This window comes from Camelus bactrianus, chromosome 25 (genome assembly GCF_048773025.1).
Source record: "Camelus bactrianus isolate YW-2024 breed Bactrian camel chromosome 25, ASM4877302v1, whole genome shotgun sequence".
Lineage (NCBI taxonomy): Eukaryota > Metazoa > Chordata > Mammalia > Artiodactyla > Camelidae > Camelus > Camelus bactrianus.
This window is the reverse complement of record NC_133563.1, coordinates 37,331,978-37,608,491: the sequence shown is the minus strand read 5'-3', so window position 1 is coordinate 37,608,491 and position 276,514 is coordinate 37,331,978. Positions and strand designations below refer to the sequence as shown.

Below are 276,514 nucleotides of genomic sequence, written 5' to 3'. Positions count from 1 at the left end.
GAGGAATTCCGCCTTGGCTTTGGGAAGTAGAAGTAGACGGTAACAGTGGTAGCAGATGAAGCAGCTGGCAACGGGGTTTGCTAGGGGCTGGATGTGTACCCCCCAAAGGTAAATGTTGAAATCCTAACCCCTAAGGTGATGGTATTTGGAGGTAGGGGCTTTGAGAGGTGATCAGGTTATAGGGCGGAGCCCTTAAATGGGATTAATGCCCTTAAAAAAGAGACCGCAGAGAGCTCCCTCACCCGCCCCTGTCGTGCAAGGACACAGAGAGAAGCCTGCGGCCCGTGGCCAGGAAAACGGCTTTCAGCAGCACCCAGCCTGCCGGCGCCCTGGTCCTGGATGTCCAGCCCCCAGAATGGTGCGGGAAAAATGTCTGTTGTTTGCAAGCCACCCAGTCTGTGGTGTTCTGGTAGAGAAGTCTGGATGGACTCAGGCAGGGATGGAGGTGGGATGGGGGTGATGGCGCCGGCAGTGGTGGTGTTGATGGCGGGGCAGTGAGGAGCTCCTGGGTGGCCCAAGAGGTGGCGGTTTTAATGATGCTGGTGATGGTGGGGCTGGTGGATGTTATGGGCTGAACTGTGTCCCCCAGATTCATAGGGTGAAGGCCCAACGCCAGTGGGACAGTGTTTGGAGACAGGGCTTTTAGGAGGCAACTATGGTAAGTGAGATGGAACGGGCGGGGCCTAACCTGAAGGACTGACGCCCGTGTAGGAAGAGGAAGACCTCTCTCCATCTCTCTCCATGTGCACCCACCACGGAAGGCCCCGTGAGGACGCGTCAGGAAGACAGCCGAAGGGCTCTCGCCAGAAACCTGTTTGGCTGGTGACTAGTCTTGGACTTCCCAGCCTCCAGGACTGTGAGAAATGAATGTCTGTTGTTCAAGCCACTGGCTCTGTGGTAGGGATGGTGAGGGTGGTGGTGGTGATGGTGGTGACGGAGGTGGCAGTGGTAGAGGTTTGGGTGGTGGCAGGAGGTGATGGAGGCCGTGGCTGTGGCTGGGTGGGTGGAGGAAGCGGTGTGACGACGATTATGCAGTTTGCAAGTGGGACATGTGGAATTCAGGTCACAGCCTGGACGGTGGGCCACGGGTCTTATGTGAGTGCCTCTTGCTGAGAGTGGCACTGGGGACCACAGGCAGCGTGTGAGCCTACAGGCCTGCCTGGGACATCCCTTCTGGGTGCTGTCCCGCCAGGATGACATCCCTGCCTTCCTGGCTCACTCTCACCTTGCCAGGGCAGACACTGAGCTCCTGCGCGCTGCTGAGATGGCGTTTTGTTTTTATTTAGAAAAGTACCGGGCCTGCTCAGCTCAGGGAGTGTGGCTTCCTTGTGCTGTGCTGAGGTTGTAAACCTGGGGACTGTTTCCTCTTGGCTTCCCACCAACCCGGCAGGTGCTGGGGCAGCAGGAGATGGACAGCTCCCCGAGATGCCCCCGCCTACGGAGGCGGGCCAGGGGGCTGGTAGTGGGCCGTACATCCTGAGCCCCAGTGTACACACTCTGGCCTGGGCAGCTCGGATGGGGAGGAGGGCTGGGAGGGGGGACAGCAGCTGGGAATTCTGACTCCCCAGGGGCAAGGCCAGCGTCTGGGGGTGTGTGAACTCTTCCCTGGATCCTCAGGCCCTGCCCAAACCCAGGTCTGGAGGAGCCAAGCCCCAGAGCCCCACCTGTAGGGGGCACACAGCACCCTGGGGACAGCCAGGGTCTGGGATGGGTGAGGCCGTCAGGGCAGAGGGTGAGGGAGCACCCCCCAGTGGGGGTGGGGGGGCTGGCTCATACCCCCCGGGTCTCAGTGTCTCTCCCTACCCCCAGCAGGAGGAGGGGTGTTCTGGGCCCTTGCAGTGGTGGGTCCAGGGGTCTGCGGAAGCCTGCTAGGGGCCAAAGCTCTGTGGGAAGATCTGTTTCTCAGCTCGGGGGGCCTATGTCAGTGGGTGTGGTGGGGCTGAGGCTGGAGTGGGTGGGGGGCAGCCCCCAGGGCCCTGTGCCCTGACTGACCTCCGGGTTGGGGCTCAGACCACTGCCCCCAAAGGCGTATCTGGACCCTCCTCCTCACTTTCTGCTTTTCCCCTCCTCTCCCTCCTTGTGGCTTGTTCCCGGTCCAAGACCAGATGCCCCTGGGAGGCCCTGGACTCCTTCTGGGTGGACAAGGACAGTGCCAGCAGTGACCACTGTCTTCAGGAAGGGCTGAGGAGCCGGGCCAGTGGGCACCAGGCCTGGATTCAGGGAGACTGGAGGCGGCCCAGGCTTGGGGAGCGAGGGAGGGGTGGCGAGAGAGAGCACCAGGCCGCGCGCGGCCAGCAGGTGGCGCCCAGGCCTCAGGGGCCGTGGGGGACGAGCCCTGGAGCGCACCCTTGCCTCCACCTGAGACCCGAGGGCTCCCAGATCCTGCTTCCCGCCAGATGAGGGGCCAGGGTGGCTCCCCCAGGGAGGACACCTGGCCCAGGTCAGTCACGGGCCAGGGCCAGCAGGGAAGGGGAGGTGGGGGTGGGGGCGGACAGTGCGCTCCCAGAGCCGGAGGGCAGCACCGGCCCCCAGGACGGCTGGCTCCACCCTTCCTCACTCCAGGCCCAACCCAGCCTGGGCCCCAGCCCCTGCCCAGGCTGCCCGGCCCCTCTGAGAAGCCTGTCATCTGATGTGCTGCCCCCAGCCCCACCGCAGGGGGCATCTGGAGCAGTCCAGCCCTGGACATTGACGGTGGCTGATGGCAGCGGACAGTAGGGCCAGGCTGGGCCTCAGGGTCAGGAGTCTGGGTCATTCACTCACCAGCCGGTCCTCCAAGCACATCCCCACCCTCTCTGCACCTCAAGTTCCTCATCTGTACAATGGTGACGATGATTGTCCGCCCCACTGTTCCAAGGTCCAGGGCGATGCTCCACACACAGGGGGGCCCCTTCACCCACATGCCCTCTGGGTCAACCCTCTTCCCAGAGAGAACACGAAACAGTGGACACCCAGCCCTGGGGCCAGGAAGGGGACACTGGCAGGGACCAGCTGCATAACTAGCAGGGTCCACAGAGAAACAGAAGCACAAGCTCTTCGTTCAGGGTTAGTAAGACACGCACAGTGGTGATGGTGGAGCACAGAGCCAGAGAGCTGGCGGTGCCCAGACAGATGCCCATCAAAGCATCCTGTGAGGCAGCCAGTGCAGCTGGAGACATACTGAGCTGAGATCTGGGGACCAAGAGGCTGTGGTCCAGCAGACGTGGGCCCCTGAGGGCCAAGGATCATCATAGCCCATGCCTGGCATCTGAGCGGCTGGCAGCAGACAGGGAGGTGCCCAGGTCCAAAAGTGGGGAATGGGAGACACCAGCCTGGGGCCCCAGAGGAGCCTGTGGCTGGGCAGGGCGTCCAGACCGGGGCCGTGGGATCAGGACCCCAGAAGAGAGGCCTCAGGTGGACCAGGTGGCCTGTGGCAGTGGACAAGATGCGCGGGTGGGGCAAGCAGCCTGAAGGTCAAGGGGCCCAGGAATGGGAGGGAGAGGCAGCAGAGGGGATGGAGGAGGGACCGTTTCCTGTGGGCAGGGCTCCCTCTGGGCAGGGCCCACAGGCAGTGTGGCTCAGAGCCTGCCTGCCTGCCTGCGTGGGGAAGCTCCGAGGCTCCGCCGTCACACCGAGCTATTCTCAGCCCCTCTCCTTTTATGGCTCCGGAAGTGAGCTGAGGAGGCGCACTGCGTTGCAATCGGAGATTTAAATGGAAATGCAGAGAACAGCAGGACAGCAGCCACCACCCCCTCCTCGGCACGGGGCAGGCAACCTGAACCCCCAGCTCCGGGGGCGTCCTTCAGGGACCAGCTGGCAGCAAACCCCTGTCTAGCTGAGGGGCCGGTCACCCTTGGGGTCCCTGCTGCATGATCTGGGGCCTCCTGGGCGTCCAGGGAGGCAGTAGGGGCCAGCACACAGCCTGGCCGGGGGGCCCAGGGCGGCAGATAGGAGGGGGCGGCCGCCTGGCTCCCATCCCCACAGGCGGGCTGGTGAGTCTTCCTCATGCTCCTCCCATGGCTGATGACCAGGGCCAACAGTGGACATGAGGACCCTGGCTCTCCGCTCATCCCTGACCCTCTAAACAGCCCTCAAACTGGCCCTTCAGCCTCCCCTGCACTCAGCACACCCCTGCTCACCCTTGGCCAGCCCTGCCTGGTGGGGCCCCTCTGTGCTGCTGGTCCCAGCACACACTGGGAGGGTCAGGGCGCCTCTGCCCAGATGGAGTCTCCTTGGGGCAGGAAGCAGGGGGTCCTGTTCACTCCACATGCCCAGAGCCAGCTCAGCCAGTGAGCAGGGGCACACGCACTCACACCTACACACGATCACAGACGCACACACACAAACTCTCACGCTCACTCACACATAAACTGGCACACGCAGTAGGCTGCTGTGCTCGGGGCTCCCGAGGGAGCACAAGCCTCACAGAAGACTCGGTTAATACCACACTGGGAGGCCTGGAAGTCTTCCTGGAGGTGGTGATCCTGGGCTCAGATGTAGACACCAGGTGAACCGTGCTGAGCTTTTATGCTTAGGTTTTCAAACTGGTCAGGCCTTTGTTAGCAAAACAGGGTGGCGGGCAATAGGGTGGACAGGGCATTCCTATGGCAGGAACCATGTGCTCAGAGGTCCAGCCCAATCCTCCTCACCACCCACCACTGTCATCGGCCTGTTATGTGATGAGGGTGGTAGGGCCAAGGGGGCTAAGTGATTTGCAGGAGGTGCCTGGAGGAGAAGCGGGGTGCCCGATTCCTGTCCAGTGCTCTGTGGGCACTCAGACCCAGCCAGAGCACCCGCCCAGCTGAGGGGACATTAGCTCCCAAAGCCATGAGTGGGTCCTCAGCCCAAACCCCCATCCGGTGTTCCTGCCCCACACACCTGCCTCCTGGTCCCCCACCCTGTGCCGCCAGCCCATGGTGCCGCAATGGCCTCCCTGTCCTCCTCGCCCCACCCTGCTCACTCCCCAGTGGGCACCCAGGAGCTGTGGCTGCTCCTCAAAGAGCTCGAGGCTCTGGGCAGAGTATGGCCCGCTGGTGGCCGCAGCGCCAAGGACGGGGGCTCAGCCAGTGGCAGCCTAGGGCCACACGCAGCCAGCGTCCTCCAGGGACTGTGAGGGGGTCATGGCGATGGCCCCGCTTTCTGGGGCGGTCTGCACCTCCCCGCACCCCACCGTGCTCAGGGCCAGCCGAGCTGGGTCCAGAGCTGCTCTCTGATGAGTGGCTCTCCCAGCCGAGTGGGGCAGAGATGACTGTACCCACTTTGCAGTCGAGGAAACCAAGGCTGAGGGGACTCCCCCATGGTCACACAGGACTCGAACCGTGTTCACGGACACCCAGGGACCGGCAGGCCTGCCGCCCCACGCTGTCCCTTCCTGGCTCTGGCTTCCTTGTTGCGGGGTTTAGACCGGCTCCAGGCCCTCTCGGGGCCTTGGTTCCATCTGCAGCGGCTCGGGGCGGCGAGGAATGAAGGTGCCTCGGGAACGGGCTCTCCACCCCTGCCCCGCATCCCCGTGGCCCTGAGGCTTGGCCTGCTGGCCTGGAGGGTGCAAGGAGCAGCTGGTTTGGCCATCACCGTGCCAGGATCATTGGAAAAATACAAAACTTTCCTTGGAGACGGGACCAGGAGGCGCTGAGGCAGGAGGCAGGAAGGAGGGAGGGGGGAGGAGGGTCTGGTGTGTGGGGGCCCGGAACGAACAGGCTGCCTGTTCCGGGGACAGGACGCAGCACACACCCTGCCAAACCGGGAGAGACGCCCAGAAGAAGAGGGGAGGATTGGAAAGAAAATGTTCCAGTGGCTCCGGTGCTTGAAGCCCCCTGCGCAGCCCAGCGCTGCTGCCTCCCACGGCCCCTGAGGCTCTGGGTCACCTGCTGTCTCAGGTCAGCGTGTGGCAGGCACTGCCGGGTCTCCCGAGACCCCTCCCGGTTCTGCCCAGGCCTCTGGCGGTCTCAGAGGCCCCTCTGCTGCAGCAGCGCGTCAGGCAGGTGTGACCAGAGGGCCCGGCCTGTGTCACCGGCTGGCTCAGGGCCCGGGGAGGGCCACACCTCAAAGAGTCTCTATGAGATGGGGAGAAGGTCTCCCAAGACCGGAGACCGCCAGCCCTGGCACCCCTCCCGCCTCTGCCCGCCTGTTTCCCACCTCAGCGCCCTTCCCCATCTCAGCTCTAACCTGAGTGCCCAGGCCCTCGCCCCATCCCCGTCCCTGCCTCCCCGTGGCCCAGCTCCACTGCAGGCAGCCTCAGAGGAGGGGTGGAGGCTGGACATGGGCAGTGGTGAGGGCAGGGCCCATGGGGGCCCTGGTGTCCTTCCAGCTGCCTGGACTGAGACCCCAGGCCCTTCTGCCAGCCTCCCCCCAGTGCCTCTGCTCACCCCACATCACCCGGGCCTGTGCGGCCGCCCCAGGGCACACATCCCTGGCCCCAGTGCTGCCTTGGGAGGCAGTGCAGGCAGACAGAGCCAGGAAGCGGCAAACAGCCCCTCCTGAGGGGCCACAGGAAGGATCTCCTGACCACATCCCACCGCCCAGTGCCCAGAAGTGACACTGAAGGAAGGCTGGCAGCAGGACGAGCTGGGGAGCTCCTCAGGCCGGGACCAGGTAAGGAAGAGGACCAGCTCTCAGCCTTCTTGGACACCAGGTCCTGGTACTGTTACCCATTTCACAGATGGGAAGTTGAGGCTCAGATGGGCAACTGCCAAATGTTTCCCAATCAGAAAGGGAGGGAGAAGGGCCTATTCCTTTGTCTGTCCCAGGATCTGTCCTGAATGCACGCTCTGGGCCAGGCCCAGCTCCAGGCTCCAGAGACTCGGTGTAGACACGGGCCCTGGTGCTAGAGTCGCACCCAGCCTTAAACACTGCTGTGTGAGAAGGAAGCAGCAGAGGGAGGCCTGGATAGGACAGAAGGAAGGAGCAGCCTGGGGTAGGGAGCCCGGGGCGGGGCAGGGCGTGGGGAGCAGCCTTGGGCGAGGGCAGCAGGGCCTGCAGCTCTGGGACGCCTGGCCGGGAGGGCCCGGAGGCTCTCAAGGAACTGGGCCTCTGCCAGCTCCTGGAGGGCAGGGTCAGCCTGGTCCTTCTCTCCTGGCTCCATCCAGTGCCGTGGAGATGGAGTGAGGCCACGGGACCCAGGATGGCCCCACAGGGTGGCAGGACCAGCAGTGGGTACACATGGAGGGTGGGCCCCTGGACCACAGGCCAAGGCCGGGCAGGAAGGGCCAGGTGCAGGGGAGAGGCTGACCATGGCCCAGCTTTCACCCCACAAGCAGGTGCAACAGGGTCCCCAGAGCAGCTGGAGTGAGTGCCCAGAGAGCACGAGTGTGAGGTGGGCTGTGAGCTCTGACCCGAGGGAAGAGGAGGGAGCTGGCACCCACGCGCTGGGAGCTAAGAGCTGCTACCACCCAGGACATCAGGCAGAGGGAGCCCCGCCCGCGTGGCTGGGGCAGCCTGTGAGGTGGGAGGTAGGGGGCTGTCTGGGGAGGCTGGAGAGGCCCAAGGCTCTGGTTGCCGTGGGGGAGGGGCAGGGGCAGGGCTCCCTGAGGCTGTGGGTGTCGGGGAGACCCCATCCTGAAACAGGCATCCTGGCATCACGTGAGCAGCCCCTGGGTCTGGGCGCCGGAGCCCTAGGGGCAGACAGTCAGAACCTCAGAGGGGCTTGAATGGCGGCTGTCTGGATCCTGGCGTTGGGCAGAGCCTCCTGTGGTCACCGTGGCCTATTCCCCCTCATCCGTAAAGGCCCCTCCTCAGCCAAGGAGGCTTCAGGGAGCTGTCAGGCCAGAGGAGCTGCAGACTAGCTTGGCTCTGAGAGTTGGTGGGGGGCCCGGGGTCCCCCTCCCTGCATAGGCCCAGCTCTCTGCACCACCTGCCCCTCCTCAACCTGCAGCCCTGAGTCATCCTGCTCTGAGTGAGGCTGGGGGCTGGAGGCCCACCCTCTGCGCCTTCACCCCTGCTCATGGGGGAGGGGGCATGGAGGGGCAGGGCGGGGGCGGCCCCCTATCCCAGGAACAGGAGCTGGCCTGGCCTCTTTTCCGGAGGCAGAAGAATGGAGCCTAAGGCTGCAGTGCGGAGGTTTGCTGAGGGCTTCTGGGGTGATAATTGGGCAGCGATTAAATGTTCCTGGAGCAGCAGCTATGGCCTGTCACCTGTCACGGCAGCCCTGTGAGTGTGGCCTCTGTGCAGTGCAGCCTGGGCTCCCCCAAATCCATGTCAGGCTTCACTAGCATTGCAGAGGGCCCACCAAGGGTCTGGGTGGTCAAGCCCAGCCCTGTCGGCTGGGCTGCCCTGAGATCCCCTCGCCTGCCCGCTCCCCCCAGAGAGGGAATGCCCCCCTTCCAATCTCCTGACTGGGGCCACCCAGCTGGTCAGGGGACCTGGGTCTGAATGCTGCCCTCAGGGAGGGGTGGCCCTATCACTCAAGGGCTGGCTCTGGCACCCCCACTGCATGCATGTGCTCACACGTGCGCACACACACACACACACACACACACATGCATACACACATGTGCCTGAGTTTGGGCCCTGCCAAGCCGGCTCACTGAGTGCCTTTCCTGACAAAGGCCTTCAGACGCAGGCCTGAGCTCACCCCAGACGTGGTCACAGGCTCAGGGCTACACTCAGGCCCAGAGATGACAGGGCGCGCTCGCACTGCACAGACATCTTACACACAGGCACTCGCAGGCCAGGCCGGCAGCCGCCTCCTGCTCTGGGATTCCTGTTCTGGCAGCTTCTCTGCCGGGCTCCCCCTCCCTGCTCTGAGCGGCCCTCTACCTTCCCTCTCTGCCCACCCACCTGCCTTTAATTAGAAATACCAGGAGAGCGATTTGGGGGGAGTTTTTTGCCAGAAAGACATTCCCCCTCAAGGGTGGATGCTCAGAGAGGAAAAGGAGGTGACAGATTGGCTCAGGGTGGGGTGCTCCCAGGAGAGCAGAAGGGAGGGGGCCTCCGAGGGGGAGTAGGGAGTGGGGATTCCAGAGAGTGTGGGTGCCTGTATGTCCTTGAGTGTGAGCAAGACATGGGGGCGGGGGGGGGGGCCAGTGGGCCTCTGTGTGAGGAGGCGGGTGTGGATGGGGGTTGGGGGTGGCTACATGCAGGGACAATGGGTGGGTGGGAGGTATGAGTGTCTGTTGGGGCGATGAGTGTGCAAGGAGGGAGGTCCAAGTGGGGATGAGTGTGCTGTGTGTGTGTGATGGGGACGGACGCAGGCAGCAGGGCTGAAGTGTCCGGACTGGCGTTGGCTGTGTGTGGCCGTGGGCAGTGACTTGCATTACCTGTGTCCACGTAATCGTAGAGGACCTGGGGCCTGTCCCCCACCCTTCACGGGGAACCCAGGAGGGCGTCCGCCACTGTTGCCAGGGAGGCGGAAGGGGCCTCCCTCCCTGGGGGGAATCTCAGCTTCCGGAGCCCCGTTCCTTATATGGTGTTTTGCTTTTCTCGTCCTCTCCTGACTGCATCAGGCTGCCGGCACCCCTCTCCCCTCCCCATCCTTTTAGAAGTTCTTGGAGCTTCTGACGGGTTTGGCTGGGTTTGGCCGGGGATTGGGGGTTCAGGGCCCATACCCTGCAGGGGGCAGCAGGACCCTCCACCTCTTCCACATACCCCTCCCCTGAGGGCAGCTACCAGATTTCCCTGGAGGCACTAAATGGAGAAGTCTTAGGCCTCGGGAAGGAACGGAGTGGGGGACCTGGGAATGGCGCACCTGGCAGTCCTGTCCAGCTCTTGCCACACAGTCACACACCCAAACCCATGCCAAGGGCCCCGGGAGAGCCGAGGCTGGGGTGCGTGTCCCTCACACACAGGGCAGGACCCACCCGGGGCGGGGACTCCAGGGCCCGGGAGGAGGGATAGACAGGAGTTCAAGGCCACGTCCAGGAAGTCACACCTGACACTGGGGAGCACTTGTGTGTGCACACGCATGTGCACTCGCTTGTTTGCACACGAGGACTCCTTGAAGTCTTCAGCTCAAGGGAAAGGCCTGAATGCCGGTGGTTGCCGGGGTCTCATCTGTGGCTGTGCATCCTGCAAACCCGGACTGGGCGGGTCGGGGTCCGAAGCAGGGAGGGCCCAGGAGAGCAGAGTCCAGTACCACCCCACCCCCGGTAAGGAGAGAGGCCACAGGAGGAAGCCCCCCTGAGGCTCGGGGGGAGGGACTTCCTCCTTACCTTCGGGTGGGGGCAGCGCAACAACCTGCCTCAGGACGCTCCGGCACACACCTGGTCTCTGCCCAGCGCTTGCTGCGGGGGTGTCGCTGGTCCGTCTCCAGCATCGCCCCTCGGTCCAGGGGGGCTGAATGAGTCCGGGGAGGGGGCGGTGGGGAGCGCGCGCGTTAGTCACCCTGGCCACCGCCGCGTGTGCAGGGGGTGGGTCCTCCCTCCGCCCGGGAGCGCGCGTGGGCGCGGGGAGGCGGGCCGGCGGGCGGGGGGGCGCGGGCGGGGAGCCTGCGCCTGGGCCAATGGGAGCCGGGGCTCGGCGACGGGGCCGCCCACGGGCCGCGCTGGCAGCATAAAGAGCCGGCGGCCGAGGCTGGGCGCAGAGCTCGGGTGTCTGGTCCTCCCGCGCCGCCGCTGTGTGCGGAGACGAACCGGGACGCAGCCGGGACCCAGCCGCTCCTCCGCGGGACCCACCGCCACCGGCAGCCCCGCACAGCCGGCCCCAAGAGGACTTTGTAGCCTGTGCCTCCCGCCTGTCGGAACGCTGAGGCCACCTGCGAGCAGATGGAGCTGGACCACAGGACCACCGGCGGCCTCCACACCTACCCTGGGCCCCGCGGCGGGCCGGTGGCCAAGCCCAACGTGATCCTGCAGATCGGTAAGTGCCGAGCGGAGATGCTGGAGCACGTGCGGAGGACCCACCGGCACCTGCTGACGGAAGTGTCCAAGCAGGTGGAGCGGGAGCTGAAGGGACTGCACAGGTCGGTGGGCAAGCTGGAGAACAACCTGGACGGCTACGTGCCCACCAGCGACTCGCAGCGCTGGAAGAGGTCCATCAAGGCCTGCCTGTGCCGCTGCCAGGAGACCATAGCTAACCTGGAGCGCTGGGTCAAGCGGGAGATGCACGTGTGGCGCGAGGTCTTCTACCGGCTGGAGAGGTGGGCTGACCGCCTGGAGTCCATGGGCGGCAAGTACCCGGTGGGCAGCGAGCCTGCCCGCCACACTGTCTCCGTGGGCGTCGGGGGTCCCGAGAGCTACGGCCAAGAGGCTGACACCTACGATTACACGGTCAGCCCCTACGCTGTCACCTCGCCGCCAGCCGCGGGCGCGCTGCCGGGGCAGGAGGCCACGGAGGCCCAGCAGTACCCGCCCTGGGGTCCGGGAGAGGACGCGCAGCCCAGTCCTGGCGTGGACACGCAGATCTTTGAGGACCCGCGGGAGTTCCTCAGCCACCTGGAGGAGTACCTGCGGCAGGTGGGCGGCTCGGAGGAGTACTGGCTCTCACAGATCCAGAACCACATGAACGGGCCGGCCAAGAAGTGGTGGGAATACAAGCAGGGGTCGGTGAAGAACTGGGTGGAGTTCAAGAAGGAATTCCTGCAGTACAGTGAGGGCACGCTGTCCCGAGAGGCCATCCAGCGGGAGCTGGACCTGCCACAGAAGCAGGGCGAGCCGCTGGACCAGTTCCTGTGGCGCAAGCGGGACCTGTACCAGACGCTCCACGTGGACGCCGAGGAGGAGGAGATCATCCAGTATGTGGTGGGCACCCTGCAGCCTAAGCTCAAGCGGTTCCTGCGCCCACCGCTGCCCAAGACCCTGGAGCAGCTCATTCAGAAGGGCATGGAAGTGCAGGATGGCCTGGAGCAGGCGACCGAGTCCTCCAGCCCCCACCTGCCCCCTGAGGAGGAGAGCGAGGCCCTCACCCCAGCCCCCACCAGCGAGTCCGTAGCCAGTGACCGGACCCAGCCCGAATAGAGGGCACTGGATACCTCTGCACCCCGGCCACCGTGGCCTTTGCCCACCAGGACTTTTGAGTCGGCTGACCCTGAAGGAGGAACCCTCACCCTTGCCCAGCTGGGCACCCACCTCAGCCTCCCAGCCTGACTCACACAGACACATGTCATCCAGATGTGGGCAGTGTGCTTCAAACAGCAAAGGAGTCCCCCTTCCCTGCAGGGCCCTGCCCCTTACCCTCCCTCTGTCTGTCTTCCCTGGCCCTGGCCGGCCTGAGCTGGTGACGCCCCCTCCACACTCTCAGGCCATGACAGCTTCCTTATTCTGCTTAATGCCCAGGCCCTCTGGGCACCCAGAAACTAAGAGTCCAGGTGGCACAGGCCAGCAGGCCCCAAGCTCAAGGGACACCCCAGAGCAGAAGCCCAGCTGGAAACAGTTCCCCGGTGGCCTGGGCTTCGGGGATGCCCCCTCTCCTGGCAGTCGCTGCGCAGCCGGCTGGCACCCCGCAGCCACCCACGGCAGCTGGCCAGCCTCAGGCAGTGTGGCTCCCTCCTTCTAGAGGAGAGCCAGAGCCGAAAACGCAGCAGCAGCAGCAGCAGCAGCAGCGGCAGCAACAGACCTGGTGTCCTGATGCCTCCTGGCCCCTCAGGTGAGCCCCTGCCCCATGGCATCACCACCAGGGGGCACCGTAGAGTTGCAAGGGCCCAGGGCCAAGCCCACTTTCCAGGAAAGCCCACCAGAGGCATCCCTAGCAAGGCAGCTGGCCAGCTGCGGTGGGGGTGGTGTGGTGGGGAGGCTGGGAAGGAGCAGAGACCCCAGGGGTCAGGGCGAGGGAGCTGGGATGGGAGGCAGGGCTGGGGGAGTTTGCCGAGCCAACTCTCACATGGACCGTGTTTTCTCTCTCGCCCCGGCACCGGTGATTCACGCCAGCCTGCAGAGGGACCGAGCCCTGCTCGATGACTCACTGTGGCAGGCGGAAGGTCCCACAGGGCCCGAGTCCTCAGACCTGGCTGAGGCAGCAGCCGGCCCTTGGAGCCAGGATAGTGACAACAGGTAATGCCACCTCACCCCTCCCACCTGAGACCCCGTCCCTCCTCTGTCCTCATCAGGGGCACTTGAACTCCTCCCCAGTGCTCTGGGCAAGCTGAGACGCAGCCCACTGAGACCCCATGGGACCCTGCCCCGGGAGAGCAGCCCTGTGGTGGCTACCACACGTCCTACCTGTGGAGCTCCTCCCAGTGCCCACCCTCCCTGACTGTCTGGCATATTCCTTTCAGGTCTCCAGGCTCCCCAGAGCCTTGCTGCTGTGCTGGGCACTGCCCCCCTCCTCCCCCTGCAAGCTGCCAGCATGGGAGGAGAAGTCCGAGGCCAGAGAGAAAGTGGCCACAGAGAGGCGGGGCCCCGGCAGGGAGCCGGTGGTGAAGATGGGCCAGTGTGAGGGCCAGGGCCTGCCACTGTGCCTGCCCCGCTGGCCGCCCACCTGCCCGCCCCAGGGCCACTGTGGCTGGAGTTGAGGTCGGCTACCCCAGGCTTGGTCTCACTTCCGCTCCAGCCCAAGAATCCCTGCCTACTGCGCAGCCATCCTGTCCTGCCGGAGCTTTCCAAGAGTCTTGGGGCTGAGCTCACAACCCCTGCCCCTACCAGGTGGCCCCAAGCCCAGCCCCAGGAGTTCCAGAAGCCTTTGCTCCTGAGGCTCATTCGGGCTCTCTTTTGCCCAGGCCTGGACCCCCACCTCCGCCAGCACCAAAACCTTGGTGCTGGCTGGCTACTAATATCTGCAGCCCCAGCAGGCCTTGGTTGGGGGTCCCCCTTTCTGCCTGTTCCCTGGGGGTTCTCAGATTCGGGGGACTGACATCTGCAGGGAACTCTACCAGCCCCTCCATCCGTGCCCTGCCAGCCCTCCAGCCCCAGATTTTATTTTTGCGCATAAGCCATAACCCATACTCCCGGGCTGGCCCAGGCTGCAGGGAGGCCCCAGGGTCCACGAGAGGGCGTGGCCAACCTTGCCCTTGTGCCCCCCACGGATCAAGCCTTGAGTGCCAGGCCAGGCTGTGTGTACCCCTGCCACCTCACCTGAAGACAGACTCTTTTTGTAAGATTTTTAATAAAACACTGAAACTTCTTGACGTGTGAGTGCTGTTTCTCTGCCGGCCAGGGCTGGCTGGTGTGGGGCTATCCCCCACAATTTACCTAATTGGAGAGCTATTCATAATTATATCCTCATTTTCATGATCCAATATCACAGTCGAGGGAGGCCGCTCAGGGTGGCCGGCCCCTTAAACCCGAGGAGTGCAGACTGAAAGGTCTCTGGGGGCCTGCAGTGCCTGGGAAGGGCTGTTGGTCGCCGCGCCGAGGACGGCCCCTGCTGCTGGGGGTGAGCTGGGGCGCTGGAGCTCCTCTGTTGCCAGGACTCGGCCTGCGCAGAGGCCTGCGGCCTAGGGGGCTTCTTAGGCTCTGGGGTCCTGGCGCCCTGGGCCAGGTCTCTGCAGGGGGGGCGCCCTGGCGAGTCCTGGAGGCAGATCGTGCCCTTGCTCTCTCTGAGCCTCGGATTCCTCATCTGCAAAATGGCTGAAGCAGCACTAAGACAATCCACGCGTGGGCTCCCGACCTCCAAAATGAGGACCATCCGTGCTCAGTGAGGGGTTGCCCTCACCTGCCTTCGTGGGGGGTGTGAGGTCCCTGAGAGCGGGAGAGAGGGCCTGGAGGGGGCTCAGACCCCTACGCCAGCTAGTGTTGAATGAGCAGCAGGCCCCGGGGGGTGGACAGTGAGAATGTGTTACAAGGAGCTGGCTCACTTGATCGTGGGGCGGCTGGGCCAGTCCGAGTCCACTGGGCAGGCTGGAGCTCGCGGGCAGGGCTGAGCTGCTGTCCGCTGGTGGGAGTTTTTCTTCCTTGGTGAGGACTCAGCTCTGGTCTTCAGGCCTCTCAGCTGATCGAGCCAGGCCCACCCAGATTACCTCGGATGATCTTTACTTAAAGTCAGCTGATGCTGAGGGTCAGACACACCCACAGAAGACCTGCAGAGCAAAACCCAGACAGGGGTCTAAAGGAAAGCCTGGGGACAGCACCCTAGCCAGGCTGGCGTGGGAAAGGGCCCTCACCAGGCTGAGGTCATCGCAGGTGCCCACCACCTGACCCAGATCCTGTCCTCGGAAGGGGCTGCTCTGCTTGGCAGGTGGGGTGCCAGGCCGGGAGACGCCAGTTCAGCCCTGCCCGGTGGGGCTGCCCCTGCTGAGAGCCACCCCTCAGCCCTCTGCCCCACCACCATTTGTGGTGGAGGAGGATGGAGCCCGCTGGGATGCAGAGAGGGGAACCTGCAGTGACAGGAAACAGGCGGATGCAGAGAGAACCGCCTGCCGCCAGGAGAGCGTCACCCTCCACGCAGAGAGGGCGGCCTGAGTGTGACGCTCCCTGATGGCGGGCCGCCTCCTCCCTGTTCTCCTTTATTTCTTTTGAATAATGGAAGTGCTGACAAGAACACGGAAGGAAATTGACAGGAACAGGAGGCCGGGCACCATGGTGATACCGGAAAGGCAGCAGTTTCTCCGGGAGAACTACTACTCCTCACATGAAAAGCTGGAAGTTGGAGACGCTTTTTCCTTTTAATAAAAGTGTACTCTCTGTAATTGGGTGACTGTGAAAAAGGCAACCTGAACACTTCGCGCCGTTGCGAGAGGCAGCTCTTGAGTCTTTGTGTCCCAAGAAAGAGGCCTGAGGTGGAGTTGGGGCACATGGGGTTGGGGGCCGGACCCCCGGCTGACGTCACGAACCCCACAGCCCAGGTCCCAGGACAGGACGCTCCCTGACGCGGGCCTCCCTCCACCCCTCCCTGTCCTGCCTGTCCAGATACAGCAGACCACCGGGTTCATCTCCTCACTAAAGGGCAGGGAAGCTGAGGCAACAGAGGGGCTGGGACTGGGGGTGGGGGACTGCCAGAAAGCCCCGAGGGGCTCACCCTGCAGACCCCACTTGGTGGGGGGCTTCTGAGTCAGGTGGGCTGGGCTCAAGTCCCAGGGCCCCCCTTTCTACAAAACCAAGTCTGCCTACAGAGCTGGTGTGAGGGTGTGAGAGTCTGGTGCCAGCCAAGCGGGCGCTCAGGATGTCACCCGCTGTTGCCTCCAAGGCTCAGCCAGGTCCTAGGTCTCTGGCTTTCACGGCCCATCAGGAAAGGTCTCACTGGGGGGCACTTGGTTGGCCGCCCGGGGGTGTAAGAGACTGTCTGCGCCCTGGGGTGGGGGCGGGGCACAGTCAATAGCTCGCCCACTTGAGGGGTCAAGAGCCCCGTGTCACTGGGCGGTGGCGGCGCCTCTGGGTCCAAGGTGTGATGTGCGCTCCAGGCCTGCCCCGGACATCAGCGCTGGGCTCCCCATGGCTCCCTCCCTTCTCTCGGCCTCAGTGACCCACACCCAGCGGTCTAGGGCTCTGGTCCCAGAGCCAGGAGATAGGAAGCAGGAGGCTGGGGGCACCTAACTCACAGGCAGGCAGGCCACTCCCCGTGGTGAGGCCCTAGGTGCCCCCAGGTGCGCCCAGCCCAGGGGGCTGGGACAGGTCTGGCTCAGGGATGCAGGGCCCTGCCCCTCCTGGGACATCTGTTGTTTTCCCTCCCCCAGGAAACTGCCCTCCTCTAGGCCAAGGATTTCCCCCACTGCCAGCACTGTGGTGCAGCACCCAATTCTGCCTGCAGAGAGGAGGCACAGAGGAGCTGCCAGGGCTCTCCACGATGGAGCCCCCACGACAGGCCCCCCCCCCCACTATGGGCCCCCTTCCTCAGCCCCATCTTCCCAATGCCAAAACGGAGGCTCAGGGAGGTGTGGGGCCCGGCCCAGGACTGTGGTGAGCCAGCCAGACTCCTGCCCTCCACACCCGCCTCCTGGAAGATGCTAAAATCATGACTCCCTTGAAGGGATGTTGCTGAAGCACAGGTGTCTGACTCTGAGATCCACGCTGACTCTCCCACTGAGGCTACTGCTTTTAAGTCTGCTTTTCTTGCTGTTGGGGACAAAGGAAGAGGCAGGTACTGAGTTTGCAGTGGCCCTGCTGAGGGTCAGAGGACTGCCTAGGGGAGGACAATGTGCTTTCTGGTCCCGCTGACCTGTCCCCACTAACCTCTCCCCTTGGCCACTCATGCCCCCTGCTTCTGACCAGTCACCAATCCCTGGCCCTGGCTGCCCACCGGCCTGAATTATGAAACTCCCCACGTGCCTCTTCCTCCCTTCCGGCCCCCCCAGGCCACCCACACCCCTGCAGACCCCCCAGCACTGCTCAGGGGCTCTCCCACGCTGCCTGCGGAGCTCCCAGCTGGCACCTCCTTCCTCAACAGTTGGGGCGGGCCGCATACATTAGCCTGTTTCCTCCAGGAGGGAGGCCAGGCAGTCCCAGTGCCCAGCCTTCAGCTCCAGGGGTCCCAGCTGTGCGGGGTGGGGGGCAGCTGCAGGGGCTCCTCTGGCCCTCAGCCACCACTCCTCTCTGTGCTGGAGCCTCAGAGCTGGAGTGGCCTCTCCTATGGATGGGGAAACTGAGGACCAAGAGAGGTGGGGAGTCCTCAGGTGAACCAAAGGACTTCCTCTGCATCTGTGCTGGGCTCAGCCTGAGCCCGTGGGCCGGGGGATAAGCTGATCAGGCAGCCGGGGTTCCTTCCTCCAGCCCCAACCCTGGGTCCCACACGCCCTCTGTCGCCCTGAACAGGCATCACTCCACCCACCCAGACTAGCACCCCTCTCTTAAGTGCTCCAAACTGACCCTACAGAGGACCTGACAGCCCCAGTGCTGACCCCAGGCCACCTAGGGGGAAGTTGGGAGAGCAGTGTGGCCTGGGGCGGGTCTGAAGCCGAGGGGCCTGGGGCGGGTCTGAAGGCTGTGGAGTGGCCAGGGTGCAGCCTTTCTGGAAGTGGGGAGCTGTGGGCAGGGCAGGGGTGCTCTCCCCAAGCCCCTCCCTGGCTGGCCAGTCCTGTCGTCTCTCTGCACCCGTGGATCCGCCTGACGCTGCATCTCCGCCCCCAGCCCAGGCACCCCCATCTCATGCCGCCCCCATCCCAGCTGGGACCTTTGGGAAGGCTTAGCCTCCCTGACCCCACTGCCCTAGCCCTGCCCACCTTGCCCACTCAGCCCCGCTCCCGCGGGGTGCGCGGGCCACAGATAACTGGTGGTCTCATCTGTGGGCATCTGGAGCCACACTCCTCCGATCTCTTCCCGGAGGCCAGATTAGCGTCTCTGCCCACTCAGCATTCAGCGCTCAGTTCTCCTGGCCCAGCACCCTCCAGGCCAGAGGCCTGCGATTGTTTTTCCTTTCTTATACAATGTTTTGTGTTTCCCTGGGATTCCAAACAGTGCCTTTCTCTTGCTCTATTTACCACGACCGCACACTCGTTCCCCCTCCCCAGAGGCGCCACTGTATAGGACGTCCTGCCAGGGTCCGCTTTTGTGTTTGGCTTGTGTTGCTTTGTTTCCTGGAGATCCCCCACCCCATCTTCCTGGAATGATTATCTTTAAGAACAAAATCTCTGACCAGGATGCTGCTAGGCCCTGCTCTCTAAGTGTCTCCCACGGCCTCTGAGTAAAGCCCAAATTCCAAGCCATCTTCCAGGGCCCAGCAGTGGAAGGTGACGCCCATTCCCCAGACCCAGTCCTGCAGATGTCCCACCCCCCTTGTCCCCTCCTTGTACACCCACCCCCTGCATCTGCCTCTGCCTCTGCCTCCTCTCTCCAGCCCTCTGGTCCCTCCTCATCCCGCCAGGCACTGTCCTTCCAGAATCCCTTAGAGGCAAGCTTCCTGCATAATTCTCTCCCAGACGCCGCTGCCTGGCTCTCATCAGCTGTTTCCTGTCCCCACCTCTGGCCACCCAGCACGGCTGCAGGATGGCTCCTCCCTCTGACCTGCATAGGCCCCACCTCAGTGACCTCCAAGCGCGACCTCCTTAGCTCAGGGCCAGAAAGGGCCAAGGCTGCCTGATGTCCGTCCTTGAGCCCTTCCCATGTCCACAGCTGGGTCCCAAGCTCGACTGCGACCGAGGAGGCGCCTTGGAGGCAGCCGGGGCTCAGGTAGGAAGGGCAGAGTGAGGTGCCGGTCACTGTCCTGTCTCTGACCTGTAGGCCCAGCCAGAGCTTGCCAAGCCGGGGCTCAGGGCGCCTGAGGAAGGGAAGTTTTTCTTTAGAGGTTGTTCCCCAAAGATGGCAGCTTCTTGAGCGGAAGAGGAAGCCTCATCTTGAGGGGAACCAAATAGCTCAGACCAGGGACCTCAAGGCACTCTCAGACACCACCCTGGCCTACCTCTCTGGAGACCCTACTGGGAGCCACGAAGTTGCCCACGGCACTCCCACCTCCACCCTTCTGCAGGGAATGGCCACTGTCTGATGAACTCCTATTCATCCTTCAAAGCCTTGCTTTTGTCCTCTTCTTCATGGAGACCTCCCTGCCCCCCATTTTTGATGCCACCTCTTGGACCCTCCCCTGCTCTCATCCTAGCAGTTGCCTGGTGCTCCCTGAGGACAAAGGTTCCCACGTCTGCCCAGCGCCCCCTGCTTACCCTTGTGCCTGCCGGGGGCCACGCCTCCCCGGAGGGGCCCGGGCTCCATGCTCCTGCTGCTGGCTTGTCTGGCGTCTTCCGTGCCAGGAGTCTGGGCTGTGAAGGAGTCTATTTTTAGTCTTTGTTATCCCCGTAATTATCTTGTCTCTGTTTTGCCCTGGTGCTTGGTACAGTTCTGCCAGAAAATGTTAGCTTGTCTCTCTGCACTCAGGGTAAATAGGGATGAGGGGGACCCCTGGAGTGGGAGGGTGTCAGCCGTGGTGGTCAGAGACCCTCCTCTGATCACATCCTCCTGTCCACTGCAGGAGACAGAGGCACTACTTAGCAAAGGCCAGGAGGGCCTGACGGGAAGTTCTGACATCTCCCAGCTAGAGGAGACCGGGCAGGGGAGGGTGGCTGGGAGTTCCAGACTGCAGGCCCCCCTTGTGCCCCCACCGCCCCAGAAACAACCTGGTGGAAGGGGTGCACTGGAACTGTTTGCACCAGTGAGAATTCAGACCTGACCTTGGGGACCAGAATCACTTCTCTCTGATTCCTGGATGAAGCAAGAGCTTGTGGTCCACTCAGACCCCTATCTCTCCTGGAGCTCTGTCCTTGGTAAGAAGGAACCCTGTGTTCATGTGCTCCTTGAAGCCTGTGAAGAGACCCTACCTGGGATTTGCTTCTTTCAGCTCATGGAGGAAAACCCATTGCTATGCAGGGCATCCCCGTCAAGAACAGATGGGATGTGGGTACCCGCACAGACTGGAACTGGGATTCTAAGTCCTTCTTACGTGCAGGTAGGCACTTGTGGGAAGGGGAACATGGAATGAGGCTTCTGAACCAGTGGGGATGGGCAGGTGACACACCCGAGGACCTGGGGCCAGGACCCACCCAGGACTCCAGCTCCCAACCCCCAGACCACAACACATCCCCTAAAATCTGACTCCTGAGGTTGTTGGGTAGCCCTGCTCCTGAGCCTTCTTTGCCCCCTTTGGCTGGTTTTCAAGGCCCTTTACCTGTTCCACCCCATCCTCCCACCCCCATCCCCATGGCAACCCACACCTAGGATTCTGACACACTGCCCGGCGGCTTTGCTTGATTACGCCTTTCCCCTCCCATCACAGCCCCAGTCCTTCCATCATCTGCAGGCGGAGACCTGGGCTGCCTCCTCCAAGAAGCTCCCCATGATGCCCCCTCTCATCCAGGTGAGCCCCAGCAAGAGAGTCCCCCCAACAAGGCACCTGCGTCACAGCCTTGCCCTCGTCCAGCCTGTCTTCCCCCCACTGGGACAGCAGAAGGCCTTCCAGGCTGGCTCTCCAGGCCTCCGAGACCTGCTAACCCCTCCCTCCCCGTGGGGCTCTCCTCGCACACTTGGCCTGGCCACCCCCAAGATGGACTCAGTCACCCTCCGCAGGCCCGTCCTCTGCCAGCAGTGTCGTTCTGCAGCCAGCGCTGGCCAGTGCATGTTTGTGTGAGTGATGGACAGAGGTGCCCTCAGCCCAAGGCTGGGCCATCTCTCCAAGGTTATTTCTCTCTGAATGATCATTTTTTAAAGTTGTTGTTCTTTATTTAGTCTCTGCATTTCTACTCTTCTCCCCTCCCCTACCATCTCAGTGTTGCCATGGGAACCAGGCTGTGGTACCCACAGCATCATTGATGGATGGGTTTCAGGGGCACCTGTGTGTGTATGTCGGTATGTGTGTGTATATGTGTCGGTACGTGTGTGCGTGTACCTGTGCGTGTCTGTTTGCATGTGCGTGTGGCAGGGTTGGGGGTGCTTGAGAACGGGCTCTGAGGGCTCATGATTGGGATCAGGAGGTCCGGAGAGGGGAGGTGGTTATTAGAAACCACACTCTTGTGCTATTCCAGCACCCGTATCAGGGGCGCACCCCCATCACTGTGACCCTCCCTTTCCTCACTCCGAGTTGTCAGCCCCTGGCCAGGTCATCGGCATCTGGGAAGGCCGCAGCAGCAGCCTCCTCGGGTCCCCACGCCCTTGATGCTGTATCCCCCCACCCCCGCTCTGGCCTCTAGGGGGAGTCTCGCAGCCCTGGCTGACTCCCCCTCCCTCTCGTGGCTTTGTGACCACGTTTGGCCTGTCTCCCCAGCAGTACACGGGGTAACTGCAGGCCATGGTCATGATCAGAGTCAGACTCACTGAGTACCAGTCCTTGCTGCCCCCTCAGCTCCGCTCCTCCCATCCCTGCGACAGCAGCATTGGTTACGGGGTGATTTGTCAATTGCCAGAGCCTTCCAGCCTCTCTCGGGACACAGGACACAGGACGCAAGGGAGCTGAGGGGAGAGGGGCTCCCAGCCAGGGTAGGGGCGGGCCGGCAGCACTGGCTCTGTGCCCGCAGTGCTGACAGCAGCCCTTGCCTGTCACCCAGCCTCCCGCCCACCTGGGAGCTCCGTGCCTGGAATCCCGATGAGCTGCGTGGGCAGGAGAGGAGAGCCTGGGGGCTGGGCCGCCCTCCTCCCGCCTCCCCCTCCGGCCCGGCTGGTGGGCTGGTGCTTGGGGCCGGAATATGGGCCAAGGGGGCCGGTGGGAGGGTTGAAGAGCCAGATAGTAGATGGGGGTCTCATCTCACAGCAGGGCCTGGCCCCTATCAGATGAGGCTTCCAGGGCAGGGCCGTGCCATCAGTCCTGTTCCCCTCACCGGCTCCGCACACCTGACAAGGGGGCATCCTGATGGCGCCTGCCCAGAGGCTGGAATATCTGCAGTGCTGGGTCATATTTTGGTTAGACTGGGTTAGATAAAATCTGATTAAAATTAATTCATCTCTTTATTTTTTTTATCGCAGCTACTAGAACATGGAAAATCACATTTTCGGCCCACTCTGTTTCTGCGTATAGTGCTGCCCACCAGCCCAGGGGAGGGAGGACCAGTGAGGGGAGGGGGACCAGCACAGGGGAGGGGGGACCAGCCAGAGGAGGGGGGACCAGCCCAGGGGAGGGGGAGGGAGGACCACGGGAGCTGAGCTTCCTCCCCATAGCTGGGATGGGTCAGGAGCAGGGCTGGTCCAGGGAGGACCTGGGGCAGTGGTGGGGGCTGGTTTGCTGATGCTGACCGCCCTGGGGGAAGGCCGAATACTGGGGGTCCCTGGAGTTCTGACATCCCCACCTGTCAACCAGGGATCCCTGGGGACCTCAGAGGACTCCGAGTTCTGGGAAATCCTCCACCCGGTCTCCAAGGTGGCCAGAATCTCTGCAGGGTGCTGTTCCAGAGCCCGAGGCCCTGAGCAGTCGTTGCCGGTGAGTGGCTGAGGACAGGCCACCCTCTCCCCTCTCAGCGGTGGCTCCCAGCAGCAGAGGCCAATTCCACTCTCATCTGACGGAGGCCTCCCTCCCAAGTCGCAGCCACGGTGTGGGGCGGGACGGGGCTCTGGCAGCCCCGTGCTCGCCTGCCGTGCCTCCCTGCCTGCACGAGGGTGCCCAGCCCAGGCTCTGCCGGTGGGCTGTCCTGTCGCACCCTGCCCTCCCTCCCTGCTCCTTCCTGCCTCCTGGGCTCCGAATGGCCTCCCCAGTGGCCCATCCTACTCAGGCCTCAGCTACCCCAGGCTTCAGTGTTCCCTGCAGTCTCCCTGACACAGGGGCTCTGAGCCATGGGTGGTGTTTCCTGCCCCAGACATCCAGGGACACCCCCCACCATGGCCACCACCCCCCGAGCTCGGGTCAAAGATGTAAATCCAGGGGCCTCGCCCCAGGCAGGCTCAACATGACTCTTTTCAGGGCAGAAAGGAGGCACCTGAATTTCAGGCCCTCGGAGGGGCTGCCCTCCCCTCCTGCTAGGGAGGAAACCGCATGACCCCATGCCTTTGGCCGGGGCGCCCTGGGGGGGCAGTCGGGCCGTTCTCTCCCCTGGGGTGGTGTGTGTGGTCTTTTTGTTCCCCTGAGGCCCCTGTGGGACTTGGCCCAGAAGCCACGGACACCTTTAGCGCCCACCTGGACGGTGACCATTCGGTCCAAAGGGGTGCCCCTGTGCCTGAGCAGGAAGGGTCCAGGGAGGGGTAGGTCCGGGGGCCCAGCCCACAGAGGGGGCCCTTGCTCATGGTCTCCCTGTCCCTGGGCCTTGGACACCAGGGCTGGTGCAGGGCTTCTGCCACCTCTCCTGTAGGGGACTTCCTAACCAGACGCCTGCCTCCAAGATGCCAGCTGTTCAGAGCTCCCAGCCTCGGCTGCCACGTTCCCTGTGCCTGGGCCCCAGCCCCACCCTCTCTCTGCAGGGACCACCTCCCATGGCACCAGAGAGGGTGGCCCACCGCCCCAGGTGCCCCCCTCCCCCCGCTGCCACCTCGGAGCTGCTTGCGCTGACAGTTGCTGAAAACCGCCAAGAGGCAGACGGTCCAGCCCGCGGGGCGCACGGTCAGTAGGTGCCTGCTGCACCTGTCAGTCCGTCGCAGCATTGCCCCCTCCCTGCATGTTCCCTGGATTTCCCTTTGAGCTGGTTGAAGCGTTTTCCTGGGTCCCTCATCAGTGAGTGAAATAAGAGGTCTGACCTGTGCACGTTTCATCATTGGCCAAAAATCCAGAGGGTAGGCTTCCCTTCGCCCACAGCGACCTGGCCTTGTTTAACCTCAGCCTTCCTGGCACCCCACCCGCGGGGGCCCCAGGCCTCCCTGGGGGGCCTCCCTGCAGGGTCCTCATTCCCCGGCTCCTGCCCCTCCCTCATCTCTCATCCTGGACGCCCCTGCAGCCCCTGCCTGGGCCGTTTGCTGCTGCTGCCACAGCTTTGTGATGTGGCCCCAGATCACAGGCGCCCCGAGGCGGGTGGGGGCTTGGGTGTTCCAGGACCGCCTCATTCCTCCTCAACTCCCTCTCTCTCGTCAGGATCAGGCACAGGGCTCCAGCGCGCCCCGCCCCGAAGTCCTGCACAGCTCTGGGGTGCGTCAGGCCTTTGCAGCGTGCTCATGGTCCCTCTCATGTGGCACCCCCTCTTTGCAGTGTCCCCCCTGCTGCAGCGTCCAGAGCGGGGACTCCCCACCGGCAGCCACTCCCCATGAGCCAGGCTTGCTCGTGACGGTGGGACGCCCCCTAGGTGCCAGGCCTGGCCACAGCGGCCACGCACACACCAGCCCTAACCATTCCATCCACTCACCCATCCACCCCCTCACTCGCTCACTCACTCAACACTTACTGAGCATCACAATGTGCCAGGAAAGTAAGACAAGGACCACTTTATTCCAAGCTTCTTCAAATCTTCCGTTTGAGAGAGACAGAAAGGGGGTGAGAGCCTTCGCGGAGCAGATGATTTGGCCACAAGGGCAAAGAAACAGAGTGGGGGCGCCACCCGTCCGGGTCCTGAGCTGTGGCCGCTGGTCAATGGTGCGACAGACTGAGCACCCCTGGCCAGCACGGGTCCTGGTGGTGGACAGTCTCTGCCACCATGCGGCTGCGGGATGCACTGAGGCGGGACAGTCTGTCTGAGGACAGCCGGGCATCGCATCATTTGACCTATTTAGTTCCCACGTGACATGATGGCAGATGAATGCACAGGCTCAGAGGGAGGCCCTGCCCAGGGCCTGCAGCCTAAAGGGACAGAGCTGCCCCTTTCCCAGATGTCCTCTTCCTCCTGGGGTCAGCCTCTTGGGCTCTGCTCCCCACCCACCCCTTCCCAGGCCTCCTTCCTGCCTGCATCCTGGGCTGGGGGGGCGTCTGGGGGGAGGCCCTCCTTGGCTGCCCAGTGCACAGCCCCACCTAAATGGGAGCCGCTGGCCTCACTGGGCACCTGCCACGTGCATGCCAGGCCCTCAGTCATCTTCACAGCCCCACCGGGGAATCCCGCTTCACCAGGAACAGGCATAGACTCTCGTGCTGTGTCCCAGGTCACTACAGGACCAGCCAGAGGTGACCCCAGTGTCCAGCTCAGAGCCGAGCACCTGGTGGGGCTCCTTCCAATGGGCTCTGGGCAGCAGGTGAGGTCCAAGCAGGTTCCAGGTGGAAAGCACCCACTTCTCCACCTGCCGCTCACTCACCCCTTTGCATCTTCCCTCTCCAACCTTGGCCAGGACCCCTCTTTTACTACTAGGCTTCCGTCAGTTGGCCTGTGTGGGGACCCGCTGGGACACTGCAGGGGGAAGGGACAGGTGAGGACAAGCCGGCTCTGTGGTCCATTCTCAGGGTGGACTTCCTCCCCAGCAGAGTGACGCGGGGACTCCTGAGCCGTAGCTGGCTTGGTTGCGGCCAAAGGACCAGAAGGCCGGCTGTGACGGCTGGCACGGGGCCTGTCCCGGGCCACCAGCAGCAGCCGGACCAGGAGCCCCTGGAGACAGCACTCCCGCGTCCGCTATGTTCCGGGGGCCCGGCCCAGCCTGGCTGTGCTGGGCTCTCATTTCAGGTTTGTTAAGTGAAGGGAGGGAGGAAGACAGGCTTGGAGTGAGGAAACAGACCTTTCTCCCAAACAGGCTTGGATCTGGCCATGTGGCTCCCCTGCGTAGACCCCTCCCCAGTCCTCCTTGGTCCCGGGGTTAAGGCCTCCCGGCTCCTGCAAGGCCAGGGGCGCCTGCGCTCCCCAGAGCTCGGCCTGTGCTCGCCTCTGCCAGGAACTCCACGCCCCTGGGGCCCCTCCAACTTGTGCTCAGCCTGCTCCTTCCTCTTTTCTGCCCGAACGTCGCCGTTTTCCCATGTCCCCACTCCGAGGACAGTGGCTACGTCACCTCCCAGCCCTTTCCTCCCCACCATCCCAACCCCTACCCCGCCTAACAGTGACCTGACAGCCACGCTCTTCTCACGGTTCCAGGTTTCTGTCATATTTCTCTGCCCGGTGCTGTCCTGGTGCTGCAAATGCTCAGTCAGTCTTCATCACGGCCCCACGTGGCAGGTGCTATTTCGGTGGGGAGACAGATGTGCAGTGGCTCAGCAACCTGCCCGAGGCCACACAGCACGTGGGAGGGGCAGATCTGAGTCTGAGCTCGGAGCAGAAGGGGCCCTGGGGGCCTGCACCACCACTGGGTTGACCATAGGAGCCGCCAGCTCAGGACCAGGGCCGCTCGGCCGCGAGTGCCCCAGCTCTTTTGTCCTGTGTCCCTTCCTAGCTTCCCCTGGCAGCCCCTGGAGTGGCCCCATCCAACTTCTCCCTCCCTGTCCCAACCTGGCTCCATTCCTGCCCTGCTGATCCAGCCCTGGGGGTTTGGGATGAGAATCAGGAGGCAAGGGGAGGGAGTGAGACAGGAGGGGTGTGGGATGGGAGTCGGGGGGAGCTCTGAGGAGACAGACACAGGAGCAGCTGGGGCCTGTGTGGCTGGGAGCCGAGGGGAGGAAGTCCTTTAGAAGTGCTTCCGAGGAGTGGGAGAGGCCTGGATCTGGTGGGGGCCCCTCGACACATGTGCTGTCTGCTGGCCTGGGCCTCATGGACACCCAGAGTGACCTCGAGTGACCAGCTGAATCGAGCAGAAGGAAGCAAGGTGGCCCAGTGGCTTCAGCCCGGCTCGGCCTCCACCAGGCTGTCCCATGTGACCTTCCCCAAATCAAAACCCTGTTTGCCGCCGCCCTGCTCTGAAACCACAGAAGGCTCCCTCTGGCCAGAGACAAAACCTAAATCCCAAGCCCTGCATTTTAAAAGGTCAGCAACGTACACCCTCTGCCACGTGGGCCACGTGCCTCCCACCCCACCAAGCACCTCCTTGCAAACACACGTCCACCCCGCCCCTGGGACTGGCTCTTGCCCCCTCATGCCTGCCCTGAGACCCTCGGGGTCTTCCGGCTCCACGCCTTTGTGCGCCGCTCCCTCTGCTGTGGTACCTCTTCTTTCCTCAACATCTGGCAAACTCCTACCTACGCTTCAAACCCCAGCTCAAATATTCCTTCCTCTGCAAGGCCTGACCTGAATCTCTCAGGCAGAAACTGGTTGCACTGGGTACCTGCCTTTTTGAACGGCTTTCCGTCTGTGAGTCTGTCTCCCCCACAGGCTGTGGGCCCTGAGGGGCACAGACAGCCTCGCTCACGTCCTTTCCTCTGTTTCCCAAGCTGATGGGGACAGTACATTCCGGGCTCTCAGCGATCACATTTGAATAAGTGAGTCAGACGGTGCCAGCCTGCTACGGGGAGCCGCGGGCCTCAGCGGGCTCGGCAGAGTCTGTCTCGCCCATCCTGTCTCGCCGCCAAGATGGGATCTTTTTGAAACTTGAGTTCCTGGCAGCCTCCGCCATCCTGCCTGCCCCAGCTCCCCCAGTGAGGACCATGGGCTGCGAGGAGCAGAATAGTCAGTTAGGGTGAGCACGGTGGGACCTTGGGCAGAGCCGGCACCCCGTGAAGGGAGCAGGCTGGACCCCCAGGCCCCCAGCGTCTGCAGGGACCGCGGCTCGGTGACCAAGGGCTCTCATCCTTCAGGGACTTCCTCGGCCCCCAGGACGCCTCTGGGTCCGGGTGGCCGTGCCCCCGTGCCACTCTCCCCAGTGCTAGACCTAGATTTCCATATACCCGACTCCAGCTGTCCCAGCTCGTGGCGACAGGCGCACACGGAGGGGTCAGAGCCCAGCTCTGGGGCAGGAGATCTTGGCGACATGGGGGGTGAGAGGCTCTCCTCCGGCCTCCCTGCACCCTTCAGTCTGTCTTTGCCCCTCGTCTTGCCCCAAGCTGCCCAAAGATGGAGCCTCTTTCCAGAAACACTAGGTCCACCCCAGCTTCTCCCTTGCAGGGGTGCAGTGCCTCCTGCCCGGGCACTCAGAAGTGCTTGTCCTTTGCTGGCCACAGCGTGGCTTGTCCCCACCCCTCAGCATACTTGTCCTGCCACCCGCTCACCTCTGGGTTGCACCAGCGCAGCCTCTGAGACACCCCTGCCCCGCCGCTGACATGGAGCGGGCCACGCTGCCCCTCACGCCTGCCCTCCATCCGCCCTCTGCCTGCCCTCCACTCACTCCCTCTGCTCCTCTCACGTCACCTCCCTGAGAGCTCCAGGCTCCTCTGTCCCTCTCCTGCCTCCCCAAGGAAGCCTTCCTGGGCTGCGCCAGCTCTGTGCTTGCCCCATGGCGAGGGCTGTCCCCAGCTTGCCCAGACCTCTGGATCCTTTATCCCTGGTCCCCACCATAGGAACCTGGACTCTCCTAAGAATCACCCCTTATGCCCTGGTTACCCACCAACATCTGTCACCTCCATCCCAGGGTCCCTGAGCCTCCATTTCCCCTACTTCCCCTCCCTTCCTCCTCTCAGGACCCATTCATCCAGGTTGGTTGAGGGTGTAGGGCAGAGCTGTCTGGGAGCCAGGGGGGCAGATACGGCCTTCTTCTTGGCCTTGGAAGGGGGACTGAGCTAAGCAGGGGTGGAGCCTCTGCAGGGCTTGGGGGCTTTAAGCCCCTCAGGGCTCAGCTGGCTAGTCAGGCCCCTGGGTGGGGACTTGGCAGGGGGAAACTTCTAAACTCTCCTCCAGGAAGGGGCCCCAGTGCCTCCTCTGATTAGAACTAGGGCTGCACCCTTTGATTCAGACCCCCCACCCCCTGCCCTGAACCAGCCACCGGGCAACTTGCTTTGCCTTAGAAGGGCTGCTCCTGCCCGCGTCCTGGCCTGGTGCTCAGAGATTCAGAGCACAGGTCCCCAGTCCCCACGTATCACCAGGGCCCTCAGCTCAGCCCCTGTCTCAGGTGGCCTCTGTCAGCATGGAAATGACACCAGCCTCCAGGAGCCCCAAGGATTGGGGTGCTGATTCCGATCTGGAACCACCAAGGATCACGCTTCCTTCGGGGTCATGTGGCCCCACTGTGGCCTGGGAGGTCTAGCTCCATCCCGCTGAGATCTGGGGGGGGGTGTCGGGGGTCTTCACGAGTCCCCCATGACACACCCCCAGGCCCATCCGGAGGCGCCTGACAATGGCGAATGGTCATGCCACCAGATCCAAAGGGTTTGCGGATATCGGGAAACCTGCGTGTCCCTGCAGTGTCCCAGAGCCTGGACTGGGCTGCTTCGGGGTCCTCTAGCCTCCCCCAAATACCCACAGAGGTCACAGTGAGCCCACGGGGCCTCATCTGGGAGCAAAGGGCCCGCATGGAGAGAGTGGACAGCAAAACACCTCCACCCTGAGGGCTGCAGCCTTCAAAACAGCCCCCACATTGCTGCCACACCCCTGGAAGCCACGTGCCGGGTCTCTCCCTGAACAGACTGGGGGCCGCGGCCCACGCCTCCCATCCTCCCTGAGCCTGGAGTTCACCTCCCCAGGCTGCTGCCGGCGTGGGGGGCACTTATTGTGGAAACCTCCCAAGTGACCCTCCCGTGGGCTCCCTCGGGGCCACGTCTCATGTGCCTCTCGCTGGCAGCCACGGGGCCCAAGAGTCCAGGTCATTCTTCTCCGCTTCCTTCTTTGTCCACTGGCCTCCCTCAGCCTTGAGCCACCTACAGGGCCACCTCCACGCGGCCCCTCTGCCCTCGGACAGGTAGGGCCCCTGTTTCATCTCAGCCATGTACAGCTCTGAGGTTTTCTCAGCCCCCAGAATCAGAGAGCCCCTCTGCTGGGCAGAGGTTCCCTCCACAGCGTCTGGACACCAGTTAGGAGCCGCGGTCACTCTCTGTGGACAGGCAGAGGGTTCGCAGAGAAGCTACCCCTTCAGACTGCAACAAAGAAGGCGAGGAGGCATAGACCCTATTAGGGAGCTGCCCTGTCCTGGGAGGAATTGTCATGAGCCCCAGGGAGGCAGCTGCCTGGGAGGAGGGGCCTTTCAGTCTCAGAGCTCTGTCAGGGGTGCGGGGCAGGGAGGAGGGTTTCCCCTAATTTTCCAGATCCCTCAGGGAGTACAAGCAGGGACGGGGCTATTTCTGCCAAGGCCCCTCCCCAGGAGGTGGCAGTTGGTGTAGCCACGCCCCCAATTGCCCTTCACGGTTTGACTGGTGGAGATGCCACCAGTCCTGAGGGAAGCAGCTGCTTTTCTGCTCTTGGGCTCTTGGAAGCCTGAGCCCTGGGTCAGGGAGGCGAGGGAGGGGCCATGCACCCTGGAAGGACCCAGCGAGCCCAAACCCATGGAATGAATGCAGGCAGGCAGCACCCAGTGCCGGCGGTGGGAACATGCGTCCAGACCCTCCTGCTGGCCCACAAGAGCGGGTGGGGCTCCAGGGAGAGGAGCCAGGGTGGGGGACTGTCCTCGAGCCACCACTTTCTTGGGGACCTGTCTGTGTGCAGGGGTCCTTGCAGCCTCCAGACGGTCCTTCTGGGCCCCAGAGAAGCAAACTCGGGGCCACACCCCTGGAAGTCCCCTCAACTGTCATGAGCAGCGGTTGGAAGATGGAATTCTTAGGCTGGGGTGGCTGTTGGGAAGCAGGAGCGGTGACTTCAGGAGCCCTGGGACAGGAATTGACTCACAGAGGGGTCTTTTGGGAGGTACCCCCCTACCCTCACCACCTGAAGTCCCCACGCCAGCCCCCGCCCCTTAGGCTGGGGAGGGGCTGGTGCTGGTGGGGAGAGGTTGGCCGGGGAGGACACCAGCCCCTCTGGCCGAAGGCAAGCTCACTGACCATCGGGTCTCCCAGCATCGCCAGGCCCCTACACCAGCTGCCCTTTTGGGCTGCTTTGCTCAGAGTGACACCCGCTTGCTGCCGCTGGTGATTTTTCACGGTGGCCTCAGTCTTTCCACTTCAGCTCTCCTCAGTGGGCCCTCCTGCCCTCCAGACAGCCTTGAGGGCCCCATACACTGCTCCCGGCCAGAGCTGCTGGGCTTCAGGTCATGCGGCCTGACTTGGCTCCGACCCTGTGAGCTCACAAAAGTCCTCAGGACCTCCCTGGCTGAGTTTAGTCATGGACTGGGCTTCCTCAGAAGATACATTCCTCGCTGGCCTGGTGGCTGCCAGCATCAAGCAGAATGTCCAGGGCCTTACGGACCCAAGCAGCCTGCGGGGTCCTGAGCAACCTCGGGGCATGCCTCTTCCCCTCAGATGTCCACACAGTGGGCAGTGAGCTTGCCTTTGGCCAGAGGGGCTGGTGTCCTCCCTGGCCAACCTCTCCCCACCAGCAACAGCCTCTCCCCAGCCTAAGGCCGCTCCATCCTCTCCTCAGGATCCCCAAGGCCGCCAGACCCTCCAGACCTCAGAGCCGGCAGAGCCCGCACCCTGTGCCGGCCCCCCCGTCCGGCCCCCCGCCCACCCCTCCCCGGGACTAAGGTAGCTACTTGTCTTCTCCTTTTTTCCTTAAACTTCACGTCATCTTTGGTTTTAAATAAGCTTTCTTTCTTTTTTTTTTTTTTTTTTCTGATAAGGGTAATCCATGCTCATTGCAGACAAGTTTGAAATTTTTGAAAAGGGCACAGGAAAAAATAAATCACCCAAATCCCCAAACCCAGAGGGAACTCTGCGTTGTGCGTTAGAACCATATGCCTTTTACATTGCAAGCGGGGTCCCCAGCCGCTTCCCATGTCCTTAGTCTTCAGAAGCATGGTTTCTAGCTGCTGCCCATCCCTCCTGTGTTCTTGAACCTGCGTGGCTATTTGAAATTCGTGAAGAATCCTGGAGCAGTGCGTTTCTTACGCATTTCTTATTTCTTCCAGTGATTCAGTTCCCAGAAAAGGGGTTCTGGGCCAACTTGTGTGTGCTCCTGGGGTCTTACCAGAGGCTCCCCCCTCTTGGGGCTGCTGTCTTCTATAATCTTTTAAACAATCTTTACTTACGAACAACAGCTTCTGTACCAATTTCTCTGCTTAGCCTGGAGTGCATTTCTGAGTCCTCTCCTCTGGCTCCTGACCCGCGTGTCAGGGGAGCCTCTTCCCTGCTGGGAAACTTCAGCCAATGGGAAACAGACTGAAAGGACACCGTAAAGGAAGTTAAAGGGAACCCCAGGCTTGGGGGGATGGGGAAGGCAGAAGGTGGGGGTGCCAGGGGCAGCAGGGCAGGAATGCTCCAGGCATTAGGGTAGCTTGTGCCAAGGCCCCGTGGCAGGGGCAGTGGCTGGAACTGCAAAGAAGGCCTTTGTGTCCCTTTGTGGGGGGCAGGCGGCAGGGGGGCCAGCAGCAGACAAGGCTTCAGGGTCGGCAGAGTCCACGGGGTTGGGTGGCTCCTTCCCGAGAGCAGAGGGGAGCTGGGAGGGTGGGCCGCTGCACTGCGCAGTGGCGGTCAGAGGGCAGGGCCTTGCAGGTGGAGGAGGCGCACGGGGTGGGGGCAGTGAGCAGCAGGGGAGCACGAGGCGCCCACGCTCTCCCCTCCCCCAGCTGCTTTCCCAGCTGACCCCTGCCCTCTGGCCTAATTATCCTCATTGGGGTTTGATTACCCTGGGCCACTCTCACATCACCTCCTTGGCTTCACTGTCCCCTTCCCTGATTTTGGTCTTGCCTCGCCTCCTCTAGGAAGCTCCCCTCAGACTCTCTCCCACTGTCACTTCCAACAGCCTTGCCCCACCCTAGGCTTGAAAAGAATGACAAGGCCTTTCTAGCCTCCATGAAAATGGTTTTCGGGACCAGTTTACAGATGAGGGGGTTCAACCTCCGGAGAAAACTGTCTCCTCTAAACAGGGCAACAGCCCCCAAGTCACAGGCAATAACCAGCGTGCTGGTCACGAGGGTCTTTGTGGAGGCGAGTGCTTCTGTGGCGGCAGTGAGGGGCAGGGGGTGCTGAGGGGACACTGGGAGGGTGGAGCCCACTGGGCGGCGATGGCCCAGAAGAGCTGAGCTGGCACCAGAGGGAGGAGTCGCGGCTCAGGGGAGGTGGGGAGGTGTGCAGGGGAGAGAGGACAGGGTGGGCAGGGCCTGGCCCGTGGTGGGGCCATCTTTGACAGGCTTGGAGTGTGAGCCCTGAAGGGATGGGGACCTAGAGGGTCTGGGCAAGAAGGGCAGGTCAGATGTCTGGGTTTGGAGGACGGTTGGCTGCCCGTGAGGCCGGATGGAAGGCCAGGCTGGGCCGGGTGCTCACCAGACATTTGTCGAGTGAGGGAAGAAAGGTGGGAGGGGGAAGGGGACCTGCGAGGCTGGCAGGAGGTCCTGAGACACAGGTCAGGTGCATCAAACCATCAAACCGGGGACCCTGAGGACTGGGGTGGCCCCCACCCACCCAGGGCACCGGGCAGGGAGGGTGTGGGAGTCTGGAGGCTCTCGCTGCACACCCCCTCCCAGCACGCAGTGGCACCCCCAGGCATTTGCACTCTGGAGAAGGGAGCCCCGTGTAGGGCAGTAGGGAAGCAGACAGCTCCTGCCCCCTGCCGCACACTGGGACCAAGCCACTGGGGGAAATGGAGAGGGGCGGAGACAAGAGAGAGGACAGGGCACTGGAGCTGAGAAGTCAGGGCCAAGAACTGATGGGGCAGGGAGGTTAGGAGATGCGTGAGGGCTCTTCTGGGGGCCTGTGGAGAGAGGGGGGCTGTGGAGTGGGCTGAATGGACAGCTCTGGGGAGTCCTTAGGAATTAAGGTTGGAAGTGAGAAGGGAGCAGGGGGGTCAGGAGGCCAGGGCCCTGGAGTGGCTGATGGTCAAGGAGCTGCCATCTTCCAGGGGAGGAACTGCGGGGTCAGCGCACTGAGGGAGGTACACCTGTGTTGAGTCTGCAGCTTCTACCTGGGTCCAGCTCAGCAGGGAACCTGTGGGGCCTCCAGGTGGCCACCAAGCCAAGACTGGTAGCAATGTGGTCACTTGGAGTCTCCTTAGAAATGCAGATTCTGGCCTGTCCCAGACTTGGCAAATTAGAAAGTGCAATGGACGAAAGGTCCCTGCCAACCCCTCATGTTGGGAGGCCCAGTGGACTCATGGGCAGGGATGGACAGTCTGGGAGGAGGGAGGACAGAGGAGGGCCCCCAGGTTTCCCTGGGGCCACATGGCCTCCCAGAGCATGTGACCCATCCACCTGGGTCCAAGAGCTGGGTCCAAGAAGGGCAGTTAGGACGCCTGGGCTCTGACCCAGTGGGTCCTCTGGAAGCTTCAGGAGCTCCTTTGGCCAGTCCTCGCGGACCCACACGGCTGGCAGCCTCACGTGGGGGCCGTGCCTGAGCTGTGGATGTGAGGGTGGGGGCGGGGGGTTGCTGCCATGTAGACTCTGGACTTGGGATCACTGGGCCTCTGGGGTGGGGGACGGGGGGCACAGGCTGGGGCCGAGGAGCCTTGGAGGACAGGCAGAGCCTAGGAGGACCTTGAATGTCAGCCCAAGTTAGGAGCCACCTCCTTCCCTCCTTCCCCAGGTCCCGCAGAGGCCTCAGAGCTGCTGGCTGACTGTGGGGGGCCTGGTAAGAATGGAGTGACTGACTCTGGGCGGTCAGTAAGGTTTGAGGTGACTGACTGAGGTGGGGGCCCCGGGTGGCTGGCCCCGTCCTTGTCCCAGGACCTCCTCCCAGGAAGTGCCGCTGTCCATGGTAGCCGCACCCAGCGATGGCTCCCACCGTCCCTCCTGGTGGTCCACCCGCCTCTCATCAGAGGAGCAAGAGCTGGACATTGGTGAGCAGGGCTGGGGTGGGGCTGCGGGGAGGCCCGCCGAGCCGGCTTGGGGCTCGGAGCAGCTGCCCCCTTCCAGGCCTTGGCGCTCCGATCGGCACTCACTTCTGTGTCAGCAGGAGGACGCTGTGATCTTATGTCGGCTCCACCACATCCTGCCCTCTGGGACTCTCTCCTAATACTGCATGGGGGCGGCAGACAGAAACTTCTGGAAGGGCTTCAGTGATGGCTTCAGTGATCCACCAGGGACCAGGGCCATCCCAGTGGGCTCTCACAAAGCAGGCGAGGTTGGCTTTGGGGGCCTTGCTCTCCCCCGTCCCCATTTCAGCACAATGAAGGCCACAGCTGTCCTTGCACCCAGGATGTGAGCCCAGGGGCCTGACACCCAGGCTGTGAGACACCTTGTCCTCCCCCTGTGCTGCCTTTGTCCTGGAGCCTCACCCGCCAAGAAGGAGGCACAGGGTGGAGTCACCCACAGACCTCGGTGGTAGGCACAGAGCCTCCCCAGGAGCCTAGCAAGCACAAGCATTTTGTATTTATTTGGGTTCCAGTGCCTGTCAGGCAGTAGGTTCTCAGCAAGATTCCACTGACAGAGTGAGTGGACGGATGGATGGACGACGGTGTGGGGGGGACTCCAGCCTGCAGCAGGTTAGAGCCGCCAGTGAGGCCACCTAACAAGCCGTCTTAAACCTGGGTCTCGCACTCGCGGCGGGACATGGCCCTGGCTGTGGTGGCAGCTGGGGGCTCCCCAGAGCAGACCCTCGTCTCGGCCAGCAAGGGCTCGGGCTTGGGCGTGGGGCACCCTCAGGTGCACAGGACAGAGAGCCCCAAGGCTCTGGGGCTGGCCTGTGAGAGTGGGGGCCTGCAGGAGGTAGGTGATGCTGGCCCCACACCCACCTGCAGTGCCCGACAGGCGGGCCCACACTGCCCCCGGCCACCTGACCCAGTGCCGGACTCGCTTCTGTGCCCATGGGACATGGGCTTCACAGCCATTTTTTTGGGGGGGTGGTCAAAGGAGTACTGATTATCTTTGTGAAACTGTGGGACAATTTGGAAACTGGTCCTCACTGTTATCATAAAGCTTCCAGGCATCATTCTGTCCATGAGAGAGAACTCTTGTTATCTGCACAGTTTGAACTGCTTTTTGTTTGCATTTGAGAGCCTTTGCTGAATTATCTTTCAAAGAGGACGAATCGCCACCTCCCTCACCACCAGCAGCATGACCATGTCTTTCTTCACCATCTTGTTCATCTTTGTCTCACTGACATGAAAGATCTCATCTCCTGGTTTCAGTTTGCGTTTCTTTCATCACGGGTGAGGGGACCATCTTCTGGTTAATTACTGTCCGATGGGGCTTCTGCTGGAAGCCGCCTCTTCATCCCTTCTGCCTGTGTTTGAATCGATGGCGCAAGTCCTTACTGACCGGCTTACAGGCAGGAGACTTCTGTGTGTTGATGGTAAACTTTCACTGAAGAAGATGCAGGTATTTTTTTCAGTGTCTGGTTGGTGGCAATGCTTGCTTGTACGCCAAGTCCATGTCTCTAGCTCTAAAAGTTCCCTCCCTTTGGTTTCTGCTTTGTGCTGTATTTAGAAAGCTTCTCTCTGTCCCAGGATTCAGAATACAAAACCCACGGTCTTCTCTACGTTTACGGTTGTAGTTTGGAAATTCAAATATCATAATTGTCTGCTCTTACTTTGGTGCAAGGAGCAGGGTTGGGATACAGGTTAACTTTTGGTCCCAAATGATGAGCAGTCCCTCGGCACCCCCTCTCCCCTTTGCCCACAATGTCACGTCTCTGTTGTGCACCATGTCCCCCTGTCCCAGGCTGCGCTCTGACTAGCCACCGCACCTCTAGACTGAGTCCCAGCATTCAAAGAGGCCTCTGTGCTCGGGGGGCTGTTTTCTGAGTTGCCCAGCTGCGTTCACACGTCCCCCCCCCCGCAGACGGCCTGGGCAGAAAGCAGCCGGCTGCTGTGACCTCGGGGCCCAGCAGGAGCTGGGGCCGGGAGGCCTGGGCTCCCCCCCGGGGCTCCCCGCACAGGGCCGCAGGGGTCCCGCACGGCTTCTCTGCTTCTCCGTCCTCTGCAGACCTCTTGGGCAGGGCGGTGGCGCACAGGCCTCTGAGTGGCAGCCCGCCCTGGGAGGAAGAGCTCGTCAGCAAAATTAAGACCTTATCGGCCTTGGAGAAGAGCCTGGTGCTGGAGGCCGTCCGCCACTGCGTCCAACAGGACAGCCAGGTGGGGCCCTGAGGGGGGCCTCCTGGGGCCTCAGGGCCCACTCCCCGAAGCCCCTGACCTCCTGGATGTGTGGCGTAAGGTTCCCAAAGGTAGGAGGGAGTCAGGGCACTAGTGGAGAGCAGTTGGGTACACAGCCCGACACATCAGTGTCCGTCAGCCAGGTGAGGGCCTGGGCATCACCCACCCCATGGGCCCCCGAGGACTGGGCGGCACTGGCCCACCTCTGCGGGATGCAGGAGACTCCCCAGCTCAGGCCTCCCGTGACTGACCACCAGCTGGTGTGGGGGACCTGCCCCAGCTCCTCCCTGATGCCCTGTGTGCTCCGGCACTCTGTCCAGTGTGAAGCCCTGAGCCACCGCTGGAGTTAGTTGAGCCCCCGGGTGAGGTGGGTGCTGTCTTGGCTCCTCTCCTGTTGCAGGTTCTCTGGGGGTTTGGGGCTGAAGGACAGGACCAGTGAGGAGGGATCAGAGCAGGGCATGTGAACTTACAGAGGGAGAAAGTCTCCAAGCGCGTAGCTCGACTCACTCTCAGGGGCCGGGAACCTGGTTGACAGCCCACCATGCATGGTAGATCCTGGCTCCAGGGTGTGGAGAGCTGTCCAGTCATGGGAACTGTCTATGCAAAGGCCCTGAGGCCACAGAGCAGCACAAAAGGGTTGGGGAGCACTCTTAGGAGCTACTACGGGGCCAGGCTGGGCTCCCAGCCAAGTTAAAGGATTCAGCCTCTGTCCTATGGGTAGTGGGGTGCCAGGGGTCAAGTAGGGGTGAGTGTGGTCAGAGTCACACTTAGAACAAGCCCCCTGCTGGGCTGCTCGAGGGGTGGCACCCTGACCCTCTCATCGCCCTTTTGGAGAATGGGCTGTGTGCTCTCTGCCCGCCCACAGGGCGGCAGCCTCCCCTGAAGATTCCCAGTGGACTTGGGCCTCCAGCTCCCTCTCCTCACCCTGGTGGGCCCTGTCTGTCCTGTGCCCTCTGGGCTCTGTCCCGCCAGCCTGGGGGGCAGGCGGGGCCAAGCACTGACACTGCTTATCGGGAAGGAGAAGGTGCCTGAAGCCAGCATCCCGAATCTCCTGAAGCCCTTCAACCTGGACCTCAAGTCACCTCTGGAGAAGGTCAGTGCCTGGGCAGGGCTGCCAGGGCTTCCCATGGGGGTCTCTCAGACCCTTCCCCTCCCCAAGTGACAAACATGGCCCAGAATGTCCTAGAAAAGCAAGAGGAGGCTCTGCTCACAGCTTTGATGCTCCAGGACACTCACACCCGGTAGGCGGGCAGGCGAGAGGCAGGGTCTGGCAGGGACAAGGGCCTCGGGGGCGCCAGCTCCCCTCTGCACTGGCTACATGCCTGCTGGGCCATCCCGAGCCCCAGGGGTAGAGCCGTGGTCGGTGGCCAGGACAGCAGTGCCTGCGCCCTGGGCCTTACCCCCTATTGCGGGAGACACATGAGATGCTGATGTCAGTGACGAGAACCAGGAAACGCCCCCGTTCAAGGCGTGTTGCCCAACACGGAAAGTACACATTTTCATCAGGAGGGAAATAACGGGGATTCTTGGAGACTCTGAATGCAGGCTCCACACCCCTCTGAATTGTGGTTGGCGTGCAGAGGAGCCCGGAGCTGGGCGGGGCGGGAAGGGTGGTGTCGCCAGAGGGGTGGCACAGGGCGTCCCCGTGCCCCTAGCCTGGCCCCACACAGACCGCTCTGTCCCGCCCCAGACCCCCCTCTTCCACTTGTACGGGCTGATCCTCCGGGAGACAGCCAGCGAGGACCTGGTGGGGAGGCACCTGGCCGCGCTTCTGGAGCTGTCCCACCAGTCGTCTGGCCATCGGGAGGTGGGTCGGAGGCCTCAGCCAGCCCAGCCCCTCTGGCCCGCACAGCCCTGCGAGGCCCTGAGCCCACCTCCCGCTGGCCTTACTGTTTCCTGACCAACCACGCTCCCATCCTTCACGTGGTGACTTGACACTCACAACACCCCAGCCCTTTGTCAGCCAAGGTGGGGCCCCGGGTGCAGGGGCCCGGGCTGTGTCCTGGCTCCCTCTTGGCCTGGAAGCCCCATGGAGGTGCAGGCCCTTGAACGTGGGATGGGCGGGGCATCCCTGCCTGCCTGCTTTGCAGGACGCTTGACAGGCAGTGTCTGGGCCCTTTGGAGGGGCGGGCAGGCCACACAACACTGCCTCTCAGGGCTGGGCTCATGGGTCCTCTGGCTCACAGGGCATTGCGCTGGCCGTCGGCATAACGTCCACCTTGCACCTGGAGCAGGTGTGGGCCATGCTGGAGCACCTGGGCCGCACCAAGTTCTTGAGGTCTGCCTTGGTGTCCTCAGCCAGCCAGGTAGACGGTGGTGTGGGGGCTGATGGGTGGGTGGCCTGGAGAGGGTCACTTGTGTGCTCTGAGTCTGTTCACTGGAACCTGGGGGTGACCCTGCTTGGCCCATTTTCCTGCGGGCTGGAATGTGGGGCTCAGGCCTTCTCTGTTCTTGGGGTGGCTGGGCAGATGTGAGCATTGTCCCCAGGGCCCCATATGTGGGGTCCAGAGCCTCCATCGGGACTGACGGTCGGGGGCTGTGGGGCCTGCCCTGACCCGGAGCGATGTGTGTGGCCCAGGCCCATGTCCTCACCTGTGCACTTGACCTGGGGGACACGTCGAGTGGCTCCATTTTGCAAGCCACCCCGTCCCGGGCACCGCGCAGCAGTGATGCTTAGAGGGAAGGCGCTGCCTGGCGGGGCCGTGAGTCCACGCTCTGGCGGCCCGCGGTCCCGGTCCCGACTGCGCTTCCTGCCGTGGCAGCCGGACCCCGACGCACACTGGAGGTGGATCGGCAGCACCGCCCTGCTCTGCTACGGGCAGATGGCCCTGCACGCCGGGAAGCACATCCTGCCCTGGGTGGACAACATCGCCTCCAGGATGGTGTACTACTTCTGGAGCAGCGACCACGTGAGCCCCGCCCAGCCCTCGAGCTGCGGTGTGCGCGTGTGCAGAACAAGTGTTTCTACGTCCAGGCAGCAAGTTCCACCTCCTTGCCTGCCAGATGGGGTTCACAGCAGCGCCCGACAAGCAGGGCCCGGGCAGGGGCCAGCTGTGAAGATGGTGGGGCAGGGCCGAGTATGGGGCCCGGGTGACCGGAGGCTTCCGTGGCCACGGTTTTGTGTCCTAATCCTCGGCAGGGGCTGACCTCTGACCTCAGGGTGACTCTTAGACCGTCACCTCCTTCTCACACACATGTCACTGGGCCTGGCAGGCCTGAGTGGGGGTGAGAGGATGGGTCGGTGCTTCAGGCCTCTGAGGTCGGCCTGTGTGAGCGCAGGGCTAGGCTCGCGTGTCCGCTGTCCGTGCGCAGCGCGGCCTGAGCGCACGGGGCTGCGTGCTGCGCGTTGCCGCGTGGGCTGTCAATGTGTGTGTGCTGCGTGCTGCGTGGGAGTGAACACGCTGCGTGGAGACGTGTTGTGTGCCGCGCGTGCGTGCTCTGTGCACACCTGTGTGTAAAGGTGCTGTGTTGGGATGTGTGCTGCACGCATGCTGGTGGGCGTGTCGTGTGCTGTGTGTGCACTGCCTGCACCCTGGTCAGGTGGGCCGGGGCTGGGTGACTGGCCCCTGACTCGGCCTCGGTGCCCCTCTGTGTCCGGACAGGACAACACCTTAAAAACGAGCTTCCTCTCGGCGTCTATCATGCTAGTGAAGGCTCTCAGTCGGGAGGTCAGTGCCCAGAGATACAAGTTCACTCAGATACCAGAGCTGATCCAGTGTCTCCTGGTGAGTGACCCCCAGGGGCCTGCCCAGCAGGTGCGCACGGGGACCGCCAGGCATCACCGCCACACCGGCTCCTTCTCTGCCCCCAGTGCATCCTGGAGAATGAGCCCAACATCCTGGTCAACCTCTTCCGGCAGAAGATCATACTGGTCATCACAGAACTGAGGTAGCTGCCCTCGGGGCCCAGGACTGAGCCCAGCCAGGCCCCCGAGGATGGGGTAGGGGTCAGTGTGTGAGGAGACAGGAGGAGGCAGGGGAGGGCTGGAGTGGGTGGGGCTGGCCCAGGGGCTGAAACAGCGCAGGGCCTCCCGGGGCCAAGCTCTGGCAGGGACAGAGGGGTTGCCTTTGTTCTCCTCCGGGATAAGATGTTAGCATGGGCACAGACTGAGCCCTGACCTGGTCACACAGCACTTCCCGGCCTGTCACACAGCGAACCTTGACTCTGCTCACATACAAGCCCTGATCCTAGACACACACTGTCCTGACCCCGCTCACTCTGAGCTCCGATCCTGGTCACAGTGTGGAACCAACCCCAGGATAATCCCTGCGTTTTTGCACAATAGAAGTCAAAGAGCCCAAGAGGAGTGAATAAATGAGTTGGGGTGCCCCTCTCAGTCCAAATGAGCTCCATGTCCCCAACAGCACCCTCACCCCACACCACAGTCCAGGGCCTGTTTGTAATCCAGACCCACGTCCACAGCCTCTGCCTGCTGGGAACCTGTTTCGGCCAAGTCTTTCGTTGCCAGGTGCGTGGCTGTGCAAACAAGTCTGGAGCCTTCTCTGTCTCTTCCAGCCACCTGCGGCCCAGGCTCAAGCCCACGCTCAAGTCCAGGATCCTGCAGACCTGCATGCAGAGCCTGTACACACTGCCCCCAACGGAGGTGCTGAAGACGAGCCTGCCGCCGCTGGACCCCGCGCCGGATGTTGTGGTGACTGCCCTGTCCCCAGGGCCCTTCTCTGGTCTTTCTGGATGGGGGGTTCTGGGGGCTGGGCCACGTGGCACGTGGGCGAGTGAGAGAAGCAGAGGAGAGAGCTCCGGTCCCTCTTGGGTTTCACCTGGACTCACTGCAGACTTGCTTTGGCCTTGGAAAAGCCCCCCATCTTAGGGTTCTGCCCCCTCAAGCGGGGCTCTGGTCTCCACGTTGCTCACTAGTGCTTTGTGAGGCAGGAGTGACGGGGAGGAAGCACGTCTCCCTCACCCCAGGCCGCCGGTCCACCCGCGTGGTGTCTCTTCCCAAGACCCCGCTCCCCACCTGCACCCGCTCCTGCAGGGGCTCACCCATGCCTGCCACCATGCCCGGCCCGGAATCTGGGCTGCCACCAGCACTACTTTTCTTTTCTTAATTTTGAAAAAAATTTTATTTAGAAGTGTTTAAAAATTGAACATTTAGTATCTTTACTTGGTTTTTTTCCCCAGGGGACCCCAGGTACACAGAACTAAGTGACCACAATCCTCGATTATGACCTACTCTCGCCATTGGTCCACGCGTACTGCACTTGGTTTAGTTTTTCATAATAACAAAACACTTTTCCCCAGAACCGAAGCTAGTACCTCGACTATAACCTACCTGCCTCCCCCAGCACCACATTTTATAAGTTGAAGTACATTTGATCTACAATATGGTGTTAGTTTCAGGTGTACAGGAAAGTGATAGCTATTCATACATATATTTTCAGATTGTTTTCCATTGTAAGTTATCACAAGGTACTGACCACAGCTCCCCGTGCTGAGCAGCGTATCCCCGACGCTTACCTGCTCCGTGCATAGTACTTTGCATCGGTTAATCCCATGCTTTAATTTGTCCCTCCCCCACTTTCCTCTTTGGTAACCGTAAGTTTGCTTTCTAAGTCTGTGAGTCTGTTTCTGCTTATATTTAGATTCATTTTTATTATTTTCAGATTGTACAAGTAATATCATATGATATTTGTCTTTCTCTGTCTAACTTACTTCACTTAGTATGATCATCTCTAGGTCCATCCATCCATGGTGCTGCAAATGGCATTACTGCATTCTTTTTATAGCTGAGCAGTATTTCATCCATATCCATACACGTACATGGCATTGGAGGTAAGGGCAGGGGACACGACACTGGACAGAAACTGGCCTTGGCTTCTCTAGTACAACTGGCAAACCACAGACTGGACATATTTGAAACGTACAACTGTACATGTTTTGACCTGTCACTGTGAAATTACCAGCAACAAGACAACGAGTAGACCTGTCATTCCAAAGGCTTCCTGTGCCACCGTGGAACCCTCCTCCTCCCCTCTCTCCACTCAAACCATCACCTGACTGCTGTTGCTACCGACGTGTTGCATCTTCTAGACCCCTGTACTAATGGAACCTCATGGTGTTGAGTTTCCCTCATCTGGGTTCTTCTCACTCAGCATAATGGTCCTGAGACTCGCCCACACTGTAGCGTGGGTCAGTAGCTCATCCCTTTCCACTGCTTAGCAGTGTCTGACTTCACGGACTGACCACCATCTGCTGACTCCTCATGGGACGATGGGCTTTTGTTTCATTCCCAGTTTGGGGCTGTTCCACACAAAGGCACTATGACACTTGTGTAAGGTCTCCACATAGACATCGTTTTCGTTTTGGTCAGGTGAATACCTAGCGGTGAAATGGCCGGGTCCCAAGGCAGGTGCATGTGTAAGTTTTTAACAACTGCCAGGCTGTCTTCCCACCAGCCATGGGTGAGACCTCCCACTGCTCCAAGTCCTCACCAAGATATGACATGGTGGGTCTTTTACATTTCAGCCTTTCTGTTGGGCCTGTCGTGGTGACTTGTGGGTTAAATCTTCGTTTCTCTACTGACCAAGGTGTGGAGCATCTTTTCACCTTGTGTCCTCTTTGCTGAGGCATCTGTTCAAATCTTATGCCTAAGTTTTAAATTGCATTGTTTGTTTAGCTATAATCTCAACGTGAGCCTTAATCAGACGTGATTTGAAAGTATTTTCTTCCAATTAGTGGCTTGTCTTTTCATTCTCTTAATAAGTCTTCTCTGAAGAGCAGAACTTCCTTAATTTTAAGAAAGTCAGTTCATCTATTTGTTCTTTTATGGACAGTGATTTTGGTGTCCTATCGTTGACCCTCTGCACCCACAGAGTCCACGTCTGCTGATTCAACCGACCTCAGACAGAAAATAACTTCCAGAAAGTTCCAATAAGCAAAACTTGAATTTGCCACGCCAACAACTATTCACATAAAAATTACATTGCATGTACAATGATGTACACAGCATTTACACTGTGCTAGGTAGTATAAGTTAATCTAGAGGCAAGTTAAGGTATGCAGGAGGGTGTGTGTAGGTTATATGCAAATACAACACCGTCTTAGAGAAGGGACTTGGGCATCCAGACTGTGGCATCTGTGGGGGTCCTGGAACCAATCCTCCGTGGGTACTGAGGGAAGACTCTGGGAAATCTTTGCTCAACCCAAGCTGTTGAAGATTTTTCCCATGTTTTATTTTTATTTTTTTTATTGAAGTATAGTCAGTTTATAATGTGTCAATTTCTAGTGGGCAGCATAATGCTTCAGTCATACCTGTATTCATTTTCACATTCTTTTTCATTATAGGTTACTACCAGATATTGAATATACAGAAGAAACATGTTTCTCAATTTCCCGTTTTCTATGCTACATTTTCTCCTAGAAGTTTTATGTTTGAGGTTTTATACACAGGTCCATGATCTGTTTTGAACATGTTTTTAGCTTTTATATGGCACATGGTGTGGGCTGAAGTTTCTCTGTTCTAGGACCGCTTGTTGAAAGATCACCTCCTCTAGTGCAGTACCTCTGCACCTGTGTCAGAAATCAGTGGACCATGTATCTGGGTCTATTTCTGATCTCTTTATTCTGCCCCACTGAGCTGTGTATCTGTCTTTATGTCAACACCACACTGCTTCTGATAGCTTGGTAGCAAGTCTTGAAGTTGAGTAGTGGAAGGCCTTCAACTTTGTTCCTCTTTTTAATGTTGCTTCTGCGATTCCAGGCTCTTTGAATTTCCCCTCATGGGTCATAGAATCAGCAGGTCAACCTCTACTGAACAGCACACGGGAATTTTGGCTGGGATTATGTTCAGTCTCTGGATCAGTTTGGGGATGACTGACACCTCCACACTGTTTTACCTCGTGATCTGTGAGCTCAGCCTCTCTCTCCAGTCACCCAGGCTTCCTCAATGCTTCTCGAGCTTCTCACATATCTTTTATCAGGTCCCTTCCCATATATTTCTTCTTTTTTTTTTGGCATTGCCAATGACATTTAAAATTTTTAATTTCCAATTGTTCATTCCTGGTAAACCAAATACACTCGACTTCTGTATATATTAGCCCTTTGTCCGGAGATGGTCCTTTCAGACCTTACCATTCTAGCAGCTCGGTTTTCAGACGTCTGAAAAAGCCTTTATTGAGTTTTTGTTAATGAAAGACACTGTTTCTGTGAATAGAATTCTAAGTTGACAGACTCTGTTTTAGTGCCAGAAGTGCGGGACCCACGGACTCCTCACTTGCATAGCTTCATTCAAAGTAATCTACAGCCATCCTTATTTTTGCTCCTCTACTAACAGCTTTTTTCCCTTTGGCTTTTTTTTTTTTTTTTTGGTTTTTTGGTTTTGCTTTGTTTTTATGATTTCTCTTTAAGACTGGTTTCAGGAATTCAGTATGATATGCCTTCATGTAATTTTCGTCATGTTTCTAGTGCTAGGAGTTTGTTGAACTTCTTGGAACTGTGAGTTTGTACTTTTCATCAAATTTGGAAACATTCTGGCCATCATTTCCATACTTTTTGTCACATCCCCACACCCAGCTCCCTGGGGACTCCAGTACCAGTGCGTGAGGCTGCTTGCAGTTGTCCCACAGGGCACTAACGTTCTGCCCACTTCCTTCTACATTTCATTTTGGAGTGAGACGCACGTGGCGGGGGCTGTACTGTAAACTTCACTAATCCCTTCTTCCTTCGAAGTCTAATCTGCCGTTCATTCCTTTGTGTACTTTCTGTTTATACCTTGTGGTCTCCATCTCTAGAAGTTCTAGCTGGGTCACTGTTTGAAACTGAAGTGCAGTGAATCACAGTATGTCCGTCTCTGATGCACAGCACAATGTCCCGGCACACACAGACATCTATTCATTTACACATTTTTTCATTAAAGGTTATTACAAGATATTGAACATAGTTCCCTGTGCTGTACAAAGAAACATCAGTTGGATCATTTTTTTTGTATCTTCTGTGTCTCACATTCAGTCTTCCCTCCAGCTTATCAGCATATGGACAACAGTGACAGGAACTCTTCCACATCCCCGTCTACTGACCCTCCTCTCTGTCACGCACAGGCCGGTCTGGGCTGACTGGCATTTCCCTCTCAACACGGGCCGTGCTCTCCTGCTTCTCTGCACACCGGGTAACTTTTACGTCGATCACACGCGAACGCTGTTGTGCGCTGTGCGCCTCCGTAGCCTGCACTTATTCCTGGGCTTTGTTACGGGCAAGTTGCTTGCGAACACTTCGAGCCTTTTCAGACTTTTCTTACAGAGAGCTGTCAGTGGGGCCAGAGCAGCACTCCTGCACCCCTCTCTTCTGCAGCTCTGTCCTGGGCGCGCCAGCCACCTGGCCTCCAGCGGCATTCCACGGACGGGAGGGCGGGGCAGAGGGCAGGCGTGCCCGCCTGGGCTGGGCCCGGGGTCCCCCGGGTCCGAGGGGACTGTCCTCTTCTACAGCACTTCAAGCAGCAGCAACATGTCCTCAAACTTGTTTAGATGTTTATTCGTATTCTTCTGAGATTTTTACAACATGTTCTTCCTGCCTCTCTCCAACTGGATGGGAGATTCTTGTGATCGGGGAGCCAGGCCTGCTTCCTACCGTCAGCTCCTTCAGGGGGTGCAGACCACGGGCTCAGCACACACCCACGGAAGGAGAAGGACCGTGCAGCTAGCGAGCCATCACTGAGAGGCGCCGTCTGCAGTCACTTCTCATTTGCATTTACAGCACGCACTGTCTCCTTGGAAAATGAGAAAGCTTCCACCCTTAGCTAGGCCAAGGGGGGCAGGTGACAGCACTGCCGTGCAGAGGAACAGCCAGGACTTACTGCACACACGCCACAGCCACTCCGCGCCCTGCGAGTGCCTGTGTGGCGCCGCACCACAGTAACACGGCCACCTACTCAACCCAGCGACTCCCAGCGCCAAGCGCTGTGCTGGTCCGCCGTCCGCCAGCAGAGCGAGTACCGGGCAGCTGCTCTGCGTGCGGCTTTGGGCCTGAGTGCCAAATATCTGGCGATACCCACAAAAAATGTCCCTGGGAGAGCCAAGAAGGGGAAAGGACATAGAGTAGCACCAACCCTGAGGGAGGCGTTTGAGGCAGACCAAGGAGCCGCACGGCAGAGGTGCGGATCCAGAGAGGCGGGCGGCGCACCAGGGCAGGGCGGCATGCGTGGAGCCCTGCGCCTGGCGGGGTCTTGGGGGCAGGTCTGCCCCAAGGAGCCCGCATAGTCCGTGCTCACCCACCAGGGCCAGGACGCTGGGGCCGGCCGGGGTGGACCAGGCACTGTCTGCCCTGTCAGGTGCTGTACCAGAAGTCCGCGCATGCGCTGGACCTGCTCCTTCAGAACTTCATCTCGGAGAACGAGAGCATGGATGAGATCTGCTTCCTCCTGCAGGTGAGGCCTGGGGAGGGCGCCGTGGGGTGCAGACGTGAGGGCTCCCAGTGGCCGCCCCCCACCCGCCCATGCTCAGATTCCCCAGGGCCCGCCCAGGGCAGGCCCCCCACATAAAGGAGGCGCCAAGACGGGCAGGTCGGCAGGCGTGCACTACACCGCTGACCCGAGTGCCGGGGCTTTCGCCCCCTGTAAGGGCTGCAGTGGGCATCTCGGGGGCCAGGGGCCCTGCAAGGAGCACCCCGGGGTGGCCCACTGACCTTACCGCCTGGGGTACCCAGGGGCAAGGAGGACAGGTCTGAGGAGTGGTTTGTGGGACTCCTTCAAATGCTGGCCTCCCTCTGCTCCCCCTTCACTGCCCCCAGGCCGCAGAGGCCAACTCAGAGCCTGGTGGGACAGCACTCACCCCCAGAGCTCCGATGGCCCAGGGAGGCTGTCACATGGCTCCAGACCCAGTCTCACCCAAGGCTGCTGGGCTGATGGATGGGCAGGGAAAGTTGAACCGTCTGGTGGGGAGGGACTGGCTACAGCCACCCCTCCCACCGCCCACTTCGCATAGCCACCTAGGGCTGGTCTGAGCTGGAGGGCAAGGGTGGGTCCGCGGGCTGATGGGTCCCTTCTCTCCGCCCCAGCATGCAGAACCCTGGCTGAAGTCAAACAAGAGCCACGAGTGCAGGCGGGTGGTGCAGTCCATCTTCCTGCTCCTGAAGTACGTGCTGGACTACGTGAGACTCACCGTGAGTGGCTGCCTGGGCCCCGGCCCGTGCTGGACCCGCTGCCCCACCTCCCTCTTGGCTAGGGCAGTCAGTGTCCACTGAGCACCTGGATGGTTGGCAGGTGCGGGGGACAAGGCCACGCCCTGGGGAGGAGGTCGCAATTCAAATAGGGTGGGGAGACCCTGATGGGAAGAAGCAGGAGACTGGAAAGAAAGGAGGGGGCCAGGCGACCGCCCAGAGCACCCGGGTGGGGCCGGCAGGACCCGGGCAGCCAGAACGAGCTCAGAAAAGGACCAGCTGGAGGACCTACTGCCAGTTTCAGGACAGTAAGAAGCTCTCGGAACCAAGCCAGTGTGGTGCGGGAGAAAAGACAGACGACCAGATGGATGGAAAAGAACAGGAGGTCAAGAAACAGGCCCCCACTTGTACAGCCAATCCATCTTCAGCGGAGGCTCTGAAGCCCTTGAATGGGGAAAGGAAAGTGCTTTCCACAAAAGCGCTCCAGCAGGCAGAGCGTCCCCTGGCGTGGGAACAAAGCCCAGCCCCTGTCACAGCACAACAGAGTTGGTCCAGACGGAACGCAGGGCTCAGGGTCAAAGTCAAAAACAAGAAGAAAACAGACTCTCTCCATGAATTAGGGATACCCAGAGACTTTCTAGACAGAATGTGGATGGCAGTAACTACAAATAAAATACTGGTAAAAAGGACTTCATCAAAACTAGAAACTTCCACTGAGAGCCGGAGATGGGGATACAAAATCTAGTCCTAAGGAAGCAGCAGATAAACCCAAATAACCTGTCCGCACTTTTCAAAAAGTCACAGCTGAGAAAGACAAATGCTGAAGAATGAGTTCAGATTAAAGAAACATGTCAACTACACGTGATGTGTTAAAGAAAAGTTAGTGTTGAAAATAGAAGTAATATACAGCCCCAAGCCAGGGGGAAAACACATGTGTGTGCGCAAATGCGAGGTACTGGGGCTGCTGATGAGATTTAAAATTGGACTACGGGGTGGGGGCAGGCGCGCATCACTGCAGCAGAGTTACATTTTCTGACTTTGATAACTGCACTGTGATTACATTAAGTAAACGTCCTTGTTCTTAGGAAATGCACACTGAAGTATTTAGGGGTCAAATCCCCAAAGTCTCCAGGCAGGGAGAGATGGAGACGGAGGGATGGAGGGTGGGCAATATAAATAATCAGAAAATCTGGATACAGGATACATGGGAATTCTCTGAACTATTCTTGCAATTTTTCTGTGAGTTTAAAATCGTAATAAAATTTAGTTATCCAAAAAAAAGGTAAGGGGTCAGAGTAGGGGTGGTCCTCACTGAGAAGGCGGCATCTGGCAGAGACAAGGCTGGGAGGCGTGGGTGGCCTCCGAGGAGGAGGGGCGGCAGGCCAGCTGAGGCTGCAGAGGACGTTTTGCAGGCCCTTGTAAGGGCCTGAGCTTTTGGACGAGAGAAACGGGAGCAGGCAGGGGGACAGTCCCCTCGGGAGGTGAGTGGAGAGGTCCAGACTGGACACACGAATTTGCCTGTGGGGCCGGTTTAACACTTCAAAAACACATCCAATTACAAGCCTAAATTATCTGAGCCTCAGGGCAGTCCCCGTCCAGCCAAGCCCAGCCCCATCCACCCGCTGGGTCTCTGAGGCCAAAGGTTCAGAGGAAGCACTGCAGGGGCAACCCTCTACCCCCTGCTTTGGGCGTGAAGAACACGTAAAATTTTTACCCTACTTTACTGAAGTAAAACCTGCATATGGTAAGATGCAAAAATAGTACATACGCAGCTCAGTGACTTCTAAAAAATACAGGCATCGAGACTTGCAACATTTCCAGCATCTCAGACAGCTCCTGCAGGAAGCCCTCCAGGCACCGCGCACCGCCCCGACGCCGCCTGGTAACGGGCGCTAGCCCCGCTCTTCCACCACGCACCACCGTCACGTGGGTCAGAACACACAGACAGCCGGTCCACACGGTACTGAGAGGCAGTCCAGGACAAAACACTGAGAGGTGGACAACAGGTGGGGGGGGCCCCACAGCCGTGCCAGGTTCCTGCCTGAAGGCGTCTTCTGCTCTGAAGCCCCAGGAGGCGGCTCCCTAATGCTGCTGCGCTGAGGAGACAGAGACGGGACTTCAGGGACACAGAGGGGCTGGGTCCCCCAGGCGAGCTCCAGAGAGGGGGCAGCTGTACAGAGAAGGAGCTCCAGGAATCTGGAGGGTACTCTTGGGTCTTCAGCTGAATGTGAAGCTGCACATGGAGGCCAAGCAAAGGGAAACTCCTGGAATTCACAAGAGCTGGGCAACACTGCTTCCCGACCATTCCAGGAACAAATGGCCACACCTTATGAGTTGGCTTATTTCAGTCCTAGAGTAAAGGCTGCTCTCAATGTGCTCAGATGAAAAAATTAACCCCAAGCCTCCAAAAGATCAATTAAATGCCTGCCAAAACAAAATGTAAAGAACACACACGTGACAGGGTGAAGAAATGGGAATGCCCACCCGTGGAAATCAGTCACTACAAGTAGATCCAGAAATGACACAGATGATGGAATGAGAAGATGAAATTTTAAGACAGCTATTATAAATGTCCAAGAACTTAAAGGAAAATATGAACATAATGAAAGAATATACACAAAGTGTCAACAGATAAATGATAACTAGAAAAAAGAACCAATGGAAATTCTAGAAATTGCAAAATACAATATCTGCTATGAAAAACTCACTGTGTTGGTTTAACAGAAGATCAAACACTGCAGAAGAAAGTGTCAGTGAACTAGAAGACAGGATGACAGAACCTACTGAAACTGAAGCATACACAGGAGCAAGGAAGGCTGGAGGAGAAACAAGCAAAGCCCCAGTGACTGCTGGGACACTGTCAAGAGTACCTGAGGCCTGGAAGGAGAGTGACAGGATTCGGGCAGAGATAGTTGAAGATAAAAAAGCTGAAATATTTCATATTTGATGAAAAATATAAACCCATGGCTTTAGGAACATCAATGGACCCCAAATAGGACAGACACAAAGAAAACTACACCAAAGCAAATCACAACCAAAACTGCTGAAATACAACGGTAAACAGGAAAAAAATCTTAAAGCACCTAGAATAAGCACATACGTACAGGCGTGCACACAGGGAAGTGATGGTAGGAGTGCCGCTAACTTCCTGTCAGAGGCAATGGACCACTGGCTTTTACAGATGAGGGGACCAGGGTCAGGGAGGTGAAGGGCTTTCCCAGACCTGGAACAGGAGCCCCTTGTCAGATGCTGAGCCGGTGCCTTGCCCACAAGATGCCGAGACAGGAAGAGGTTGAGAGCTGGAAAGCTGGGAGGGACAGTGGACATGACACCAGGAGGCCGGGCTTGGCTTTGCTCACTGCACACCCTCCCCAGGAAGAGGCCCTGCCCTCCATGCTGGGCCGCCAAGTAGGCCTGCTGACATTGCTGTGGAGGGACAAGGACAAAATCACCCAGAGCCACTCCAGCCAGTGTGTCTACCTCCTCCTCCAGCTTCTGATCCAGCAGAAGAGTGAGTGGTGAGCAGGGATGGGGTGGGAGAGGCCAGCAGAGGCCATATGCCCCACGTCTCCTGGGGCACTGGCCTGGCTGCTTGGCTTCTCTGCGCCTCCCTTGTGGTCTGGAGAGGAGGGTGTCCCTTCTCAGGCTGCGGCAGGCCTCCTGACTGGCTAAGTGTCCCACAGCAGGGAACACGGCGGAGTTCATAAATTTGAATAAGATGAAGAATTTCGAAGCAAGGGTCCGCAGGGAGTCGGAGATGAAGTTCTACAATTTGGTGAAGGTGGGACCTGTCAGAGCTGAAGGCAGGGAGGGGCCGACAGCTGCTCTGTGCTCACACAGAATCCCCCAACTGCCCAAGAGCGTGGACTCTATCCACCTCCCTGCCCATTTTACAGATGGGCCAATGGAGGCCCCAGGCAACCTGTGCATGGGAGCAGGTTAGGAAGAGCCAGAACCTTGAAGTTCCTTTCAGGGAAAGCACCTGTTTTTCTTCCCTTTAGCACCCTGCCCCCACACCCTCCCACCTCTGACTCTGCAATTGGGCCAATTTGGAACCAGAGTCTAAGGTTCCCATTGACACCTTTGGAATCTCCCTTCTCAGAACCCCCTCCCCCTGGCCCCTTCAGCCCCTCACTAGGCCTTAGCACTTCCCCACTGTCTGGCAGCGGGATGGCCAGATGTCCTTCTCCCATCCCCTCTGCTTCCCCCTCCCCAAGCACACCTTCTTCTCAGGCTGCGTGCTCCCTTTGAGTTAGACTGGGGTCAAAGGTTTAGGTTTGAGTCCAAGCTCTGCCCCTAACGGGCTGAGTGGCCCTTGGTAGCTCACTGAAAATTTCTATGACTGTTTCATCATCTTCTGAGGGAGGGTCACCAGGCCTGACCTGCAGCCTACTCTCAGGACAGGCTGTGACAGGAGCAACAACACCCCTGGGCACGTGGACGTCCCTTGGGAATCCCTCCCAGAGAGCCCAGGGCTTCAAAGCCCGTTGTCTCGGGGGTGAAGGGGAGGGGTGTGGAGGCTCCTAGAGACAGCCCCTGGGACAGGAATTTCAGTGCAGTTTACAGAGGACCAGGCTATGTTCTCAGGAGGAAGGAGTGAAGAGAGCAAGACAGGGCTGGGAAGAGCTGAGCAGGGGCGCGGGCTCAGCCTGACCCCAGGTGCTGCAGTGGGAACTGCACCATGGAGTTGGTCTCACCCTCTGTACCCCAAGTCAGTCACTGGTTGCAGGCTGGGGGTGGGGACTTCCGACCTCCTGGGCAAGGCTGCTCATTCCCATTGTCCCCAGAGCGACTCTCCAGAGAAGGGGCTGCTCTGAGCCTGCAGCAGCTACATTTCCAGCTGCCCACAGAGGCAAGCTGGGTGAGACACCAACAGCCTCCTGGGGGCAGGGGTTCAATCTGGGCCCTTCTGGGGTCTCTGCAAGTCTGTGCACCTGGTGCTCGTTCTGTCCCTGGGTAAGAGCAGTGCCCCGCAGTCCTGTCTCCCAGCCCGCAGGACCCGGGAGGGCCCCCTACGGCTCCTCAGCACAGCCCCTCTGGCACAGGCCTTGGATGGGAACCTGACGGTGGCCCAGCACACACAGCTGGTCCTCACGCTCCTGCAAGGGCTCTGCAGCCGTGACATTCTGCGCTGCAACCTGGCCGCGGAGCTGCTCCTGATGATCGTCGAGGGCTGGAGCGTCAAGCCGGAGCAGGTGGGCGCTGCGTGCTGGCCCGGCAGCACAAGGGTCTGCCAGGGAGGGCATGGGGTGCAGGGTATAGGACAGCCACGTGCATGTGTGGAGCCCCGGGAGGCAGTAGGTCCCGAGGCTGCTCCTGGCCACTGGTGGCAGACAGCGTGCCTGCAGCTGCCTGAAACAGCACGGCCCTGGGTGTCAGCAGGGCTGCGCCCTGTGATGCCCAGGGTCCCTGTCGAGCCAGACCTCTCAAGGTCCTAAGGCCTTGCCCTGGGCAATCAGAGGGACCCCTGCCTCCATCACAGTCTCGTTCAGTAGGAAAGAGAAAAATCACTACCCCCCACCGCCGTCACCTCACTAGGATTTAACTGCCCTCGGTCTGGCTTGGCCAACCTAGTCTGCAGCCCACTCAGAAAGTACCATTCTGCAGGGGCTGCCAGGCCCACTGGCCCCTTGAGTTGATTCCCATTTCCACAAGGACAGGTTTAGGGGGGCACTGTTACTGTTGCAGTGTCAGTGTCAGTGTCAGTGGCCGCACCAGCTGTGAGCACATGTCCAGACGCCCCATCGTGCCACAGGGACCACACAGGGGTCAGGCTGCCGGCTGAGGAGGCCACAGATGCCCTCTCAGAGGAGGTGGACCCTGGCCCGGCAGGGGAGGGAGGCTGTAGCTGGAGGGCTGCTCTGAGGCTCCCATGGCCCGCCCTTCCCGGCACAGGTGGCTGAGATCCTGCAGGGCCTGTTCCAGGAGCTGCCCTGCATCATCTTCAGGGATGTCCTGCAGACCATGATGAAGGCTGTGACGCTGCTGGGGACCCAGCACACGCAGCAGACTGTCGAGGTGATGCTGTCCCTGTGCCACCCCTCAGAGAGGTAGGGCACCTGCACCCATGACCCAGACACGAATACCTGTCTGTTCCCCGTGGTCCGCCCTCCAGTCCACGGACCCTTTCCAGACAGACTCCGCTCTAGGGAAGGCAGAAGGGTACAGGAGCTCCGGCCCAATTCTGCCCTCCTTCCTAGATGCCAGGACCAGGGCCGGGGGATCTCTGAAAATGCTGCCAGCTGAGGGGTTAAGATGGAGGCTCCAGAAGTCCCAGCAGGAGGGCTTTCGGTGTGGGAGTGTCCCTCAGACTCAGAGCTCCCAGAGGCAACCAGCAGAGCAGCCGGCGGGGTTACAGGACAGCCCCAGACAGTTCCCGCCAGCTGCCTCTGGGCGCTAAGCTCACAGTCCCAGTCGCCCCTCTGGGCTACTGTGGCGTCTCCAAGCTGCACCATTCTGACTGCAGACGCAGGAACAGCAGCATCTGAGAGCTCGTTAGAAATACAGCCTCAGGCCTGGCCCAGCCCAGTCGAGTCAGAAGCTGCATTCTAACCAGAACTGAGTGGTGTGTGTGCCCTTTGAAGCCGGGGGGTGCTGGAGGCCATGGTGCCTCCCGGAGCACCTCAGGGAGCAGCGGCCTGACACGGGGCCACGGCACCTCTGACAGGGAGCAGGGAGGGGAGCTCCCGGGGCTGCGGAGGCGGGAGCACCCTCCAACCCCAGGGCTCACTTGTTCCCCAGGCTGCCTGAGGGGCGAGCCCTGCTGCGTACGACCCCCACTTTGTGAGTGAGGAGACAGGCTGGGGAAGGACAGGGTTTGCTTGCGTCACAGGCCATGGGGTGCAAGGTGGGGCTGAGCACAAATGGCAGGGAAGGCTCGCCTGTGCACAGAGCTCTGAGCAGGGCCCCAGCCCTGCTGGTCATCACAATACAGTCGCCTGGGCACGCCCAGATGGAGGGCTCCCCTGTTCCCAAGGGGCCTGGCCACCTCCACTGCCCCATATGCAGCAGGCCATCCTGCTGCCCTGGGGTCATGTCCCACTGGCCTTTCACCCAGTGTGGCCAGCCAGCTGGTGGGACTGGCCCCTGCCTCCCCAGGCACGTCATGCCCCTGTGGAAGGCCCTGGCCGCCAACAGCCGGCTGGCCCGCAAGGTCGTCACACTGCTCTATGTGAAGCTGAAGCTGCGGCCCCCCCGCGAGCTCATCAGGTTCCCCGTGCAGGCTGAGCTCATGTCCCTGCTGGTGAGCCCCTCTGCCACCCTCTACAAGGCTATCAATAACCAAGGGCCCCAGGACACCAGCGTGGCCTGGCAGAGGGGCTCCCCAGATGCTGAGTCCCAGGGTGGGGCTGGCTCCAGGCAGGGCAGCCCTGTGGTGGCTGCTCCCCACTCCTCTGCTCACCGGGGCCAGGTCCTAGGTGGGGACCAAGGGTGGCGCCCTGTCCTGCTGCAGGCCCTGGGCGCCATTTATGAGCTCCTCTACATCCGGGAGTACAAGGCCACAGTGCGCTGGGCCTTTGCGGGGATCCTCCTGGGCCTGCTGACACAGCTCCACTACCTGTTTGAGCTGGACGTGGTGGAGGGCATCGCAGACCACCAGGAGGAGAGCCTGGAAACGCAGGCCCTCAGCCCCTGCAGGTGAGACGTACGACAGGCCCGAGGCCCCCAGCCCACGCCTTCTTTCTGGTTCCTCCTACACACGCCCAGAAGCCCTGGTAGGCACCAAGCCTTGGGCTAAGTGCTGGGGACCCAAAAAGGAGGAACTCTCGTCCCACCAGGGTTGGGGGCAGGGGACAGAATAGCCAACACCTGTTAGGAGGGAATTCCTGCCAGAAGGGAAGCTCAGAGGGCAGCAGGCAGCTCACCCAGGCCCAGATGGGAGAGTGTGGGTTGTGGTGGAGAAGCCAACCTCATGCTCCAGGTGGAGAACCGGGCCCTCACTCACCCCTCTAAATACCCCCACTTTCCCCTAGGACATGCCTGGAGGCCCTGAAGGGTCTCTTCTGGACCACCAATTACTGGGAGGTGTTCGCCTACCTCAAGCTACTGAGGGGCTGGGAGCTCTTTGAGCGCCTGGAAACCTACACCGAGGGGGTGGCCCTCTTGGCCAGGTAAGGACCAAGCCTGGGAGGGGCCCGGCTCCAGACTGCATCCCTGATGGGACTCCCCTCCCGCACCCCGCATTCAGACCCTGAGCTCCAGACTGAGTGGCTTGGGCCATCGCCCTTGGTGAGCAAGGTCTGCCGGGGGAGAGGGGTCCTCCTGGCCAAGGATGGAGCCCTCAGTGCCCCCTTGTCTGCCTCTTCCATCTGACAGGGCCATGGCCCACTACGACTGTGAGGTCAAAGCCGTCTTGGGGCAGGCAGTCATCTTCCTGAAGAGCCCGGAAGAACGGGACAACATCGTGGCCATCCTCATCATAACAGAGGTCAGCCCCTCCTGGCCCCCACCTCTGCTCCTCCAAGTGCCCTCTGGCCCTCAGGAAGGTCAGAGAACTGCAGCCCCATTCCTACCCGATATAAAGGCATCCTAACTTCCACCTTCCACATCAGACCTACCTGCTGTATGGAAGTGCTTCCTTATGTCTAACCCCACTCTCATGCTAGGTTATAGGTCGATTTTCCCTGACGGCCATAATTAACTGGGGGGCTGACTGTGCCAACCCTACCTAGTTTCTCAATGGCCAAGAGCTCACCCAGTACATGTCTCGGAAAACCATGGACAACTTCCTGAGCCTGGGCCTCAACAACCCCAACCAGCTGGTGAGGGCCATGAGCCTGAAGGGCCTCAGCAGTATCCTCCTGCAGCCTAAGAAGGTGAGAGGAAGGTGCGCCCACTCCTGTTCCAGGAGGCTTTAGGGAGGAGGAGGGTGCACTTGAAAAGGGCCTCTAGAGTAGGTGAAACCTCAAGGGTTGGATGAGGAAGGCAAGCTAAGGCCCGGGCCAGGAGACGGTAGGAATGTTGGGAGACCCTGCTGCACTGCATAGCGCTGAGAACCCGACACTTCCTGAGCTGGAGGAAACTCGGTGACTTTGAGGTCAGCGACTTTGGCCCCCTGCCCAGGCAGGGATTTCTTACCTGAGGCACTCCTGCCAGGTGGTCCAATTCATGCTGCACCCGGCTACGGAGAACTCATACCTCACTCCACGGGGGCATCCTTCCTCCTCCTGCCTTTTGGGCCTCCGTGCTCCCAAGATGCGGTCAAGGGCTGGAACCGAGGTCCGCAGCTGAGCTTAAAGAGGGGCAGTAAGTGAGAGGAGAGGCAGTCTCTGAGGCTGGGCCGGGAAGCCTGTTTAGGAGGGAGCGGCGCAGGCCAGGGGGCGGCTGCATCTCCCTGCAGGTGGTCCTGCTCCGGAACCGGCTGGCCGTGCTGCTGGACAGCTTCCTGAAGCCCGAGCCCAAAGACCTCCTGGGCTTGATGGAGATCCTGGGCGACATCCTGCACCGTCTGGGTACCCAGGGCGTCGGCGCCATCAGCCTCAAGATCGCCCAGCACCTGCTGCAGCTGTTCGAGAACGTGAGCCAAATGCTCCGAACCCCTGCGCCTGCGCAGCCCCCTAGCCAACTCCCCCCCAATCCGAGCAGCCGAGGCTACCCCGCCCCCCGCCCCCGCCAATCAGAGCAGCCTAAGCTGCTTCCCTCGGACTTGTGGGTAGAGTCCACGGCTGGCGCTCCGGCGGGAACCTGGCCCCAGGGAAGGAAGGTTCCGCCCGGCCTCGAGGCTGCCTCAGCGATAACTATGTGCTCCCAAACCACCCAGAGGCTGCGGGCGGGGTGGAGGGCAGGGCGAGCATAAGTTCGCCACGTGGAAAATGAGTAGGTAGAGCCAGGGTAAATGGTTTCGGGGGTTCTGAATAAATCAGGTGAGGTAAATGTGGTGAGGCTTAAACCAAGGCAGGGCAGCCAGGCTGCAAGGCAGACCTCAGGGACTGAGGGCATACTGTGGGGAGAGGGCAGAATGAGGGCTTAGGGCTGAGCCCCAGTTGGGGGTGGCAGGTGGGAAATTGATGCTGCCATTCCTGGAGGTGAGGAAGAGGAAGATGGAGACTGCCGGGAAGGCAGATGGCACTGCCCTCCATGAATGTGTCCTGGAGACCTCAGGTGCTGTTGTCTGAGGTGGTCAGATAAGGCCAGAGGAGGTGGGGCGGGAGGAATAAAAGGACAGTTGGATTCAGTCCTCACCACAGGCCAAGGACAAAGGCACTGTTGTCCATCCCTTCCTACGAAAGGGGAAACTGAGTCACACACAGGAGGAGCCTTACTCAGGGTCACAGAGCTAGAAGGTGACAGGTCTGACACCAGGGCCTGTGCTCTAACCCCCATCCTGGTCTGCCTGGGAGCGGAGGGGTGGTTCCTATCAGCCTGAGGTCCCCTAGACAACAAAGGAAGAAAGCAGGAGAAGACGTCAGTGCGTGTCAGGCTGCAGCCGTCGGAGGGGAGACGCGAGAAGAGGGTCGGCCCTGGAGAGAAGGCCGTGCAGCTGGTGTGGCGGGGGTGGCTGGCGCATCAGGGGCGGCCTGGACAGCAGGGTCAGTGGAGTAGAGGGGTGAAGTTGGCTAGCGCTGTGCTGACAAGGGGCAGATGTGATGGCAGATACTGGCCTCTGCAAGTCACTGGGGTGGAAAGGAAGGTGAGAATGGGTGGCAGCTAGCTGGGCACGTGGCTTGTGGGGCTGGGGCTGTCCTGGGCCCAGGGTTCCAGGATATTTCCTGACTGAGGGGAAGGCCTGCCTGCCTTGCCAGGAAAAGGAAGGCGTGCGTGGAGGAGCCATCTTCCTGTACGGAGATGTTATCTACAGTGGCGGCAAGAAGTTTCGGCAGGCGCTCAAGAGCCACGCCTTCCAGGCCCTGGTGCCGCTGCTCTTCCACCTGGCGGACTCCTGCCCTGATGTGGTCATGGTAAGTGACCCGGTGTGCCTCTGGCTGGACAGCATCCTCCAGCCGGGGGCAGCCTGGGGAGCAGGACAGGGAGGACCCACCTGCCTGCAGATAGATCAGGCACCTCAGGACTCAGCCTCCGTAAGTGGAGACCAGGGCAAGGCTGCCATCCTGGAGAGGCCACGGTGGCCAGACAGGGAGGGCCAGCCTGGCCCTGTAGGTTAACATGCAGACGGAGAGAAGGAAAAGCCCCATCCAGGGTGGCCGCTCCCGGGTTCCACCTGCCCCCAGGTTCTCCCCTGATCCAGGGCTCTGTGAACCTCCTCTGGCTTCAGAGGCCTCCTGCCAGCACACACATACATAAAACCAGCCTCAGGAGCCTGGCATTCGGGGCCCTTCGCACTCCCCCTCCCCGAGGGGGCTGCTGGTCCAGACCATGCCTTGCTCAAGGGCACCTGCCCTAGGAAAAAGCACCATGCTTAACTCCCACGAAAGATCCATGGGGCAGCCCCAAAGCTACCAGCCATTCCACAGGGACCCAGCTCTGTGGGTCATGCCTTGAGCAACAAGGCAGTGGGCAGGGCCTGCTTGGGCCTCCTCCTCCTTCTTCCCAGCCCTTTCTTGAGCTCTCAGGGAGCTGCCTGAATTCCCGCCTCTTCAGTGCAAACTAGTTCCATGCCTTCTTTCTGCCCGTGCCCCAGATCCATCAGACCCAAGAGCCCTCTGGGCCCATTGCTGATGGCCCTGATGGGCTGGGAACCCCTCAAGTGAGGGAGAGGGTCTGCCTCAGAGGTGGATCTTTAAGGTCAGCCCCCAGCCCAGAGCCTGACGTGAGGCAGCAGCTGAGTGAACGCTCAGCTAAATGGATGGAAGGGCCGACAGGTGGATAGAGGAAAGGCGGGTGGGCACGGTGCGTGAAGAGCGTAAGGAGCGATGTGGCTGGGCGGGAGACCGAGGGGCACGGCCAATAAATTAAGAAGGAAAAGAGGGCTAAGATAACCAGGGAGGCTCCCTGGGGGAGGCAGGCTTCTAACCAGGCTTCTGAAGCGATATAATCTTAGGGTAAGCTGCCCAGGGGCCAGGGTCTCCGTTTGAGGGAGCATGGTTCATTCTCCGAGAAACTGGCGCACAAGAAGTCGAGGGTAGGCCAGGCCTGGCCTGGCCAGTGGGGGCGGGGGAGTCGAGGAGGAAGGAACAGAGGGTCCTCCTTTGTGGTCAGGAAGTGCCTGAAAGAAGGTTGCCCAGCCCCCCAGGGACAGAGGTGTGAGCCGCAGAGCCCCCTGCGGTGTGTACTCAGGAGGGGAGGCGAAGGGCTTTGGGGAGTGAATACCAGGAAGGCCTCTCTTTGGCATGTGGACGGCTGTCTTCTCCTTGTGTCCTCACTTGGTCGTCTCTCTGTGGCTGTCTGATTCCGGATCTCCTCTTCTTATAAGGACACTGGTCATACTGGCTTAGGGCCCACTCTCATGACTTCATTTTAATTTAATCACACCTTTAAAGACCTTTTCTCCAAGTACGTCCATGTCCTGGAGTCCTGGGGGTCAGGGCTCCAACCCGTGTGCCTCGGAGCAGGTGTGGCGATGGGTTCTGCCCACCACAGGGACACAGGGACCCTCTAAAGGAGCTGTGAGCCCAGGGGCCGTGGTGCTGGGGCTGGTGAGCAAAGAGCCAGTGCTCTTGCCTTGGGTGCCCATCCCCTGGACCCTCAGAGAGAGGACTGAGTGGCCAGGTTACCAGTGGCCTTTCTGGGATCTTCCTGTGAATGAGAGCAGGACACTCGTGGGGCCTGGAGTAAAGACCGTGTCGTGGGGGCGCCCCTTCCTCCCACGGTGCAGCTCCCCTCCAGGGCCCGTGCAGGCTACACGGCCCGGGCACAGCTGTGAGCCGGGTGCTTGCTGGGCGGGGGACCCTCAGGGGTCTGCCCGGAGCGGGGCATCGTGATGGGCAGGTGGTGACGCACCTCTCTCGGCACCCGCAGAAGGCCAAGCTCACCTTCCTGCGCTGCGCCGTCTTGCTGAGGTGGGAGTTTCGGAAGGAGCTGTTTGGCAAATTGGCCTGGGGCCGTGGCCTGGGCGCCGAGAACGACATTTTAATCTACATGGTAAGATGCCAGCACCCTGCTGGAGGGGGAGCAGGAGGCCCGGAGGGTGGAGACCGGCTGTGTGCAGGCAGGGCCCTCTGGTCCTCGGCTCACCGCCAGCCCCTCTCAGGGGCACCCAGGTGGGGGTATGCAGATGCCGAGGCCCCCTCAGTGCTGTCTGACTTGGTCCTGGGCATGTTTATTAGTGCCTGCTGCATGCTGGGCCGGAGACTTCAGCCTCTGGGAGGAAAGTGTGGTTCCTCGGTGATGGAGCTCGGGGCCTCCAAGGTGGGCCGTGTGGGAGGCCGCACCCCCACCATGCGCCTGGACCGGGACAGGGAGCCCCGCCTGGCGGCACCCCCCGCTTTGCCATCGGGGGGCCCTGGGCAGACGTGGGGAGGGCACTTTAGCTCCCAGACCCTTGACCCTGCAGACGTTCCTGGGACCCCATCCCTTGCCGAGGAGCTCTGTGCGGAGGTGGGCGTGAACGGGCTGAGGAGAGCTCCGTGTCCTGGCGGTCAGTGTATTTCTGACTGCAGTCGCTCTCTCTGCCCTAAGAGTGGGAGACAAGCGGACCCTCAGCGCCCGCCCTGCTGGGGCTCCCCTGGCTGCCAGGGGAGCAGCTTGGCCGAGGGCTCCTGTGGGCCTCACGCCTGGTCCATGCCGGACCTCATCCAGGTGTCCGAGGCAACCCGGGGACCCTGCTGAGGCTGGGAGAGAGAGGCTGGGCCAGGTCTCCAAGTGGGCACCGCCCTCCCAGGGTGACAGGGGTCTTGTGGGGCCAGACCCCGTCGGGAGCCAGCCAGCCAGGGCGCCTCCACCCGACTCACCTGCTCAGATCCTTCACCCACCGCGCGTGGCGTTGTTTGTCTTTTGCTCAGAAACGCGTGCCAGGTGTGACTTCTCTGTGCGCTCTGGGGGCGGGGCCTGGGCCAGTTGTCTGTATTGCCGTTAATTCTGCCCAGTGTATGACTCGTCCTTGTACTCTGCTAACGGCGTCTCTGGTTGGGCAGAAGTTTGGAGTTTTAATGTAGCCGAGTGTATTACTTTCCCACGGTTTGTGCTTTTGGGTCTGATTGAGAAGTTCCTCCCTGCTCTGTGGAACAGCGCTGGTACTGTGAGGGGTCCAGGAGGACCAGCAAGAGGGGGCTCGGGGACTGGCTTGGGAGTGCCTTTGAGCTCTAGTGCAGGGCCTGGCCCCTTGCCCCTGGGTGATGGGACCCTGGCGGCCCAGTTCATGCACCTGGCTGCCACCTGGGGTTCACTACGGTGACATGCCGGCTGTGGCTCAGGCCTCGGAGGCCCAGGGGCTGCCACACTTGCTCCTTCTGGCCTCGATCACGACTGTGAATGCTCTGTGTCCAGATCCACTTGGGAGATAGACTCCATACGGCGATTTGAGCAGGAAGAGGGTAATGTAAAGAATTACCAGCTGCAGCAGGGGCCTGGCGCGACAAGGGGGACGCTGGGGGGGGGGCAAGGGGAGCCGGAAGGGCGCAGGGACAGCAGGGACCCTCCTGCGCGGCACGCGCCGTGCCGTCGTGACACTGTGATGGCTGCCGCCTGAGGGCTGATGGGAGCACCCAAGGGAGCCCCCCACCATGGGCTGAGCGCCGGGCCTCGAATAAGCATGACTTGCTCCGTGTCAGAGAAGAGGTTCATCTCCACGTGGTGCAGAAGATGAGCCCTCGGATATCCCAGGAAGAGTCTCAGGAGCTGGCACGGGACACTCACCGCAAAGCTGCTGAAGGAGGTCCCAGAGGAAGGTGCTGCCCCTTCGAGGTGCTGGCCACCACACCCCACGCGCAGGGGCCGACGTGCACCATGACCTGGTGCGTGGACGCTGCCCACCCGGGAGCCTGGCGCCCCCCACAGCTGGCGAGTGAGGACCCAGAGTCAGGGCGCAAGTCCCTTCCACCTGCAGCATCTCGGGTCTCTCCGTGGTGCCTGCCGCCAGCACTCTGGGGCCCGAGGGCCCAGATCCGGGTTTCCAGAGCAGCCAACATGGGTGGATCTGGAGCTGAGAGGCAAAAAATAATCAGTAACGGGGACAATGAGGCGAACCTCCCACACTCGATCGCTGTCGGACGGTCCTGTTGTCCGCTGTCTGAACCTCACCCTCGGTCTCCATCTTTTCCTCTTGACGCTGTGTTCGGGCCGTTTTGCTTCCGGGTCATCTCCCAGCTCGCTAGCTCCGCCTCCCTTCCTCTTCACATGCCCGTCCGCGTCGCCCCCACGGGGGCCGAGGGTTCCCTTTGCTTTCTCTGTTGCCTCTTCCACGAGCCTGCCTGTACTTCCTTCAGTCTTGCCCTCTCTTATGAGTAATGTAATTGTTTAAAGATCCCCTGTGTGACCTCTGCTTGGTGGCCGGCTTCTCGGGAGCTCCGTGGCTCCAGGCCTTTCCTGGCTCCTGCTGCGGTGGCCTCCCCTCCGTGGGCTTGCCGTTTGCACTGTGGCCCTTTCTCCACGGGCGTCCCGTCGGGTCGGGCTGGAGATGGCCTGCTGTGGGGTGTCTGGGGCTGTGGGGCATCCCAGGTCCTCCCCGCCCAGGGTGGTTCCGCCTGCATTTCTCTGCGCTGGGGTCCCAGGATGCCCACATCATAATCCAATCCCAGGTCCTCACGAGGCTTTCTCTGGGCCGTGGTTACTGTTTCTCAAGAAATGTTCCTTTTCTCTTGCTCCTAACTGGGGCCGAGATAGAGAGAGACTCTCAGTCTGACTCTGCCTGCTTGCAGAGTCCTCCTGCCCTAGGTCCTCAAGGTGCCTGTTTGGGGCCAGGGTTCCCCTTCTATCTCTGCTTGCCTGGGTCTGCGGGTCAGTCTTCTTTCCCTGGGAAGCTGCATCAGGCTCCCAGAGCCGACGCCTGCCCCACCACGGGAGACGCCAGAGCACCAGCCCCGAGCCTACCGTTCAGGGTGTGTCCTGGCCGCCTCTGCCCTGGGGTAGCTGGTCTCCCTGGGCTTGTTCTGCCGAGGGCTTGAAAGGAAGTGTGTCGTTGATAGTCTTTCGTCGGGGGGCGGGCGTTTCCGGGCACGAGGAGGTCCGTGCACTGCCATTTGCCGCCTGCTTAGTGCCCAGTGCATTCATCTCGTTGACTTGTTACACAGTCCGCCTGGGAAATGTTCAGCGGTCAGCACCACTGCCATCACGTCCGCCCATCACCGACGGCGGCGCGTGGGTTTCACAAAGAACATTTCCCCGAACGTTTATTTACGAACCAGTCACAAACTATTGACACACCTCTGAATGTGGAATAAAATCCTAAGTTAGCTGCAAAGGTCTGTCTCCTGCCTGTTTCACGCTCTGTGAAAAAGACCCAGCATCACCAGGACGAGAAGGTGAAGGTTTGAACGTTAAGTCTTCACCGCCTTCCTTTCTTATGAATCTTCTTTCCCCACCTAGACACCCCTGGGTTTCAGAGGTTTTGCCATTGTCACACCTTCCTAGAATTTCTGCAGTTTTATTCAAAGGGAAACAGTTGCTGTCCGTCAGCTGGGGTTTCAGGACCGGGTCTCCGCAGGCTGCCTTGCGCCACGGGCTGGACTCTGCCGGGTGCTGCCGATGACAGGGGCCCTGCCTGCAAAAGGCAGCCCCTTTCCAGAACTCTCCCTCACCGTCTCTCAGCGGCACGGCCAGCATCCTTTCCTGCCGCACTGTCGAGTTCTCACACATTGACCCAATCTGTAAGCATTTCTGAAAGCTGCTTCAATCTGGGGTTTTGTCACAGTGGAGGCGTGTGGGCTGCGTGTTCATCGCTGGTGTCTGATGCAGGAAGTCCACAGCTCCGCGCTGGGCAGCTGTCCTCCTGCGAACGCGTGGCGCCGGGGCTGAGCCTCTCCCCACCGGCTCGCCCGGGCCATGGCCTCCTGCACCCCGCACCGGGGCCGGGTGGGTTCCCTGATTGTTTCCTGACACCACACGTGGTGGCAGGTGCACGTCAGCACCCTATTTTCAAAAGTCATGAACAGAAGAAACAAAATGTCCACATTTAAACATTTCCCCACGTTTAAATACCAAGCACCAATGAAGCCCATTAAATTCCACTTTCCCAGCTCTCACGCCGTAACCCTCTTTCTGTTTTCCCTGCGTTAGCGCCTCTCTCTGGAGCAGCATTAGGAATTTCTGGCCTGTATTGGTTTCCTGGGCCATGTGACAAAGTGCCACAAACTGACTTATACAGCAGAAGTGCATTACCTGGCCGTCTGGAATCTGGAGTCCGAGGTGGAGGCATTGGCAGGGCCGCGCTCCCTGCGAAGGCACTGGGGACAGCTCTGTCCTGCGCCTCTCCAGCTCCTGTAGCCCCTTGGGTCTCAGCAGCAGCAGCATCACTGTGGCCTTCCCACAGGGTCTCCCTGAGGAGCCTCTGCCCCTGCTCCACGCCCCCCCTTTGTATGAGGGCGCCAAGTGTGTTGGATCCGGGCCCACCTGTATGATCTCACTTAGCTGGACTGCCCCTTTAAAGGCCTTCTCCCCCAGTAAAGTCCCATTGTGAGGTCCTAGGGGTAGAAAGGCAGCCCTGTGGGTCATCCTGGCCAGCGAGGAGCCAGAGTGAGGAAGGTGCCCCCGCTGCAGGAGTGCCCCTCACCCGGGGAGAGCGTGGCCGGGGCAGGAGCAGGCAGTGGGCCCATGGGTTGGTCTCTCTGGGAGGTGTGGGGAATGGGGTGACCTTGGGGCCCGAGGCACCGGGATGTATTCATCGGGACTCGTGGTTGTGCATGTGGCAGAAAAGCACGGTGCCCCAACCCTGGTGCAGGTGCCCCGTCTCCTCACCCTCCGCATGGAGGAGCCCCAAGGACTGCCCGCATCCCATTGGCTCTGACAGGCCTGGACCCATTGCTGAAGCCATCCTGGGAGGGGCAGAGGTGACTTCCTGGAGGACTCCCTGGAGGGAGAGTCAACTGGTCTGCAAAGTCCCAGGTCCCTTCGCACAGGCTCCCGTCCTGACAGGTGGAAGGAGAGCTGGTCCTGCAAAGCCACGGCTCTGCCCCTCCCCGCCTCGTCCGTGCCGGGGCCCAGCTTCCTGGCCCTGGACCCAGGGTGTGGTGGCCCTCCTCTTTCCAGGCTGGGAACGCTGAGCAGCATGGGGCCTCAGGCAGGACCGGAGGGCCACATGGACCCCAGCCTGCCACCAACTCAGCTCTTCTCCACTCCAGGTGGAGAGCAACTTTGGCAACTACCACCAGTTTCTCATGCGGGCGCTGGTTTATCTGGTCAGTCCTGACAGGCACCTGAAGCTCGTGGCCATGAAGTTCATTGGTAGGTGCCAGCCCCCCAGCCCCAACCCTGAGGTCCGCTCCAGAAGGGGCAGTGGTGCTGGCCCCCGGCTGGGAGCACCGGCCCCTCAGCCAGACCCCGGCCTCCCTCAGTGGCCGGGCACCCACGGCCCCACCTCCTTCCCACCCAGGGGGACTCCTGCAGGACTACTTCGCCGACCTCTGCTTCTGCCTGAAGAAGGGCGACGTGAGCACCCTCAGGAAGTGTGAGCACAGGGCCGCCCTGCACCGGGTTGGGCCTCCCCACACACACCTCACGTGGGCTTTGGGGACAGGGCCAGGTCCCCTGGGGCCCACCCCTCCGATGGAGCCCCCAGCAGGGCAGTGTCTCCCACAGACCAGTGTTCCCCGGGGCAGGGTCCCGTCCCCCCACGGGCGCCTGTCCGCAGCGCCGCGGCAGGCTGCCCCCCCCCCAGCCCCACCCCAGGGGCTGCGCGGTCAGGCCCCGGGTCTCTGCTGCAGACTTGGAGCTTCTCAAGCAGGACCCCGACTCCGAGAGCCAGAAGTTCTACAAGATCTTCTTTGAAGACGTCGTCGAACTGTCCCAGTATGTCACCTGACAGCTGCAGTTGATTGTGTTGTGTTGTGTTGTGCTTTTTTAGTTCCCTATTAAATGTGACGCGTTCCGTTCCCGCTGGCCCCCGGGCCTTGCCTCGCGCGCCCCTCCCCCGCCCCTTCCTCAGCTGGGCCCTGTGGCCGCCCCCTCAGACCCTGACGCTAACCAGCCCGGGGCCCAGAGAGCCTCGCAACTGGAGGTGCTCGGTGGCCCTGCCAGGTGTTTCCTGTGGCCTTGTGAGCTGAGAACTCCCCAGAGGCTGCTGGGCCCAGAGCCTGGGGGTCATCCTTGACGCCTACTCCCTGCCCTCTCAGGTCTGACCAGATCTGTGATGCTTCCCGCCAACATCTAGAATCTTCCCACGTGCCCCACCCTGGCCCAGGCCCCCCACCTCCCTCCTTTGCCCTACCCACTTATAACGCACACCTCACCCACGCCTGGCCTGCCCTCAGGATGTTGTCTGAATCTGGATTGTGGCCCTGGGACCCTTGGCCATCTGGTCCCCCCACCTTCCTCTGCTTTCCAGCCCGAGGTCTCGGCTCTGCCTCCCCACCTGCCTCACCCTCCCTGGGCCTGGGGGGCGGCGCCTGGCCCTTTCCAGACAGGCCTGCCCTCCTGCCCTGGGCCCAGACGGCTGGTCGGGGGGTGGCATCCATAAAGTTCCAGGCACGTGGTAATCCCTGAGCCACTGTGAATCAAATGAACATATGAGAATGGTGTCGGGATGCGGCTGAAGCCCTCGCGAGACACCAGGGCCCCTGGGAGGAGCACAGGAGCACGCAGACAGCTGTGTGGGAGCAGGCGGACATGGCCCAGGAGCCCCGGAGACGCCCCCCTGCCGCCAGGAAAGTGAAGGCGCTTCGGGAGAAGGCACCTGAAACCAAGCTGAGCAGGGGGACAGGATGCCCACTGCTTTTTTGTTTTTCTGTTTCTATTGTCTTGGCACCTGGCATGCAAGACAGAACCACTTACCAAAGGTGTACAGCAAGGTGGGAGGCTAAAGGCCCAACTTTCTAATCAGAAGGCCAGAATGCGGGGCCCCCTAAGAGCTGGAAAGATTAGGGAAAGCGTGCAGAGGAGGATGTTTAGGGGAGCAGCCTGTGTATGTTTGCATCCACCCTAAACCGCAGAGCATAAGCTTTCAGAAGTGGTCTGAAGGGCAGATCATTGCCCGGCCCCAGACTTGTCCGTGGGTGATGCCCATGCAAGACACGCCTGAGCCGCACTGGGAAAGCCCTCAGACCGGCCTGGCGCCAGAACCATGGCTCACAGGCGGTGAGACGGCCGTGGGAGCCCGGCCCAGCCGACTGTCTGCCAGAACAAGCAGCCCAGTCAACAGTCTTTGTGGGATTTAAACAGGAGGCAGAGGCTCACAACCAGGTGTTCACACTGTCCAGAACGCAGTCCAAAATCACTGGACATGAAAAATCAGGAAAATCTCAATTGCAAGGGAAAAGGCATTCAACAGATACCAACCAAGAGATGGCACAGACATTGAAATTGTCAGACTTTAAAGCAACTGTTGTCATTATGATCTGAGAAGCAGTGCAGTGAATGGAAAGCTGGAACATCTGGACAGAGAAATAGAATAAAATGCCAAGACAGTGTGCCATTGGCAAAAGAATACGCAAATAGGTCAATAGAATGGGAAGGCCGGCCCAGAAGTAGACCCGCCCAATCAGAGTCACCTGATCTTTGGCAAAGGAGAAAAGTCAGTTGAACAGAGAAATGATAGTCTTTTCAATAAATGGTGCGGAGCAATCGGAATCCGTGGCCAAAAAAAAGAAGAAGAACCCAGACACCGTCCTTACACCATTCACAAACATGACTTCAAATGGGTCTTGTAGTTAATTGTAAAATGCAAACCTTCAAGACTTCTGGAAGATAACACAGAGAAAATCCGGAGGACCTTGGAAGTCACAATGAGTTTTCAGGGAAAAGAAAAACAACACAAAAGCACAATCCATGAAAGAAAAAATGAGGTTACAGTTTTGTTTTTTAATTTAAAAAGTCCTTCTGTGCAAAAGATACTCCTGAAAGATTGAGAGGCCAGCGAGGGGCCGGGGGGAAAAGCCTTCACACACACCTGATAAAGGGCTGCTGTTCCACATATGCAGGGCGCTGCGCAAACTCAGCCGCAAGACAAGCAGCAGCGCCTCGTCCCTCTTGCTGAGAGGCTCAGGGAGCCCAGCCCGGGCCGCGCCCGGCGCCCCCAGCTGTGCGGCTTAGATGCCGTCAGACTCACCGAGCACTCACGCCGGCTAGAGCTTATTGTGTATAAATTGTACCACAGTAGCGCTGACTGAAGAAGTAAAATCCAAGGGTGCGCACTGGTGTTCGCTGTGACGCACAGAGAGCGTGTTGTGTATGCCTTCATGTAGTCTGTGATACACCTTCAGCAGTGCTTTTTATTAAAATAAACCATGTCAAGAAAAAAGAAAAAGACATAACAGATCAGATGCGCACGTAGCAAACCAGATAGATTTTTTTTTTTAAGAAGTGCTTAATGGAAGAAAGTAAAGCGAACGAGATATCTAATGATATAATTTAAATAAATTTAAAATACGTACACTTTGATCATCGTACCACAGTTATGTGAAATGTTACCATTAGGCAGGAGACCTAAATAGACATTTCTCCAAAGAAGACACACAGATGGCCCACAGGCACATGGAAAGATGCTCAGCATCACTATCAGAGAAATGCAAATCAAAGCTACAATGAGGTATCACCACCTCACACTAGTCAAAATAGCCATCATCAAAAAGTCTACGAATAATAAATGCCGGAGAAGGTGTGGAGAAAAAGGAACCCTCCTACACTGCTGGTGGGAACGTAAGTTGATGCAGTCACTATGGAAAACAGTAGGAAGTTTCCTTAGAAAACTAAAAATGGGGGAGTGGGGTGGGTATAGCTCAGTTGTAGCATGTACAAGGTCCTGAGTTCAATCCCCAGTATCTCCATTTAAAAAAAGACCTAAAAATAGTCACCATATGATCCAGCAATCCAACTCCCAGGCATTTATCCAGAGAAAACTCTAATTTGAAAAGATACATGCACCCTACTGTTCATAGCAGCTCTATTTACAATGTCCAGGACACAGAAGCAACCCAAATGTCCATTGACAGATGAATGGATAAAAATGATGTGGTATAAATACACAATGGAATACTACTCAGCCATAAAAAATAATGAAATAAGGCCATTTGGACAATATAGATGGCCCTAGAGATGATCATGTTAAGTGCGGTAAGTCAGACAGAGAAAGACAATGTCATGTGGTATCACTTATGTGTGGACTCTAAAAAAATGGTACAAATGAACTTATTTATAAAACAGACTCACAGACATAGAAAACAAACTCAGGGTTGCCAAAGGGGAAAGCAGAGAGGAGTGTATAAATTAGGAGTTTGGGATTAGCATATACATTCTACTATATATATAAAGTAGGTGACAAGGTCGTGCTGTACAGTGCAGGGAGCTATATCAAACATCTTGTAATAACCTATAATGGAAAAGAATCTGAAAAGGAAATACACACATGTATAACTGAATCACTGTGCCGTGCACCTGCAACTAACACAGCTTAGTAAATTAACTACATGTCAATAACAATAATAAAAAATGAAAATAAAAGATACTGTAGTAGAAAGAAATATTAATCACGTTTAAATGTAGCCAAAAAAGATGTTAACGTTAGTGGAACATGTGAAGGGTATACAGAACCTCTCTGCACTCTCTACAACTCTTCTGTAAGCCTAAGATGATTTTGGAATAAAAAGATTAAAAAAAAAAAAAACACCTTTTCCCCCCAGGAGCACTTACAAACAGAAAAAGGCACATTAACTAAATTAAAATGGTTGTTTATAGGTTGTGGGGAGGGTTATGTGGATAAAAGGGAATAAATAAACACGTCAGTAAACCAGAATGAGACTCTCCTGGGTCAAGGCGGGTAGGAGACCTCCACCTTCAAGACAGTGTTCACCCTCAACGGGCTGGGGGACTTAGAAGGAACATACTTCAAGGAGGAAGGAAGGAGGTGTGAGATCTAAGGTGGCAGGGCGTGAGACAGTGATTTACAATACGAAATATATTTTTGGTCTTCCTTTCTTGGCACAGAGCTCCCGAAATCCTTGGAAGGTCCTAAGTGATGAGAGTTTAAAGGAGTCTTTTGTTATGTTAAGGAGGTGACTTTTGGACCCAGAAGTAGGATGGGGCTGGTGGCCAGGAGAACCAACCATGTGATTAGAGGGTTGGAACTTTCAGCCCCACCCTCGGACCTCCCTGGAGGGGAGCGGGGCTGAAGGCTGAATCAGTCGTCAATGGCCAGTGATTTAATCAGTTATGTCTATGTAATGAACCCTCCATAGACCCCCAAAAGGACGGGGTTCGGAGAGCTTCTGCGTTGATGGCCACGTGGAGGTTCAAGGAGACAGAAGTGTTCGGAGAGACCGTGAAACGCCAGTTCCTTTCCCACGATCCTTGCCCCGTGTTCCTTCATGGTAAACCAGTGATCCGGCGAGTAAAATGGTTCTCTGAGTTCTGTGAGCAAATTAATCAAACCTGAGGTGGGGGCTACGGGAACCTCGGGTCTGTCACAGTTTGGTCAAAAGCACAGGTGACAACCTGGCCTTGAGACTGGTGTCTGAAATGTGGGCTAGGGGGAGTCTTCTGGGACTGAGCCCCTAACCCCGTGGGTCTGATGTCCCAGGTAGACAGTCGGAACTGAGGTGGACTGTGGGACACCCAGCTGGTGTGTGGAGCAGTGCCTGTTGGTGGGGGGAGCCCCCCTACACTCCCACGAAGTGGAGCTGGGCACAGAACGCAATTAAATGGTGAGCAAAGAAACTGTTACACATAAGTAAATATAACCAAATGTTGTCTATTTTTAAAAAAGATAATAATGTCTAATTGGTGGCAGTAAAAAATAACTAAAATAATAGAAAACACCACCCTATGAGCCCCAAGAAAAATGACGACCATGTTCTGAGGTCCATGGATTGTCCGAAAGGGGGCTTAATACACCGATACGCTTTAGTCCTTGTTAAGTGAGATAACTGGTTACATTTCAAAGGCAAGCTGGAAAGGAGTAGGAGGAATCCGTGTAGTTGATAGGCCAGTGAATGATAAAAGTGGAGTAAAGGAAATATGTAAAAAAGGCAGTCACTTCTAAAACTCGTGTGCACAGGTGGCCGTTGTGGTGGTGGGAACACAGCTGTGGCGCCTGGGGGCCTGGGCGCAGAGCCCAGCGCTGGCTGACTTCCGTGGCTTTAGGCAGGTCGTGCCCCCTCTCGTCCGCCAGTGCCCCCTCTGTGATAAGTGATGATGATAAAGGCGGGGCAGAGGCCTGCCGTCGCCCCCTGGGTCCTCACAGGTCGTCCTGCCATGGGTCTGGTCCTCACTGAAGTCCACCTGCCCTGGGAGCCTCTGCCGGGAGCCCGGGGGCCCACCACCGCTGTCCCTGCAGGCCTGGCATGCCTGGGGGGTGTGCAGTGTTGAGCCACTGAGACCAACAGGACCGATGAGACTGGACTGAGGCCGCCTCAGCCTCAAATGTCCGAGTGGCCTGCTGCCCTTGGCATACACTTCCACTCTGCAGCCGGGACCCCAGCCTGGCCTCCTCCCTGGCCTCTGCCCGTCCTGCTCACTCCTCTGTCCCACTCCTCCAGTGGTGGCCACATCCCTGCATACACCTGGAGGCCAGGGAAGGCGGTCTGTGGCCCTCCCCAGTGTGCTGCTGGGCTGGGCCTGCTCCCCAGGGTCCCTCTCGGCCCGCCCAGCTGTCAGAAGAGCAGAGCTTACGCGCACTGTGGGGTTCGGGGTGGCCCCTGTCCTGAGGGGGACCAGACCCCCAGGCCAAAGCCTGATGCAAGCAAGACACAGTGACTCTGAAGAGACCAGGAGGGGCAAGGACGGGAAACTCCAGTGAGACTGGGTCCAGGAGAGCCTCTGACAGCCAAAGGCAGAGACCGAAGGAGAGAGGCCGACGAGGGCCCGGTGAGGGCTGGGACACGGGATTTCTGGGGCTGAGCCAGTAGCAGTCCAGACCCAGCCCTGCGACCTGGCCACACCTGCTCCTAGCAGCTCAGTGGTGCCCTGGGATGGCACAGAGCCCTCTCTGGGCCTCAGAAGCCCCCTCATTCCTTCTGGGTGAGGCCTGAGTAAGGACCCTCCCTTTCCTTCCAGGCCACCCTCCTCCATCCAGGAGGTCGCCCTTAGGAGGGACCGGGGAGAAGCCTGTCAGCTGCTTCCCCTCTAAGGACTGGGGGACCGTGAGCCTGGAAATGGTCTGAGAGTGACTACAAAGAACACAGACGAGGCGGGGCAGGGGCTGGTGGGGCAGGAAAACCAGCAGGGGACAGGGCCCGAGGTCCTGGCAGCAGAGCTGTCCTGGAACCCTGGCCTCCAGGCCATCCCCGCCCACCATCTGCCTCCCAGGGAGCTCCCAGGGACAGAGGGAGGAGGGGGCCTCCCTCCCCTCCCGACTCCCCTTCTGGGGTGGGGTCCATATGGTGTTCCCAGGGAGCCATCTGAGCCTGGCGACACCTCCTCCGCCTTCCTGGGATGGCAGGCCACCCCCAGCCGCCACTGCAGCTGGCTGCCCCCATCCCCAGTGGGGATGTTGCCTCGTTCCGAGGCCAGGCTTGGGGTGCAGGGGGTGGGGAGGCCCTTCCCTCTGGTCCCCTGAGCTTGGAGGAGTAGGTCTTCTGAATTTGATTGTCCTAAGGTTCCATATGTATAAATGTAGGTTTCCAGACCAGTAAATTTTAGGTTCTGTGTTTCTAAATTCTGGAACCCCAGTGCTCTTTTGTCAAAAGCTGTCCCCAGCCCAGGCAGGCTCTGGGCATCCAGCCTGAGCCCACCTCGCCAGGCCCCTGGCCGTGCACTGCCCCAGGCCCACCGCCTGGGGCTGGCGTCCCTGGGAGGGAGGCTCTGGCTGCACAGCCGGGAGCTGACGTGAGCAGTGGCGTCTGGCTCGCTTCCGCCTCTGCCAAGGCCTTACTGGGAGGCCCTTCCGCTCCAGGGGGGCAGTGCCTGGCATGTCTGAGAGCTATTCAGAGACGCCCCTCCGCTCCTGGTTATTTTTAGGGCCTGACAAAGTAACCTGGGGAGCCCGCTGCTCCCCACGCCTGGAGAGGTGTGGAGTCAGACTGCCGGCCTGGAAGCGGTCTTAGTCCCCAGGTCCTGCTCCCCCGGCGCCCAGGGGGACCGAGGCCCAGAGAGGTCAAGACCTCCTGCCCCAGCCAGCCCTGAGGCCAGGGAGCGGGGGCCGGGACCACCACTGGCTCACCCTGTGAGGGGGTCTCACTGCCTTGGGGCCCCTCTGTGGGCCTCTCTGAGCAGACCTGGACAGGGGCGCCGATGCCCCAGTGGGCAGGGGCACACCAGGCAGGGACATGGAGGAGGTCCTGCAGGAGCCAGAATCACCCGCACCATCTCCCAGGTGTCTGCAGGGAGGGGACTGTGGGATCCCCACTCTGCTGGGGGGCCAGAGACCTCCCCTGGCCACAGGCAATAATGGCAGAGCTGGACTGTAGGGGGGTCCTTGTGACCCCTCCCTTCCCGTCCCTGACCCATGCACTCTGAGGTCTGCAGGCAGCTCCAGGCAGGCCTTGGTGGCCTTGAGCCAAAATGCCAACAGGTCCCTGCCGAGGACGGCGGCCCAGGCCCCCAGGTTTTTACGTCTGTCAGAAAGGGTGGCCTGGTCATCTTCCAGGGCAGTGGAATGGCCAAGATGGGGGTGGGTGGCAGTTTCTGGGCTTCTTACGTGGGACCCCAGCTGTCCTGTCACCTTGGGGAGCCACGTGGGGATGGGCCAGGGAGGTGGCAGCTCTCCAGGCCTGCATTCTGGTGACACAAGCCCTGGTTTTAGGAGGTTGCAGTGAGCTGGGGGTGGGTGGAGCAGGGTTGGGAAGAGCGGTCTGGAAGGTTCTGGAACAAGTTCTGGAGCATGAAGCACACAGTGGATTTGCTATGAGAGCCTAGGGAGGGTCTGTCCTTCACCTTGAATGAGACCAGAAGGAGCCAGCAGAGGTTGGGAGGTGTCCAACTGGTGGTCAATAAGCAGCCCCGACAGTGGCGGAGGGAGTGGTCCACCAGGCTCGGGGCGTGTAAGGACTGAGAGCAGGTCTGCTGATGGGGGCAGGAGCCCTTCCTGCTGCAGCATGAGGTTAGACCAGAGGAAGGACTTCCTAACAGTGCATGTGTTTGTGGCTGGGTTGGGGCCAGGAAGCGAGGTGGGAAAGGTGGTTGAGAAGACCTTGCCAGAAAAGCTTCTGCCGCTTAGAGGCAGGGCCGCCCAGGGTAAGAGTGGGGGCTTCTTGGGTCTCCTCGCCTCCTGCACTGCTGGAGCAGGTGACAGGGAAGAGAACGAACAGGTGGGAACCAGGTGAGGAGGAGCTGCCTCCAGTCTTAGGGGTGTGGGTGCTGGTGACACACACAGCTCCTGGCGGCTGCCGCTCCTGGCAGCTGCAACCCCAGGTGACTCAGAGGGTCCAGTCACCGTCCTCATGCCTCCCTCTTTCTGCCTGTCCACCCGTCCATCCTCCAGATGCTCCATCTGTGGGAGTGGGGGACAAGGTGACCCGGTCAGATCCTGATTTTCAATCCCAGAAGTACCACCATCAGCAACATGGATCATGGTGGCTGCCACCTTAGGCATCACCAGCACCAGAATCACTCCCCACTGCTGCCACTGTCTCTATCTCCAGCTCTACCACCTCCACCACCACAACCACCACCATCAGCACCATCATCATCACCGTCACCTGCACCATCATCATCACCGTCACCTCCACCACCACCACCACCACCACCACCACCACTGTCAGCAGCACCACCATCATCACCGAGACCTCCAGCTCCATCCACAAAACTGTCACCACCAGCCTTGGCTGAACACCCCTGCCCACCATGACCACCGCCGTCCTCTCCGTCGGGCTTGGTGGCGCCACCGACGGCAGATGAAGGCGGCAGAGGGGGCGTTCTTAGCCTCGCCAGCAACAGGCCGCAGGGGAAGATGGCACGTGTGCAAAGACGCCAAGACAACGAAGAGAACACAGGTCCAGGAAGATCTTTCTAGTGGCCTGGCCAGCTCTGGAAAGGAGTGGCTTCTGGTGGAGGGAGCCGATGGAGATGGAGGGGCCAAGGCTGCCCTTGCATAGCTGATACACTGAGGGGAGGGTCCAGGAACCAGAGCCAGGAGAGCCAAGGGCAGATGCAGCTCCACCCTCACTACATGTGGGATGCTGGCAGCATCCCTTGGCCACTCTGAGTCTCGGTCTCCTCTTCTGCAGGTGGCATCAGGACCCCTGCTTCGTCCCGTGCTGGCGGCACAGCAGTCTAAACCGCTGGATGAGGGCAGAGGTCCCGCCCCAGCGCTGAGCGCCTCAGGGTCCGTGGCCCGGAGCACCGCCCGGGACAGGGCTCACCACAAGAAGGTGATGGAGGGTAGACCCGGGCAGGGCCCAAGGGTTTTGACGAGTCTTGCAGGGACACCCTGGCAGGCTTCTTGCATGGAAAGCAAGGGAGCAGAGAGAAATTTCTGACTAGTCACTGCCTGAGCAGCTGTGAACATCAGGTCCAAGCAGAACAGAAGGTGTGGCCTCTCCCAGAAAGACAGAGCCTTCTTGGAAAGAAGAACCAGGATCAGAGGAAAACTGGAGTCTGTTCACAGGCTGACCCTAACTCTGGTCACTCTGAGCCTGGACCCTGGTGCCACACCAAGCCCTGACACCAGCGGCCCACACCATCTAGGCACTCCTCTTGCGTACAGGGAGTGGGTGGCTTGGGTCCATCTTGTCTTTTTTGTTTTTTCTTTCAGGTTTTCTTTTGCATAAGGTCCTGGGCATGAATGGGACAGGGGAGGTCAGGGAGCTGGCAAGACCCTGCCCTGGTCACTCCAGGAGGATGCTGGTGAGCCCTCTGCAGAAGTCCAGCCTTCCAGACCCTGGCCCGGTGCCCTGTGCTGCCTTCACTGTTGGGGGCCGGCCGGGGGAAGTGGGGGACAGTTGCTGGGGGCTCAGGACTTTCTCCACTTGGACCCCCCTGCTCCTAGGCGCTCTCCAGCTTCCTTCTGTAACAGCCAGAGGAAGCGGAGACCAGCACAGGACATGGCCCTCATCTGAACGCCCTGGGCCAGGTGGGCTTGGAATTCAAGTCTCTGGGTGTAGAGAGCCAGCAGTGAGCATGTGTGGGATTTCACTGAGACCCCAGGGCAGGGGCTTCTCAAACCTGCGAACGTGTATTTAGTGGTTAATGATCTGTAACAAGTGAGCTGTAACAAGCTTCAGTTTGGGTCTGGATTTGCCGCCAAATCTCACCCCGAATGTTGGCTTTTTGGAGGGTTCAGAATTGGGCTCGGCGACCGCGCCCTCGTGAGGCGCCGGCTCCCTGCTGTGTGCGACTGGGCGGGGTTTGCACCGCATCCTCTTGGTGGCCATGCTCCCCTCCCTTACTGCTGTCCACTCACTCAGGCCAGTTGTGGTCACTCAGCCCCTCCCAGCCATGCATGGTCGCCAGGATCCCTCTCCATCCTCGGTCATCTGTGGTCACCAGCGATCACTGCGGTCACTCACATGTGTGGCAGCACCTGCCAAGGCCCTCTCCAGGCCCATCTCCACATGCTGCTGAGGACCCTGGAGTTGGGGAGTGGTGGTCACAGGCGCATCAGCAAGATTCCCACAAGCTGAGCCCCGACTTGGGGAGCAAGGCTGCCATGGGGACCCTGAGCCGGGCAGCCCCCCCCGCCCCTCAGCCGGGGCTGGCATTGTTTTCATTCTGCATGACTTGGTTGGGGGCCCATAATCTTGGGGTGTGGGCCTCCAAATGACCCACCTGTATACCTCCTCCTTGGGCAGGTGGCCCCTCTGCTGCCTCTTGGGGCCCAGCGCAGCCCTCCTGGCTGGCTGAGGCCCTGGGGCTTCCCGGGGTGGGGAACACAGCTTGGTGGGGAGGGAACCTGCTTAACTGCCTCTCCCAGGCTCCTGGCTCCCCAGCCAGCGCCGTGGGGCGGCTCAGGCTGCCCCCTGCTGGAAGCATGGAGGAGACACAGGCCCCTGCACTTCCACTCACTGGGTGAGCACTTCATAGCTCAGACCCAGAAACCAGCAGGGGCCATGGGCCAGGCCGAGTTGGAAGGAGGCAGAGAACTGGAGAGATGGGGAAGGGTCCTGGCATGTACCCAGCACCCGCAGGCATGGGGGCGGCTCTGGGTGTGTTCACATCTGTCTGTCATACCCATGCCTTGACAGCTGAGACCACCGAGGCCTGGGGGCAACAGGCACCTGGTTCCAAGTCCAGCCAGTCCAGCCCAGCAAGGGGGGGAGGCAGATGGGACAGGGATGATACAGAAGAGGGTGGGGTCCTGGAGGAGGCCCACCGAGGCCAACGGAAGGACGGGGGTCCCAAGTTCTGAAGGCTCCTACCCTTTCCAGATCCTCTGCCCCCACGTTTCTTTCTCCTGTCTCAGACTGTTTTTAAAAGCACCCTCTGTTGTTTTTGTCCAGCAACGACTCTGGGCACACGGGGAGGTCAAATTCCTGCCCCTGTGGGTTTGGAAGTCTGAAAGCCCAAGGAAGGGAGGGGCGGGGGAGCAGGCCCCGGTCCCAGGTCTCTGTCCTGTTCCCACAGCACACGGGGTGGAGCAGCTTGCTGCCAGGCCTCCCTGGCCCTCCCTGACCTGGGTGGAGGGGCCAAGGCCAGCAAAGCCCACCCCCAGCCCACAGGATCCGGGCTTGCGTGCTGCACAGAGGATGGCCACACAGAGAGGATGTGGGTTTTTAATTCTTTTTATTGAAGAAAAGAAAAGGAGAGAAAAAATAGATTCCCCACCCCTGCTTCTTCCCGGAGTGGGCTTCTGGTCCTGCCCCTGGGGTGGCATAGGGGAGAGGGCCGTGCTCTCCGCCTGGGTCTGGGGAGCGGCCCCAGGGCCCTGGAAAGGTACATGGGTCTGGCTGCTTCCCGAGGGATGGGGGTGTCTAAAAAACGGTGCCAGGCCGGCCAGGCTGAGCAGGCTGGTCCGCCGCCGCAGCAGCTCAGGTGGGCATCCCGGGGAAGCTGGCCACACCGGCCTGGCCATTGTCCGCGGCCACCGGCCTGCCTGCCTGCCCTCCGGGGCCGGGCCCGAGGAGGGCAGAGTCTGAGGCACCTTCAGGCCTCAGGAGCCCTGTGCCCACAGGGGCGCCACCGCCTCCTGTCCCGTCTGGCTCTGGTCCCAGCACTGCGGGCCTCTGCCTGGCCGCCGTCCGAGCGCCCTGAGGCCTGGGCGCGGGCCTCGCCCGCCGCCCGCGAGTGTGTCTGTGCCCGTCCGGCAGGAGCGGGCAGAGCAGCGTCCCTCCTCTGTGGCCCGGTGCATGGCCGCTGCCCGGCCGCTCAGACCTCGGTCTGGAGGTCGATGATGTCCTGGCCCACCAGCGGGATGGTGGCTCCCGACTTCTCCCACTCCACGCTCCGCAGCTCCAGCGGCGACGGCGGCGGCGGCTCCAGCTCCTTCCTCGCCCACGCAGGCGTCCCGTGCGCTTTCCGGAGGCTCTCCCAGGGCCGCTTGTTGGGCGTCTGCTGCTTTTCTGGCTGCTGGCCGGCGGGCGGTGGAGGCGGTGGGGCCCGAGACGATGCCGAGCAGGTGGGGAGTGGAGACAAGGAGGCAGACAGTGAGAAAGGCAGGTGTGGGCGGCAGGGAGACCCCAGCCCAGAGAGGGAAGTGCAGGAGCAGAGCCCTTCCCAGACCGCACGAGGGTTAAGGCCCCCCACCACTGGGCAAGAGTGGTGGGGGGCTGCAGGGAAGGGCAGCTGGAAGCCCCTGCCGGCTCAGGGCCTCTCGCTTGGCTGTCGCCCTCCTCTGGGAGGCAGCCTTGCCCCGGCTCCCCCAGCCCAGTGCACCACCTGTGCTTCCAGACGGGGCCCCTGGGACAGACCCGTCTGCCTGCCCTGTTCCTCTGGGTATGTAGAATGGGCTGGGTCAGGCCAGCCCTCCCAAAAAGTTGAACGAATGAATGAATGAAGTAGGTGGAAGGAAGGAGAGAAGGCAGCCTTACCTACAGGGTTTCCCACAGCCTCGCCCCGCCCCTGCCCTCAGGCCCGCCCGCCCGCCCGCCCCACACCCCGCCCCGCTTCCTCCAGACCTTGCTGTCAGGGCCCAGCACCTCCTTGTCCTTCTCCGAGTGCTGCAGCTTCCTGTTCAGGTCCTGGAACATGTCCTGGTGCCGCTTCCGAGTGTGCATGATTTTCTGCAGGGGGAGAAGGGGAGCAAGCCCTGAGCCCGGAGGGGGCCGCCCTGCCCTGCCCCAGCCCAAGGCAGGCCCCTGGAGCCTGGCCTCCCGGTCAGGGCGGGGTCCTCCTCCCCAGACCCCTCCCTGCCTTTTGGAAGGCCTGGGCCCCGGAGTCTGGGGCAGGGGAAACCAGAACCCACCTCAAAGTCCAGTTCCGCATATCGTGATTTCCGCCGCTGTGGGGAGAAGGGGTTTGCGCGCGTTCACAACCAGATTCCCCCAAATCCCTCAACCACAAGTCCTTGCCGGAGGACAAAGGAGGCCAGGGACCCCCGCACCTGGATGCCTGCCCTCGGTCCCAGCCAGGCCCTGGGAGACACGCCTCTAGTTGCACTGAAGCTATGGCTCTCAGTGCCCAGGCCCCTTGTAGGCCACCCCTGCCCGGAGACATAGGAAGCCCAGACGGGGGGCTCTGGGGGAAAACGGTGGGCAGAATGAGGGGTCACTGGGCCTAAGGAAACAGAAGCCAGAAGCCCTAGAAGGCAGGGCAGGCTGTGATGAGCCCTGACTTACCTTCTGTCCCACCTCAAGGACAGTGCCAGGGCTGGGCAAGGGTGTCCAGCTCAGGCTGCCCAGGACACACTCCCAGGACTAAGAGGTCTGGACACAGGGCCGTGGCATGACTGGGTGGCCACAGAACCAGGACCCAGGGCTGCATAACCAGAGGCCATAATCCAGGAGGTGGGAGCCCAGCCTGGGGAGGGTGGGGCTCCCCAAGGGTGCTGGACCTGACTGCTCCCCACCCTTCCTGTCTCTGAGTCCCCATTCCACAGGCTGACCGAGGCCTGGGGGTCAACTCCAGGTTTTGGACTGGTCTAAGGAGGGTCTGGCTGGCGTGAGCGCCCAATCACGGAAGGGGCTAGATTCAAGCTGGTTCAAGTCCAGCTCAGCGTCCTGGCTGTGGGCTCCTGAACCCCTGTGCCGTGAGTGAGACCACCACCAAGGGTACAAGAGGCCGTTTAAGCACAGGCACCAGCTCCCAGTTATGAGGGCCCAGAAAGCCCTGTATCTCTTGCCAGCAGGGGAAGGCAAGTTCTCAGTCTCTCTTCTTAACAATGGGACTCTTGCCGGCAGGGGTGAGCCACGATGCTGGCCTCCAGGCACCCCCCTCCTGGGCTCCCTGAAGCTGGCCGCCAGCCTCACCGGGGACGCCCTACACCCTCAGTCCCACCTGCTGAGCCCCAGCCCAAATCCACAGTGCCCACAATGTGCCTGTCCGTTGCCGGCTAGGGCCCACCCGGCCCCTGCCTCCCTGCGCCTGGGCTGCCCTTACCTCCAGGGAGCTCACAGACAAGGTGGTGACGCTCTCGTTCTTGGTCCCGGGCCCCGTGCCGGGCCCCGGGTGGGCAGCGGGCTCCCCGGGCTCTTTCAGACTAGGGGGTGCCGGCTCCAGGGCAGGCGGTGGGGGCAGGGGCTGCTGGGGGGGCGGGGGTGGGGGCGGGGGTGGGGGCGGCGGGGGCTGGGTGGGGGGCGCCTCGGGGGGCCCGCCTCCAGGGGCCTGGCGGGAGGGTGGGCTGCGGGCGGGGAGACCAGCGTCAGGCGCCATGCTGAGGTGGATGAGGCGGGTCTGGGGCATCTGGTCGATGTGGATGCTGTACTTGGGTTCCTCCTGGGGCTTGGGCCGCAGCGTGGCTGTGGCCGTGGGCAGGATCACGTAGCTCGTGTCCAGGGCCTTCTCCTGGGCCCGGCTCAGCTCCGTGTCCAGCTTCTTGAAGATGTCCCCATCGCCGACAAAGGACGACTTGGGCGCCCTGTCTTTCTTGAGGGTCAGCGAGTGGTTGGGGAAGTCGGGCAGGGGGCCGCCCGGGCAGCGGGGCGAGCCATGCAGGTGCAGCTTGGACACGTTGGCTGGCAGGCTGTTGAAGTTGGGGGGCGCCTTGGCGTGGGCCAGCTTCAGCTTCTCCTCCTCGGGCAGCGACGGCCGCTTGAGCGTCCCTGTGATGGTGGCCGTGCGGCAGGCTGCAATGTCCTTGTTCAGCACTGCGGGGACAGGCCAGGGGGCCGGTCAGGGCAGAGAGGGGTGCTGGGTCCCGCTCGGGAACAACCTGCTGGCTGGTCTCGGCAGCCTCCTTCGGGTTTGGTGCTACCGCAGCTGGGGCTCCCCTGTCCTTTCAGACGAGGATGGGACGCAGGGGTGCCTCTCCTCCCTGGAAGAGGACAAATGACCTCCACCCACAGCAGCTGGAAAGGGCAAGTGAGGGGCGGCCTGCGCTGCCTGGAGGTGCCGGGACACAGCCTCTCGCTGGGCTCCCGCTTGCCCACTGCCTGCCTCGCTCCCGCCTGTCCGCTTAGCCTCTTTAGGCCCACACAGAGCCCCAAGCTGCAGGCCCAGCTGCCCACAGCCCACTTGGAGCCCATCCTCTGGAAACAAGATCTGACCACAGGGCCCTCCCCACGCAGGCGCTGGCCAGGTGATCAGGCTCCCATGCCACACCCTTGCCCAGCCCCCAGCTGCCCGGGCCGATCATCACTCACCCAACCCCGGTCCTCCTCCGCCCTCCTGACGGCCTCAGGTCGGCACCCCTTCTCTTCCCTACTCTGGATGCCAACACCAACACCCAGGTCTGCAGTCCTGCCCTGCCCCTGCCCCACGCGGCCCAACAGACCTGCCATCTTTCCGGCCAAACCTGCCCGCCCCCGTGGTCAGGAAAAGCCCCCCTCCCTTGCAGGTCCCTCCCCCTGGCTGTCCACCTCAGAGCCAGTATCGAGTGCCGTGGACAGAGTTGTGGGCCTCCCTTGCACAGATCCTGCAGCAGGCCCCCCTGCACTCGCCAGGGCTCCCACCTACCCTGGGCTGGTCCCTGCCCTCCCTACACTCAGCGCCTGGGACTGTGTCTCTGGTCCCACCCCCAGGCATCAGCCACTCCACTGCTCTGGAGGCCACAGATCAGGCTGCCCTACTAATGAGTAATAAAAACTTTTTTTTTTTTTTAACACATCAGTCCATGGGCTGATGTGTTCACAGAGAGCCCCTGCTTTTTTTTTTCTTTTTTTTTTTTGAGGAAGGAACTTCGGGCTCAGAGAGGCCAGCACCACACAAACAGGGCTAAGCTCAAGTGCCCAAAAGCCCTGAAGTCTTGGAACCATCTCTCCGGTGGTTGGCTAGAGCACATGAGGCTAAGACAGGGCAGGAAGGATGCTCTGTTCACCTCCAGTCTAGCCCAACCCAGAGGCCGTCCCCTTCAGGAAGCCCTCCTGGGGTCTAGCAAGCAGCAGCTGACACTCCTGACTTGGGGCTCTCCCATTCCCTCTGCATGGCTATCTCTAGAGAAGACGCTCCTCAAATGTCTACAGACCAGAGGGAGCAAGACTAGTTGGTCCTCCACAGCCCAGAGAGACACTGCCTATCACTGGCCCCAAACACCTGGCTCTCAGCAACGACATTTGGACAGCTTCCTTTTACTGGGCAATTGATTCCCTTTTTGCACTTTCTTCCAGGAAGCTCATTGCTAACCCAGGGCTCAGCAGTTGGTTCTTTTCACCATTTTCCTCCTGCTCCCACGGATGTTCCCCAAGTCTGAAAGCCCGACCAGGCCCTACTCCACGGCTGGACCAATAGTGAAAAAATGAAGGCAACACACAACGTGGGCCCTTGAGGGCGGGCAGGCAGGGTGGCGGAAGTGGGTCTCCCTGAGCTGGCCCAGCCTCATGGCCCCTACAAGAAGGATCGAGGGCAGAGATCAGAAAGATGCATGAATGCAGAGGACTGGGCATGTGCTGAGGGAGAGAAGCGGGCCAGGGCCGGGGCAGCGGAGGCCCGGACGGTCCCCTCCAGTGCTAAAAACTCCACCAGCACCTGCTGGGTACTGAGCCCAAGGACAGGTTTCCGGAGGCTTCTGCTTATGCCCCGCAGACCCTGCCGGCAGCCTTGAGGGAGTGGGTGGGGGATGGGAGGCATGGAGGTGGCCAGCGCAGGCCAAGGTCTGTGGTCAAGCCTCATGGTGTGCGGGTGGGATGAGGACAGACGAATGAGCGGGCAGATGCACGGAAAAAAGAAAAGGAAGTGGGCCCAGGAGAGGGCCACCTGTCGCTCTCACCTGTCAGGCGCTCACCTGATCTACAGGCCAGATCCACGTCCTTCTCAAAGTCAGTCTGCAGAGAGAGGAGGGGGAGTGAGGGCCCAAGGGCGGGTGGGCGGGGCCGGGCTGCTGCCTGAGCGCCAGGCTGTCTGTGGGCCGGGAGGAAGGGGCTGTGCTGGAGCTGCTCCCGTGTGCGTGCTCGCGTGTGGGTTGCTGTGCATATGCACACGTGAGTACCTTCTTCCTCCAAGGCGTCTGCAGATCAGCCACAGCTCACTCACGCTCTTGGACCCTTTGGACTCAGTTCCCCCCACCCCGGCCTCCTGGGCCCCCAGTACCAGAACCCCCCTGCTCCGTCCCTCCAACAGGAGAGGACACATGGAGGGCCTCACACCTGAGCCCCCTGCTGCCCAGGCCGCCACCGCTGATGTGCCGGAGTGGGGGCCTGCCCCATGTCACCTCTTTAGTCCTCACCGCAGCCCAGGGGACCAGGAAATGGAGGCCAGCTGGCCCAGGAGAGCAGAGCGGGGTTGGGAGGCAGATGTCTGGTGCCAGGGAGGGACCAGCTGCCCCTGGAGCAGTGGCTGTGGTCTCTGCCGCAGCACCCTCCCCGTCCCAGGCTAGGAGCTGGGGGAGGTGGGAGGGTGGCCTCGGCCCTGCCCTCGGGTAGCTCAGCCTGTTGGAGAACCCGGCTCAGGCCACCCAAGGGTGGGCTGTGGCCTTCCCCAGGGACTGAGGGGCCCCAGGGGATGGCCAGGCCCTTCATCAAGCCTGGAAGTCCCTTCCTGGCAAATGCAGAGATCAGCTTGGCAGGAAGTCTACACAGTCTTCCCCTAGGGTCGGAGAGCAGGCCAGAAGAAGTGTCAGGGAGTCACTGCGTCAGTGTCATCCCGCCCCTCTGACCAGTGGGCCCGACTCCTCCCACTGTGGGCCCCTGCCTCACCCCTGCTTCTGCTGAGGCCCTGTCTGTGACCCTCACAACCACCGTGAAGTGGCCAGGCTCACCGAAGACTGAATGAGCACTTCCTGCCTGCCAGGGGCACCCAGCGGGCAGCAGGCACCAAGTGACAGCAGGGAGGACACTACCGAGGACACTACCAGGGCCCGAACGGGCAAGGCAGCCTGATGGGGGTCAGGGAGGGCTCCCTGGAGGAGGTGCCACTTGCAAGGTGGCAGCAGGAGCAGACAGGGGTGTGCAGTGCGTGGGGCTGAATGGTGTGCATAATGCCAGAGGACCAGGCAGTCAGATCCTGAGAGGAGCTGGTTGAGGACAAGGCCAAGGTGTGGTGGGGGGTTGGTCCCAGGGGGAGGGCAAGTGAGCCAAGTTCCGTTCCTGGCTGAGCTCGAGGGCAAAGAGAGGTGTGGAAGGTGCAAGGATGAGGGTCAGCCAGCCAGGGAATGGGGTCTGGCCAAAGGGCACTGCTGGTACCAGAAGGTGGGCTTGGGGTGGACCCTAGCCCTACCCAGACTCCTGGTCAGTTTGACCCTGCCCATCCCCAAACCCTGGAGTGAGGATTTCACCTCAGCAGGCCTCAGTTTCCCCAACCTCAAAGGGGGCTCGGAGGTCCTCCGAGTGGGCTGCTGGGGCCTAGTGGAGACAACCAGTGTGGGCGCCAAGTGTGGGCAGCCTGTGCCCCAGCCCCGAGCCCTACCATGAGCTGGGCGTGGCCGTTCTGGAAGGAGCCCCCCGAGTCCCCGTTGCCCTCCTCCTGGCGATCCACCACGCGGCACTTCACAGCGTCCTGGACCTGGGGAGGGAGAGCACAGGCGGTCAGCGGCTGGCCAGCGCCCGCGGTCGTGCCGCCAGAAAGGCGAGGCCGAGAGCGGCCTCCCAGTGAGGGGCGCCCCGCCTGGACCCACACAGGCCCCGAGCGGTGGGGAGGGGCCCGCGGCGGGTGGGGCCCTGCCCCCAAGGGCACAGGCTCGTCTGCGGGGTGAAGGGACAGCGACCCAGGGGTGGCCTCGCCAGCAGCCGGCCCTCTGAACCCTGAGATTCTCTCTATGCCCTTTTAGGGGTGAAAGCTTAAAAACACGGAGCTCTGGGCCCCTGAGAACAGGCTGCAGGCCCTCCTGGCTAGAATCTGTCGGTAAGAACCCACTGTCGGGCTAAGAAGGGTCACTTGGTGCCCAGACTTGTCCTGAGCCACAACCCCATGTCCTCGAATTTCCAGGGCAAGCTGGGGTCAGGCCCTCACTCCCTTCGAAGAGGCCCTGCCCGAGTGTCCGGGAGGCCCCTGGGTGGGGGACGGGGTGCCGTGTCACATTACTGAGAGCAGCGTGTTCAGTTGAGGGGGACTGGACCACCACGGCCTCGGACTCGCCGGAGGGACGGTGAGGATGGCTCCGGGAGTCAGAAGGAGCTGCTGGAGGATGAGGGGACCCACTGGTCCAGAGGCGCTGCTGGTCAGCGCGAGCGAGGAGCCCTGGCTGGCACCTCCACGCGCTGGGCACTGGGGGCAGCAGTGAGCGGAGTGCCCTTCTCGTGGAACAGATGCCTCCAGGCCAGGACGAGCAAAGCAAGTAAACGGTGGTGCAGGCTGCACAAGCACAGAGGGTGGGGTGGGCTGGGCACAGAGGGCTTCCCGGAGGTGTCCTGTGCAGAGGTGGGGAGAGCTGGGAGGAGGGCATGGACCCATCCCCACCCACCCTGGACACAGAGTTTGTGCTGTTGTGAGGGGCTGCCCAAATCCAGTGCACCATGGCCACACAGCCGGGCAGAGGCAGGTCAGGGTCTTGCTGGCCTCAGAGCCACTGACACCAGGCAGCCCCCTGGGCCTCCCCCTGCAGGTGCACCTTCCTTCCACCCTTGTGCTTGCCGACCCGGGCGGCAAACATTTGCTAAGCCCTACTTCGTGCCCGGCGGAGGCAGGCCACGGTCCAGGAGACGGCAGACACGAAAGTACATTCTCCATCGGCACCAACAGGAGCTGGGACTCCCAGATGCCTCGGGTTCCCTCCTTCAGGAAGGCCGTCGGGGCCAGCCTCACCCACTCCGCTCTCCATGCCGGCACAGAGGAAGACCCTGCTCGTCCACCCGCTGGAGTGGTCCATGCCCAAGGCCCGGCCTCTGCCCCCCTGGCCCGTCTTCCTCAGCACAGCACCCCCAGCTGCGACCTGCCCCAGGTGGCAGGGCCCCTGCAGCTCGGACCCCACATGTGGGACCCCGGGGCTCATGGAGGGAGGCAGACGGAGACTGTCTGGCCTGGCCACCACGGGCGTGCGTGGGATCTAGGTCTAACCCCACATTCTAGTTTCCCGAAGGAGCGGGCCCTCAGGGCGCCTGGCTCCGGCGGAGCGGTGTCCCAGACCTTCCTGCCATCCCTGCCTGCACCCTGCGCCTCCTGTTCTCAGTAAGGGGTCCGTCAGAGCCCACTTTCTAATTGTTTTCCAGGGTCCGCCTTCTGGCCCTTCAGGGGCACAGCCTCTGTTTTCCCGTCCACCGAGCCCTGCAGCTCCCCCTCTGGTGTCTACAGCCTCTCTGTTTTGTCCTCAGGACATTCCTTTGTCCTAGTTGCTGCTCGTTTCACAGAAGCCAGGCAGCCCAAGGCCAGGAGCCTGGGTCACACCCCCTTGGTGTCCGGCTCTGTGCTGGCCTGGAGCAGGGAGTGTGCAGCAGCTACTCTGTGGGGCTGTCGTGAGAATCTCTAACGCGAGTACACTGAGGGCACAGGGAGCGCAGTTTTTCCTTCTGGGGTGTCGATGTGAGGTCTGCAAAGCTGCCTCTTCCTGGGCTGTCACTGTGGCTTCACTGCTGGTGGATCCGTGGCTCTTCTGGCGGAAACTGTCCCCAGGTCCTTACGGCTTGAGTGGTCGCTCGGGACCGACTGGACTGCTCTGGTTTGCAGGCCATGGGGGGCTGTTTCCACACCAGAAACGTTGAGTCTTCACCCTCCTCTTTCCTGTGGTTGGAGCCCCTGGAGAGGGGTATTCACATCTCCCCCAGGTATAAGCTGGGGGGCCTCAGTTGTTCCCAGTGGGGCACCCCCATCTTCAGCTGTGCAGCCCCCTGGATGGGGATGCTCCAGGTGGCGGAGGGTGGGTGGGCAGCACTGCCAAAGCACACAGGTGACGGATCGTCCACTACAGACCCCACCCCCGGTGTCCAGGGCCCCATTGACCCCACTTCCAGAAGCTTCCTGGTGGGCCCAGTTCATGCCCACGTGTCCTTCCGCCTCCAAATGCCCAGGTTCTGCTGCTGCTGCCTCCTCTCCCATTCCATCCTTTTGAACTGCTCTGCTTTAAAATCCTCTCTGCCCTCTTTCCAGGAGGTACTAGGGGAGTGGAGGTGACTCCACACCTGCCTACCCACTCTGCCCCTTCTGCCCCAGGGATGTCCCGGTGCCAAAGGAGGCTGCAACCTCGTGCCCCTCAGGTCCCTTCGCCGCTCCCCACACAACCTCAAAGTGGGCGCCTGTCCGCCTATGTCCAGATGGACGTTTTCCCCATTTCTACCCCCGAAGCCAGGAGCGCATCCCCTTTACCACTGCTACCAGCCAGGGGGCAGCTGGGACAGTCTGGCAAGAACCCTGCTCTTGTACCTCTGGAGAAGTCCAGGAAGTGCCAGAACAGGAGTCTCGGCTGCCATGCAGCCGTGTTACTACCTCCAGTGACTCTCCTTCCCGTGGGCCCCGGAGGCACGGAGCCCACCCCGACCCGGGTCCGAGCCAGCATGGGGCACCAGGATGCCTCTGGGAAGAGCTGACCGTTCTCAACAGCCCTTGCTGTGTGCTGGACACAAGTCCAGACTCATAGAAGCGTTCAGGGCGAAGAGGCCACCCTTCCCCACTTCCTGGCCTCATCCCAGAACCTGCCCACCGCGGGCACGTGCGGAGGCGGTGTCTCGGCGCCTGGAGCAGGCTGAGCGCCCGCGGCCCGCACACACTGCGGGCCCCGGCCCTGAAGGAGGGCCCCGGTGAGGGTGAGGGTGGGCGCCCGCCCAGCTGCCCACCCGGGGCCCACCTCTCTCCGCAGGATGCAGTGCACCATCACGATGACGAAGCCCTCCAGCGAGTCGAAGACGGCGAAGAGGATCTGGAAGAGTGCGGAGCGGCGGTCGGTGACAGCGAGCACGGCCGACATCCAGGTGAGCGCCAGCAGCGGCAGCACCACGCAGGAGCTCCACAGAGAGGCCCTGCGGACAGCGCGGCGGGCGGCGTTGTCAGCGCAGTCCCAGGCCCTGCTGCCCGGGCCGGGGCCTGGCCTCAGCCCGTCTCCCTCCCCGGGGCTGGGGCCTGGCTGCCCGTCCATCCCACCTGGGGAGTCTGGGCCCGCCGACCCTGGGCCGCATCCTCTGAGAGACCTCTCCTGCCCGGCCCTGCTGCCTCCTCTCCTGGGGCGCGGAGTTCGGCCAGCAACACCCCCAGCCCAAGGCCTTCCAGGGCAACGGGGACTCGGGAGGGCGGTCCCGAGGGGCCGGGCAGCAGTCAGGGCGGGACGTCTCTGGAAGACGCAGGTTCCTGGCTGTCCAGGAGGCCCCAGGGAGGGGGGGCGCACTGGAGGGAGAGGGACGGCTGCTGGGGAGGAGGCCCCTCCTCCCAGGTCCCTCAGGCCCCCAGCCAGGGGTCCAGGGCTCGAACTGCAAGATGGCCACGGGGAGGGCGTTTGACCAGGCCTCTGAGCTCTGGACAGAGAGAAAGAGAGAAAGAGGGAGGTGGGGAACCAGAGAACTCTTCAGGAGAGGTAAGGAGGTCTGTGAGGGGAGGAGACAGACAGACAGACAGGAACAGACGATAGGTGCTTCTTCCTCCTGGTGGGCCCTGCTCTGCTTTCCCCAGGGGACGAGCTACCTCCGGCCTGCAGCCCTCGCCCCCTCCTCCAGGGAGTCCTCCAGGAGCACCCCTGAGGCAGGCATCACCCTCTGCAGCCCAGCCCCTCCCTGCACCACCACAGGCTACATGTATGGTCACTCTGAGCCTGTTGCCCCATCCACAGTGGGGACACTATGCCACAGCAAGAGGCTGTTGTGGCAGCAGAAAAAGTGCCAGCAGGATGCCTGGAGTGAGATGGGTGTTGGGAAATGTGACTGACCACCCCCACACACTACCACCACTTTTAGGGCCACTGTGGCCCGAGGACCGCAGCCAGGGCGAGCTCCGCCCCTGGGCCAGGGACTGCCTGCAGGGCCCCGGAGGCTGCTGGGCTTCCTGCCCCATGCCACTAGTACCCGGCTCCCCTCCTCCCTGACTGGTCACCGGAGTCGAAAGGAGAGGCAGGAGCAGATGGGGCAGAACCGCAGGGCACCAGGGCTGGTGGGAGACAGCGGGGCCTTGGCCAGGGGGCCAGAGCTCACCCCACTTTGCTCCTCCACTCCCTTCAGCCTGGCTCACCCACTGAAGCCACTTCACCCACGCGGTGGACGACCTGTAAGGGGCCCAGCCCCGCAGAGACAGCTCTGTCCTCATGTCTTAGACAGCTCTCTGTGGCCAGGCACAGCGGCCACACCTGCCTCCTCCATCTCCTCCTCAGCCTCTCTAGGACCTCTCTAGGACCCAGGTCCCCGATCCCAGCCCCAGCCTGTGTCTCTTCCAGGATGGAGCCTCTAATTCTGCCCCCACCCAAGACCTTGCCCAGGCCAGGGGACGGCTCCCAGGTCCCCTTCCTAGCGGCTCAGGCCAGAGCCAAGAGTCGCCCTGAAGCGCCCACCCCTCTTCCCCTGGGCTCAGCAAGGGGTCCAGAACAAGAGCTCACGGACCACCCCCCACCCCGTCGCCTCCACACCCAGGGCCCCGCTGGCCTTGCCCCACTGCCCCTTGGCACTGCGGGCAAGCGGGTTAGGCAGAGGCCCGCGGGGCCGGGCGCCTGCCCCTGCAGGCTGCCTTCCCTCCGCAGCAGTAATGCCTGGGCCTGGCACAGGGCCTGGCACAGGAGGGCACGCAAGAACTTCATACTCCCACGATGCTGGTCCCCTCCCAGCCTGGGCCTCAGTCTCCCCGCTGTGATGGGTGGGGCCCCGTCGTCTCTCCTGTCTGAAGCAGGCCTTCTCTAGCCGGATCCCCAGGCACAGCCCCCGCCAACCCATGTTCTGAGCAGGAGGGGGCAGAGCCTCCCCACTGAAACGTCTCATCCTGCCGTGAGGCATCCTCCCTCGGGCCTGAGGCTGGCAGAAGGCCGGGGCTTGGGGACGCTTAAATTACTCAACTTCCTGCAGCTTCTGAAACATTTCTGCAGAGGGCCCCGTGGAAGGACCTCCGTGCAGGTCCAGGCATGACTGTCCGAAGGAGAGGCGGCTGGGGGGCGGGGGGTGCAGGCCAGAGGCAGCTGCCCCAACCGCCCCCTTTGGAAAAGCAGATGCCCCCGGGGGAGGGGTTTTGAGAGTGGATGGGGACGGGGGCAGGGCCACTGACTAACTTGCTGTGTGACCTCACAGGTAACGTTCCCGCAAGGCTCTCGGCTCGGCACCCCCCATCAAGGTGAGGCCATGTGTGCACCCCACAGAGCCTGCCTGTGAAACAAAGGAAGGGCTGAGCTGAGACCCGGGGGCGTCTGGCCCGTGGACCCTGCACGAAGGAGCAGCTCACCCTCTCCCCAGAGGTTTCTGGCTCCACTGGACAAATCCCTGCCCAGGAAGCGAGTCCGCCTCTGCCCACGCGCTCCCCACGGCCAGGAGGACCCTCTACATGGGGCCTCTGAAGTCCTGGCCCCGGGGCCCAGATTGGGACGTAAACACAGGAGGGGGACCCGTGTGTCTCGGGACAAGACAACGGACACTCTCAGGTCAGCTGAGCCGAGGTCCCTCGGGATTTAGCACCCATCCTGGGCCCCAGCTGCGCTGTCCCTGCCCTGCTCCCAGCCCCCTGGTGGCAGCCCAGGGTCAGCAAATGAGCCAGCTGCCCTGAGCACATGGCCTGCCTCTCTCACACTCACGTCCAGTAGTGAGCAGCACACACTCCCCAGCCTCCTGCGCTCATACTCATGGTCCTGACACACGCACACACTTGTACACTCAGAGCGTTGTGGCCCCAGCACAACCACTGACCATGGCCACCAGCTGACCGTGTTCTTGCAGCCACACACGCCCACAGCCCGAGGCCTGGAGCACGGGTGGGAGCCTGGCCGGGGAGGGGGCAGGACAGGAAACGAGGTGGCCAAAGCTTGGGGAGGCCGGGCAGGGGCTGCCTAAGACCCCAGAGTGGATGGCGGAGATGACAGAAATGAAAGAAAAAGTTTAAAACAAACAAAATGTAACTCAGGAGAGCAGAGCCCGGCGGGCGGGTGGGCGGGCGGGTGAGGAGAGGCACTAACATGGCGTTACTGGCGGCTTCGGAGGTGGCGTCGGCCGCAGAGACGACTGCACACTCGGCACATGTGAGGGCGCGCCCGAGGCGGGCCGGGGGCAGCTGACTGCAAGCGAAATCAAAAGACTGAAACAAAAGCAAAATTGTTCTGGCAGAAACCGGTGTGGGGAGGGTGGGGAGGACGGGTAACAGCAAAACCAACCAGAGGGTCCAGCCCGAGCCTCCCCGGGCGGCGTGGGGTCCGAGGGGGAGGGCAGGTGCGGTCAGGCTCCAGGGGTGGGGGCGCCGATGGGAGGCCCGGGTCCTGAGGGGCTGCTGGTGGGGCTCAGGGTCCTCAGGCCCCTTTCCACCTGCTGCACCCAGGGCCTGGGGGTAGAGCCGGGGCGGGGTCTCCGGGCCGGATGCGGCTGGCCTGAGGGGAGGGCAGGGCCGGTCCCCGACTGCTTCCACGCTCAGCTGAGGACCGTGCTATCTGCCCACATTCACACGAAGCAGCAAGACACCTGGATGAGGCCACCGTCTCTTCCTTCTGGCTCCCCCACGTGTGGTCTCACCACGCACTGCCCCAGCCACGGAGGGCTTTGCCCGACGGTCAGTGGTGGCGTCTGTCAGCTACCTGGGCTGGGGCCTCCCGCCACTGCGTGTGTGTGTGTGTGTGTGTGTGTGTGTGTGTGTGCGCGCGCACGCGCGCGCAAGGCTGTGTGCAGTCACACGGCTGATTCCGGGGGTGCTTCTCAGTGGTGGCACTGCTGCGCTCAGGGGTGGGCCCCTCGAAGCAGGCGGCTGCCCCGCCCTGCTGGGCTCTCGCCCGCACCTGCCCAGCTCTGGCCCTGCTCTGCCAGCCACGCCCCTGCCTCAGGCTCAGCCTGCTCGGCCGGCAGACCCCGCCTCAGGGGTCACCACAGGAAGCAGACAAGTCAGGGACAGCCAGGTGGGCGCACGGCGCCTCCCTGCTGCCTCGACCACACGTGCACTCCTTGGTGTGTGACACACTACTCTGGGAGCACGTGTGGGTGACAGTGTGTTCTGGCACTGGCTGGGGCGAGGCCTGCTAATCCCCACTTCACAGACTCAGAGAACAGGCCCAGGGCGCAGGGGACCCAGGCCCACAGACGGCCAGGCCAGGCTGCCAGCCACTGTGGGCTCTCCAGGGTCACATGCCTCCCCCAAAGCAAGTTTCTAGCCAGGACAGAACCCACCAGGGATCCAAGGGGAAGGTTTCCTGGAGCTTTTGTTCATGGTGGGAAGCAAGAGCAGGAAGAGGGGAAGGGGGAGGGACACAGAGAGAAAGAGAGACAGACACCGAGCAGGACTGGCACGGGGGGAGGCAGAGCGGGGGGGGACCCCCAGCAGACACCAGCCAGGGAAGACAGACAGACAGAGCAGAACGGCAGGCAGAGGCGGGTGAGGAGGGCTCAGAGTGCTGGGGCAGGAGAGAGGGGGCCTGTCCCGGCCCACAGGTGGCCCTCGTCTGAGATCTCAGGGCTCCTGCGCCCTGGGAGCCCCAGGCCCCTGACAGCGGGAGAAGCAGCGCTCTCCCACGCACACCCTCCCTCGGGGCCGGGCATCGTGGCCACTCGGGACCACCCACCTGCGGGCTGTGTGCCCTCTGGCCATACCCTGCCCTCTCTGAGCTCAGATCCCCCAGGCAGGAGCAACATCGGGCCCTAGTCCCTGCACTGTCCCGAAGCTGAAGGCATCACAAGGACAGGCAGGCCACATCTTGGCTTGAGGTCACCCAACCCCATGGAGGGGAAGGGCGAGGCCAGGGGCACCCTCCCACCACTCAGGTGGGCCCAGTGGGGCAGGGTCTCTGAAAGCAATCAGTTTCATCATTTCTGAGAACTTACAGGGTCCCTGCTTTGTTATGGGCCAGACAGAGAAACTGAGACACAGGGCCGGGCTGGAGCTGGCCCCACAACCCTCTGTGCCTCAGTCTCCCCACCTGCTTGGCGGGACAGGGGCTCAGGGGTGGCGGGCTCGGGTCTTTCCAACTCAAGGTAGGGAGAGCCGTGGCTGTCCCGGTCCTACCCTGCCCGCTCCTTCAACTTCTTGTCCGTGATGCCGTCTTTGGACACGAGCTTGTTGAACACCAGGATCCCGATGACCATGTTCACCTGCGGGGCAGGGAGGGGTGGGTGTGGGCAGGGCGCCGGCCCAAGGGGCCAGGAGGTGGGGCCTTGAGGAGGAGACAAAGCCACTCGGGGGCTGGGCTGGGCGGGTCCTCTGCCGGCTCCATCCAAACTCTCGTCTACCCCTCTATCTCCTTCCAGAGCCCCAGCTGTTGGGTGGGGTTCTCCGAGCCACATGGTCCCCACTGCTTGCCTGTCCACCACAGGCTGGGCAATGAAGCTCCAGCCTCCCAAGTGAAGGGTCCCCAGGGTAGGCAGCACTGAACAGCCCAGAGGCCCCTCACCATGCCCGCTGTGGTCGGCAGCAGTTTGTGAAGCTGGGACTCCGGGACAGAGTCCAGAGGTCAAAGGTCAGGCTGGAGTCAGAACGGGCCTGTCCCTTCCCAGAGTGGGGCCGACTAGAACACCCAAGTGCACGAGCAGGCTGGCCCACCACACTGCTGGCGAACATGCCCTGCTCAGACCACAGAAGGGACCTCAGGTGACCCTCAGTCCAGGGCCGCCCAGGCCCAGGCTGCCCCTGCGCTCCCTTCTCTGCAGCCCTGTTCCTCGGATGCCTCCCACACAGGGAGCTCGTCTCCCAACCTGAATCAGACCTGATGCCATCTTGGGACACCCCGTGTCCTGGTGCTGCCTGGGGCCACACTCTTCTCTTCACCGGGCAGCCCTTCAGAGACCTAAACTCAGGGCCACCACCCTACAGGTGTCTCCCCTGAACCCCCCACACCACCGGGCACCTGCCCCCAGGAGGAGCTTCTAGGGCTTAAGGCAAATCTGCTGCTTGACTTGCCACCTACAACAAAGAGGAGCTGTCCACAGGTGTCCCCGCCATCCACCTCCTCTGTGGCCCTGCAGACCCTGGTCTCCCCTTTCCTGCTGGCGAAGGGGCTCCCAGCTCACATTCTCACTTCCCTGAATGCCCTGCCCTCGGGCTTCTACTCCACAGAGAGGCTGACTGACCCCTGGCCTCACTCCTGCATCTCGGGGACCCTGGGCCCAGAGGTCTGGGAAGCCAACTCCCCGTGGCCCCACAGCTCCGAGCGCTCACGGCCACACACCCAGAGGCTGGCCTGGCCCTGCCTCCTGCTCACTGGGTGGAAGCGGCTTTCCTGGGTGGCCTCCTTTTCTGATGTGGCCGGGGCAGGGAAGGGCAGGACGCTGGCTGCCACCACCCTGCCTGCAGTAGGCTCTGTGCCCTGCCTGCACCTGCATGTCCCCCTGGTGCAGGAAGGGCCCCAGGCAGGAGTGTGCGGCCCCTGCCCTCCAGATGCATTGTGGGAAAGAACATGGAGGAAGGGGTCCTGCCTCTGACATCCCCCCTCCTGCCCCTCCTAGGGCGCCTGCCCTTAGAAGGCCCGACGTTGAAATGCACCGCACGCTGCCTGCCGCCTGCCTGCCCATCTTCTAGGAACAAAGGAGCTGGTTCTGGCTGGGGGTGTGGGGAGGGGTCTGGGGCTGCCCACAGATTCTGTCCACCAACTCCACCCCCCCACCAGCTCCCCCACTTCCTCCCCTGCAGGCACAGCCTCCCCCCGGGTGCCCTGGGCTCCACTTTACTTTACACATCCAGCCTGTGCCCAGGCCTCGCTCAGGCCTGACATCTAGGCAGTGTGGTCCTGCCCAGACAGCAGGACTCTGCGGGTGCGGCGCCCTTTCCTGGGGGCAGGAGGGAGGGGAGGGTGAGATGGGCTCAGAGCCAGGCCCGGCGGAGGCCACTGATCTTGGCAGACCCCTCCCCTCCAGCCTCCCCCTGCCCATCCCTAACCCGGGAACAAGAACCCTGTGAGCACATGGCCCTGACTCTCATCCCTCACCAAACAGAGGTGGAAACAACAGCAGAAAGGAAAACACTGACGGCCAAGTACGGGAAGGTGCTTCCTTCCCCCAGTGGGGGAGGGGCCTTCCCGGGGGAGGGAAAAGCCCCGTGTCCAGGCCTACCCTCGCCCTCGCTGTCCCAGGCATCCATCTCTTCACCTGTCCCCACCCTAAGGTCACTCACTCATCCAACCCGCACATTATCTGACAAGTACACAGCCGATGACAGTAAGCTGTGCTCAGAGAAATAAAGGGCCACCAGCCCAGCCCTGCCCAGCCCAGCCCAGCCTCTGCACCCCTGTGGATACCACCCACCCACTGGTGACCAAGGTGACTCTGATGGGACAGCCAGAGGCCCAGCTCAGGGGAAGGCGAGGGGCTCAGGCCAGGATGACGGGGTAGGGGTAAGTACCAGCACCACGGCCGCAGCGGGTCCCACGAAGGCGTACAGCAGCCCCCCCTCCAGGGAGAGCCAGCAGCTGGGGAGGGAGACAGGCTGGTTAGTGGCCAGGGGTGAGCCCCACCCAGGCAGAGCGGGCACCACCACTTCCCCGGAGGGCAGGCGGGACTCTGAGAAGTGGCAGAGGGGAGCCAGGAATCTCCCACGATGGATTCTTTCACTTAAGAACCCACGGGAGCCCCCAGGCAGCTTACAGACGAAGTTCGTGGATGAAGGAGCAGGCCCAGCACAGGGGACCACACAGCACAGGCCGGGCTGCCCGATGAAGGTGTGCTGACTGACTGTCCCCTCCCTGACTCTCCCCTCCAGGCCTGGGCATCCAGCTCTCCTCATAGAGCCTCTCCAATCTCACGTGCAGACCGTCTTCCTTGATATGATGCCAAAATTTGGGGGCTGGGTCCCTGGCCTGGATTTCCACCTGCCCACTCGACACAGGCCCCACGGCCTGGGCATCAGGGCCTCTGCTCACATACCTGAGCTGGGCCCTCCCCACCCCCACCCTCGGTCACCAGCCCCACACTTCCTTCCCCAAATCTCCGCGACACCACCCCTGGTGGCTCACGGGAGCCTTGAGCCCAGTGAGGACCACGCTGCTTTCTGCATGTGCTGTTTCCTTCACCCCGAGGAACCTATGTTACGCTGGCTGCCAAACAAACTCTTCTTCATCCTTCAGAACCCCGCTGCAACATCCCATTTCCTTCTGGTCCACCCCTGACTCCAGCAGGCCGGGTATTCCTTCCTCTCAGTTCTGGGGATGGTGTCCATTTTTCCGTCCAGTACTCACTCCCAGGGGACTTTGAGTAACTGGGTCCTCATTCGAGTGCAGGATGGGGGTGCCCCTGGGCTCTGTGGTGAGCCAGGCCTGCACAGTCCTGTCAGTCCCTCCTTCTGCCTTTCTCGGCCCAGTACTCCCTCACAGCCACAGCCCCTCGGCCTCGGTTCTTCTCCCCCAGCCTTGGGAAGCCACATGGCCTCTAGGACAGCCCTGAGCTTCCTGGCTTGGCACTCAAGGTTCCTGACCTGGCCCAGCCGACCCTTCAGGGCCTCAGTGACATCATCTGTGAAAACAGGCCCCCCACCTGCCCCCCTGGGGGCAACATGGTCCCCCTATCCTACACTTGTGCAGGCAGTGGGTACCCTGTCATGCAGATGGGGAAACTGAGGCTCTCAGAGGCCAATGAACCTGTGCATGGCCATGGAAAGAGGAGGTGAGGGGCTCCAATGGTCCCTCCAGCTCCTGGGGACCCCACTCTCTCCCAGCCTTGGCTTTCTCATCTGTGAGACGGGGGCCCAGCCAGCCCTCACCTTCTAGGGCGGTGGGAGGGTCTGGGGGAGCCACGTGGCCTCCACCACGTCCCACCCCGCCCTGACTCACTAGTTCATGGTGCTGTACCCTCTGGCCTTGGTAAATCCCACAGAGATGGCCACGACCAGTGCAGGGAGCCCTAGGGGAGGAGCAGAAAAGAACGTCGGTGCCCCCACTTTCCATGCCCTGACTGCCTCCACCTCCTTCCAGCCCTGCAGGCTGGGGAGGGGGGAGGGCAGAATGCACCTTTGAAGTCTCTGAACAGAGGGTGACACAGAGCCTGTGAGAGTGGGGACAGGAGGAGGACAAGGATGAGGACCCACAGAACTGGGGATGGGGGAGGGCTGCCAGATCAGCAAATAAAACAGGATGTCTGGTCACATCTACACTACAGGCACAAAACAAGACATTTTCTATCATAAGTGTACCCCAAACATTGACTGGGACGTACTCATACCACAAAGTCATTTCTCAACTGAAATTGAAACCAGTATTTTGTCTGGCAGCCCCACGGCGGGTGGAGGCATGCAGGGAATCTCGGGGAGGAGGGCGGGCTGCGAGGGGCAGGGACAGCAGTGGGGTACAGGGACAGCGCCCCACCCTGAGGCCCACCCCGTGGTGCTCACCCCAGCCCAGGCACAGGAAGCGCTTGCGGATGAGCCGGTTCCGGAGGCGGCCGGTCACGGCCATGTAGGACTGCCAGGCCTCGGTGAGCACCCAGCAGAAGGACGACAGGAAGAAGAAGTGCAGGAAGGCGGCCACCAGCGTGCACACCACCTGCGCCGGGGGAGGCCGGGCAGGCGCTGGCTCACTGGCCCCACACCTGCCCCCCCCCCCCCCGTGAGAGGCCCAAGCCCGGCATCCGTGGTGGTGACCAGGGCAGACCCCCAGGCAGGGAGCCACGGAGGGCTGACCTGCTCCACTGCCTGGGGATGAGCTGTTAAACCCGGAGGCCCTGGTGGGGGCTTGGCACGACCCTGCCCACAAACCGCCAGGGACAGACACCCCTCTCCCCAGCCTCCTCACCCACTCACTCACGCACCAAACCCGCTGGAGCCCATCCGAAAGTCCCCGTTTGAGCCCACCAGCTTGGAGCTGGTGAACCCGAGGCCCAGAGAGGGCAGGTCACCAGAGGCCACGGGGCAAAGCACAGACAAGCTGTCAGCTGGGTGCCCGACGGTGGGCCGGGGCCGGCGCCTGAGCTGGCTCATCTCAAAGCGCCAGGCCAGCTGACAGTCCCCTCAGGCCAGACCCACATGGCTTCCACGGCCAGAGCACGGCAAAGGGCTCTGCATGGCTCTGGCACCCTCCTGACTTCCTCAGGGTCCAGCCCCCTGCTGGGCACTGTCACCACCACCACCACCCACCTTGTTGCGAGTCTGGGTCTGCCCGATGAGGATGAGGGCGTTGGAGGAGATGATGGACAAGCAGAAGTTGATGAGGATGACGGACCGCTCCGAGCGGATGTACCTGTGGGAGAAGGTGGGAGGCCCAAGGTCAGAGCCCAACAGAACCGGGGTGCTGTGGCCACCAAGACATGGGCACCATCTCCTCCCTGCAGGCACTGCCGCCACCACGGCTACCATCACCATCATCACCACCACTACGACCACCACCACCATGACCACCACCACGACCACCACGACCACCACCATGACCACCACCATCATCACCACCACCACATACCAAATTCCAGCACCTAGTCAGGTGCCAGGGAGAGCCCTGGGGAGCTCTCCTGGGGATGGTTTGTTCTTAGAAATGCATCCTTTGCTGTGCAAGACCCTCTCCTGTCCCTCTGTCCCTCAGGCACAGCCCCTGGCTCCTCCTGCCCCACCCACCCTGCCTGATCCTAACTTTGAGACAAGAAAGTGGAGAGGCTCCAAGCAGGGTGCAGAGCCTGCGCCTGCCATGGCTCAGCGCGGCCCAGTGGCACCATCCCAGGCAGGGACTCAGCCTGCTGTGTCCCGGTCTCTCCACCTGTGAGGAGGGGTTGGGGGAGCTGCACCTGAGATTGCCGAGTCAGGATGCAGGAGGTCTCATCCGTCATTACGCCTGCTCCCTCGCGTCCCAGGGCGGTGTCCCCAACAGCCCACAGGAGCTGAGACCCAGGCAGGCGTCCAGCAGAGGGTTTAGGATCAAACCTCGGGAGGCCGTGTTGTGGCCGATGTGGCATGTGACCCTGGGTGGGTCAGGTTCCCTCCCTGGGGCTCCAGTTCCTTATGGGGACCATCAGGATAGGGTCCTGACTACAGCTCACAGGGCAGTGATTGCCAGGAGCTCGGGAAGGAGATGCTTTGAAAATCATGGGCCAAGACCTCAGAACCCTGGTGCCCTTGGGGGAGGGGCTGGGTCAGTGGCCAAACAGTCCCCTGGGGGATTCAGGACAGATGGTCTGAGGGGCGGCTGGTGGGAGGGGCGCTGGATATTGGTGTTTCAGGGTCACTGACCCTCCCAGTGCCTCTGCCCTTGGAGAGGACAGAGGAGGGGGCCCTGGAGAGCACAGGCTGCCCCTCCCCTGCTGGCCACATCGACCCCTCTCTGCTGGCCTCGGGCTGACGTTTCACTGCTGTGGAGCTGGCACAATGGGAATCAGGCAGCTGGCTGCCAGGTGGGTGACGGGCGACCTTGGCTTGACCTTCCCTGTCCCACTGTCCCAAATTCCTGCTCTCGGGGGCCCAAAGAGGGGTGCTGGGAGAAGGGGGTCAGGACCAGCCCACCGGCACACCTGCGGCTACCCGCGCTTGGCTCAGGCCCCTCGGCGCACACGTGGCCCTCACCCAGGGCTGCTGGCCAGCTGGGACGGGGGTGTCCCCACACTGCCCGGGTCCTGTGGCCTGGGGGAGGGGAGTGTGGGGCCGGCAGTGAGCGGAGGTTCCCATCCTGACACCTGACCCTGGGCTCTGGGAGGGCGGTGGCCTTGCACGTCCAGGTGACAAAACAGACCACAGGTGTCAGGGCCTTGGGGCTTCCGTGGTCAAGGGCAGGGTGCTCGGCTGGGGTGTGGGCTCAGGGCACACCAGCCAGGAATTATGCTCAGAGGGTGGGAGGCTGCACCCGTGTGGGCAGCGAGGGCGCAGCGCCAGGCAGGAGCAGGAAGGCCTGGCATCCCCGGCCTGTGCCTGGGCGGCCACCATTGATGCTGTCTGGCACCCACGGAACAGCAGTCAGGGAAAGGGAGGGGGGTCGGGGGTCGGGGGTGGCCGAGGTAGGGGTGGTGGTGGTGACGATGGAGGTGCTGGCTGCTGCTAACGTGGAAGGAGAGAAGGAAGGTTCTCGCTCTGGGTCTCCTCAGCCTCCCCTGACCCGCACGGCAGCCTCGAGGGGAGAAGGTGACCCCGGCCACCCTCTCCTGGGAACCAGCAGGGCCAGGCTCCTGGCCCGGCAGCCCGCCTGCACCCGCAGCACCGCTGGGAAGCACCTCCACACGGAGACGTAGATGATGATCAGCAGGAGGAGGGTGAGGGACGACACGCCGCAGCCCACGATGAGCGTCACCGACGGCACCAACACCTTCTCCATGTTCTGGCGGGTTCGGGGCAGAGAGGCGAGTGAGGCAGCCGGGCAGACGTGCAGAGGGTGAGCCTTTCCCCTCCACCCCCAGCACCCGCCACGAGCCCCCGCCTGCCCAGCATCCCTCGGCCACCCTCCTGCAGCACTCCAAGTCTCTGCTCCCCTGCCCTCCCCACGCATCTTGGGTCTGGCTGTCCCCTGGGAGGGGTCTCATCTCTTGCTGAGGGGGAAGTCTTTGCACTCCCTACCCCTTGGCTGCACGGGTGCCAAGCCTGGCAACGCCCCCTCCCAATTCCGGGGAAGGGCCCCCCACGCCAAGTGGCAGGTGAGGTCACGGAAGCACCAGGCCCAGCACCCCAGCGCCCACACAGCTCTCCCAGGCCCTGTGGCTCTGGCATTCTAGCCGAGGGCAGAGCCCCGCTCTCTGAAAGGCCCCCACAGCTCCAGCTGCATCTGACGGGCACCTGAAGCCTCACCCACCCAAACCTGTGCTCCCTCCCTGACACCTGCTCCGCCCCAGCCCGCACCACGCGCTCCACCACCCCTCCCCTCAGCCAGGTCCCTTCTGCCACCCTCCACGTCTCACTCGGTTCTCTGCCCGCCACTCCTCACCCCACCCAGAGGCCCGGAGGACTTTGTAAAATGCATTCCTGGCCACTCTCAGAGTCCCCCATGCTGCCCCTACTGCGGCCCAAGCTGTGTCCGAATGCCCGAAGGCCACTGAGCCGGGCCCCGCCCCGCCAGCTGGTAAGACCACCACCCTCGCTCCCACTCAGGGCCTGGCTCAGCCCTTCTGTCTGTCTGCGACACAGTGCCTGGGTGTCACATGGCAGGGCCTCGGGCCGTTCTCATCTCAGCTCGCCCCCTCTCAGAGGGACCTGGGGCCGGCTAACCGACCCCAATGCTCCCCGCCACGCCACCCAGTACAGCCCTGAGCACTGGTTGGTCCTTGCTTATGAATACGCATGTGCGCCCCTATGTGACTGCGTGACCCACAGCCACATGACACCCCAGTGCCCAGGGCACACGGCAGGTGGGCCACGTGTACCCACTGGGGAGTGATCAGGGCCCCTCTGTGTCCAGAACCCAAAGACAAATCAGGGCATTGGAGAGAACTAGTCCGCAGCCCCTCCCCCGTCGGCCGCCTCCAGGAGGGTGGGAGGAGGTGAGTCCGGGAGATGACAGAGAAGGCACGGCCAGGTGATGAGGGGCTTCTTGTAGGCTCCCTCATCTGAAGCTGACCCCCTCCTGACCCTGTCCCAACTCTTGCTGACCTGTGCTGACCCCGGCATGCTGCAGAGCGAGATTCTCCCACCCACAGGCTCCTGAGGCCACGCCAGCCCTTCCCGCCCTGGAACGGGGCCTTCTCTTCCTCAGACCCCCAAGTCCTGGATCTCCTGCACAGGGCTCCCAGGGCCCGCTCCACCGGCCACCACTGCCGCCACCCACCCAGGCAGCGGCGGCGCCCAGACCGCCTGCGCTCTGCGTCCGCGAGCATGCTGTTCCCTCCGGTCCTTCCCCACACCGGAAGCACCACCTCCTGCCCCAGGCCCCTCTGTGGTCACTCTGCCCAGCCTTTCCCCACTACTGGGGACGCCTGCCTCTCCCTGCAGCTCAGGGTTCTCACAGTCTGGAGCCCCCTCGGGCCAGGCCCGGCGCGGATGTGACTGGCTGGATGAACAGCGACTGGGAAGGCAGGCTCTGGGAAAATCCAGGAAGCCGTCCAAGGTCACCCAGGCATTCAGTGGCCCCGGGGGGCATGGTGTGGTGAGGCTCCAACACAAATTTCTGTGTTTCCCTGTGGGGAGTTGGAGGGGCTCAGGGAAGGGAGCTCTGGGCTGCGGTCTGCAGCCTTGAACTTCACTAGGTAACCTCAGAGCCCCGGCCAGCCACACAAAGTCACGGGTGGCCGAGTAACTGACTCAAGCCAGCTCCGTGGCTGGCTCTGGCCCTGACCTCTGTGGCCATCTGCCTCCATCTGCCCTCATTAGGCCTGGCAGCCACACGCCCGCCAGCTAGCCCACCTGCCCGCCTGCTCCCTCCTCCTCTCTGCCTCTGAAGTGCTCATCCGTCACTTCTGACAGCCCACATTCTGAACAATGTGGGGAGGGGACAGGTGACAGAATGGTGGGCAGAGGTGTCAGGGAACTCCAGGTCTCGCTGAGAGGGCTGGACTAGAGCCCTCAAGGGCGAGGGACTGGCCCCAACCCACCTGGAGAGCAGGCAGAACCAGGCCAGCCTCCTGCAAGAGACTGGCTCTCCAGCCAAGCTCCACACGGCCCCAGGGCCTTTGCACATGCTGGTCCCGCCATCCAGTGCTCTTCCCCTGACCTTCATATGGCTGGCTCTTCTCTCTGCTTAGCTGTCATCTCACAGAGGTCCTCACTGAACATTCAGTCTGAACCAGCCCCTTACCTCTTTGCCCATCACCTTGTCTTGAGGCTCTCCAAGGTACCTGTCCCTCCCACCTCCCTCACCCAGGGCTTTACTGGTTTCTTTTTTAAATGGTTATTGTCAGTTTCTACCACATGAATTCCCTGCTTCCAACCTTCTCCCAAACCTTCACACATCTTATGCGTCCTAAACACTAATTTTCTTCCTTGAAGTACTGTCTTTAACCTGCCCCTGCTCCAACACCACACGTGGCTCCCAGCTACCCACAAAAAACTAGTCCTGACTCCAACAGAGGCTGATCCCTGGTCCTGGTCCCACTCTGAGCCGTGACCCTGGTCACACTAGTAACACAGTTTCGGGCACATTACAGAAACAACACCACAGCAACTGTGACTTCAGACTGTTTACTACATGCCAGGCTGTGCTGATGCTGCAAATACCTCACCAGGTTCAGTACCCCCACGGCTCCGAGGCAGGCGGCATCACCCCCTCACAGATGTGACTCAGAGCAGTTACTCAACCTTCCGGCGGTCACAGCCCCGCAGTGGCACTGCCGGGACCTGACTCTGTGGCAGCATGTAGGGCTGGGGGGGCGGGGACGCCTGGGTCTCACCTCCCTTCACTTCATGCCTCTGGAGATCTAACCCCTCCCTGGCTCCTGGGGTGCGACCACAGCATCCCTTGTCTACTGCCCTCTCTCGGGCCCTTGTTCTGGAACTCCAGTCCCCCGAAACCACTCCATACCCCAGAATGCCAGCCGCCTGTGCCTGCTCAGACCCAAATCCCATGCCCAAGGCACACACCCAGCCCACAGGGGGAGGCAGGCAGCACCTGTCTCCCCACACCCAGCCCAGCTCACCTCTGCCACCACCCCACCTGCTGGGTGGGTTACTCTGCCCTTACTCCTGCTGGGATGCCTCCAGGACCCCAGCCCCACCACCATTCTCTCTGATCTCCTAGCTGCCTGGCTCTGCTGACCTCGGGATGAAGCTCCAGCCTTCCCTGGCCCCGCCCTGGCCGTAGCACCCGCCCCTGCCCTGACTACCCTCCAAGCCCCACCCTATCTCCCACTCGCTTCTCGCCTTTCTCAGCTTCCCTGGGATGACCATCACTCCTCCCCACCAAGCTAGACTTCAAACTCCTGCTCACCCCTCAAGGCCCTACCCCAAACCTCCTCCTCGTGCACGTCTCCCAAACCATCCTTGGGAGGGTGGGGGGCTGTTTTCAAGCCCCCAGAGGACCCCCTCCCTCCAGTCCAGGCTGCCCCAGGCCTGTCTCCCCATCAGACCCCATGTTCCTTGAGGTCCCAGCCCCAGGCATTCAGAGGAGTCAGCACAGTGTGACAGGCTGCAGGACAGCAGTGTCCCTCTCGCTCTCAGCCTGTCCCTACTCAGCATCTCTGGGGTCGCCCCTCACTGAGGCCAGAGCTGGCCAGGAAAGGAGAGGAAAGCGGAGATGGGCTCTGATGGCAGGTGAGCACAAGGGAGGACGCCAAGCCCAGCATGCTGCCCTCCAGCAACTCCTCTGAGCTCACACCCGGGCCTGCAGAGGGGTGCAGAATCAGGCAGAGCCGATGACTATTCCATCCTACAGATGTGAAAACTGAGGCTCACAGCAGCCAGGCAGCCAGCTCTTTGTCCCACGGCCAGTGGGTGAATGTGGCCCCTGAGAGCTCCCATACTCTTGGTCTCAGCTGCATCTCCTGGGCTATGTGGACGGGGTGCTCTGACCTGCCGGCCTGTGCCCCGCCCTTTGTGCACTCACACGTCGGGTCAGGCAGACACCAGAAGCCCCTGACCGCAGCTCTGACCGCCCCGACAAACAAAGCCTCAAATCCTTCACAGACCGAAGCTCTGTGTTCTGCCTGCCCAGCCCGGTGCAGGGCCCCCCTCCGCTTGCCCTCGGAGGCACCAGCACAGGCCCGCTCTTCCTAGAAAGGCCCCCTCGGCGGGGAGCTCCTCCACCCCCGGACTTGCAGCAGTTCTGCCACGCTCCTGCCCAGCCCTGAGCAGCCACCCTGAGTAGCCCGGGGGACTGCTTCCACTTTACAGGTGAAGAAACCGAGGCTCAGGGGGATGGAAAGCCAGTCTAGGGTCACCACGTGTGAGGGACAAGCCTGTGTTTCAAGACTCAACCAATGCTGACCTCCTACAGGACAGACCCTCAGCTGGAAGGAGACCCACTCTGAAACCCCCCGCCACCCAAGGAAGAGCAGCCACCTGCGCCCTGCCCTGTTTGCTCCAGTCTCAAAGGGGACCCAGGAAGCTCCAGCTCCACTGGTCACTCCCCCTGTGTAGTAAGCCACCTCTTCCAGGGAGTCCCCAGCACGGCCCTGGGCTACTGCCTTCGGGCCCTGCCCTCAGAACCAACAACACTAACACTCCAGTCCCAGGGACAGCCTGAGGGGGAGGGTGCGCTGGGATCAGGCCAAGAGCACAGACCCCTGTCCAGCAGACTCACCCCAAGACCTTGAGCAAAGCCCCTTCCCCAGCCTCGGTTTCTCTGCCTGTTAATGGAAGGGTCTAGTAGCAATGACCTCTAAGGTGCAGCTCTGACCCTCTGGGGGATCCTGGCTGACAACATCGCCCTCCCTACCCACATCCCAGAGGACAAAGGAGAAAAGGCAGACTGTTCTTAGAGAGGCCTGGAGCCATCTTCCACAGGGAAACTGGGGTTCCGTGAGGGGAGAGCTGTGCTGTCCCCACTCGATGAGGGCCAGCCATCTTGAACACCCCCAAAGTAGCACCCCGCTCCCAGTCTGTCCTCCATATCTGCTGCCTGAGGATGCTTCCACACTAGGCCCAGGTTGGGGGCTCAGTGAGCAAAGACCCCTAGCCCTTCCCTCCTCAGGGGGCCCAGTGACCCCACCAGGGGCCGAGGCCTTCCTGGGTCTGGTGAGTGCAGCTCGGCCCTGGGCAAGAACTCCCGCCAGCCCCAGTTGGCTGGGCCCAGCACCCAGGGCCCCAGCCAGCAAGCTGGCCCCAGATGCTGTCGCCATAGAAACAGGCAGCCCCCACAAGAATAAGGAGAACAAAAAGGAGGCCCCTGAGATGATGGGGCCTTCCTGGGGAAGGCTGCAGCCGACCTGGGCCAAGCCCAGCACCCTAACCACCCGAGGACCCCTACCTGGAGACACAGCTGCCTCCAAAGACCAGGATCTACTTGGGATGGGTGGGGAAGGACTCCAAGAGGGGTTGCAGTTCCTCCCCCTCCCTCTCCCGCGTGGGCTAGATCCTTGCCATGCGCGGGGGGGAAGGACCCCCACCAAGTGAAGGGGTACACGCGGCTGCGCCAGGCCAAGCCCTCCTCCAGCCCCTTAGTGCCTGAGGCCAAGTCTGCCCGGCTCCCCTGAGGGCTGGCTGCCCCCAAGGTCCTAGGCCCCCAAGGAGCGTGGGGGAGACTCACCCATCAGTCACTCCCGGGGGACCCCAGCCTGGCTCCTCCCAGGCTGGTCCCCAACTCCACACCACCACCCACTCAGCTCCCACCCGCCCTCTCCAGGGGCCCGGGCCCCGCCGGCCAGGCCGCGGTGGGGCTGCCGGGCAGAGCGACCCCTCGGGCCGGGGAATCGTCCGGGCCTCCCCGCGCCGGCCCGGGAGGCGACCGTCCGCCCCGGGAGCCCCCCGCCCCGCGCGCCCCCGCCCGCCCGCCCGCCCGCCCGCCGCGCGCCCGGCCGGCCGGGGTCTCACCGCGTCAGCGCTGAGCTGGGCTAAGATGGCGAAGGTGGAGAGCCGGTCACAGAGGCAGCGCGTCCGGAGGGCGTCGAGGGGCACCGTGCGGCAGCCGCGCCACGACCAGGGCCCGAGCTGCGGGGGGGCGGGGGAGGAGGGTCTGCGGGGGGACACACGCAGGGGGAGGGGAGACAGGGGCGGCGTGAGCGGCGGCCAGCCGCGCCCCGGCCCCGCGGCCCCGGCCCGCGCCCGCACCTGCGCCCGCCGCCGCGCGCGCCCCGCCGGCCCCGGGAGCCCGGCGCCCCATGGCCGCCGCCGCCGCCGCCGCCGCCGCCGCCGCCGCCGCCGCCGCCGCCGAGCCACGGGAGAGCGACTCGCGGGAGCGCGGGCCGGCGGGGCCGGCGGGGCGCCGAGCCCTGGCCCCGCGCCCGGAGAGCGCCCCGCCCCAGCGCCCGGCCGGGAGGGGCGCGTGGGCGCACGTGGAGCGGGGTGCCAGGCGGTGGGCGCGGCAGCCTGCGGTGCGCTTGCGGGGCCGGGGGCGGGGTGAGGGGCGCCTCCGCGCCTCCGCCTCTCCAGCCCCCGCGCCGCGCTGGTGACCTTGGGACCGCCCCGCCCCCACAGCCACCTCCCCGGGGGCCTGGGACCGCGGCCGCCTTCCCGCGGGGTGGGGAAGCAGTCAGAGGCGCCCCCTGCGGTCTGACCCAGGTCCATTCCGCTGTCTGTCGGCCTGGGCTTGCTCTGGTTCTCTTTAAACAAGCACTTGCTAGGGCCTCAGTGCACCGGACTGAAGTACTCTGCAAACCGGCCACTGTTGATCCAAGTCCCTCCCAACTTCGTGCCAGCCCGCGTGTCCGGCAGGGTCCAGCCAGGCACCAGGTAGAAGGTGGCCATGGAGTGTCTGCCGCAGGGCCGGGGGCCTGCAGGCCTCCTGAAGGCTTTAAGACTGAAACTGCAATCCAGGAGCCATGGTGGCGGTGGTGGTGGGGTCTCCTTCTGAACCCAAAGCCAGAAAAGCCCCCCACCAAGTAACTCAGACCCAGCACCTGCCCCAGGCTTTCAGGGGAGAATTCCAGGTCTTAGAGGCAAAGGTCTGCCCACTCCCACCCTAGATCCCTCGAGCTGCAGCTTCACCCAGCCCCAGCCCCAGCCCCAGCCCCAGCCCCAGCACGAGGGAGCTGCCAGGTGCCTTTCAGAGCCCTCAGCTCTCCTCCTTCACCCCAGCTCCTCTGCATCGAAGGTGGACTGGGGGCTGAGCCATTCCCACCCTGTGCCTTCCCAGAGGAGCTCTGACCTGCACACACTGGGAGGCCCCTGTTCAACACCTGGATTTGCAAACGACCAGCGTTGGCTACTTCCTGGCTGTGTCACCTGGGAAGTCAGCTACTGGCCCTAGGTTTCGTCTCCTCCTGTCTAAAGTGGGGAGAGAGGACAGTCCAGAGGATGACATGGGACACCTGTTAAGCCCCCCTACAGTGCCTGCATGAACGTGTTAGCATCCTTAGGGATGCTTCGGGTCTCCGATGCAGGCATTCCAGAGCCCAGAGCGGCTTCTGTTGAATTTGAGTTGTTACACAGCCTCCTTTCTGAGCTTCAGGCCCCAGGGGAGAAGGGACACACTCTGGGCCCGCTAGTTCCTTCGAATCTGCTTTTCTCTCTTCATTCTCCTCCATGGGGAAGGACTGTCCCGTTTTACAGGGGAGGAAAACTGAGGCCCAAGGTAATACTGAGGCAGAGCTTTGAGACCAGGCCCTGGCTCCACGGGGCGCATCAGGGCTCTGTGGCCCCAGAAGACCCTCCCCTCTACCCCTGCTCCCCTCTGAAGTGCAGTGAGGGGAGGGGGATGTCCCCCCACAGGCGTTGCGCCCGAAGCTCATCCTTCTTAGGGACCCGCCATAAAGAATGCCACAGGAGGGCCCAAGGGCTTCAGCCTCTTTGGCTCCTGGACATGCCTCTACCTGCGCCTTCCAGCCTCAGCCCACCTGAACCCCTGGGGGCCCAGGAAGAGCTGAGGTGTGCCTGGCTCCACAGCATGGCAGAGCCCAGGCTGGGCTAGGGCTGAGGCTACAGCCTTGACCACAGCTCCTGGGATAGAGGCCAGGGGCTCGGCTGCCTGCATGGCCCACCCCCTCCTGGCCCACCACCCTGCAGGCCCCAAGTCCCTGGCATGGAACAGAACCAAAGTCAAATCCTAAGACCCTGGTAGAGGCCCCCTTTCCCCTTTCTTTGTCTGGAAAAGAAGACCCCACTCACCACAGAACCAGAAACACGACCTGGGTGATGGAAGGAACAGGAAAGGGAGTGTGGGGCTCTAGAGAGTTCCAGAGTGCCCAGTGACACCCAGTTCCAGCCTGGTCCTCCCGCACCCTCAGCAGAGGTCCATCAAGGCCTCCCTGGGCTGCCCAGGGCACATCACACTCGCATCTCCCTTCATCTCCAGCACCCGACAGGACAGGGCACAGAGCCCGGAGCCCAGCCGCCCTCTGTCCTCCATCCCTGGAGTGCCCTGTCCTCACGCCTGGGGGCGCACATGCAAGCCACTGACCGGACACCAAGACAGCCGACGCAGCGCAGGCCAGAGGTCACCAACACCCGGTGCGCCCCCAGGAGTCCTACAGGCCACTCCAGTCTGGAGACAGTACCTCTCTCAAGCTGACCAGCTTGTCCACAACATCAGCCACATGCCTGCTCCCAAGAGCAGGAGTCTGTGGCTGGCCGGTCCTAGGTTCAAATCCCAGCTCAACTTCTCACGGTCCAGGCCTGGACACTGTCTCAGCCTTCCTCCTCTGAGTGGAGGGAGGCACACGGAACCCAGCTTTTCTCCCTGCTGAAAGCTGCTGGGAGGGTCGGGAGGGGAAAGCACCCCAAGGCCTGGGGTGAGGGGAGCCGGGCTGGCTGGGGCCAGCAGCCTGGCAGGTTCCCAGGCAGCGCTGGCGGGTCTGCCGGGCGCCAGGCTGACAGCTGTCGGCCACCTCCTGGGAGAAGGCCAGCCCAGGCTGGTGGCTGGCCCCGCAGGGCTCCTGCTATGGGCACTAATTAGCTTATCAGCCTCCCAGAGGAGGGGAGGGCGGGGAGCACTCTGCTGAGGGATTCGGCCGGGGTCTACCACTGCAGCCTAAGGCCACGGAGGGCACCAGGAGGCCTCTGCCCCTGGTCCATTGAACCAGCTGCTCAGGCTGGCAGCCTAGGACGCAGGGAGCTGCTGGGCTCACCCAGACCCTGCAGGACTGCAGTGCAGGCTCCTTGGCCTCGGCCTCTCCTCCCATCCAGTGTCTGGCAGGCCCTGGCAGCCGGGAGCAGGGGAGCATGTGGGGGCTCCTGGTCTCCAACACATGGACAGAAAGCTTCTCTTGCCCCTCCCCCATCTCAATATTAACAGCTCTCTGTGCATTTTATCATTTAATCTCGGAAATAATCCTCAACTCAGCTGTGTAGATATAGAAACTGAGGCTCAGAGAGGTGGTAAGATTGCCCAACACCACACAGCAAGACAGCAGGAGGGCCAGGGTGCCAGTTTTTATCTGTCTGACCACTGGCACCCCCGACAAGGCCTACAACATCTGAGCCACTGGATCTGAAACACAGACCTGAAAGGGACCTTCCAGGATGGCCTAAGGCTCAGATCAGGCGGAGGAGGGGCCTGCTGAAGGCCCACCCCACACCAGGGCAGAGCCCGGTCAACGGAGCTTTCCCAGGTTGTTGACGGAGCCTTCTGGGCTGCTCTGGGCATCAGCCAAGGACTGGCCCCAAGCAGGACAGGTGGGTGGTGGTCTCTGACCAGACGCCCCTCACGTATCTAAGGCACACCCTGACCTGGCAAAGGTCAGGGGTCCCTCAGCCCTGCTTCTTTCAGTAAGATCTCTAGGACACATCTTCTTATACCCACAACATCTGGAGGTTCTTCCTCATGTCTGACTGAAATCCTTCCTGCTGCAGGAGACACCTGTTACCATCTCTGCGACACAAGCAGGTCATCCCTTCCTCGTGCACACAGCAACCGCTCCCACACGTGGGAGACCATTTGCTGCCTCTTGTCTGAGCTTCAGAAACTTGGAAGATCTGGGTCACGGAGCCAGGCCCCCACTCCTGGGCTCAGATCTGAGGAATCTGGGTCATTGACATCTGCTCCTCCCCACTCCCCAAGTCCAGGGTGACAGAAGGAGCTGGGGCAGTAGCCCTTCCCAACACCAGGAGCGGGGAGCCCCTCCCTGCCTGAGTTGAAGGGCGGTTGCAGGGGGCCCTGGGCCCCTCAAATCAGAGCTCCCAGAGAAGAGTCTGTGCCTCCCCCATCAGACCAGGGTCTCTAGGAAGGCCCAGCCACTGCCCACCCCTCTGCAGGCCACCAGTTCCTCACTGCGGGCTTCTCCCACCCCGCTCCTGCCAAAGCCCCCATGTCGCCAAACCCCAGGGACAACCACCTGTCCCTTTGGCTCCACTTCTGAGCTCCTCTGCTGCCTTGAGTCAGCACCCACTAGGTACTGGCTCCCAGGGCCTGACCCCGAGCTGGGACCCAAGATTCCTCTGCCACTGCCCAGCCCTCGGACCCCTTGGTCACTCCTGCATACAGCCGGCAACCTCTTTCCACCCCCACGCCACCCCCATCCACCCACCTCGCTCCCTGGACAGCCGGCCTCCTGCTCCCATGTCACCCCGCCCCAGGTGGTCCTTGAGAGGGTGTTAGGCCAGTCACTGCCACAGTGAGCTGCCATCTCTGGTGGCTGTCCGTGGCCTGCACACCTGCCGGCTGCATACCACCTGCGGGTCCTCCCATCTCTGCCCGGTTCTCCCACCACGTGTGATGGCCTTATGCTCCTGCTGGCACCTTCCCCTGGGAGGGTGGGACTGGGACCTGGCTTGCTCACCCCGCTGCTTGCACCCCGTAGGGGTGGAGTGCCCAGCCAAGACTTGCTATGGATGGACAAGCGAGGCCCTGTGGCTGAGCAGCATGGCCACTCTCTGCCCCTTCAACCTGGCAGCAACCTTCAGGACCCCTCCCTCCTCCCTCCCCCTCCCTCCCCCCTCCCTCTCATACCCACAGACCCATCAGCAACCAGCCTTCCTATCAAAAATGCACCGAGACTCTCACTGCTGTTTTCCATTCTGTGGCCACCACCCTGGTGGGACCCATTGCCGGCCTCCGCCCTGCCTGCCCCCACCTGTCCCCAGCACAGCACTGTCATTTGAAATATGCCAGGACACATGCTCTGCTGAAAACCTTCCCACTGCTCCCTCCTCACTCAGAGCAAAGGACATGCTGCCCTCAGGGACCCCACAGGCCCCAGGGACTGGCCCACCTTCCCTGACCCTCCTTATGAGCCCACCCTTCTAGCCACACTCAAAACGGGAACCCCAGCTCCCTGCAACCCCACCTGAGGAGACCTGCCTCAATCCGACTTCAGCCCCTGTGCACGGCCACAGACTTGTCATGGTGTCCCAGGTGAGGTGGCTCAGAGATAGCAGCCTGGATCCTGTCACCAGCTGCCAGAGGGGAGTAGCCTGGCCCCACCCAGCTCAGAACACCTCCCCAGGGGACCTCCCCTGGGGCCCAGGTCTGTTGGAGGCCCTGGAAGGAGTCTCAGCCGGTGGCTCCCCTGCCGTCCTGCTCCCGGCAGAGCTGGGATATTGCTGGTCCAGCCCAGCCCCAGGAGGGTGAACTGGGCAGCCGAGGCCACTGCTGGCCACACAGGGCCGAGCTGCCTCCCCCGTGCAGTGGGCACAAATCCTCACCCCACACACTGTTCAGGGAGACCACAGGGCCCCAGAGCCCAGCACAGGGCCCGGCACGCTTGTGGGACATCAGGGGACAGTAACACAGAGGGTGCAGGGAGAGCACCCACCTGCCTGCCCGCCCACTGAGCCTAGGCCTTCATGGCATTCAGGATGCCTCCTGCCGGCCCACGACGCAGGTGCTATTATTGGACTGTGTGCATCGGGGTCCCCCGGGGTTTGATGGGCTAATTCACACTGGAGTGAGAATGACTCATAGGTGTCCTCCCACACAGAAAAAAGAAGCCAGAGTGGGCACAGCTCGTCTCAGTGAGGGAACAGGGAGTGGGCAAGGTGTTTCTGCAGGCAGGGGCTTCTAGGAGCCCCTCAAAACTCCTCAGCTGGGCCTTTGTGCTCCGAAAGCCAAACCCCTCATCTCAGGTCCAAGCCCCACTGCATTACGCTTCACAGGTCCAGAATGCTGACCTCCCACTTCTGCCTACTGACTTCTGACCCACAGACCAAGGTTTGTGCTGGGCTGCCTCCTCCAGGGAACACACCCGGATCAGCTGTGAGTTCCTGAGCACTGCCACCTGGCTCCTCCTACAGGTCCTGCCCGGCTGCTGTGCTGGGGCTCCCTGCCTGGGCCCCACCTCGCCCAGCATCTGGAGCTCATCGGGGCTCTCAGGTCCCCCCGCAGCCCCGGCAGCCCTGCCCACACAGGCCACCTGGGATGGAGCCGCTCGGGGACTCAGAACACAGGCGCCCCCTCCTGCCTCCAGGCATTGATCTTGGCTGTTCCCTCTGACCACATCCCCCCCCGTCCCCTGGCTGACTCAGCTTCGTCCTTCAGGGCTCTCCCAAGGCCCTGCCATCTCCTGGAAGCCTCCTGAACCTCCCACTCTGTGCCCAGCTCCCCTCTGACCACTAACCTGTGGGAACCCCCCTCCCCGGGCAGGCTCATGTCGGCTTCCCCAGATCAGGGCCATGTCCTCTCTTGAGGGTCTGGGGGCAATGCTTGTGACCCGAGGGGACCCTGGGGGGTGGAGACCTGCCTGACCTGGGTCTTGCTGAGTGAGCGGCCAGGAGAGACCCAGGCCCCCTCAGGCCTGTGTCCCTGCCCATGGAGGGCGGGCTTTCCAGGCACTGACAAAGTCCAAGGCTCACTTAGCATCTGCGGGTCTGTGCCCAGGGCCTCCGGGGCTTCTAGCGCTCCCCCAGGATGCCAGTCTCCTGGATCCCACCTGGCACTGGCCAGGCTCTGAGTCAGAGCTTCCAGCACAGGCCTGCCCCGAGGCTGGAAATCTGACCATCCTCAGGATCTGGTGGCTCTTTGCCTGACCCACCCCGCCCACCTGCAGGGCCACAGAGGCCCAGGGCAGCCTGCCAGGCGGAACAGGGCCCCCGGAGAAGGTGGGTCCCTGAGCTCTCCAGCCCCGCAAGGAAGTGGTCTGGACTAGGGGGGCCAGGGTCCTGCCAACCCCCAGGCACATGCTGACTCCGCCCAGCTCAGAGGCCTGCACCCCTGCCTGAGCCCTTTGCCCCTCACTCAGACCTTCAGCTGGGGCACCTGTGGCCCAGCTCTGCTGGCCTGTCACCTCTTTGTGCCAGCTGAAGTGCCAGCCCCTTGGCACCCACATCCTTCACGGTCCAGCCACCGGTGCAGCTGGAGGTCAGGCCGATAGGTCACTTACTCAGCAAGTGCGCCCCTGGCAGGCCTGGTCAGGCTCCATGCTGGGTGCTGGGCACGCCCATGGGCTCCAGCAGATCCCAAACCTCCCCGCCCCCGCCAGCGCAGCTCGGTCTCCTCCAAGACACCTTCCTGGACTGACTGGCCCTGTGAGCGCTCCCCTCTGCCCTCCCACCCAGCCCCCTCACCTACTCGGCCTCACGCACTGCCCCGGGTGTGTGCTGGCTCCCTTGCGGAGGGGGGGCTTCATACCCCTCGAAGAGCTGAGCCCACCCCCAACACCACCTTCACTGTCACCACAATCTCCACTCTCACAGAAACCACCACCACCACCACCAACACCATCAAAACCATCGACGACACAATCGTTACCACTGCCGGCACCATCGCCACCACCACCACCATCAGTACCAGCATTACATTATCAATGGCACCCCAGCACCACTGCCAGCATCAAGAGTGACACAACCACGCCGCCGCCGCCGCCGCCACCGCCAAGTCACCGCCATCAGCCACATCAGTTAGCACCACGGCTGCTAACGCCAGCAACGCAGTCATTACTACCACCTTCACTGCTTCCAACACCGTCAGCATCATCAGACTGTCCCTACCAGCCACAGCACCGCCATTGCCACCACTACCACTGGCACCGCTACCACTTCCACTTCGTCCCCACCGTCCCCACTACCAACACCATCATCGCCACCACCCACACCATCAACATCATCATCAGCACGATTCCCATGTCACCACCATCAGCAACACCACCGCCACCACCACAATCATTACCATCACCCTCACCGCCAGTGCCGTCCACGTCATCAAACCATCACCACTACCTCACTGCCGCCGCCGCCACCAGCACCACCATCAACACCAACACCACTGGTAGGTTACCAACAGCATCCCCATTATCATCAGAGACAGGGCCCTGTGGGAGGCAGCAGGTAGGGTCTGGACAGGGGGCGGCCCCCACACTGACCCCTCCCCCTGGGAGGGGGAGGAGGGCCCAAGTGCTGGGCATGAGTGAGCACTCAATGGGGGCGAGTGTTACTACAAAGACACAGAGCTCAGGCACATCGCAAACAGGAGGACGGATGGACAGATGAAATCTTTGCCGGGAGTGCCCTGAAGTACCTGCTTCCAGCTAGGCCAGGCCAGGCCCTTCTCAGAGAGGCCCCTGCTCTGTCCTCACATGCACCCTCCCTGCACCAAGCGACCCAGTAAGGCAGCTGCCCCCACCCTCAGGCAGCCCCTCATGAAGCCCTCAGGTCTCACGGTGGCGGGGAGGGAGCACTGGCTGAGCCCTCCCCCCTTCCAGGCACTGCCCAGTGAACTCAGGGCACAGCACTGACCTCCCCAGTGGGTGCCCCCTCCTCGCTGAGGGCAGCTCCAGGCTCCTCCTTCTTGTCCCACCCCGCCCCCCCAAATCAGTGCTGCACAGATTCTGGCTTGGTGATGGCAGAGGCCGGGAGGCAGGGAGGAAAGGAGGCCTCGAGGCGCTCCGCTAAGCCCCAGGCGCCTGCTTGTGCCTCACTCCCCGGACCACTCAGCACCTGACTCAACCTGCCTCCAACCTGTGGCTGCCCTGAGCCCCCCACCCTTATCCCATCCAGCAGATTCCGTGAGCTCAGGGCTGTCCACACTTGCTGCCTCCCTTGACTGTCGGCCCCGGCCCCTATGCTCTTAGAACTGCACATCGCCACCGCCGACACACGGGCACCTGCAGAGGTGGGAAAACACAAGGAGGAGACGCAGCCCCACGGGAGACCCCTGCATCCCGACTCCACCAGGGGAAAGCTCCCCACACCCAGATGCCCCCCTGCCCCAGTCACACCAGTGCACCCCGACCCTCACACACATGTCTGTGATGGTCCTACCACACAGGACCCCGCCCCACCCCACCGACACATGTCACTAGGGCCACCACTGGCCAAGCAGCAGCCAGCTGTGCTCTTTCCCTGCAGAATGAGGAAGAGGGGGAACAGGCGGGAGGGGCAGCTCCAGGCCAGCACTGGCCAGCCATTCTCTGCAGCTGCCTGGGAGGCACCTGGTGGATGCCGGGTGTGGGCCAGGGGGCTGGGCCGCATCTTCTTAGTCCCATTGTACAGTCAAGGAAACTGAGGCCAGGGCTTGTGAGGCCAGTGCAATCAGTGGTCAGGGCCAAGGACTCCTGAGCTGGAGGAAGGGACCAACCTGACTAGCCACCCAAGGACCCCACAGAGCCCAAGCCCTTGGATGTACAGACTTAAGTAGGCACTCCAGTCCAGGCTCCCTGGTCTCCAGCCTCCTGAGAAGGGCCCTCACCCTGCGTCTGAGAGTCGGGGGTGTGGGCTCACCAGGGCCAGGCACCGTGGTGGATGTCCTGCTGGGTGGGCGGTGTGTGGGGGCACCTTGGAGGCAGGACAGGGTCATAATGGTCAGACCACAATGGACAGACTGGATGCAGGAATGGTGTGTTCGGGGAATGAATGAGTGAGTTAATGAATGAATGAATGGATGAATGAATGGGTAAATCCCCAGTCCCTGGAGGATGGGAGACTCCCTTCACATGGGGCACATTATAATGGCTTCTGTTCATCTCTTGAGGGCTTGCTGTGTACCTGGCGGGGGAACACAGGGCTCACACTCTGCTGGGGTGGAGGGGCAAACTTGAGGATACACAGACTTCTTGCAAATTGGACGGGGCAAGGATGTAGGAAACTGGGCAGAAAGGCCTCCAAGAGCAGGTGGCTTTTGAGGCTGGAGAAGAAGAGGGCACGGGGGCCAGGGAAAAAGGCACCAAGCATTCCAGCTGGCACTAGGAGGAAAGTGGCAAGGGGGCCCATGGGTCGGAGGGCAGTGGCTGGAAGAGCAGGGCTGCCAGCCAGGGCAGGGGGGACGCTCAATGCCCCAGGCTCAGAGCACGGAGGCTGTCCCTAAGGCAAAAACTCACTGTCCCCTCCAGCTCCCACCCAAACCTGGCAGGGGACAGGCAGGTCTGGGCTCAGACGCCCCTTGAGGGGAGGGCAGGCCCACGGTGGGCCTCTGCCAGCCCTGCTGTTCCCCAAGGACAAAGTGGGGGGAACTCAGAGAAGGCAGGGGCACAGGGGAAGTGGGGGCTAATTGGAATCTAGGAATCTAGGTGGTCTCCCCTCTGAGAGCAGCACTGTGCCCCTCCCAGTCCCAGCCCCCCATCCAGATGGAGGGGAACAGACCACCTTCCTCCCCAACCATGCTCACCGGTGGGGTGGGTCCTGAGACTCTTCCCAGCCCACCAAAGAGGCCTTCTGTGTTAAGTCCATCTCCCACCCCATCCCCCTCCTCGTCCCCAGCTCAGCTTGCCTCCTCTGTCCCCATCAGGAACTAGCAGGCGTGGGAGAAATCCAGCTGGGATCCGGGCACTGACAGCGACCTGGGGACCCTGCCAAGTTCTCCCTTCCGCTTGCCCCCCTTGGCCTGCCCCCTCACTGGCCTCTCCAAGGAAACCAGGGATGGGGGTGGGGCAAGGCTCTTAAAGGGACCAGGACACGCACTTGGGCAAGGATCCCAGGGAGGGGGCTGGGCCTGGGTTCTGAGCGTCCCCAGGACAGCTGCACCCCGCAGGGCTGGGGTCTTCCCTGGGCAGGGAAAGAGCACAGACTGGCATGACCCACGGGGGTGACCCAGGGCCTGTGAGTAAACCATGCATGTCTAAAGGTGACTGGAGTGGGGTCAGGCTTTGAAAAGGACCCAACAGACTGTGCGGGAACATCATGCCCTCCACCAGCCAGTCCCAGTGTCTGCTCTCCCAGCTCAGTCAGGGTGCCAAGTGCCCACTAATTAGGGAAACCCTAACCCGACTGAACAGGAGCCTGTGCAGGACTTCTCAGAGCCTTAATAGTTGCCGTGCACATGGACTCAGGAGCACAGACATGGTGGGTATGGAACTCTGCGCTTCCTGGAGCCCATATGGGGTTGGCGTCAGGCAGAACACCCCCTGAAACGCTGGCACAGCAGGAGGAGCACCGTGGAGGGTGTCTGGCCCAGGCCTGGCCTGTACTGAGGTCCCTACGCTGGGCCTCACCTCCACCGTGTTCAAGTGAGGGCAGAGTAGGTGACTTCTAAGGATCTTGCCAGCTCTGACTTTTGCGCTCCAGGTAACTCTGTTTTATTCATTTTTAAAATGGAAACTGCAAAACACGTGCAGCTGCCATGAGCGAAAGACCCAGGGAGCTGTCCGATCAGAACCACAGGACGGAACTCCCCGGGTGTGCTCCTGGCCCTCCTCGACCCCGGCACCAGCCCATCCCTCCTGGGGCCGCCCCCCACCTGAACACCCAGGAACTCTGCAAAGACCCCCTTCCCTCCCCGACAGCCCTGCTCCCAAGGCCCTCACTGCCGCTGACCAGGCTGGGGCAGGGCTGTGGGGTGGGGGATGGGGCCCTGGGCCCTGATGGGAGCAGTCACCTCAAGTGGACACGTTGAGCCCGTGTGTGCAAATGTGTGCATGCAACTGGGGGCGAGGCAGGCAGAGGGTCTGCGCTGTGGGTGCAAACCGCTGACTCACACTTTCCAAGACGGGCGTGTCACATGGCAGACGGCTGCGTGCGGCTGGAAGAGGGGGCGGCCCTCCAAGCACATACCACGTGCGCAATTGCACACAAATGTGCACAAGTGACTCCAGATGAGACACGGCATCAGGGCTCAATGTATGACCAGGGGCAGGACCCAAGAGTCTGACCAGTGACCAGGACCAGCGCTCAGTCTGAGTCTGGAATCTAGGCTCTATCAGTGACCAGGGACAGAGTCGTGGATCACAGTCATAGATCAAAAGATCAACTACTACTCAGATGATGGTCACGTCACTGATGGCTCTCAGCCCCCAGTGGCCCCCCAAACACAGAATTCTGCAGACATGTGAGAACCTTTCTCATCCAAACACACACAAACATAGGTACACGACAGCACAGACCCAATCTCTGGGCTCACTGGTGGAAGCAGACCTGGGGCCCTGTCCCCGGTCCCCATTTCAGGGCTCCTCTGAGCCCACTTATGTGAGGAGTGGCCCCACCTGGGCATGGATGGAGGTTCTGTCCAGCACAGGGAGGAGCAGAGGGGGGAATGGTGGGGGACAGGCAGAGACAGCCCCTCCCTCCCCTTCCACTGCCCCTTCCCTGGCCCCGGCTTTCAGCCTCTGGCCCTCCCTCAGGCTGCCCAGTTCTGGATCAGATACTGCAGTCCCCATCCTGAACTGGACCACAGTCCTTTCGGAGCCTCAGTTTCCCCAGAGGTAAGAGGCACAGTTAGCTGGGCTCCTAGGACTGAACAGGGAGTTTGCGGGCAGAATGTGTTCTGGGGCACCTTCCCGCTCTCCTCAGAGCCCTGGGCCCAGGCACAGGGACACTAACAGTCCCATCCCTTCAGAGGTGACCAGGGGTGGGCAGCGGGTGGGCCGCCTACTCTTGAGGCGGAGTCTGTGGCCAGTGGTGAGCACCCCATGGACCTGGTTGCAGACCACTCCCTGCCCCCGACTCTGTCCCCACCCATAAGCAGGCAGACTCTGGTCCCAGGGATGGGAGGCTGAGGCTCCCAGAGGGTGGACTCTGCCCCAGGCCACGCAGCCCTGGGACCGCAAACTTGACACTCACTCGGCTGGCCAGGCGGCTCGCAGCCTGCTGCCTTGTTGGGGGGCCAAGGGGATGGGCCCACCTTCCTGGGAAGCGATTTACCACCAAGATCTTGAAACTGTCCAGGGGACTCAATGCCAAAGAAACAATCAGAAATGTGGGCAGAGCTGTCCGAGCAAGGGTGCTGGGCTGCTGGGTGAACGGGCATCCTCAGGGGGCTGCGGGCAGCCTCCGAACAGCCCCTGGGAGGGCTTCTGGGCTGTGGGGAGAGGCTTGTGTCTACATCAGGGGCCAGATAAGATGGACCTGTAGCTGCAGTGTAACTTCCCATGGTGGCCACAGGGGCCAGCCTGGGTCCTGAGAGCACACGGGCCCTCTTTCTTGTTTTTTATTTTTTCACCCTTTTTTGATACTCCACTTTGTACAAAGATCTTGGGTCATTTGCAAAGCCCAGAGAAAGGCAGTTGACAGCAACCAAAGCCAGAGGGCCAGTTTCCCAAGGCACCGGGGTCCGCCCAGCTCTTCCCCAGCCCCAGCCCCAGCCCCAGAGTTGGAAAGGGCAGTGGAGTCTGCCACATGGCCCCGGATGCTCCCACCACAGAGCCCTTGCACTGCCTGTTCCTTCTGCCAAGATGCTTGTCCCCAGACACCCACGTGCACAGTGCTGTCAGGCCTCTGCTCAAGCACCACCCCAGAGAGGCTGCCGTGACCTCCCCTGCAAGGCTCCTCGCCCCGCCTGCCGTGCAGTCCGCTGGCTCCACTTCCCGGCCTGTGGCGTGACCTGCCAGTTCCACAGGGATCCACGTGCACCCACTTTCCCATCCCTCCTCACTGGGGATTGGAGGAGGCTGAGGTCTTGAGTGATTACTGACCATGGACAAGGCAGTCCTCCTAGAGCAGTGCCTTGTGGGTGGTCAGTAATCACTGAAGCCCGGATGGTGGGTGGATGGGTGGGTAGGTGGATGAGTGAGTGGATGGGTGGATAGCCAAGTGGCTGGATGGATAGAAGGTGGGTGGATGGATGGCTGAGTGGGTGGGTAGATGCATGGGGGATGGACAGGTGGATGGAGGACGGATGGGTGATAGTCACTTCTCTCCCCGACAGCTCCCGTAGTGCCCAACACAGCCCTACAGACTGGCCCCACGCCCCGCGCACCTCCCCCGGCGCCCCTGCGCCCAACCAGCCTCCTCTCCAGCTGCCTACTCGTCCTGGCCTGGCATTCCTCCTGTACCTACCAACTTCCACACTTTTGCTCAAAGTGTGCTTCTGCCTAAACTGCTCCCTCCCATTCTCTGCCAGAAAAACACCTCCTCCTCTAGGGTCAGCCACTGCGGCCCCCCCCCCCGATCTCCCTGACACACCTCTGTCACTGCACCGCCCCCAGCATGAGGGACTTGCCACACGAACCCCCAGGCCTGCAGTCTGGCCTGGGGACTGGCGGAGCCAGGGCTGAGGGAGGCAGGTGGTGACAATGGCACACAGCTCTCTGACCACACCCGCCCCAATGGACACCAAACCTCTGCGGGGAAGGCCCAGGCCCCACCAGGCCCATCTGGCCCAATGGGATCAGTTCGCCAGGCTTTCCTCACCCTGTCTCCTCAAATTCTGATTTCCTCACATCTAGATGCTGCCCCCACTTTGGGGCCTTTGCACAAACTCTGCCCTGTGACTGTGTGAGCACCCCACCTGTCCCTTCGCCTCCCTTTGTCCGGGAGGACACCTGGCTCTGGGCACCCATGCCAGGCCCTGTGACTCCCAGTCACAGCCCGGCCAGTCCAGCCCAGTGTCCTGGGCCCACTGGTTCCTGCTGCAGCACCTGACGTGCTGGTGCTACCGCTGGACAAGGGACTGGGCACAGGACCCTGGGAGCCCCCACGTCTGCTTCCTGTCTGATCACTCAGGGTCTCACCCCGCTGCCCCAGTCCTTGGCAGTGCTCCTGCAAAGCCAAACCATCTGCCTGTCACCTGGCTGGCGTGGGAGTTGGGGGGCACTGTGGACTTCCCTGGGAGGGGTGGGAGGCCAGCTGGGTGGGCCCCCTGTTGCCTCAGAGCCTGACCTGGGCAGGGAGAGACCGTGCAGGACAGACGGAGTAGGGGAGTCGGCGGCCCCCGGACCTGAAGCCTGCACCCCTCCCCTGCTGGGCCGGCCTCCCCCAAGCCCGAGGCCCCGGGGCCACAAAGCGCAGGTGAACTCACAGGTCGGTCTCGTCCCAGAGGATACAGGTCTGGTTGGTGGTGCCCTGGGAGGAAGGGGGAGCAGTCAGACCACCTGCCACCCCATGAGCCACACCCGACCGTCGCTGCGGGGCCCACCCTGTGCCGGGCGCTCTGCCTACCCCATTCCCGCAGAGACAGAGCTGGAGGAGGAGGAACTGAGACCCAGCGCGGGGGAAGGGACTGGCTCAGACCCCCAAGCCCTGCTGTGCGGCCTTGGGCAGCTGCTGTCCCCTCTCTGAGCCAGGCTGGGGAGCAGGGGCTGAAGCCCAGTTCTAGATTCCCTAATGGCCAGTCCAGCTTAACGCAAAACGGGGTAACAGGGAGAGCTTGGCTGGGGGCACAGGGAGGGCCTCAGAGAATGCCCCTGTTCTTCAGGCTGTGGTGTGACAACAGTGGGGGTTCCCACTTGGTAAGCGAGGGAGCCAAGGCCCAGAGAGGTTGAGCAAGGCCCAAGGCCACAGAGTGGGGAAGAGCAGGCCCGGCTCTTTCCACAGCCCTGTCCCGGGACTCGAGGCCTGGCGCTGCCCTGTCTCGGCCGGGCAGCCGGGCAGCTGCTGGCTCTCAGCTGGCCCCAGGAGTATCTGTCTGCCTGCTGCCCAGGAGCAGGGTGGGGGGCTCGTACGGCGGGGGTGGGCTCATTTCTCAGCAGAGGATGGTTCCCTCTTTCCCAGGGAACAGCCAGGCCGATGGGGCCAGGGGAGCAGTGGCATCGGACGCGGCCCTGCTGTGTGACCCTGGACAAGTCCTCTGCCAGCCTCAGTGTCCCCCACCCATCACCCGGGGGTAAAAGGAGCTCTCTCTGAAGGCCGACGTGAGGCCGAGACACGTGAGCATGCACACCACACGTGGGATCAGGCGGAGGGGACACGTGCACGTGGACATGCACACAAGGGCACTCACGTTGTACATGTGGGCGAACTCGATCTCCAGGGGTGTGAGCAGGGAGCGAGGTGGGGGCTTCACGGTCACGGAAATGACCTTGGAGTTCAGGACAGTCGTGTTCCTGGAGGGGGAGCCAGAGGGCTGTGTCGGGTTTGGGGACCCCTGCATGAACCCCCCACCTCCCCCTGGCCTGGCGTCCCCCCACCCCATGTGCCCGTGGCGCCCACCTCTGCAGGGCCAGGAAGCTGCCCAGGTTCCGGTAGAGCACGGTGCCCACCACGAACACGGACGAGTCGTCAGCCTCTGGAAGAGAGCACTGCTGGTTGCCCCCTCCCAGCCTGCCCCCAGGCCAGGACCCTGCTCCGGTGAGGGCAGTGCGTGTCCTCCAGAGGAGGCCCGGGCTCCGGGTCACATCCACCCCGACAGTGGATGCAGCCTGCAGTGGAGCTAGGGAGACTGCCTGGGTGCCCTCAGTGACTCCTGAGGGGACAGTTTCTCTTCTTGGGAACCAGAGTCACCTGCTGTGTGACTCCAGGTGAGACCCTTGCGCTCCCTGCAATGAGTCGGTCCACTGGCCATTCAGCCAAGGTTGCCTGGGAGCCTCCCAACACAGGGAGGGCAGGGAGGGCTTCCTGGAGGAGGCGGCAAGCTTAGGAACACTGAGAAGAAATGGAAGCCGCCCTAGCCCTTGAAGCAGCAGGACAGACTCCAGAAGAAACACCCCAGGGGAGTGGGCCTCAAGCCCTGGGGGCCCCTCCCACACCCCAAGGTCCCTCACCTGCCAGCCCCGTGGAGAAGACGCTCTTGGACACAGTGACCCTGTCCTCTGGCACTTTGGCCCAGTCACCCGTGGCTCGCCAGCCCTTCATGGGGAAGCTGATGTCTGTGGCTCCACTGGCTGGGAGCTTATGGATGCTGAGGACTAGTGGGTGGGCAGCGGGCGACAGACAACAGAGACAGACAGAGAGAGGGAGACAGAGACAGAAAGAGGTTTGGTGACAAGGAGCCTGGGAGCGGCCCAGGAGTCCAGAACCATCACGCGTGTGTGCTCGTGGCTCAGAGCAAGTGCAGGGGGCCTGGGGGCACCCGGTCAGGTGGCTGCCCAACACCAACCTCCCTACGAGGCCCAAGGCCACAGAGACTTCCTGGTACCTTCCAAGCCCTCAAATGACACTCCCCCAACCAAGCAGGAGTCCCCAGCCCCTGTGAGGACCCAGGCCTGGACTCAGCCCCAGAAGGTGCCAGAGGTGGGTTCTGCCATCAGGTTCGCATCCACAGGGAGTGGTGTCCACCTCAGTGCCCCTCCCTGGGAAGCTGGAGCCCAGCCGTCCCCCCGGGTCTGATCTGTAAAAGGGACAGATACAGACCACCCCCGCCTTTACAGGGCTGGGGACTGTAAGGGGACAACAGATGGATGGGGATGCGAGGGGGACCTGGGAAGGAAGGTGCTGGTTGTGGAGAAGGGGCTGATGGGGACATAGCATGCTTGGGGATCAGCCAGAGCAGAGACAGCTAGTGGCGTCTGCAGTCTTTCCTCCCACCCTCCTGCTGAGGGGGCCCGGCTGGCCTCCTGAAGACCCTCAGCCCTGCTAGGCCCCAGCCAAGCTGCACCTGAAGACCCCAGCCCCAGTGGGCTCTCTCTGGCCCTGACCGAGGGATCCCCAGGGCAGAGTGGCAGACCGGCCTGGGGAGACAGATGGGGTGGGGGGGTCTCAACGTCTCTGAGCCCCTTCATTCCAGGCCCACCCACTCCAGGCAGACTCTGCTCCTTTCACCCAGAACCCACGGCCTGGGGCCAGGTCCGCACAGTGGGTGCCTTAGGTGTGGGGTGAAGGGGGCAGACCATGGGAACCAGCCTCACCTGCCCCGCTGTCACCTGGCCCTCCCCCGTCGTTGGGGCCTCTCCTCGACAAAGCCCCATCCCCCAGCCGACTCCCACCTTGGCGCCTTTGCTCACGCAGTGCCTGGCCCACACATTCTCGCCCCTCCAGGACTGGCCTCCTGGCGGCACCCTCCTTCTCCTGCAGACCACGCCCTCCCTGCACCCGTGTGCTCAGCGCTGGGGCCCAGGGCGTCTTCCCTGCAAGAGGCCTTGGGGACAGGGATGGGCCCCCTCTCTGGGTGCCCAGCCCAGCAGGAGGCTGGCCCTCTGTCGCTGAGCACCTCACCAGTGACAGAACAGGTGAGCAAATTCATCACGCCGCAGGTCTCCGAGCACCGACCGTGTGCCCGGGATGGTTCTAATGCTGTGGACGCAGAAGAGGGAGACAGGCCCTCTCCCGGAGCTGACGCGCAGCTGGGGAGACAGTGACCCGAGCAGAGAAGAAAATAGGTGGTCTGTGGGGCAGCGATGACCCCTGGGGGGGCGTACTTCCAAACAGGTGGTCAGGAAGTCTGCCCTGAGGAGGTGGCCTCTGGAGACAGACCTGGAGGTCAGGCTGCTTGGACTCCTGGGGTAAGTGTTCCAGCAGCAGGATGTAGGAAGTGTGTGGGTGTGTGGGGTGCACAGGGTGTGTGGGGGCATGAGGGCGTGTGGAGTGTGTGGGGTGCAGGGGGTGTACGGGGTGTACTGGATTGGATGGGTCATGAGGGGTGATGGGGAGGAGTCCAGGGCTTCCTTTGGTGACAAAGAGCTGGCCCTGAATGACAATCAGTTCAGGACAGGTTCCCTGGAGGCAGGAGGTCAGTCGGGGGCACGCAGCCCAGGCCTGAGCGCCCCTCCAGGGCCGGTAGGTGATGCCGGGCGTCCTGGGAGCCAACCTCCACAGTGAGAGCCTGCAGCGGCCACTCCCGCGCAGCCGCACGGAAGCCCTCCCCTCTCTGGGCCACCCCCACCTCACCTAGAGAAAGGGCCCAGTCAGCCCAGTGGGAAGGGAAGGGCGGGTAAGTCCCCCCCAGCCAGCCTGGAGCCACTGCTGACCCCACTTGCCAGGTGACCTCCAATAGCACCAGACCTCCTGGTCCGAGTCTCCCAGCTGTGGGATGACGGCTGTGCCCACCCCCTGGCCTCAGGGGCCTCCCCCTCTCTCACCCAGCTCTGGGCTCCTGAGCGCTAAGGCAGACAGACAGTGGCCAGGGCTCTGGGAACCTCCAGCTTAGCAAACCCCCGACCCGGCCCAGGCCCGTCCCCAGGGTTGTGCTAACACAGCGCAGCTGACACAGGGCTTGTCACTAGAGGTCCAAGTCCCTCTACAAGGGAGGTGGCCATCTCCCTCCCGGGTGCCGTGTGGACCACAGTCGGTCCAGTGCCCACTACTGGGCTCCCCACTATGAGGAGGAGCCCTGACAACGGAGGGTGTCTGGGGTGGTGCCCTGAAACAGGGAGGACTTGACAAATGTGGCTCAAGAGAGCTATTTAAGGGGACACTGGTGGTCACCACTAAATACAGTTGTTGCAAGTGCTCGCGCGCCCTGCTTACCTCCCAGGCCCCAGCCCGTGCCCTGCTCTCTACCCACCACGAGGCCAGCACTGCCGCCTTCCCGTGTGAGAGGCACGGTCAGTGCCCCAGAGCTGGGTGGAGACCAGGCTCCTCTGACAAGGTGCCCTGGGAGTGGAGGGCGACACAATCCTGCCTTCAAATCTCCAAGGCCAGCCCAGCACAGAGAAGGCACTGGGGGTGACACGTGGAAGTGGGGCCCAGCCCCAAGGAGGTGCAAGCAAGGGGTTGGCTGTGGCCTGGGGGTCCTGGTGTGCCCCATGATTCAAGGTCTCCAGGACCTTCTCTTGGTCTAAGCGCCCCCACACCAACCCCCTCTCAGGGGCACATGGGACCATTGTCAGGAGACTCAGGTCTGTGCACCTGAGAGCACTGAGATCATCTTAGAGCTGGGTCCGGGGGGCCCGCAAAGGGGGTCTGGCCACTGCCTGTTTAAAGATGAGGAAACAGGCCCAAGGGCCCTACCCAGGGCTGCGGAACAGGGGCGTGGGGGTTGGTGGAGCGAGGGTGGGCTTACCCAGGTTGTCTGTCACCTGGTATGCGTCCCGCAAGTCCTTCATGCGGAAGCCGATGACATCCACGAAGTCCTCCACCAGCCGGAACAGCTCCTTGGCGTTGGGGCCCATCTGGGGAGAGGAGGGGGTCAGGGATCCTCGGAGACGGTGGGGAGCCCCACCGAGAATGCCAACCACCAGAGCTGAGTGCCACTGGAGGCGCCTGCACCCCAGTGGAGACACATGCTCTCCTTCCTCCTGCCTCCTCCTGCCTCCTCCTCTCATCTGGTCCCTCTTTGTCAGGGTCCTGTCGCTCCCTCCCTAGCGTCGCAAGGCTCTGGACCTGACTCAGGGAGCAGAGTCGGGACCTCTGAGACTCCATCGGCATTTTGCAGACAAGAACATGGAGCCCAGAAGGGAGGGGAGGGGGGTGGAGGTCTCTGGGCTCCACAGCCCTCGCCCAGGGTGCTGCCCTGGGCACCGGAGCAGTGGCAGCCTCCAGGTCAGTCTGGGAGGAAGGGAGGTGGATGGCTCTCTCCAGATGAGAAGGAACCGCCACATTCCTGTCACCCCAATGCACACCACATGGCCAACATGTTTTCTCACACCCCGCCCTGAGCCTCACGCAGTGAGCCACTGTCCTCAGACAGATGGGGAGACTGGGACTCAGAAGGACAAAGAACTTCCTCAGAGTCACAAGACTGGCTGAGGCCGTGCTGGGATTTGCACCCAAGATCCCACCCTGGTCTGGCCTGGGGCTCAGGACAGCACCAGGGACGCCTGTCTTCATCCTGCTACTCCGACTCCAAGGGCCCCAGACTGGGGTCCGTACCAGCTGGGCCTCCTCCCACTTGTCCCGGTTCTCCTCCGCCAGCAGGTTGCTGATGATCTGGACAAAGTTCTGGAAAGAAGAGGAAGGAGGGCCAGTGGGCAGAGGGTAAGTCACCAGAATCAGGGCTCAGTGTGTGGCAGGGTTGGGTCTCAGAGCGTGAGCAGCGTCAGGGCTCAGTGTGTGATCAAGGTCAGAGCTCAGTCTAAGGCTGGGGTGGAGGACTGCCCTCCTGAGCGCCCACCTGCACGTCCCCAGGGGTGGGGCTGTAGTACGCTCTCCGGAAGATCTCGGTCATGTTCCTCAGGACATCGATGGTGGAGAGCAAGTCCCCACTGTAGCTGGTCCCGTCCTGGGAGATCTCCACCAGCGTCTGGATGACCTCGGAGACCCCCTCCCCGGGCAGTCCGCGCTGAGCCTTTGCTAGGTGCTCCCGGGTCTGGGAAGATGGAGGGGGTGGGTGCATGACTTGCAGGTATCAGGGACCTCCCACCCCCAGAAGGTCCTCTGCAGCCCCCAGTCATGACCATAGCTGACTCATGTCCACAGAGTGTGCCACTGGGGACACATGGTTCTATCGGGGACGTAGGACAGAGGAGGGAGAGATGGGTGGGGGCAGGGTAGGAGACCCCAGGCCCGGCCTCACCATCATCTGGATGTTTCGGTAGTCAATGGAGACACAGCGGATGTAGGTTGGGGGCTCCCAGTAGGCAATACCCTCCTCATCCAGCTCACAGCGTCGCAAGATGAGGCCTGGGGAAATGGAAGGTCAGCTCTGTCTCCTGATTCTCAGGTGGCGCCCACCTCCAGCACAGGAGTCCCACCCATGGCTCCCAGGATGGAACCCTCCAGCCTCAGGAGCAGGAAGTTGCCCGTGGCCTCATTCTAAACTGAGCCGGCCCAGGGGACAGGCCTCCCTTGGTTTCTTTCATTCAAAACATTTCTGAGCAGATGCTCCAGGTCAGGCACTGTGCCAGGTCCTGGGACCCGGCGGGAACCAAACCTTCAGGGACACACCTGCGTGGAAGCAGAGCCCTTGGCCAAGTGAGGGGCTCCAGCATTCAGTCCAGGGCCTCTCCTGGAGCCCCTTCCTACTCAGAGCCCCGGGGAAAACCAACAGCCGGGCGGGCTGTGCCCAGCTCCACCCATGGGGGCAGGGGACCCGCTGGCCTGGGTGTGCCGCAGACGCTGGGCAGCTCGGGGCCGACTGACATCAGGTGTTGACTGCCTTAAACACGGGCACAGCCTGTGTCCTAGAACTTACTCCCAGGGAACCAGGCACAGCTGCGCGCACACACGGCGGCGATGACCCCAAGGGACTGCCACAACCCTGTCACCCAACAGGAGCCACAGGGCAGGATAGGACACCTGCTCCACTGCATGGTGTAGAATCAAGACGAGGGAAAATACAGCACATCAGACAAAAGGCCAGAGAAGTCACACCATCCTGTGACCTGGGTTTTCTTCATTCTACTTCCCGGGATTTGCAAAATGCTATCTGGAACGTGTATTGCTTTATAAACAAAACACGGCAGGGGCGCTGCATCCACAGCCGGGAACACACAGCCCCCGCCAGGGGCAGGGGCCCTGGGGGCAGGGGGCCCACAATATGCTTGTTTTACAGAAAGAACACAAAGGCTCAGAGAGGCTCACTTCCTGAATGTTGCACACCAAACCAATGTCCAAAACTGCACGCACTCCTCAGGTAAGAGGGGCAAAGGAAACCAACCCTTTGAGGCGCCAAGCCGCTTCTGGGAGCCCTCTCTGCCTTTTCCATGCCCCTGTAACTCCACAGGGCTGCAAGGGGACTAAGGCCACCACGTTCAAAGCTGACTTCCCACTTACTGGCCCTGTCAGGGCTAGTGTGTTAACTTCTCCGCACCTCAGTTTCCCACGTGTCAATGGGCAGCTTCGTGGGGCATCGCACTAAAGGGCTTCATGCAGGCGCTGGCTCCTGGTGAACGCTCAGGACACGGTGGCCCTGGCTTTAGGGCACGGACTGCCTGAACACGGTCTGGGGCACGTGCCCTGAGCTGACAGCTCCTTGGATGGGCATCTCAAGGACAGGAGTCCCCCACGACACCTGCCCCTCAGTCCTCACCTGTGGCATTGCGAGGACACCGGACTGCGGCCACCTCTCCAGCCGGGGTCTCCTTCCAGAGCACAGCACCGAAGCTGTCCTCGCCACAGATCTCATGGGGCTCTGCCAGGGGGCCAGGGACATGAGTGGGGGTGGGGACAGGAAGGGGGATGGACAGCTGGCAGCAGGGCCAGGAAGGCCAAGACCCCTCCAGGAAATCCACCGTCACAAGGGGAAGTCATTCCCCCAGGAGAGTGAAGTGCCAAGCCCACCCAGTCTCTCAGTATGCCCCTCCCCAGAGTCCAGTTGTTGGGTGGAGGGACACTCACCAGGACACCGCTGGGCACTGCATTGCCGGTACTCATCTTGGGGGCCCTGGCAGGCTGCTCCCCCAAAGAAGGGCCCCAAGCAGGCACGCTCCCGCCGCTGTGTGCCACCCCCACACGTGACACTGCATCCGCCCCACGACGCCCAGGCCTGCCACTTCCCATCCACTGTGGGATGCCGCCACACACAGAGGTGAGTGCAGGTACAGGAGCCACAGGATGCAGACACAGAGACGTAGGGGCAGGAAGCCGTGAGAAGAAAGAAATTGAGACCCCGGGAGGGGAAGCCAGAGCTCAGCTTGATACAGGATAAAACACATGCCTCACATGCACTGGTCCCCCACCATCACCGCACTGTCCCCTGCATCCCCAGGGACACTGCAAGGACCCATGATGAGCCCCCACGGGGTCTCGCTCCTCCCTCATGGCTCATACCCACCAGGTCCCCCACCCACAGGTCCTTGGCACGGCCCTGACCTGGGCACTGCTGCAGGAAGCAGTCTCGAGTTTCCACCCAGTGGCCCTGGCATTCAGCACCCCCGTACGAAGGCCCGTTGCACTCCCTCGTGCGCTGCTGCCGGCCCTGGGAGCAGCTGGCAGAGCACGTGCTCCAGCTGGACCACTCGTTCCAGTTTCCATCCACTGCCCGGCCCGGGGGAAGGAAGGGGACAGGAAGCCGGCATGAACACCCAAGGCCTACACCCACCACCCAGCCCGGGGCACAGGTGTCAACACCCCTGGGGACGTGCCACACGCCTGCCTCAGGCCCACCATCTCAACACACATGGTACATGAGTAGCATGCCCCAGGGTCTCCGATCTCTAGCCTGATCACAGCCTGAGGTTTCCGCCTCTGAGCACCCCAGCAGGCGGGTCTGCGTGGGCAAACCTGGGCTCCTGGGGCTGGCCAGGGACCCGCTGGGCCCTTCTTTTCCCTCCCCAGTCCCCCCTACCCCCACCCAGCGCCCTCCTTCTCACCTACCAGGGCACAGGGCGATGTTGCAGAACTTGGTTTGTTTCTCAGGACCCTCACAGGGGTTGCCTCCAAATTGCGGCGGCCGGCAGGTGCGCGTGCGGTCCCGGAAGCCTCGGCCGCAGGTGCTGGAGCACAGGCTCCAAGGCGACCACTCATCCCAGGCGCCATGCACTGCGGAGGGAACAGAGCACTCTGCGACCCCTGCCCGGCAGCAGACCAGTGTCCCGCCCCTGCCGCCCCGCCCCCCGCGCCCCGCCGCCCCATCCCCGCTCCTGCCCCGCGCGCCGCCCACCTGGACACACGGCGGAGTTGTTGCACAGGCGCTGCTCGCGCAGGGGCCCGCTGCACTGCGTGCTGTAGGAGGAGGACACGCAGAAGCGCGTGCGCGTCTGCCAGCCCTCGCCGCAGGTGCTGGAGCACACGCTCCACGGGGACCACTCCTCGGCCGCAGGGTCACCTGTGGGCCCAGACCTCAGCATCACAGGCCTGCTGCCCGTCCCTCCGCTCAGACCCTCAGGAACTCCCCAGGAGGAGCCTGCCATGCTGGGCAGTGGGCGGCCGCAGGGAGGCCCTTGAGGCTTTTTTTTTTTCCCCTTGTTTGAGTTTGAGGAGCATTTGACTCTGAGCTGACCCCAAAGACTTGTCGTTTCCCCTGTTGGTGGTCTATGCCATTTCTGGGTCCCTGGGCTCAGACCTCTTTGCCTCACACTAGTTCTCCTAAATCCAGTGTGGCTGGCGACAAGCGCCTGGCACTAAGAGGTTAGTCTAATTGTGGTAAATTATTACACTCATTACTTATAATCAACAGCAATTAATAACGTATAATATTTGCCCAAAGACCTAGTCCCCTGGAACCAACTTTTTCCACTTTCCGGGGCTTAAGTGCGTTTGCTTGTCAACCCCGCCCGGCTGCGGCCACTCACCTGTCTGCGGGGCGGGGAACCCAAACTGCTGTAGCTCGTCCCCCAGCTCCTCGCGCCGCCGGGCATCCGTGGACCGCAGGGACTGGCTCCGGGAGTTGGTGCGCCCGGCAGCGGCTGCAGGGCGGGTTCAGGTAAGCTCCCACCCTGCAGCTCAAGAGGGGCGCTCTTGGCCCTTGGTCCTACAGTCCCCAGCCGCAGTGGGGACAGGCTTGCCAGCACTAGGGCAGCTTGGCCCCACTGGACAGTTGGGAAACCGGGGACCAGGTGCCCTGGCCTTGTACCAACCCCTGTGGGTCCTGTGGGTCCTGTGGGTCCAGTCTCCCCTGCCCTGGGCCCCTCTCTCTCTTCTTCCAGGGCCCGCAGGCGTCACCTGCAGGGCAGCACGACTGAACGGTGGCTGCCCTCCTCTGCTCAGCATCCCACCAGCGCCCGTGCCTTCCACCACCCAGCCCGACACCCCAGGGCCCTCCCCAGGCTCCTGAGATGAGCACCTCTCCCCAGGAAAGTTTCATCAGGGAAAAAACAATCTGAAGAATGACAGTCTCATTATAACTTGATTTAACTTTATGGAAGCAGCTAAAATATGCATGAGGTCATTAGAGAGCCTTATTAGAGAAATACATCCTGGAGGCAGGCTCGGGCTGGGGGGCAGATGGGTCTGGCTACGGCAGGCGGTGGGGGTAGAAGCACAAGCCCCGCAGCCAGCTGTCCACATGCAAAAATTCCCAATCCACAAGTGCGATGAAAGCCCCTATCCAGTTCCACCTAACGCTGGGTCACGTCCCACTCCTAGGCCCTTACTTCTACTGGTCCCCACCCGGCTGGACGAAGACTCGGCCCCGCCCCTGGCCAGGCTCCATCCCTGACCCCGCCCCCTCAGGTCCCGCCCGTTATGGCCCAGGCCCCACTGTGCCTGGCCCCGCCCGGAGCCCCTCCTCTGGCCAGGCCCTGACCCCCCCCCCCAACTCTTTCCCATCCGGCCTCGCCCCAGGCCACTCTTTTCCCCGGGCGCCCCTGGCCCGCTGGTCCGCGCACTCACGGCCGCAGGCCTTGCGGTTGCACAGGCGGCCCTCCTCCAGCACCCCTTCGCAGCCACCGCCCTCGATGCCCGGCGCCGGCAGGCAGGTGCGTGTCCGCGTCTGCAGGCCTCCCCCGCAGTCCCGCGTGCACTCGCCCCACAGGGACCACAGCTTCCAGCCGCCTGGTGGGAACGAGAGGCCAGGGGTCAGGCCTGGGGCGGGGGCAAAGGGCTGAGGTGTCTTTCAGAGGGTGCCCTCTAGGGGTCTGCCAAGCAGAGATCAGGGACACAGCGGCCCCCCAGCATCTGAACCAGCACAGAATCCTGGAGGGTTAGTTAGGAGGCGAGTGTGGGCCTAGACGGGGTTAGTAAGGGAATGTGATGCAAAGGCCAGCCGGGCAGGGAGGGGCAGAGATGCGGGGGAAGTTGGGGCCCGGTATGCACCCCACTTCCCCCTGGAGGCTCAGTGCCCTCCAGCTCTGTCTTTGCATCTAGGTCCCCAGTGTGGGGGCTGGACACAGAGCTGGAGTCCCAGGTGGGTCTGAAGAACGAGTGAATGAGGGAAGGCCCCGTGCCCACCGTGGCGCTGCCTTGCACCGCAGGGGCCCGGCGATGGGGCTGAGGATGGGGGCGGTTCTCTTGCTCAGGCTCTCTTTTCTTGGGCACAGGTCCTCACGCCCCGCTGCCCTCTCCCCGTGGCCCTCAGTCCAGTTTCCCCTGAGCGTCAGTCCCCCCCCATCCCGCTCCTGCCCAGCCATGACCTGTGAGCTCTTTCTCCCGCCCCATGAAGGGACGGCAGGCGTGATCAAGGTCTGGTGGCGGAGCACCAGGCTGAGCCTCCCCCAGACCCGGCAGACTGGCTGCCGAGGGCCTCCAGGCCCCTCCGGCCACCCTCCAGCCCTCTCCTGGGCCTTCTCCATCCTGGCCCTGTCGCCCCGGCAGTCACGACCTCATGCCCCCAAAGACCTGAGCCCCTTGGTAGCCCCAGTGCCAGCGAGGACACTACGGGGACAGCCTCTAAGTACAGAGAGACACTGAGGGGTGAGGAATGGAGAGCCCACACATCTGGGGCCAGCACTCTTGGCCGCAATGATGGGCTCAGGAAGGAGCTGCTTCACTCAGGCTTTCCGTCCAAAGGCCACACTTAAGGTGCCCAGATCACTCCCTCTGCGAGGGACACTGGTGCCACCATCCCATTTATCCTCAAGGTCTCCCTGAGGCCCCTGACCCCCCAGCAAAGCAGGGTCAGGGCGAACTCAACAAGGGCACGCAGCCTCACCAAGCACCTACTGCGGGCCAGGTTCAGGCTGGTCCGGGCACTCTGCATGCAGTGACATGACACCTGCGTACCAGGAACCCTGGGCGTGACACTGCCAAGGCCCAGCAGTGGGACCCACGCTAGACCTGGACCCACCTCCTGGGGTGAGGACGAGGACCGCGCAGGCCCTGGAGGGCGGCGAGGACGAGGACCGCGCAGGCCCTGGAGGGCGGGCTCCAGGGCCGAAGTGCACACTTAGTTGCCCCGCCAGCCCCTGCTGTGGGCCCGTCAAGTACATCCCGCCCTAGCCTGAGCCCCTCATCTGAGGACAGCCTGACGCCCGAGATGGCTGGGAGGCAACAGGTGTGGGCGTGCCGCTGGGGTGGGAGCTGACCCCAGGGAACCCGCTTTGATGTACAGCAGGTTGGGTGTCCGGGCGCTCTGTTCTGGGGAGGGCGGCTGGAGAGGTGCAGAGCCCCTCCCAGTGGTCCCTGTGCCTGTGCCAGGAACTGGCCAGCAGGGGGCGCCAGAAGCAAATGAGCTGGAGGCGGGGAAGAGGACACCCCCAATCACCAACTCCCCCGTTTGGGAGGCAGGGCTCCTTCTCCCTGCTGAGTACGTAGCAACCAGGAATTCCACACCCCCACGCCCTTGCAGAAACTTCTCCCCCCTCACTGAGCCTACCCTCTCATGGGTCCCACTTTCCCCTGGACCCAGAGAGGCAGAGCACCTCGGCCAGGAAAGGGACCAGTAGGAAGGGTGGCTCCGACCTTACTGGGGTGGGCGTGGACCCTGCTCAACCCTGGAGCTCCCAGCTGCGCAGCAGAGGCCCAGGGAGGACTTGCCAGGGAGGGCCACGGGCGGGGGCAGGGCTGAGCTCTGCATGGACCCTGACTCTGGGGGTCCGGGGGCCCTGGTTCCGAGCCCCTTCCTGGGTCTGGGCGCGATGCCCTGTGCTCCCACAAGGGAGGCCTCTCTGCTCCCATTGCTCAGATGGGAAGCCGGGAGCCTGCCCATGTGAAGCCATGCTGTGCTTCCCCCGTGGAGGAGGGGCCAAGTGGGACTGGACCTCACACTCTTCAAGGCAGTCTGCTCCCCGCAAGGTCGGCTCTCTGGGGAGCATCCTGGGCAAGGGAGTCCTGACTCCCCCTGCTCCTGCTCTGTGCTTGTCGCCTCAGCACACAGAAGCCTTGAGTCCCAGTCCACCCAGGAAGCAAATGTTTACCCCCCGTACAGCAGAGACAACTGAGGCTCAAGGAGGCGTGGTCCAGACAGCCAGGAGGGTCTGCCCTGGAGACGGCGTGGAGGCCCAAGTCTCAGAAGGCAGGTGAAGCCAGGGTCTCAAGGATACTGCACAAATAGGACTTCACTCTGAACTGGGAACGTCACGGAAGGACCCTGGGGGCTGGGCCCAGGAGTAGGGGAGCAGACCAGGGCCCGGGGGAAGGCGGGGAGCCCCAGGACTGCCTCCGTGCGCTCGGGACAGGGCAGGTGAGCGGCTCTGAAGGTATGACGGCCGAGGCTGCCCAGACAGGGGGCCTTCATTGCTGCCACTTCGCTCGGGTGACCTCAACAGCCCCGTGACCACGCCCGTGTGGCGGATGCAGACAGAGAGGCCAAGTTATCCGCCAGGTTGACTAGGAGAGGAGCCGGGATGAAACCCATGATCAGATTCCAAGTGCTCCACTCGCTGGCCCCCGGACTAAGGCTGCCTGCCAAAACCGACCACAGGGCCCCCCGCCTGGCACTCTAGGCCTCAGTGGTCTCCCCTGCTCAGCCATCCCACCCCATCACGCTGAGACAAAGGGACGGAGGCCTGGGGTCCAGGAGACAGGCCTGGCAGCCGGGCCAGGGTGGGCACGTCCTGCCCATCCCCCTTGCTGCCCCAGCCCAGCCCCAACGCGGAAGCCCGAGTGACGTGGAAACTGTCAGTGGGTGGGAGAGAGAGGGTGTCCAAGCCAGGCTAACCGGAGGATGCCACTTGGTTTCCATGGCAACTGCTGCAGAGCTCAGTCTTTCAGGATAGACTCAGGTTAGGCCTCAGCTGCCAAAACACCCACTACTTCAGGGCTGGTTACCTTGGTGACCAGGTGGCGAGGCTGTGGTGGGGGGAGGGGGCGGAGAGAAGGGGTCAGATCAGGAGAGGTCAGGCAGGCGGCCGCCAGCTCAGAGGACAGTCTGCCCTCCAGGCCTAGACAGACCCTGGTCCTTGTCTGAGCCCTGACCCTGGTCACATGGTGATTCCTGACCCTGAGCACACTGAGCCTTGATCTTCATCACAGAGCAACCTCTGATCCTGGACACAGGGTGCCTGGCCCCCATCACAGATGAGCCCTGATCCCGGTCACAAGCCGCCCCTGGACCTTGGCCACGCTCCCACCACGGAGGGACACTCAGCTAGTGGTGGCCGCTATTTCTGTTATCACTGTTACATTTAACGTGTGTCCCACACACAGCTGACACCTGGTAAATGTTAGTCAAGCCAATGTATCCACGACTGGGGACTCCCCGCAAGGACGCCTGGGGCCCGCAGTGCTGGGCAGAGGCTCTCAGGACCCCCTCTGCTGGGTGGCCACAGGGCTCCTGGGCTGGGTAGGCTTTGCGGGGGCAGCAGAGGAGTGGGCAAGGCTGGGGGGTGGGCTGCCCCTCCAGGCCCGGAAAGAAGCCGCCATTCTTCCCCGGCTCAATGCCCCCTCTGTCTGGAAGCCTCATTTCCATCTCATTACGAGATGAATAGAGCCAATTAATGGCGGCCAGGCAGCCTTGGCCACCCAGGAGAGAGGGCACAGGGTGAGGGGGCCCCCAGCCTCCTTCCCACCCTGGTGCTCCAGCCTGGAGGCTGTGGCCTCCCTGGCCCCTGTGGCCCCAGTTGGCTAGGATGAGGGCACTGGGAGAGGTCCTCATCCTGCTGGGCCTTCCTGCTTCCTGGGTCCCCTTTGGAGGAGGGGAGTGAGCGGTGCACTTCATGTCTCCTCCAGCAGAGGTCTCCCCAGTCCAGCAGGTGGGGCAGCGGGGGCGGGGGTGGAGTGGTCAGCCCCGGCCCATTCCTGCCCCAGCCCCGCCCACCAGGCCAGGTTCCCCAGGCACCCAGGGCATGGTCCAGCGTCTCTGAAGTTAGGGCCCATCCTGGGGCACCCGGGTTCCTCCTCTGAGCCTCCTGCACGGATGTGCAAATGAGGACCACAGGGGACAGGACTGCTCCCTGAAGCACCCCCAATCCTCAAGTGCCCCCCTAGCCCCCACCCCACATGTCCTGACTTGGCCCATCCTTCACCAAGGCATGCAGCCCCCACTATCAAGGCCCCAGGTACCAGCAGCCCGCCCAGCTGCGACAGGTACCATTGGCCCTCAGGACGGGGCTGAGAGCCGCGCCGACTGTCCACGGGCCACTTCCCAGGTAAGGAGGACCAGGAGGGCTCCTCCCAGCACCACAGAGGCGCCATCTCTAGCTTCGCAAAGACCCTGTGAGCAGGCACCGTCCCATCCCCGTTGCACAGAAGGTAAACTGAGGCTCGGCCAGCCAGCCGACTTGGCCCTGTCTGCAGGGCTACTCACTTTCCCAGTCCTTCTTTCCCAGGCAGGCCAGTGCCCCTGTCCTAAGAAGGAGGCTTGTGATAAGCCCGTGAAGGCCTGGGCCCCACCTGCCCCTGCCCCCTGGCGCCGGGTGACCTGGACAGGTCTCTTCCCCCCCGCCCCGGGCCTCAACTGTGTGACCGATAGCCCTTCTCCCCATCTTCCTGGGAGGCGGGACCCCAGCAGGGCCGTCGCTCCCAGCCTCCCAGGCCCCCGGGCAGGGCTGGGGTGAGCTCTGGCCTCTCATGGGCATTCCTCTATGGGCGGGGCGATGGCCCACATGCGCTTATCATTTTTTATGGGGTCACATCCTGCTATTTCCATCTGGAATGGGACTTATCTACCATGAAGCCTGAAGTTTGGTTTTCCAGATTTTTCTAAATTGGCCCTTGTGCAAAAGAGCGGCCCCCTGGCCGGGATGACAAACCCAGTCCTGGCGAGGAGGCCCTGGCCTTTCCTACTCCCCTTGCCCCGCTGCTTCTGGTCACCCCCAAACTCCAGAGGCACGCCCATCCCCTGGAATTCCCCGCTCCCCTCTCCCCATGCCAAGCCCAGCCTCTCTCCCCCACCAGATGCCCCAGGGAGGGGCTCTGGGGCTTCCCCCAGGAAAGTTGTGGGGTTCTTAGGGTCGGACTCCAAGCCCTGTGTCACAGCAGGGGGCGTCCCAGCTGAGTGGTGACAGATCTGGAGGCGAGGGTGGGGCCCTGAGCCCTGAGATGAGCTGTGCAGCCTGGGTCAGGTCACAGCCTCTCAGCCCAGCATCACAGCCTCACACGCCCCTCCTGACCCGTGTGCCCGGGATGTCACAAAGTCAGGCTCCGGCCCAGCTCCCCGCCCCCGTGCAGGCACATGGGGGGCACACATGCACACACACACAGGAACACACACATATGCACCGGGGACTCCCACATACAGCACTCACGCACACAGACACGGACACACACAGGCGCAACCCCAGCCCCCAGGATGCCACTTTTTCATTATCTTACATGTCGCTGCTGCAATAAAATTCTTTAATTAAAACATGAATATTTAAAACAACCCTTGAGAGGAATGGCCCCATCTCACCAGAGGCAGGAAAACGCAGAGAGACCACGGGAACAGGGACAGGGAGACGGCGCTGAAAGGCCGGGAGAGTGGGCAGGTGGCCACAGAGGGGTGAGCAGGCGGGGATGGAGGAGAGGGGACAGTTTCTTTGGCCCCAGGAACACTTGCCGGCCGGCCGCGTGATGTGGCCGTGTGGCACGCGGCATTTGGACAGGCCGGGTGGGGGCAGGGCTGAAACTGGGCCATGGGCTGGCCTGGGCCTCCTGCCGGCCCCCAGCCGGGCTGGGGATGGAGGGACACGCGTGACCCAGCCTCGCCTGGCCAGTGTGAGGGGCGAACCTCCTTGGGCACATGCTCAGCCGGCGAGATCTGGGGCCCGGCACCTGCCTGGCTCAGCGGTGTGTCTTCTGAATGACTGCTGGATCTCTGGTCCACATGCCACCCCACGCCGACACACGTGCGTACACACATGCACACCCTCCCAGTAGAGCTCCTTGCAGGACAAGCCCTAGGGACCACCAGGTGACAAAAGCTGGCTCTCCCTCTTACAAGCTGTGTGACCCTGGCCGCTGACTAACCTCTCTGTGCCTCATGCCACTCAATAAGGATTAATCCAGGGCCTGCTGTGTGCCAGGCACTGTCACACACATTGGGCTTCATCAGCCAACTTCCCTGCCCTGTTGGCAGGACAGGGAGTAAGGACACAGGAAATTATCCAGTGTTCACAAGCGATGCCATATGGGAAGAGAAAAAGAGACAGAGTGCAGTGAGAGCGCGGCTGGGGCTGGGGGCTGCTGCCACTTGAAGCAGTGTGGTCGGGGGCCAGGGGGCCAGGGCAAGAGCAAGCTGAGGGAGGGAATCCTGTGGGTATGTGGGGAAGAGTGTTCCAGCCCAGGGAACAGCTCATGCAAAGGCCCTGTGCAGGCAGGTACCTCGCTGGGGAGCCATCTTCTGGGCTGCTGGGAGGAGTAAACTAGGCAGTGCTCCCGGCACAAAGAGACACTCAGACGCCGTTGCTGTCACCACCACCCAGATTTTTACTCCCAAGGTCTCAGAGCGTCAAGGCCTTCTGAGTCCCAGGCACGTGCACAGGGGTCTGCGCTGCCGCTGGGCCTGGGTGACCATGCCCTGACCCTCCTGCCCCGTAGCCAAGCTCCCCGCTTCACATCGTGGCAGCCCCTGCCCACAGGCCCTGCAAGCTGCCTTCCCCCAAGGCCCCCAGCCCTGCCACACAGCCTCGACACACGCTTTGTCACAGCTGCTGAAAGCGGCCTGCACGGAGCCATCCGACACACCCACTCACACACACACACTCACACACGGTGGACGCGAGGACCTACCATACTCACACACATGCACACAGGAACCCAATGCACACATGCACACACTTCATGTGCACACAACACGTGCTGGCAACGCATGTATGGACATACACGCATACCGTGTACACATGCATGCACAGTACCTGTGCACGTGGACGCGTGATCACAGGCATGCTTGCACAACACACGGTACATGCACACGGATGCAGGAGCACAAGTGCGTGCACACACATAGGCATGGGTCTGCCCGCCCCCTTCCGGCACCACCCCTAAACGTTCCCATTCTCAGAATCTCTGTGCACGTCCAAGGTGCCCAGTCCCGTCTCCCAACCTCCCTCCTCTGACCTATCTCTCTGCCCCCAGCTCTCCAGATCCCTACCTTATAACAAACAAAGGTACCGACGTTTTGACGATTAGTCAGTAACATCGCTTCAGCTTAGAAACACTTTCCCCCCAGTTCTCAACCCTCATGACAATCAAGGAAGAAGGTGATTTTACTCTTTCCATTTTAAAGACAAGAGGTCCGAGGGGATGGAAGAGCAGATGGGATGGGCTCGGGGACACTCAGTGCATGTGGGTCAGGCTGGGATTTGAACCTGACCTGGTCCTATCCCGGGGCGCCGGGTCCCAAAACTCCCTCCTCCAAAGACTTTGCCACTGGATGACGCACGGGCCTCTCACACCCAAGTCCCACTCTGACCTCCGGATCTTGCTTCCCAGCCTGTTTCTCCCGCTGCTTCCCCACCTTGGCTGACGTCCTCAGTCCCGGCCAGAAAGCTGGGAGAGGTCCAGCCGCCTCCTTCCTCCATGCCCACATCCTTTGCATCCACCCCCATCCCCCAGACCCTCCTTCTTCCTCCGACCTGGCCAGGGTCCTGCAGCACAAACAGCACAGGTGTCACACCAGGCCCGCCTTCCTGACCTTCTGCCACAAGCTCCACACCTCACCACCGGATCTACCGGGTCTCTCCCCAGCACGCTCCCCGCCCCGATGCTGACAGAAACCAGCTCCAGTATGGGCCAGGCCCCAGGACCGTCGTGTCTGCTGCGGCCAAGCGGTCCCACAAAGCAGTGGGCACTTTGCCGGCTAAGACACTGAGGATCGGTGGCAGGCGACCACTAGGCCACTGCCTGCCTGGTCCCCTCGCACCCCCCGCCTCCCAAACCAGCCGCCGCCCGCATCTCCTCCCCACCCCCAGGACCACTCCCACCAGCATGCCACCTGAGGGAGCTGCCCCAGACAAGGTCACAGTGACCTCCACCTTGCCGAGCCTGGAGAGCCCCAGGGGCCCTGATATGCTGATGGGAGACGGGGATTTTCTGATGTTTCCTGGATGCCACACCTGCACCCCCTTCCCGCGGCTCTGGCCACCTCTTCCCTCCTCTCCTGATCCTCTCCGGCACCTCGCTGCTTCACAGAGATTTCTAATCTGGGATCCTTGGCCTGGGGGCCATGAATAGAACCAGGTCCAGGAGAACCAGCTTCTTTTGTAACCCCACGTAGCTTATTTTATGCCTCTACAGACGCTATTCTGTGGAATCCATCAGCCTTACTGGCTCAGGAGAGGCCGAGGGCCTGGACCATGTCACCTGGCCCCGCAGTGACCTGCTGGCATGAACACCCAGCCCAGCCTGGCCCCTGCTGCCCTCCCTGCCCTGGTTGAGGCCCCAGCCTCCCGAGACACCCTGGGCGTCCTGCAAGGGGGGCTCCCATCCAAGTGTCTGCAGGGCCCCTCGCCTGCCCCACCGCCACGGAGCCCCGACCAGTGTCCCAGCTCACTGATCATGCCCTCCTGTGCGGGTGCCCCTCTCACCAAGGAAACCAGACTGCTAAGAAGGTGGACGGTGCCCCAGCCCCTCCCTGCTGGGACCTGCCTAGTACACATGCACCCCCGCCTTTGCCTCTGACGCCCACAGGGCTCGCCGGCACCTCTCCCCGAAACTCAAACACAGCCCCCTGACCAAGTGAGCCCCTCACTCCGGGAGACACGCATCCCCGACACCAGGGACACCCGTACCTGACGCCTCCTCCCTCCCCCAACCCTGAAGGCAGCTCTACAAGACGGAGAACTTCCTGTGCCTCCTCCCTGCCACAAGAACAGCTGGCAGGCGCTGGGTAACTAGCGGCTGGATAAGGATTTATATGGCCACACCACGTGCAAACCTCAAACTGCATCTCCTGACCACATCGCCCGACAGCCCACTCTCCTCGCTTTTTCTCCCGTGTCCCAGGAGGCCCCTGCAGACCCTGGCCACAGGCCATGGCACCTGCTGGCCCATCAGAATCATCCTACCTGCAAAAGAGGAGGGGCCTCCCCCCAGCCAGAAATGAAAAACTCCCTCATCCAGGAAGAAACCAGACCCATCCTTGCCTCCTTCCCTCCTCCCTTCCCTTCTTCCCTCCTCCCTCCCCTCCTCCCCTCCTCCCTTCCCTTCTTCCCTCCTCCCTCCCCTCCTCCCCTCCTCCCTTCCCTCCGTCCTTCCCTGAACACTCAGCAAGCACCTCCCATGTGCTGGCACCACGCCCGGCCCTGGGGGCCAGAGGCAAGCACCCCAGGCTGCCTATTCTCAGTGAGCCTGCAGAGAACTTCTCTTAATGCACCTGGCTTCCCAAGGGAGTACTCAGGGATGCGTGGCCAGGGCGGCCCTACAGAGGACACCCTCTCCCACCTGCCCTCTGCCCAGAGAGCCACCCCCAGGGCCTCTCCCCGCTGGTCACTCACCTGGAGCGCCATCCCCGCCCCGGTCCTGGGTCAGGCTGGTGAGGCAGTTCTCAGGGCCACCAGCCACGCCGTCCCTCAGGCAGACGTCCCCGCGGGGGACCAGGGAGCTGGAGGCAGGGTCGCCGGCGTCCCCACCCAGGCAGGCACAGGGGGTCTGCATGATGCCGCAGGGGTGCGAGCTGCGGCTGCCAGCCAGACAGGCGTCCAGCCAGCGGCACAGCATCTGGCAGGCGGCCCGGCTGGGGTTACGGTTGCCCACGACCAGGTACTCCACGGAGAAGTCGTCGCTGGGTCCCGGGAGCTGGACCCGGGGCCCGGGGTGGCCGTCCTGGGGCGGCTGCTGTCTCTTCATCTGCAGGAACTGCTTGCTGGCCTGCAGGAAGGCCAGGGGTGCAGAGGGGTCGCAGAGCCGCAGCACCTCGTCAAAGCTCTCCACACCCAGGTAGGTGCGCGTGGACTCCAGGAAGGAGTCGAACTGGTAGGTGTGGACGCGGGCGGGGCTGCTGCAGGCGGGCGCCTTGGCCACCTTCATGTAGAGCGTGTAGCGGCGCGGGTCCGGGTTGCGCAGGGTCCAGGAGCAGCGCGAGGCGTTGGCGGGGAAGACGGCGGCTGCTGAGAAGTACCCGAAGAATTTGCCCTGCACCAGCGTGGCGCACGGATCGGCCCCAGGCCCCACGTCGGCCCCCGCGGCCACACGCGCCTGGGTCCCCAGCAGCAGCAGCAGCAGCAGCAGCAGCAGCGGACCGAGGATCCAGAGGGCGCCTGGGGCGGCGGCCTGGCCCCTCATCCTAGCTCGCGGGGCCGCCGGGGTTCCGCGGGCTGGGCAGGCAGGCGCGGGCCAGGCCTTGACATGCCAGGGTCCGGCGGCAAGCGGGGCCAGGCCGGGCTGGGGCCAGGGGGCAGGGGCTCTGAGTGGGGGCAGGGGGAGGAAAGGGCTTCAGGCGATCGAGGGGGCAGCGGTGGCTGCCAACCTCAGGGGCCCCGACGCCGGCCTGGGGCTGCCAGCAGCGGCTGGAAGAGAAAGCAGAAGAGGGGACTGTGAGCACCCCCGGGGAGGCTGGGACTCAGGCTCGCTGGGGGCAGTGCCCATCTCGGGCTTGGGGCCCTGACACAGGCCCTGGCCCTGCTCTCAGGCACCTGTTCTGTCCACCTGTCTGTCTGTCACCTGCCATTGTGTACACCTGCAGGGGTAGGGATCCAGGGGCTCGGGCACCTCCTCCCCAAACCAGGCCTGGGCAGGAGCAGTGGGCAGCGCTGGCCAGGGCCCCAGGCCACAGGGGCCTCGGCTGTGCCCATCTGGCCAGACAGCCTGACACGGCCCCTGAGCTCCGGGCCTGCTCTCATGTCCACGGTGGCCATGGGGGTTATTCCCTCTCTGGGCCTCTCTGACCTTACCCCTCTCCCGCCCCATCTTTCAGGGAAGGATCTGCAAACCCAGCAAGAGGGGAGGCAGGATGAGGGAGCGGAGGAGAAAGGTCATCCCAGCCATCCCCCAGCCTCCCTGCAACCCTGCCCTCTGAGCCTCAGCCCTGTGGGTGCAGAGACCCCTCCCACCTCTGCCTCCTCACAGCAAGAGTGTCCAGTTCTTTGGGGAATGAGGGTGGAGTCAGACCCAGGTCTCTGGCTGTGACCTTGACATTCATCTGCTTTCTCTCTGCCCCACCCACCCTGCTGCCTGTCACATGGTCCCCCAGGTGCCCCCTTCAGCCTTCCACCTGTGCCAGGAAGCCCTCCTTCCCCTCTCCCCTGGAGTCTCCTGGAGCCACTGTGTCCAGGCTTCAGCCTGGACTGACCCCTGCCTCCCACTTTGGCCAGGCTGGCACTGTTGCCCTCGCCCTTTTCATGGCGAGGAAACCATGGCTCAAACAGGGTCAAAGTGAGGAGGTGGGAGTACCCCCACCTGAATCTCCCAGACTGATCCCAATCTCGTGACCCGGGGGCGACCTGCCCTGCTCTAGGAGAGGGTGCTGGCTGTGTGCCACCCGCTTACACCCAGGGGAGGGGAGCAGCTCCCGGCTGGGGTGAGGGGGGACGCAGCAGAGCTGTCCTGGGCTGAGGAAGCCAGCACTGCCTATCCTGGACCCACCCGCACGTGAACCCTGGGAAGTTCCTTCTGCCTCCAAGCCTCAGTTTTCCACCCCTCCCAAAGCCCCTGGCCGGCCATCGCCCCACGCAGCAGCTGGGCCAGCGGGTGGCCGAGGGAGACTGCAGCCCGCGCCCCAGAGCCCGCCCGGCCTCCTGGTGCCGGCACCTCTGCTCTGCTGACCGTGCACATGCCGGCCGCCTGCCCTCAGGGACTCGTTGCTTCTTGCTGCCTGGGCCCAGCTGGCTGGCGACACAAGGTCAGTCACTGCTCTGCAGTCCCCTCCTGGTGTCCTTCCTGATGGGCCTTGTAGGCACAGCAGGCGCTGGGCGTGGGCGGCCTCCGGCTCTGGGCCACCTGGGCCAGGACGGCTGGACTCGGGCTGCCCCTCTTGTGGCTGTGTGGGCTCTGGCCTGTCCCTCACCTCCCAGCCTCAGAGACCCCCTCCGTAAGGTGGGAGTGAGACTTCGTGCTCTCAGTGCGAGGCTAAGTGCTGGGCCTGCTGGTTTACCCAGAGGTGGGGCAGGAGGAGACCGCAGTAGGGAGAGAGGCCAGGTGGGGCCGCTGGGGCCCTTTAGTGGCAAACGTTCAGGTCCCCCGAGGAGGGAACTCGCGAACTCCTCATGCTGGCCCTCCAGGCAGAACTGGGCAGACCTGCACTTGGCCCCTTGTCTTGCCCTGCCTCTAGGCCATTCTAGGGGTGGTCTTGGACGTGGGTGTAGCACAGCCACCTGCCCTGGCCACCCATCCTCACATATGGGGACAGAGACCGAGGCCAAGGTCCTACCGCCAACCCCAGACCTGGGAGGCTGCCCGTCCGGCCTCACTGCGGGGTGGCAGTGGGATCTGAAATCTCACCTGAGCCCCCGCCCCAGCTGCAGCACCCCCTCTCCTGCACCCAAGTTGGGACCTAATGCAGCCGCCAGCCCCCCACCTGGGGTCCCAGCCCCGGGACAGACCCTCTCTGATGTTCTGAAGAGCCCCAGTGGAGCGTCTGATCGCAGTCCAGTGCCTCCTTGCACAGCCCCCACCACCCTCCACAAGTCAGCCGCCTCATTCTGTCCTGTCCCCGTTGACCCAGGGTCAAGGCCACCCCAAAGCCCAGCACCTTCCCCCAGAGGGGCCTGCACGGTCTGAGATGGCCCAGGCTAGGCCCACACGCTCCCCCCCAATCCCAGCCCCTGGAAGCCCACCCCACAGCCCTCCTGTCCAAAGTAGGCGCTCAGGATCGCGTGCTGGGGGGTGAGAAGGTGGTGGAGGCAGGTGCTAGCAGGCCGCCTCCACCACGCTGTGGACTCGTGGGCCTAGAGGGAAGAGCAGGGCTCATGACAGGAGGGGACCACCGCTGGGCTCCGTCCTGTGCCGGGCACTGGGTCCCCCGCAGCAGCAGTCCTGGGGGGCACCTGCTGCAGCTCCACTTTGCAGATGGGCACATGGCCTGGTGAGGGTTTGTAGGTCCTGGTCGCCAGGGCCAGGATCCAAGCCCAGGCCTGCTGGACAAAGTCCCTGCCCTCTGCACGGCCTGGCACAGCCCCAGGCCAAGCGGAATGGATCTGAATCCCGCCCTGTCCCAGGGCCCATGGGAGCCGGGCTGAGTTGAGGCCCTCCCGGCATCCCTGGAGACGGCCTCGTCTGCGCCAGCTCCCTCCACTCCTCGAGCGCCTGTCGGGGGAGCCAGGCGCCCCCTCTCTGTCCTGCCCAGAGGACAAGAGGTGGCGGTGCGCTTCAGAAGCAGGGCAGCACCCCGGTCAGAGCTGCCCCTCGGAGAGACCGCCCTGGCTGCACGGGGGCAGGCCTGCGGGGGGGAAGGAGGCAGCGGGGGGATGCTCAGGACACAGAAGAGAGAACCTCCAGGCCCCGCTGGGCTGTGGGCCTGGCGGGGGCATTTCTGGCCTGGACCCTGAGGAGGTGGGAGGTTCCAATGGGGAGGGGGTTTAGGGGCAGGTCAGGGCATAGCCCCGTCAGGCAGCTGCACCCCCAGACTGAGGCTCTGGACAGAGATTTCAGCTGCTCTTGGGACCAGAAGACAGCCCAGAACAGCCCACCCGTGAGGTTCTCAAACAGGGTTCCTTGGAGCCCTGGGACTCCCCAGAGGGGACCGTCCTCTAGAACGTGGGCCGCTCCACGCCCTGGGCACTGGGGCAGGCTCTGCTGGCCAGAAGGTGTCCCGCTGTGAGTCTGAGCGCCATGGAACCGGCCTGCCCTGCCCCTTCTGGCTGGATCTCGGGGCAGAGCTGGGCAGGGGCCCAAGCCGCCAGCACGGACAGCTCCTGCACCTTCTGTGCCTGCCAGCGGTCACTCACCCTCCACCTGCCACACCCCACCCTCTGCCCCGCCCCAAAAAGACCCACAGCACTTTCCAGGGTCTGAGCTTCTCCGTCTCCATTAACTGCCTTCCTGAAACACGCAGCAGGGCCTTGGATAAACGCCTCAGAGGCCCCTCCAAGGCTTGGGCCAGGGTACACCCCTGTGAGGCCCCAGGCCACACAGCAGTGCTGGAGGCTAACAAGTCGAGTCCATCCCAGGCGTGGGTAATCAGAGCTAGCATGGGGTGAGGGCGTGCTGGGGAGCCCCTGCTCCCACCTGACTCCTTGGGCAGGATCCTAGGATGAGGAGGGCAGGACCTGGTCTTCACTGGGGGGATCCCTCTGACTCGGATGAGGCAGGTGTGGGCAGGGGGAGCCCTGTGTGATGTCAGGATGGGGTCAGAGGAGAGACAGGGTCATGGAGATCACTGGGCTCCCAGCTGGGCCAGTGGGTGATGGGTGGTGGGGACCCTTGCTGAGCTGCAGACATGTGTGTACTGCGTGTGCAAGCACATACGTGTAGGTGCACGTGTCTCTGTATATGCACGTGCTGTGTACATGTGCAGCACACCTGTACAAGGCTCATGGCAGGAGGAGAGCTGGGCTCAGCGTGTGCTCACTGGGACGTACGGGGCAGTGGGACAGGGACCAGGCCCGGGAGAGGAGGGCTTGCCTGCAGAAGACCGTTTAGGGGGATCCCAATGTCCAGGATGGAGCCCCAAGGAGCCCAAGGCAGGGCCTCAGAGAAGGAGGGCCAGGCCAGCGGTTGGCTGGCTCCACACCCACCGTGGGGGACCTCCAGCAGCTCCCGCAGCATCTGCCCTGTGGCGTCCTCTGCGCTGGGTTCCCCGAGCTGGCTCACACCCCCTCCCCTCAGCCACACCAAGCACCCAGGCCTCTGCTGGGGTCAAAACTCTGCCAGCCTGTTGACCAAAGGTGAGGGGTGGAGGAGGCTCATGGGCTGTGACTCAGGGTCAGGGCTCAGCGTGGTCACTGGGCACTCCTCTCCAGAGTTGCTCACTGGGTGACTGTCCCCCCAAGCCGCAGGCCCCTTGTCTGGTCCCTGGTTTCCCATATGCCAACATAGGTCACTGCAGTGTCCATCACCCACTGCCCCTCTTGTGTTCCCAAGGACAGTAACCAATGAGCACCCAAGCACCCAGATGCCTCTCCCATCACGTTCTCAGGACCAAAATGTCCTGCAGCCAGGAGGCTCTCCAGGTGTCCAGCCCCCTCTTTGGTCAGCCTCCGCCCCAAAAAACCTGCCACACAGCCTCCCAGAGTCTGCAGGGTGAGAGGTGGGGGACCTCAGAAAGCTGGCCTTGCCAGGAGGGGACAAGGAGCTGGAGCCACAGCGACGAGGGAGGGAGGCGATGACTGGTTTACTGAGCGCGGACTGCACACCAGGACGGGTCTCCGACCTCACAGGGCTCCCACGGGGTAGGAGCCGTATCGGCCCCACGCTGCAGCTGGCAGGGGCCTCGTCTGCAGCAGGAGGCCACACCCACCTCCTACCACCATCCCAGACGTACCCATGCACGTGCACACCATCAGCGCCCCCTGCCTTGGTTTCTCCGCTGGACAACAAGGGTGTGGGCTGGACACTGGCCCCTTGGGCTCTGGGATTTTCCAGCCTCACCTCAGTTTGTCGGACCCTTCCCTGGCCTGGCCCAGAGCACAGACCCGACCCAGTCCCTGACTCCGTCCCCTCCCCACCCACCCCAGGCCGCCAATGGCATTCCCCAGACACCAGCCACAAAAGGCACTCTGTTGTCCTGCCTGGCTCTCTGAACAGTACCCGCCTGTGTGTCTGGGGAAGGCTGCACTGGGGGAGGGGCGGGTGGGCGCTCGCGGCCCTGAGGGCGGCCCAGGGGGCTGGCGGGTGCTCAGGGCTGGGAGACCCAGCAGGAGAGGCTGCCCAGGGGTCCCTGGCCACCCTGCCCACTGCAGCCTGCCCTCCCTGCTTGGGAGCCTCCCTGGGCGGTAACAGGGGAGGCAGCTCATCTCCGGGAGGCAAAGGCAGCCCTGGCCGGAGACCCCATCACAGGCCCAGCACAACCTGTCTAAGTTGTCTAAGGGGCTTGCGGTGGCGAGGAGGAGCCGGGAAGCCCAGGCAGGCCTCCCTTCATGAGCACAGAGCCCGGTGGGGCGTCAGACCAGCCTGCCCCCCATCTCCACAGCCGCCACCTGCCCCTACTCCCAGCCTGTGCCAGCCGACCAGGCCCCTGACCCCCTGGCTGACTGTGGGGTGTCCCAGGCCTACCCTAAGGAGGCCCCGGCCATATTCCACTCACAACAGAGAGGTGGGGGCAGACCAGTGAGGTATCCCCAGCGGGCAGGGAGAGGGCACTTGGCAGGGCTAGGTTGCCAGCAGGGCCAGGCCCCCCAAGAAGCTCACCACACCCACCATGCCTGCCCGCCTTTCCCCTGCCCGTCCGCCTGGGCACAGGGGCCCTCAGGGGAATCTGGCTGGAAGTCAGATGGAGCTGCCCAGGAGGAGAGAGAAAGGACCCCGGAAGGTCAGCTGCTGGAGCGTGGAGGGAGGGGCCTCGTCCTGCGCTGGCTCTGCTCCAGGCCCCCCGTACAGACCCTCACCCTCCTCACACCTTTGTTTGCTCAGGGTCCTGTCACCCCAAACACCTGCAGGCCTTGAAGACGCCCATGCGCTCAGGCTTTTGCTCAGGCCACGCCCTGTCTTGGGCTTCCCCCACCCTCTGCCTGGCAAACACCCACCTGTCCTTCAGGACTCAGGGCTGCCCTAGAAAGTCCTGTCTGAGCCTGCCGGGGCCTCCCAAGAGCAGACGTGCTCTCCTCCAAGCTCCCACGGCATCCTGTGTCCCCGAGAGTGCACACACATCCTTGCACACATGCATGCACACAACACGCTCTCGGGAGAGAGCCCCAGGTGGGGACAGTGAGAGCGTCTGTCCCATCCGCTGGGGCATCCCGTGGGAGCAGGGCACTCTCATGAGGACAGGAGGCTCCTGAAATTCTGGGTGTGACACAGGTCACTGCCCTCCTCTCCGTGTCCCCCTGCTCCCAGGTCAAGCCCTTGAGCCCTGAGAGGGAGATGCAGCTTCCACGCCTGCCCAGCCCCTGGACTATAAGTGACGCTACCCCCCATGCCTGGATCTGTCCCTGAGGTCCCCAGGAAGAGGGGCTCATCCAAGGTCACAGGGGGAGGGTGTGAGGACGGTGGCAAGATGAGAGGCAGAGGTCAGGAAGGGGCCCGGCCACTGAGCAGACAGCACTGAGGCCCCGGGGAAGCTGTGCAGGCCTGACCAGGTGGAGACGGCAGAGCGCCTGACAGCACGGCTTCGGGGCCAGCGCGGAGTAAGGAGGCATTTCGCCCGGACGCACTTCCTGGAGCCCAGGTCCCTAGGCTCCCGCCGCCCCCTGTACCCGCCCCATCCGCACCAGTGGCTGCATTAGGACTGCCAGTCCCAAGAGAGGCAGGGAAGGCCCCGGTCCCTGGTACCCAGAGGCACCAAGGCTTCTGACCTGGGCCTCCCCAACACCTGTGGGGTGCCCTCTCCCCTCTCCCCGGGACAGCTGGGGTGAGGGAGGTTGACAGAGAGAGTGTGGGCCAGTTGGGACTCAGGGCCACCACCAGCTGTGTCCCAAATGCCAGGCCGGGTAGGGTGGAGACAGGACAAGCTGGACCTGCAGCCCAGGCTGAGCTCCGGGGCGGAGGCCCACCCAGCAGCCAGGAGCAGGGCTGGGGGCCTTCGGCTGGGACGGAGGGACACGTGTAAGTGAGCTGGGGCACATCTGCACGCGTGTGTGTGAGTGTGTGTGTGAGTGTGGCGGCGTGGGAGTGAGGGAGTGTGTGCACAGGCGGCAGAGTGCATTGCAGGGTGTGTGTGTGTGTGTGTGTGTGTGCGCGCGGGTGCTGCTGTTGAGAGGAAACCATTCTAAAGGTGACCCCAGTCAAGGGGGACTGGGACAGTCAGGGCTCGGGCCGGGAGCAGGGACAGCCGGTGATGGAGGGCTCTCTCTCACGTCCTGAAACCCCTGTCGTTCCTCTGGGACAACTGGGACAACTGGGCGTCACCAGCACCTGGCCCAGGGGGCCCCAACAGCTCCCAGCACGGCACTCTGTGGCGGGGTGGCAGCGCTCCCCGGCCTGCGTCTCTGAGCCTCTGGGCAGCAAGAAGCTCTGCACCAAGTCCCCACGCCAAACGGGAGGGGGTTCGGGCGGGCTCGGGGCGCTGGCTCCACAGGGTGGGCCCGGGGCTCGGCGGGCCCCCTCCACCCCCGGCCAGGTTTGGATGGGCGGCTCGGCCAGGCCGCCAGAGTGGCCCACAGGGCTCCTAGGCCCCCGCTCGCCGGCGCCTCGGGTCTCCTGACTGCAGCTCTTTTTCCATCCAGTCTCAACTGAAAGTCCACAAGCCCAGAGCTGCCACGGCTGGGAGGGGACGGGGGCAGCCGGGGTCCCAGCGTGCCGTCCGCCAGAGCCTCTGAGCCTCTGGAAATCACAGGCCCTGGAGGCTTCTCTGGGACCCACAGTCACCCAGCAGGGCCCCGTGGGCCTTGGGGACCCCATCTGCACCCCCTCCAAGTGAGCCCTCGAGGATACCCACAGACCCCGTGGGCAGGGAGGTGGGTGGTGGGATCAGCAGGAACATAATGGAGAGCCAGAGGTGAGTGAGGGTGCGGGGGGAGATGGGAGGTGAGGGTGAGGTGGTGTGGGGGCAGTGAGGGGTGAGTTGGTGGGGGGTGGGTGATGGTGGGTAATGGTGGGAGTCGGGGACAGGGCAACAGTGGGGAATGGGGTGGGGATGAGATGGTGGGGGGTGAGATGGTGTTGGGGGTGAGAGGGTGTTGGGGTAGGGCAATGGTGGGGTGGGGGGTGAGCCAGGTGCCCCTGCTGCACACAGAACGCGTCCATTCGTCTAAAGCACTTATAAGACAAACGCAGTTTGCTTGTGGAGGCACAGAACTTTCTGGAAGGACAACGGGACCCATTTACAGGAGGACCTGGGGTCTGGGCTGGGAAGGAGACCCCCTTTGCACTCAAGCCCCTTGCTGCTGCTCTCATCACTTGTCACTTTTCAGTTAGCAGAGGTGAAATAGGAAAGCAAAGGAGGGGTAGGGGCGGGGCAGGCCACCAGGAGCCCCCTAGCGTGCTCCAGGCTCTGTCGGGGAGCCCCTCCCCTGTGAGGAAGGAGCAGACGGCGGTGCAGGGAAGGCTCCGTGTGGTCCCGTGGCAGAAGGAGATCTGAAACCAGGGGCTCACATCCAGCTGCGTCCACGGGCCCTAGGGTCTCCCTGTGGGGAGAGGGGCTTGTGCCTCTGTCCCCTGCAGCTGTGCTGAGGATGAGGCGGGGACCTGGAGATCCAGCTGAAGCTCTTCCCCCCTCAGGCCTTGCTTTTCCAACAACTGTAAATGGGCGGTGGGTGGGAAGAGGGGCTCTCTCAGTGCCCTGCAGCCCCAGTGTCCTTGGAGAGACCTCACATCCTGGGTCATGAGCATCCACCACGGGGCCCAGATTCCAGGGTAGTGCGCACCTGCGTTCTGTTCTGCGCATCCCTGCCTTTGTGGGATACATGTGCTGTGTTGTGGGTCTGTTCACAGTGCACACTGATGGGGGTCGTGGGTGGTGAAAGGTGGGGGCCATTCTGTGGTGGTGAATGAAATCTGGAGTCCAGAGCAGGTGTGGGTCAGGGCAGCCCTGGGCCACTCGGTGTGCACCTCACTGTGGGGGACCCACCATCTCTTTGGTATGTCCATCAGGCTAAGTCACTACCTCTGTTTAAGACCACCCCGTCCATGCTCCCCACCACTCCCAGGACATAGCCAGAGGCCTGCAGGGCTCTGTAGCTGGCCTGGTTCCCTCTGAAGCCCTGGACGGTCCTGTCATTCACCTCCTCTCCAGCTCTTGTCTACGCCTTACACCTGTAGTCTCACCTGCCACAGGGCCTTTGCTTGGCTGCTCCCTCCAGAGACCCTCCTCACCCTCACCACAATCCTTCTTTGGAGGGTCCTGGCTTAGCTATCATTTCCCTGTGCAGGGCTCTCACGGAGCCCCACCTCTGGACTCCTTCAGGCCACTGTCTTCCACCTCCAGGGCCCATTCACTGAGACAATCAGGGTCTCTTTCCTCCTGAATTCCCACCAGCCTTCACACTGGGTGGGGCATGCCCTCTGCCTCTCCCATGCTGCATCCCAGGTCAGTGTGTATACACGCGCACCCACACGTTCAGTCTGTGCACACTGGCTGTGCACAAGGGTATCCAGCCGTGTATTTGCCCAGAAATCACAGCTCTGTCCGATGGCACAGCTGCAGCCACGGAGGCTGGAGGCCAAGGGTTCCAGAGAACAATGGGATAGTGTGGGTTTGCTGTTGGATGGGGTTAACAAAACCCTCCAGGTTTAGGGCCTTGGTTGGGGAGGGTTAGAGCTTTGCTCCCAGGTCTTCAAGTCTTGCACACAGCCAGACACAGACATGCCACAGGTAAAACGTGGTTGGATTAAATACTGCCTTCAAGGGCGCACATTGACAGAAGCTCTGAGCCATGCCACGCACACATATGTGGCAGTTTGCTTGCCTGCCCACACATGCCCGTAACCTGCCAGCGGACACGCACGTGCACGCGTGGCACACATGTACACAAATGCGCTTGCTCTCGCCTATTCATGGGGCTCAGGGGCCCGGGTGCAGGCGAGTGTGGGGAGAGACTGGGACCGCGCTTGGGCCCTGGCAGGGGAGCTCAGGGACGGGCAAGAGGGTGGGGGCCCGGGGCTGCCCAGGATGGGGCGGGCGCCTGGGCCGCCGAGGAGGCGGAAGGGGCGGGCAGGCGGCCGGTGGTGCCGGCGCCCTCTCTCGGCTGAACGAGGCAGCGCGCCGCCTTCCGCCACCGCCGCCGCAGCCCGGCGCCCGTGGCCCGGGCCGGAGCCGGAGGCTTCCCCAGGGGGCGGGCTCGGGCCCCAGGACCCGCTCCGGAGGCGGGGCCGGGCCGGGCCGGGCGGGCCAGCCAGGGGGCGAGGACGCCAGAGGAGGCTGCCCGCGTCCCGCAGCTCTGCGGGCCCTGCCGCGGCCGCCTTGTGCCGGGCCCCTGCGGCCGTGCGTCCGCAGGCGCCCAGCTGCCTCCGGACCCGGGCGGCCTGGACGCTGCAGATCCAGCACGCTGCGGGCCCAGCACGTTGGATGTCGGGACGAGCGCCGAGGGCCTGAGCCGGAAAGGCTCCGAGAGCCTCACCCTCGCCCCCATTTCACGGACGCGGCCACCGAGGCCCGAGAGGGACCGGAGCCTGCGTACAAGGGAGGGTTCGACAACTCGAATGTGTCCCCTCCCGGCCCGTGGTCCAGGAGTGCGGCGTGATGCCAGGGGCGACGATTGTCTTTTCCGCCCCCGCGCGGGAGCGCGGCGGAAACAAGCGCCCTTCTCCGGGATCGGAGGCGGCAAACTCCCCGCTCCAGCCTCCGCGCCGCGCCCGCCTGCAGAGCCGCGCGCTGCCCTGGCGCATTCCCTCCGGCCTCACGCTCGGCTCCCGACCGCCCAGGCTCCGGAGGTGCCAGGCCGGCCCCCTGACCCCCAGGTTCAGGCGCAACAAGTCTGAAAGCGGCGCCCAGCAACAGCGAGCGAGCCGGGAGGAAGGGCGAGGGGCCGGGCGCAGGGCGCTCCGGGATCCCGGAACGCGCGCAACGTCCGCCTCCGGGGACGGGGCGCGGGCGGCGGGCGCTCGGGGGCTGACTCGGCGGGCAGCCCACACGCCCTCCCAAGGTTCCGGCTCTGCGCGGGCAGGGGCGAGCCCAGGAGCTCCCGCCCCCTTCCTTCGCCTGCTTGACCTTGCTTGGGTGCTCAAAGCCGGACCCGGCGGCACCCAGGAGTCCGGAGGCAGAGTTTCGCTGCCGCCTGCGGTGAGGGGGGAGCGGCCCCCTCCCTCGACCTCCCTCGCTGCCTCTGTGGCGGCGGGGTCCTCCAAGGAACGGAAGGCTTCTGGTTCTACCAGACGCTATGGCTGCCTCTTCAGACCCCAAGCATAATACACCACCTCCTGGATCTGAAAAGGGACCCTAGCCTCCAGGTCCCCCCCGCCCCCGCCCGCGCGGCCGCTGCTCGGAGGGGGCGTGTGTTTGTGTCCTGGGGGAAGACACAGGGGGAGGGTCTCCTTGGGTCCCGAGGGTGGGTTGGGGAGCACAGACCTTCCAGTCCCCTCCCCAGCACGTTCTCCAAGCAGCTCCTCTGGGGCGGGGGTGCGCGCCCCCTGCCCACCCACACACCTGCACACCTTTCCACTAATCGGAAATTGCAGCTAAGGAATCGCCGGCCCAGACCCGGGGGAATGGGACGTGATGGGGAGCGCGCGGAGGGAAAAGGTGCTGAAGGAGGGGTGGGTTAGGACTGGTCCAGTCCCATCCTGGCTCCCTGCGCTCCAAGAAACTTGGAAGCCGAAAATAAAAGTGGGAAGGGTAAGGTGCCCAGCGGGCCGGGGTTTGGGTGTCTGACTGGTTGCTCCCTCTGGGCTGCCTGAGAAGTGACCCAGCAGGCACCACCCGCGGCCCGGCAGAGGTGCCGGGGCTGGAAGCCGCAGCCTCTGACAAGCCCTCCCAGACACCTCGCTTCGCGGCGATTTTCAGCTCTGCCGCTCCCTCCCGAGGCAGGCCCGAGGCGCGCTCAGCCCTGCCCAGGGGGCCGGGGACTAGTGGGGAGGACGCCTGGCCGGGCCCAGGGTCCCAGCCTGCCCAGGAGGGGGGGAGGGACACGCTCATTCCTCGAGGCAGCTCCGTGCGGCTCCAAGCGAGCGCGGCGGCCGCGGAGGGACGGCGGCCTCTGCCCACTGGGGGTGGAGACCGAGGAGTGCCCAGCGCCTGGCCTCGGTGCTTGGCGCCGAGAGGGCGCAGAGCCGACGCAAAGTTCGGAGCGGCTTATCCGCGCGGCCTGTCCAAGCGAGTGGAAAAGAAGAGCAGAACAGAACGAGCCAGGGCGATTATGTGTGAGGAGGGGGGGCGGACTAGCGCTGGGGCGGCCCTCCGCCCGGTCTGGGCGAAAACAACCCCGGAGGAGCGTCCACCGCCAGGGCTGGGTCCACGGCGAGGCTGCAAGCGAGAAGCTGTGAGGGGTGGGGTGGGGGGGACATCTCGGCCCCTACAAGGTCTGTAGGGGCTCTGGGTGTGATGAGGGGAAGGGGACACGCCGAGGTGTCTCTCCTGAACCTACCTGAGTCTGTGTGTGGCTGTGGGGCACATCTGGGGCTCCCTAGGACCCCTGACAGTGCCTGTATGTGTTGGGGACACAACGGGAACGCCTTCCCCAGCCTGCCCTGGGTCTGTGCATGTGATGGGGAGGGGGTGTCTTCCCCAGCCCAGCCTGCCACCCTGGCCAGGCTGCGTGTGTGTGGATTAGGGGAAGGTGAGCAGCTTCGAGGAGCCTCTCCCACGTCCAGGTCGCCCCCTCCTCAGCGCGCCCGGTGCGGGCGCGCGGAAAGCTGGCAGATTCCGTCGCCGCTGCTGGAGGAGGCAGGGGGCCGGGGCGTGGGGGGGGGGGGGGGTCCAAACTCCCGAGCTCCGAGCGCAAACCTCGGAGCTGCGAAGCCCCAAACAGCGAAGTTAGGAAGTCCGGGCGTCCGCCCCTCCCCCGACCCCCTCCCACCCTCGCTGCACCCCCTCTCGCGGCTCCCCCCAGCCCCCCGCCGGAGCCTTCCTTACCTTCCCTAGCAGCAGCGGCCCCGCTGGCGAAGACTTGATCCGGCGAGTTGCAAATCGCCAGGAGCTCCCCACGTCGCCGGCGGCCGAGCAGGGCGCCCGACCGGAGGGGGGGCTCCTTCTGTCGTCGCCGCCCCCGGCCCGCTCCAGGCCTAGCCGGGACGCCCCCGGGAGCTACCCGCCGGCGTACGCAGGCCCCCTCCCCTCCCCCTCGCCTGTCGGCGTCCCCCGGACGCCGGGGAGGTCCGGATGCCCGCGCTGCGGGCGATGCGGGGCGCGCGGCCCGGCTCGGCCAGGACGCGACGCGGCCGCCTGTGCTCCCGGCTCGCCGGCTCCGCGCTCGCTCCGCCGGGGCCGCCGCCAACGCCGCGCCCGCCGCCGCCTGCGCCCGCCGCTGCCTCTCCGGCCGCCGCCGCCGCTCCGCTCCTCTCGCCTGCCCCGCTCCTCTCGCCTTTTTTCCCCTTCCTGAGGTGGGGGGGGGGGGCGAGCCGAGCCGGGGGCGGGGCGGTGCGGGGAGGAGGAGGAGGAGGCTGAGGACGGGGAGAAGGAGGAGGAGAGAGGCGAGCTGCTCCCCCCCGCCGGGCTGCCGGCGCTCCCCAATCTCTCGCTCTCTGAAACTGGATCCCGAATCGGGAGCCAGAGACTGCATTACGGATTACATCAGGCTTTATAGAGCTTCCAGATCACACATTAGAGGGGAGCGCGAGCGGGGGGCGGGGGTGTGGGGGATGGGAGAGAGATAACGGAGTGGGGGGGGGGTACGGATAAAATGCACACAGGCGCGCACACCGAGGAAAGCCCAGCTCCTGCCCCATGCAGCAGGAAAACCAAGAGTTGGGTCCTCAGCTCTCTGCCTCTTCCAAGAGCCAAGGAGTGGCTGCCAGCTGGCTAGCTGGATAATTGATGGATGGGTGGATGGGTGGATGGATGGACAGACTTGAGGGCAGAATGATGAAGGGAAGTAAGTTATACGGGGTTGTGCATAGACAATGAACAAAGGTGCACGAGAGGATGGGATGGGTGGAAGGATGGATGAGGTAAGTGGGTGTAGATCCAGGAGGGGCACGGGAGGATGGATGGATGGACAGATGCCTGGAGAGATGGGTGGGATGTTGGATGGAAGGGTGGAGGGTGGGTGGATGGATGGAGGAAAGAGGCGGGTGAAGATGGACAGGATAGGTGGGTGCATAAATGGACGGATGGCACACTACTGGAGGGCTGAAGGGACTGGGTGGGCCGTGCAGTTGGAAGGATGATGAGTGGATAGGTTGATAAGAGTGGGTGGGCAGGTGGGATGGAAGAGGGAATGAGTGATGGGTGATAGAGTCAGAGGCACAGACTCTGGACCCCATCCAAGAGGACCAGAGGTTGGCAGAGGTAGGGAGAGCCAGCCCGAACTGCCCAGTTGGGTTTGTCCAGTCTTTCCTCAGGGGGACACCTGTTCTGAGAGATGTTGAGGGACGACTTGGGAGAAGAGCCAAAAGGGTTTGAAAGTGAGGTCCAGACCTTCCCCTGTGGGGCTGTCCTCAGTCATCCCCTCCCCATTCACATCTTCCACTGATCCTCCTTTGACTTGGTGACAGTGGGGAGATTCCAGCCACATATTTGGATTTTGTTTTCCATAAGCTGATGGAGATGGCCCCTTTGGCTGCTTCATCTTAAAGCAGCCATAGTCTCTCTTCTTCTGAGACCTTTGGCCAGATACCCACAAGGGGCCTCTTTAGAATGAAGTATAGAATCTTGGAGGAATGACCTTAGGGAAATTAATTCAGGGTCCTTTTCTAGTAGGATGCTTCTGCCTCCCAGCTCCTTGCTTCTTTTTTCACAACGTGTGGTCCACTCTGAATGCAAGATCCTCCTTGGCTCTGCCTGAATATCCAACAGTGTACACATTTATCATCTTAGCGGTCCACTAATGCCTTTGCTGCCCAAGCCCAACATCTGATCCAACTGTCCGCTTTTCTCAATTTCTTCCCAGGAGGCTCCATTGGCGGGGGCATCACTGTCACCATCAAACACTAATTCACAATCATTGTCACCGTTCTCAACTCGAATGCCAGCATCCACCTCCACACTAGTCTCCCCATGACCATCACCATAACCCAAACAGTGCCACTACATCACCATCATGGTCAGCACCTCCACCACCAGCACCAGTCATGGGGGGGAGGAGTGGGGAGGGGAAGGGCACCTCAGGTTGACTGAGTGCCCAGGCACGTTGCTCACCTCTTCAGGTAGAGCTCCAACCAAACCAGTACCTCTCACTAGGCCAACCTGTGGCCAAAACCTAGGGGTGTCCTGAGGGACTGATCAGGGAAGCTAGGGAGACCCAGACCACAAGGCAGTCCAGAGGACAGGAAGGGCCCTTTCCCCAGTCAACCTCCAGTGCAGCCTTATTGCTCCCCATCCCGCCTGGGGACAGGACCTTCTTCCCAAAGTCCTTGAACTGGGGAAAAAGGTGGACGTGGTGCCCCTGGGTGGCCGCCCACCTTTCCTAGCCAAGGTCCTTAACTGCAGCTGCCCTGGCTTCCACCTGCTCACTGCACTAGCAGCCCATGGCCACCAGGGGGCCTCTGATATTAGGCCACCAGGCCGCTACTAGGGTGCAGGCTGCTCTGAGTCAGGATTTCAGCTGCTGCTTTGCCGCCAGCCCTTCTCCTGGTAATGGGGGAGGGTAGCAGCCATCCCGCTCCTCTGCCTTGGGACCCCACCTGGGGTTCCCAGGACAAGGCTGGGGCCCCCTCCAACCAGGCCATCCCACACAAGGTGGTGTCCCCTCCGAAGGGGCTTCTCAGCAGGGCTAGTGCCTCCCCCTTCCTGCTCCAAGGACTCCTTGCCTCCCTCCCAGTCTTACCCCCTTTAGAACAGTGTCCCTTACCCCAGTTCCTGGTGCAGACTCTAGACAGTTCCCCTCCTAGGGGCAGAGAGGGCCCACCCCCCACCATGCCCCTCCTGGAGAAGGGAGCAGAGTCAACCGTGCCCCTGCAATTCCCATGCAGGGAATTCTGCCCCCCGCCCCTACAAACCGCACCCGACTGATCGTTTTGGAATTAAGACTCGCACTGGCACGCTGCACCCTCCGTGTCCCTATGGGTGCCTGAGTACCAAGACAGAAGGCTTTTGAGGCTTTCTTACAGCTCAGACATTCCAGGGTTCTAGAGCTCTCCGCCAACGGCCACTTTTCCCGAGCTTTGGTACCAGCTTACATCAGGCACCTCCACCAACGCTTGTGCAAATCCCTGACCACCTCACACTCACAGCCGCCTCGGGGTGGGGTCCCAGCTTGAAGCACCCCAGGGTGGGCTCAGCGCGGGAGGGTGAAGCTGTTGGTCCCCTTCTGGGCCAACCCTATCCAGCTGGACACAGTCCTAGAACCTCTTCACCCAGCCCCAGAGGGAGTGTGGCACTTGGCAGCCTGAAAGGCCTCTTCAAGGTCATGAAACAATCCCTGACCATAGCTGTCGACTTGCTGAGCCCTGACCTCGTGGCAGGTTTGCACGTCCAGCTCTTTGGTCCCAAGCCTGAGCGCTCCCTCTAAAGCAGCCCTGAGGGGTGAGAAGCAGAGGAACTTCATGGTGGGGGGGCTTGGAGAATCCCAGCCCCCCAGTGGAACAGCATACCTCGGAGTCCTGCCTATTCCCAACCATTTTCATAAGACCGTTCCATCCTCAGAGGGAGAAGTGAGGGTTATCTGAGGTCCTATGGGGAGCTGGGTGGTTTGGAACCAAATTCCTGGCCTCCTGGCTCCTGGTCTCCCATTCTGCCTCCTGGGACCAAGGTGGAGTGAGAGCCCTTGGCATCTGGGAACTCTTCTCAGGGCCTTCAGAGGCCACCTGGGGGCTGGCAGAAGGGGACAGCGCAGGATTCTCTGCCTGGGGATGTGTGGGGTTCTCCTCCAACCACTTGGTGAACTTTGCAAGCCAGAGGCAGAAGGGTGAGGGGTGGGGGCTGAGCACAGTGAGTAATTAGCTGATTCACATGCCCCATAATTAATTGTGGATGCAACATGCCACAATTAGCCTCCCAGTCAGGGCACACAGAGCCTGCAGGAGCGAGACCCCGCCCCGTTCCCACTCTGCCTCCCGCCCCCCCCACCCCCAGCCCCCTCGGCCCTTGGTCCCTCCAGGATGTGCAGCTGTGAAGACGGGGGACAGGGGAGGGATCGCTGGGGAGGAAGGACCGGGAGGGCACAGGCAGCAGTGAGAAGGCCTAGGAAGGCCGACCTCCCCTGCCGCCCTCCTCAGGCTGCCCACACCTGGGGCAGGGAGCAGAGGTGACCAAGGGCAGAGAGGACCTGAGCCTCAGGCCCAGGGCCACAGAGGCTGTAGATGGCTCTCCAGAGCTGTCTGATAGAGTGCACGTGGCCACGGTCCTTGTCTGCACCGCCCAGCACAGCCACTGCGGGCCACGCGTGGCTGCTGGACCCCTTGCAGTACTGCAGAGTACCGCTGTGGTGACATCCCAGCCGGGGTCCAGGCTTCACAAGTCCTGGCCTCCTGTGGGGGGACTTCAGCCCAGAAGGTGCCCAAGACTTGTCATTAACTCGACTCTGGCTCCAGGCCCGTTCACAGAGCTGCTGAGCCGCCCAGCACCTGCCCCCTCCCCACTTCAGGGCTCCAGGAGAGAGTGGGGAGACCTCAGGGCGCACTGATGTAGTGGCTGCAGTCAGACCACAGGCTGGGTCGTGTCCTGACAGCTCCACTTTCTAGCTGTGTGACCTCAGGCAACTTACTTACCCGCTCTGTGCCTGCTTCATCTGTAAATGAGCACAATAATAGTACCCACCTATGAGGCCTTTGTCAGGATTAAATGAGTAAATCAAGGCAGGCCTGGCACAGATGGCAAATACCAGCGGAGACGCGGGCTCCACGTCAGCCCCCATGCTCCTGCGGCCACGTGCCAAGCTACCTGGCTGGGGCCCAGCTCCTGCCCCCACTCCTGCCTCCCTGCGCTGACTCAGCCCAGCCCACAGGACAGGATCCCCTTCCTCCAGCCCCTCTGGGTCAGCAGGCAGGACTGCAGCGGATGGCAGTCAGCCACTCATGGCTCTGACCCTCTTCTGGCCCCAAGGCCACGAGCTCCTCCAGTGCCATGGAGCGAGTTTCCTGCAGACCCACTGGCCCCGTGGGCCCTCCTGCCACCACCCACGCCCGGGCGGGCTGGCTGAGTGATGGCCTCAGGGCTGGCAGGGTAGGAAACGGGAGGGAAGAGCTCTCACACGATTCCAGCAGTTACAACCCTTGCCCCTTGGATGTTCCTCCTATGCCTGACCTTAAGCCCCCTTGCTGCAGCCTCCGCCTGGGCCCTCCACTGCTCCCTTCTCACCATCTCTGCCTAAGGCCCTGGAGAATGCCAGCCTGCCCAGGGCAACGCCTCACCTAACAGATTGAGGGGGTCACTGGGGAGGACACCAGGCTTGGAACGACTCGGGTCCCTTCGACTCTGCAGGGCGCTTGCCTCCATGGATGGGGCTGAAGCCGTGGGGGTACCGGGGTGGGGTGTGGGCACCCAGGAGGGAGACGCGCCCCCTGAGAGCTGGCCCGCAGGCTGGAGGGGGCGCAGACGGGCAGAGGCAGGGGGAGTGTGGCCAGCCCTGCTCTGGACGCTGTGGCCACGTCTGCTCCGCCTGCCTGGCAGCGTGCTTTCTCTGTGCTCTGTGGGAAAGGCTCAGAGAGGGGAAGGCACTGGCCGGGGCCACACGGCCAGTCTCTGTCAGGCAGGACCCGAGCAGGCTTCTGGGAGGAAGAGGAGGAATGGGGCACTTTTCCGGGGCGCTTAGGATCAAGTGCTCAAGGAGTTTCTTCTACCTGGACTCAGGGAGAGTCTGCAGAGCTGGCTGCCTTCCATGGGCCCTGCTGGGCCCTCAGACAAGGGCCCTGCCCGCACCACCCGGCCCACCTGCAGGCCCAGGACACCTGGCTTCCCGGCCACGAGCTGCGAGTCCTCCGCCTTCTCCCGAGGAGCCCGGGGCGCGGGTGGCAGCGAGCTTCCGTAACCCCGGGCGGCCCTGCCCAGCCGCGGGCTCCCCTGGCCTGCCCGCCCTGCCCACCCTGCGGAGGAGGAGGCCGGGTAGTTTCAGGCTATTTTCAACCACTCGTTCTCACAGCTCTCCGGGTGAGAACCAGGCACAATTGGCGGGATTTCCTAACACCCCCTTGGGGGCTGGGCAGAGGAAATGCAGGCTGGGGAGAGGCACGATGGCGCCAGCCCACACGGCAAGGCCACTGCTGCTGCAGGGTCCTGAGCGGGCTGACTGCGGGGCCCCAGGGCCTTTGAGGCCCCCGAGAGTGGTGCAGCCCCCTGACGTGTCCCCAGCAGCCGTGCCGGCCAGGCCGACTCCATTCCCAACTCACTCTGCCCTCGTGGCATCGACCAGAGGCCATTCTGAAGCTAGAGATATTGTAGCTCAGAGAGGCGATGTGACTTGCCTGAGCTCACACAGCCAGGGACTAGGACTGACACCAAAGCCTTCACTCTGAGCAGGTGGGACCCAGAGTCACAGGCTTGTTCTTCGAAGGGGGTCTTCAAGATTGACAGGGCAGAAAGGGAAGAAGTTGGGCGGTTGGGTGTAGTTCCTGCTTTGGGCCAGGAATTGCACAAGATGCTTCCGAAGCACCTTTCCCGGTCCTCACAACATCCTGACTGAGCCCTGACCCTGGACATACCCTGGTCCCTGACCCTCGTCACAGCCTGCTCACAGCCTGAGGCTGGGCGTCCGCTGCAGACATTTGACCCATTTCCTTCACCCCTCCTGCAGGCCTGACACCTGCCCACACCAGGCCAACCCCACCCTCACTGCCCTGGTTCCCCGAGCAGAGGCTGTGCCGACGCAGGGCCTGTGTGAACAGCTGCCCAGCAGCAACCCCCCCCCCCCGGCCTTCCCTGGGCTTAGCGAGCCCTCGGGAGTGCGGGCGCTGCGAGCTCTGGGAGCTTTCAGCGCAGGGAGATTAAGCATTTAATCAACAGCACAGTGAAAACCGACACCGACCCGGAGACCAAGGCGCCAACAGGAGCGGGGCCGGAGGTGCCTCGCCAGCTCCGCGGGCTCCCCTGCCGCGCCCGGTGCACCGCGGCCAGGAGGCCCCCGGCCCCACACGGGTGCGGGGGAAATCACCCTGAGACCTGGCGCCTCACCCAGGCCCCCCGAGACAGACATGCTCCCACACTTCCACCACCAAAAGAGGCTCTGGGTGTCCACAGAGACCCTGGACACCACGTGGCCTCCCCGTGGGTCTTGTCCACCCCACCGGGGCCCTGATGTCCTATCCTCACGGCCCCTCCAGGCGGCCTCATTGTCTCCAGCTGTCGTTGGGTGGGGGGCCTGGTCTGAGCACCCCAGGACACAGCCCGGCCTGGGTGGTGGGTGACCAGACAGACCCGCAGAGGGCAGCAGACACAACTGCAGACCAGGGTTTCTAAAGGGGCAGCCTCAGACCCCTAGTGGTCCATGGGGTGACACTCCGGGGATGGGTCCCAGGGGTCCACGTGGGGAGAACACGGCCTGGGCCCGGACCAGAAGACAGATCCCCCACTCCATGCCCTGAGCCTCCATGGCCACCCCTGCCGCCCTGGGGGCCACTCCATCCCACCTTCCCCGTCCCAGCAGGGCCTCGGCCGCGGCAGTCCTGCGTGCGCCGGCGACGCTGGCCTCGCTGCAGCAGCCCCCAGCGGGGCGCTCTGCCTGCCCCAGCGCCCCCGCGTGAGCCGTGCCATGTGACTGGCTCCAGCGGATGGACAGCAGGCTGTGGGGGCCAGGTGGGGGCCAGGGGGGCTGGCGGCCCATGGAGGAGGACCTGGTCCCAGGTCCCAGGTGACGACCCCTGGGACTCAGGTCCCATCTGCTGTGCCCCTTGTTACAGCACCTGGGCCCACCCAGACAGATGGACAGAGGGACGGATGCAGAGGCCCAGAGGAGAGGGGGAGGCCGAGCAGCTCACACTCAGGCAACAAGAGGAGCGTGCGTGCCCATAGGAGTGTGAGGGCGTGCGGGCGCAAGTGTCCGGCTGTGAGCATGTGGCTGCGAGAGCGCCCGTGTGCATGTGTGTGAGGGCGTGTTACACGCTTGTGTGCACGTGCGCATGTGTGCCCCGCCTTTCTCTCAGCCCACAAGACTTGCTGGCCTGAGGGAGGGGGCCTGACCTCTCCCACTCGCCCCCTGCCCGGAGCCCAGCAGAGCAGACTTGGCCCTAGAGTAACTGAGGGACTGCCTGTCCTGCTCCCCGGAATGGCTACAGATTTTTAGGGAGAACCAGTGACATTTGACAGATTCCACCCCTGGGAGTGTGGGATGGGCCCCTCCCCATCCGGACTGGGACTGAGGCTTCCAAGGCTTGGGGTCCTTCTGGGCTGCCCAGTAGGTGGGCAGCTCTGGCCTGGGACGGGTGAGGGCGCCTCCATGGGCCTCCCTCGCCCACGAGCAGAGGCTGGGCTCCTGCAGCTGGTAGAGCTGTCACCACAGTGACAGAGGGGGCCTCGCTTGGGGCCCAGGTGATGATGCGGCGCCGACTTTGGCCTCTTTGCTCCTGTGCCTGCCACAGCAGGTGGGCCACTGGAGTCCCGCACAGGGCCCGGGTCTGGGGCATACACACCAAACCCTGCCCCCACAGGGACAGGGCGAGTGGGGGTCCTCACATCCATCTCTCTGTGCAATGAGCCCAATGGTACAGCCCACCTACCCCTAGGAGGCACCCTCAGCCTCGGGGATGGGCAGAGAGCCTCGGGAGGGACCTGGGAACTGGCAGCGCGGCTGTGGGCAGGTCCCTTCCCTGCCTGGGCCTCGGTTTCCCTGAAGGTTCAGTGAAAGTTGGGTCAAATCCTCATGGCTGAGAGGCAGACTCCGTCTGGCCCTCCCCCAGCCTGTCCTCCAGCCAGGGCTGAGATCCTGCAGAGCGGACGTGGCTGCGTCTGACTTGGGCTTCAAAGCCTTCAGTGTCTCCCTGCTTCCTCCCAAAGGAGCTCTAACCCCATCCCAGCCTGGACGCCTGCCCTGGCTGAGTTGACTGTCTCTCCTGCCTCATTCTGAGCACATCTCTCCCCACCCCTCCCTGCCCGTTCCTGTCCAAGTCAGGGAAGGAGAGACGGGAGGGGCACGACAGGGACAGAGGCCACACGGGAGATGAGGGCAGGGGTATGTGGCTCTGTGAGACGTGTGGGTAACCTGCGGCGCGGAGCCGCGGTGCACGCCGACCGCTGGGGCCTCTGTCTGGTGTTGATGTTCCCAGGCCTTCTTCTCCCTTCTGGGCCCCTGCAGCCCTGCCCTCCACCGCCTGTCCTGACCCAGAGGCGGGTCGGGGCAGCCTGACCAGGACCAGGCAGGGCTCTCTGGAAGGGGTGGAGGGAATTCCCATGTTGACTTGCATGTTGTCTGCGTTCCAGTCAGAGGTGGAATCAGCTCCCGGGGTTGGCTCCTGGAACTGTGGCTCTCCCAAGACCTTGCCCCTGAGCGGGGCTTGACTGGGAACGGGCTTGACACGCTGAGAAGAATGCATAACATTGGCTCAGCACTTTAAAATTTGCAGAACACCTTCGGATATTTCAAATTACCTCACTCAAAACAACACTGAAAAGTAGAGAGGTCAGGGAGCACAATTCCACCCTTAAAGGAGGGGAAACCAAGGCTGAGAGGCAGTAAGTCAGTGGCGCAAGATCACATGACAAGGAAGTAGCCCCACAGGGTCTGGATCCTGCAAGGCCTTCCTTGCTCTTCCCAGCTCACTGTTCAGCGGACTTGGCTGTTCACCTGCCGGCCTGACTTATGTGGTCCTCTACCCAGAACCTTACAGCGGAAGACAGTGGTCGTAGTGGTGGCGGTGGTGATGGTGATGGTGGTGGAGATGACCATGGTGGTGGTGATGGCGATGGTGGTGGAGATGGTGATGGTGGTGGAGATGGCCATGGTGGTGGTGATGGTGATGGTGGTGGAGATGGTGATGGTGGTGGTGATGGCCATGGGGTGGTGATGGTGATGGTGGTGGAGATGGCCATGGTGGTGGTGGTGGTGGTGATGGCAATGGCAGTGGCGATGGCGATGGCAATGGCGATGGTGATGGTGGTGGAGATGGCCATGGTGGTGGTGATGGCGATGGTGGTGGAGATGGTGATGGTGGTGGAGATGGCCATGGCGGTGGTGATGGTGGTGGAGATGGCCATGGGGTGGTGATGGTGATGGTGGTGGAGATGGCCATTGTGGTGGTGGTGGCGATGGCGGTGGTCATGGCGGTGGTGATGGCCGTGGTTGTGGTGGCAATGACGATGTTGGTGATGGTGGTGAAGATGGTGGTGATGGTGACAGTGATGATGGTGACAGTGATGAAAATGGTGATGGCTGTGGTCAGGACAACAGTGATTCTGATGATGTTGAAGAGAATGGATCTGCCTGGTGTGGATGATGCAGGAATCTAAGGTCAAGAATCTGTGTGGCTCTTTCCTCAATGTTTCCAGAGCCAGCGGCTTCTTTAATGCCTCCGTCCTTCTGCCTGTGGCTTTGCCACCATCCCTCCTCATCCGGAGCTCTGGGAGGGTGAGGGCATGCTCCCTCCTCGGTGCTCTCCCCACAGCCTGCTCTCCCAGGCAGCCCCCTGCTGGCTGTGCCATCTGTCTCTCAGCACTCGGGTGGCGTGGCCTGGCATCCTTATTTCTGGGTCCATCGCAGCCCCAAGCTTGGAAGCTGCCTTACTCGGCTGATGTCTGAAGAGTGGATGCCCGAACAAGTCCAGATGTGGAGATGTAGTAAGACAGGTGAGCCACTCCTTAGACCCCAAGAACCCTCATCACCCTGCAGCCTTCTTCTCCACGCATGCCCACCACCACGTCCCGGGCCAGGCAGGCACCTGCTCCTGTCCCTCTCCACCCCCGTGCTAGGGCTCCGTGTGTCCCAGGGTCTCTGCTGGTCTCAGCCCTGGGCACATACACTGGCACACAAACATGCAGACACCAAGCCCCCTATCCCCCCCACACACACACTCACACACGCACGTGGCCTGGCACACAGGCCTGGATTGCACAGCCAGGCAGGGCAGACCCAGCCTGGGGGGTCTGGTCTTCTGAGCCCAGGGTCCTGCTCACCCAGCTGCACCCCATGTGGCCTTGAATGCCACCCCTGAGCCTCCACAAGGACCCCTGATGGGTGTCACCCAGCCAGTGACATCTCCAGGGAGGGAGCTACGGCTGCAGAAGGATCCTTTCTGAGAACTGACCAACTGGAGAGCCCCCGGGAGCTGGTGGGGTCGGTGCCGCAGGGAGAGAGAAGGGGCCCCATTCTCCCCGGCAGGCTGGTTTCCTGACCTCTTAAGAGGGGCTTAGGTGCGGAGACCCTGCCTCCTTGGGAAGCAGCCAGCTGGGACGTCTGCAGAGGGTCCAGGAGGAGCTCCACCCCGAGCTGGCCACCCCGGATGTCCGAGGTGCCCCTGTACCCCATGTACCCGATCCTTCTGGGGGACGCTGTGCCTGCCCCGTGCCTGCAGGGCTACTGGCTTGTCAGTATTTCACATCTTCCTGGTGCCAAGTTAATGGAGGCATTTTTCTCTTTTAAAACTTATGTAACTTTTCAAGCATGCTGGTGGGGGGGGGTCATGTACTGCGGGACCCCCGCCCAGGACCCGGTTTCTACAGAGCTTTGTGCTTTGCCTCAGATCTCTTCTGGTTTCAAGGGGAGAAAGCCTCTCATACGTGGAAGAGCTCTCCTTGGCGCTCCCGGGCCACACGCGACCCCACCCGTGTTTGCGTCCGCCATTCCTGTGCCTCTCTCTTGAGGCCTCCGGGCGGGTCCGTGGGTTCCCGAGGCGCAGGTGAACGGCATCCTGGCTGCGCCTTCAGCAGGCGGCTCTGTTTGTGCGGTGACTTCACGTGACAGTGGTAGCGCTGAGCTTACTAGTCCTCCTGGCCATGAGGTGCTCTGCTGTGGACTGGGCCAAGCCCTTTCATCTGTCATCCGTCCCCGACCCTGTTCCCGGAGCTCCCACTCCCCCAGGTGCCGTCGCGGGGACAGGCGTTGAGCAGGGCCTGGCCGCTCTCTCCACAACAAGCTGCACGGGCTGTCCTGGGGCGCGTGGGGCGGTCTTCCCCAGGACATGTCTCTAGGAACAGAAGCCCCGGGTCAAGGGGCACGTGCAGCTTGAGCTGTTCCATGTGGATGCTCCGTGGGGGCGCACACACCCTCGGGGGTGCTGGATGTCACTTTCCCTGACCTCGTAGCGGGTCGTGCGTCGGGGGCACGGGAGCAGATCCTATGGTTTCCGTTCATCTTCCTCTGCTCCTTTGGTGTCCCATTGGCCTGGAAGCTGAGCTGGCAGGGACGAGGGATGGGGGCGCTGGAGCAGGCCATCGGAGAGGGCCAGGAGAGGCCTCAGACCCGCTGCCCAGAGGCCTCGGGAGTGGCAGAGAGGCCCAGGGCAGTGCAGGACAGGCCCTGGTCCAGGTGTAATCCTGGTTCTGGTTCCCGCTCTGAGCATCGGTGGGAGGGGCAGCTGTGACTTGTGAGAGAGACCCCGGGGACGAGGGGCTTGTCTTCAGCCCCACTGCCTCCAGCCCTCAGCACACAGCCTTCCAGACTCTGGAACCCCGTCTTCCAACACTCCTCATTTCTGAATCCCCAGAGTCCCTCCTACCTGGCCAGCCAGACAAACTTTGGATTAATGAATGAGCAAATGACCCAATGAATGAATGAGTGAACGAATGAATGAACAAACAAACCAACAGCCGGGGAAGACTTCACTTAGGAGGCAAGACGTCTACTGACGTAAGGATGTCAAATCACCTCCAGGTGTTAGAGGTAACAGGCTTCGACAAGTCTTTGGCGAGGGGGTGGTCTGAGGTCCTCCTGGGCTCTGCCTCTCTGGTCTCTCAGACACCCTTGCCCCAAGCAGACCCAGCATCAGGCCAGGTGCAAGGTTGGTGATGCTGTGGAGGGTCTGGTGGTCTCCAGGGAGGTGACCATGGCCTTGAGTGGTCTGAGAGGAGCCACCTAGGGTGAGGGTCCACCCTGCTGACCGAGTCCAGCAAAGGGGAGGAGGGGCTGGAAATACACCCACGGAGAGCAAGAAGGGGGCCTCTACCTCTTCAGCCGTGGACAGGCCCTCTCTGCGTTCCTGGCCAGGTCCTGAAGAGATGAACATGGGTGACGCTGGAGGCCTCGGGCTGGCTTTTCAGTTCCAGTGCTTGGGGCCAGGAGCCTCCTATGGAATTCCAATGTGGTGTCCTCTGGCCTCTCCAGGAAAGGACACCACTGTGGCCAGGGCACAGTGCATCCGACCCGGACCAGCCTCCTGGCACAGCCCCGAGCCCTCTCCCACACGGCCCCCTGGCAGGACGAGCGGGGGGCCAGGGGGCCTGGCGGTCTGACATGTGACTAAGCCGGAGCTGCGTGCCAGTGAGTGGCGGAACGTTGCCTGCCAGATTAAATTAGGCGCCTCAGAATTAAAAATACATATTTATTTTAACCGGTTGGGGTGTTCGAAGCGAGATGAAAGGGAGGGGAGATGAAATATTACAAATTAGATAATTAGGGCCGCAGAGAGGAGCGTGTGCAGGAATGGGAACTGGGAGGGTGGATTGTGAGCTCCCCGCGCTACGCCAATTTACAGGGAGGAAGAAGGAGTCAGACATAAAGAGGAAAAGAATAAACAGACAGACAACAAAGACCCAAACCAGCCAGCGGAGGGTTCCGTGAGCGCTCCTTCTGTGAAGGGGCGTGGCGGCCTGACGAGCAGGCCTGGGTGGGGTCCAGGCACTGCGTGGGGATCAGTAGGATTCGGCCAGCGACTGGACGAGGCTCACCTGGCTCCGGGCGCAGCGCAGGGCCCGCCCCCGGCTCCGAAGAGCGTGATCCTGTACTTGAGGGCTGGGCTCTCCAAGGGAGAGCTTGAGGTCCCCTGGGAGGTTGCACAGCAGACATTGGCCAGGGCGTGTGGTGCCGTCGATGGCCCTGGTGAGGGCAGAGCTGGCAGGAGAGGTGAGCCTCTGGCGGCATGTGCTCTTCTCCCCGGTGCCCTGACGAGTGACGAGGCAGAAGTAAAGCGGGTGGTGCTGGGGCTGGCCGGGATGCGGCACTGGTTACGAGCGGGAAGGCACGGTGTTGGGGAGATGGTGGCTCGTTGCAGATAAGGAAGGAGGCTGGAGGTGGGGACAGGGTGGCATTTGGGGGCTGGGATGACGCTGATGTCCGGCGGGTGATGGGAGTTCCTGGTTCGCACCTTCTGCCGGGTAGGGCAGGCTCCAATCCCAACTCTGGCCCCTCAAGGCCACGGAGCCTGACGTCAATCACTTCCTGTCTCTGTTGTCTGTGCTCCTGGCTGTGGTCCTGTTCATGCAGTCAGATTTCTCCCCGCAGGCCTGGGGGTGGGAGGGAAAGTGGCAGGCGGGGCAGGGTCGCTGGTGGACTTGGAGGGCAGAGGGCAGCAGAGGTAATGAATTGGCGGCTCCGTGCTGGGCCAGAGTTACCCCGGGTCAGGTTCCTGCCCAGGACAGGCCCAGAGCCCACCTTCTCAGATGGGGTGTGGGGAGGGGGGGCCTGGGGGGCATGCCCTGGAGGGCCTCTACAAGGACAGCAGCCCAGGGTGTGTGCGCGCGTGTGTGCGTGTGCGCGCGTGTGGAGGTGATGGTCTCAGCACGCACCCGCCCTCACCCGAGAATCACACCCCAGCGTGCGCTCCCACGGTGCTCTGAGTGGGATGGCAGGTGATGTGCGTCACAAGTGGGGCCACGGCTGTGGAACCTGAACCTCCCAGGCTGACCTCCTTAGTGCCCGCGGCATTGGCGACCTGCTGGCCCCAGATTTAGATGCGTGAAGAACAGCAGCTCCCCAAACCTGAGAAGGTGGAGAGGCTATTTCCCAACAAATAAAAAGAGAGAGAGAAGAGACACCCTTCCCCCCATCCGTGGCCTGAGAGCAGATCTGTGGGTGGTGGGTGGCTCCCTCACCATCAGCCTGTGGGCCCCTAAAGTGAGAAGCCCCCACTCCCGTGCAGCCCGTGGGGCCTGGCCCCACCCTGGCCAAGAGCTGAATCGGATTTCCTGCAAGGGGAGGGGCGGGGCTCCCTGCGGTCCCCTGGCTCCTGGGAAGGAGCCGCCTGGCCTCTTCCAGAGCCAAGGTGGGGCCCCTGGCGGCCACGGCAGAGCTCCCCTGGGGGCTGCAGCACCACGACGTCCTGGAAGTCTGCATGGCCCTGGAAGCCTCACTTCAGAAATCAGGAAGGCGGGGAGCAGACAGCTTCCCAGCACCGGGTGAGGTGGGGCAGGGTCGGCCCTGACCCGAGGGCTCTACTGCCCCAAGTTTCCTGCCTTCCTAAGGGCCCGTGAGGGAGGAGGGACGCCCATTTTGCAGATGAGTTAGGTATGGTGATGCGGTCTGAGGATCTGGCCTGAGCTCTGCCACAGTGGCGGGTCTGGGGGGTGGGCAGGACACCCGTCTGGTCTGGCGGGGCCCAGACTCCCCCCGTGCCACCCCCACTGCTTCTGTCACTGCCAAATCTGGAGAGAAAGCAGGTGACTGGCATGTGCCTGTGCGTGCACGCGTGTCTGCTGGTGTGTACATGTGCACATACGTGCACCTACATCTCGTGTGCACACACATAGTGCAGTGCAGGTGCATCCTATGTGTGTGCACGCAGGCACATAGTTACAAAAACGCCCAGGCCCACCGCACATGCGCATGTGTGTGCACCACGTGGATGCGCACGGGTCAGGGACACGTGCACGGTGCATGCACAAAACTGTCACACACGGTGGGGGCTCAAGCATGTGGACATAAACACAAACACACGAGGTGTGCGCAGCCCTCACAGTAGAGCACATGGGCACGTGCGTTTCTCACGTGTGTGATGCCAGCCTAGCGTGTGCGTGTGGCAGAAGGGGGGAGGAGTGGCAAATCCCTCTGCCCTGGAGCCTCTGGGTGGCCCGAGGAATAAAGCACTTGGATGGTATAAAGGTCATGCTGTGCTTGTCACAGTCCCAGCGAAGGTGTGAGGTGCTACCTGCGAATTTTAAATTGGGCCAAATGGAGACTGACAGTGTCCTGGGTGGGTACGCAGGGGCCGCCAGGTTCTCAGCTCCAGGCCCGCTGTGTCCAGGGGACACCAGCCCCTCTGCAATGTCTGAGGGATGGCTCCCTCCATGTCCCAGCCCCCCACATCCTCGCCCCGCCATGTGTGTCCTTATCCCCTCCCCTCCAGTGCCCCTCCTCCAGGAAGCATGCCCTGTGTGCCTTAGGCTCCTTTCCTTCCTCAGGACCCTCTCCACACAGGACGACTGAGCCCTGTGCCTCTCTCACAGCACACGTCTCCCCCACAGTATCTTTCAGGAAGACTTCAGTGACTTAGAAACCCCAACTCAAGCTGGCTTAAACCATTAAGGGAATAGATTGATTCATGTAAATAGAAAGTCTGGACGGTGCAAGATTCAGGCAAAGCATGATCAGGGCTCCAGCTCTGCTCCTCTGTCATTCTCTCTTTCACTCTGTCCTCAGGTGTTGACTTTGTCTGCACAATGGCTCCCTTCACAGAGCAGGATAATTCCGCACCCTCACTCTCCCCTGCACCCCACACAGTCCTTCCTCATCGTGTGTCTTATACCTCATAGCCCAAGGTAACGGCCTGAGCTCCAGCTGTCACATCTGCCTTCTGGGCAGCAGGAAGGAGAAAGGGAGATGAAAGGTCTGTACGGGCACTTACCAGAAGTTGCTCACATCCCTTCCCATGAACCCCGTTGGCCAGAACGCAGACTGAAGGCAGACTGCCTTGTGGTGAAGCTACTCCCCCAGCTAAAGACCCAGGGATCTAGTCCCAAGGAAGAAGGGGCCATGGGTAATGGGGGCCTTGGGCAGGTGGCCTCACACGCCACGGACTGGGAGTGCTGGGGTGATCCCAGTACAGGGGCTGCTCTCATAGTCCAGGCCTCAGAGCCCATCAGCTAGCAGAGTCGCGTCCTGTTCCAGGAGCCACGGACTTGGGGATGACCCAGACACTGACCTACACTTGGCCACCTATAGACTGGTGGGGGACAAGCCTTGGACTCAGAGCAGGGGTGGCAAGGGGCACAAGGGATGGTCAGTCAGGTGCAGAGGAAGAGATCCCTTTGCACATTCTGGGCAGGGAGGAGGTGGGGTGGGTCAAGGCGAGAAGACCCCCATGGCTGGGCACCAGGCAGACCACCTGATGGCCACACTGCAGCGGCAGCCCAGAGGTGTGCTGTCCAGATGCTGAAATGGGTTGGGCTGCCGCAGAGAGGAGACAGCAGGCGGAGGGTCTGGGTGGGGCGCTGGGCCCCCGTGTCTGTGCCTGTGCCTGCCTGGCGCCCATGGGCTGGACGTGGCCACAGGGCCCGCAGAGAAGGCTGGGCCTCCTGGCCCCCCCGCCCGGTGAACCCCCGGCAGCCTGGCCCGCCGCCCACGCTGCCTGCCTCCTGCCCTCCCACCTCACCCCAGACCCTCCAGCCGTGAGCCGCTCTCACTCACTGGCCATGCTGGGAGCCAGAGTGTCATTTAATTAATTAACAAGTCCTCTCTGGCAGCAGGAGGCAGTTTTTAGCACAACGCAGTTTGACTGCTGCAATTGGAGGGGTTGGCAGCTGCTGCCGGAGGCCCGGTCGCCACCCTAGGCCCGGCCGCCACCCCAGAGGCCTGCAGCTGCCCTGCCGCCCCGCCCCCGCCCCCTGTAGTCCCTGCATGGCATTGGGGGGTGCCCTGCTGAGCCCATGGGAATTCCTGCACCGGTTTCCAGCCCCCGCCCAGACTCTGCAGATGCCCTTTGATGGTGAACTGAGTTGATACAGACTGACCTGGGGGCAAGGCAGAAGCAGAGGCGAGACCAGCTGTGTGCTGGGAGGGGTGGCCACTGGTTTCAGGTGGACCTGGGTTCAAATTCCAGTGCCTCCTGTACCCACCGCCGCCCTCCGGCTGGGTCCCCGATGCTTCCCTGTAAAGTGGGACAAACATCTCCATCTCAAGGGTGCGGGGTGCACAGCAACCGGCAGGGGCCAGCACATGGTAGGCACCTGATTAACACCAGTGTCCACCTCTTGTGTCCTTCGGAGAGCTGCCAGTCAGATGGGGGGGGGAGAGTCGCTGCTCTCAGAGAGCTAGAAGTGGGGGGGGGGGAACCGAACACCCAGAGGGAGGCGGTAGAAAGGTGGGAGATGGAGGGGTGATGGTTGCCAGCGTGCAGGGCAGGGCTGGGGGCCCAGGGCCACCACTGGTCCTGGCATCCTGATGAGAACACCAGCCTGTGAGCTGCCCCCCATCCCCCACCATCCTGGGGCCTCATCCCAGGCATTGAAACTAGTTAACACGTGGAGCTCTGTGAATTTTAACGTATTTTATCCTTGTTTGTCCGCCACTACAACCAGGACACGGACAGTCTCATTCCTCTCACCCCCGGAAAACTCCCCCAGGCCGCCTGTGTGGGCACACCCTCCCCCGGCCCTCGCCCCGGCCACCACGCAGGTGTCCTGCATCAGCACGGCTTTGTCTTTTTAAAGATGGCACGCCAGTGGAATCATGCGGCAGGCCTCGTTTTGAGGCTGGCCTCCTCTGCTCGGCAGGAGGCTGTCGGAACCCGCCCGCACCCTTGCGTCTCTCAGGCCGGGCTGCCCCCAGCGCGGAGGTGCACGGCTTGTTTAACCAGCAGCCCTTGACGGGCGTCTGGGCTTCCCCTGTCGGGGCTGTTACAAGTAACGGTGCACGAGCACTTGTGTGCGGGCTTTGTGAACACAGGTCTTTGTTTCATGTGGGCAAGTGCCTAGGACGGATGCCCGTTTACTGGGAGTCTCACGGGCCCCAGAGTACGCGGCCATCTCACTTCACAAGCAACCGTCGGACCGCGCCCTGTCTTGCCTTCTCACAGCGGCGAGAGCCCCTGCTGCTCCACCGGGTCAGAGCACTCGGTGTGGTCAATACTCTTTTTTTAAAAAATGTTTTTGTTTTTTGATTTTTTAACCTAAAAAAATTCTCTTGTAATTTTTAATTTTTTGTATTTTAAATTTTATCTTCATTCCCGGTCAATATTCTTTATTTCTGCGGTTCTAATAGGCATGAAGTGATATCTCATTATGGCCTGGATGTGCATTTCCCTAATGACTAAGGATGTTGAATGTTTTTCCATGTGCTCATTTATAATCTGAACACCCTCTTCGGTGAAGTGTCTTTTCAAGTCTTTTGCCATTTTTTTTCTTAACTTTAAATTTCAAAACAGTGAGAGGCTCACAGGAGGTCGCAGACTTGGCTCAGCCTCCCTTCGTCTGGGAGTGTCTCGTCCCACCGTCGCTCCTGAAGGCTGCTCGCCCTGGACGCAGAGGTCCGGGCTGCAGCTCTTGTCTCTCAGAGCTTGGGAACCTTTGTTCCGCTTCCGTCTGGCCTCCGTGGTCTCTGACGAGGCAACCGAAGTCATTTGGATGACTTTCCCCTTATAAACAATCCGTTGTTTTTCTTTCTGCTCCCGAGAGTCAATTCTTTGCCTTCAGGTTTTAGCCACTTGACTCTGAGGCACCTGAGAATGACTTTCTCAGGCTCACTGATCTTCCTGAATCTGTAGGGTTGCGTATTTTATCAAATTTGGGACAATTTCAGCCATTCTTTCTTCAGATATTTTCTTCTCCTCCACACTGTGTCGTCTCCCTTTGAGACCCTAGAAATCTTGACTCCTATTTCATAAGGCCCTGGATGTGTTCTCAGTCCTACGGAGATGTCCGTACTTCCACCTTAGCAGGCGATCAGCCCCGCTGGGTCCAGGCTGCAAGTTCTGACTAGTCTTCACAGGTTGGGAGCCCTACGTCAGGTCGGAGTTTAGAGCCTCTCAGTGCTAGTCAGGTCCGTGCTGTGTGTGGGTGCAGTGGGCACTCTGGGACTGGGCAGTATCTGCCCTGTGGCTAATCTCTCAGAATTTCTGGCCCACTGTTTAGGGTCCCTGCCTGCTGAGCTTGGGGCTGACGTTTGGCAATCATGAGCAAGTCAGGGATCCGTTTCCCGAGCCCCCTCTCTGTGCTCTCCTGATGCCTCCTGTTTCCCGGGATGCTTCCCTTTGGTCTTCCGCCAGAGGGTGGGGTACTCACTAGGACACTCTGCTGTGTGCTTCCCACGCCTGTGTCCGCACCCAGGACTAGGCGGAGTAAGGACAGAGTTAGAGAGAAGGAATGCAGGTCTGCCTCCGCCTGGCCTCCTTGAGAGCAGCTCCTGATCAGAGGGGCCTCTGCCCCCGCTTAGCGGGCTGAGCGCCCACGGCCACTGCAAGGACTGCCTGGGGCTGCAAGTGGGATAACAGAGAAGAGGGGGCATAAACCGGGCATTTCTCCCGCTCTCTCCCAGGGCTAGGAGTCCTCTTCTTCGAGCCAGAACTAGAGGGATTGCCTTTAACTCTCTCTGGGGGCACCAATGCCCACTGCAGGCCTCGGGCCGCTGAGTCCAAGCTGGAGGACACGAGGGAAAAGGGGGGGAAACTCGCCAGTGATTTGAGGGTGCTTCAAAGCCCAGTGTTCCTCCCAGGCACCTGCTAACATTTACTAGCCAGGGTCCTCACGCGGCTGCTCTGTGTGCTCTGGACGGGTTTCGCAGCCATGTCAAGGTGGGGGGCTGTGCCTGCACCGTCCTGCCTAGAGCCGGACCCCCAGGGGACAAACCTCCCCCGCGCACGGCTTCAGCCACTGGGGCGCCCACCTGTCTCCCAGTGGGAGGAGAAGGCAAAAGGGGTGGGGTCCCCTCATTTAGTTATCTGGGACACCGGAGGGTCTAGACGTGACCCACCAGGCACAGCATCATCCCATGTGCAAAGGCAAGCGAAGTGAACCAGCCCCGTGATGGGGCAGGCGAGGGCTGGGCCTCCCCCAGAGCCATTGCTGGCAGCGCAGTCTGAGCATGGCTCTCAGTCTCCCGAGTCATCTGGAATTCAGGAATGGCGGGTGGGATGGAGCATCCTCGTCTGACCGCCTGAAGGCTCCCGGCCTCTCCCGGCTCTGCCAAGACTAAACCCCTCTCCTTGGCCCTGAAGACTAAACCCCTCTCCTTGGCCTTGCCACGGGGTGCGGGCCTCTGTGCTATTAGATGTTTATTCCAAAGCTTTGCATCCTTCTTCATCATCAAAGCATCCATCAGGTAAAGGACAGAATTCCCAGGACTGAGAGCTGGTGGGGCCTCCCCAGGGCGGGGTGGACGGGGCTGCGATGGGGTGAGTGTGGGTGACTGTACAGTGATGTGGCACTGGCACCATGCCCGGAGGTGATGTTGGAGGTGTTGCTGGCCCAGTGGTGACAGCAGGGATGGTGGCCCAAGGCGATGGCTGACAGTGGTGTGACCATTCGGACCTGCCCCGCAGCAGGAGTCCCCGCGGTCACTGCACACCTGGGGCGTGAGCCCGACCTGATGTCTGATGGCGGAGGCTGGACGGTGGCCATGCTTAGTGTGTGGGAACCCGACAGAAGTTTGGCCTAAAGCCGCCCGGGGCTGTGGCTTAGAAGGTGAAGTCTTCTGTTCCCTGCACCCCCTCCTCGCTCCCCCTGACGCTGGAGTCCCCCAGGGAGAGCCCTCCGCAGTCTGGGTGGGGGACGGGGACGAGGTGGTCAGCAGCCGAGGTCCTGGCTGTGCGCAGCCCACCAGAGCACCAACGTCTGATTCCTCAGCTCAGGCAGGCCCAGGACCAAACACTGGGTTTTGGGTCCCACGTTACATGAGGAAACAACCTCAGAGAAGGCGAGTGATTGGTGCAGAGCCCCTTGCTGGGGCGACAGTGTGGGGGTGGGGCCCTGCAGCCTGGCCCACGATCCTCCCCTGACCTCTGCACTGAAGAGCCGTGGACAGGAGTCCACCAGCCTCACGTGGCAGGGCTTGAGCTACGGGGCCAGCCCGGGGGGCGGACGGCGTCAGGAGGCACCAAGATGAGCTGAGGCCAAGGCGGGACCCATCCCCCTGGAGGCTGAGTCTCATCGTCAGTCTGCACCGCTCCTCCTGGTCTGGGGCGGGGGCTCTGCACGTCCTTGGGGGCCTGGGGAGATGGCGTGAGCGGGCTGAGCACCTCCCACTGATCCAGGTGCCTGGGCCCATTCGGAGGGGAGGCTGGCGGGCTGGAGCCCCTCCAGGAGAGGGAGCGGTGCCCGGACACCAGCAGGGCCTTGTGAGGGGCGGATGTGCACCTGTGTTGCAGGGGGTTGTGGGAACCCAGGATGCTGGAGGAGACGAGTGAGGGACAAGAGCTGGAGGCTCCTGGAGCCCGGCGGGGCAGCACTGAGTGTGCGGAGCCCAGCTGAAGGCCGGGGGCCAGGAACTCTCACCCTCACAGGACTGAGGCCCGGAGAGGCCCCGGAGGCTCCAGGAAGGCGGTGAGGTGAGCCCCTCGGAAGGGAGGGGCCCAGGGCGGGGGTAGCAGAGGGCCTGTGACAGAGACTCTCCCTCTAGCCCTGGCCCGGTCCCAGCCCTGAGGCCGCCCAGGCGTGGACGGCCTGTTTCCTGCACACCAGAGCCTGAGCAGCCTTCTCCCCCGGCACCCATCCGAGTCCCCCTCCTTCTGTGCCCACCCGGAGTCCCACTGCCTCTGCTGCCCCAGCTCCTGTCCCTTGGACCTGTCAACACCCTCCTTGCCCTTTCACTCACTAACTCCCAGGTCTCCTCTGAGTTTCAAGGTGGCCTGCCCCATATCTTCACCTCACAGCCCCGTTCTCACCTCCTAGGTGTGGCCAACACTGCTAGGAGCTGTGGCCGCACCTCTGCACAACCGTGGCCATCTGTGCTGTCCACGTGAGCCCTCCCACTGGGGTCCCCCCCCGCAGTGAGCGCTGGGAGGTCTGGCAGAGGCCTTGGCCCCAAAAATCCATGCCCTTGGGACCCTAGCAGCCTGAGCCTGGGAGGATCCTGATCACGGTGGCAGGGGGAAAGTTCTGGATCCTTCATCACAGGCTGTTAGCCCTGTCTCCTCTTGGAGCCTCAGTCGCTCCATCTCTAGTATGAGGGGGTCTAATACCTATTGCATGGACAGCAAGTTCTAGAAAACTCTGCCTGGTGGTGCAGCTCCCACCTCTGTTCAGGTGGGCTGGGCTGAGGGACACCCAGGGACCCACGTCAGAGAGAAGATTTGGCTAGCACAGGTGGGCCAGGGCTGAGGGACGGTGAGCTCTGAGCCTGGTCCCAGTCTGAGCCTCTACCTCCCTGGATATCCCACTGGCACTGTCCTTGGCCAGAGGGAGGCCTGGGTAGGAGAAGCAGAGGGGTGATGCTTATGGGGACCCTGCTCTGAGCTGGGAATGTGGCTCCACTGACGCCCACCACAGGTCCGCACACTGGCCTGAGCCCACACGCGGCTGCTTCTTCTCCGCTCCCTGCAAGGCCCTGACTCCTGGCGGGAGAGGCGGGGACCACGCTGTGCGGTGCTGCTCAGTGAAGCCTGTGACGCCCCCTCTCGCTATTTTTATCCCCACTAAGCCCTATAAGTACGGCAGCAATCACCAAATACAGTCACCGTGCCCAACGCCTCTCGCCCCCAGCGCTGCACACCCGCACGGCTTGGGACCCAGGGCAGAGGGACAGACACACAGGCTCCTGGGGAGGCATGGTGGATCCTCAGCAGGGACTCCTGGGACAGAGCCTGTCCCCCTCCCCACTGGACTTTCTGGCACCTCCCTTCTTTCTTCTTGGTTATGACGTCAAATAAATAGGGTATTTTCTCACCCTGGAGTCTCTGGGTCTCAGTTTCCCCATTAGAGAAATGGGGGAGGGGGAACCAGGGTGGAGTCTGTGTGTGGTTGTCTCCCCACCCCCGATGCCCACTCCTGGCAGGGACAGGGCTTTGCTGGTTTCAGTCACTGCTGCCCCCTGTGTTTGGGCCAGGACCCTCTGTGAATGTTTGTTGAGTGAGTAAATGGATGGATGATGGACGGACAGATGGATGGATAGGTGGATGGATATGGATGAATGGATGGATGGCATGAAATAACCGCCCTCAAGTGCTCAGCATGAGGGGCTGGGTGGGGGTGAGGGCGAAGCCCCTGGGCTTCGTTAGGGCTCTCCCTACCCTTCACCTCCAGGCAGCCCCCCCTCACGGAGAGGAAGACACCCCCGGATCTGTCAAGGCATGGATGGAGGAGGGGGCCTGGAGCTCAGAGCCTGCAGGACTGGTGGGAGGTTCCCAGGCAGGGGGCTCATAAAACCAGAAATCTGACACGTGTGGTGTTCCCCAGCCAGGAGACGCTGCTCTGCCTGCAAGGTGATGGTGCCTGGGGCTGAGAACTGGAATCAAGGCCAATGTCCTCTTTTTCTCGATGGGAAAGGAATGTCTGGAAATGCTGATGTGGCTCAGGACGGGGAGTCAAGGTCAGGTGGGGCCTTGGTCTTCCCTGATCTCTTTCCACTGACCACCATTCTTGGGGCTGGGTGGCCCTGCAAGGGCCTGGGCGCTTGTCCCCATGGCCCTGCTCAGGGCTCAGCCCGGAGCCGCTCTGGCACTGTGTGCTACCCCTGCCCCCAAGCCCTTCCTGTTACAAGGGGATGAAAGCTGGACCCACACTCGTCTGGGCTGAGTAATCACACCTTGTTAACCACCCACCTTGATGGAAACAAGGGAGACACCTGGGAGGTCTGCTACATGGCCAACACTGGGCCAAGTCCACCCAGTAACTGTGCACTGCCCGGTGGGTTCCGAGACCCCCATCCCAAGGCCTTGTAGGCCCTGGGAGTTCCCTGCAGAAGCAGCCCACTGCGGTCCAGCCTGGATTACCCTCCTCTTGGCCTCCTTGACCTCTGAGGGGCCAGAGATGCTGTTCATTCTGGTGCCAGACACCTCGAGCACCCAGGCTCTGTGAGGCCCAGAGGATGAAGGAATACCTTGTCCACCTGTTTTCAGTCCGTAGCTTGACCAAGCGGCAGGTATGGAGCTGGAGAAGGAACCGCCAGAGGTCTCTGGCTGAGAGGGCTGATGGAGCCTGAGGAGTCATGGGGACCCCAAGGAGGGGACAGACCATCGCAGAGAGGGCAGAGCGCACAGCCCTGGGAACCGCAGGCAGCTGTGGAGGGAAGGGCACTGGAACTCAAGCTCCAGCTACTGCTCGGTGGTCGTGGGGGCCACGACCCTGCCCTGGGGCTTGGTTTCCCCATAATAGTCCAGAAAATCTCCAAGACTCTCTTCAGCTCAGCTACTCGTCCACTCATCCACTCACTCACTCAGTCATTCCTTCAATAAACACACAGTGAAAGAAGCCACGTGACTCTCGCTGCCAACAGGTAGGTCTCAGGTTGGGGAGGGTGTGCAGTGATCAGTGCTGTGTAGGAGGCAAGCTGGGTGAGGAGCCTGGAGGAGACCCCAGCCCCAGGCCAGGGGGCAAATGTGTGGGAGGGACAGCCTTGAAAGATGGGTCTGTCACCTTCCAGACAGAGGGGCCCAGCTGGGCTCAGGTGAGAGGCTGCACTTGGAGAGCGGGTGGTCGTGGGCTTGGGACAGGGTCCGGAAGGGCCTGGGACGCTGGACCAGGTGCCTGGATGTGACCCTGTTGTGATGGTGGCCTGGGAAGGGCATCCAGTGGGCGATTCATGCCCCCAAGGCAGACCAGGCACCCACGCCTGGCAGAATAGGGGCACCCGTCTGGCAGGCCTGGGGCGGGTGCGATCCTCCCGCCACCTCGCAGGCCCCGCCTGCTTCACCAGCAACTCTGGGAGGCCGGGCTGGCGGGTGCTTTCCGCCCACACACAGCACATCGTGAGGTTCCAGGTTCAGCAGCTCTCAAGGGGAGGGCGCCCCTGGAAGTACAAAGTGTTGTGATTTTGCAAAATGCTTTTCTCTTTCATTTTTACCTTCACTCATTAGCATTTCGTTACCCCGGTTCCCTGTGTGTAGCGGGTGGGGGGGCTGGGTTCTTGGGGTGGGGGCTGTAAAGTGAGGAGGTGGACGAGACCCTCTCCGAAGTCCACGTGGCCAGTCTACTACTCCACGGCCCGTGACCTTGTGGCCACCACACGCTGAGAGCCCCGAGGCGGGGCTGTGGTTTAAAGTGGAGGCAGAGACCTAGCCTGGGCATCAGGGACAGGCCGGCGGCCCTGGCACGGCCGTGGCCCCTTGCGGACATGTGTGTGCCCCTCCCTGCCAAGGCCAGGTTCCCCACTGTGGCTGAGGGAGCACAGGAGGTGCTCTGAGTGGTGGGGGCTCTGAGGCCATCTGGCTGGAGATGTCAGGACGCTTCCACAGAGGAGGGTGTGACAGCACCACATGGATGTTCAGAGGCTCCTCGTGCACCTGCCGGACACACTCAGCTCACCTCCGGGAAACGCTATCCCTCAAGACTCCACCGTGTCAGGCCTCCTTATCGAGGGGCTTTCCCTGATCCCCAGCCCCTTTGGGTCCCCCATGCCCTTGCACAGCCCCTGCCCAGGTTCCCAGTGCACACCGTGTGATTCACAGTCCACTAGACAGTGAGCACTGTGACAGGGCTGTGTCCTGATGCAGAGACTGATGGTCCCCTCCTCACCTTCTTACTGGGCACAAGAGCCTGGATGGCCCCTGGGAACACAGTCCTCAGGAGGAAGACATTTCCTAGTCTCTCTTGCAACCAGAAGTACCCAAGGGACCCAGTTCTGGCCAAGGGGGCAGGGGGTGGTATAAGCAGATATGGGGTGTGCAATATCTAGGAAGCGTCCTTAAAGGGGTGGGATGGGGGTGAGAGCATGCCTGTGTGCCTTTCCACTGTCCAGTTCTCCACCCTACTGGTTGGAAAGCAGACATGATGGCTGGCACTTACACAGCCATCTTGTGCCATGAGGCAGAAGGCCCATCTGAGGACCAGAGGAGCCACGAGATTAAAGAAATCCAAAGTCCTGTCCTCCCAGCCATTGGGTCTACCTAGACTTGAATGTGTAGCATTAAAAGTGAACATTGTGTTTAAGCCACTGGTATTGGGATTTTCAGTCATTAACAACCGAATCTAACTGTATAGCGTCCCCAGGGTCTAGCATGTTGCCTGATGTTGAAAGTAAGGTTGTGGAATGAATAAACGATGGCAAACAAGATCAGGTAAGATTTGGCAAGAGGAGGGGTATGCTGTGCCAGGTAGCAGGCCTGGGTAGTGGGTGTGGAACAGACAGACCAGCTCCTTGGGGTGTAGAGATGCCTCCCGCTTCAGAGATGGAGGACAAGCAGGCCCTGCCACTTCCCAGGAGGTGGGGCGGGGGGCAACCTCTTCCCTCACTGAGGATGCGATTAGCAAAGACAACAATCAAACACTCCCATCTCGGATTTTCTTTTACTTTTTTCTCTTTCTTTTTCTTTCTTTTTTCTTTTTTTGCCACTCCTGCAAAAGTGGCTGGGAGGCTGTTACAAGTCTCATGCTGGAGTCGGTTTTCTAAGAGCCTGGGGCGAGCCTGGGGCTGTGACGCCACGACTGGTCTTAAATGGTGGTGGGCGATGTTCCTATCTTGGTCGGATCTCTGCTGGGTGCTGGGCCCTTGCCAGCCTCTTCCCAGAACACTTCCTCCCTGTGACACTGCCTCATATAGGTGACGAGGCAGCAGTGTGCCGCCCTCCCATCTGCTCTTGGGCAGGCTCACAGCACTCAGCGGCCTTTGTCTCCTCCATTGCTGCTTTGGAGAACATGCCGAGAGAAGGTGTCACTGGTCAGTGTCACACTGCAACACCAGAAAGTTTGGTATTAGAACAGACCAGGTGCCTGGGGGGGCGGGTACACATCGAGTGAACACTAAGCCTCGTAAGCAAGGCTCCTGTGCTCCCTCTGCTCACACCAAGTGTCCCTTGGAGCGCTGGGGTGCAAACATAAATACATGGGCCTCAAGGAGCCCGTGGTCTGATGGGCACGGAAAAAGCTGAAAAACGTGGTGGTCCCATCCTGATGCACACAGGGGTCATACCAGCTAGGAATGGTGTCAGCCCCGGGGGAGGAAGCAGGGGCTGGTTTCTCCTGTGATGATGAGTCTGTGGTATAGCTGGGGCAGAGGGTAGGCTCCACCCGCAGCTGCTCTGGGACACTGTGCCCGCATTCCAGGCTGGAACAAGAGAAGCGAAGCAGGGTGGGGTGGGGTGGGAGTGGGGGGTGTGTGTGGCTAGCTGGCCACATTAGTCCCTTCTGGGCCTGAAGACTCACTGTATCTTTTGCTGTCGTCCCCCAGGCCCGCACTACCTTGCTGACTTGAGCAAAACTGGGGTTCCACTGTTAAGGGACACAGGAGGGCTGGGTGGCAGTGATGGCCTGCTCATGGAATTTGGTGGATAAGGGAGTCTGTGGTGAGTGAGTGAGGGCTGACTGCTGGGGACTGAGTTAGTGCAAACACCTTCTCTTCCAGGGTGGGGCTGGGCTGGTTTCCCGGAGAAGCTGACCTGGGAGTCAGTCTTCAGGGGATGGACAGGAAGGTTAGGGGGAGGGACACTCACTGCAGAACCCAGGTTGAGTGACCAGAAGATCCTGCACAACCACGCAGAAGCCTGTGTCACCGCTCCTGTTAGAGCAGCGTTTCTGGAGTGGGCTTCAGTGGGCGCTGCAGAGGCCCCGTCTGAGGACCCCGGAGGCAGGACCACATGTGGCACAGCAGATAGGTGCTCGTGGCGCTGTCGCAGCTTCCCCGGGTGCATCCTCCTGGGGTCTCCTCGGCATCCTCCTTACCCTCTCCTGTTGGCTCCAGGCTCTTCCAGGGGAAGTCCTGGTGGAGGGGGCTGTCTCTCCTGCTTCTCTGGGAGGTGCTAGGTGGGGTTACCCCAAACTCGGGGAGGAAGCAGCAGGTACCGAGCATCCCCTCTGGGAAGGCCCCGCTCGCTTCAGCTGGACCGCCCAGTCCGCAGCCCGAGGCAGCACTCACCCGCGCTGTGTAGGCGGGAAGCAGGCTCTGCAGGTGGTCGTCTCATAAGAGGTGTTCTTCACTTTCCCCTCCTTCCCTCCACACCCCGAGGCCGGCTGAGGGTGCGGCGTGGCCGGAGCGTCCTCATACCCGATTGCCCCGCTCTCGGGAGGTGTCTGTCCTGGAGACCTGTCCCCTGAAGCACACCCCGCCGCCGAGGAAACACTTTGCTGTGTGGTGACGACCGCGTCTACGCCTCCGCAGGCGAGGACCAAGGCGTAGGGTCCGCGGGGCACGGGTGACCTTAGACCCGGGCGCCGGCCCTTCGGCTCTTGGGCGTGCAGGCCTCCCGAGTCCTCGCGCCGGCTGCCCGGCCCCGCACGGCCACTGCCCGGCCCCGGCTCTGCCGCTCCGACCCGTGAGACCCGGTCCGGCCTGAGGCGGGGCCGCGCACTGAGGGTCTAACTTCACCTTCAAAGTCGGTCCCGTTTCACAGATGGGGAGACTGAGGCTCGGGGGTGAGAGAGCCGGCCATCTCACAGGCCCGGGGAGGCGGCGGGAAGGGCTCGGCCCTGCTCGAGAGGCCGGGACCGCGCGTTCTCCGGGGCCCTCGGGGCCACAGAGGGGCCGCGACCCTGGGCACCAGAGGGAGCGCCCGCCCGGAGCGAGTTTTCTGGCCCAGCCGGCCGCCGTCTCAGACCGTTGCCGCCGCCCGCGCGGGGCACTCTGGGACTTGTAGTCCCCGGGCGCACGCCGTCCGCGACGCGTCCACGGCTCGGGCGGCCATTGGCTGGCGCGTAGCGCCAGGCCTGACGGGACGGGCGGAGGGGGCCTAGCGTTCCTCGCCGGGGCGGGAGGGGCCGTCACGTGATGTTTGGGTGCCGGCTCCGCCCCCCGCACCGCCCCTCCCGCGGAGACCGCACGGAGAGTGCCCGTGAGGCTCCCAGGCCCAGGTGAGATGGCGGCGCGCGGCGGGGCTGGGCCGGCCGGGGAGGGCCGGCGGGCGAGGCGGGCTGGCCGGGAGGGCGCTCGGCCAGAGGCGGGATAAGCACGGGCCCAGGCTGGGAGGGGCTCGGGGCCCGCGGCGGCTGGGGGCGGGGCGGGGCCGGCGCGGCGGGAGGGGCTCCAGGGATGGGGCGCCGTGGGAGGGGCGGGGCTTAGGGGCGGGGCGCCGTGGGAGGGGCGGGGCGGTCAGGGAGTCCCGCTGCGGTCCGAGCGCTTGGTTTGAGGTCGCGGTACCCAGTTGTTGCTCTCAAGGGACCGTCCTCGTCGCCAAGGGGTGGGAACCATTGGAGGAGAGCCGGACCCGATGCGCCACCCCCGCGTCCCTTCCTGCCCCTCCTCCACGTTTGACTTAAAAAGTATCTCTTGAGTACTGAGGGCTGGGGTCCTCTGGCCCTTGCAGCTTCCAGGTGACCACGCTCTGTGCTGCCCCTACGGAAGCCCTTCAGGAGCCTCCTCCTTACGTCTCACTCCACTCTTGCCCTCTGGGGTCTGCGTGCGCCGTCCAGTGTGGCGGTCACTAGACACGCGTGGCCCCGCATGGAACCCTGCGGTCAGGGCAGAAAGTTCTGCGTTGCGCTGTTTGACCAGATGGGCCTGCTGCCCTTCCGGTCACACGTGGCTCCTCTTCGTCACCTGCCCTCATCCTGCCCTTGTTTTAGTTCCGGGCGGTGTGGCGGCTCACCGTCCTTCTGGAGGTCTCCACGCAGGTTCCTGGCCACCCTCTGCTGCCAGGACCGCTTTTCTGGTGCCTTCTTCTTTCCTTCCCAGCGCGCTCTGTCTTTACCAGTTGTTTGCCTGTTTTCCATTTTATCTTGGGTCGCCACGAGGCAGGGGCTGAGGTGGTTCCTCACTATACCCGAGTGTGGGCTCAGTATCAGGGCGAGATACAGATGACGTTGGTCAATAGTAGGATGTTTTGGTCTGTTAAAATGGTACTTCCCTATGGCTCAGCCTCATGCATTGTAGGTCCTCAGTAGAAACCCAGTGTAGCAAATGCCTGCTCAGGACAGTGCAGGAGCCCAGTTATAACAGTGGCAATGGGAGACAGGCAGGCAGAGAAGGCTTCCTGGAGGAGGTAGAGCTTCCAGGGCTACTTGCACATTTCCCTCCTTTGTTGGCCTCTTGCCCTGACTGCATCCAGGCAACCTTCACTGGGCATTCCTCTCCAGGCCCCGGGATGGGTGCCTGTGCACAGGTGCTGCCATCTGAGGGTTTGGGGGTTTGGGGGTTTGGGGGTTTGGGGGCTCGTGGGCAGACAGGAGTCCTTAAGTCCCTTCTTGCAGGATGAAAGTCAGGATCTGGTCCCTGACTCCTGCTCCAGCCATGTCTTCAACAGCTTGCTTCGTGTGCCCCAGCAGTGCACAGGTCCCGGTTTCCTGCACATTTCATATCTTTTCTCACCAGCATGAGAATGTTCGTGCCTTCCACTTGGAGTGCCTTGTACTCTCAACGCCTCTTTGGATGGATACTTTCCTGTCCTCTGACTCCTCTGGGTTGGCCCACCCACATTTATGCTCATGGCCATAGCACAGAGCACCCTTTCTGTGTTAGAGTTTCGTTGTTCTCTGGTGTCTGGGAGACATGAACTGTTGGTCAAGGCTTAGACTTCTGAACAATGTGCACAGGTGTATCTGTGGCTACTGGTTGTGTCTTGTTTGTGTTTTTTGCTACAAGTGGAATGCAGCCTGGGTGGTTCAGGCCAGCTGTAATTCTTTATGTTCTTTAAATTGTGATTTGTGTGATGTCATCACGACGAACTTGCTAGGCCATGAAGGCAGACCGCCTCTCGGATTCGTCTGCGTTCTGCCAAGACACTCAGCACTGCCTGGCTCCTGAATCTGTGCTGCATCCGTGAATGGAGGGGTTGGTGACGAAAGACTAAAGAGGAGGGAGAATGGACAGAACTGAAGAGTGAAGGGGCCTGTTCTGCCTCCTCCAGGGCCATTACCTTGGGTGTTCAGTGCTAATTCTTGCGCTTGTTTCCGCTCTTTCCTTTGCTTGCCTTTGTCCCGTCCGGGCGCACTGAGGCCCGGAGGGGGATTGTCATTCCCGCTTTTCAGTGATGCACTTGGTGTTCAGGGAAGGCTCCTCCTGCTCCAGGCCCCGGACTCCAGGGCAGATGCTGCAGCCATTTGCCCGTCCCATCTGCCCGCCCTGTCCCCTTGGGAGCCCCTCCCACTGAACGTCTAGCTGTGGCCCCTGTGGCACCCTGTGGCTGTTTGTTGAAGTGAGCAGGGTCATGACAGACCTGAACCACGCCTCCTGTTGGAGCTGCCTGTGGAGCCAGCAGAACCTTCCATGGGAAGGGAGTTGTCTTGGCCTGAGTCCCGGCAGAGAAGACAGGACCCACTACCAAGCCAGGTGCCGTGTCAGTGCCCGGGCCCGTGGACCAATGGGGCGGTGACGCCTCCGGGGGCCCCTGGTTCCCAGCGCCCTGCTGCCATCCACAGCTGTCCTCAGAAGCTGTCCAGCCGTTCCGCCTGGCCTTATCCCACCTGCATGATTGTCGCCCTCGGCCAGGGGCTTGCTGAGGGCCAGGATGGGGATGAAGTGAAGGGAAGAGGATTCCATGCTTGGCTGCAAAGCTAGACTACCGCCTGGAGCCCTTTCCCCTCCTCGATCCCCCTGGGCTGCAGGTGTCCTCACAGGCATGCGGTGTGGTCTGCAGGGCCGTGCCTGTCTGGACAGGGTCATCGGCAGGGCCCCCATGGCCTCTTGAGGGCAGGGCTGCCGTCCGAGGAGCAGAGCATCCCATGAGGACTTTCTCCGGCCAGGCCTGTGCAGAGACTCAGAGTGGTGGCGAGTGGGCCCGGGTGCCCCTGCAGGCTTTCCTGGCCTCTTCCGGATGCCGTGGTGCTCACGTTACAGAGTGAGGTCACCGAGTGGTCAGTGATGGATGTGGAGAGGGGCCCCTGTCACACGGGTGGCTGTGGGTGGGGCTGAGGGTGTGGATATATATCTGGGAAGGGGCCTTGGGTGCTGGTGAGACCTGAACTGAGTCTTGGAAACAGCATTAGTCTGGGAGGACGGGAGGGAGGCCGTTCCAGCAGGGGCGGACCTGAGGGAGGGCACAGCGGTGCGAGGAGCCCAGCAGGCCGGTGTGACTGGGGCCAGGCCCGTGTGGGCCTAGGCAGGAGGCGAGGGGAGGCCTGGGTTTCGGTGCTGAGCTGGGGAGGGCCAGCATGAGCCTCACTGAGGGCCACTGGGAGAGGACTGGAGACACGGTTGTGGGGAGCAGGGACCAGGGGTCTGGGCTCTGTGGCTGGAGGCTGCCGCTGGCTGTGAGAGGTGTGCACCCCCACCCAGCCCTCCCAGTCCCCAGTGTCCAGGCTGTCGGCCCCTTGGCTCAGCACCGTGTGGCCAGGTCCACGGTGGCGGCGGCAGAGCTGTAGACCCCCTCTGTGGAGTGACTGCTGGCCCAGGAGAGCTGGGTCTTTCCGGGAACTGGGGTGGCAGGCTGTTCGTTGTCCCAGCAGCCCTGGGCTCCCGCCTCTGGGAGAGGCCAGCCCCACTGCCCCGGGTGGACACAAGAGAGCAGGCCAGACAGTCCTGTGACCCTGGAAGCCCCTGCTCGCAGCTCCTGCTCAATAAACTTCTATTGTTTTCTTAACTGGGCCGTGGAAGATTGTCTTGTTTTCTGCCTCTGATGTCCCCTGAGAGAACGGTGGGGCCCCAGCCCCAGCCCTGACTGTGTCAATGTCCTGGTGTGAACAGTGAAGTCCTGCGGACTCGGATCCTGACCCACGTCCCTCATCAGCACGTGAGGATGCCCGAACTCTGCCCTTTCTGAGCCTGCAGCCCCCGGGAGGTCGGAGGTGTTGGCGTCTATGCCGTTGCAGAGACACGGGCACTGAAGCTTGGAGACTTCTGGAGACACTGCTCGAGGGGCAGGCGGGGCTGTGGGGTCAGGGAGTGCCTGGGAGGCTGGCGTAGCCAGGCCTCTCCTGAGCAGCCCTCCCCTGCTGCAGAGAGCTTGCCCCAGCCTGCTTTTGAGGTGGATCAGCAGGAACTGAGGAGAACCGACCATTGTCACTGACTTTGTGTCATCATCACAATAGTGACCACCATTTACAGACCTCTGGTCTCTGCTGGCACTTGCTAGGTTCCTCATATTCCTAAGACCAGGACACTTCCCAGGGCTGAGTAACCTATCCGGAGGTCATAGGTCCGTAAGTGGCCACTCAGCTTTCGGGCTCCAGAGCCCACTTACTGCTCTGCTGCTTCCTGGGAGGACAGATTGGAAGATGCTCCCACACTGGAAGATGCCCTGTGCGCTGCAGAACGTCGATAATAAAGTCTGCACGAATAAAGACTTACTCCCGGGCCCTCTCCGTGTTGAACGGATGTTCTGAAGGAGGGCTTGTCAGGGGTCTGAGGGCTTCTAAGGAGTCCAGGTGTGGAAGTGTGGGATTTCTCATGGAGGGGGAGGCAGGATGGGACTTGGAATTCTTGTTCCCAGTAGGGCAGGATGACAGGCAGGGAGGAGAGAGCTCACCATCTGCTGTGGCTGCTCTCCTGGACCTGTGGAAAGGTGTCCAGTCATTGAGTTAAACATTTTTAGGGCTTTAGGATAGGTGCCATGCTCAGGCATCCATCTGCCCATGTCTGTCTGTCCTGTTGTCCGAGCCTGACCCTGGGTGTGGTCTGCAGGGCTCAGACTGAGCCTGCACTGGGTAGGAAGCCAGATATTAGGGGCATGGGGTGGTGAGGAAGGAGGAGGTTGGGGTGTCATCTGGGGAAGATGAAAACCAGGCACCCCGGGCGATGGTGGGGACAGCAGAGCTCTGGTCTGGGAATCGGCGCCAGACAGAGCTGGCCAGGAGGTGGCCGGGTGCAGCCCCCACCGCCTCCCGCCCCAGCCAACTCTGGCTGCCCTCCACCGGGATCCGTAGTCCATCCTTGCCAAGTATTTGGAAAGGGACGTGTTTTCACACCAGCAGCCCTGAATCAGTCTCTCCCACATTAAAACAACGCCCCGCTGCAGCCTCCTTCCTGGGCTTGGCTGCCCTCTCAGCACAGGCTTTTAGTAGCTGTGCTAATGAGGAGCTGGATTCCTGCCTTGGGTCTGACCTCCTTCCCCACTGCTGCCTCACCCACAGCGAGGGTGCTAATGAGTGTGGAGGGCAGGAGGTGAGCCTGGGCTCGGGGAGCAGAGTGGTTCTGTGTCTTCCGGGTCCAGGGTCCGGAAAATCTTCAGTTGCGGGGACGAGTGTTCTAGCTGGTCCGCGCCTCCAGCCTGGACCTCTAATTCCCTCGCAGCATCCCGACTTCCTGCCCAGGGCCACTCAGCCTGTCTCCCTGGCTGCATCTTTCCAGAGGCCCATCTGCAGCATCAGGCTGCCTCCTGCACTTGGCCTTTGCAGCTCTGGCAGTTTGAGCTCAAAGTCTTTCCAGCCTCTCTACTCAACCTGCTGGGCTGATGTCTCTGCCCCTTCCCTGAGGGCCTGGCACCTGGCAGGGCAGGGGGCTGCAGACTGATGGAAAGCCTTTCGTGGCTGGTTCCTCATTGCCTTGCAGTCATTTGTTTGGTGTTGGGCTCCCCATGGACTCCTCTAGGGCCAGGATCCTGTCTTTCCTGTCTCTGTGGTCCCAGTACAGGAAGAGCACACAGTTGGAGCTCGATAAATGCTCATGTAAGCACGAGCTAGCTGCTGGAAGGCACTATTTTTCAGGCAGCAGCACTATTTTCTGGGTGTCTCGTGTCCCGGGGCCACCCACTGCATCTCCAAGTAGCAGGAAGCCGTGATGGGCTCTAACATGGGTGGTGGGCTGGACACGAGCGGGTGCTTCGCGTGTGCACCCCCACTCATTGAGCAGAAGGGAGACGGCAGCTTGCAGAGGGCGGGTTACAGCTGCCTGGTGGTGTGGCTGCCCGGAGACCGCCTTCCGGGGCCCTGCAGGTGGGTGGCCGCGGAGATGCTGCAGGGAGCCTGAGGAGCGTGGCCGCGGCTCCCAGCTGAGGGCGCGGGGCTTTCAGTGCCACTGATCAGAGCAGGGAAGCCCGGGAGTCACTTACTCTTAGACCTTGAGAGGTGACATTGTTTTCTCCAGGCCACAGAGGAAGTGCAGGGCAGGCTGGGAGCAGGACACAGCATGCCCAGCCCTAGAACCTGGGCTCTGCCTTTCCCATGCTGCCCCACAGTGTTGCGGACCCTGGCTTGTGCAGAGCTGCCAGGCCAGTGGTTTGAGGGGGTGCCCTGGGGCTGGAGGGGCTCTAGTCATCCCTGCTGCCCGCACCCCCTCCCTCCACTCAGAACTGCTCCGACCTCATCCGTTTCACCCGCACCTTCTGAGGACTGTTGTGTTGGGAGAAAGGGTTCTGTAGCTGGTTTAGCCCTCCTTTCTCACTGGGAGGCAGAGGCCAGAGCTGCCTGCTGCTGTGGGGTGCAGCCCAGCCCTGCCTCCTGCCGGCTGACAGCCTGCGCTGCTGCCCCCCTGCTGGAGGGGTTGGCGGACAGTGGAGGAGGGGGCCCCACAGGCAGTTGCCTCGTTTTGTCTTACGGCCCAGGGTGGCCTGCTGGGCAGGAGTGAAGTCAGGTGGCAGGTGCGGGCACAGATGTGACAGGGTGGGTGGAAGTCCTAATGGTACGGGGTAGGTCTTGCTGCGGTAACAAGCATTCCCTGGGTATCAGCAGCTTAAAGCAACAAAGGCCGCTTTGTGCCTTTGGAAGGCCACCCTTCCCTCACTGGCTTCCCCTTCTCCTCCTGGGATTCCCTTGTGCTCAGAGAGAGGGTCCCCTGCGGTAGCCCACCTCGTGCAGAGTTCCAGGAGGCCGGCCCTCGGGAACCAAATCAGGTTGACTACGTCCTCTGCTCTGTCCACCTGGTGACCTGAGACATGGAGATTGACAGCCCAGCGTCTTTTAAAAAAACATTATGAAACTTTATATTTTGAGACATTGCACATGTACGTGTACTATTGTAAGAAATAATTCTGAGCCTTCCTAGTACCTTTACTCAGTTTCCCCAAAGGTGGCACCTGGCAGAGAGGTAGGACTATGTCACACCCAGGATGCCTCTGTGGCTGCGGTCAGAATGCAGGGTGTTTCTGTCACGTGGTTGCCCTTCAGTAGCCCCCCCCCCCCCCAGCTGCTCGCCCTCCTTAACTGCTGGGAGGCGTCAGTCTGTCCTCCTGTTTTCCGGTGTCTCAAGAATGTTATACAAACGGGATCACAGAGTATGTAGCCCTTGGGGACCAGCTCTTTTCATTTGGTTAATTCCCTGGAGGTTTCTCAAGGTTGTCACATGTGTCTGTAGTTTGTGTCTTTTCATCGCTGAGTCCTGTTCCTGTGTGTGAATGAATGGACCACTGTTAACTATTCCATTGCCCTTGCACTTTAGTGATTTGAATAGTTGATATAGTTCAAAAGTGAAAACGTACGGGGAAGCAGGCAGTTGAGAGTTACCAGCCTCGCCAGCCCAGCCGCCTGGCCTTGTACGTACCTGTGACACTGCTGTTAGTCTCTTCTCAACCAAAGACAGATCGACCGTATTCAGGTTCGTTTTTCTCTTACAAGTCAAATATTGTAACACGTTTCTGCTCCTTAGCTTTTATTTTTTCCCCCTACTAACCAAAATGTCCTAGAGGTCTTTCTACATCAGTACAGAGAACTTCTCTTTTTCTTGTTGACAATGGCGGACTCAAGTATGGTTATGTCAGAATCGATTTAATAGTCTTTTGTGGATGGAAGTTTAGACTGATTTCAGTCTGTGCTTGTTACAGAATGAGTGACCCGTTCCCAGGTCACTTGTGCATGTTCGTCGGATGTACGCTCCGAGGGCAGGCGTGGGCTCAGAAGGCCCCGACTTTCCTCCGTCGGACACACACGGCCAGGTCGCACCCAAAGCGGGGGTCCCGATTCCACACCCATGGAGAGTTGTGCACCCCGTTCCCCTCGCTGCTCCCACAGTGGGCACCTTTGGGTTTCAGGGCAGGGGCACGCCTGCATTTCCTTTATTATGAATGAGTTTGGTACCCTTTTTTTTAATGGTGTCTTTTTATATATCAAAGAGCCGCTTGTATGTTCCTTGTGAGGTTTCTGTTCCTCAACTTTGTGTTTTAAAACTGTGTGGTTGATTTTTTTCCCTTTAGATCATGGAGACGAGCTCTTTGAACGTTGGATGAATTCAGGTCACGTGCTGCCTTCTTTTGTTGTCCCTGTTGTTTGGCCACGTAGCCGCCTCCGTGCCATTGGATCTGTCCGTGTACGTGTGTGGCGTTTGGACTTCGAGTTGTAGTTCACAGAGGTTTCCTTTCTTCAGGTTTAAAAAGAAGGGCTGTGTTTTCTTCTTGTTGATTTACTTCTCAAGTTTTTATTCATTTGTCCTTTGTCCCGGCGTGCGCCGTGAGGTCTGGTCTGACCCTGGCTTTGCCGGGGCCTTCTGCTGGCGGCCCTGTCCAAGGTATTAAACGGTCCATTTCTTCCCTGCTGGTTTTAGGTTCTAGCTTTTTGTGCCCTAAATTGCCATTTATATTTAGATTTTAAAATAATGTATTTATTGTGATAAGAATGCTTCTTATGAGACCTACCACTTTGCAGATTGAAGTACACAGTGCAGTACCGTGTGCACAGTACTTAACATGTGCACAGTACTTACTGTGCGCACAGTGCGTACTGTGTGCACGGAGCATACTGTGTGCACAGTACTTACCGTGCACACAGTGTGTACTGTGCGCACAATACTTAATGTGTGCAGAGTGCACACTGTGTGTGCAAAGTGTACCGTGTGCACAGTACTTAACATGTGCACAGTACTTACTGTGCGCACAGTGTATACCGTGTGCACAGTACTTCCTGTGCACACTACGTGCACAGCGCCATACCATGTACACAGTACAGCCCTGTGTTGAGCCCACCAGGTGTGGTGTCACCCAGCAGCACTCTGGAGTTGTTTCATCTTGTTTCAGTGAGACTTTCTGCCCATTGAGTAGCAGCTCCCCGTCTCCCCTGCCCCCGCCCCTGGCAGCCACCATTCCACTTGGTGCTTCTTTGAATCGGACTGTTTTAGATCCCTCGTGTCAGTGGGGTCATGCAGTGTTTGTCCTTCTGTGGCTGGCTTCTTTCACTTTGCATGATGTCTTCAAGGTCCATCTAAGTTGTTGCATGCTGCAGAATTTCCTTCTTTTTTGGAGGATGAATAACGTTCCATCACGTGGTTTTGCCACGTCCTCTTTATCCACTCACCTGTAGACGAACCCTTCGGCTGCCTCTGTGTCTTGGGTGTCTTGAATCATGCTGCCGTGGACACGTGGTGCAGATATCTCTTTGAGGTCCTGATTGTAATTCTTTCAAATAAATGCTCAGAAGCAGCGCTGCTGGATCACATGATAGTTCTGCTTTTCACATTTTGAGGAGCCTTTGTGCTGTTTTCCGTAGTGGCTGTGCCATCTTGTGTTACCGCCAGTGTACAGGGTTCCTGTTTCTCCACATCCTTGCCAGCACTTCTTTTTCTTCTTCTTCCTTTTTTTTTTTTTTTTGATGACAGCCATCTGGACAAAAGGGAGGTGGCATCTTGCTGTGGATTTGGTGTGTGTTTCTCTGATGGTTAGCGATGCTGAGCACCTTCTCACATGCCTGTTGGCCATCTGTGTGTCCTCTTTGGCAAAATGTCTGTTCAGGTCCTTAGCCCATTTTATGATTAGGCTCTCAGTTTTTGGCTTTGTTTTTCACTGTTGAATTGTAGGAGTTCCTTATATGTTTTGGAGATGAACCCCTTCTCACATACACACGGTCCTTGACTTAAGATTTTTCAGTTTTACAGGTTTTCACCTTTGCATGGTGCAAAAGTGATACACTTTCAGTAGAAACCATACTTTGAATTTTGACCCTCTGGACTAGCGATGTGGGGCGGATACTGTCTTGGGACCCCGGGCTGCGGCCACTGCAGCTCCCGCCAGCCCCGCGATCACAAGGGTGAGCAGCCAGTGCACAGCTAGCCATTCTGTTTTTCACCTTCTGCATAGTGTTCAGTCAGTTATAGGAGACATTCCACACTTTAGTATAAAATGGGCTTTGTGTTAGATGGTCTTGCCCAACTATAGGCTGATGTGAGTGTTCTGAGCACGTTTCAGGAAGGCCAGGCTGAGCTGTGATGTTCCGTAGGTCCCACGTCTTAAATGCACTTTCAACTTAAGGTATTTTCAACTCTTGATGGACTTGTGGGGGCGCACCCCAGTGTGAGCAGAGGAAGGTCTTTCTGCACGCATCCTCTCCTGTTCCCTAAGTGCTGGTCTGCTCGGTCGGTTACTTCCTTTGCTCTCTGGTTTGATGTTGTCCCGCTGAGCTCTTTTCGTTTCTCTTACTTGGTGCTCTTGGTGTCGTAGCCATGAAGTCACTGGCAAAACCAGCCTTGAGAAGATTTTCCCCTGTGCTTACTTCGAGGGGTTTTACCGTTTGGGGTCTTCTGTTTAAGTCTTTAATCAATTTTGAGTTGGCTTGTGTGCGATAGGGTCCAAGTTCATTCTTTTGCAGGTTTGGCTTGAGTTTCCAGCCTCGTCTGTTGGGCAGACCATCCTCTCCTCATGGGGTGTCTTGGCTCCCTTGTTGCAGACCTGTAGACGGTGTATGTGTCTCTTTCTTTCTGGACTCTATTCTGATCGACTGTTCTTTGTCTTTGTCTTTATGCCAGTCGCCCATGGCTGTAATTACTGTCGCTTTGTGGTGTATTTCAAAATTAGGATGTGGGATGCGTCCAACTTTATTGTTCTTTCTCAAAACTGCTTCTGTTTGTTTTCTTACGAGCTGCCCCATTGTCCGTGTGTGCAGCTGTAACCACTGTTTTAGTGAGTGAATCTCAAAGAACTCATTGCTCTTTTGTCATAATTTTTTTCACCTATTCTAGGTTGTCCTGACCTATGAACTTTGAACTAGCTTGCCTGTTCTTCATTCAGACCCCCCCAAACGCACACATCCTCACATCCCCCAAACCCGACTGGCTGGGGTTGGAACTGTGTTCAGGTAACTTAGGGGCAGCAGTGATGTCTGTGTGGCGTCGGGCCGTCCTTCTCAGGAGCGTGCTCATTCCCCAGTCGCTTCGGGCTCCTCTGCTGTAGTGCCTTCTGGTTTTCTTTATTTGCAGACCTTTCCTCCCTGTCGACATCGCTAGGAGCCTTTTCTTCCATGTCGTCCTTCGCATGTCCACGTGCGAGCACACTTGATTTCTGTGTGGAACTTTGTCCTTTGCTACCTTGCTGATTCTGTTATTTTTCAGTTGATTATCTTGGGTTCTCCAGGTACCCAATCCTAGTAGCTGCAAATAGTGATATTTAACCTTCCCCTTTCCAGTTTTTACATCCCGGTTTCCTTTTGTTACCCAGATGCGTGGACTGGCAAGTAATCGTGCTTGTGATGGGCTGCTCTGGGGAGGGCTCCAGGGGTCCCCGCTCTGGCGGGCTGAGGAGGACGCGCTCCACGTGCCCAGGAAGAGCCTGTCCTTCTCGTTTTACTGTGCCTCGTTTAAAAAAAATCAAGAATCGTTGTTGACTTTTGTCAGTTCCTTTTTTAAAGATCGCCTATGGGATGATCTTATGACTTTCCTTCTTTGCTGTATTAATGTGATGAATTATGCTAATGGAGTTGCGGATAGTGAAGGCTTGAATCCTGAAAGGCGCTTCATTCGGTCTGACACGTGGTTCCTGCAAGGTGCTGCTGGACACCCTGTGCTGTTGAATCTCATGTCCGAGTTGCTCTTCACAAGTACGCTTGTCTGTCGTCTCCTTTTTGGTGGGCACTTTTTTTTTTCAAGGTTTTGATATCAGTGTTGCACTTCCTTCACAAAAATAATTGAGACGTTTTCTTCCTGATGCATTTTCTAGAGCAGTTTAACAGTGTTGAATTGCCTGGTCTTTGAAGCCCTGGTAGAGTTTGTGAAACTATTGGGACCTGGTGCTTGCATGTTAGTTTTGTTTTTGTTTTGAGGAAGAGAGTCCTTTAAAATTTTTCTTTCTTTTTTGGGGGCCAGTTTTATAAATTACATTTTCCTAGAAGATTGTTCGTCTTACCCAGGCTGTCAGATTTATCCATGTGGACTGGAGTGCGGCTGTCTCTTCCGTGCTCTAATTTCCTTGGTTTCTGTGGCTATCTCCCTCTCATTTGCTCCCTCTTTTTCTTGATTGGATTAGCTAGTTGTTTCCATTTTATTTAAAAGTTTTTCTTCAAAGACTCACCTTTTGCATATTTTAATTAAATTTATTATCCTTTTTTTTGCTTCTTAACACATTCTTTGCTCATAGTTAATAATTTCTTTTGCTTTTTTTTCAGTTTATCTTATCATTCTTTTCTCTACGTGTTTATATGCTCGGTTAATTTGTCTACATTCTTTTCAAAAAAGAGTGTAGTATCTACAGGCTGGTCCCAGCTTTCTGGCAGAACGTACTTTCCTTACCAGCACTGCCTGGATGCTCTGTGATGTGGGTTTGTAGCCTCTTTTTCAGTCCAAGAGCTGTTGAGGAGCAAGTTTTCAAATTTCCAAATAAAGCACCTTTTGATTTCTCAGTTTTGTTGTTATTCTAGTTTTCATTGCACTTTGAGAATATTGACTCTCCTCTTTGGATCTTTTGGGGTTTTGTGAGGTTTTGCCTGTGGTTCTAATATGGAGTCAGTTTTCATTGTTCCACATGCGCTTGACAGGGAGCTGTTTTCTGTCTCGGGTGAACGGCGGTTGATGGCTGTGCTGGTCAGTTACACCATCTGAGCCATGTCCTTTGGGTCACGTGTGTCATGGTTCTTGTCCTCTGGCTCTGCTGTGGACCATGGGGGTGAACGGCAGTCCTGCCGCGGGTCCGCGTCTGTCTCGTCCCCGGGCTCCTGTGAGTCTGGCTGCATAGCCAGAGCCTCTGTGCTGAGCTGGCCCTTCCAGTCGTCTCTGTGCTGCCGACATCAGGACCGCGGCCCGGCCCCTGTCCTCCCCGCTCGCCTGGCAGCCTCCACACCTTCTGTCCCCACCCCTGCGCGCCTGCACATGTGTCTCTTACATACAGTAAGGTTGGATTTGCTTTGTGATCCCATCGGAGTATCATTTTTTCTTTCATTGGAGAATTAAACTAATTTACTCTAATTGATAGGTCAGATATATTTGATTTTAGTTCTGTCATGTTTTGCCATGTGTGTGGATATTTTTAAAGTCTTTTACTCTGTGGTGTGTTTTCTTTGCCTTTTAAAAAAGTCAGTATAGTTCTTGTGATTTTTGGAGAGTCTGTGTCCTGGTCTGAGTGGTTGCCTTTGTAATACTGTTGCAGGTTATGCTGTGTCTTCAGGGACCGCTTATTAAGTACCTTCTGTGTCCGACAAAATGATGTTGCCCCCGCCCTCTTCTCCTGGGAGAGCCACACCCTAATCCTGCAACCTGTGAATGTTACTTTGCATGGCAGAAAGGGATGTTGCAGAGGGACTTAAGGTTATGAAGCTTAAAGGGGTTCTCTCGGATTTATCTTGGTGGACTCAGTATAGTTACGTGAGCCCTCGGAAGCAGAGAGCTTTCTCCAGCAACAGGCGGGAGAGATGTGGCCGGAGGGGATGGCATAGAGACCTAAGAGTGAGAAGGATCTGAGACGTAGGGGTCCCATACAGGGACAGGAGAGGGGCCTCTGGGAGCTCAAGGCTGACCAGCTGACCACCAGCGAGGGAACAGCGACCTTACCCTGTGACCACTGGGACCTGGATTCTACCAGCAGCCCAAGTTACCTCCCAGAGCCTCTAGCAAGGGAGGCAACCCCGCGGAAATTCTGATCTGCGGAAACTGTGAGACGGCAGATCTGTGTGGCGTTGCTGCCAAATTTGTGGTGATTTGATATGGCAGCAACGAGAAATGAATATCCCTCCTGTGAGTAATGGTGAAAGTAATGTGCTTTGTTTTTTCACCTTCCCTCACCTAATTTTAGTCAAATAGTACCTTTCTCAGTGGTTACCTTTGTACTGTTAAATCTGTGTGTGTTTCCGTTACTGAAATGTCAGCCGTGAATTGTATCCTTCGACTCTGAGTTCCTACTGATGAGGCGAGGAGCTGATTACTCTACCTTTCCTTTTCTCCTTTCCCACTTGATTTTTATCAGCTGAGTCATTTCTCTGTGGTCAGAGCATGCTGTTACTTGCTGTGTCTGTCACTCCAGTCCCACGTTTCAGTCTTGCATCTGCAGGCGGGTGTGTTCAGGGCTCACCGACAACCTTGGGATCGACTTTCTTCTCTCACCTTTGACAGGCTGAGGTCTGCTCTGCAGGTGCTTTCTCAGAATGGCTGATGGGAACGGTGGTCCCTAAAGTTGCGTGTTCAAACTGCTTCTGGGCTTGAAGGACCGTTTGAATGTGGATGAAGTCCTTGGCTAGACCATCATTTCTTGAATGTCTTGTAAATGCTGTCTTCTGACTTTGAATCTTGCTTTGAAGAAATCGGAGGCCTGCCTGATTATCCTTCCCTTCATAAGTGATTTAACATCTTTCTTCTCACTTCAGTTTGTTTGCGTTTCTTGTTTCTATCCTTTGTGATATTTTCCCCTCAAAATGTCTTTTCTCCCTCACACTCTTTGCAGCTTTGTCTTCATGTCTGTGACACTGGTTCTTTTGTTTCTTGTGAACTCTGCCAGCTCAAGTTTATCCTCTGTTGTGTTTCCATCTTCTTTCTGAGTTCATGCAGTTCTGGGACAATTGCTCGATTGCTTTTTTGGTTCGGGACGAACTGTTTTTGATCTGCCTTGTGGTAGGGTGTGTGGCTGTCCGGTGACTGCTCTGTTCTGGGCCCCCACCCCCACCCCCACCTTGTAGTGTCTCTGTTTCCGTGCTGGGCCAGTTCTGCTTTCATCGTTATTTGTAAAAAACTTTTAACATCTTTTTTTTTTAATTGTGATAAAATACATAACATAAAGTGGACCATTTTAGACATGTTTACACACCCAGTTCTGTGGCATTTAGTGCATTCACGTTATGGTGCAGTATTTCCCACCCACTGCCTGCGCTGTCCATCTCTGGAGCATTTTCATCTTCCCAAACTGGACCTCTGTCCTGTTAGACTCTGACTCCTCATTCCCTCCCCCAGCCCCCGGCCCCCACCGTTCTGCTTCTGGTCTCTGAGAATTTGACGGCTCTAGAGACCTCACGTAAGTGGAACTGTAGGCATTTGTCCTTTTGTGACTGGCTCATTTCACTGAGCAGAATGTCCTCAAGTCTCATCCATGTTGTAGCAGGTGTCGGAACTTCCTTCCTTTCAAGGCTGGTTAATCTTCCACTGTATGAGTAGACCACATTTTGCTTGTTTATCTTCTGTCCATAGACACTTGGGTTGTGTCCACTTTTTAGCGGTTGTGAATAATGCTGCTCTGAACACAGTGTACAAGTATCTCCTCAAGTCCCTGCCTTCAGACACTGTGCTGTCCACCAGAAATGGACCCAGTGTAACTGACTGTGCTTCAGTAAAGATGGAGAAAATGGCCCTGCCTTCAGTTCCTTTGGGTGTGTACCTCCAAGTGGGATTGCTGGATCATGTGGTTATTTTATTTTTACTTTTTTTGGGGGAACCGCAGTACTATTTTCCACTGCAGCAGCACCATTTTACATTCTCACCAGGAGTGCACAAGGGTTCTAGTTTTTCACATCTTCACCAAAACTTCCTTTTCTGTTTTTTTTTTGATAGTAGCCATCCTAGTTGTGTGAGGTGTTCTCATGATGGCTTGCACATTTGCATTTCCCTGATAGTAAGTCACATGGAGCAGGTTTTCTTGTGCTTACTGGCATATCTTTTTTTGAGAAACGTCTTTTCAGGTCCTTTGCCCATCTTTTGGTAGGCTGTTGAGTTTTAGGGGTTCTCTATGTATGCTGGATACTAATCCCTGATCAGATATCCTTTGCAAATATTCTTTCCCATCCTGTGAGTTGCCCTTTCAGTCTGTTTGATCCACAAAAGTTGTAAATTTTGATAAAGTCCAATTTATCAACTTTTTCTTCCCTCTGCTTTTAATGTCATATCTAAAAAAATCATTGTCAGCACTATTTACAATAGCCAAGACATGGAAATGGCCTAAATGTCCATCAACAGATGACTGGATAAAGAAGATGTGGTATATTTATACAATGGAATACTATTCAGCTGTAAAAATGACAACGTAATGCCATTTGCAGCAACATGGATGTCCCTGGAGAATGTCATTCTAAGTGAAATAAGCCAGAAAGAGAAAGAAAAATACCATATGAGATCGCTTATATGTGGAATCTAAAAAAAAAAGGCAAAAGGAACATAAATACAAAACAGAAACAGACTCATAGACATAGAATACAAACTTGTGGTTGCCAGGGGGTTGGGGGGTGGGAAGGGACAGACTGGGATTTCAATATTTGTAGATACTGACAGGCATATGCAGAATAGATAAACAAGATTATACTGTGTAGCACAGGGAAACATATACAAGATCTTGTGGTAGCTCACAGCAAAAAAAATGTGACAATGAATATATATATATATTCATGTATAACTGAAAAATTGTGCTCTACACTAGAATTTGACACAACATTGCAAAATGACTATAACTCAATAAAAAAATGTTAAAAAAAATCATTGTCAGATTCAGTGTCTTGAAGCTTTCCCCCATGTTTTCTTCTAAGAGTGTGTTGGTTTTACCTCTTATATTTAGGTCTTGGATCCATTTTTGCATTTATTTTTGTGTACAGTGTAAGGTAAATGTCCAGGTTCATTTCTTTGCTTGTTGATATCCGGTTTTCCCAGTGTCATTTATTGAAAAGACTGTCCTTTCCCTGTTGAGAGGTCTTAGTACCCTGGTTGAAAATCATTTGACCACATACGTGACGGTTTATTTCTGGGCTCTCTGTTCTGCTCCATTGGTCTGTGTGTCTGTCTGTATGCCAGTGCCACACTGGTCTGATTACTGTAGCTTTTAGTAAATTTTAAAATCAGGAAGTGTGACGCCTCCAACTTTGTTCTTCTTTTTCAGAATTGTTTTAGCTATTCAGAATTTTATTGATCATTTTGGGATGAACTATTTTTTTCTGGATCCGCTCCTAGTAAGAGTGCCCCACTCACCCTTTCTCAGAGAGGTAGGGATGGGGACCTCGAGGGGAGTGGCTTTCAGGGGCTTCAGTGCTGCTGTAGAGGCAGGCTGCTTCCTGCACACATGGCTCTTGGGTAATTCTTCCTCTGGCCCCACCTTCTCTGCTGCTCGAGCCTCATGGACATTTCAGGAGGTGCTGGGGCCGCCCCCAGCCCAGTTCTGTTGCTTGGTGGTGAAAAAAAGCTTTTGAGTTCAGGGTCAGCCCATGATGCTTGGGAATGTACTCCTGTGGTGCTTCCTGAGATCTGCTCTGCATCCCCCGCCCCTCCTGACCTGCACTTTATGTCCACCTGGGAGGACTCTGCGCACTTCCACCTGCTCGTGGCTGCCCTTACCTGTGCCCTGGGGCCTGCACATCATGCTCACTTCCGGCTTTCTCTTAAGTATGAAGTGTGAGCTTTAAAGTTTTTGTTTCATTATTTTGGTGTCGTCATTCTCCTCGTTGTCTTAGTGTGATTTCTAAAAGGAAAGGGGAAAAAATATGCTAACATAGGTGGCCACATTGATGCCTGATGTCAGTTTCCTCGTAGTCAATCTCCTAGAACTGTAGGGATGAAAAAGGAGGATAATGTCGTTCAAATGCCTGTTCTAGTGTCTGCACTTAGGAAGGACTTAGTAGGTACTTAGTAAGGAGTCATCACACCCCCGCGCTGACCTGTCATGACAGGACGGCCACCAGCCCCACAGGGTTGAGCTCCAAGCTGGGGGAAGGATAGACCCACAGGGCTCTGAGCAGGGGCGTGGGCGAGGCCAGCCGCTGGCGCTGGGCCACCGTGCTCAGCACCGCGGACAGCTCCAGCGGTGCCTCCTTAGGGCAGCCCGTCCTGCCTGTGGACACCTCCTCCCCGCAGGCCCTGGATGAGCGGCTGAAGGCACAGGGCTGCCTGGGTGTTTGAGCCACTGGCCTACCCTGGCACTCAGGACCAGCAGGTGGGTGGGCAGTCAGGGGAGGGGCGTCGGGGTGTTGGCTGTGGGTTGGGGTGAGGACAAGCTCTCCTTTTCCCAGGGACCCCTCCAGCTGGGTCTGCACTTTCAGTGCTGGGGCAAGGAGCATGTGCTTCGGGGGTCCAGCCCACACTCTCTTGCCTGTCACTCTGGGCAGTGACACCTGTGATTCAACTGTACCAGCTGTGGAAAGGGGATTCCCCCATCTTCCTGTCACCACCACCCCCTCCTGTAGGAGGGGGTCCTGCCCATCTAAGCCGGTTAACTTGCTGAAGTTGCTCCCATTAAAGCAGCAGAGAGGCTGTAAGCTGCCCACCAGCCCCCACCCCCTCAGCATCACTTCATCCTGTCATCTGTGGGGGAGGAGGTGGTGATGGCCTGGGGTGGTAGCAGTGGGGCTGGTGGCTCATGGGAGGACAGGGCTGCCACTGTGGGTGGGCCTGGTGATGCTGCCATGCTGGGGACTGAGGGGTGGTGGTGCGGGTCGTGACGCTGGTCACGTCCTGCTGCTGTCGGTGCTCCTCCTGGTGGAGGAGGGTGATGTGATGGTGCGGCTGGGCACTCAGGTGGTGGCACCTTCCAGAAGGCCCACCTCATCAGCGCGTCCAGCCCCGCGTCTCCCTGCCCCCTCTGCACAGGACTTCCCCCGCGCTGTGCCTGGTCTTAACCGCACCGGGCGGCTCCCATAGTGAGTGCAGGTCTGCCTTCACCCTGGAGAGTGAGGGTCTGTGGGGCGGAGCCTCCTGCTCCAGAGGGAGAAAGCGCTCTGGGTGTGGGGGTCATAAAGGGTGTGCCCTTAGGACCGAGGTTTCAGTCTGTGTCTGCCCCCTTTCCCTGTGACCAGTTGGCTCAGCAGTGCCCTCAGCCAGCCTGTCCTTGGGACGCGCAGGTAGGTGGGTTCCCCCTGCCCGTGGCTTCCTGCGAAGGGGTGGGGGGAGGCCTGGGGCTTCTGCTGTCTCACTGGATGCCCTTGGCCATCCTTCCCTCACTGGCCTCCCTAGGAAGAGCTGGGCTGTGACACCAGGCACGGCTCGAGCTCCAGTCTGTTGCCGTGGCTGCTCTGACCGGGCCACGGCCACGTGCAGCAGGGCCAGTGCAGGCTCTGGCTGGAGATCTGGCTGGGTCTGGATCCCACCTTGGCCTCTGACCAGCTGGGCTTCCTGGGCAAGTTCCTAACCTCTCTGGGCCTCATTTCCCCGTCTATGAAGTGTGGCAGCCAAGGTTCCTTCCCTGCAGTTAAATGAAGTGATGGCTGCAGGCTCGCAGTCCAAGGCCTGCTGGGCCACGTTCTCCTGGGAAAGCTGGGCAGTCTGGCGAGGCGAGATGGCTTCCCTCCTGAGTGGGCGTGCCAGGAGGGGGACCCCAGCTCCCTCTTTGGGCCATGATCCTCTGCCCCTATGCCCCAGGCAGTCTCGTGGTCTGACGGGAGCCTGACTCCTGGCTGTGGGCAGCTGTGCAGATGGGCCGCCCCCGCCCTCATGACTCAGGCACAGTCCTCCTGCCACCGTGCTGGGAGAGGGCCTGGCTGACAGGCAGGCAGCAGGGCAGTGGGCAGAGCCAGGCCCTGAAGCCTGGCCTCCCGTGGAGGAGGGAGGATCGGAGTGGGGCAGTGTGGCAGGTGAGGGGGGCGTGCATTTCATGGCCGGGGTCCACCGCCCTTTGGTGCTGCCAGAAATCCCTGCTTCTCTGTGGCCATTCTGGGCGTCGTTCTCAGGGTGCCTGGGGTGCCTGGCTGGTGCTCTGTTTGACGTGGAGTCCAAGTTGCTATAGCAACCCTCCTAATGCGTGAACACGTGTCAGGGCAGCCCCCACCCCTCCTCTGCCTCTGCGCACACACAGGCACACGTGGGGCCCTGAGGCCTGGCCGGGCACTGTGTCTGGCTGGGGTGTACGTGTAGGGGTGGTGGCCCGAGCTGGGCTCTGTGCCTTGGGGTCCTGTCTAGACACACTTCAGAGAGGTGAGGGCGGCTGCCCAGGTCATCCTCTGTGGGGACTTGCCCACAGCCCTCTGCTGACTCTCCCACCAGAGGAACCGCGGGGTGTGTGTGTATGTATGTGTGTGTGTGTGTGTGTGTGTGTGTGTGTGTGTGTGTGTGTGAAGGTGGGAAGGGAAGGGCATTCACGGGTTTTGAGGCTTTTTCTCCCTCTCTTCAAAGAAAAGCTTTTACTTTGTCTCACTTTCCAAAAAGTAGTACCCACCCCTTGTAGGAGATGTAGACCAGATAAGCAAAGTGAAGGTTTAAAAATCAGCAGCCTCCCTCTTGGAGGGTAAGCACCGGGGCTTTGCAGGCCAGGACTCTTTCCAGCTTCTGTTATTCTGCATATTTTATAGAGTTGCGACCTCACCATGTAACTGTTAGTGGACTTGCTTTTTTCACTTGAGGGAGGCAAGGCCATCTGCTGGGTGGGCAGTGGGAGTGGGGAGAGGTGCTGATGGGGAGGGGGCTAGCTGGGAGCCGACAGTCTGCTTGGGGAGCCCTCTGAAGGTGCTGGCCATGCCCAAGGCGGTCAGCCCGGGCCTGGGTGGGGCTGGGGGATAGGTGGGGGTGAGTGTCCCGGCTCGGACCCCACTGCCGTGTGGCCGTGTGCTCCTGTGTCGGGTGGGAGCTGTGCAGGAGGAGTCAGGGGTCAGCCTTGGTTCTTCCTGGGCCAGGTTGTGGCTGGTTAGGGATGAAGTCTCCCCAGTGGACTGGATGGGCTCTCTTCGCCTCCTCTACCAGGCAGCAGAAACTAACAAGATGACCTTAAACCAAATGGGGCGTGCCCGTATGCAGAGGCTGGCCGGGCGGGGGTGGGGGAGGCCAGGACCTGGGTGGGCTGGCCATTCCTGGCCCTTTGCTCTGCGGGCATGAGGTTGCCACCTGGCAGCTCCTGGGGCCCCAGGCAGCCCGTGTGCAGCAGTGGAGGTGCTGTGGGTTGTCAGCCAAGAGACCTGAGTGCTTGTTCTGCCCCTTTCCCAGCTCTGGGGCACAGAGGCGATGGAGGCGACACGCACAGCTGGGCTGGCGGAGTGCCGCCTACTGGCCTGCGTGTCCCCCCACCAAATCCGTGCTGCCATTTATCCACCAGCAGCCTCCTCTGACCCGCCACCAGCCCCAGTGCCTTGAGCAGTTTCGTAATTGCTGAGATGTAATTCACAAACATCCAGCTCACCGCTTCCAGAGCACAATTTAGTGGTTTTTTGTACATTCACAATGTTCTGCAACCATCACCATCATCTAATTCCAGAGTATTTTCACACCCAAGCAGAAACGCCGCACCCGTGGTGATCACTCCCCGTTCCCACCTCTGATCGGCTGGCATCGCCTGGTCCCCATCCCATCTCCGTGGGTTTGTCTGCTCTGGACGTCTCGTGTTTGGGATCCGCCCCGCGTGCTGCTCTGTGGGGGCTCTTTGCCTCCACACGTCTTTCCAGGGTCCTTGTGCTGCGCTTCCTCCCAGCCTTATCTGCTCCTGTGCAGTGGGACTGGGATGTGCACCCGCAGGCCCCTCCTGCGTCTTCGCGCGGCCTGAGCTCTGTGAGTGCTGCCTGTTCGGGGCTTTGCGTCACACAGCAGCTCTGTTTGGTCTGGCTTCTTGTGTTTGACGTGAGGGTTCTGCGAGTCCGGTGTGTGTCACCTGTGTCAGCAGCCCCGCTGGACGGAGGGCCGCCAGCAGGTCCCTTCTCCTGTTGGTGTGTGTCTGGGCTATTTTCAGGTTGGGTGACGATGACCAGGTGCCCTGCAGTGGGGTGACCGGGGCAAGGGTGGACGGGTCTCTGTAAGGAACTACTGAGCAGCTCTGCTGAGTGGCGCTTCCTCTGTCCCCAGGGCTGGGACACGTGCTCCTTAGGGTAATTGTGTGTCATGTTTTTCTGGAGTCACTTTTCACCTTACTGTCCAGTCTGAGCACTTCCCTCCACGACTGAATATATCCTTCTAACACTGTTCAAGGTCACTGCATCATAGTCTATTTAGATATACCAAGGGTGATGTATTTGATTCTTTATTGCTGGCTATTTTGGTTGTTTCTAGCCTTTTGTTTTCTACTTCGTAATGTTTCTGGCTTCTGAGTACTTCCTCTCTGATTCCTTGGAACCTAACTCTTGGGGTTAGGTGCCTTCTGCCGGTCAGTTTGCAGGGGCTGGTGCTGCTCTGTGCCCCGAGGAGTGGGTGTCAGGCCCGTGCCTGTTGCCCTGCCTCTGTGCTCCCCCAGGTGCGCCAGCTCCGATCCTTCTGCAGGTGGACCCCGGGCACAGGGGGCGCGCTCTCGGGTGGGGGACCACTCCTGCATGGCTCTGGAGGCGGAGCTCCTGAATTTTGACGTTGTCTTTCTACTCAGCCTGTCGCTTCCCTGGGGGCAGGGGCCAGGAGCTCTCCGTGTTTGGGCACCTGCCCAGGTGCTGGGTCCCTGCAGGTTCTGTTCTACGTGGTTTGTCTAGCTGAGCAGTCTGATGGGGCTGAGCCTTGGGGAACCTTCCCAGGGGACCCCTCCCTGTGGGAGCAGGGCACGGAGCTGGCCTGGGCCCCTCCCTCCGCCGCAGGCCTCTCCCTGCCTCACCAGTTCCTGTCTCGGCGCCTTGCCCCTATTCCAAACTGTTTTCATTTGCGAGATCCCTCCAGGGGCCTGTAATTCATGGTTTTCACACTTCTAAAGTGATGTGCTTGGAAGCCAAGTCCCCAGTGAATGAACTTTGGTCTTCAATTTCCCTGAGTTTTATAACTAACATCTCATGAAGGCCTCCTCCTTCGCACGTCAGTAGGGGCCAGATGGCCGTTTTCGTTTTGCTTCCCCTTTCTGGGGCTGTGTTCCTCTGCCCGTGTGCTGAGTCCTCCCTCCTTTCCCGCCTGTGTCGCGGCCTCCCTCTGTCCCTGGCCGGAGAGTGCAGTCGCCACTGTGCTGACAGCCGTGGGCTCCGCCCGGGTTCTCCATCTCCTGAGCCGGCGGGTCCCTGGGCTAGTCCTCTGTGTCGTCCGTCGGCTCTGTCCAGCCTGCTGCCGGGAGCCGGGCCCTGGGGCAGATCCTGGCGTGGTCGGTCGGTGGGGTCATGTCACAGAGAACCAGGATCAGGGCTCCTCGGCTGTGTGGTGGTCTCAGGGACTCCTACTCTTGGGTTTCCCCATCTCTCACCAACTCAGGCTCCTGCGGTGCTTAGGGCAGGTCCTGGGGGCTGTGGCTGAGGGACAGTGCAGACTGGAGCCCTGAGACTGGCCCTGCACCTCCTTCCCGGAGGATGGCAGTACCAAATTGTCTTCTGCGCCTGTCCTGGATTCTTGGGCGAGTTGGGGGTGGGGTGTTGGGGGAGAGTCACATTGTCTCTGCCTCCCTCGTGGACGGGGTGTGTGCCCTGTCTCCCATATGTGTCGGCTCCCAGGGCCTGTAAGACCGTCCAGCTGCCCTTTGAAGGTGCCTGTGCCTGGCCTGAGCCCGCTCCCGGGGCCCTGGGCCTACACCCTGAGGCTCCTTCAAAGACCAGGTGGTTTTCTCCCCCAGGGAGTTGTGCTCAGCTCCAAGCCCGGCCCTCGCACCTCCTGCCTGGTCCCGGGGGCCTGCCTGCACCCCTTTTCTCTGGGAGGAAGTCACACAGACACATCCCAGGCAGCTCGGGGTCTCAGCAGACGGGTGTGGGAGGGGAGCGCTGGGGAGATGCCAGGGTCAGGATGGGGAGGTGGCCCTGGAGGAGCAGAGGAAGCTTTTGGAAGAGCCCGCGTGGCCTTTGGGAGCATGTGTGCCTGTGGCCTGTTGGCGGTGGGGCAGGAGCCCTCCTGCGGGCCGTTTACTCCCCCGCGCCCATCGGGCCCCGCTCACAGAGGAGGGGACCCAGGGGAGAGTTTAGATGAGGTGATGGTCACATGTCTCTCCTTTTATAGCATTTAACTTTGAGCCCTACTTAGGAGACTGTCTCCACAGTCAGGTCAGAGGGGAGCTCTCCTTTCTTCAGGTCTGTTTGTCTTGCCTTCTACTCGCAGGGCCCTGGTCTCTTTGGCACATGTTCTTTTTATTATGTTAAGCGTGACTCACTTTCTTTCCCCATGGGGCTAACCAGACGTCCCAGCACCGTTCGTTAAAAAGCCCTTCGATTTGAGATGCCGCGTTAATCCCACCCTGACTGCCCACGTCTGTGGGTCTACTTTCAGACTTACTCCCCTAGTCCCTTGGTTTGTTTGTGTTTTCCTACGTGGTTCTAATTATAGAGACTCCAGCATTTGTTGGAGACAGAACCCCCTGTCCTAAGTCTCACCCTCTGAAGGGCCCAGTTCAGTGGTCTGCGGTATCTTCACGGAGCTGTTCGTTCGTCTCCGCTGTCAAGCACAGGACATTTTCATCACCCTAGAGGAAAGCCCATACCCGTTGGCATCCCCTCCCCCGGCCTCTGGCAGCCACCTGTCTGCAGTGTGTTTCCGTGGATCTGCTGTTCTGGATGTTTCACACACGTGGGATCGTTCACGCGTGGCCCCTTTATGTGTCTCTGGCCAGCGTGACGTCTTCAGGACCATCTGTGTCGTGGTGGTGTCGGCACTTCTTTCCCTGGGACTGTTAAGTCGCACCCAGTGGCCGGCCTTTTCACTTGCTTTTTTGGTGTTTTCCCGTGTCAACCCCTTTGGCCTGTCCGGCTCTGTAAAGGCCTTGTGGGCATTGTTATTGGGGTGGGAGAACGGATCTCCTTGTGAAATAGGCTCGTCCTAGCCCAGGACGCGGATGGCTGTCCGTGCAGCCAGCTCTGCCTTCTGTCTTGTTTTAGTTTCTTTTCAGAGATTTTTCCCATTTCATGTTAACTTTATTCCTGGACGCGTTGCCTTTTTTTTGTTTTCTTTTTAATGATTTTTTAAAACTTTTTTTTATGGGGATATGGGGGATTGCACCCAGGTCCTGGCGCACGCTGAGCACGAGCTCTGCCCCTGAGCTCCACCTCCCTCCCAGGTGTCATCTCCTGTGTTGCTCGGGTAACCGGCAGTTCCCTTACCATCTGCCCTCCAACTGGGCGTGTGCATGGAAGGCCTTTGCTTTCTGCGTGAGAATTCTATACCCTGCTGCTTTGCCAAAGCCTTTGCCTCTTGGCATTTTAACATCGTCTCTAGGGTTCTCCAAGCGCACCGTCCTGGCCCTGGCCCTGGCCCGAGCACCCATCCCGGCTCCTTCTTTCCCGGGTCTCCGGGTCTCGCCTGTTGACCTGCTGGCGACGCCTCCAGAGTGGTGCTGGGCAGTGCTGGGCGGTGCTGGGCATCTCTGCCCCTCCCTGGTCTCCAGGAACTGCCTCCAGGGCTTTCCCTTTAAAGAGATGCTTACTTTAGGATAAAGGGGGATTTGCTTTTCCATTTTAAGAAAGATCCTTGAGTGTTTTCACCAGGAACTTGGTTGATGCTGTTTTTAGCATCTACGGAGAGACTCACAGCCTTTCCCTCCCGTCAGGGAACACGGTATATGTTACGTCAGTGGGGTTCCTAATGGTGAACATGCCGCGCGTGCCTGGAAGAATGAACAAGTCGGGTTTGATGTTTGTTTCTTAGTCTTTTATTTGGCATTTTGGCATCCGTAGTCATAGCCAGTATCGGTTTGTAACTTCCTCTTTTTTTGGACCGTGTTTATCAGGTTTCCGTATCAGTGTTACACGTGCTTCATTAAACAATCAGCAGGTTTTCCTTTATCATCAACACTCTGGAATAATTTATGGAGCAGGGGAAGTATTTGGCTTTGGAAATATGGCAGAATTCCCCTGCAAAACCATCTGGTCCTGGTGTTTCTGTGGGGTAGTTTTTATGATAACTGTTTCTGTTTCTTTTATCCAGATTTGTCTGTTAAAGCCTTCTGTCTCCAGTGGGTCTCTGTTGCTGAACCTCCCTTTTCCAAGACAAGACCCATTTCACCCATGTTTTACACATCTGCACACTTCACGGAGATTGGGGAGCAGAGACCTAAGGGCTCCCTGACTCTCTCTGTCCCAGTGGTTTGCCTCCCGTCCATTCCTCGTGCTGTGTGTTTGTGTCTCCTCCCCTCTGTCCGTGGCTGCGTTGGCTGGTTGTCTGTCTGGTTAGCACTTTTTAGAAAACAGGATTTTGATTTATAAATTAGGTCCGTGGTTTTCCTGTTTCCTACCCCATTCATATTATTAGCTTTTATTTATAGTGTTTCCTTCCTTGTGGCTACATCTGACTAACTTTTTTTGCTCTTTTCCAACCTTTTAAGCTAAGAATGAAGTCCCTTTGTTCCCCTTTTTTTCAGGAAATGTGAAGTTTGTGATTTTCTTCTGATCGCTGCTTTCAGTGCCGTATGTTGATTTTCACACATAGTGTTTTCACTGTTTTTTGTTTTAGAAATTTCTTCATTTTAGCGTGTGTTTTCCTTTTGTCTCCAAGAGCTGCTTAATGGATCGCTGTTGAGCTGGGAGGAGCGTCCTGGTTTCAGGAGATATTTGAAGCACACGCCCCCACGCCTGCCAGGCCCCCAGGTCCCTGTCCCTGCAGCTTGGCCACCTCGGTGCCCTGCCCACGAGCTTGGTGCCCCGCCCACGAGCTCGGTGCCCTGCACTCACTTATGTTTTCTTTACTTCCTTTTATGAATTTTTTTTAGTTTTCAGTACGCAGATCTTGCACCTTTCTTAAATTTATTCCTAGGATTAAAAAAAAATCTCTAGTGAATTTTTACTTTGAACTTAAAACTTTTGGACGTAGTAATTCTAGATTTAAAGAAGAGTGACCAGATTAACAGAAAGCCTTCCTCCCCCCAGGCTCCCGCGTGTTACCATGTCCCCGTGTCTCCTCCACACCCTCCTGGGTGTGCGTGTGCACACGGCATGTGCTTCTGAACCGCTCCCCGAGGTGCACACGTGATGCTCCTTGGTCCCCAAATGCATAATCTCGTGCGTCACCGCCGTGCGGCTGTCAGAGTCAGGACACTGCACTGACACAGCAGCCTGAGGCTGTCACCCCCGTGCATGGGGCAGACTTTGGGGGAGATCCCAGTAGCACACATCTCAGCAAAATGCAGTCCCTGATCGTGGGTTGGTTTTGGGGATGACGTCTCTTTGGCCTCCTTTAACCTGGACGGTTAGCTCCTCAGACTGTCTTTGTTTCCTGACACTTCACGATGGTGAAGGTTGCAGCTGAGCTGTCTTGCGGGCTGTTTCTCAGCGGCGGTTTGCGATGCCTCCACGGCCGTCGTTCTTGACAGGTGGACCGGGAGGTGCATCCCTGCAGCAGGCATGCGGGGTTTGCTCCAAGGCTCGCGGGCGACGTCGGTTCTTTGCTTCGGCTGACGACTGCTAGGTTTCTCCTCTATGAAGTTGTTGTTTTTCCATTTTCAGTGAGGAAGTTTCCTGGGGAAGGTACTTTGAGACTGTGTGTCACTCACTGGACTTTGGCCACGAGCTCTGCTGCGCACTGGACGTCCTCGAGTCAGCCACCACGGCGCTGTGCCGGCTCCAGCGCTCCGTCCCGGTACCGGTGTCTGCTCTAGGGAGGGGCTGCTCCCTCTTCCCCTGCTTTATTTGTTTATAACAGTGTGGATTTTTATTTTACTCCTTTATTGTAAGGTTATAATAAATAAAAGTTGTAATCCTTTATTACCATTCTCTACTTTCACACTCAGAATTGTCCCCGATTGGGCCAATGGAAGCCTCTCAGGCTGGTTCCTGTGACCTCTAGAGATGGCCCCGCCTTCCTTTGAGTACTTCCTTACACTTATGTAGAATGTTCTAGGCTGATCTTTTACGTTCTCAGCTGCAGTCCTGGAATCAACCACCTCTCCAAGCAGTCTTACTTCTGTTGTGAGAAGAGCGGTATTTCGTGACCCAGGTCTGTGTGCCGGGCTCATGGCTCTAGGGTGACTTACCGGCTTAGACAAACCTGGGAAGCAGATGGATGTCACAGTTAACACGCAGCTGTGCGAGTGAGTGACCTGCGTGTGCTTCCTTCTGCCCACATGCATCTGCACCATCTGTGTGTGCTGGAGACTGATTCCCACGATGCCTGCCAGCTCCGGTTGAGTGGGCTGCCTGGGAGTGCTGGCGGGGCACTGTGGGGGCGGGGGCTCACGACCCTCTTCCTCTGCAGCTGTGGTCTTGGTATGAGGATGGGGGAGGCGGGCCGAGGGGGTCAGCAGCCTTGTCCGTGACCCCGTCTTTCTCTGTGACTTTGGATGAGTCAGGTTCCCTCCCTGAGCTCAGTTAATTGAGGTTTGAGCTGGATCAGGGAATATCTGGTGCAGGTGCCTCCACCCCCTCCCCTGGACCCACGGTAGACAGCCGTCATCCTCCAAGGCCCCCAGGACCCCTAAAAGTTCCCAGGCTTCTTCTTTACAGGACACTCCGGTCATGGCGCCAGGTGCGACCAGACCCAGGGCCAGTGTGCCGAGCATCCTGGTTTCCAGTGATGTCCTGGCCTTCATCCGGGGTCTCCAAGCTGGTTTGGCTTCCATAGTGCCCCCATCTGAAGCCACGTAGGTGGACCCATGTGTGGTGGTCAGTGGAGGGAGGTGCAGGTCAAGCTTGGGGTTTGACTCGCGGTGCCTGCCAGGCCCTTGTGTGGGCAGCAGCCCAGGCTGCTCAGCATCCACCTGGAGCATTGTGGGTGGGACTGGGCACCACTGATGCCTCCCACCTCGCCCGCCCTGGGGCAGTGCTGTGGTCTCTAAGCAGCGCAGCCCAGGGCCTCCTGCCTCCCCGGAGCCACGTGGCTGGGCCCAGGGTGGAGCAGAGTGCAGAGCAGAGTCGATGCGGGCCTCCCCCAGCAGGTCTCCTGGCGGGTGGGCGTGGGGCCAGGTGAGCGGAGGGCGGCCACGGCTGGAGGACTTGGCTGGCTTTCCCTCTGCCCTGCCTGGCAGATCCCCTTCCTGCTCTGCCCCGCCTCCTTCAGGGAGCCTCCCTGTCGCCCCCGCATCCCACACACAGAGCGAGTGTGGAGGAGTGCCCGTGCGAGGCCTGCTGGCCTCTCCCTGTGACTGGCATCTTTCTGGTTGGGGTCCGGGGCAGGTGTTTAGGCACAGACCCCAGAGTCCCATTGTCCCCGACCCTCTGCTTGCTCTGGCCCAGTGGGGCAGAGAGGACGGGGAGGGCAGAGAGTTCCCGAGCAGAAGGACGGCATCCCTGGAGTCAGGGCCAGCGGACCTGGAATCTCAGCCCCACAGCCTGGCCCTCCGCCTCTTTCCTGGCCTGGCAGTGTGGCCAGAGGAAGGCTCGCTGCGTGTCTGGGAGGGCTGGGCTGTGGCCGCAGGTGGGCTGCAGCCACCACACCCGCCTGGCCTCATGTTACCTGGAGAGCTGGGTTCACTAGGGTTGTGGCTGTGTGGGGGCAGGGGAGGAAGGGCACGGGAGGGGTGGCAGGGGTGAGTCCTGGGGTTGGCACGGGGCATGGAGAGGAAAGGGGATAGAGTGGGCTGAAGGACAGTGACTTGGGGTTGGGGATGGGAGGGGGAGTGGCCAGATCTCGGGCCGCTGGGATGAGGTCCCAGGGCTGTCGGTAGTGGCGAGGTCTGGGTGTGACTGAGGGAGGGGTGCAGATGGGAAACACAGAGCTCTGGAGGAGGGGAGTCCCCGAGTGGGTGCGTCAGTCCCCCTGCCTGGGGCCCGGTGTGGTCCCCCACTGTGGGGTGTGTCCTTGCGTGTTGAGCACCATCAACACCCCGTCCAGTGCTGAGGCCCTTCCTGGGAAGCGAAGGCCCTGGGAGGCCAGAGGTCCTGCCGCGGGGGCTGCACGTGGCAGGTGCGCCGTCGCCCTCGGCCTCCTTTTTCCGTGCCCTCCTCCTGAGTCTCCCAGGGTCCTGGTCAGCTCAGGCCTTCGGGAGGCTGAGGTGGACATCTGGCCCTGCTCCCTCTTCTCTGGCCCGTGAGGCTCCGTCCCTCTGGCCTCCAGCCCTGGGCTGTCACTGTGCGGGGCAGTGCTGCTCAGCACTGCTGCTGTCCAGTGTTGCATGTGTTCCTGCGCCACTGAGGGGCAGAGGCTCACAGAACGAGCTGCAAACGGTCACTGATGGGTGCCTTTCTCTGATCTGCTCAGGGCGGGCTTGCTGCCCCCTTTTACAGGTGAGAAAACTGAGGACTAGGGGTGTGAAGTGCCTTGTGCAGACCCCACCTAGGAAGGACTTGCTCTCCATCCTTGGGGGAGTCCCTTCAGCTTAATGAGGGGGCAGAGACCGTTCTGGGGCACCCCAGTTTAGACAGTACCATTTCTTGTCTGCTGCTGGAGGTCCGCCCTGGTCTTGGGGGTCCCCTGCCTCTGAGAGCCCCAGGCTGGGGGAGCAGAGCTTCAGGCAGAGGTCATGTCCTGCTTGGGAGGCCGTCCGGGGCAGACCTGGCTGCGCTGCAGCCTCAGCTCTGGCCTGGGAGCCTGGGTCACTGGACCTCAGCCTGAACTGCGTCCAGGAGCTCCCTCCAGCCCGGTGTCCGGTGGCGTCCTACTGGCGGGCCACCCCCTCCTCCTGGGCCTGGGGCCTTTGTCCTGGGAGCAGGGCTGCATTGCTGGGGCGTTCCCTGGAACCCCCGCTTCCTCTTGTGCCTTCTGGACAGGATCTGGGCGGTACGAGGACGGATGGTTCCCTCCAGTCACTGGGGGCGGGAGACAGATGTCCGGGGAAGAGCCTGGTGCCAGCCCTGTGGCACAAGGCCGGAGGAGGCTGGCAGTGGTGGTCACGGAAGCTGCTCAGTAGGAGGCCTCCTTGGGAGCGGGCATCACTCCGGTGGCCTCTGTCCAGCAGTTTTGAGGCAGCCGGGGCTCTTTCTGGGCACTGCAGCCCTCCCGCCTGGCCAGGCTGCCGCTTCCACCTGCCACCGGCAGCCAGCAGCCCCTGAAGTCTCTTGTCTGCTGCCCCCTCCCTCTTCCTCATCTGGCTCCCGCTGTCCACGGCCTGCCCTTGCCAGTTGGGACACCTTGGTGGAGACATCAGGGCTTAGACTGCAGGTGGATGGGTGGGAGTGGTGGGGAGGACGCTGAGGGTGCAGGCTGGCCAGAGGCCCTTGGGAGCCTGGGGGTTCGGGTGGACAGCTGCGTTCCCAGGCACGGGGGATGGGCCTGCTGGGCTCCAAGTCCCCAGGGCCTCGGGGCCCAGAGCCTGGCCAGGTGGGCACAGAGCAGCAGGCCAAGGACACACTGGCATTTCGAGTTCCCAGCCCAGCGGGCTCTGGCTGGGGCAACTCTTTGTGGCCCCAGCAGTGGGACCGCAGGTGAGCTGAGGACAGTCTGGGGTCTTTCCACCTTCCCGTCTGCGCAGACCCTGACTACTCAGGGCACGGCGACAGGAGCCCTCGGCCTGAATTTGCCCCTCAGAGCACCAGGTGCTGTTGGCTGGGCCCTTCTGTCCCGCCAGCTGCCCGCCTGCATGCAGGCGAGCTGTGGGCCAGTGGGCTGGAGGGTCTTGAGTGCGCCCCTAGCCTCCGCCACGTCTTACAGGTGGCGTGCCCTCGCTGTCCCTCCCGTCTTCCCAGGGCTGCCCTGCCCCTCGCTTCAAACTGTGGCGTGGCCCCTGCTCCCTGCTCCTGACTCAGATCCTGCTTGAGCTGCTTCCTCTGGGGACCCAGTGGTCTGGGGCTCCAGCTGTGCCCCTGGGGTCTCTAAAAGCCCCTGTTGGAGCCCTTGGGAGTGGGGGTGTCCAGCTGAGTCCGCTAAATGTTCAGGTACCCAATGCCAGGGCCAGGCTACCTTGTCAACAGGGAGCACAGTGCCTGGTACACAGTAGGTGTGCGGGTGCACCTGTGGAACTGGGCCGAGTCCTCCTGCGACCCTGGACCTGCCTGAGGTCGGTGTGGCCGCGCAGGACAGCGCTGGTGATTCTCTGGGGCTGCCTTCCAGAGATGTGAGGAGACCGCTGGGTCCCCACCTGGACCGTGTCTGCTCAAGGCAGACACCCCGCAGCCCGCCGCTCTGTTTCCGGACTGATCTTTCTGGGTGGCGATTTCACTGGAATTTTGCAAATTAAGCTTTGATCCTTTAGAACTATACACGCGTGAAGTTTAGAGAGTAATTGAGTTCTACACGGTTAATTAAGGAAACAGTCGTCCCTCGCCGCGCCCCCGGCCTCTCCCCAGCCGGCTCCTCTGGCTCTTCTCGTGCGTCTTGGCTGCTTTGCTCTGAATACAACACTCGTGTTGCTGCTGCCTGCCTTTGTTTCTCAGTATGTAGACGTTCTTTGTGGACTTGCAAGGTGAGGGCCGAAGTCTCTCTACTGGCTTGAAACCCTTCTCTGCGGGCCACCAGGTGTGTGGCCTTGGCAAGTGACCCACCTCTCTGTCCAGTCTGCACAGGGAGAGAGCAGTGGGACGTCCCCCAGGGTGTCCTGGGGACGAGAGGGAACCCACGCGAGGCACTGCAGGGTGGTGGTGCGCGCCCGCTGTCTGGGGGCACCAGCCGCTGACCTTCCTGCGTTTTGTGTCTCCTCCTCTGGCGGCGCCACTTCCCCGGGACCACCGCTGCCTCGGGCCCCTCCTCCGTGCCGTCTCCCCAGATGCGGGCCAGGCCGCTGGGCGCTGGTGAGTGCGCTTGGGGGGCTCCGGCTAGGCCAGCGATGCCCCCCACCCCAAGCTTCTGTCCCCCATCTCCCCGCGGGAGCGGAGAGTGTGGAGGCTGCTCCCATGGGGATGGGGCAGGCGTCCAGCATGTGGCCTGAGACCCACGGAGAGGAAACCCTTCCCATCCACCGGGGTTCTCACCGGGCCTTTGCGTCCCTTTCAGGTCCTCCCTGCCACCCCCTGCCAGCCACCAGCGTGGGGCCAGGACTCCTCACGCGCTCTGGCCGCACGGTGCGTCTGGGCTGAGACCTCTGGGTCCCGCTGGGCGAGCTGGCTGCCGGTGCTGCCCTGTCCTGGCCGGCTCAGGCACCGTGGGGGCAGACGAAGGCTGGACTTGCCGCTCCCTGAGGACGGGTCCCTGGAGGCCCGCCGACCCCGGGGACGTGGGCTGCTGCTGCTCCTCTGAGGGCCCCCTCTGGCCACAACCCTCCTTGCTCATGGGGGGTTTGTTCTGGTGAGTTGGGTGGTGTCTGGAAAGCGCTGAGCAGAGAGCCTGCTCTGACAGGGTGCTCTGTGAACCATGCCCACGTCATTGGGATGTGGCGGATCAGACAGACACCGCACACACCTCTGTGTGCCCGAAGGTCACGAGCTGGGTGTCCCAAGGGCAGTGTAGGCGCAGCACATTCAGAAAACTGGTGTGTCTGGATGGTCCCTTCCTGGGCCATGGGACGCTGGAAGGTCACAGGTGGCGGTTTTCAGGCTGGGGAGGTGCCCTCTGGGGAGGCCATCCTGGGGCTGCGGTCCGTGGGAGGAGCAGAGGGGTGGCAGGGTGCTGAGACAGCCCGGCCGGGGCGCCTGGCCCCACGCTTAGGAGCCAGCTGCGTGTTGGGTGCCTACCGCGCGTCACCCGTTCTGGGCACTCTCCGTGCGTCCGTTTATGACTCCCGACAGCCCTGGGAGGCAGTCTTGTATTACTCTCCACTTACAGGTGAGGAACGAGGCCCGAGAGGGCCAGTGGCTGGTCCCCAGCTGCACAGGTAGCACGTGGCCGAGGCAGGTGGAGCCCCAGGCAGCCTGGCTCCAGCCCCATGCTGCCCCCTGCAGCTCAGGAGGACCTGGCTGGAGACGGCGCTTTGGCAGGGGCCCTGTGCCCTGCGGGCCCCCAGGGTCATGGGTGTGGGGCTCCTTTGGGACCATGGTGGTCTTTGAGAGGGAGCCCTGTGAGGAGGGACAGTGGGGCCTGGCTGAGCTGAGCTCCGGGCGCAGGCTGCCTGTTGGCACTAAGCAGAGTAAGGCTTGTGGGCAGGCTGGGCGGCCCGAGTGCACCCTGGATCCTGAATCCACGTGCTCACTTTCTCCTGCCTCCCCACCCGGTTCTGTTTCTTCCAGCTCTTCAGGAGAGTGGCGGCCCTGTCTCCTCTGAGAAGATGTCCTATGGCTCCATTGCTGGCAGCAGCGGCCTGGAGAGCCATGGCCCTTTTGGGGGGCCCTCCAGACAAGGCTATCAGCCCCTAGGTGAGGACACGGCTGGCAGCATGGGTTGGAGAGGAGGGCGCATGGTGGTGGGTGGGTCTCCACTGTCGTGTTGGTGGACAGAGAGGGGTTCTGTCCTGACCAGCGCTGCCTGTGACCTGAGACCAGGGGTGGTGCTGGGGCGGCACCAGGAGAGAACGGAGCAGAGGAGGTGCCCTGCCCTGGGGGCAGGCCTGGGCGTCCACAGTCATTCTGCAGTAGTCTGGGGGCACCTGTGGGTGCATGGTGAGTGGCCAGGTGGGTGAATGGCAGTCTGTTCTTCCTAAGGGCAGCGTGGAGCAGGTGTTACTGCTCAGTGCACAACGGGGGAAACAGGCCCGTGGGTGATGGACAACGTCCCGGGGCTTTGCAGCTGGTTTGGGCAGGGGGGGCATCCACTTCTGCACTTCTGTGTGTGAGCCCGGCTCTGTCCACTGAGCCAGTGCGCCCCGCAGGCTGAGCCCCGGGTGTGCGCACATGGCCTCTGGGGGCCATGCCCCTCCTCGCTTTCCCCTACCCGAAAGGTGGCTGTGCTCCAGGTGGCAGGCATGTTACAGCAGGTCTCCACCCGCCGGTTCCCTCCTCTGGCCCCTGGCATCTGGGTGAGCGCAGCCTTCATGGGCAGCAGTCTGGGAGTAGGGAGGGGATGGAATTTGAGATCCCTGAGCTCTTTGCTTGTGTCTGTGGACCACACTTGCCCTGGCCTGAGGCTCAGCCCAGCACCTGGGGTAGGTAAGAGCCCTGGCTGCCCCGGTGGGGGTTGGGGTGGGGGTGGGTCCCCGTCCCCTTGGAGACATTCTGAGGGTGGCCCACGTTTCTTCCCTTTTGGCTTTTCTCGAGCTCCTCCAGGGCTCGGTTCCCCAGGGGTGCCTGACTGGGTGGTGGTCTGGATGAGGGGCCATCTCAGGCTCCTAGGCAGCCCCCTCCCAAGGCGTAGGCAGCGTGCGCTCGGCAGGTGGGGCTGAGTTGCCTGTGCACGTGGCCGTCCTTGTCGCTGTCGTCCCGTGGTCTCTTGGAGCTTTGCCACTTACTGCTGCCCAGGCTCAGGTGAGGCACTGGGACACACTGGTGCCCGGGGCCAGGCGCCGTCCTGCAACACAGTCCCATCACTGTCCCCTTCCCTCCGTCCCTCCTTGAGCTGGGAGCGAGGGCCTCCTCCCTCTCCTTCCTGCTGGGAGTGTGCATCCAGGCAGCCCTGTAGATATTGGGGCCACGGAGGGGACACAGGTGGCCCCGTGCCACCAGGAGACGTTCCCCGAGTCATCTTACTTAGGTGCCATAAAGAGGGTGAGGGAGGAAGGAGGGTGTAGGCTCTGTTGCCAAGGAGGTCAGGGAGGACCCCTTGGGGGGGAGCTGGGGAGGAGGGACCCCCCAGGGTCTGAACAGGCCTGTCCTGTCGGGAAGCAGCGTGAGTGTGAGTGTGGGAGCATGTGAATGTGACATTCGGTTTAAATGTGCCAGTGAAGGGCTGATGACACAAACTCCCAGGTCCCGCCTTCTGGGTTGTGGGTTTGGCTGCCGCGCTCTTCCCGAGGTTTCACTCCCACGCGTCACGTCCTTACGCCGACCCTTGCTGAGCCTGCTCTCTCGGGACTGTTTAACGGGGCGTCCGTTTGTATTGTTCTGGGATTTGGGGTTTCGCTGTTTCGCTCCTGAGTCACTGCTGTTTGCCTGGCTGCCCCTGGCACCTTCCTGCTCTGCGGCGCTGGGTTATGTGTGAGGCCATGGCGGGGCGCCTGGTCCACGGGCGGGGGGGCCATTGGAGCGCCCGTTTTGGCCCCTGTCGCGTGGCAGCGCTGAGGACCCAGGGACACTGGTGCTGTTGGGACGCCCTGCACGTGAGGGGTGGCCAGGGCCGGGCAGACGCGTTGCTCGTGCTTCTGTGACCCGTCCCTGCTCCCGTCCTGTCGGCACCAGGCGGTGGCGGCCTTGACCGTTTGCCCATCTTGGGTGTGGAAGGGTGTCTTCTGGGTTGAATCCGCGTTTCCCTAGTAACTAACGGGGTTGATCAGTTTTTCCTGTGATTGTCGGGCACTTGCATTTCTCTGGTTAACCCTCTCTGTGTTTTCCTCCTGGGTTTATCCTGCTCTTACTGACGTGTGAGGTCTCCGTACACATCCTGGGGGTGAAACCCTTGTCCGACATGCTGGCTTTTCATTTCGGTGCCTGCTGATGCCCCCAAGTTCTAAATTGTGACACACTGAGTTATCCGTCATCCCCTGTCACGGTTCGCATTTTTCTGTTTCATCTAATAAATTTTGTCACAAGCTGATAATGACCTTACCTTTGGTGTGCATATTTAAGCCTTCGAATCACTTGGAATTGAGTTTGTTTGAGGAGTGAGGTGGGGTGGGGACTGTGGTCTGTGGTGTCGCTTCTCTCTGCTTGTGTAGCGAGTTGTCCTGAACCCTTTACTGAGAACCCCACCCCTTCTGCAAACGTGCGGTGCCAGCTCTGTGACAAATGCGGTTCCGTGTAGGTTCCCTCGGCTGGTTGTCTGTGTCTGTGCAGAATTCCATCTTCATTGGCATAGTTTTTGTGACTCTCGGTATTTTTTATGGCAAGTTGCTTATTTCCCTCGGAGATGCCCGGGGTGCGTTTGGCCTGTGGCTGCGCGCACCTCGGAGTCCCCGTCACAGCTGGGCTGGGACTGCTCTGCGTCCGCGGCGGTTGGTGCGTGAGGGTCGGAATCCTTGGCGCCCTGAGTCTCCAGTGCACACACGTGCTTGTCTTTCTGTTTATGGAACTTCTTTCACGGCTTCAGGTGTTTATCGTTTTCTCTGTGAAGATCTTACATATCTCTCATTAAACTTATCTTAACAGAAACTTACTTTTGCTGCCAATCTGAGCAGTGCCTGCTCTAAGTCTTTGTGGCTGGTGCATGCACACATTAGTTTCTTTTAGAAGCTAAGTCCAGGGGTTTTATTTAACTTTCACACATTATTAATTATGATTATCTTACTTACTAAATGTGGGGAATTTCAAACATAGAAGAATAGACACAATAACGTAAGGAACCCAGCGCATGCCCACTTGGCTTTGTCACGTGTGCCCTGCAGCCGGGCCAGCCTCACCCGTGCCGTCAGGACCCCCCACCCCGGGGCGTTTGGAAGGAAGTCCCGGAAGTCAGCACATCTCATGTGTGAGTATTTCAGAGTGTCTCCTCCTTTCTGTGATCACATGTCCTACCAGAATGTAGCCGTGGCTTCCTGCCCAGCGGTCAGACTCCAGGTGCCCACAGGAGCCCACAGGTGCCTGGCGTCTCCGTGGGCACCCTGATCAGGTCCACTGTCGTGGGTTGATACGCCTTTTAAGTCTTTCTGATTCTCCAGATATTCCTCCATCTTTTAGTTCTGCTGCTTCTTTTTTTTTTTTTTTTAAAAACTTTGTTTCTTGAAGAGACCAGGCTTTTCCTTTGGAGTGTAGTTGATTTTTGTCCACTGCCGTCCTGCTGAAGTCCTTTTATGAACTGCAGTGATTTGTAGAATCTTGAGTTTCCTGTATAGACAGTGTCATTTGTGAGTATCACAGTGTTTTTCTCTTCGGTTCCAACGCCTTCGCCTTTGGCGTGCTCTCCCTGCCGCCCTGAGCTGGCGGAAGCGGCAGCACAAAGCTGAGTGCGAGCGGTGATTGTGCCCCGGGTGCGTTGTTGCGAGAACAGGGCTTTGTGCTTCTCACGTGTTTCTGGGGTTTTGCTGTGAAACCGCCACCCGGGCCGAGGGTTTTCCTGGTGGAACGCCTTTGACGGCCAATTACTTTCCCATCTGTACAGGCGTCCAGGCTCTCTGTTTCTTACTGGGTCAGTTTGTGAAGTTGTGGTTTTCAGGACGTGTGTCTGCTCCATCAAAATGTTCAAGTTGTCTGAAATAACGCTGTAGGTGGCCACGTCGTCAGGTGTGACCCGGGCAGCATCCTGGGTGGTTAGGGGTACAGCTCAGAGGCAGCTGCTCCGGTTCCGACCCCCCGTCGCCGTGTTCCAGCCGGTCCCAACCCCCCGGAAATGGGTCGGGTAGAGAGGGGAGCTTCCCTCCCATCACGTGGAGGTGAGGGGTCCAGGGTTCCCGCTATTTACTAGCGCCCGAGGTGTCGGGACCACACCCACGTTTTATTCCTAAAGCTGTCTGTTCGCATGGCTCCTCTTTTCTTCTTCTGTGATCAGTGTTGACAGACACTGGCAATTTTATAAGCCTCGCCAAAGAAATGACTTGTCTTTCTTGATCTTTATTATATGCTAGTTTTAAGATTTGATGGATTTCTTTCTTTCTTTTTTTTTTTCGTTTACAATTTTTTGTGGGAGAGCAATCAGGTTTACTGGGGATTGAACCCAGAACCTCGTGTGTGCTAGGCTCTCGCTCTGCTGCTGAGCTAGCCCCTGCCCCAGGGCTGCTGGATTCTGCCAGTGTGTTTAGTGTTTCCCTCCTCCTCTCTCTGAGTTGATGCTGTTTTGTTTTTCTAACCCCTAAGTTGGACGTTTACCTCATTCATACTCAGTTTTCATTCTTTTCCAGTAAAAGCATTTAAGAATATAAATGTCCAAATAATTACTGTTTTAGTTGAATATCATCCATTAAAAATATCTGATATTTTTAAAGTTAATGTTTAGTTGTATTATTTTATTTCCATTATGATTTCTTCCCTGATCCAGGGTTTATTTAGAATCATAGTTTATCATTTCCAAACATACGACTTTTCTTAGTTGTCTTTTAAAAATGATTTCTCAGTTAATTACATCTCTGTCAACAAAGGATCCGCATCGTCCTGATTTGTTGACAGTTGCTGAAACCCGGACTGCTTCTGTGATGCTGGGTGTGACTCTGAGGGTGACCGGGAGGGCTCCCAAGGAGGCAGACCCCAGGTGCGGGAGCAGCTGCCATCAGTGGTTCCTCCTGTGTGCTAGGTGCTGTGGGTTATGGGTTACTTGGTGACCCTGAAGTTAATAACGCAGAGCTTAGGGTGGGCTGTTACCGTAAAATCCCATCAGAAATGCAGCAAAAAGCCAAGTGGGAGATTACTGACGCATAAAGAACTCACTTAAGTAGGAGGAAAACCCCCATGTCTTTATACAGATGGGCCCGATCCGTGTAGAGAGGGATGGCTCAGTGTGAGAAGTGCTCAGCCGCACTGGTACCCGGAGAGGTGGACGTGCACAGGGCCATCCTCCCGTGGCCAGGCTATGCGGGGAGGGCTCCCTCAGAGGAGAGGGCACGCTGCTCCCTGCCTCTGGACCCTGCCTTCCCTCTCCTGGCCCAGCCCTGCCCCTTCTCTGTTAGGAAGTAACCAGAGATTTAGGCAGAGGTGTTCGCTGCAGCAGGACACAGGACAGTTCAGCAACGCCGTAGCTCGCATTGGTGGGATGTGATGCCGTCTTTGGGGTCGGTTGTTGGAAGGTGCCGGGTGACCCATCCGCATCCAGAGAGGATGACAGACGTGGGGAACGAAACAGGTGAGACCACGTCCACTGTTGCTAGCTGTGTGAGAGCCTCCCCCCTCAGTGACAGCAGCGTTTACCTCAGGGCGCGTGGTTACCATGGATCTGTACTGTTTACTTTATACTTGTCTGCTTCAAATTTAAGTTGTCCCAGCTCTTCCCAGGGTTCAAAGTTGGTGGGATTCCAGAGGGCAGGCCAGACTGGCCCCTCCATGGGTGTCTGGGGACCGCATGGAGTAACCTGAGGGGGTGGTGGGCAGGGCTGGGACTTCTGGTGACTGGATGCGGTGTGGCGAGGACATTGGGTGGCACGTGTGGCCTGCGGTCTCCTTGCTCCCCACAAAGCAGATGGTGACCCCATTGCTGGGTTCCGGGGCAGCGGTCGCTGGGGCTGGGGTTCCCATCTGGGGAGGAGGCCCTGCCTGGAGGCTCCCTGTGAAGCCCTTGGGGAAGAGGGCATTCATCTGGCCTAGCCCTCTTGAGAGATGGGCCCCGTCCTGGACCTTCAGACCCAGACACACCTGGACGTGGAGGCCTTGCCTGAGGAGGAGCTGCTGAGGCAGGGGCTCAGTGGAGACGGGCCCGGGGCGTCAGTCACCCGGGAGTTCCCTGGGCCGCCGCCGTGGCCAGACAGCTTCGGAGCACACTCCTGGGACCCGCCCTCCTCCTTGGAGCCTGGACGGAGCGGGGCCGGCACACAGCCTGGCCCCACCACCTCCGCCAACCCTGAGGTGCCCTGGGTAGGATGCAGCCTGGCTCCAGAGGCATCCGAATGTCTTCACAGTGTGCCTCTTAGGGTCTGGGAATTCAGCGAGCCTGTCCCGGAGGCTCAAAGAGGAAACTGCATCCTCCCTGGGGCCCAGTCCTGTGCCTGGGCCTGTTGAGGGCCCCGCAGTCGCTGCTCAGCTCCACAGACACGTATCAGGGGAACCGATTTTTTTTCCCCCACTTCCGATATGCCATGAACAATTCTTCCATAAAATGCAATGGAATGGTCCCATGCTGGTGGTGTGCCGATTTCAAATGGTCATAAGCGTTCCCAAAACCTTATTCTCCACTTTGCATATCGCAGACAGATAACACCTGTTGAAGTCCTGGCCTGGTCTGTGGGCCACACCTGAGGCTCTGCTCTAAGAAGTTTTATACTGGCTTGGAATCACCTTCCAGAAGAATTGGGGTACAGAGAAAGATCTGAAAAATCCGAAGTTTTGAACTTGGTGCTGGCTTTCAGCAAAAGGGGGGTGTCCTGCAGGATGTGGCGGTCAGGGAGGGCTTCCTTGAGGAGGTGGGTCTGAGTGAGTGGAGCTCTCAGCATGGATGCTTGGAGAGCCTGGGGCACCTGCTGTCCTGCATGAGAGCCTCACTCCACCAGCAGCACCCTGAGCCACCCTGAGCCACTCTGCGGACAGGCTGGGCATAACCATGACTATCCCTTGCTGTCTGTAGAGTGTGCTAAATTTTGGACCCAGTATGGGATCCACCATTTCCCCTGCCCATCACCTGAGAGCAACCTGTGGGACCCCTTTGTGAGCGAGGGGCCAAGAGGGGCCAAGAAGCGAGGGACGCTTCCACTGGGACGCTGGGGCTGGGGGGCCCCAAGGAAGGGCACCCACAGATGCCTTGTGCTAAGGAGGGAGGGTCAGCAGGTAGGCCTTGGAATTCCAGGGGCTCAGGCTGGGGGACCCTGGGCAGTACTGAGCCAGGGGAGCTGGAGCAGGGATTCCCACCTGTCTCTACCTTCCCCCACCCAGCCCTTCCTTTCCTTCCTCAAGGACCATGGATGGCGTGGTGGGGCTGGACCAGTGGCAGGAGAGATGTTGCCAGGCTGTCAGGGTGACCTGGTCTCCAGGGATGAGGCCAGTCCTACAGGATGGAGAGTGAGGGTCTGGACTGGTGCCCATGGCCACTTGGTCTGAGGGCCTGTGGCCACCAGGGCCACCACTGGTCCTCCTTGCAGAGGGGCCTGGCGCAGACGTGTGAGGTCCTCTGTGTGCTTTAGGAGGGTGCTGTGCAGGAGGGGAGGCTGAGGCCTTGACTCATCCAGCTGGGCAGGAAGGCAGGAGTCAGCGGTGCCCTGTGGGGTCTTGGTCAGGGCATCTGACTTGTTATTGGTGAGGGCTGTCCCCAGGTAGGCCCTGGCCCTGGTCCCAGAGGGCCTTCTCCCTGCGGACGGGAGACAGCTGCCCCCGACCACAGCTGCAGGAGGCAGGCAGGGCTGGGGTGGCCCTTTTTAGAGACAGGCACTGTGGCCCAAATGCCTGGCTGGATGGCACCCAGCCAGGCAGTGGCAGGGCCAGGACTTGGACCCAGGCCCCAGAACACCCAGCAGGGCGTGGCCGGGAGCTGGCAGCAATGTTCTGAATTGGAAGCCAAAGAGAAGGCGCCCCAGGAGCTGCTGTCACAGCCGCCACCCCACCAGCCAGGGCCTTAAACACCCGCCTTTTGGTGCCTTTCCAGGGCCAGGGGTCACCACTGACGGCAGCGGGACACTGGAGCCTACCTTGCTGCCTGCCGGCCTGAAGAAGGACTCGGCTGTCAGAACCCATGGCCGGAAGATGGGGCCCAGCACCACCCGGGCCAAGAAGAGGAAGCCCAACTTCTGCCCGCAGGAGACGGAGGTGCTGGTGTCCAAGGTCAGCAAACACCACCAGCTGCTGTTCGGCACCGGGCTGCTGAAGGCTGAGCCCGCCCGCAGGTACCGCGTGTGGAGCCGCATCCTGCAGGCCGTGAACGCACTGGGCTACTGCCGCCGCGACATCGTGGACCTCAAGCACAAGTGGCGGGACCTGCGGGCTGTTGTGCGGCGCAAGCTGGGTGCCCTGCGCAGAGTGGCCCCTGGCCCCGCCGAGCCCCAGGCCCTGGCCCTCACGCCTGTGGAGCAGGTGGTGGCCAAGACCTTCTCCTGCCAGGCCCTGCCGTCTGAGGGCCTCGACCCGGAGCCGCCCAGGGGTGAGTTCCGCGCCCAGCTGGCCCCACCCGGCAGGAAACCGGTGTCCTTCCTGTGCCTCCTGTACCCTGCCCCCCCTGCGACCTCTGGACCCTTCCTGTCCTTCATCCTCCTTCACTCCCGCTACAGCATCTAAACCCCAGGCGCTTCAGGGGAGTTGGCTTCCCCCTCAGTGGCGCTCAGCCCTCTCCCACACCGCGCAGAGCTCCGAGCCAGCACAGACACCGCGCTCTTCCAAGGGCATCTAGTTCCAGCCTTTGGGCCGAGACCTGCAGTAAGAAAGACGTTTTCTCCTGCCACTAGCGTCCCTGGTGCATCTGAACCCCAGAGGCTCCAGGGCGGTGCTCACCCCACCGCTGTTCCTGCTGCGCGTCGCTCCTCTCCCGTCCCACCGCTGAGCAACGTGCTCCTGGCAACTTTCCGAACTGGTTTCCCCACCTGGTGTCAGGGCTCGGCTTGGAATGCCCGGTGTCTCTGTTGCTGATTCAACGTCCAGGGGCGGCCTCAACACGGGCTGGGCTGACCCTGTGTATCAGGATGGGCAGACGGAGACCCAAGCCCCGGTTACCAGGTGCTTCAGGCCTCTAGACTCAGGCAGAGCCCTTCCCAGGCCGCTTTCCAGGGGTACATCTCTCCATGGGGCCTGACTGCTCCATGAGGGCTCTAGTCGTGCGTAGCAGGTCGGCGCAGGTCTGCCACCTGGGAGCTCAGCTCTGGGTCCCAGACAGGTGCTGGGACAGCACGTTGTGTGGAAGGGCGCCGACCCAGCGGCATGCAGGCTACACGACTGCTGTGTGAGGCCATCGCGGCAGCAGCCACGGGGCTGGAGGAGGGTGAGGGTGCCCCGTCCCTGTGCTGGGTACCTGCTGCATGAGCCTCGGGTGTCCGTTCTGCCACTGGGCTGGGCTGGCCTTGAGTTTGCGGCTGCAGCAGGTGGTCCCCACCCCTCAAGACACCAGCCCAGCTCTGCTTTTGCTCTGAGCCTGTGTGCGGCAATGACTCAGATGGTGTGGGGCGCCTGGGAGATGTTCCGAGCTGCAGCCTCTGCTCGGCCCCCAGGAGAGACGGGCAGAAGTGGCAGCCCCCAGACCATGCAGACCCCCAGTGGCCTCTCCTCTGGGCAAGGCTGCTTTCCTGAGGCCGTGGGGCTCCTGCTGCCTCTGGTGTTGGAGCTTGGAGGCCATCTCAGCCCACGGCCTCACCCTCTGTGCTATTTGGGGTGAGGACAGGTGCCCCAGTGGGTCAGACAACTTGTGTTGAGGTGATGATCACGCTGGGAGACCAGGGGTCTGTGGTCCTGGGGCCCCAGGCTCCTTGACCTCTGCTTCCATGAGGAGCAGCTGTCCTCAGAGGTCAGAGTCGGGGGCTCGTGAGGAGTGTGTGGTGGCCATGGCTGGCCCACAGGAGGGCTGGGTGCAGGCTTGTGGACAAGGCCGTGGACGAACAGATGTGGTGTTGACAGGGTGGCAGTGACGTTGGTGGGAGCCATGCTGGGGGACATGGTGAAGACAGGTGAGGGGCCCCTTATCCAGCCCTGTGTCCCAGGCCTCTGGTCCCCTGGGCCGTTTGTGCTGCACTGGGCCCCAGGAGCACGTTCTCTGGCGTGGGGTCAGAGGGCAGGGGCTAGAGGGCGTGTTCAGGCCTGAGGCCAAGGCCCCGGTCTGCTGCTCACTGGCCCTCAGCTCCTCGCAGTCTGTCCACTGCCGCCCCGTCCTCGCGTCCCACCCACGCGCTCCAGGACTGGCCTTTACTGCCCCCCAGCGAGAGTCCCTCTGCCCCTGCCTTCCCGGGACACGAGTGTCTGGACTGTCACCTGTGAAGATGCCCAGATGTGCGTGGGGGGCAGGCATTCACTGGAGGCCATTCTCTCATGTTCCGGCCCTTGGTCAGCATCTTCCACATCACTGGCCCCTCCTCCGTGCAGGGTCCGTGCCTGAGCCACAGAGCCAGTAGCAGGTGGCCGCAGAGGTCCAGGCTGTGACCCGGAGCCCCAGGTAGGCTGCTGGGTCTGAACACCAAGAGTCAGAGGCGGGAGAGGAGAGGAGACACAAAGCTGTGCTCTGGTCTGGCCTCAGACACACATGCAGGCTGCCCGGCCACTGCGGTGCCGGGTGGGGCCGCGCCCAGCTGTGAGTCAGCTTCCCCGCGGTCCGTATCCGGGGAAAGCTGGGGCCACGTTTGACTCCCGAGGGGCTCTCCATGCTGGCCATGGGGTGTTGTGCAACCGAGACACCCTGGGTCCCTCTGGGTCCCCCTCCCACCCGGCCTGTGGCTGCTTAGGCACCCTTGGGACCCAGCAAAGGGCAGGGCAGCCCCTGCAGCAGATGGGGTGCCGACCTGGTAACAAAGCCGAACTGGCAGCTGCACGGGGACGTCTTCGTCCTTGTCCCCGCGTCGGGCAGATAAGGCCCCGCAGCCCGCGGTGAGATGTGGGCGATGCGGAGCCCGGTCGCTTTAACGTCTCCTTATCTCTGCTCACGGTGGGGGCAGGGCAGGATGGGGAGGCCCAGGGACAAGCCTGATAAGCTGTGCTGATGTTTTATTTTAATTTCCCGAGGACAGTGGAGTCGTTCAGGTGGCGTGAAGAGGGCTTCCCCTTCTTTCTCGGGCTGGGGGTGAGGGGCTGCTGCAGAAGGGGGCGCCCCCTGGGCTCCTCCAGGGTGTGCTTTGCCCAGCACGTGCTCTGGACACCTGTGCGGAGGGAGAGGTGGATGGGCCCCCGCCCCTGCCCTGAGGGAGGCCGCCTGGGCCGTGGGGGACCTGGCGCTGGGAAGACGGGCTATGTGGTGGCCACAGGCCAGGGCCGCGGGGCTGGGCAGAGGCAGGTGCTCCGGTCTCCCCCCTCGCTCTGAACACAGGGCACAGCTTCATCCAAGTTTGACTGAACGGGCAGGACAGCGCGTCCCCTGAGGGCCCAGTTCAGTGAGGCGTGCCCAGGAGCACCCCACAGGGACGCTTACTGCAGGGCGTCCTGTGGCTCCCGTGGTCTCCCGCGCCCCAGCCCACCTAACCTGGGGCAGCGCTCAGTGCCTCGGCCGGGTGGGCTGGGCTCCACTTTGCAGGGCCTCACCTGCGGGGGTCTGCGGGCTGCTCTTCTCGGGCTCCACTTCCTTCCCATCCTCGTATGTCGAGGACCGGCCAGGGGTGCTGGGAAGTTGGTTGCTCATCCTTCCGCTGCTCAGGAGGGGACCCTCCACAGTTTGTGTCCCGTCCACGAGGTGAGTGGGCCCTTGTTGCCAGCTTTGGCCCCGTAAAGGTGTGCGAACGTCTGTGTGTGGATGTGTGTTCTTGCGTTCTTGAGGGGGGACTGGATAAATACCTAGGGGTCTAATTGCTAGTTGTGTGTGAGTATAAGTTAACTTTGTAAGATGCTGCTGACCTGTCATCCCCGGGCTGCGCCTGTCTCAGGCCCCACAGTAGGGCCCGCAAGGCCCCTCGGCACCCCTGCCGCACTGCTGCCGTGGTCCCGCCGGTTTTGGCCACTCAGCTGACGAGCCGAGGGACCGCCCCCTGTTTCAGCCGCCACCCATGCCCAGACTCTTGTCCCGTGCTTCCTGTCCGCTTGTCCATCTTCCTTGGCGCTCAGTCCACGCCTGTCCCCTGTTGGGCTGCTGGCCTGTCCTGTCACATGGGCTAGGTCTTGGTTCTGGATATAAGGGACCCGTCAGACCCCCGCGAGTCTCTCGGGCTCTGGTGGCTTGTGTTCCTTCACTGTCTTTCTGAAGGTCAGAGCAGGGCGTTTTGACGCCCGCGCTTCCTTGTCCGGCCTGTGCCCTCCGTACCCAACCTAGTAAACCTCTGCCCGGGGGCTGCAAGGTCCCAGAGCTGTGGGTTGTGTGTTTTTCAAAATAGTTTTATAGTTTCAAGTCCATGACCCATGCTGAGTGCATTTTTGAGCTTGGCGGATTTGGGGTCACGGTTCGGTGGACGTCAGCTGTTCACGCCGGTGGTTGCGTGCCGAGTGGCCTGGGCACGTCTGGCCACACGCGTCTGCCCGTCTGTGTCCTGCTTACGTGACACGCGCTGTGCGGGGCGGCAGCTGTGGGGTGACTTGGAGTGAGCATGGAAGCACTTCCTCCTGTTTTCTGCGAGGGTCTGTGTGGAATCGGTGCTGTCCTTCCCTTACGGACGTGGCGGCGTCACCAAGGCAGCCATCTGAGCCGGCGTTCTCTCTGGGGAGGCTTGTCACCCAGTCTCTGTTCTGAGCCGTCCGCGCTGCCCGTTCTTCTCAAGTGAGCTTTGCTGCTGTTTGGTGTCTTCAGGGAACTTGCGTGTTTCATCAAAGTCATCAGAGTGACTGGCACGAAGTGTCGCTAACGTCCGAACGCCTGTGGGGTCCGTAGCGAGAGCGCCTCTCTCCTTCCTGATGTTGCCAGTTTGTGTTTTCTCCGTTTGGTTCTCCGCTGGTCTGGCTGCTAGTCTGTCGGTTCTGTTGATTGTTTCAAAGGACCAGGTCCTGATTTCATTCGTTCTCTGCTTGCCCTACCGAGTCAGTTGCGCTCTGCTGGCCGTCTGCGCCCCTTCCTCCGGCCTGTTTGGGGCCGTCTGTGTCGGTCGCCGACCTGAGACCCTCTCCTCCCCGGGCGCGGCCGCGGCAGCTTTCCCGCGGCGCGCTGCTCTGCCCACACGCGTCCGTGCGCTGTGGTTTCACTCAGTTCAGTGCTCTCTAAGTTCCTCCGTGATCTTGCTCTCTCACTGATGGCTGTTCGGAGGCGTGTGGCTGCCTTCCGAGCACTTCTCTGTCCCCAGGCGCCTTCCTGCTGCTGGTCTCCGGTTTAATCCTCTCGTGCCCAGAGGGTGTGTTTTGCTTGACTTCCAGCTTTTATGAGCGTTGAGACCTGCTCTGTGGCCTGAGGCGGGGCGTCCTCTGGGCTCCTGGTGTGCTTGACACGAACGTGTGCTCGGCTCCTGTCGGGTGGCGTGTCCTGCACGTGTTGCCCTGGCCCGGTTGATGGCCACGCTGACCGACAGCTGGTCTCCGCCTGCCAGGTGTCCATGGCCCCGTCCTGGCAGGGCGCTGTGCCCCTGCGTCTCCCCGAGACCCTCCCCAGGCTCAGGAGTGAAGCTTCTCCTGCGTGCACCTGTGTCTCTCTCTGAACACCAGGGTGGCATCTCTGGGCCAGGGGGCAGAGGACCGTCTTCTGTGGGACAGCAGGCCTCTCCGTCGTGGCTGTGCCATCATAAGCGTCCCCTCCTTGCTAGGGCTTGATGGTGCCCACGCCATGTTCAATGTGTTTTTTTAATGGAGATAAAATTCACCATTTTAACCGCTCTGAAGTGTATGGCTCAGTGGTTTTTAGTACATTCACGTTGTGCAACCATCACCACTGTCTAATTCCAGAACATTCCGTCACCCCAAAGGGAGACCCCACACCCGTTAGCAGTCAGCCCACCCCCACCCCCCGCCCTGGCCACCACGGGTCTGCTTTCTGTCCCATGGACCTGCCTCTGGGTGTGGACATTTCATGTAAGTGGAATCAGAGGCCTCGGTATCTGGCTTCTAACCAAGGAGCATTTTCCAGACTCTGCCACGTGGTGGCATGTCTGTGGTCCTTCCTCTCCCTGGCTGTCGGCCGGACCATGCTTCCTCATCAGCTGGTGGACATCGGGTGGTCCTGCCTGTGACTCTTGGACACGTGTGTTCAATCTTGTACCCTGGCTGTGCCCGGCTGTGGGGAGCAGGGCGGATGGCACCAGGCTTGGCCCAAGGACCCCCATCTCTGTGCCTTTCTCTCCTTCTCCAGCCGGGTGCCTTGGGGCAGGTGGTTCCTGTTACATCTCTGAGGCTCCTTCCGACCCTGGTGGGCAGAGCTGGGGGGGGTGACTTTGTCCAAGGGTGGAGGAGCCAGGCTGCTGCAGGCCACACGGTGAAGGTGTGTCCTCCCCCTCCCATCTCCTCGCAGCCACCCAGATGGACCCGAGTGACCTCCAGGAGCTGTTCCAGGAGACGTCAGCCAACGTCTTCAGGATCAACTCCAATGGTGAGTCTGTGCCCCAGCCTTGCCCCTCCCTGACCTGGCTGACCCTGGCTGCTGAGTGCACTGCAGGGTCGGGGTGAAATGGGGTGATGCTTGTGGCCTTCCCCGACTCTAGTGCCCTGCGGCCCAGGCGCAGGCGTCTCAGGACAGCGGGGGTGAGGGAGATGGGCCAGGTTGGTATGAGCCTGCAGTCTCAGGCCAGGCAGTGTCCCCGGTGCTCTCCCTGCCCGTGTCACCCGGCTCCAGCAGGCACCCTCCTCAGCTCGACTCCTCTCTCTCCCGTCACACCCCTGTGACCTGGACGGGCCCTGGGGGAGGAGCGGGTAAGAGCCTTCCTCAGGTTGGCAAGGCTGGAAGACTCACAGGTCCTTGAGGCTGGGAGTCACGATGGGAGCCACACCCCGTGAGGCCGGGGCTCATCCTTGGCTCCTGCAGGACACGGGGACACAGAGTGGGCAGGGGTTGGTGATGCCCTGAACCCTGAGCTCTCCTAGGTCAGTAAAAGCGATGACTGGGGGAAGAGAGACGCCCCCTCCCCAGACCCAGGGTGAAGCCTGCTGGAGGTGGCTCCCAAGAGTTCTTGGATCCGATATGGTCCTGGGTGCTTTTCCCAGGACTGTTGGGGAGACAGGCCCTGGCCGGGGCCTCTGCTGGGGGTGGGGTGCACCCTGGAGTGCGGGGGTTGCCTGGCGGAGCCCCTTCTGCTCCTCACTCCTGACCCCCTTCTCTTGGCAGTGACCTCTTTGGAGCAGAGCCTCCGGTCCCTGGGGATGCCGAGTGACACGCAAGAGCTGCGGGACAGCCTGTGAGTATGTATGCAGTGCACATGTGTGTGTGGGGTGTGCCCTGCCCCCAGTTGCACATGGGTGAGGCCCTCCACAGGGCACACAGGTGTGCGCTGAGGTGCACCTGTAACACCCCTGTAGACACACCTGCATGCAGTGCACTCAGGTGGCAGGACATGCAACCGCTTGCACACTTTCTGCCCCACTGACTGTCCCCAAATGTGCCTGCCACACACCAGAGCTCACAGAGGGCCTGCGCACTTGTGGTGCACCTCTGGGACACCACACGATACAGGTGTGCCGTCTGCACTGCCGGTTTGCAGCGGTGGATGTGCAGGCTGGGCAGGAGCAGGCCTTTGGGCTTTTGATTCTGCCCCTTGGGGTCCCACTGGGTCTCCTGTCAGGGTTGTCCAGAGGCCTGCCTGGGGTCGGGCTGGGTAAGGCAGCTGGTCTGCGGTGAGGTCAGCTCCTGACAGAAAGGCCCCTCAGGTGCTGGGTCCCCAGGAGGAGAAAGCAGGTGCTGCAGGAGCCCAGCCTGGCTGGCGTGGGGCAGGAGCTCTGTGTTCAGGCCAAGGCTGCCAGGCCTTTCTCAGGGTGCCCCAGTGAACCCCAGCCCTTCCAGCTGCAATCCCAGCACAGTGTGGAGTGGAGGGCACCAAGAGGGAGCCCGAGGCCTGCATCTGAGAGCCCCTGTCCCCTTTGCCACCTCCCTGAGGGGGCCCTCTCAGCCTGAGCCATTATGCCTGGAAAGGGGGTAGTGTGGGTGGTGGACTGCACATGCTCTCGGGGGGCACAGGCTGCCGCCAAGGTCCCCTGTCTCTTCCTGGCATAAATGTTCATTGGAGAGTTTGGGGCTCGTCTCCCAGGTGGCCCCCCATCCTTAGACCATCCAGCCCAGAGGAGACCCCAGGGGCAACTGGGTTCCCTGGGACGCCAGGGTACTTGGGCAGAATTGAGCCCAGTGTCCCGCATGGAGCCACCCCAAGTGCTGTGCCTGGACCCTAGGACTTTCCCAGTCCCCTCTCGGGGCTTCCCAGCCTGGCCGCCCCCTTTCCTACCCCCGTCCTTGGTAAACTGCAGTGCTTCTGGGATGGGGACAGCCCACAGTGTGCAGCAGGTGGTGGGGGCGCCTAGTGGATCCCTAACCCCCACCTTTGCTCTGGGCAAATGGAGCAGTTGGTGGCCCCCAGGAGAGAAGCTGTCCTGCGGTAACAAGTCTGACGGCGAGCCCCAGGGCCCGAATCCCCGGGGGTACAGTGCTTGCCAATGTCAGGCCAGCACCTTGTCTCTCGTCAGACCTCAGTAAGTGCCGGGCCATCAGCAGCTGTCCCTCCCAGCCCTTGTCAACGCAGCACCTGGCCGGCCTCCCCAACAGGGAGCCTTATGGTTTGGAAACCCAGGCCAGGCACCCGGCTGCACCTCTGAGGTCTGGGCCGTTCACTTTTGGGCTTCACGTTTTCTACTCTGATGATTCTTGATGCTTTGGAATTAGAGATTGTGGCAGAATCACGCCCAGAACAGAAAGGGGCTCCTCGTCGGGGCTCCACCCTGCCCTCAGCCCCTGGTGTCCTGCCTGCAACCTGGGAAGGAGGGCAGGTAATGTGATTCCAGCTCTATCGATGGAGACTCTGAGGCTCCGAGAGAGGTTGCTGTGTGGCTGAAGCTGCACCTCTGAATTGACAGTCCAGCCAAAACCCACCCACCCACCTGTGTTTCCTTCTGTCCATCCCAGGCAGGCTGGGACCACCCCTGCGAAGTCTCAGGGTCCAGTGCTCGAGGCAACAGAGGGCCCTGGGCAGATTTTATGTGCAACTCTATTTTTAATTAGCCTTTATGTTTCTTTTTAAAAGTAACACGTATTGTTTTCTGATTGTGAAAGTAACATACGCCGTTGTAGGAAGTTGGGCACACAGGATGTCTGAGGCAGCGCCGTGAACGTTTCGGTGTTTCCTGCCAGCCTCTTCTCAGACCCACGGGCGTTCTGCAGAATTGGATTGAAGTGAATCATGTTCTGGATCCCGCTTTTTACACTTAGGATTGGGGGTGTATGTGCCCCCCTCACACGTGGAAAACATGCCCTTCAGAGGTGCGGACACGCTACTGAGCCTGTGAGATCATTGAGCGGAGACGCTGGCCGCTCTCCAGCGGGCCCCGTCTTCAGCCTTAGGAGCAGCTCCCGGGCTGTGCGGCCGATCTCTGTGGCGCCGCCTGTGTCCGGGGGGAGCCTCTGTTGTGGCGTCCCCAGGGCCAATCGGTGGGCTGCCTCGCCCGGTGGCCCTGGTGGCTGGAGGATGACGTCCCCTGCGAGGGTCTGGAGAGGATGGCTGGCTCTGGACCCTCCTGTCCGTCCGACACAGAGCCTCCCCCAACCCCCGCAGGGCCCCCCAACCCCCTTACCCTTCCTCGCCACGGGGTGGCTGCTGCCCAGGCTGCCTAGCCTGCTTGCCTGGCCTTCCGGAGCCTTCCACGACCCTGTGCCCTGGGGGAATTTGCACTTCACGGACCTTTAGCATTTTAAAATAACTTGAGACCTCCGTAAGGTTGCCAAGCTTATATTTTCCCCACGTTGATAGTTCCCAGTTCCTTTTTTATTTTGCCAAGTAAAGACATTTAAAAAAAGTACACTACCATCCATCATTGCTATAATTTTATTAAAAAAAGACATCTCAGTGCCCCTGCGGTGGGCGGGATCCAGTCTCCAGAGAAGAGAGCCCTTCAAATGGAATGAATTTAGCTTCCTAAGAACCTCGGAAGGTGCAGCCTGCTTTGCTCATCTTGCGTGAGATAGGTGTGGGCTTTGCATTTCTCTCAGCCCCCGAGAGTGGACCCTGTCCCGGCCCTCTCAGCACAGGCTCCCAGACTGGCTGAGGTGGCCCAGTCCATGGAGGTGACACTTAGCGGCAGCAGGACCGTGCTTGTCGGCATCAGCCCGGGGCACTGCTGGAGCCCCTTGGGATGGTAGCTGAAGGAGTCGACAGTCATTCAGGAGCCCCGGGCAGGACGTCTGCCTGTGGGTGGGGGCTCTGTCACCAGGCTCCGGGGAGCCCAACTCTGAATCCTTAGGGCCGGGGCCCAGCGTGGGTCAGTGATGATGGTGTGGCCTGATGCTGGGCCTGAACCGTGGCTGAACCCATACCCAGCTCCCATAGCCTGTGTCCATGGCAGGGGGGGAGTCTCCTTCCAGGACAAAGCGGGGACCCTTGCACTGGGCCTGCAGGCCCTGGTGCTCTGTCGTCCCAGCTCCTCTGAGCAAGTGTGTGGGCTCGCGTGCTAGGCTGGGGCCCTGGCCCATGCTGCTGGCCCCTCACAACATGCTGGGGTCACCAGTGCTGGTTGGACCCAAGGGGAGCTGGGGGTGTGGAGGGAGGCACAGGGGAAGGCAGACACCACGCAGGGAGCTGGACTGCAGCTTCCATCCAGGCTGAGGTCCGTGCTGGCCCAGGTCTCAGTGGACCCTGCCTCCAGCGTGACCCTGCACTGGTAGGGACCACACCGATGGCCTCCTCTCCCGGGTGGGAACTACGTGGCTGTGGAAGTAGCATCAGAGCTGCATGGTGCTCCCTGGCAGCCCAAAGGGCAAATACCCAAGCAGGGGTGGGAGGGCGGGCTCATGAGTTCCGTCTGGACATCATCTACTGTGTTCGCCCCCCCACGCGTGTCCTCAGACACTGTCTCCCACTCCCCCCAACCATGCATGTCCTCAGCTTGGCCCTCTCCCCACCTCAGCCCCTGCGAGGCCTTTCCTTCCTCTCTGCCTCCATTCTTGCCTTTTCCTGTGTGGCTGTGTCTCACCTCATTGCCCGTCCGCTCTCAGCTGGGGCTGGAGCACCAGGAGGCGTCCTCCCTCACACGTGATTGCGGGTGGGTGACACTGATCTCAGTGGGGGTCACTCGGGTAGCTTGGGCTCTCGGGGCGTGGGCCTCTCGGGAGCTGGACTTCTGTGTCGGCTCAGGGCTCTTGGGTGAATGTTCTGACCAAGAAGTCATGAACCACATGACGTTGCCTCTTACGACCATCTCAGAAGTCACGTAGCCACGCCTCTGCCGCCCCCTGTGGCTGAGGCGGTCCTGAGCATGGCCAGATGCAAGGGACCTTGACCCACCGTGCATGTGGTGGGAGAAATGTTGCAGAATTTTTTGGCCAGTTTTTTCAAGCTGCCACAGTCCTGAAGCAGCAGTAGACGTGGCATCTTTGAGGAGCCAGAAGTGGGTGGCTACAGCCAAGTCTGTCGGTCAGGTGGGCCTGGGCCAGACCACACCAGCCCTTGGAGGCCTGGTAGATTGTTTGGGCTTCATTCCCCAGCAGTAGGAAGCCAGTGGAAGGCTCTGGAAGGGTGTGGCACGATGAGGGGAGTGGAGACCAGGGATTCTGGGGACAGAGCCCTATTCATGCACTCCTCGCCGTGGCCAGGCTCTGAGGCCGGCCGAACAGGGAGGGCTCTCAGCAGACCTTGACCCGCCGGCACACTGATCTTGGACATCCAGCCTCCAGACTGTGAGAAACCGCGCCCCCTGCTCCTGGGCCCCGGTGTGCGGTGCAGTGCCAGAGCGGCCGGCGCGGACGAAGCCAGCCCTGCTCATCAGCTCACGGAGGTTTGGTGGTTTCTCTTCGGCGACTGTGCGTACTGATGCTCTGAGCGTCTGTGTGGACCCCTGTTGTCCCTTCTCTTGGGTTGGTCCCTAGGAGTGGCCTTGCTGGTCAGATGGTGACTGTTTAACATTTTGAGTAGCCGCCAGACTGTTTCCCAGGGGCTGCACCTGTACCCCCCCAGGAGAGCGTGAGGGCTATGATTTCCCCACTCCTCCCGACCCTCATCAGCTGCCTGTGACCACAGCCGTCCTCCCACGGGCGCAGTGGCATCTCAGGGTGGATTGGACCTGTACATCCCGATGCCTGGTCATGTGGAGAGTTACTGACGTTGGTATGTTTTCTGTGAAGACTGTTTGGTTCTCCGCCCGTTTTTGAATGAGGTTACTTGTCTTTTTATTGTTGATTTGCTTCCTCCTTCCATAAGCTTCTTCCGGGCTCTGCTGCTCGCCCTCTCCTGGGCTTCTGCCCTCCCTGGTTTGGGCCACCTGTCGGCCTCCTTCACCGGTTCCTCCTTCCAGTGTCTTCTCCTGCTTCCTCCATGCCGGGGAATCAGGCATCAGCGGCGCCCTCCCGGGGCCCGTTGTCCACTGCAGAGACTTGAGGGGTGGCCTTGGTGCCCCGCACCTTCACCTAGCCTGGCTGGTGCTGCTGAAACGTGTCTCCCTTCCCCAGCTCCTGGCCACTCCACCTCTTCTCTGGGCCACATCTGGCCACGCTCCAGGTCCCCGCCTGTTCCTCCTCAGTGCAGCCTGGCTGGGCCTCCCCACTGCTGGTCCCCCTCGCCTTCCAGGTCAGGGTCAGCTCCTGTGCCCGAGCCTCCAGCTGTGCCTCCACGGCTGCCTCTGTCCGTCACCTGCCCTGGTGACCGTTTGTGTGTGATGCTGCCCCTTGCCCAGCCTGCTGACCCCAGCCACCCTCCAGCCTCAGCCGGGCAGCCCCTCCTCCTGCAGACTTGCCAGGCTGGGGGCGCCAGGGCTTGGGGGCTGCCTACGTGTCCGGCACAGAGGGTGGTGTGAGGTGGGAGTCCAGCCTGATGTTCCTTAAATGTGATTACCTAGTTGCTGCAACTCCATTTGTTGAAAAAAGACTGTCCTTTGAATGCCTTGAACACCTCGGCACCTTCTTCAGTGATTACTTGAACGTCTACATACAGGGGCACCTCGGGGTTATTCTGTGTCACTGATCTCTGTCCTCAGGACGGTGCCGTGTTGTCTTAATTACAGTTTCATGCGGAGCCTTGAAATCCGTTGGATCTGACCACCAGCTCTGTTCACCTTTGTTTGAAATTGTTAGGGATGCTCCTGGGCAGTTGTATTTCAGTATCAATTTTAGAATCTGCTTGTCAATTTCTGCTTTTTAAAAGCCTTTGATAATTTTGTAATTTTAAATCTGTAATTTAACAATTTATAATTTTATAATTTTAAGCCTTTTACAATTTTATTTGGGGTTACCTTGACTCTGCAAATCAATTTGAGGACTGATGTCTGAAGGACCCTGGGCCTTCCTAGCCGGGAAAGTGGCCGGCCCTTCTCTCATTTCTGTTTTTATTTCTTTCAGCAGTTCCTTGCGGGTTTTAGTGCACTGGTCTTCAGTGGATTTTGTTAAATTTATGGCCATGTTTTCATGCTTTTTATTCTAGTATAAGAGGTATCATTGTTTAAATTTCATCTTCCTTTGTAGATGCCCGTGCGTGTAGATGACCGGTCCTGCTGGTTGCCGCGCCCTGTGCCCTCGTTAGATTCCAGCTTCCCTAGGATTTTCCACGTCTGAGAACCTGTCTTCCGTGACAGAGGCAGTTTCGTGTCTTTGTTTTCAGTCCCCATGCTGCTCACCTCTTTTCCATGTTGCACTGTTGTAAGCGTGTCCTTTCACAATCAGAACGTCATAACCCGTAAAACGCCGCATGGAGGCAGGACGGTGGGCGCCCCGCCCGCCGCCCGCCGCCCCGCAGGGCCCGTGCTGGGCGGGCTTCACAGGCTCTTTCCCTCCAGCTGATCGTCTCCCTTTTCTCTTCTAGTTTCTTAGCTTTTACACGAGTGGGCGTTGAGTTTGGCCGGACGCTCTTTCTGCGTGGTTTTATTGAGGTGATTTCCCCCCTTTTCAATCTGTTCTATTAACACGAGGATTACAGTCACTGGTTTTTGGATGTCAGACCAACCTTGCCTTCCTTGGATGAACGCCTCTTGGTCGCAGGATGTTACCCTGTTTGTGGGCGGTTGGATTTGCGCCCCTAACACCCTGTTAGGGGCCTTGCTGCTGTGTTCCTAGGTGACCTGTGCTGCTCTTTTCTTTCAGGTTCTTTAATTAGATTTTGGTATCAGGGTGATGCTGGCTGCGTAAAATGGAAGTGTCCCTTCTTGTCTGTTTTCTGGAGGAGTTTGTGTGGTATCTATGTTACTGCTTCTTTAAATATTTGATAGTGAAGTCGTCTGTATTTTGGGAACGTTTTTAAGAACAAATTTAATCCCTTCAATAGATATAGAGCTATTTAGGTTTTCTGTTTCTTCTTGAGTCAGTTTTGATCATTCTTGTCTTTCAAGTAATTTCTCTGTTTCATCTTAGTTGTCAGATTTATTGACACGTGATTCATAAGCTCTCAGGAGCTTCCCACGTTCAGCCCAGGCCAGCCCGGTGCCCACACCCACTGTTGCTGTGTGGGGGTCCTGCAGGGAGTAAAGAGGGGTGTCTGAGCTGCAGCTGGAAGGCCAGGAGGTTCCCTGGTGTCTGCAGCCTGGAGCCAGGCCAGGGTCCTTCCCTGGCTTGGCTGTGTGAGCCTGCAGGAGGCCTGAGGGCAGGGTTGTCCCCCACCACTCTGTCCACAGGGGCGGCAGTCAACCTCACACCAGCAGGGTGCTGGGAGAGACCCCCAGCCTGGGTCTGGAGATGGGCGTCTCACCCGCAGCCCCAGAGGCCTACCCAGCAGGCTAAGGTTTCCTCAGCGGTGGTCCCAGGGCCATCTCTGCGGCCACCCTGCTCCCTGGGCCTGACTGGTGCTGCCCCCTGGGGCCTCTGCGGGAGGGCTCAGGGCTGGGCCCCAGTGGTGCAGGTGCCAACCCCATGGCTTGTGTGTGGGTCCGTGGAGTCCACAGGGTGAGGGGTGTGGTGACAGGGACCCGGGCTCACTGTGCACTTCCCTCCCTCCTGCCTCACCCGCCCACCCCTGCTTCCTCTCCTGTTTCCCTCCCTGGGCCTGCCTGTGTGTCCTTACTCCCATCTGGCCCTCTTTCCTCTGCCTGCTTCTTCCTTCCTGCTGGCTTCCCTCTCCCGTGTCCCCTTCGCACACCCGTGCCCGCTCTGCTGCTCCCACCAACCCCGCCCCCCCATCTTCTCTCCCCTCCGCCCCGCACGCTTGCTTGCCCCAGGCATGCAGCACAGCAGGAGACCAACCAAACCGTTGCAGCCAGCACCAGCGCCCTGAAGCAGATGGCCGAGCTCCTGCGGGGCTGCTCCCGGGTATGTTCCCTGGGGACTGGGGCGGGGTGTGGGGGCCAGGGGGCGGTGCAGCGTGGGGAAAGGATGGCCCACGTGGCTGCTTGGGGCAGAGGTCGCGTGTTCAGCCGTCCACTGGGCAGTGCCACAGGCCAGGCAGTGGTGTGGGTGTTGTGGGCTCCCAGCCCTCCTGGACAGGAGTGCCTCCGTCCGCTGGGCCTGAGACCCCTCCGCTGTTCCACACGCCCGCGATTTAACCATCATGGCCTGGGCGTGGGACCAGAGGCAGCTGCCTGGCCTGGCCTTTCACCCAGGGTCACGCCGCACCGGGCAGCGTCTCCCGCGGTTCTGTGGCCTTGGCGTTCGGGGACCTTTTTGTCTGTGGCTTTGTGCTTTATTCTTGCACTTATGCCTGCCTGAGGCATCACGGAGGGCAGGGCGGGGGCACTAGATTTGAGCTCTGGTCTTTCTGGGTCCAGAGCTGTATGTCACCAGGGCAGGAAAGCAGAGTTGAGCCCGTTGGAAATTCAGAGGGATCCCTTTTATAAAAGCAGAATACATCCTTCCTTCTTTCAGTCCTCCCATCCACCAGCTCGCTTTTTGTCTGTCTGTCCATCCATCCACTTACCCGCCTGTCCACTGACTTACCCACCCATCCATCATCTAAGAACCCAACAAACATTTACTGAACACCTGCTCTGCCAGATGCTGGGAGAGGGATCCAGATGAGGTCCCCCATTACAGCTCTCATAGTCCCGTGGGAGGACGTGCTGTCCGGGCGGACTGCCAGGGGGTCACTGCTCTCTCAGGGAGGAGAGGCTGTGCCATCACCTGGAGCTGGGGTGGATCATGTGGGCTGGAGCTGGAGCTAGAGGGGTTCTGCCAAAAAGCACTGAATAACTCCCTGAGCTCTTAGGTCTGTCCTGGGGCATACATGTGGTGCTAATTACAAGAGCCTCACCTGGACACTGAAGCAGGCGCCACAGAGCTGTAGCCACACAAGGACTGGGAGGCCCAGATGGTACCCAGTGAGCCTGAGGGGCCTGTGTTGGAGAGCTGGTCTCGCTGAGACGTGGCCGGCCCACTGGTGCACCTGCAGCTCGCCCTCACCCATGGGCTTGCACGGGGTGCATGGTGGCAGTGAGGGGTGGGTTTTGTGACTTGAAACGCAGGGTCTGGGAAGAGGCCAGGGCCCTCCCGGGAGCTGACGGGAGGTGCTGGGGGCAGGAGGGGACTGGGAGCCCACGTCTGCGTCCTGGTCCAAGGACACTGGGACAGGCGTGGTCTGTCGGTGCCAGGCTGCGTGGTGAGAGACGAGGGCTTAGGGCTCCTGATGGCCGGTGGTGCTCACACACACCTGAGCGGGTGGTGCCAAGGTCCAGGGCCTGCTTGTGCGTCCCCTGGTTTGACAGTATGTCTTGAGTGCCGGCTCTGTGCAGGCATCATTCTGGACACTGGGGTGCAGAGACCAACAGGGGACGAGGTCCCATTCCAGCGGGAGGACAGTGGCCATGGAGGGGAGCCAAGGGGCTGGTGCTGGCTTGATGGACGGCTTGGTGACTGCAGCTCTGATGCCGGGGACAAGATGCAGCCTTGTGTGTGGTTGGGCACATGTGCTCTGGGGCCAGCGGCCTGGCTCCACCACCTGTGTGGACTGGAACAGGCCTCTGAGAACTCGGGCCCAGGATCTCCTGAGCTGTCAGATGGGGCTCCGAACTCACCTGAGTGGTACTGGAGACCAGACAGGCATGCTGTGCCGGGGCAGCTGGCTCCGCGGTCAGTGCTGACTGCGTGTTGGGGCTGGGCGGGGCTGGCGTCGGGCGATGCTGTCTGTGCTCACGGAGCCCTGCTGGTGTTTTTGGGGGATGGAGCAGGTGCAGTAGACATGGACGGGCCCGGTTCTAATGTGGGGGTGATGATGGCCGTGGGACTGGTGGTGGGTGGACCAGGGGCTGTGGGGCGGGCGCTGCCAGGAGTGGCAGGAGGGCGCAGGAGTGTAGGGACTGAAGTGCCCGAAGACAGTGGGGCTGCAGAGGCAGGACGAGGCCTCAGACCTGTGGAAGCCGTCCTCTCTCTGCAGCAGGAGCGCCTGCAGCTGGACTGCCTGAAAACTCAGCTCTCAGACGCCGTCCAGCGCTATGGAGTGGTGCAGAAGGTGAGGCGCCGGCAGGTGAGGTTGCCGGGCGGGTGGGGTGGGCTTGGTCCCCTGAGCACTCGCTCAGTCAGCCTGGCATGGTCCCATCCCCTGAAGCAGAGGACGGGCAGCCCCGCAGACACATAGCAGCCGCCGGGGTCCCGCTGGTGCGGCTGCGGCGCGTGCAGTGAGGGCTCTTTGACTTCTGGGGCACGGCCCAGGACAGTCCTCGCAACGGCCTCTTGGGAGGGGGGACAGCAGGTATCCCTCGTCCTGACAGGTGAGGAAACAGCCCCAGAGAGCCCGGGTGTGTGGAGGAGGCCGTCTAGCAGAGCGCCTGCCGAGCCCGGCCCGGCTCCCAGCTTTCCTGACATGTGGGGCGGCTCTCTTCTTGGGGCTGGAGCTGTGCTCTGCCGTCGGCCGTGGTCCAGTACGTCGTGTTTATCTGACGCTGCTGCTCTCTTTCTCACCTTTTCTGTTCTTCCTGTCTCCCTCTTCTTGTACTTTATCCGACAGAAAATTGCAGAGAAGTCCAGAGCCCTGCTTCCCACGGCACAGAGGGGTGGCAGACGGCAGGTGGGTACTGAGATTGACCATGGTCAGTGGCTGTTTGGGGACAGCATAGAGTCCGGTGCCACTGGGCTGCAGGGAAGAGCAGGGGGTACCAAGGGCAGGGGCCTCTGTTTGAGGACGTCACCTTGACAAATGACCTTTGAGGAAATTGGCATTTTTCCCTCAAGTCTCTAGCGCGGGCTTGATGAGGAAGGTAGATGGTGTTGACGTGTTGAAATGTCCCTAGATTATCAGAGAAGTGACAGAAAGAACTAACTTAAGATAAACTGTAGTAAAGCAAGGCTGTGTGTTATGCTGTGGGTGACACTGAGAGCACAAGAACGGGACCTGTAAGATGGGTTAACAGAGAGGAACAAGTGGAATAAAACAAAACTTGATTAATTTAAAAGCAAAAAAAGAGAAATAAGCAAAAAACAGGAAAAATAGGGAACAAGTTTTGAGATGGTGGACTTAACACCACTTACGTTAAATTGAAATGAGCGAATCCCTCCAGTTACAGGGCGCAGACTGTCAGACTCGGTTAGAAGGAAGATACTATGTAGTGCTTGCCAGAGGTGAACCTGAAATGTGAATCTAGAAAAGTGTTGAAAGTAAAAGGATGGAAGAAAGATTCATTATGCAACCATAAGGCAAAAGAAAACGGGCATGGCTGTATTAGCATCAGAATAGGTAGACGTCACGTGGAGGGGATGGTGGCGACACGGAGGTGCCTTGTGCAAGGACAAAAGGCTAATTCAAATGTAATTCTAAATTTATATGTAACTGTGTATGTATGTAATAATTGAGCATCAAATAATATAAATACAAAGCAAAACTGACAGTAGTAAAAGGGAAAACTCGTAAATCTACAATCACAGTTGGGAATTAGGACACACTTCCCTAAGTGAGTAATAAAATAGACCAGAAGGATTCAGCGAGGAAATGAGAGATTCAAATAATAACCTGACCTAATTGGAGTTTATGACAGCGTCCCACCGCGAGAGACCGGGTGTTCCTTTCAAGCGCACATACACGTACACCGGACATTAAAGCCAGTCTCAGCAGATTCTAAAGGGTTGAGTGTGTTCTCTAACCAGAGTGCAATTAAAGGAGAATCTGCTAACAAAAAAATCACTGGGGGGCTGAGAACTTAAAGAACACAATTTGAAATAACCCACGGATCAAAGAAGAAACCGCAGTGGAAATTAGAAATCATCTTGAACTGAACAAAGACGAAAGCGTAGCAGTTGGAGACTCAGTGAGGACCTGGCCCAGGCCCGGTGCCAGCCGCGTGGCTGGGGGCGCTGAGGGCTGGGGCACAACACTGCCGCTCCCGGCAGACTCTTTACCTCAGCTCGCCCACCCACACAGGTCACTTCACTGGATCCTTGACCCATATTGTGATCGGAAAGGCAACGAAGCTTCTAGAAGCCACCATGGGAGGCTGTCTTCACATCTACATAGTGAGCAGACGTTCCTTACACAGATGAAAATGTGCTGACTAGAAAGAGATGGTAGACCTGACTTTGTGAAATCTGTACACCCATAAGGGAATGAAGAGACACCCCACAGTGAGAGAAGGCGTTTGCACAACACATCTCTGAAAACAGTTACGTCCGTGATATATAAAGATCTCCTACAAATCAATAGGAACAGGCAGACAACTCAATTCAAAAGCACACAAGGGTGAACATCACAAGGCAGGGTGACCCACCACGCCTCATCACTGCACGCCTCACAGCTGCCGAAGCAACTGAAAATGCAGATAGACGCGCGGGGGAATACCACGTGTCGGTGAGGCCACGGGGCACCCAGAGATCTCGCCCACTTGACGGGAACCTTGCTGACGTTGGCCAGAGTGCGTCACCTTCCTACCTGTGACCTTGCAGCTCCACCCGAGGTGTGTGCCCCGTAGGAACACACACACGTGTCGTGGAAGCACTCGGCACTGCGGGACACGCAGCCGGCTGGACAGGCACTTGTGCCAAGTCCGTAAGTGGAAGACACTCCTTGCTCTGTGGCCAGCAGGGCCCCGGTGGCAGCTTGGACGCGTGCTGAGCCCAAGGAGCGAGACTGAAGAGGACGGAGGTCGAAACTGGGCCAAACTAACAGGCAGAGTTAGAAGCCAGATGGTTTTCCTTGGTTGGGGACAGTGTAATGAGTGGGGGTCTGGAGGGCCACTTCTGGGGTCCTGGAGTGTCCGTACCTGACCCGAGAGTCGTTCCCTCACTCTGGCTGGCGTGCCTGTGCATTTCTGCTGTGTACGTTGGGCTGTTGCTGCCGTTTCGGTTGGATGTTTCTTAGAGGAGGAGGGTGGCCGCCGGTGCCCCTGAGAGACTGAGAAAGATTACGTCATTTCCGGGAACGTCGTGGGCTGACGTCCACGAGCTGACACTGCAGGGTTCAACCCCGGGGTGTGGCTGTGTCGATGCCCCAGACTTTGGGGCCACCGTCTGCAGGCGGAGGGTCCTGGCAGGAGTGGGGATGGCCGCTGCCCACCGGCTCTCCTCCGAGCTGAGCACTGGGTGTGGCTGCCAGCAGGTGGGCCACAGTCTCGGCCGGGAGCCGGGTCTGTCTCCCGCCAGGCCAGGCCCAGCCAGCGGGCAGTGCTGCTGTGCCCGGCTGCTGCCCCGGGGCCGGGCCGCGCTGCGCGGGGAGCGGGCGGCAGTCTGCGCCGTCTCGGGCAGCCTCACGCCTGCCGGGCAGTTCCCAGGCACCGGCGGTCGGTCCTGCCCCGTCGCGGCTTCTTCATTTAATGTGCGGCCGGGCAGGACCGAACGTCGCGCCAGACCTGTGTTCCGGGGTTTGCCGAGCCTCCAGAGGCTTCCATTCGTGGACAAGCAGGGCCGTTCACCATTTGGAGAAATCAGTGAGCAGCCGCAGACTCCTAGACAAGCTGTGTTTCCCAGGCCTGTGACTGGCCCTCGCCCTGACCCCCTGCCTGCCCTGCCGCCGGGTCACGGATGTTCCCACGTGGAGCCCTGGGTCGGAGTCCACGAGGAGGTGACCCGTCACTTCCCTACTTGTTGGCCCCGGGTGGAGGCCATGCTGAGCCCCCCCAGCGTGACCCCCGGCCTCCCTGAGCCTCCACTGGGCTCCATCTCTTCTCACGGGAAACCGCTCGGCCCTGCCCTCCCGCAGTCACGTTGGATTCGGAGCCTCTAACCTACGTGTCAGGATGGGACCGAAGCCCTTGGCCTCAGAGGGAAGAGAAAGCTGCCTTTGTTGGCGGCCCCGCAAGCTGGAAGACCATCACACGGCTGTCCCCTCTCTCTGGCCCCAGGGCCTTGCCAGCAAATCCTAATCCTGGCTTTGGAGCTCGAGACCCAAGCTGAGCCTTTGTGAGGAGGATAAAGGGCGCTTTCTGATCCTTTCAGGAGGAGGGCTGTGTTGGGACCAGGCATCTCAGCCATTTCTCCCTCCCTGGTCCCTTGTCCGGAGCTGCTCAAGGAGGGTGCCCAGTACTGGGGAGGCCAGGCCGCACGCCCGTGTCTGCAGGGAGGCCTGCACCCTTTGCTTCAGCTTTCCGGGGCTCCCACTGAAAGCCAGGCTCCCAGAGGCTGAACGTGACACCCCCTGCACTTCCTCACCGGCTTGTTGACTCCCTGGGTCAGCTGGCCCGTGGTGCTCACCGCAGGCTGTGCCCTGGAGCCCCATCCATGTCCTGCTGGCCGTGTTGTGCTGCCACAGCACTGCTGCGGGGGGCGCTCCTGCATCTAGGCCCTGAGGTGCACGGCCGGGGCTCTTCCCACCCAGGTTACTGGATTGACCAGGGAAACTTGCAGAAGCCCCTGCTCAGGCGGTGCCCTCAGGCCAATGGAATTGGGCAGGTGGGGGTCCGGGTGCCCTGTTCTGGAGCAGCCACTGCTGGGAGGGGTGCGCTGCCTGCGCCCCGTGACTCCGCCTGCACGGGCGGCTGGGGCACCCGGCGTCGCTCCTGGGCTTGCAGGCTGCGTCTGGTTCTCACGTGTGCTTCCTGGTTGGGACTTTACCTTTGTCTCATTCACCCCTTTCCGTGACTCTGGGACATGGTGGTGTCAGCCCCGCCTTATGGAGGTGAAGGTGGAGGCTTGGAGCAGTTAAGAGACTTGCCAGGACCACACAGCTAGGAAGCCATGGAGCTGAGCTTTTCCTGTTTGCTCGCTGCCCTTGCCGAGGGTGTGCGGTCAGTGAGGGGGGCCAGACGCCGTCACCGCTGCCAGGAGTGAGGGTTGTGCCCGGCACCGCGTGGACAGGAGATGGGTCGGGATGGGGCAGGCAGCGCAGCTGTTGTGTGCTGAGCAGGGGCCTTGGGTGGGGGTCACTGTTCCCGTTCCCTGGGGAGCACTGAGCCCTGAGCGGGTGTCTGCTGGCCCGGGCCTCCCAGTGGTGCCAGTGCTGGGCCAGAGCCTGATTCAGCTCTGGCTGCAGCGTGGGGCGGGGGAGCTGGGAGCCGCAGAAGGGGAGGCGGGGGGCGCGGGGCCTGGCGTGGGGCCAGCCTCCACCCGCTCCTGCCCGCCTGGCACTGCTCACTTCCTCCCGCCCACACGGAAAGGGGAGGTGATAATTGCCGCCTTGGACGAGCAGCGCTTGTCAACAGGTTTTTCAGATCTTTTATTTTATTTTCATCTATCCACATATTTACTTATTTAAAGGCCTCTGCTGACTCCCGGGGAAGAGGTCTGTGGGGAGGATGTGGCTTTGGGAGGAGGATGGGGTGATTGCGGACGTGTCACCCTGTGATGGGGCAGCGTGCCCATCCTGTGGGGCTGTGAGCGGAGTTGGAGGAAAAGGAGGCACCAGGCATCCCACTGTGTCCCTCTGCAGCCCCAGTGGTGGTGGTGGTCCTGTTACCACCAGGGCCTCCCGTGGGCAGGGCCACTCAGGGTGCCCGCTGTCCCCCACCCTGGATGCAGTCAGCATGTGCTTTCACGGTGTCACATGCCCTCCTGTGCTGGCATCTGTCAAACTGGTGCTATTTGTTGCTTTTGATGCGCAGGTGAGTACGTCTGTGCCCGGGGCTCTCCCCCTCCGTCTGCTCCATCTCCAGACCTGGCCCGGGAGGGCCCTTGTGGGCCTGACATGCAGGACAGAACGTGGATGTGTGTCCTCCTCCTGCTGACCCAAGGGGCACCTCCTGGGGGCACGGCAGGGCCAGAGCTGGGTTGTGGGTCTGTTGGAAGAACAAGCATGGTCCTGGAGCTGCCACCTGAGTCAGCCCCAGCCGGGGGGACCTGGAGGCCCCCCTTCCACCCCGAGTCCCATGTGTCACTTCTGCTGGCATCAGTGTGGCCCTGTGACCTGAGCTGCACAGGAGGGTTGGAAGCTAGTCTCCCTCGCAGGCAAACATCAGGGGCCAGGGGCAAAGAGGAAAGCAGAAGAGAGGCAGGTCGTGGCCTCTGCAGCCGCCTCCAGGGGGACTGATGCCGAGTCTGGGGATGTGGAGCCAGCAGAGGGTGGTCCTGTGGATGATGCCAGTCCTGCGTTCAGCCCCGTCCCGTTGCCCGACACTGTAGGAGGGGCTCAAGGGAGTTCTAGACTTGAGGGTGCCTGCCAGCTGTGTGCCCGGCACTGACCTCTGCCTCTAGGACAGCACTGCCCCTGGGCTGGGTGGGAGCCCGGAGTCCCGGCTTCACGTCTGTGATATGGGCTCCTGGCTGCTCCCTACGAGGTTTTCGGGAGCATCAGGGACACGCAGGAGGTGGGGAGCCCTAGCCGCCGGGCTGCCCTCCCGTTGCCCTTGTCATCTCATACATGTACACGCGGTAACACACACGGTGATCGTGCACACAGACTCAGCATGAGGAAACGCCCCGACTGGGAGGGGGCAGTGTGGGGGCCGTTACCTGCTGCCTGGCGGGAGGAGGGGGAGGGCGTGCAGATCAGTGGCTTTGTTGTTGCACATTTGCGGTTAACTTGAATGTGTTGTACGTGTGAAGTCGCGGCTCTGTGGGGGCCTGTCCCCATGTCCTACTCACCTCTGGAGGGGGCCGGGATCAATGCAGCCCCCCACAGGCACCCCGCACCCAACTCGGACCTGGCCCCTCAGAAGGGTGTCAGCTCTCTTGTACCCAGACTGTCCCATGAGGGAGCGAATAGGGCTTATTCAGGGGAGATGCCACTACTGAACTTTAAATTTTGGTAAATTGAAAAAATGAGTAAAGAATGAAACAACTTGAAAACCCCCCTCAGGCTTCCCTTCCCCGTGGTCCCGCCCCAGCTGGGGGCGGGGTGGTGGTGGAGGATTGTGTCCTGCCTTGTGACATCCATGCCTCGGTTTCCACAGCCCTTGCCTGGCAGCTGCTCTCCAGTCTGTAACCCGCTCTAGGATGGGCTTTCGGGGAGTTCACAGCCCCCAGATGAGAAGCTGGGGTTTGTGTTTGTGCATGTAGGGGCATTTTCTGGGGCTTCACAAAGAGGCTGGTGACCCCCAAGAGCTGGGAACATGGCAGCTGTGCTCTGCAGGGTCTTCCATGTGGCCCTAGCTTGGGAAGTGGATGTGGGGTCCCTGCAGCCAGGCCTGGGATGGCTAGAGGTGGGCACGTGGGCTGAAGGGCAGGGGCCTGGCATCTGCCCATCCCTGGTCCCTGTGCACCATTCATAGCAGCCCCAGCTCCCCATGGCCTTGTGGGGATGTCCCCCAGTGACAGGGTGGAGGTCCCAGGCCCCCCACCCCTTCAGGGCTGTAGAGCCCGGGCTCCTGGGTGCCTGAGCCAAGGCTGAAGCTGCCTGCTGGGAGCCCAGAAGGAAGATGCAGCCCCTCCTGGTGGCAGTGAGCTGTGTTCAGGCAACCACAGGTCCGTGTCTTCAGCAGAGCTCCCAGACCCCTCTTGCCGAGCTCGCCGAGGATGAGAAGATCTTTAATGGGGGTGACAGCGTGTGGCAGGGCCAGGAGCAGGTGCTGCTTCCAGAGATCACCGAGGAGGACCTGGAGGCCATCCGGCTGCGCGAGGAGGCAATCCTGCAGATCGAGGTGAGGGTGGCGTGTGGGTGTGTGCCAGTGTGTGTGCATGTGTGCGAGTGCACCCGGTATGCTCGGACTCCTGGCTGTGCTGGCTGTTGGCTCTCTCTGAGTGGAGGCTGGGTCAGCCCTGCAGGCTGACCAGTAGGCTGTGACCCGTCCCCCGTCTGAGGCTGGAGGGGCTGGAGCTGGGCTCCTAGGGCCTTGCCTGAGCTGTCGGCCTCCCCTTGGCCATCTGGCCACCAGGTGGGGAGAGCAGAGTCCAGGGACCCCGACAGTCTCACTCTGTGTCTCATCCCCACCACCTGGCATTTTCCTAACAGGGCTCAGCCCTCTGGCCTGGAATCCCCTGGCCACTTCCTTCACGGCACACCTGGATTTCCGGGAGGCTGTTTCGCTGATGAGGCCGTTCAGCACCTTGAGCAGTTCCCATTAGATGTGTTTTGAGTGGTGGAATGAACTGCCAGGAGACTGAACCTGTAATTTAGCAGTGCTGCCAGCAGGTGGCAGTGTTGTTGGAGGCGTGGGGTGGGGAGGGGGCCTGGGTGAGGGCTGCTTGTTCTTTGTTCTTCTCAAGCTCGCACATGTGTAACACGTCCCGCCGAATGTTCCTCTGGCCGCGGACAGTCTGTGACTACTGCCAGCGGCCTGCAGTCCCTTGAGCTGGGCACATGGGAGTCGGTGCATGAATGTGTGTGTGAGCACGTGGGTGGCTGTGTAGGTGTGGGAGCAGGGGTGCAGGTGAACGTGCGAGCCGGTGAGTGTGAGTGAGCGAGTGGGCCTCTCGCTCCTGACGCTGGAAGTGCCCGCAGGTTGTAGCAGGCGGGCCGCCCGGTGGAGACGTGCTAGCTCTGTGGGTGTGGGGGCCCTGCCCCCGGGTGTGGCTGTGGGCGGTGGGGCCTGAGCCTCAGGGGAGGCGGGTGTCCCTCCTCTCTCTGTGCCTCTGTCTCATCGCCCTGAAGCTCCCAGGGGCTGGGTTTCTGGAACAAAGTCCCGTAAAAGCAGCTGCTTTTAGAGGATCAGGGAACTGGCAAGATGGTGAACCGAGTCCCCGGCTCAGGACCTCTCGCCGTGGCTCTGACCAGCAGGTCCTGGACTCTTGAAGCCCTGTGAGGAGGTGGCGTTCCACTGCTCTACCTCTGGGGCCTGGGGGTGGGGAGGGCCTGTTTCCCCAGCCCCTGTCAGAGGGCCCTGCCTCAGCAGAGCCCCCGCTCTCCTCACACCCGACCTCGCTCCCCAGAGAGGAAGGCGGCCGTCTGGCCGGCCCTGGCAGGAGGCCTCTCCCTGTTGCTGAGATGGTCCAGATCAGGACCAGACACACAGAGAGGGCATGGGAGACCTGCTTTCCCTGGAAAGTCAAGAACAGATCAGGAGATGTTGCCCCAGTGCCCCGGGGGCTGTGAGGCCCCGGAGGCAGAGGGACCCGCAGGCAGAGGGACCCGCATCTACCTTCAGCTCAAGAACCGAAACCCTCTCAGGAAGGGCCCCCGAGAACCCCTCGGGCTCGCCAGGGTCTGGACGTGTGCGTGGTGGGTGAGCGGCTGCTCGTGACTGACTGGGTGTGAGGCATGGGGGGGCAAAGGGAGCCCCCAGGAAAGGCCGGGGGCTCAGCTCTGAGGGCAGAGCGGCAGGAGGGCTTTGGGTGTGCTGGGGGTCTGGCGGGTGCCTGGGACAGCCTGCTGCAGCCGACGGGCTGAGGGAGGTGCCAGACACAGCTCTGCGGGTACAGAGGCCTTCAGGATGGGGTTCGGAAGAACTGAGACCCAGGCACTGCCAGCTCGTCCTGGTCCTCGTGTGAGCGGTGAATACAGGTGGGGCGGCGGGGGAGGGCGGCTCTACCGGGGTTAGCTCAGCTGAGGTGGAGGGGCCTGGGCTGGCGAGAGAGGGGCAGGGCTCTGCGCCGACCTAGGACCTCGGTTAACACGGGGCCAGCCTTAATTCAGCCTTGTCTGTGGCCCTCAGCGGGCTGGGGGTTTGTGGGGGGCCGTGGGCAGGACCCGAGGCCAGCCTCACCGTTCACCTGTTTCATCTGCAGTGTGGGGTGATGTGGGCGGGCAGGTACCGGCCAGAGGGCAGTGGCGTGGGAGCCAGAGTCAGCATCATGGTCTTGGGAGGCAGCCTTCGGTGAGCACTGCACCTCCCTCCCTCCCTCTTACAATCTTTGGAAATGGGAAAAACAAATGCAAACTGCCATTAGTCATTTAAAAAGCCCTCCCCCAGGTTTGCAGCTGTCCTGGTAACAACGCATCTCAAACAGGACTGGTATCGGAGGGGCCACGGCGCCCAGCCAGGAGCTCGTGCAAGTGACAGCAGCAGAAACCCAGTCTGAGGGCTGGTGGGCATCCCCAGGTCCCTCCGGGGACAGCCTGAGCCTGGCTGCTCAGGTTTCGGGGGTTGTGGGTCCAGAGCTGCAGGGCCTGCGGGGGCCGGGCTGCGGTGAGTGGGCAGGTGTTCTGGGGAGGGGGCTGGGAACAGCCCCAGGGAGACATGTGTTTCTCACCTGGGCCAGTGGCAGTGTCTCCATGTGGAAACACGTCACTGTTCCCCACCGCCCCCCCCCGTCTCATTCTCCCCACTGCCCCCCACATGCCCAGGGGCATTTTGGACTTGCATGGATATATGCATTCAGAGTGTCACCGGGTGAGACATGGGGTCCCGGGGAGCCCCTTTGAGGCCCTGGTCTGCCCTCAAGGACTTGCCTACTGTGGGGGGGAGTGGACAGAGGGGGAAACCGAGGCCCCAAAAGTGGCATTGAAGTCACAGCGACAGCTGCGTCGTGTCTGATTCCCCCGTACTTCTCTCTCTGTCCTGCCTCCTGGCCGGGGATGGGCGCTTGTGGGGTGCACGCTGGGCCCCGCACGGCCCAGTGCTGAGGGTGCAGGGCTGATGGGTCCACTCGGTGTCCCCGTCCCTTCCCCTCTCCCCCTCCTGGCTCATCTTACTGGACGAAACAAAGTACCAGACTAGGGTGCCTTGTCCTGGCTTCAGGCCCAGCTGTCTCCTGACTGGCTGGGTGACCTTGAACCTACCACCCACCTCAGTTGTTTCATCTGGGAAATGGGCTGGTTGAGGGGTGGCCACCCTCTCGAGGCCCTGCCATTTCAGATGGCCCATGAGGTGCTCTCAGGGGCCAACGGGCAACTTGGCTTGCTGGCAAGGGATCAGGCGGTGAGTGGGCAGGAGACCAAGGGGTGCCCCAGCCTGTGATTCTGGGCGCTTCCCGGGCTCAGTGGGCCCACCTAACCTGCCCAGTTAGGTTCCAGGTGAGGGTGTCCTGCCCCAGGGGCTCCGTGAACACCTCCACCCAACCTCCCTGGGCAGCCTGTCCTCTCTGAGCACAGAGTGTCCTTTCAGACCCTTGCGGGGCTTCCCACTTGTGGGCATGACATCCCATGTCCCTCCCCTGGCCTGGACCCCTGAGATGGCCCCTGTCCCCATCCCCATTGCCCCACGACACCACCCCCTTGCTCAGATGCCCAGAATGAGCCTCACCTGCTGCTGCCATGGCTGCTGCCTCCTGGAAGCCCTCCTGGGTCCGGACGTTGCTGGCTGCTGGCCTCCCCTGCTGTCTGCCTGGAGCTGCAGAGGCGGCCCAGGTGACGGAGGGCTGTGTCCCTGGTGTTTCAGGAGCTGGCTCCCTGCCCGAGGATGGCAGTACTTGGCCTGCAGGCTCCCAGGGTGCAGGAGACCCCTCTACACACCCCCTCCAGCCAGAGGAGCAGGGAGACTGCAGAGGGCAGAGTGGCCAGTCATGAGGGGGGGCACGTGGCCCCGGGACGCATGCGGCCCTGGCACGCACTCACGTGGAGCCACGGCGTGGCACCCACTTCCCGCCGGGCAGGGCACATGGCTGGCCTCGTGGGGTCTGAGCCCTGATCCTAGCACTGTAGGCAGCCCTGGCTCCACCCGGCGAGGCGTGTCAGGAGGACTGTGCCGGGCAGAGGTGAGCTCCGCGCGTGCAGGACCCGGGCCCGTGGGCAGGTCCTCCCGACGGGGTGCTCGTGGCACCGGCCCCCTCCGCCGAGCCTGGCGCTCCTTTCTGGGCTCCTTCTCCCCGATTTGAGGTGGCTGGTCTCTGGCCTCCCAGCCGAGGGCAGTTCCCTGACACAGGTCCCAGGTGGGCCAGGCCCACAGGGCCCCCGCACTCCCAGGAGCCCTTCTGGAGCAGAGAGAAGAGGGAAAGCCCGTGTCCTTCCCGCTGCCGAGAACGGGAGCTTTAGTCGGTTTGAGCAGCGGTGCTGCGGCTGGGAAGAGCAGCCTGGATGCGGCATCGGGTGGGGGGGGTCCGCGCCCCCAGTTAAGTCGTGTCCAGGAGGTGCTGCCCTCCCCACCATGAACCATCGGGTGACCGGGCACTGGCAGCTCTGTCCCTAGGCCTGTCTGCTGCCCCTCGGCGGTCTCTCAGTCCATCCCAGCTGTGCCAGGGCCGGTACAGGTGTCGCCAACCGGCCCCACCTCCTCCTCGGCCTTGGCCATCCCCTGAGAGTCTGGCCTGCAGGGCAGGGTGCCCGCTGCCCGTATCCACTGGCCGTGTACCCTCCACCTTATTCCTTCTGCAGCTGAGCACGTGGGGCCCCAAGAAGAAGCTGGGGTCCCTTCGGGCACACAGCAAGGCCGTGGCCGGCCTGGGCAGAGCCAGCTCCCCCAGCTGGCACCCCCTCGCATCCCTCATGGTCTCAGGGCCCCTCTGTGAGTCTGTCTCGTAGTCCTATGGGGTGGTCAAAAATGCGGGGCCCTCAGCTAGTGGGCTGCAGGGTGCCTGGCAGGCTGGGAAGTGGAGCGTCCCGGGTGCCACTGCGGTGACCCCCTGGGGCTGCAGGATGACCTAGGGCTGGGTGACGGGGGGTGGCCTCTCTGGCGGGGCAGGAAGGGTGCCTGCCGGTCCACACGACACTCCAGCGAGGCCCCTTTTCTGGGAGACCCGTCCTCCCCAGGGGCGGGAGGCAAGGCCTCCGTTGCTTCCTTCCCCCAGGGACAAGGCCGCCCTCAGAGCCCATGTTCTCCCCCTGGCCGCTGGCTTGCCCAGTGTCCCCACAGCTGTGTCTGGCTTCAGATGCTCACAGCTGACCCCTCTTTTGTCGCTGCAAGGCTGTCCCTCAGCTCTGCTGGGCACCAAGTGCTCCCTGCGCTCCCGCTGCCCTGCTTTCCCTCCTGCCAGCTCTGGGTCCACGGCCTCCCGGGACCTCTGCGGCCTAAAATTTCAGTTTCCCCACTGTGTTGTCTAGCATGCTGTTTAATTAATTATCTTGTTGCTTCTCTTCCTCCAGGAGAATGTACCCCTTCCGGGGGCAGGGATTTTTGTTTTAGTCACTGCAGTGTTCCTAGCACCCCAAAGGGCACTCAGTGACTGTCTCTAGGACAAACAGATGGTGGGGGGATGGACGGATGGATGGATGGGTGGGGGTGTGGTGATGGGTGGGGGGGCACTGGGGGATGGCAGGTGAATGGGCGAAAAGCTGCAAGTGTTGGGACTCCGCAGACTTGTGTTTTGAGAAAAGGGCTCTGCCGCCTTTATTTGTGTGTGTCTTCTCATCCGCCCCCACAGCAGCCCTGTGAGAGGGAGCGCCCCCATGTTCCAGTTTTATCAGAGATGCAGTGGCGTCTCAGAGGAGTCGCGTCACTTGGCTGTGGCGGAGCTGGGCCTCGAGCCCAGGCTGCCTGACTCGAGAGCAGGGCTGTTCTGACGGCGATGCTCTGACACCTGCCTCTTCCTGAGGTGAGGGTACGGCAGGTCACTGAGGTCGCCCCACGAGGCTGTCGGTGGCGGAGCCCAGGAGCCAGCCCGTGAGGCCCAGCTCCATCCACCCGCGGGCAGCCGCTGAGCTCTGGGTGAGGTGGGCTCTTCCTTCCTGGAGGGCAGGGCAGTGCCCACCCCAGGGGCTGGGGGGAGGTGGAACGAGATGGGCACGTGCCCTCAGCCACTGCCAGCACGTAGGGGGCTTGCCTGGCACTGCCCAGCCGCATCTGCCCACCGGCCTGGGTGGCCGTGTCTGCGCCAGCCCAACTCACCTGATCTCACCTGTGAGGCCTGGCGCCCCGCTCCCTTCCTGAGCTGGTGTGTCACCTGGCCCAGGTGCGCGCTCAGCTGCTCTGTTACCATGGCTACCTGGCAGGTCGGGAAGGAAGAGGCTGGGGTGAGGAGGGGCCAGGAAGGGCCTCCAGGCTGAGCAGAGCCTGTCGGGGCCCAGCCACCCTCTCCAGAGCTGGCATCGTGCAGCTGGAATGCAGAGGAGAGGTGGTTATGGTTAATACTTAGTTCTAAATATGTGAACACATCAGTAGATGAAGTTTGGCTGTTCCGCGAACTGGAGGAGTCATCTCTGTGGGAGGACGGCTGCCGAGGTCCTGAGCTTGAGAAGAGACTGCACGATAGAGAAAAAGCGCAGTGGTGCTTTCTTTCCCTTCGTTCTTAGAAGTGGAGGGAACGCAGACGCACACGCGCACGCATACACCGAGGCTTTATGGCGTCCTGCGCAGGGCTGCTATTCTGCAGTGCCAGTGGAGGAGAGAAAGAAGGTTCTGCGAGCGCTTTTAATGAGTTCTAGTTTTAGAAGCAATCAGGAAAATAATTGCATGATTTAAACATTTAGTAACTGAAGGTGTTTTTATAGTCTCTCTGCTCTCTGGTGCCCACGCCTGGGCACATGGCTCCCAATGCCTGCCGCCCTCATGCACCACAGCTGGGGCTGCTCAATGCCCCTGGGGGCTCCATCCCAGGGCAGCTCTGGGGGGCTCCTGGGCTCTCAGCCCCTCCACCCTCCCAGTGACCAGCCTGGCCTGCAGCCTGCACCCTAGGACTAAGGCCTGGACTTCTGCCCGGAGCTTGGTCCCCACCCTGGCTCCTGGTGGGATCCAGGTCTCTGGTGCAGCCCCCCAGAAGGGCTGGGACCTGAGCCCCACCTGCCCTTGGCATCCTCCATCGGGAGCCGAGGCCGGCCTAGATGCCCAGCGTGGTGACCAGAAGAACACCTGGCCATGCTGTTGCCTGTGCCCAGACACTCCTCCTCTGCCCACTGTCCCTGCTACTGAGGCTGCCCTCTGCGCCCCCTCCCCCGGCCCCTCCCGCCCCCGGCCCTTCAAGTCTCCCCACAGCCCAGTCCCAGCATCCGTGAGGGATCTTGGAGGAGGAGGCACAAGCCTAGAAACTCGTTCACGGGCAGGTGGCCAGGGGCTGGGGGTGGGTACCACAAATTCCCCCACCCCACATCTAAGGCCACGCCTGCTCTCTCTACTAGGAAAGTCTGGGTGGGGCTCCCTGCCCCAGGCCAGAGGCTGTGAGCCCACAGGCTGATGATCTGGCTGGGAGCTGAGATCCTGGGGTCCCCATGGTCTGAGCAGCCCCTCTGAGCCAGTCTGGTCGTTCCCTGAGATCACATAGGCAGCTGCTGTCTGAGGGTACAGGAGGGGTTTGCCGCCCCAGGCTTGCCACCCCAGGCTTGCCACCTACTTCTTGTCTGCTCTGGGTGGAGGGCGCCCCCTGCTGACACCCTCGTGGTGGCCAGAGGTCAGGGTTAGGCCCCACATAAGTCCGTGTGTCAGCCTGGCGCCCAGCAGCATCGTCCTCCTCCAGCCCTCACTCCGCCAGCCACCAGACCTGGCGGAGACCAGCTGGAGCATGTGGGGCCCTGGGACACCCTCACAGCCCTTGTTCCCCCAACACAGCTTCCTTGCTTTTGGGGCAGAGAGAGTCTTTATTCCAAGGGCTTGTTTCAGGAGGTGGGGGGCTTTTGAGTAAGGAGACCACTGTGACGTAAGCTGTCCTAGCAGCTTGAGAATCGGGGACATGGGTTCTCTTCTGCAGGGCAAACAAAACTGGAAGAAATGGGCTGAAAGGGCCCTGGCTTGGGCTGTCTGCAGGGGGCCCAGGTGAGGGTGGGGGCTGAGCTCAGATTTGGTCACCTCGCCTTTTGTCCTGTCTGGTCAGGGGGATGAGCGGTTCGGCTCATCGTGTGTGAGGCACAGGATGGGAGCTCGGCCCTGGGTTTGGCCTGGTCCTGGTGAGTCTTGTTTACATGACACGGGGAAAGGGCCCCTGCAGAAAATGTTTCCTGGAACACAGTGTGTGGAGTTGGGGCCGGGTTCCAGGAGCCCAGCCTGAGTGTTCCAGACCAGGGAGATTTGTTCACCACTGAGCAACTCGTGGTCACGGGTCCCAGGGCGAAGCTGGGCCTCAGGATGGTCAGCTGGGGGCGTGGGGCTGGCCTTGCTCCTGGAAGTCAGCTGAACCATTTGCAGAGAGGTCGGTGAAGGTCAGTGGTCAGAGTCTCAGGCATCTTAAAAAGAGGGAGGCTGGAAGTGAAGAATGGGGTCCGTGTCAAAGGTTACGTGAACTCCCGAGAGGTCAGTGAGCGGAGACCTGGGGGCAGCCCTGAGGGGAGCTTTCGGAAGCTAGGACGGGGGTGCCCTTGGAGCGCCGTCCGGGGTGGGTCACCCACATAAGGGCCTGCCTCCTCTGTGCTGCTTCACTGTGTACCCAGTGCTCTGGGAACCAGGGCACAAGGGGCGTCCAAGTATCTCAGCTCAGGCAGCTGGACTGAGTCGTTGCCGGTCCTGGTCACCACTTTGCTGGGCCAGCCAGAAGTGGACGGCATCCGCTGTGGCCCACCTGGCTCTGTCTGTCCCACTCCCGACACTCTGTGTTCATCCTGGAAGGCGCTGCTGGTGTGCTGGGAGGGCAGCCAGGCCTTGGGTGGACACCCCCAGCCCAAGATGTCAGGCCAGCGATGGCTCCTGGCGGCCGTCCTCGGCCACAGCCCTGACTGTGTTCGGAGGGCTGCTTCCTACAGAAGCATCACTGGGGAGGAGCCAGGCGCTGGCGGTGGAAGCAGTTTGTAAAGCTGGTCGGCAGCCACACACCAGTGTGTTTGCAACAGTTGGAGAATTGCCTTGGCCGCTGCGTCTCCCCAGGGGCCTCCCCTAAAAGCCCGGGGTGTGAGCTGGACTGGGGGCCTCGTGTTCCATCCCAAGCTGTCCTGGGTTATTGGGGTCAGTGCTGCTCCAGACCAGGAACACCTACTACAGTAGCCATGTGTCCCCACCACGGCCAGGCCACAGTGATGTCCAGCGGCTCCTGCACCCACCCTACCCCAGCAGGCAGCCTGGGGTCTCGGGCCCCCAGGGGCACTGGGCTCACGACCCCTGCTCAGCAACTCCCTCCCTTCCCCCTTCGCCGAGGCTGTGTCTGTGTGCCCGCGGGAAGGGGTACAGGGCGCACGCGTTAAGCCCGTCAGTGTCAGCGCCGGCTGCAGACACCACCTCCCTGGGGTGCACGGCATTGTGGCTTCCGGGGGAGCCCAGGGTCAGGGGGGCCAGGCAGCGTGAATGTTGGTGCCAACACTGACCAGCCTTAACCTCTGGTGACTCGAAATCCCTGCCTGCCCGGTGTGGGAAGGGGCACCAGCAGTGTGCCCACTCGCGGCAAGCCCTGTGTGAGAGGCCTCTGCCCATGGTAGGCCCGGACCTGTGCAGTGGCCGGAGTCAGGGTGGGGGTGTGGCTGGCCGGCGCTCAGCTTGACCGGCCTCAGTCTGGAAGTTGGAGGAGGTGGGGCCTGGCTGCCCAAGGCCTGGCGTCTGGGACCTTGATATCTCGATGTCTCGACCTTCGGGTGGGGCCTCAGCTTGGCCTCCCTACCAGTGGCCTCACCCAGGGAAGGCTGTGGGGACAGGAATCCCAGAAATGGGCCTCAGGCTGAGGCCGCCCAGCGCCCACTCGAGGCCCCACCCCCATCACCACCTTCCTGGCTGTGGGCCCTGTTCCCGCAGAGAGCCGCCCGCCTGGGCCGTGCGTGAGCCCAGTAAGTGAATTGAAATTGATAGCACGTGTCGGTTTAAGAGCACGCTAATTGCTTCATTTCCCAGAACACTCCTAAAAAGAAAATGAATCTCCCTGTAGCATTTTGCAGTGGGGTGAAGTGACCCTTGTGGAAATCCGTCCAGGCCCCTGATGGGCTGCAGGGTGGAGGGCGCTGGGGCAGGGTGCACCCACCCGCCATCTCACAGGCGTGAGGGAGCCTCCCTCCTGGCTCGACCCTGGCCACGCGCAGGCCGCTGAGGGAGGCGGTGTGGATCTGCTCAGTGGTGGGTGGGGGAACCTGCTCCAAGGTTCTTTGCCCAGGGCTACCTGGCTGGCCCCCGGAGCCGTCCCCGCAGGGTGGCAGTCAGGAAGGGAGGGGGCTTTAGGCAGCGGGCCCTGGTGCCAGCCCCAGCCCTGCCTCTCTGAGAGGTCGCAGAGGTAACACATCTTCTGGAGCCCCACAGCCCCCGCTGCCAGGTGGGTGCTCTGGCTGCCCCTCGGGTGCTACCAGGTGTGAAGGCGGCCACGTGTGATGTGCCCACAGCCCGGACCCAGGCGTGTGATCTGTGAGTGGGGTGGCCATGTCCCTCATGAGCATCACTGCTACTTTGCTGGGCAAGTGGAGTGAAGATGGGGGTGGGCAGCATGGAGGAGGCAAGACGCCAGTGTGGTGTGCGGGTGGGGGGTCCCCAGGGCCTCCGGATCCAGCTTCTGCTCCTTAGCACGTTCACTAGCTTCACAGTTACTCAGTGTTTAGATAGCAGTGGGGCTGCCATCCATCCATCCATCCATCCATCACCAGTCACCCACCCAAGTGTGCTGGCCCATGCTGGGTGCTGGGTGTTCAGAGAGGGAAAGGTCAAGGAGCCCCTAGGAGGGAAAGGGGAGTGAGGTATCTCCAGGCCTGATGGGCCTGTAGGGGTGCAGACTGAGGGCTCTGCTCCGGACAGCCTCTCCCCTCCTCTACTCAGGCCTGCAGGACAGTGTTGGGGACACAGCGCTGCACTGGTCTGCAGCCTTCTTGGGGGCTGGCTCTGGGTCCTCTGTACCCAGGGAGGGAGCTCATGACTCTAGGATGCTCAGCGTGGGGTTTGGTCTTGGAGTCAGAAGACAGTATTTCAGACCCCAGCCTTACCTCTGACTTGTGGGGTGATCCTGGCTCGTTTCTGGTCCTTGGCTCTCGGCGCTCTTGCTGGCCGTGCCCTTGACCTCTGTACCTGCCAACCCCAGGTGTCTAATGTCTGCTGTCTTGTTTCCACAGAGCGACCTGCTGGATGTGAACCAGATCATCAAGGATTTGGCCTCCATGGTGTCAGAGCAAGGAGACGCCATCGGTGGGTACCCACGCCATCTGCCAGGCCACCTGCCCCTCCCCCCGATGTGGGGCTGGGGCGGCTTCTGGGGGCTGAGTGTCTCCCCAGCCCCTCAGGAAGGCCGGGCAAGGGAGACCCAGGCCAGAGGTTGGCCCACCCCTTCTCCTCACTGAGGAGCGCTGGCCCGTGTGCCCCCTGCCCTGGGCCTTCCTCCCCAGCCAGGGGCTCCCCTGGGTGAGGACCAGCTGTCTGGGGGGCGTCAGACTGCAGTGGGTGCCCCAGCGGAGGGCGCTGGGCGTGGCACCACCGTGGAGTGCCGATCCTGCTGCTGATTCACCACGTCAGCCACTTCTCAGGAAACGTGGGTGGTGGGGACAGGGCTGTGCAGGACGAGCCGTTGTCCCTGCTGTTCCTTCCACGTGAGAGCCTCCGCCCCACCAGCCCGGTGCCCGCACCCTGCGGCCATATGGCTTCTCCTGCTACGGCCCTGAGCGCCTGGGCGCCTGGGCAGGAACTCGCCACCCTCTGGCCTAGAAGAGTGGCTCCTGGTCCCCAGAGCCACTTGCCAACAGTCAGCTCCCAGCCAGGACCCCAGGGCTCACCCACCCAGGCTCTCTACCTGTTCCCCGGGTGAGCTGTTGCCTCACCAGGGGCCCCGCGGCTGTGAATAGGCCTCTCGCCTCTCAGCCTGGGTGCCGTGGAGCTTCTGAGGTCCAGGCATGTCCTGTTCCCTGGCGGGCAGCCCGGCCACCCCCCTGCCCTAGGAGGGCGACTGGACAGGGTTGGGCCGTGACGCTGGCAGGCTTGTCCTCGCTCCCACGGGATCCCGCTCCTCAGCCTGGGCAGCTCCAGTGGGGCCGCCCCGTCACCCCTTCACAGCACCTCTTGCAGGACCCCCCCCCAACCTCTGGCTGGCTGTCTTGGGGCGGTGTGTGCAAAATGCTTTGTACACTCCAGATGGATGCCCCGGTGTCTACAGATGGCCCCTCAGTCCTGCTCCTGGATGATCAGGAAGGGACCGTCTCCCGGTGGGGAGGTGGAGAGGGCTGACCTGCTGCAACCGTGTAGGGGCCCGGCGGAGGGGTGGGCACCTGGGGACCAGAGTAGCCAGGACCCAGGACCCCGCTGCCCCCTGATGTGGGTGTTTCTAGGATGATGGACGTTGGGCTGGGGCCACTGTACCCTCTCCAGGGGGCAGTGGGGGCCTGGGACCAGGAGTCTGGGGGTTCCCTGCTCTCCATGGCCCGTCCCATCTGCTGCCAGCAGCCTGTTGGCCTCCACCTGCCCACTCAGCCTCTGGTGCCTTTCCAGGGTCCAGAAGCAGCCAAGCCACATGCCAGCGAAGCTCCAGCCCCGAGCCAGCCATGGCGGCCCTGCTGCCCGGGCTGGGCTGTGCGCCCCTGCGGCCGAGCTCCCACTCCCGCACCAAGACCCGGAAGCCCAACTTCAGCCCCCAGGAGACAGAGGTGCTGGTGCAGAGGGTCACGCGCCACTACCCGCTGCTGTTCGGGGCGCTGCGGGGCCCGCCCGCCCGGAAGCACCGCGTGTGGAGCCGCATCCTGCAGGCAGTGAACGCGCTGGGCTACTGCCGCCGGGACCTGGGCGACGTCAAGCACAAGTGGCGGGACCTGCGCGGTGTGGTACGCCGGAAGCTGGCCGAGCGGCCCCGGGCCCCCGGCCCTGTGCTTACGCCCGTCGAGCGCATGGTGGCCGAGACCTTCGCAGTCCCGGCCCCCCCGGGCGAGGGCCAGGCCGCAGAGCCGCTGCCAAGTAAGTGGCCCCTTCACCGCCTGCAAGGGGCTTCCAGCGCATGACCACCGAGAGCAAGATTCGGGGAGAGCGGAGGCCCCTTGGCATCTAGATGGGGGCACGGAGGCTCGAAGCCAGGGAGTGCAGGAGCTGAGGCTGAGTCAGGCCGGCCCTGGCCCGGGCTTGGGGGCGTCTGGGGTTGCTCCATGTGACAGGGCGGCCACCCGCCTCCAGAAGCTCACAGGAGCTGAGGTGCAGGTGAACCGCTGGAGTGCTCGTGGAAAGCCGTCACCAGCCCAGCTCAGCTCACCTCCCTGCCCTCTCTGTGCCCTATCTTGGGTGTAGGGGAGGGAGTAGGGGTGACTGCACCCTTCCTCTGACCCCCTCATTGTGGGGGCCCTTCTCCCCGGGTTGCAGCCCCCAGACCAGGCCAGGCCAGAGCGGTATCTGGAGGCTCTTAGCTTCCTAGGGCAGGCTGATCCCCTCGGAGCCCACGGGCCCACCTCCAGGGCCCACCTTTTCAGAAGGGTCTGTGCCTGGTGAAGAAGACGCGGGTGGCACAGTGCCTCTGACTCCGGGGCGGGGCTGGCTCACTCCTGCCGCCTCCAGCGCCTCCTCCTGCCCGCTCCGCCTGCTCCTCGTCCTCCTCCTCAAGACACCTCTGAACCTCGTCAGGAGTGCCCTTCACCTGCTGTCTGCATGTGGCGGCTCCGCCTGCAGCTCGGAGCTGAGTCCTGCTGGACCCTTCCCCACCCTTTCCTGGGGAGCTGCTGGAAAGACTGAGGATGAAGCCAGAAGCAGGACTACCTCCCTCTTGAGGGCTGCAGAGTGGACAGCAGGACTCAGCCTCATGGGGACAAGAAGAGGCCACAGATGCCACCAACAGAGGCCCCAGCAGACCTTCTAGTGGGGGGTCTGTGCAGAGCAAGCCTGGGCCAGTCAGAGATGCAGGCAGACCCCAGACGTGGCCGTGCCCTGGGCTGGACTTGGTCGTGGGCCTGAATGATGGGGTGGGGTGGGGCCTGCCTGTTAGTCCTGGGGAGGCCACCAGCTCTCCTACAGGCATAGCCAGACCTGGTTTTGGGGTGCTGAAGGGCGGGCAGCGGGCAGCATGGGTGTGGCCCTGGGTGCTCCGACCTTCCCGTGAGCCCCCAGCCCTGGAGTGAGGTGGGAGCTTGCAACTGTGCTTGTCCCCTGGGTGTGGTGCTTGGCTCGGAAGGCTTCCTGTCCGCCCTGGTGGGCCAGTGCCCCCTCCGCCAGACCCCGTGGCTCCCCTCCCGGGCTCTCCTCCATCAGGGCAGCCAACCGGCTGGTCCCTTAGTGCTGTGAGCTCTGCGGGGACTGGCCGACACCGTGCTGACGGGTCCCGAGATTTGTTAAATGTGTGAGAGCGTGGGGTGAGGCTGAGGCCAAGCAGGGAAGTGGCTGCAACGCCTGGTTTTGGGGGTGATGGTGGAGACCACAGCTGGAGGCCCAGCCCCGCCAGCGCTTCCCTCTGGGTCGGCACTGGCCCGGAGCTGAGGCAGGATCCCGGCGTACAGGCGTATCCCGGCTTGTAGGGCTGAGGAAAGCCCGCTGGCCGCGTGTAGGGCCCCCCAGGGGTGCCTGTGCCTGGGTTCCCCCCACTTGGACTGGGCTTTGCAGGGCTGCCCCCGGTCAACCTGGAATCTTTGTGACAAGGTGAAGGGGGTGGCCCGGGGCCAATGAGGCATCAGCACCATAGGCCATGTGGTGGGGTGCCCCCGCTTGCCTGGCAGCCCCCAGGGCCCAGGAGAGGGTCGCTGGCCACGAGCCAGGGGTCTGCTTGTACGGTGTCCCAGGGTGGAGCCGTGTGTGATCTGGGGGCTGAGCAGATCTGCGATCCAGCCTGGGGGCCACAGGACATTTGTTCTCTGGGCTGCGTGCACCCTGGCCGCCGGGGGCACTTGCCTCTGGGATGTACACTGCCATCAGAGTCGGGCTCCCTGCCGCTGGGCGCCGACTCGGTGCAGACCAGGGCTGGGCAGTCTGAGGGCAGGTCCCCGCGCAGCCCAGAGCGTGTGTGGTTGCAGGTCAGAGCGAAAAGCCAGCTAGGAGTGTGACCCCAGTGCACGGCTGGCCCAGACACTGCTGCCCGCCAAGCACAGCCACCTCTCTCTGTGTCGGGGCTCCGCCAGGTTATTGCCGACAGAGTCTGGAGCACAAGGTAGCTCCTAGTCACGTAGTTGGTGGTGGCAGGGGCGGGGGCCTGGGTGGGCGCCGCCCTCCCCCCCGACCCCCCGCAGGGCTGGTCCTGCCTCGGGGCAGCTGCGTTCCTTTTCCTCATCTAGGCTGGCTGGAGAGGCACCACGGGAGGCCTGCGCCCCTGGCGGGGCGGCAAAGGCACCCGGCAGGCCCCAGCTCCAGGAGGGTCCGCCCACACCCTCTCCTGGTGGGGAGCACACCCACGGGGCCTCAGGACGCCGAGCCGGGGCGGTTCCTGCCTTTGAGGGGACCTTGCCGGCCTCAGGCCTCGGGCGGCGCCCAGGTGCACAGCTGCAGGGAGAGGAGTGATTTGAATCTAGCCATTTCTGCCTCCAGAGCTCTGAAAATGTGTGAATTTGGAGGCGTGTCTGCTCTTCCTGGAAGAGTTTATTTCACGTGTTACTGCGTCTGATGCAGTGGCAGCAGCTGGTCTGTGCTGAGGGCGGTGCCCCTGGCTGCGGGCTCTCACCTGCTCGTCTGTGGGCACGGGTCTCTTTCCCATTGGTAGGAGAAACTGCATAGGGGGTCCTCACCTGGATTCAAACCCGGTTCCTCCCAGGGTCGAGTGCCACAGTCCTAACTCCCCACTGCCCTGCATGCCCCTCGGTAGTGGGCTGGGGACGGATCTGGTTTACATGATGCTGCCTTTTAACCGCTGGCATCGCTGAGGGAAATCTTCAGGTTTCCGCGGGCAGCCCCTGGACCTCGTCAGCAGCTCAGGTGTGCTGCTAGTGTGACATCTTGGGGGCTGTGTTGACACACCTACCAGGCGAATCCCCTGGTCCCCCACTCAGCCCCGCACGGTAGTCAGAACCGGCTGATCAGGGCCCGGACACCCGTGGCCAGCGCGCAGAGGAGGGTATTCGCAGACCCCGTCACGCTGTCTTCACAGCCGCTCTGTGAGCCTGTGGAGTCGCCCCCAGGGTGCAGAGTTGTAGCAGAGCCAGGCCCGCACCCTGTCTTGAGTGGGCTGCTGCTGCCCTGAGGGGGCACTTCCAGGCTCCCTGCCCTACAGCTCGGCCCGGCCGGTGCCCCATCCTTGCCGCCTCTGCTTCTCTGAAGGCTGGGCTTCCTGCCTGGGCCTCCGAGTGACCACCAGGGGGTCAGATGCTGTCTGTTTCCGCCCCCCGCGGCCCCGGGCTGGGCTCCCCAGGCTCGCCCCCGGGTGACCCCAGGGTCCCCACTCTATAACTGCTTCTGTTGTCTTGATTTGCAGATAGTATTGAAGCCGGCCTTGAGGCTGTGTCCTCACACAGAGGCGGCCAGCGAGCTCTTGGCCGTAGCCTGCCAGCACCAAGGAAGTCAGTGTGAGGGGACGGCCCATGGCCCAGGAGGGGCAGGTCTGCAGGGTCTTCTCTGCGCCCAGGCGGACTGCTATGGGGAGGGGAGAGGAAGGGGCTGCGGGCCCAGGACGGTCAGCACCGCCTCCCGTCTGGTTTGCACCCCCACCGAGGGGGCGGCCTGGGGTCTCTGCCTGCTGGCTCTGCCAAGCGAGAGGACAGGGGTGCGTGGCCAGCTGTGGGAGTGGCTGGGGCTCCCAGGGTCGTGCTGCATCCCCGAGCTTCCCCTGCAGGACGTTCCATGGCTTCTCTCGTTTTTCTCAGAAGGCTTGGGTGGGTCTATCCTTGTCTGCTGCCTTCCTGGAGGAGAGGGCCGCAGAGAGGGCCGCCTGGCCTCCTGTGCCTCCACCTGCCACTGGGCCAGGTGTGGCTCCATGTCTGCCCGTGGCCTGGCCCTGGGCCGGAGCTGGGGGAGCCTCCTCCCCACTGGTTTGGAGCAGGCAGAACTTGACTTGGGACAAGTTGGCTCAGTGAGGACAAGATCAGACCTTTATTTGATACGAGGCCAAGGGCAGCCTCGGGGATCGATGACGGGCCTCTTGACCCACGTTCAGTACCGGAACCCCTGGTGGGCTCAGGCCTGCGTCCATCGAGGGGTCAGCAACCGCCCTCTGCTGGCTCCCTATGCTCACTGGCCCTCTGCTCTGTGCTGCGCCCTGACATGCAGAGATGGACCCCGCAGAGCCTGTTCCTCTGGGAGCGTGCGTCCTAGGGGTGGGGTGGGTGGACAGTCCAGTCCAGTGACACGAGGGCCCTGGCCCGGCTAAGGCAGGGCAGGCTTCCTGGGGGAGCGCCAAGCAGGAGTTGTCCTGGTGGAGAGGACAGAGGCCAAAGGAGGGGCAGCCCAGGTGAGCTCGGGACACCGCAGGCCAGAGTGCAGAGTGTGGGGGCCGTGCCGTTGGGAGTGGCGTGGAGACTGGGGAGAGATGTGGACCAGGTCCTCGTTCCGTGGGGGCTTCAGGACATCAGAGCTGTGCTGGCAAAGGGGACTGTAGTTGCCCTGGGGGGAGGAGAGGTCTCAGGGCGGTGGTCTGGACCGTGCAGGGTCTGTAGGTGGGGCAAACAGTGGGAAAGGGCAGGCCCCCTCCTGGCACCGCGTCTGCTCCCTTCCCACACCTCCCCTCCCTCAGGGAGCCAGGTGGGCAGCGCGCACACGGGACCGGCAGCCGCGAGACTCTGCGAGACCGTCTGAGGTTGGAGGCTGGGCCCACTGTTGGCCTCCCGTTTTGTCTGTCGGTGGCCTTCAGACTTCTGAGGCAGGGGCTGGCCTCACTGACAGCTGGTGAACGCCACACCAGCGGGCAAGCGGGACCTGCCTGCAGGATCGGGCAGAAGCAGGGCTGGAGGATGTCTGCTCAACGCCTACTGCAGGCTCTCTGCCCTAGCCACGGCCCCCACCTGCCAGCACGCGAGGGCGTCAGGCGTGGTCCCTCTAGGGCCGCCCAGCGTGAAGGTACAGGTTGCAACTGACGAACGAGGTAGACTCATCGGAAGCCCAGGGCCCAGCCTCTCTAATGGGAACTCTCCGAGCGGTGGTGCCTGCCAAGGGCCCTCACCTCCAGAAAGCTTCATCTCACCTCGAGAGGGAGCAACGTACTGGCTGGGTGGCTCCTTCCAAGAGCACCAGGGCCGCCAAGTCTGAAGGATCAGCAGGTGCCTGGACCGCAGATTCCTGGACCGCAGAGGAGGGTGTGACCGTGAGGAGGAGGAGGAGGAGGAGGCAGCACCGGCAGCCACCTGCGCCCTTGGACACATTGGGCTCAGAACCCTGGCCCCCTTCCCCGGGGGCCTGTGGCCCTGTCCTCTGGGGTGATGCTGTCATCACCCCTTTCCTGTCGCAAAGCAGGAAACCCTGTGCCATAGATGAGCTGGGTAGGGGCTCAGACCCAGGAGGTACAGCCGAAGTTACCGCCACAGAGTGAAGTCCTCGAGCTGCTGCCACTTCCATGCAGCACGCCGGGAAGTGCCTAGCGATACGGGGCGCCAGCGCAGCCCATGTCTCAGGCCCGGCGAGGTCTCCCTGGGGCCTGGGTTGGCTTACCCTTCACCCACAGACAGTTGGAAGGTTAGCAGACCCTCAGCCAGACTGTCCATTTGCAGATTAGGGGATTGAGGCCCCGAGAAGAGAAGGGCTTTCCCAGGTCACAGCCTGGCGTTGGGGCCCAGTTTGTCAGACTACAAATCCTGGCTCTTCCTGCCGCCCCTTGGGAGGCTCTGCTTCCACGTGCACCCACTCATCCCTCCAGGACATCCGCTGGGTGGGGGGTGGGGGGACTGAGGGCCGGGAGGGTATATACACAAGTGGGTGGATGGGTGAGTGGCTGGATGGACAGAGGTGAATGATGGATGGGTGGTTCAAGGATGGATAGACAGTGGATGAGGATGGATGGATCGAGGATGGTTGGCTGAGAAATGAACAGATGGATGGACAGATGGATGTAAGGAAGGATGAAAGGAAGGAGGGGGATGGGTAGGTTGGATGGATGCTTGGTGAACAAACGGATGGGCAGCTAGCTGAGGGGCTGGATGTGCGTGTGGACACGTGTAGGTGGGCTGGTGGACAGACAGACGGCAGCACGGTGGTAGCATTCCGGCTTGGGAGCCGCCAGGTTGAGTTTCAGTCTCAGCGTTACTGGAGGAAGTCTTTCACCCTCTCTTTGGTGTCCTGGTGAGGGTGCAGCTGGCCAGCGCAGAGGGGCCCCTCGAGACCCCCATATCTGCACGTGCAGGACCCTGTGCGAGTGGCCCCTCCCGGCCCTCCCAGTCCTGGGCCGTGGGGCTCACGCTTCCTATCTCCCCCTGCTAGCAGACGAGGAGGACGAGGCCCCCAGCTGCCTGTGGCTGCCCCTGCGGACACTGGATGGGCCGAGGCTGCCCGAAGCCGACCCCCTGGACCTCCGAGGAGCCTACCCTGCTGCCACTTCCTCACCCTCTCCACCCGCCTCCCCGGCCTCAGCGCCCCCGGCGGCTGCGTTCCCTGGGGCTTCCCGGCCCTCGCCACCCACCTCTGCAGCACCCCAGCCCTTGGGGAAGCCCGCGGTGGCCGAGGCCTCAGAGTTTGAGCGGAGGCTCCTGGACTCCCAGCGGCGACAGGGTGCCGTGCTGCGCTCCTGGTCCCAGCAGCAGAGCACGCTGATGGCCCAGCAGAACGCACTGCTGCAGAGGCTGGCCGAGCAGAGCCAGAGGCTGGCCGACGGCGTTGAGGCCCTAAACCGGACGCTGGAGAGGCTGGTGGAGGCCCGCCCGGCCCTGGGTGCCTCGCCCCCCATCCCTGACGGCCCCCTTGGGGGCGGAACAGCCTGTGGGCCGGATGGAGCCCCCCAGGGCACCCCCACGGGCCTGGAAGTCTTCTCAGGGATGATCCTGAAGGTGGAGGAGGAGGTCTAGGGTCTGCACCTCCATGCAGAGCGCACCTGTACTCCTGGGCTGCTCTCTGACCCGCGGGGCGAGCGCCGTGGAGCACAGAGCATGGCCCACTCCGCAGACGCCCGCTAGTGTTGCTGCGGGAAGATGCACGTGGGGTGCAGCACCCCCAAACGCTGCCTTGGGTGCTGGGACCCTGGAAATGTGGCTGGCTGGGCCCCAGCATGTGCCCCGAAGTGACTCCTGGAAGCCCCTCCTTCTCCATGGGTGTGTGGACTCGGGGGCTGGGCTGGAGTCATGGCTCTCGGTTTTGTATCTGCGGTTGGACACACGCCCACACACGTGTGCGTCTGCTCCTTGGTACTGGACGGGGCAGGATGCCGTTTTGTACCTGTTGATTTTCTTCGAAAAAGTATTTTTCTTATATAAGCATAAAATAACAACAAAGAGGCAGTGCTGGTAACGAGGGTGATGCTGACGAGCAGATGAGACAGAACCATGTTGTTCTTGTGGGCAGGGCCTCTGCCTTCAGCCCCGCGCGCGGAGCCCTGGGCCCTCCCTGGGTTTTCAGATCCGCCCGCCTGTGGCCTCCTGGCCCTGTACGGTCCCTTGGAGCCAGCCCCGACCCTGCCCCGTTAGGCCTGCAGCCACACGGCTCGGGCGGCCCTCGAGGTCCTCCTCGCCCTGGGTCTCCGCCTCCCCTCTGCCTCCTTCTCCGAACTCATGTTAAAAGCCTTTTCCAGAAGTGGGAGGCCAAAGAACTGGGCAGCATGATGGTCTAGGGCTCCCGGGGCAGCCCAGCACTGTGGGGGCCGAGCTCAGTGTGGGCCTGACGCGGCGAGAGGGGCGCTTCCTGGTTTCGCTGTTCACCGCGGAGCCGGCAGCCTGTCAGTAACTCTTTGTCCACAAAAGAAGCCCGAACTCCTTAGCTGCCCGGCCAGCTCCCTTCCAGCTTCCTCGCCCCTGTGGTCCATGTGGCGCCATGTGTTCGCCATGGTGGCCTGTCTTTCTGCCCAGCAAAGCCCAGATCCGTCTCGGTGCCGCCTCTGAGAAGTCTTCCTAGGCCTTTGCTCCAGGTGGAAGGGATGGACCCTGCTCGTCCACTAAAGATGCCACTGCAGTGGACACTCACCTCTCTCCCGGCAGTGAACACTGCTTTCCTATGTTACAGGCTAACCCTGGTCAGCACCTACTGGGGTCCCACCCTGAGCCCTGACCTCTGACCCTGGTCCCACTCTGAGCCCTGACCCTGGACGGCTCCATAATACCTACTGGGGGTCTCCTCCGGGCTGGGCCTGTGCTGAGAACGGAGGGTACAGGGGAGTGTCTGCCTCCACAGCCCCGGCACCCTTTGCCCTTGGAGGCCAGAGTCCTGTGCCTCCAGTGCTGAGGGTGGGCAGGAGCGTGACTAGGATGGGGTGCCTGCAGTCAGGCCGCTGGGCCGAGGGTGCACCAGGGAGCTCGGGGCGGGGGGCGGCAGCGAGGGCAGAGGTCAGCTGTGCTGCTCGCAGACCTGGGGTTCTGGAAGTTCCTTCTCCTGGCTGTGGGGTAAGAGGCCTGGAGACCCATTAAGAAGGAGGCTGTGCTCTTGGTTTAAACAGGAGCCGGTCAGAATCAGAGCTTCTGAGGGTGGAAGGTTCCCAGTGAGCATGTGAGTTAAGGCGGCGGGGAGGATGTCTGAGCTTTGAGTGGGGTCCAGCTGGACTTCCCTCCCTGGCCACTGCACGGCCGTGCTCTCTGCCCAGAGTCTGAGCCGGGTGACTGGAGGATGGTGGATGTGGGAAGGGGAGGGTAGTGAGGGCAGTTGCTGTCCTGGGCGAGGCCCGGGGGCCCAATGGGGCTCTGGCAGCCTGGGGGTCAGGGGGCGGTGTGGGGCCACATTGCTCTGGGGGCTGTGTGCCTGAGGAGGGCAGGGGACATAGGACTGGGCTCTGAGGACTCCGGTGTGAGAGTCAGGACAGGGCAGCAGTGAGGAGAGCCCGTGGAGGCTGAGTGACACGGTCCCGGGAGGGCTTAGGGGGAGGGGGCAGGGCAGCAGTGACCTGTGCACAGAAGGGCCCAGGGGGGCGAAGTCAAGGGTGCTGACTTGGGGCGTCTGGAAGGCGTCAGTGACCACCTTTCTCTGGCCTGCCTTGTTGCTCACAAGTCCTCTGTGTTCCAGAGGGACAGGCTGGAGGGGGGTTGATGCCTTCCCTCAGAGTCAGAAGAGACCCCAGGCCACCCACCATACCCTTGTACCAATGGCAGACCCGAGAGCTGGTGGCACTGGGGCAACAGCAGTGAGTGATGTCCAGGGTCGTGGAGAGAGCTGGGGGTGGGCTTGGGGCCCGGTTTCAGGATTCCAAGATCAAGCTGCCTTACCAAGTGCCAGGGCCTCGTCCGTCTGAGCCCGGATGAGCAAGACCAGGTCCCTGGCCTGGAGGAGCCGCAGACAAGGAGTCGGGCAGATCTGCTCTTGGTGAACAGCGGGGCAGGCAGCCCAAGAGGCTCGCCTTCTAGGAAACAGCTAAACGTGGAAAAAACCATCACGTTAGATGCTTT

At 61.2% G+C, this 276,514-nt stretch overlaps 4 protein-coding genes across 18 annotated transcripts; 2 read left to right on the top strand and 2 right to left on the bottom strand.

Moving 5' to 3' along the window:
- Positions 1-9,052: 9,052 nt before the first annotated feature.
- ARC (activity regulated cytoskeleton associated protein) lies at positions 9,053-13,965 on the top strand. Its single transcript, XM_010966348.3, has 3 exons — positions 9,053-12,492; positions 12,774-12,896; positions 13,121-13,965. The coding sequence occupies exon 1, from the start codon at positions 10,674-10,676 to the stop codon at positions 11,862-11,864; it is 1,191 nt and encodes a 396-aa protein (XP_010964650.2). The 5' UTR covers positions 9,053-10,673; the 3' UTR covers positions 11,865-12,492; positions 12,774-12,896; positions 13,121-13,965.
- A 64,617-nt stretch (positions 13,966-78,582) lies between these two features.
- ADGRB1 (adhesion G protein-coupled receptor B1) lies at positions 78,583-158,113 on the bottom strand. 6 transcript variants are annotated; one of them, XM_074353194.1, is made up of 33 exons: positions 157,749-158,084; positions 143,707-144,717; positions 133,805-133,966; positions 132,766-132,879; positions 132,135-132,299; positions 131,849-132,013; positions 131,345-131,509; positions 130,871-131,035; positions 130,563-130,664; positions 129,108-129,214; positions 128,706-128,900; positions 128,465-128,533; positions 127,656-127,764; positions 124,480-124,623; positions 123,929-124,004; positions 123,720-123,822; positions 122,799-122,842; positions 107,639-107,780; positions 101,464-101,567; positions 99,413-99,515; positions 98,672-98,822; positions 98,115-98,184; positions 96,692-96,758; positions 94,364-94,449; positions 92,535-92,744; positions 92,340-92,438; positions 89,058-89,229; positions 85,751-85,846; positions 84,117-84,171; positions 81,353-82,059; positions 80,220-80,255; positions 79,933-80,037; positions 78,583-79,384 (listed from the first exon to the last, which is right to left on the bottom strand). In XM_074353194.1, exons 2-33 carry the CDS (start codon positions 144,491-144,493, stop codon positions 79,184-79,186), a joined length of 5,076 nt encoding a protein of 1,691 aa, XP_074209295.1. In that variant the 5' UTR covers positions 144,494-144,717; positions 157,749-158,084; the 3' UTR covers positions 78,583-79,183. The 6 variants fall into 6 exon arrangements, 5 of the variants coding, with proteins under 5 accessions (XP_074209295.1, XP_074209296.1, XP_074209297.1 ...); XM_074353195.1 differs by lacking the exon at positions 92,535-92,744 and having other exon boundaries at positions 157,749-158,078; XM_074353196.1 differs by lacking the exons at positions 92,340-92,438; positions 92,535-92,744 and having other exon boundaries at positions 157,749-158,080.
- A 26,805-nt stretch (positions 158,114-184,918) lies between these two features.
- On the bottom strand, positions 184,919-190,056 carry LOC141575000 (uncharacterized). Its single transcript, XM_074352923.1, has 6 exons — positions 189,981-190,056; positions 187,954-188,030; positions 187,021-187,289; positions 186,502-186,933; positions 185,560-185,694; positions 184,919-185,319 (listed from the first exon to the last, which is right to left on the bottom strand). The coding sequence occupies exons 1-6, from the start codon at positions 190,054-190,056 to the stop codon at positions 185,247-185,249; spliced, it is 1,062 nt and encodes a 353-aa protein (XP_074209024.1). The 3' UTR covers positions 184,919-185,246.
- Positions 187,273-274,426, top strand: TSNARE1 (t-SNARE domain containing 1). Of its 10 annotated transcripts, none has more exons than XM_074353185.1 (13): positions 187,288-187,433; positions 220,117-220,407; positions 221,286-221,411; positions 229,294-229,785; positions 235,687-235,764; positions 236,497-236,566; positions 244,500-244,590; positions 246,647-246,736; positions 247,217-247,276; positions 254,043-254,204; positions 265,247-265,319; positions 266,610-267,068; positions 273,417-274,426. In XM_074353185.1, exons 3-13 carry the CDS (start codon positions 221,324-221,326, stop codon positions 273,995-273,997), a joined length of 2,244 nt encoding a protein of 747 aa, XP_074209286.1. In that variant the 5' UTR covers positions 187,288-187,433; positions 220,117-220,407; positions 221,286-221,323; the 3' UTR covers positions 273,998-274,426. The 10 variants fall into 10 exon arrangements, with proteins under 10 accessions (XP_074209289.1, XP_074209291.1, XP_074209290.1 ...); XM_074353186.1 differs by lacking the exon at positions 187,288-187,433 and adding an exon at positions 219,619-219,914; XM_074353188.1 differs by lacking the exon at positions 220,117-220,407 and having other exon boundaries at positions 187,273-187,433; positions 273,420-274,426.
- The last annotated feature ends 2,088 nt before the right edge of the window (positions 274,427-276,514 follow it).

Coding starts and splice junctions, on each gene's coding strand:
- ARC (XM_010966348.3), top strand. CDS start 10,674: ATGGAGCTGGACCACAGGACCACCGGCGGCCTCCACACCTACCCTGGG.
- ADGRB1 (XM_074353194.1), bottom strand. CDS start 144,493: ATGAGGGGCCAGGCCGCCGCCCCAGGCGCCCTCTGGATCCTCGGTCCG. Junction 84,172..85,750: donor ACGGCCACGCCCAGCTCATG/GTAGGGCTCGGG, acceptor CTCTCTCTGCAG/ACTGACTTTGAGAAGGACGT. Junction 79,385..79,932: donor TGCTGGGCCCTGACAGCAAG/GTCTGGAGGAAG, acceptor CCCGCCGGCCAG/CAGCCAGAAAAGCAGCAGAC.
- TSNARE1 (XM_074353184.1), top strand. CDS start 221,324: ATGTCCTATGGCTCCATTGCTGGCAGCAGCGGCCTGGAGAGCCATGGC. Junction 244,591..246,646: donor TCCTGCGGGGCTGCTCCCGG/GTATGTTCCCTG, acceptor CTCTCTCTGCAG/CAGGAGCGCCTGCAGCTGGA. Junction 254,205..265,246: donor AGGCAATCCTGCAGATCGAG/GTGAGGGTGGCG, acceptor TTGTTTCCACAG/AGCGACCTGCTGGATGTGAA.
- LOC141575000 (XM_074352923.1), bottom strand. CDS start 190,056: ATGGAATCCTCTTCCCTTCACTTCATCCCCATCCTGGCCCTCAGCAAG. Junction 185,695..186,501: donor TTCCCGCCTACACAGCGCGG/GTGAGTGCTGCC, acceptor CTCTTGTTCCAG/CCTGGAATGCGGGCACAGTG. Junction 185,320..185,559: donor GCTGACACCATTCCTAGCTG/GTATGACCCCTG, acceptor CTGGTGTTGCAG/TGTGACACTGACCAGTGACA.